Source organism: Emydura macquarii, unplaced genomic scaffold, assembly GCF_026122565.2.
Source record: "Emydura macquarii macquarii isolate MOO-44397 ecotype Brisbane River unplaced genomic scaffold, CSIRO-AGI_Emac_v2 contig_2184, whole genome shotgun sequence".
Taxonomy (NCBI): Eukaryota; Metazoa; Chordata; order Testudines; family Chelidae; genus Emydura; species Emydura macquarii.
In genome coordinates, this window is record NW_027132321.1 from 2,261,341 (window position 1) to 2,549,698 (window position 288,358).

Sequence of the window (288,358 nt, forward strand, 5' to 3'; positions counted from 1 at the left end):
ATAATAATTGACATGTCCCAAGGGCAGAATTTCTCTGGCAGGGTGTTATTATTCCATATGAAGAAACACCGGAATATTCAGTGAAACATTTATCACTCGGCAAGCTTTTGTAACTAGTCATAAGCAGCCTGGACCTCATGACTGTTCCTGTTAGGCAAAACTGTGAAACTCATTCCACATTCTAATGCCACTTCCACAGCACACTGAAAATCCTACAGTGCTATGTGGTACCACGCGGAATGCTAAAAACAGCCCAACGGGTGGAAAGAGAACATTTTCATCCCTAAAGTAAATACAGAAGCCCTCAGGCAGATACACATTTAGATCAGTTGTATCACCCCATGGAATTTCATAATGTTGTTTGAAATACTTTTTGAAAGCTTGCAGCCCTTTTAGATTTCAGGCTCGGTGGGGCAGGAATTGTTATTTGCTAAAGAATGCATAGCCCCTAGCACAATGAAGACCATCTCCGGCTGAGAGGCTACCACAACTTAAATGATAAATAATAGTAAACTTTGCAAAGCCCAATGTTTGAAATACAGCTTGAAATGTCTGAAGTATGGTAACCCAAAGGAAGGGTTCATACCGGTCCCATCCAGCTGTTTTTGTAGTGAGTTGTCAGTTTTATCACAAAGAGAAAACAGATAATATGTATGTCTTAAACTCTTGATCAGAAGCTGAATGTTGTCAGTTTCAGGTCACTGCCTGAGCAGTGATAAAATATATATATTAGCTAGACATACAAGTCAGCAAAGTATTTGAACTCCTCATTCTGCTGTGCCTAAGGCATGGAGACGTTTTATGGGAAATGATAGATAGATGTTATCACATTTGTTGGACAACTGATAGTAACTGCTCATGCCTTTCCTTCCTGTATTCACTTTTAATATCCAAGATGGGTGTTTACATGTCAAAATGAGAGGCACATTAGCAATACTGTGGGGTGAATGGATAGATATTTCTACTCCCAAATTACAAAAGGAAAGATAGAGACAATATAGGCGAGGTAATATCTTTTATTAGACCAACTTTTGTTGGTGAAAGAGACAAGTTTTGGGGTCCATAGAGCTCAAGCTTATTTTTTTCACAAACAGAAGTTGGTCCAATAAAAGATATTACCTCATCCAGCTCGTCTCGCTCATAGCCTGGGGCCAACACAGCTACCTCAACAGTGGAAATGAACAGATAGATAGATCACTGCTTTGTACTTTTCTACAGCACCTTTCACCCAAGGATCTCACAGCAAGGATCTCACTTGTAAGTTCTTATAACAGCCCCTTTTGGTCAATAGATATTATTATACCCATTTTATTGATGGGGAAACTAAGGAACAGAGTGCTTTAAGAAACCTAGCTGAAATCTGAAAATCTGAAGTCTGAAAGGAGTTAGTAACAGAACCAGACATATATTCAAGCACTTGTGCCTTCCAGGCTCCTCTGAGCACTAGACCATAACTGTTTAGATTGCAAAAACTGACTCCTTAGTTTAATCAAATGAATGATACTTCCTTAATCTACCCAGAATTTTTCACAAGATTGGATCCGAGGCAGGGATTGTCAGAGTCTATAGGACACAATCATATTACAAAGCTACAGTATTATGGCAAGCTTGTAATTTTAAACAAGCAAGCCAGTTTTATTACTGCAACTGTCATTACACAATGCTTACACAGCATGGGTTTGAAGTCAATGCAATATTTACATGCAGAAATAATGCATGATAGTGCTTAATGTAAAGAATCAGCAATAGAAGTACACAATAGAAACACAGACTATAAATACAGAACAAAATTGCAGAACAAATAACCATGCAAACTACAGTTAATATCAGCATTTGAAACTAGTAATTCTTTGAGTTATTTCACTGAGACTGTGGTATATTTTAGTGTTTGCTGATTCTACTTTTAATTAATAGAGTGAGGACAAGTTCTCCATAAAGAGTTAACAAAACATACAGTAAATACATTAGGACCTTTGGACAGAAACCTGTTCAAGTTGTAATCTCTAGCACTTTCAGCAAGAGAGAGAGAATGCTGCAGACCTGATCCCTTAACCCTTCAAAAGCTTTTGTATAGCAAAATAGTTCTGGAGTTATTCTCAAGTAGATGACATATGTACTATTTTGATACCGAAAAAATCATTTTAAAAATTAATCTGACCCAATAGGTAAACATTTTCTTAGAGATCATTTGCAGTTTTCCCCCTCTATTACAGTTATTTTCATTCTCAAAGTGCTTTTCAAACACTTGGCAAATATTCATTCATTCAGACCTCTTTCCTTCCTTTGTGAGGTGTATAAATATTATTATAACAATTTTATACAGATGTAAACTGAGACACAGAGAGGCTAAGCAATTTGGCCCAAGGTTACACAGCAAGGTGGAAGCAGATGGATACAGTGGATACAGCGTGGATACAGAACTCCTGATTACCTATCTTCTACTCAAACCACTAGACCATATTCTGTGGTTCATCTTTAATTTGTAATGGTTTAACTTTAAAAATATATACTGAAAAAACACTTATCTTTTAGTTTAGCTCCAGCAGGAAGGTGTTAAATGTTAATCAAACTGCTTAATGAGTTGTGATAGGCTTTGCAATGTCGAGGCAGAATTAAACAGTGGTTAGGGAGTGGGACCGGGAATCAGGATTCTGGGGTTCTATTCCTAATGATCTCACTTAATCACAGTGTTGTTTTGTACCAGATATAACATCCCTGAATGGCCATCTCTAAAATGGGTGTGATGATACAAACCTTCCATCCATGGGTTTTGTGCGCCCAGGACTGTGTACAAAGTGTTTTAAGCGTCTCACATGAAAGGTATTATAATAATGAAGGATGAGACATTCAAATTCACCCACGAGATTTGTATTTATTTTAATGGGAAATGGGGCTAGAATTTTCAAATGACCCTAAAGGAGTTAGATACCCATCTCACATTGAAATTCAGTGAAATTGAGTGCCTAACTCCATTAGGCACCTTTGAAAATTGCAGTCTGGGTACCTCTGAGGCAGCTTTGAAATTTTCAGCCCTATTAATTTGCCGGGAGGGGCTGGGTCAGAAGAACGTCATGGGGCATACCAGATCAGATCACAAGTTTGTTTTAAAACTTGCTGTCTATTACTTTCATCGGGTGATCCCTGCTTCTTGTGTTATATGCAGGGGTAAATAACACTTCCTTATTCACTTTCTCCTCTGTCCATTCCCCTGCTCCTGTCCATTTGCTTCACCAAACAGTGATGACATGTTATCTAGCCGACTCAAGATGTTCTCATTATTCTTAATAACTTGTCTTCATCTAGCATTTAAAACAGCTTCCATGTTTGTTTCCAAATGTCTGCTAGCAGGTAGGCTTCTGGTGTAAAATATGTATCCAAATTCTCATCGCTTTCTTCATATTAAAGTGTGAAATAATTAATAGAAACCTGCTTTCCTGAAATGACTTTATTGACATGCAGCTCCATAAATAGCGATTTTGGTGAAGGTTATACAAGGCATTGAAGAAAAAACGGAATACTTACTGAAATGATGCTGTGAGATTTTTGACCCACACAATTGTATGAATCTTTGTCCACACATTGCAAAGGGGCAGGCACTAAGCAATTTTGCATGAGACTATTAAGTAACTGATTATGATTTCATTCTCCATAAAAGCTGCCTGAAATCAGATTGATTTTAACCTAATTGTTTACAGTAACAATTTGCAATAGAAAGATATGATCCTGAGAACTAATTTCTGTTCAAGTCAAAGGTAAACACATCAATAACTGTCATTTGCTTTTCTTGTCTATCACATCCAAAAGGGAAAAAATACGTTATGTTTCATCAAGGTATTCAGAAGAGCCACCATCTTGCATTGCAACTTGTACAACTCCTGCAGAAGTGAGCAGTAGTTTCTTAGTTCTATTAGTCCTTGATCCAGCAAAGCACTTAACATCATATAACGCTAAGCAACTGTGTCCACTGAAGTCTTTTGATAGCCTGAGAACTTCAGGCTGGGCCTCTCCAGCTTCCAGAGCTAACCCAGACTAACTGGTACCAGTTATGTATGATCCCTACGATCTATCCCCTAATTAGCAGAACTCTTTCTGTGGAAGAGGCTGTATCATTCCATGGATTATCCTCCATTTTGGATTTTCTTCCCAAAACAAGCATGGTCCCCAAGATGCAGCGAAACAGCTGGCGGCAGGTTGTTTCCACTTTTTAACCAACACGATCTGGGAAAGAAAGATTTGCCAGGGAGCGAGAAGGCGGTGGCAAGTGATAGGACACAGAATGCCCTCGCTGTGCCAACCCAGTGCCTCTCTCAAATCAGAAAGGAACACGGAGTAGGGGGAGGACAGTAGAAATGGGCCCAAATCTCAAAGTTTGGATCCACATGCTGATTTTTACTTTCTTGTTGTTCACAGGTGCTCAGTACTGAGATTCTGATTTGGACCTAGCCCTAGAGAAATATGAAGTAAGGAAAAGAAACGAATTTTTTACTCCCTATGACAGTGTAACTTGTGCTATGTCCGGAGGCTACTGACTGAAAGGTAGTATTACCTAACAGCTAAGGGACCTGCGTTCACATCCTCCTTACTGCCTCCCTGGCTGAGCTGTACTTTTAGTTGGGCTGCAAAATTAAAGAGCTAAAACCTACACCCTATTGTAGTGAGGGGGTGTGGCCTCCCTCAGAGAGTGACTCGGAGAGCGCCCAGCCTGGTCCTTGGTGGACGGAGCCAGAACAGCCCTTCCCACCCTGCAGGAAGCAGAGGGGCAGGACAGGAAGTATAAAGGGAGAGCCCAATAGCTCAGTTGAGTGGGAGCTGCTGCAGGAGAAGGATGGTTCTCTGCCATCACTGGAGCATGAGTGCTACAGCACTGAGGGCTTGGAGGAGCTGCCTGCTGCCTGGGACACCAAGGAACTGCTGGGGTTTCCGCTAGCTGTCTACCCTGGGGAGATGAAGGATGACCCTGACACCCAGGTACCCCATGGAGAGTGTGTAGGAAGTGGCCCAGGGAAACCAGACAATTGTCCGGTTGTGTTGTGGTCAGCGGGTTTTGGCTGGGACCTCACTGATTCAGTGGCGGAACCCTCTGTCACTGCTAGGGCCCTCAGAGACCGACACACTCCTACACCTATGCTTACGTTCTTCGTTGGGCTCCAACCAAGAGCTGATGTCCTTTCTCTATTCACACAAGCACAGCAGCGGTGTAAACTCTCCAACATACTGCAGTGCCAGTGTTCCTCATTGTTGCTGTGGAGCATCCCAAGAGGCTGAGAGAGATGCTTTATTTCTATGGCCTACTTGACACTCAGTATCTCATCTGAGATGGTCAGCCAGGGTTTAATAATATCACTAATAATAATAATTGTATACATTTAGATTGCAGTAAAAGTCTCAGACTGGCCAGGCCCTTTGTGCTAGGTGCTGCACAGAGCTTACATTCTAAAAGACAAGACATAACAGGTGTATGGGACAAACAAGCAGGTTTGGGGTGAAGGAGAAGGGGTAACACATGTAACAGGATGTGCACAATTCTTAGCCAGTCAGAAGCAGTGCTCTTGCCATCTGCTTAACCAATATCAGGTGGTAGTTTCCTGACTGCATTATCGAAGAGGTGAGTTTTGAGGAGGACAAGATACTGGATGCACAAATTTGCATTGGGAGCTTTTCTTGGAGAAAGTCTGAAAGTTGTTTATCAGGAAATGCGAGAATTCGGAGTGGAGGCTGGCGTCCATGGTGGAGCAAAGGTGGGCGTTGACCTTGTGATAATAGATAGAGTAGATTAAACTGTAGAGAGCTTTGTGGCAATTGTAGAATGTGGTGACCTTTTTTTGTGTGTGTATCGTTGGCATATGTCCCATTGGGTACTGGATTTAGCCAACCAACTCATCTCAAAAGCGTTCCCACACAGCTGTCAGCTGGTAGGCAATTTTGGTTACTTCTGATCTGCATTGGACTCAAAAGTTTAAAAGATTCCATCTCCCATTACCAGTCTTCTGAGCCACTCCGCAGCATAAAAAACAAGCCTGTTTGTTTTCCAGATATGCTTACAACTTTCAGACCTTATATCTGCTCAAGGGCTGCTCCTAACAATGGTCCCACCCTCCAGCTGTTCCTTGTTGCTATCTTTTGTTTCCTAAACATTTACTGCTGTCTGGCTCTCTGCCCCCCCTGTGGTCTGTCTGCAGCTATCAACAGTATTTTATCCTGATTGGCCTGCCATATTTATTTAAAAATAAAAGACATATACACATAAAACCTCTAAATTGAACTCTATCAGTTTATTTTAGTGCACGCGCAAGTTAAAAGTGACTAGCTATGAGAGAAGTGCTAAAGCGAACCACAGCTGGCTAGAGCTGAGAAATGGGGGAGAAAAAGGGGAACAGAAAGAAAGAGAAAGAACAAGCTTTTCATTGACAGTTGATTTGCAGCTAGCTTGCTTTTGACTTTCATTTTCTATTTAAACATACAAAATTGGGAGCATTAAAGAGAGCTCCCCAATGAGCTTTTTAATAGAAATTGAAAGTTAAAAGGGGGCCGAGTCATGGGGGAAAAGCCACTGAAAATCACAGCCAGGCCAGAGCTAGCAGAGACGGAGGCTACAGCATGCAGGAAAGAGAGAGAGAGGAAAGCTGAGAAGTTTTATTAAAAAGATAACATTGTAAATCACAACAAAATCATTCAAATCAGTAGGAACCTCACTATCTTTATCCTACAACTTTCTGCTATGCACCTGCTGGTGGACAAAGATGCAGAGAAACAAAACATTTTAAGAGGATATTTGTATGACATTTATTAAGGACAGATCCAGGACATCTTACCGTACTGAAAACGTCTTTAGCTTTTAAAGACACTTGGTTTCTGGTTTTACGTTTCATATTACATTCATCTATTAATATCTCCCTAAAACAACTAATTTGGTGTCTGGATTCTAAACTTACTGATATCCATCCTTTGTGTAACCTTGCCAGCTACCTTGCAACTATTTCATTATGGCTTTTTTTCCCCAGGGACTAAGGTCCCTGCTGCAGTGGTCAGGTAGGAATTGTTTACTTTCAGGTACTCCTGGCTGGGTGCTTTGGGGGGGGGGGGGGGGTTTATTGCTCTGAATCACCATGTACTAGACTCTGCTAGAACACTGGACTGGAGGGACTAACGTTGCAGCATGGCAAATCCAGTGCTCCTGGCATAAATTTTCAAAAGTGATTTGTGTTTCCAACTTGAAGCGACTTAAAGTGGACGTGCTTTCAAGCTCCCCCTTCTGAAAGCAAGCATCCCCCCCCCTTTTAAGGTTTCTCAAAATTAACATACAAAAAACAGAGGCAGGGAACATCACTAGTCACTTTTGAAAATGTAGGCCCCTATGTGCAACTGTTGCTGCTAAATTCCTTGGGGTTTTTTTCCTCCACAGGAGTGGCTGATTAAATTCTTCTCTTTGCTCGTTCAGTGTCTTTGCTAGCAGTTACAAATATGGCCAAGTCGTTTCGTTTGAGCAGGCTGGGCCAGGAGCCTTCTGACCGGTGGGAAAGCTGGAGTCTGTTCTAGTCTGGTCAGGTTCCTCTGCCATGCCCATCACCGTGGTGTCTGATGAAATCACCGGGACACTGAGCCGCGGAGTGGAGGGCGGGGGCACTGCTGTTGGGGGGCTGTCAAACCTGGGCTGGAATTGGGGGGGGGGGGGAGAAGAGAAAGAACGTAAGAACGGTCCGACTGGGTCCGACCGATGGTCCATCGAGCCCAGTGTGCTGTGTGTGGCCCGTGCCGGGGTGTCAGTGGGAATGAACAGGCAGGGAAGGGAGGGAGATTCCTGTGGAGGAAAGCGGGGTGCAGGGGGGTAGGGCTGACTTCTTGCCCACACCCACACAGCTCCAGCGGGCCAGAGGTGGGTCCCCATGGCCCCTGGGGCTCGCACCCGGCCGGCCGGGGTGGGGCTGGCGCGGGGCACAGCAGGACAGCGGCGGAGGGCGGCCGGGACTCAGGACAGCCGCCAGCCCAGCCCCCTGCAGCCACCCTCCCGCTCAAGGAGCCGCGGCGCGGACGCGGCGCCCCCAGGGCAGCGCCGGCCCCCGGGGCTCGGCCTGCGGCGCTGTCCGCCGCCGCGTGGTGCTGACCGGCCCGGCCGGGCGCTCGGCTAGGGGGACGGCGCCACCTGCCTGCGGAACGCCGCCGCTGGCGGGGGGGACAGCCGAGCATCCTCCCCGGCTGCGGCGCCTCCCGCTCCGCCTGCCCGAGTCCCGCCGGGCGCCGCGCCTCCTGCTCGGCTGGGCGAGCAACCCGCCCGCCTCCCCTCCTGCCACCCCCCGCCGGCGCCCGCCTGCAGCCCGGCCGCGCAGCGCAGCGCAGGGCTAGGGCGCACAGAGCAGCCGGCCCGGCCCCCGCGAAGGGGGCGACCGGATGCCGCGGGGGGCAGGAGCGGCGCCGCTATAGCCCGGCTGCCCGGCCCGCCCGCCTAGCTCCCTGCCGGCCGCTGCAGCGCGCTGACCGCTTGCATTTTCAAAGCTGGGGCAGCGCAGCGCAGCGCAGCGCATCGTCTCCCACCCCTCCGCCGCCCCCGGGTCCTCGCTGCACCCGCACGCCGCGCCTCCGGAGGGGATGCCGCCCGCTGGCCCCGCGGCCGGGCTCCTCGGCTGCACGTAGGTAGGCGCGGTACTGCGGGGGGGTCGCGCCCGGCTGCGGCAGAGCATCCGTCACCCCCCGGAGCCGGGCTGGTTTGGGGGCGTGTGCGGGGGGGGCGGGTGTGAGTGTGTGTGTGTGTGTGAGTTTTTACATTGATCCCCCCGAAAGAAAGATTTGTCCCCCTCTCCCCCCAGCCTCCTCGCCGAGCTGCTGGAGAAAAGAGTTTATTTTTCTCTGCCGAAGAGCTGAAAAGGCCCCGCCGGACCCTGTGGGACAGGCTGGGCCGGTGACAAACAGGAACAGCTCCAGCAGGTACCTGTGAAGTTCCTCCACACCGTCCCCCCCCTTCCCCCTCCAGCAGCGCTCCATTAGCATGCAGTGCCAGGGCTGGTGTGTATTTAACGACTCCATTTGCTGGTGTCTCTCTGTTAGCTCATCCCGCCTCTCTCCAGAATCTTGTTTTACAGCCTGCTTCTCTGGATCTCAGAGGGAGGGAGGGAGGGAGGGGGACTCCAATCTCAGTCCATCATCCCTGCTACAGCCCAGAGAGCGGATTCTTCAGCAGCTGGGTACCATTTCCAGCTTGATCCGGCAGCAGGAGCAAAGCTGGATTTGAAGGACAAGAGAAAAAACAAGACCCCCCCTCCCCCAAACAAATAAGCTTAGAGGGCGGGGGGAAATAGAGACTCCCTCAACCTCGGCAATAATAAGGGAGAAGCTGTTTAGTCATCTCTCTACTTTCCCAGTGCTGATTATACTTTCTGATTACTCCGGACCGCATTTAGAGAGAGATTTGAGAGGCAGGCAGCATAGTTCTCCCTTTATCCTGAGGCGTGTTTGCCCAACGCCCCCTAGATCTATCCCTGCATTTTGGGGATGAGAGTTTCTTTCCTGGCAAGGTAAGGCATTGCTGTGATCCAGCAAGATGGGGCTTTTCGTTGTGTCGGGGGCGGGAGGGTAGAAGTTTGCATGCGTTTATTCTAAGCCTGTTGCTGTAGCTTGCCGTGCTTTTGCTCTAAATCACTGACTGATCAGTTGCAAACATTAGCGAGCAGTTTTATTATCTGATGGGGTTGGAGTGGGAGGGGAGTACACAGCTAAAAGGGGATGCTGAAGCTTTGACTGGCAGATTTTGCATTTTAAATGAAAAGATCTTTGCTACTCGAGCCTGACCCACATAAAGGATGAAAAAAAAAGGAAAGAGCCAGTGCCCTGAGTGCCATTTTTCTCCTCTCAACTCCGGTTATCCGTACCTCACCCTGAAACTCACATTGTTCATCGTTTTGTTGAAGTTGTCCTTATCTGCTTCTGCAATAGAAAACACCTTGAGATTCTGGGGTTCTCTAACACAAGGGCATCCCAAGGCATCTAACAAGATTAATATTGTTGGTAGACGTTAATAAGATGAGAAACCATCGTTTATTTCCCCCACCCTTTGGGGGAACAGAAATAACCCTGTTCTACAACATTCTCCTCCAATGCATTATTGATCCCACAGTGCATGCTGGTTTTGTGCCTTGAACCTGAAATCAAATCGTTATCAGTAAAAGCTAGCCATAGCTCAAATGATCTGAGATAGACAGATAAATCGATAGATCAGCCAATTGGGAATCCTGGGGGAAAAGGTCATTTTAGAGGATGAAAGAGGCTTTGCTTTGTTTTGTTTTATTTATACAATTTGGGTGGCATGGTAGTGACTTAGGAAAACAAAGTCTGTGTGCTTCTATGATGTTGACCCGTGGTTAAGTCAAAAAAGCCAAATCCTTTTATCTTGTACACCCGCTCTTTTAAATACCATCAGCGAGCTGCTGAGCCTTTAGCTCACTAACTTCTTTCAAATTATACATGAAAATTAGCTACAGAAAATTTGAAATGTATGTACAATATATAAACACACAAGTGCATATGCAACTGCATGCACATCTATTTATGTGCATATTTAGGTTTATAAATTGTCTCCATGTGTTTGTGTACATAATACATATCTGCTTGTATACATTTGTGTTTATTTCTTTTTACTTTAAAAGATACTGTAGAGTGCGCAAAGTATTTCTACCAGCCAGTTGTTTGCCACTATAAGAAAGAAATTATTTCCATTAGAACCTCAGTTTAGTTTGCAGCAAGCTGAAGTTTCTAATCAATTAGATGTTTTATATCTTATCACTATGGAGTTGGTATGCAGAGATGACAAGCCCCGATGCAACCTGAAAATCTGATGAAAAGAAGCCATTCCTCAGTGATGGAAATGCTCCCCCTTTCCCTGTCCTCTCACATTACCTCCCTTACACACACACACACACCCCTCCAAAAAATAACTGGTCACACAACAACTTTTATTCCTTAATCTTTAAAAAGGACTCCATCACTTTGTGTATTGGGGAGGAAACAGCTACTTTGCTCCTGCGGTAATGCAACTCAACAGTAAGCCCTGAACACACGCATTAGGAACTTTTCGTAACTTCATCTGCTGAAGAGCTCACTGTGATATGGCAATAGAGTAATGAAGCTTTATGGACAGGATACTCAGCCTACTCTCATGTTTTAATTTCTTGGCCATTTCAGACCTTGGAAGTTTAAAATTTCCCCATACCCACAGTCAGCCTGGCAGGACTTGTTTCAGATGGTGTTAACATCTGTAAGCCCTTAATGAGTTATCCTTGTGGCCTTATCTATTTAAGCATTTATAATGGTACTTTTGGCAGCAACAGGAGGGGTGCTGGAACTCACATCCAGGGAGCTATAATGTTTGTGTGAGGTTTGTGAGGAGATTCTCCACTGGTATTTTGAGAGACACTCCGCATCCCAAGTACTGTTACTGCAAAAATCCAGGGGTATTCCATATATTTCCAGCCAGTCCCAGGAGGCTGACCCCCATGTCAATAAGACCTTTTCTAGTTAAAATAATGCACAGAAGGGGGTCTGTACTACATGGGGGTTAGGTAATGGGCTATGTAGTCTAGATCTCTTGGTTGCTTGCCCACATTTAATCCACTTGGGTAATGACTGAAGTTGTTACCATGCAGTAGCATTTTGCTAGCTTAGAAATGTTTTGGTGGCCTCACTTTAGTTTTAGTCTCCCATCACAAAATCCACCATTGCAATTGATGGAAAGTGGCAGTTTTGTTGGAGGGGTCTATCTAGACCTTAGAGGTTGTCTCTTTTGCTGTGGAGGGAGGTACAGTTCTGAAGCAATACGGAGGAAGGTTATGCTATTGTGCTGTACCTGTGTCAGTCCATCACCTTTCTACAGGACTGAATTCACTTTTTAGAAGAAGGAAGCAAAATACTGCACCGTAATGCTGAATAACAGTGCATAATAAAATATTGTGGGATATGTGATCTTGTGCCAGTACTGTACTGACAACGTCCTTCTGTGAGCTCATCACTATGGTTTATTGTACACATCCTAATTATCAAACTTCATACTGCACTAGTAAGATGCTCGCCCTAGGGATTTCAATTGTCCTTTCGTTAACAAAATTATACAGCAAGATGCTTTGTATTGAAATGATGGATGTGAATGCTTCCTACACAAGAAAAGCATCATTCTGTGACCAATTTGGGCAGTGGTTTCACCACAGATTGAGTCTATTTTTCATTCAGTATTTTGATGACCTGTTGAAATCAATAATGCCATAGCCCAGTAATGGGAATGGTACTATTCATAGAATTAAGATACTTCGTAGTAGAATTACATAGAACACTACTATTTACATCCAATAATAGAGCTTCCAGGACTTACCTTCGTGGCCACTGAAGTCAACGAGGGTCTTTCTGTTGACTTAATGGACTTTGGCTAGGTCCCCTCGTGCTTCTTCTAGTATAATGACACCTTTCCCCAAACGTTTGCATGGTAATGTGAAAACCACTAAGGAAGGGAAAGCATATACAAATGAGAATGAAGGTTAAAAATAAAGTGAAAGGCCTGACTCCAGAAAGGAACAAGGAAATTCAGGGCTAGATTCGAAGCTGTTATCAATCAGTGTAGCTGCATTGACTGCAGCAGAGCGATGCCAATTTACACCAGCAGAGGATGTCACAGGTTGGGATATTTTTCCTCCATTAGATGGGCTCAAATAATGGCAATTGCAGCAAATGTACTCCACCCTTTGGTTAAGAGACTTTTGCCTTTGCTAGATAGACAACAATTAAGGTAACATTCTGGTAAAAGAAAGATGACAAGGTTGTGGGTGGATGCTTCATCCATTTTGCTCTTCTCTTCCTTGATCAGACACAGTTAGAAGTTTAACCCTTAGTGGGCTCCTTTTTACTCTCTCTCTCTCCCCCCAGACTACTGCAGCTCAGAAATTCTGAACAATGCCCCAATGTGCTGAAGAGTTTGAATTTTCCTCTTGCTCACTGAAGTAGTGTAATATTTCACTAAAATAAAACCTGTCTCAAGCAACCACCCATGGGACCAGAAACAATCTGTAGCCTCGCACAGGTTTCTAACTAAAGGTTGAACAAAATTGGACTGCAAACAGTGGAAAATTTTAATGTGTTTTTTGAGATGAGGGTTACCAACCGGCATAGTCCTTAGCACAAGTTTCACTGTAGTTTGAGGGGTGTTTATGTATTTATTATTGTTTACTGGAAGTCGAACTTGGTCTAGTTAGTCTTTAGTTATCAGTAATTCCACTAGGTGAACTCTCAGCATTTTTCATCAGAGTTCCCAATTCTTTCTTGACAGCTGTAGTCAGAGTGATGAACGTATAATACTTACACCTGTGGAATCATGAATTACTCTTGTTTGTAAGGAAGCACATATAAATTAGTGTGTTTATGCTACTTTTAAATACTTTTAATGAGGAATAATTTGCTATTCAAAATTTCAATCTATAATAATGCCATAACCTTCCCACTTTGATGATCATGTGCATTTTTAACGATTATTCTTCTAACTGCCAACTGCAAAAGTAAGATTACTTGCTCAGTTGTCGTAAGCTTCCACGGATGTACTCATCCAAGTTGTTTTAATGGTAACGATGGCAAAGCATCTCCCTTTGACTTGTTGCTGTTTTTATTTTATTATATTTTTAGATGGAACTGATCTGACTCCAAACTCATTTTAGAAGCAGCGGAACTGTCTTCTCCCGTCCCGAGGCCTGGAGTCATCATGGCAGCAGGTGTAGCAGCATGGTTGCCCTTTGCCAGGGCAGCTGCCATCGGATGGATGCCAGTGGCCAACTGCCCTATGCCATTGGCCCCGACAGACAAAAACAAGAGGCAGGATGAGCTGATCATTCTGAATGTGAGTGGGAGGCGCTTCCAGACCTGGAGGACTACACTGGAGAGGTACCCGGACACTCTCTTGGGCAGCACTGAGAAGGAATTCTTCTTCAATGAAGACACCAAGGAATACTTTTTCGACCGGGACCCTGAAGTCTTTAGGTGCATCTTAAACTTTTACAGAACTGGCAAGCTGCATTACCCAAGGTATGAGTGCATCTCTGCCTATGATGAGGAGCTCGCCTTTTATGGGATCCTACCTGAAATCATTGGGGACTGCTGCTACGAAGAGTACAAAGACAGAAAGCGGGAAAATGCTGAGCGGCTGATGGATGACAGTGACTCGGAGAACAAACAAGAAGGGTCCATGCCATCTTTGAGCCTCCGGCAGACGATGTGGCGAGCCTTCGAAAACCCCCACACCAGCACCTTAGCCTTAGTGTTTTATTACGTCACTGGCTTCTTTATTGCGGTCTCAGTGATCACTAACGTGGTGGAAACCGTTCCATGCGGCACGGTGCCTGGCAACAAGGAGCTTCCATGTGGGGAGAGGTACGCGGTGGCTTTCTTCTGCTTGGACACAGCTTGCGTTATGATTTTCACTGTCGAGTACCTTTTGAGGCTTTTTGCAGCCCCGAGTCGCTACAGGTTCATGAGGAGCGTGATGAGCATCATCGATGTGGTGGCCATCATGCCCTACTATATTGGCTTGGTGATGACGAACAACGAGGACGTCAGTGGAGCCTTTGTGACACTAAGGGTTTTCAGGGTTTTCAGGATTTTCAAGTTCTCCCGCCATTCCCAAGGCTTAAGAATCTTGGGCTACACTCTGAAGAGCTGTGCCTCAGAGCTTGGCTTTCTTCTCTTTTCCCTCACTATGGCAATCATCATCTTTGCTACGGTGATGTTTTATGCCGAGAAAGGGTCTTCAGCCAGCAAATTCACCAGCATCCCAGCTTCTTTTTGGTACACTATTGTAACCATGACAACCCTTGGGTAAGTGTTGCATTTTCTTTTACCAGTCAATAGGCAAAAACTCATGCTGCTTGTTGGAGTTTGGTTACTTTGTGAGGTTAAGTATTGGGTTTTTTGGTTTTTTTTTGGTATTTGTTCCAGGAGCTTGGGGGTGGGGGAGCTATTATGGACCTGATTCTCCTCTACCAGGCACCTCCTGTCAGCATTTATGCCGGTGCAAAGTGGTTGCAAAACTTCTACCCACGTTGCAAATACTTTGCAGAGATGAGTGCACAAGCAGCCAGGCTGGGAGAATCAGGCCCTGATATTATGGGCGGGTAGCTTTTCTCACCTACACTGCATTCGCTATGCAGAGGTGTATGTAGTAACACAAGGTGCAAAGCAGTTGAGAACCCGGGGCCTATATTTTTCTTCGGACACTTATTTAACCAACCTGTAGGTTATACTCAAAATTATTGGAATTTATTGTGTCTCTTTTTGCAGCATCAGTATTTACTATAAATTATCCGACAGCCTGCCACATGGGCATTACAGGTTTGCTAATTCAAGCAGGGATTGTGGATAATCACCCAATGGAAGGTGTTCAGTGATCTACAGGGTATGGTTTACTTGTTGTTAACCAAAAAGGAAATGGCCCTCTTTGCTGTTCCTACTTGTGAGTTTAAAAATCATAAAAATATGCTGTAGCAGTTACAATATGATCTGAAAGATCATACGGAGAGGTGCAAATATGATGATATAATGACAAGCAGGGGAAATATAGCCTGGAGAACTCTTCCTCTTCTTATATTTAATTTCTCTCCTGTTGATATTACAGCTGTTTCTGCTACGGTTATAGATTTATGTGTTTGTTGCTCAGAACTGAAACCTTCATAAGGGAAATGAAGAATAGCCAAATCCTCACTCTGACCGGATTATACCAAATAAAATAAGCTTTGTAGGCTGCTGCTTCAAGGGGCTATAGCTGCATAAACTAAAGCACTCTTCTTTTTGTAATTCACAGTCATATGCTAAGTTTACATGTACTTAGTAAGATGCTTCCTACTAAAGAATTCACAGAATTTTTATATTTGGCCTTAGAGAATTCTCTTTTATGAACTGGTGGCCAGATTCCCCACTGAACTGCTTTCGCTTTCAAACACTTCCCTATGCCTCTTGTGTATGAACAAACAAACAAACAGTAGCACTTTTAAATCATTAAGATTATAACTCACCTGTCAGGAAGGCACGGAGCATGAGCATGTGACAATTGTAAATGCTGGATTTCTTTGCAGAGTAAAGAATGGAAAACATGTCTGCAGATAAAATGATGCCATAGGAATAAAAGTAGACTCCCCCCCCCACCCCTTTCTGGAGTCAATGGGTATGTCTACACTGCATTGTGGTGCGACTGCAACTCGTGTAGCTATACCCCAGCTGGCTTTAATCTCATTACCTCAGGTACTCCAGCAGTGAAGTCAGGGCTGCATGGGCTTTGCTGAGGGCTATACAATCCACCCTGAACTCAGCGTAATTGCTCATACAGCTAGCCTGTGCAGATGTCTGTGCTGCCACAGCTTCACCACTCTTCACAAGCTACCTAGAGTGAAGTAAGCTGGTGTATGTCTACACAAATTGCAGTCATACCCTCGGGCCAAAATTTCAAACTTGGGTGACAAAAGTTAAGTATGGATTCAGGAGCCGAGGCATCTAAGTAAAAGTGGCCTGATTTTCAGAGGTTCTGAGCATCTTTCTCCCATCGATTTCAATGGGATACATGACCAATTTACATACCTAAATATAGATTTAGGAGCTTAACTTTCAGCTCCCACTTTTTAAATGATGGCCTTTTATATTCTATTAGCTAGAATTTCTTACACTGTGCTCTTCACTATAGCATCTGAGTGCCTTCTAGTAGTGCATTAAGCAAGATGACTAGTATCGGTCATGTATTTTTTTCTCTCACCTTGTTCCCAAGAGAATTACATGCAGTGGGGTGTTTTGGAATTTTTAAAGTTATACACAAACACCACTGTGTGTTTGGTTATGTTAGGAAAGGCAAAGTCAAAGCAATGCAGACTATTTGGCAACTAAAACTACTTTATGATAAAATTTAAATATAACGCTTCATAGTACAATTAGTTCTTTGTTCGACTGAATGAAATGGCCTCTTGCATGTAGCACCTTTTCTTTCTGCATATAATGATAGTCAAAACAGACTGTTTCTGAGTACTTTAAAGTGTTCTCAGTCTATGGTAATCATAGAAATTATAGCTGAATGAGTGCTTTAAACTGGCAGACAAGAATAAAAAAAATTACAGACATTGAAATGGGGCTTAGTTTTAGCCAGAAAGCGATCTATTTAAGCAACAGGGGCTGTCTGTAAAATACTACCAAAGAGATAAACCATAAACTTTTCTAATATTGTTTTTTTGTGTGGATTTGAATTGAAATAGTTTGTGCTAGGAAAAAATATATTAACTAGATGACTGTGATCTCAGTTTTTAAAGACGCGTGTCATACCTTATAAGATCAAAACACTAGATGAAATGAAAGAAACTTGTGCTCTTTCACCCGATCTATCATCTTGTTTACAAGATGATTGTAACTTTGGTCTCTAAGATCCAACAACCTCTGTTGCTGTACACTTACTTGCTTGAGTCTTGTGCCAGAGAGAAGAGAGTTGTTACTGTGAGCTATGCAAGCAGCAACTCTCACCTGAGACATGCACTGCAGAACTCCTTCTTCTGGACCAACTTCAGGAAGGCACCTTTGTAGCTCACTTAGGGGAAGTGGCTCTTTAGGGCACTGTTCACGTCTCAGCTGTGGTGAGTTGCAGGATTCATACACAGCAAAGCCAGGAATGGGACAAGGCACCTTGGCCACGTCAGCTCCACTTTCTGGCCAGTGGATGGCAGGCACAACAATTGCAAGTTGGCTGTGAATATTACACACGCACACGAAGGACAGTTAGAAATGAATATTTTGGTTTCAGCTCATTTCCATCTTCCACACTGAAACCTTGACTGAAGTTATGCATCACTGCTCCCGCTCTTCTGTGGAAAGCGGAAGGGAGCACCAGCTCCTCTCTGTGGCTTGTGGTACAGTGTTGCCCCACAGTTCCCCCTTGGCTTTGGCTGCTGTAATGAGGGCCCTCCTGGTTTCAGTCTACTTTAACCACTGGAAATAGTTCTGCTGGCACTTCATAAATGTGACCCTCAGATTGCTGCAATTTTGGCATAACATTGTATAGTTATACAATGCTCCCTTGCAGAAAAAGCCAAATCAAACATCTCAGATGTAGAACCCCAAGTTAGGTACCTACATTCATTCAGAAGCCAAGTATGCAAATCTTATCCATATTTTCTGAACTGCGACTGTGCACCAATGAGAGGCTGGGACAGAACTTCCTTAGCTTATTTATAAGTGGCCAGTGTGCTAAATTCTAATAGCAAAGGTTTTTACGCTTTCTGAAAGCTACAGTAGTGCTGATTTTTGAGGAGGAGCAGAATAACCTCGTTTTAAGTTATGAAATAAATGCTATTGATTGAGGTTGAATGATGTTGAGAATGTGCATTCCATACAGCGTGAAGGCTGTTCTAAGTTGCTTCTGGCTTCTAAAGTCATTCCAATAGCTGTGGATTGTAGAGGTGTGGGGGAACCTAGACATGTCCCTGCATTGTCCTTAGAGAGGGGGCTCTATTCCACTTGAGGGTCTATCTACAGTGAGGTGATCATCTGGTAGATTTAAGACAGCTTGTATCGGAGAAAAGGCAGAAAGATGCCTAAAGCACCCAAAGATCTGAGACAGGGGTTATTGGTTTGAGTTCTTGCAATTAAAAAATGATTAGACAAGGATTTTTAAGGCATTTCAGGGAGAGACATGGAGAAATTGCAAATAGAAAATAAGAACAAAGCAGCAATTTATTTTTTGATTTCCTGCCTCAGACTCCCCCATTGCCTCAGCTCAGCTATGCAAGGGCTCTCTGAGGATTCTTCTTTCCCAGATGCACTGGAGTTAGGAGTCATTTGGCTCTGGTGGGAATGAACTTGTTACTAATTAGTGTATTTGCAGTTCCCTACCTGACTGTGGCCAAAAATTCCTGTCAAAATATCTAGCGTCTGGCATGATGTGCCAGCATTTTGCCCTTGCCTCTGAACAATGCTCAGAGCTTTTATAAACATTTTTATATTATTTACTCAGTTGCATTTAAAATTCTAGTAAGCATTTAAAATAGGTTCAGACCAGAAAAATGTGTTTTAAAAAAGAATTAGCAAAGAGAACTCTTTTGCACATTGGCGCATTTAATCCAGTTAATTGAGTAATTTCCCCATCTTCAAAATTCATTGTTAACGGATTGGTTTGTAAAATGAATTTGAAATACATCGGATAACTTTCCTCATGTTAGCAAAGCATTCAATTCTAAGCTCACTGTAAATGAATAAGAAGGTTTCAAACCAACCGAACCAGGATTTGGAAAGCATTAACATATGTTCCAATTGACTAGCATTAATACCAAAGAAGAAAGCTAGACCAGTTCCTCAGCTGATGTAAATCAAAGGAGCTCCATTGAAGCCAAGGAAGTTATGCTGATTTACACCAGCTAGTACCTAGCACCTCCTTTTAGCCCTTTATGAAGCCCTGGATAATGAATAGAGGTGGTCCAATTTTTTAAACGAGCCTTTCCCCAACCTCTATCCATATAATGGCCATTAAATTTCGCAGGCTTGATTCTCTTCTCTCTCACACCACTTTTATGCTGGTGTGACTCCATTGTCTTCAACAGAGTGATAATGATGTGCCCCCGCACCCCAAAATAAGTTAAAATGTGTAACTTTCTAATTTCCTGGCTGCTGCTGCTGAATGCTTCCTGTGCTCGATACCCACCATGGAGCTGAACTCACAGGGTGTAAAGGCAGAAGAGACCAACAGCTCATCTAATTTGGCCCCCTGCCCATCACAGACCACCAACACCACCTGCACACCATGCAACACCACAGCACTCAGGAGACTGAACTATTGTGCACCGAACCATGGGCATCGAATAGAGGGGACCAACATGCACTAATGGCCGCAGCTCCTAGAGAGACAAGGAATTGATTTAGTGAAATATACCTTGGATGAACCTAGCCAATGACTTGCACGGCATACTGCAGAAGGTGAACCATCTCCCACACCCACAACGTCCCTGCCAATATGACCTAGGGGAAAATTCCTTCCTGACCCAACTATAGCGATCAGTTGGGCTCTGAGCAGGTGAGCAAGTCCCACCAGCCAAGTACCCGAGACAGAATTCTTAGTGCCTAGAAAATTCTTAGACAGAGCCCTGGCCTGTCCCGTATCCCATTTCCAGGTGTGGCCATCTTGCATGCTTCAGAAGAAGGAGATAAAAAAAATGATTACATTGGTAAAAAAAAATCCCTTCCTGAACCCTGTTGAAGTTGTCTTACAACTAATTAGGTTGTTGCCTCCATAACTCCTGTAGGGAGGTGGTTTCAGAGCATCCCTCCTTCAATGGTTAGAAATGGTCTTCTCATGTCCAGCCTCCATGTGTTCATTGTCGGTACCTCCAAGCAATGTGTTCCTGGTGTGGTGGTTGCCTTTGCCAGGTGCCTCTAGCAGAATCCACTTCTTGTGCTACTGAACATTTAACTCCTGATACAAAGCTCATTCATGAAATAAAGGGGAGTTTTCCATTGATGGCACTGGACTTTGGATCAGATCCTCTGTTATTTGCAGGTGTCAGTGTGGGCTTCTCTCGAGTGGGATGTTACTACTAATAAATCTCAGTTACCGTATTGTAACTCCAGCGGTGTTACTCCAGAGTTAAACCAGGGTAACAGATTCCAAATACACCTGATAAAAATAAACCAAAAATCTGGTCTCATTGAAGAAGGGGCATTAAATGAACCAAAATAAATGATACTTTTGTGGTATTATTTTTCAATCAGGTGCCAGACTTTTGAGAAAGCAAGGATGACTTGCATGCTTATTTGGATGACAAGTGAATCCAAAAAGAAAGATACACAACAGCAGCTTGCATGGAGCAGGGAAGAAAACAAAAGGAATCCAATTATACTGACCCTGCATCCCTCATCCCTCTGCTGTGCTCATCAGCCCTGATTTAACAGAGGTGGATTTTAATTTTTACTCAGGAGGTTTTGTAATGAAAGTGATATTCGTGGGTGCCTCTTAAATCAATCTGAATCACTGAAACAACTATTCAAAATTAATACCAAATCAGCTCCTCACTTGATGCAGAAACACTCTTCACAGGCGGCTGACAGCAACCTCACCTTTTCCCCACCCGTTTGTAAAACATCAATAAAATAAATATTAGTTTTGCCACAACCGTGTCTTTTTAAAAAATGTATTAGATGCTGACCTAGACCGTCCACCTCAACAACGTCAGCGTAGCTCAACCAATGCTGCGGGCACAGTTCTGGCTCCTTAGTATTAGTATTCAGAGACAAGCCTCGTCTTTGGTTCTTGGCTAGCTGGCTTGAGCACTGCAGTGCAATATCCAGGCAGTTTTAGATCTACATTCAGGCAGTTTAATTATAATAAATTGTGTTGTTTTGTGTTATCAGCATGTTGTCATTATTTACTTTTAAGCAGCATTTTATTTTTGATTGGAGACAGACAGCGTGAGTAGAGTACGATTCCAATTTCATGGGATTTTAAATACATCAGAGTCGTTTTCATCCACAAGTCTATTTTTTCAAGTTGAAGTCTCGGGTTTTTTAACTGTTCAGTGAAAACAGCAATATTTTTTTCAAATGCAGAGATCCTGATGGTGCATCAAAATGTTTTATGTTATTGGGATCGAAATGGATACATTGAGTGATTAGTACAGATTAATACATGTCCCAGCCTACATTCTGTTCTATGCTAATAGGGATTTACTCTGTACTCAAACCATGGTATCTTGAAGCTTTGCCTAGACAGAGAATTTTCTAAGTGGCCAATGTGAGTTAGGAGCACAAATCCCACTGGAAAGTCAATGCTTCTAACTCACATGGATGATGTTGGGATTTCCAACCCCCAGCTCCCACTGAAAGTCAGTGGGAGTTAGAGGACTAATGGTCTCAGGCGTCTGAAAATCCTAACCATGGTGGGAGAGTGGAATTGGATGAATACTGCATAATACTTTTTGTGAACATAAAGTGAATTTGCTTCAGTCATGGCTTTTTACTATTTTCCTTTCATTAACATTCAAGTGGATCCACAGAAACCAAATTCTCAAATGATGTGCATGAGGATTCAAGCCAGAAGTGCTTGTGTAATCATGTAGAGCTCAGTTTTAACAAGGTGCTGAGTATTCATTGATATCAGTGAGGATACTCACATGCTTATGATTATAAGGATGATACAGTTATGAGGAATAGTCGAGCATGGATATAGTAAAAGCAAATCATGTCAAACCAACTTCATTTTCCTTTTTGACAGGGTTACTGGCCTAGCGGATGGGGGAGCATTAGTTGTGATATATCTTGATTATAGTGAGGCTTATGGTACAGTCCCACATGGCATTCTCATGAGCAAACTAGGGAAATGTGGTCTGGATGAAATTACTATAAAGGTGGGTGCACAACTGGTTGAAAGACTATACTCTAAGGGTAGATACCAATGGTTTGCTTTCCAACTGAGAGTGTGTATCTAATGGAGTCCTACAGGAGTCAGTCTTGGATCTATGCTGTGCAATATTTTCCATAACTGACTTGGATAATGGAGTGGAGAGTATGCTTATGAAATCTGCAGATGATAGCAAGTGGGGTGGAGTTTCAAGCACTTAAGGACAGGATTAGAGTTCAAAACGACCTTGACTAATTGGAGAATTCAATAAAGACAAGTACAAAATACTTCACTTAGGAAGAAAAAAATCAAATGCATTACTACAAAATAGGGGATAATTAGCTACGTGGTAATCCTACTGAAAAGGGTCTCGGAGACATAGTGGATCACGGAATGAATGAGAGTCAGCAAGGTGATGCAGTTGTGAAAAAGGCTAGTCCATCAGCAGGAGTATGAGGTATTAGGAAAACCTTTTTAACTAGAAGGGTGCTTAAGCTCTGGAAAAGATTTCCAAGAGAAGTTATTGAATCCCCATCACTGGAAGTGTTTGAGAACAGGTTGGACAAACATCTGTCAGGGATGATCTAGGTTTATTTGGCCCTGCCTCAATGCAGCGGACTGGACTTGATGACCTCGAGGTCCCTTCCAGCCCTAACATTTCTATGATCCACATGTTTCAGTGTTTTGCTGAATTGGGGCCAGAGCACTCAGCACATTTCAGGACTGAGCCACTAATCAGGGAACAGAGCGAGAGCATGGGATTTCTCTGAAATTCATGACTCAATAATACAACTTGAGTCTTGCCTGTCAGGTTCCTAATACTTACACACTGACCTGCCTGTGATGAATTCAGAAAGGGAAAAGCTTAAATCATTTATGAAAAAAATTGAACAAATAAAGAGGAGGAAATTACATCCTGCTCACAGATATTCTACAGGCAGAAGAGTAGATTAAATTCATTAGATAAATTTACATGATACAAATTATTCACTCAACAATATGGGAAACTGAATCCTTATGCTTACAATATCCTCTGCTTCTTCTTAAGCATTATGGGTGGCACTTTCAAAAGCAGCCAGTATTGGCCTCTCTCTGCTTCCAGAGTTTCACCGCTTACCTCAATGATAACAGAGGTGGGTCAATGCTGACCATCTTTAAAAAGTCTACCCTTTCTCCACATATGAATGAATTACTGTTTTGAGAAGTGTCATTACCCCTGGGGATTCTGCAAAATTTCACAAAGTTGAGCTGTTCTACCCATGGTCATGAATTTCAGAAGTGTTTAGCAGAATGCAAAGTGGGCTTTTTGAAGATTTTTGGTTTGGAAAAGGAATCTCTCCTTTCATCAAATTTTCAGTTTACTTACCCCAGCTCTTTCTCGACTCCCATTTTTTCTGGCCAAAAATGGGAGTGGATTCCTTATGAAGTTGAGAATGGGACACAGAGCTTTTCATCTCACTATCACACTGGTTTTGAACCAATCCCAGATCAGTGAAGACCTTTCCATTTGATCATTGGAGATTGTCCGTTGGCCTATAATTTGCGGAATGTCAGTCCAGTTCCTGGAGGGTAAGTTTTACACCCCCAATAATTAGATGTTGGCATTAACTGGAACTTATGTTGGCAATTTTAGAAGACCAGCCAAGAATTAAATTTACAATCAGATTGAATTTTCTTTTTCCCCATGAAGGTAGTTCCTTGAAAGCATCTCCTACTATGGTGTTACCTACCCAGAAATGGATACTATACACCCACTGATGGAGCAAAATACCTTGAAAGATTCCTATTGCTTTTTTTTTTTTTGGAAGGGGGGCTCAATACCTATATCAGAGAATGAAAGTCCTAATAATAGCTCGTCAGAAAATGTTGCCATACAACTAGATGACAAAGGTGAGAAACACCCAGAATATTCTGGTTAGAGTTGCCAATAAACAAAATCAATCATTTACGTTAAGAAAAAACTAGGAAATGAAGAACATACATGACGACTGTTCGGCACACGCCAATGGTCTCATCTTATATCACTTCACATTAGTGATGAAAGGCCTGGAATTTCATATTGTTGATATAACCAGCTTGCAGATGGAGTAAGATTTTGTTGTTGTCCGTGTTTCAAGATTGTATCCTACGCATCTATGGGGGAGGTGAGGGAGAGAGTTAGAAAGTTGGCATTTAACCAAATGTCTCAATGAAATGAACAAAATATCAACACAGTGTTCTTCATTTGCTGATGAGTTTTTTATTGCTATTCAACCACAGGGAAGAAATGGAATCAGATTTAAGTAGTATAATAGAATGTTAAATATCTAATGGCAAACTTCTGACAGATGGGCTAGCATAAACTTCTTGAATACTGACCACAATTCCTTTAAAACGCTGCCAGGTATGTGCCTCGCAAATGGAGATTTGTTTGAATTTATTTCTCTGATGGAAAGTAATGGGAACAAAATCTGATTTTAACTGTCATTCACTTTATATAAATTATAGGTAGCTGGAAAAGTAAGGAAAATAGCAAATCATTTATGGATTATTGTTCTTCCTAAGTTCTCTTGGAACCCATTGCCCTTTGGCCCCTGTAATCGTATTGTGTGTGTGTCAGGACTTGAATGAGTATCCTTAAACTGAATTAGAAAAATCATTTTAATATAAATGCCACCTCACACATTTAGCCCACTTGATGGAAAGATGGCTGAGATGTGGACTACTTTCTTTGTAATACCAGTCTCTAAAATTTTATCGCCAGAGCTATTTCCGACACTGCCAAAACTCTAATACCCACAAGCCAAAGAACAGCTTGAATTAGATACAGAGAAAGTCCAAACAAACAAATTGATAGAAAGATATAAAAAACCAATTTTCTTGAGGCATCATTCTTTCGACTCCAGCTTCATCCTATGTGAAATGGACACGCATTGTCTCCCATTAATGGATTTACAGATACTGCTTTTGAAATTGGTTTTTAATTAGAAATTACAAGGAGAAAACGTCATTTTTTTGCTTTACATGAATAAAAACAGTTGTGTCACAATCTGAGTATTTATAGACAACAGCACCTCCAAAATATTGCAATATCTCCACTAGTGCTAAATGTATTTGGATGGGCCTGTTAATTCCACTGGGTTCTTTTCTATTCGACTGGAAATATTGATCTCTCTTGGGGTTTTGTGTGGGTGATTTGTTTGTTGATTTTTTATATATAAATCTTTTTTGATAGATGATAAAGAACAACTTGTCACTTTCTTCTCTTTTAAGAAAGCTGATGTGAATGGTAAATTATGATGAATAGGCTAAATTACAGTATCAGCTAGGATAACGATAATACAGCAATCGTGAAATACCAATGGAAAACTCATCAAATATCTGTTGTAATTGGTTTAACATATTTTACAAAGCTTCTTTATTTTTTGTCTGCACCATTGCAAAGATATGAGAAATTCATATTAATGGTAACATTGCATTTTCACTGCAGACAAAGGGAAATTATTGGTTTGCTTGCTGGATCTGAGCTATTTTTAGTCTCAAAATGATAATTTAATAACACCACTGACCAGTACAAAGTAATTAGTTTACAGAGATCACTTGAAAATAAGGGACACAGTAGTTACTGTCAGTATCAAAATGGAGGGGGGAAACCAATGTTAAAGGCCCTACAACAAATTAGTCATAAATAATTATGCACTGTGGTGTTTCACCGAGATGAAGTCAGGATTGAATTTGAATTGCACAGCATTGACCTCAAGTCTCTATTCACACAAATGGTGAGAATATTTTCCAGGAGACTTGGATCTCCACCACCTTTGGAAATAGGTCTCAGCAGAGGCTAACACTTTCAAGACTGAAGTGACAGCTAATAAAAGTGATTAGAGCACCACTCTGATTGGCCTGGCTTTTGTATTAGAGGGCAGCATGGCATCTTTCCCCATTCTTGGGTGCACATGCACTAAAGCAGAGGCAGATTCTTGCACACTGGCTAAAATTTTCGAAAACACCGAAGTTCCATTAAGGAGCTCAGGTCTCATCATTACCTAGGTCACCTTTGAAAATGGGACTTAAGATGTTAAGTCATGTAAGGTTTAGAAAATCTTACCCCCACCCCCCCCCACCCCCCATCACCTACCTGATTTATTTTGAGCGTAGCCTCCATTGGTCAGGGAGGGTGCCATCCTCAGGGAGGGTGCCTTCCTCAGGTCTCAGCATGTTGCCAACATTCATGATATCAAAGGTATTCACAAACTGGAGGGAATTCAGAGAAGAGCAATAAAGAAGTGATCAGAAGCCCAGGGAATAACTATGAGCCAGGTCCTCAGCTGATGAAAACTGGCATTATTCCCTATTGAATTCAATGAAGCCAATTTACACCAGTTGAGGATTTGATCCTAAGTGAGCTCAACATTTACATTTTAGCTAAGATGTTACATGGCAGCTGCGTGCACACACTGAAGAGACTATTCCCCTCAGAGAAAGACATATTTAGGGTGTTAGGAGGGATATAACTAGGAGGGCTCAGAGAAAATTAAAGAAAAAAAAATAAAGACTGATTACCTGGAAAAACAGACCTTTTAGTCTGTGGAAGAGTCTTCCCAGATGCACCAGATTTGTGCTGTTTCAAATACAAGTCAAAACACTATAAATGTGCTATAGGGAAGTATAACAGAGTCACTGCCTCACTTTCCTCATGGGAGCGTGGGTCTCCTCAAACTCCTGCACACAGGTCAGTTTTGGTGATCTGCATCTCTGGCCATCTCACTAAACAAGTGTAATCCCTTCCAGGGTGAGGGAAGTCCAGCTCAAATGACAAACAAACAAAAGTTTCATCTGCTCTGTGTGCCCCAGGCTACTCTGCAGACCACTGTCTGGGCTACCATTAAGCCCCTCCCTGCTCTGTTATAGGGCACTGGCTCCCAGGCTGCTTTCCCTGCAGGCCCCCTGGAAGTCTACAACTCCCTGCTCTTCACCCTTATTCCCAAGCCATAGAGAGTTCTGTGCTCTTTTAGAAGAGTGCTGCCTTTCAGGGCTTTCTCCGTGGAGACTTTTTTTTCCTAGCAGCTTTCACCTGCTTCCTCTCCCAGAGGATGTCTCCTAGCGCGGCCCTGATAAAGACACACCTTACAGCTTCTCACAGGCGTCTAACATGCGTTCTATAGCTCCTCAGGCTAGCTGATGCCCTTTTATGAGGCTCAGATGTTCATCATGATATCACCTGACCCTATTACTCCCAGACTCTCAGGCTGGGAGGCTGCTAATTATGGCCAGGGTGGGGCTGGCCCCTTTCATCTTAAAGGGGCCAGTCATCGAGTGAGGGGAAGTGTCTTGCACTGACAGGGAGCTGGACAGGGAGCTCAGTTAATGGGTTTATTTATACTTCTAACTATGATTTTAAAAAACCCTTAACCCTAAACTTTGCCCAAAATACTAACTGAATCAGACCTCGGTCCCTGTTTTGAATTGGAGAAGAGTTTGGTTGGCTTATTGTAGCCATTTTGGTCCAGATACTCAACTGGTATAAATCACTGTAATTCTGTTGCCGTCAGCAGAAGCTATGGGGCTGGCAGACTATCGAAAGCTATGGGGCTCTTATAAGTTCCCTTAAAATATTTTAAGATTGTTATCCAGTGTAAGCCTCTTCTTCAAATCTGTGTTACCAAGCCATGTAGAAGTACACTTGGATAGAGTTGCCACAGAATTTTAGTTGGGAACATGATCAGAGGATGTTAGGTTTATTTATCTATTTATTTATTTTTAATGGAGCACAATCATCATAAAGGGAAATATCACACAATAGGACTTGTTTTCTTACTGCCAGTGCAAATACCCTGAGAATGCTCTTTTGTTCATTATTTTGGCAGTCAGAGGAAATGTAGGTTGGTTTTGGCTGCATCTCAGGGCTAACAGGAGGGTTCTGGCAGGGACAATACAGTCCCATGCTGCATGCATCATAGATGAATAGAAGCTGAACAGGAAAAGACCCAGTATTAGGTCATGTATCCATTTGCCCTCCTACCTCTGATTGGTGCAGTGTTCAATACACTATATTTTGCAGTTTAATTCTGAACTCCACTTCCATTCCGAGACTATCTATCTAACTTCTTTCTTCAGTGCTAATCATACTGCTATATGCTTTATTAACTTCACACCATTACTTCTGAGGTACCCCTTGTATCATGGTGTATCAAAGTATTCAGTCACCTTCCCAGAGTAATAAGAAGTGGTATCCCACTCGACAGTATTAGTGATACACAATGTTACCAGTGTGAAAAGTAGGTCCATGTTATATTATGTGTCATATTACCTCACTAAGTATATGTGAGGGACAAGAGGAACGCCAGCCACCAAAGTGCCCAAAGTAACCTCATCCTGACTTTCCGAATCATATTTGTTTCTCCCCTCACAGCAGCGCAAAGAGAAACTTGATGGCCACTAGCCATCCAGCATTCGTTTACTGAAAAGCAACATAGAACTTCTACCTTGTTATTAGAGGACCTCTCCTGGTCTCCAGATCATTTCTTTTTAATGAGTGGAGAAAGCTTACTATGTGCTCCTGGGAACACAACTTATTAAGAAAGGGTCGTGTCAGTGTGTTTGAGCACTTCATGAGCTGAACGTTTGTTAAACTGCCATCCATTTTATTTTTTTCGTCCACAGGATATTTAGAATCACTTTACTCTTATAGCTCTACTTTTATATCAAAAGACAATTTTTATAATCACAGAGAGAGAGAAGAGAGTTATTGGGATAAGAAAGGGACAAAACAGTGAGGCAGATCAGTATGGCACAGGAAACACCATTCCTCCTCTGCTGCTTGAGGATGAGGGGCAGAAAGCGACTTGCTCTGCCCTGAAACAGATCCTGAAGGATTCTGTGGGATTTTTCACTTGGCAATTGTTGTGGGACTCTTGGCATGGTGCATGTCATCTCAGAGATGCACACAGTAAGAGACAGTTTCTGCTCCAAGGAGCTTACAGTCTATATAGGAAACACAAAGAGTAGAAGAGGAAACAGAAGCTGAGAAAGGAAGCGATTTGCCCAGGTTCACACAACAACTCAGTAGCCAGGTCAGGAATAAACTCAGCTATCTTTACTTTTGGTGCAGTGTCCTAGCCACTGAACCAGACTGTTGTCTGTCTCTCACTCTTGCATCAGATCACATTCAGCTGCCAAAGTCCACACCCTTTGAATTTCATGTTAGAGTAACCAAAAAAGACGAAGAGATTTGCAATTTCATTAAAGTCGATGCCATAACAGGATGCTGCAGTTAAAACGATAAAACCCTAGTTGAAAATTAGCAAGAGGCATGCGGGAATTCAACTTGCTGCCTTTCAGAGAAGCTGCATACCAAAATCATACCAAAAAAGTAAGAGGTCTCATTGACTTTCCTCCCAGCTTCAATAAAGCGGTGCCTGAGCGCCTCTCTTTTTAAAATCAGATTCTGTAAGTACAGTATGAAACTCTTCTCCCCCATCACAGTGTGAAGTTGTACAAGGAGGTTTCACGTATCTGCTATTACAGGGGTTCTCAAACTGGGGGTCGGGACCCCTCAAGGAGTATTGATGTTATTACAGGGGCGGAGGGGGCGGAGTTTGTGAGCTGTCAGCCCCTGCGCATGCCGGAGCTGCAGCAATGAGCCCTGCTCATGGCTGATAGCCAGAGCCCTTCAGAGCTGGGTGACCAGACAGAACAATGGCTACTAGCTGAGTGCTCTGACGGCAGTGCCACCCCAGCAGTAGTGCAGAAGTAAGGGTGGCATGACATGCAGGGGTGGGTGGTATGGCATGGGGGGGGGCATCACTTTTTTGGGGGGGTCGTCACAGCCTGAAATATTTTCAAAGAGGCTCCCAGTAAAAAAAATTAGAGAACCCCAGTGCTATTAGGATATGGCTTTGGGTATTAACAGCAGCGACTGAATTTTAAGTTCTAGGAATCCCCCTGATGCAGGTTGACTTTGATGAGAACTGTATTTTACTGTCTCCTGTACCGAGGAAAGCAATAACAATCCCCCTCCAACATGGGCAGCTTCTCAATCTCATTTTCTGAGCACACTTCACTGCTAGGCTGAAGGACAGCCATTGACGAGATGGCCTGCTGCTCTAATATTGGCCTGCCATCTGTGGTAAAATTAAAACACAGAGCAGCTCTAGCTTTTTGCCTTTAGGATTTTGGGAAATCTGGCTGGCATACCTCCTCAATAAGCTCCTGAGAAAGGAGCTTTATCTTTTAAAGAAGCTAAACACTGCAGAATCAAACTACTGGGCTCTGAAACCTACAACATAGGGGCCCTCGTGCAATTAAATGTACAGATCCTGAAACATAGCAGCTCAACTGATTGTTATGGCTCCTAGAGTCAAGTAATAGTAGCTGATGGTTACTCGGTGTATGCCACAGTGGTGGGTCTCATGAGTGTTTCTATTTGATCTCTGGTACAGCTATATCGAGGGGCAATCATGTCATTTTTCTGGAAAAAACTTATGTAACTTCCTGAAATTTGTATTTTGTTAGTATGACTGATTTGGATTCAGCTTTCCTTGTAATACCAGACCCGCACCACAGCTATTGAATAACAAACACATGGTCTAAAATTTTTTAAGTACACTTAGCTTTTTCACCTTTTGCCTCCACTAATTTTTTACATGCTCATAATTTAACTTTTTCCTTAAACCGTAATTTCTCTCTCCAATGGGTGTAGAATTAGGATACAAATTACTGTTCATTTTTTCCTTCTTGACCCATTGATCAAGGCCTCCACACAGCCATTAGATAAAAGCTTTCCATTTTCTACTAGCCTAACCTACATTCTTACTGACAACCTTGAGGTAATGGGTTTTAATTCAGCCAATCATTTGAGCCATCCATTCCCTTGCATTCTGTTTGTACCAAGGAAAATACTTTAAGATCATTTCATTGTACCCATTCTGCTCCGTTTCCCTTGTCACAACATTTGTTGCCATATTAGTAGGCTGTATATTAAGAGGGATATAAAAATGGGCAATTTGAAGACAACACATGGAATCAATAATACATCTCTTGTTCTGGGTTTGTACAGTACCTAGCACAGAGGGGGCCTGGTCCATGACTAGGGCTCCTATGTGTTACAATCATCCTACTATTAATAATAAAAAATAATTTTGTAACTGAATGGAAAGAACCAGGCCAAGTGTCCTTCCAGTCTGCTTTTAGCATAAACTATTTTGTCAAACTAAAATGCCAGGAATCAAGATGTCCTATTTTGTTGCTTTTTGTTACTCTTTTCCTGCCTTGAATTTTAGAATTCACTTTAATTTGAGAATCTTTGGAGTTTGATGGTTTTCTTTTGTTGTTGTTTTGTCTTTTAGTCACAGGATCTTAAGCAAACTGCTCTGAATAAAGCTCCCACTTCTTGCTCACTCTTTAGAGACGAAGCCAGAGTAGGTGGCTGAGGATTTAACAGATTCTGTCACCTTGGTTATTTTATTGTATAAGAGCCTTTTCTTAGTAATCAGTGACTGAACTCAGTGAAAATGGAACTTTAATTTACCACTTAGAGCATGAATCAATGAAGCACTATTGCCAACACATCTCCTTTGTCAGACAATTTCACTTGTTCTGTCGGTACAGAAAGATTTAAAGCCCCATCTCTCAACCAGAATTATACCGGTGAGAGATCCTTTTTGTCGAGCTCAGGGTTAGAGCTCTCCATAATTAATGAAAATTTGAAATCCTTAGCTTCTGGTGTGTACATGTCGGGAAGATACATAACTGCTGTAGACTTCCTGCAAGACTGCGCGAGTGGTGTACAGATGGGCAAGCGGGGTCGGCTCACAGGAGGCAATCACAACTTTTGCTTGGTGCCTTTTTTGCATTCCTGTCTACGTACAGCTGCCCAGCCGTCTGCTCTTCCGTCCAGCTAGCATCCATCATGTAGTAAAAGGAGTGCTAGTGAATCAGAAGCTGTGCTTCAGTTGATGAAGCAAGTTGGCATACCTGATATTCTAGCCTTGGCAAACCGGATTCAAAAGACTCCAGCCCACCTTTAGACATTTTGCACGAGTAGCAGAGATGGCGGAATACCAGAAAAGTTGAATAGGCAAATAAACTACTGAGTGAAAAATGGCAAATCTAATCAAATTGGGTAAAGTTTACCTTTCGACAGAGGGCTAGTACAAGGCCTATGCCCACTTGCATCCCACTTTAGTCCTATTTTATGGAATCATTGGAGCTGAAGATTTACAGAAGCCTTGGGCTGGCCTGAGCAGGAGGGACAGGGAGAGGGGCAAATTTCACCCCAATTAAGTCACTGGTTAGCACTTGACCAGGTCTAACAAGTAGGTAGACTTACCCAGGAGGAAGTCTCATGTTAAAGCCCTCCCAGGAGATGAAATACGTCACATGTCCATGGTGCATGGACAGGAGACAACTCTGCTCTGCACTACTAAATGGACATTATGTGAGAAAGAAGGTATGGCACACTTCAAGAAATAGAGGAACCGAGGCTACGGCTACACTGACGATGGCAAAGTCGCCGCCGTCAGATCGATTTCTCTGGATCGACTGAGCGGTCAGTGAAGACCCGCTCAGTCGATCCAGAAATCGATGTACTAAGACCACCTTCGCAAGTGGCGTAGCACTGCATCGACGGGAACGCGGTTCCCGACAGCGCACTGCTGTAAAGACTGCACGCAGAAGAGGAGCAGGGAGGTCGACGGGAGTTACGCAAGTTTTTTGCGTAGCTTGCGTAACTCACGTCGACTGCCGCCAAATCTCGGAGGTAAGTGTAGACAGGGTCTGAGTTTCAAATGCCGGATCCAGGAGGCCTGGCTGTTTTCTTAGCATTCTCTGATCCTTCCAAACCCCTTTAAATTGCATTCTTGCCCCAGGTGCTCCATTGTATTCCGCTCACCACTACTAATTGAAAGGAAAATGAGTTCCTCCAGATTATCTTTTCTCCCAGTGCTGGTGTTATATACAGTGACATTGGAAGAGGAAAGCCCCAGGCTTTCACTAAAAGAGTTCAAATTCCTCCTCCTGCAGCAATGACTCTGGTCCGCATCCAGTAATGATTCTGAACCTCGTCCAGATTTAGTACACAGATTAAGCTGGAACATTTGAAGATTTCTGCTTCAATAAGTGTCTGCAGAGACCGCAAGCCAGGGCTTCTATATTGGTACATCCCTGCATGTCTGTCAGTAACCCTGACCTTACTTTTGTGAGCTTGGAAGATATTTCAGCCCAGGTGCCAATTTAAAGGTCTCTGGGAATTGCCTGAGGAAAATTTGACAGCCATGCCATATAGTGGTAGATTTATTGTGAAGAAAGATATAATCCTTTGAGTCAGACATTTAAATCTCTGCCCTCTAAGATCTGGATTGTTAAATACCTGTACATATGCTAGGTAGGAAGGGGGGGGGGGGGGAGAAAGGATCCCAGACTGCAGGCATTAAAAGAAAGGCCTTTGCACCTTAAAATTGCCTTCTACATTCTAACTCTTTGGCAGGGCTCAGGGTTGATTTGGGTGGGGATAGGAGGTGATTGCCAACAAGCAGGGAAAAATCCTGGTGTATACATAAAGAACAACTACAAATATTGGGATTAATGTTAAAATTTAGTATCCAGGACGCTAGTGGAAGAGATAAGTTCAGTCTTCAAAAGTGTGTGTTCACATCTGTGCATGCAGTCACATTTAACCAGTGAGGTGTGCATAAGTGTGTAAACAGCTGGTTTGCACAAGTAAATATGGGCTTGTGCATTCATAATTTTTGCACATGAAAATTTGGCACCTAAATTTTGGATATTAATTGGAATCTCTGCAGCTTTTCTGGTTCAACCATCACCATAACCATTGTGTTTTCTTCTAGAATTCAATTGACAGCTTTGTTAGCACTTGGAATTTCACCGCTGTGAATAACCATCTCATAGAGGCTGATTCTGCTCTCCTAACTCCATTGTAAATCAGGAGTAACTCCACTAGAGTCAATGAAATTACACCAGCATAAAACTGACATAACTGATAGCTGAATCTGGTCCCTGGGTCTGGTCAGGGTTCACCAAGTGCAATCTTTGAACAATCAGCCTTTTAATATGGGACGCATATGGTGAAACATTATTGAGGGTAAAATTCTTATGAGTATGGGTGCCTTCTGAACACAACCTACATGGAGATATAGCTCATTCTTCATTAATATCAGTGCTTTTCTCAGCTGTCCTGTAAATGGCACACATTTCTAATTCTGGCTCCAAGACGCATTATTTTATTAAGGCACTTTACAAACCTTTTGTGAAGAATTTTGTGCATCGCCATTGCTATCCACTCCAAGCACTCGGAACAATGTGGGTAGACAATGCCTGTACTACCTATAGTCACTTGGCTACGCTATAAATTAAGTCAACCATTAAATGACCAGAAAGAGAGAGACAAGGCTGTTATCTGAGTCTGCTTGCATGATGAATGCTTTATCTATAACGTGACACACTTACGAAGAAGAATGTCAGTAACCCAAATCCCTACAGAAAAAGATGTGCGGAAATTTGTAGGAAACGTGCATTGTTAATTCACCATCTCCCGCAGAGAGGCAATTCCAATGAACCTGTAGGCAAACAGTCCTATTCAATGATCATCACAACTGCACATAGAAAGCAGATACACAAGGACATTTTGCAGCTGTTATACTGTTATAATTAGTTAACTTGTTTATTGTATAATACAGGACATCTCACATTCTAACACAACTGAGTGCCAATGCTATCTTGCCACATAATCACATGGTAATAGGGATTAACGGATGCATTCACTCTAGGAACTGGAACACTCTAGGAATGGGGCAAGCTGCTTTATGTTACCTTGCCTTCTGTAACTGCACTGATGACCCTTCATCCGCCTTAAGCAACATTGCCAGGATTGTGCTGACAGCATCTCTCTCTCTAGGGATAAGACACAGAATCCCTTCAAAACATGAGTATTTTGTAGGAAAAAGAATCTGCCAGCTCCTGGCCCTGTGGGAGATGTCCCTCTCCCACGAACTGCTATGAAGGTTGAGGTGTCACAGGGCTGAGAGGTAGTAAAATTCAGCAGATGGCACATTCAGCCAGCAGGTGCTGTCTCCTCAACTCAATCCTACCTCTAGGGAGGGATATAAAGATAGGTGCAACAGACTAACTGGATCCCTTTTCCTTTGTGCTAACTATCACTCTGATCAATGCAAAAAGTGCGTATCCCTGCTGCGTAGGAGGGATAATAATGGTAACTTTGCTCTTCCGCAGTACCTTTCAGCTGAGAATGTTAAAAGTACTTTACAAAAATTTGGTAGCGAGCCCGCTGAAATTACTTGCTCAAACTCTCAAATCCAATCTTGATTTAAGTTCAGCCTGGAATCAAACTGCCCATCAAAGTTTTCTGCAAAGCTCTGCATTCGACCTGGACATCTGCAAACAGGCAGCTGTGCTGGCTCCAAGTTTACACTGAGCTCAGTGGGAAACGTTGCATGGGAAAAATTATGTTGCATGCCCTATTCCTAGTACTGGTGACTCAGAATCAAATGTCAACTTGTGAAAATATACAGGAAACCACCGAGCCCAAACTTTGCCAAACTGTGAACTACGAAAATCATATATGGAAAAACCGATGTATTGAAACCGAGACTTTCTTGACCTATCCATGTAAACGAATGTTGTTACATCTACCTCAAACCAAGATTGAGAGTGTTCTACTCATAATTCCACTACAATAGTACTACCTCCATTCTGCCCTTGGGGAAACTGAGATCCACACAGTGGGAGTGACTTATCTAAGGTCAGAGAGTCAGCGGTTGTGCCATGAATTGAATCCAAGAGGTGTCTGCTCCAATGGCCTACTTCCTCCCGGACCATGCTTTTATTAGTATTGAAAGTAATATTTTTTTGCAAAGAAACTGATCTCTGATTACTGATAAAATAGCAGAAAAATCTCTCAGTATCAGTAAAATGAATAATAGGGAAGGGGATTTTTGCACTGATCTACAATTTTTTGCTTTAAAAGAAAACTGCCAAAATGATTTAGTAAAATACAAACAGAAATTGATACCTTCTCATGAACTGATTTATAAGTCAATAATGAAGTGCTGTAATTAATGCGTGTTCAGTAGCATAAGGCCAGGAAGACTATATATCATCAGGTTTTGCCAAAAAATTGTTATTCAAATAAGGCTTCAGATGGGACCTTTTCTGTTGGGTTTAGTGAACCGTTGAAGCAGTTGTATCCAGTTCAGATCTCCTTAATCTATGCGTTGTTTAAACATTTCTCGCACTTCACTGGTCACAATTTGTACTAAGGTTCCATTTATAAATAGTTTATACATTAATAAATGATTAAGGGATATTCTCATAAAGAGGCAATCAGTTGTTTTAATTTGTTAATGATTGGTTAAAACCATGGCTTATAACCTTCTATCGGTGCATTTATAACCGTCTACAACACATTACTCAGGTCTGTAACATGCTTATAATAATTTATTACCTTTTATACAAATATTTATACATAGAACCTTCATCTATAATCTGAACTCAATAGGAAAGATTCTGCCATACTGTACACTATGTATTTCCATTTTCAAGGCTGGGCCCTTAGGGTCCTAAGTTATTTGGCACTTATGAAATTTTTACCCATTTACTCAGAATACATCCACTCTGCAGTAAATGATCACACAAAAATATAAAATGAAGCAAAGGAATAATCAGTCCATTTAAAAAAAATATTCTAACATTTTGGGCTGTTGTCTCCTAATCATTTTAGTGTGTTCTTCAATTTGCCATTTTGTGATAAAATTTGGTCTCCAGCAGTATCTTGGCTAAAAAATGTATCCAAACACTTTGCATAATGCTGTGTGATCACATAGACCATTTTGCAATCCAGGATAGAATGCACCCTACAGATCTTTATAAAGTCTTCTTTCTAACCATCTTTTAAACACAATATTGTGTTCTAGTCTATCAAAGGCTAGGTTCAATCAATAAAAAAAAATAAAAAAATAGTGCTGTCATATTAGTGTGTGCCAAGAGATTCTAGCATCTCATCTACTTCTGCAGCTGTTGAGGTGATAAATCCAAACAGATTACATGTAATCATGTCGGTGTGCAGATATTTGAATATATCTATTCATTTTACAGTTCATCAGCAACCATTCATATCAAACTGTATGAAATACAATTTTTTCCATTATTTCTTCCACTCCTCTCTCCATGACAATGAAACCTGCGCTCAAGGTCACCCCAACTTTTACTGGCCTAAACTTTATGTTCAAGTTTCCCCCCTTCATCCATACCTGCTATTGTCAGCTTCTAAAATATATACTAAAATGCAGGGGCCTTACAAAATGGAAAATCAATTAACACAAGCAGTCAAGGTAGAACTGTTAAATGTCTATTTTTCATGGGAAATTTTGAAAAATATTTATGTTGTGGTTTTCTAAGACAGTTTTTTGTAATTTTTTTTTGATTGACAAAAAAAGCAATTATACTGAAACCTCAGTATTTCTACTCACAAATTTTTGGATTATTCTATTTCCTGTTTATTTCATAATCTAAATGTGTTGGATGTTCTAAAATGAAAGTTTTCTGTGCAAACATTTTGCGGAAAATTTTCTGCCACTTTTTTGGCAAAAAGTTGTTTAGATGAAAACATTTCACCTGCCCCTAGTCAGAAGGCTCTGGATGTTGACTATAAGAGTATCATCCTTTCCCCCCTTCCCCATAGTGCCCACAGTATCCAGTGACTTGTGAATGAAGCCTGAGCTATGCAGAATGTCTGTGTATATTACACTTATCTAGGAATGAGAGCTTATGGTTTGGATTTGGTTTTTGGCTTGCTTGTTGACTGTTAGTCTGCTGGAGGTAGGTGCTAAAACAAGGCCAGCTCAGTCTTATGTACCTGATAAATGTTAATTATTTCTGCAAGTACATTAGGGGAAAAGGACTAACTTTTAAGGCTGAGATTTTCAAAGGAGGCTAAGGGATTCATGTGAGAGAGTTGGGCACCAATCTCCTTTCATTGTCTTCGAATATCATAGTCTAGATATCAGATCTCTAGGCCACTGTCAGAAGACAGGATACGGACCTAGATGGATCATTGCTCTGACTTAGTATCGCCATTCTTATATTTGGGGGCAGAAACATTAGCAAAGCTAAAAACATCCCTGAACCACGCTGAATGGAACCAGGTCTTACATCTGTTCAGCTCTGGGAAGCCAGCGATGACTGGGCTTACCTAAATAAACACACGTGTGAGATCTTCCTCCTTCTTGCTCCATGGAAGTCTTACTTTGCATCTCTCTTTAGCTTTTTGTGTTCCAGTTAATCAAGGAATGCTTTGTGGATTTGCTTACTTTTTCCATCTCAGTCACTGTTCCAGGCTTAGTGGAGTATATGCTGATAGATCAGAAGCACCAACAGATATGTGGCTGTTCCAGTTAGCACTCCCCCACCTTCTTTCATATCAGTTGGTGTTTAGAGATGGATTGATTTGCAGATTAAGAGAAGACAGAAGCCAATGCCCCAATAGCATGGTTCTGCAGACAGCACTGGAGTTACACTGGTAGTTAATTTGGCCCAGACTCTTTAAGACCGGTCATTTTGTGTAGTTTCACTAGGTATTCCATTCTTTTAGATGGTCAAAAATATCTAGATAAGTGAGGTTTGTCCCTGGTAAATAACACTTGACACTCTCCATAGTAGCAGATGGTGAATAGACATCATTGGTTAGTTAGAATCAAGGAAAAAGCTAAAGAGAGATGCAAAGTAAGACTTCCATGGAGCAAGGAGGAGGAAGATATTGCATGTGTGTGATTTAAATAATAAGCTTCTCTTACTTTCTCTGTAAGGTAGGATGGAATCTGACTTTCAGTAGCACTACAGCGATTCATACCAGCTGAGCACCTGGTCTGTTATGTTTGTGGGCACAGACCAGGAATAATAAATGAGCTTCTCATGGCACTTTACCTGGATAACACGGAAACAAGACCAACAGCAGGCGCAGCTGCTCTGGGTTTGTGTTGTTCATGATACAAGCAGCTATAACAAGCTTTTGGGTCCTCCCCTAAAAAGCTAGGAGTAGTGATCTAAGGAAACATTTATTTATCAGGGATGAGTTGATCAGGAAATTAGATCCATTCAGCAAGGTCAGGAAATGTTGTGCAAATCAGGACAGAGAACAACCCCACTGCATGATGCAGAACATAAATAGCCAATGTTGCTCTTTTCATTACTTTGGACAGTATTGCTAAGCATGCTGACTGCAGGATGACTGAATGTCCTGAATGCATAAACAACCTGTGTCAACTGGCTGAGGACTTCCACTTCTATTGCCATCGTTGTGGCTTGAGTTGAGCGCCCCTAGACTTTAAAACACTAAAAGGCAGAGGGTAGTAAGTGACTGAGCTAGATTCTTGGCCAGTGTAAATTTGAGCCTCTCAGTGAAGTCAAACTGATTTGCACCAGTTGAGGATCTGGCCCATTTTTTACCAGGTTGAAAACGTGGTTTCGCATCTTAACCATGTAAGTATTGGACACAGCCAGCATGAATTTCCTGTCACCCCACCCTGTGTAAACTGGGGGCAACTCTGAATCAGTCATTGTCTAAGAACAGTGTTAAGTTTGAGTGGGACGTGACTCAAGCCCATCAGGGACTGTTTTATCCTCCTGACTTCTAGGGAGATTTAATCATTTTTGTTTCAACACCACTGAGTATTTAACGGATGATCTCCTTGGCGAATGAATCAGATTTGCTTAATGTAGAAGTATTTGCCTCTAGGTCAGTTTGTTCCTCTATGTCTTTCCTTTTTTTTTTTTTACTCTAGCTAAACATTATCAAGGTGAATAAACTTAATTTTTGGCCCGAGAAATCAAGGTGGTTTGTTTTAATACCCCCCTTGTATAAAATCCAATTCATCAAAGGCTGTGAAAAAGCCTCGTTCCCAAACCTCTCCTCCTGATAATGGCAGCGGAAAAATCCACACACGAGAGAGCCCTACTCAAAGGGACAGCATGTGTTTATCATATTATCTGTTGAGCAACATGTTCTAGAGGTATGACTAATATAATGTCCTTGGAGATCTTTCATTATGCTGTTTATTCACATATCCACCACGACACCTGGTTTGCAAATTATTCAGAAGACATTTTTATAGATTCTTAATTTTTTTTTTTTTTTTTTAAACTGGTAGATGCATAATTTCTTAGCTTCCGTGTTCTACCCACTCCCGTTCAAGTACCAGATATCTTGTGGGCAGCACTCCCATCAGTTCCTGAAAACATTTGGCCACACTAATATGTGCATTGGATAAAATTCATGCCTTAGGGAAGGATTTTCTATCCATTTCCCCGCTTTATTCCCACATCAGTCAAACACAGAAAAAACCTACATGATCTTTAGGAACAGAGGCCCCAGTTCAGGAAAGCACTTAAGAATGTGCTTAAATACTGCTCTGAATAGTGATCCTTTCCTAAATCAGGGGCAGAACAATTCATAACGAATAACTTGTATGATGAATTTTACTTATTTTTGTTTGCAGAACAGTCAGATAAAATTGCAGAAGTCCAATTAATTTTTCCAAGTTTTTTGGCAGATTTTTTTTTCCAGTCACTAATCACTCTGCAGAGTATTCACAGTTTATTGCAAATATTTGAAAGGTGCTCTGTACTGATTACTCACTTACCCTGGATGGATGACACAGTTATGTTTCTATGCTTGAACTTGGATGACTTACCCAACTTTCATTTTAAATTGCACAGTTACGTGTACATTTCCAAGGGCCAAATTTTCAGCTGCTGGACACCGGTCAAGCTTCACTGATGCTGATTTACACCAATTGTGAATCTGGCCCCAAATGTGCAATTCAAAATGTTCACTGTTCAGCATGCAGGTAAAAAATGAGCTTTTGTGGTTCTGAACCTGCAAGGTGTGGAGTGTTCCTGCTACCCATTAAAAGGTCTCCGTTCAGGAAAGCATCCCTTTTCACACCAACACAAGCATGTTCTTGAGTACTGGCCTGAATCAAGGCCAGAGTCAGGGGAAATTGAAAGCCTTCAGGAATGTACAGCAGTGTTCAGTACCTTGCAGCAGTGAGCCATGGGGTCAATGTAACAATTTGATCTTCTCTGCTTTTCACAAGTATTCTTGCTAGTTTGCTAGAACAGTAGGGGGAAGTGAAGACACTCAAATTTTTGCAATGACGGGGGCACACAGTGAAGATGACTGTTTAAAAATTTGAATTTACAGATCTCTCTCTCTCTCTCAGACTGTGTAATATTTGCCCAGTTCTGCTCAAAGTACTTGCAAGTGCCGGGAAGGGAGAGGAGCGGAAGAGTCTAAATTGATAGGAGAAGAGAGATTTTTCTTGTAAAATGACCAGGCATTTTATGGACATGTCATTTCAGCTGGCCATTTGTCGGAGCTGAACTGCTCTCTGCTATTCAGAGATCATAATGTGCACCATTATCTATTTAGGGAGTGGACAAAATCCATCTTTGGAATTTAAAAACAATCTGCCTAATCATTGTTCCCTAGCTACTTTTTACCTTGGATCTATCATTGGGTGATGAAATAGCACAAGATGAGTGGCAATTTTAAGCAATTACAAGTGAGATGTATACTAGAAAGACTGGAGACCATAACAAAAACTTTTTCAGCATAGAAATAAGTGGCTTTAATTTCCCCTTTGTGAAGACTACATAGAACTTCAATTGAAGAAAAGAAACTAAGTTAAGTAAGCTGAAGACACAGGCAACTGGCCAGGACATAGATTGGACTCAAAGGACATTTTAAACCTGCTGTGTGAAGCGCTAAACTTCAGTGACTGCATTATGTGCACTCTCAGCCTGGGCCCTTCCTGTATGGAGCCAGGAGTAGGGGTAGCGGGAGTGAATGATGTCCCCGTAGGCTGTGTGTCTGATGTGATCAGCAATAGGAACCCATCACACTGCTATCCGGGGTAAAACAAGCATAAAACAAGATTCAGGGCCTGACTCATTGTGCAGTTATTCCATCAGTGCGAAGCGAAGTTAAAACACTGCCATTCAGAGCGGGTACTGTGTTATGTCTCCTATGCACCACACACAAGGCCCTGAGCAATGGAAAACCAAGCCCATTAAGTGCAGGGTGAGCTGTAGGGCTGTCCAATAAGTGACTGAGATTGCTGAATAATAATGCATTGATCTGAATGTAACCCTGCAAACTTACTGTCAAACACACCCAAGTTCTTCTTACTGGCTAGAGTTCCAGCTTCAGTTGATCTTTTCAAATCTGTCTAAGAACGGGTTTGGCTGAAAGAGCAAATGTTCATGGCATGGCTGTAAATATGGCAATGATCTCGAAACCTCTGATTGCCAGAAGCTGGGACTGGAGAACAGGGGATGATCACTCGATAATTGTCCTGTTATATTCACTCCCTCTGAAGCACGTGGCACCAGCCACTGTTGAAAGATAGGATACTGGGCTAGATGGACCATTGGTCTGACCCAGTATGGCCATCCTTGTGTTGTTATATTCATTAAGGCTGTGTCTTTTGTGACATTTCTATGCCAGCAAAAGCCCTAGCACTGACAGTTAGAGCAGCATAAAAGTGCTTTTGCCAGCATAACTTATTTCACACTCCCACTCAGTATAAACTATACTGCCGAAAGCTTTGTGTTTTTTGAGATCGACTGCATCTGCACGAGGAGGGCTTCCCCCACAGATCAGCAAAATAGAGACCAACATTTACTTAATGCATGTTTAAAAGGGGCCTGCGTTCCTTAATGAAAGGCGCTATTTCAGTTCAAAGCTATTAATACTATTAATAATATACATGTACATGGGAAATTAGATGAAAAAGACCAATCAAAAGTGCTAGCTCCTTACAGACTTGGAAGGGACAAAAGATTCTTTTCTCTTCCATTCCGTGGGCCATATTGTCATCTCAGTTACATATTCCAAGGGCCCAGCTCACTCCACACTCAGCTCCAGCCCAGGTCATCACAGCTGCTGCCTGTCTGGCTGGTGGGGACAATGTGTCAAGTACAAGCCCCAGCCTGGCCCAGCCTACAGTGTCCCCCACAGCCCCGGGAAGACAAGAAGAGTGCTGGCTGGCAAGGAGCTGTGAAAAGTTGGATGGGGGGGAAACCAAGGTCTTGGGGCGGGGGGTGGGGGGAACTGCAAGCGACTCCTCTGCCAGTGGAGAATCAGTGTAATGAACTTCCTTCTGCCACGGCATGTTCTGCCTCTCCTGACATCAGGAAAGGGGAAATTTATCGCAGGAGGTATTGGAGCCAGCAGCTGAATGACACACACACAGAATTCCCTGTGGGAATCTCTGGACTCTTACCTGGCGCAAAGTGACCTTGGTGGACCGGGAAACGCAGCTCTCAAAATTCACAGCAACAACGAGGCAGCAACTAGAGATCAGGGAAGGGCGTACAGTCGAGCCAGGCAGAATAAAGGGACAATCTGCCGGCTGATCTGTAGAATGAGTAGGCTTGAGAGGTGAGGATTAACACAGGGTTTAGGGAAATGCTAAGCAAAATATGGGTACAAAGTTAAAGGAGAAATAGCAAAATATGGTTCATTTGGTTAAAGGAGAAATAGTAACTGCAGCTGGTTCTCCTTAATAAGCTGCTGCTGTCTGCCTGGATTTTGAAAGCATTCTACTCAGAGATGCTGAGCATTATGCAGTCCTCATTATTTATAACGAGAGACATTTCCTCAGACGAGCTCTCTGTTCTCCAGGAGTCTCACCCTTTCCCCTGGTTTTTGGCTCCACACTTGACGTCAGAATCCCACTCCCATGTGGCATCACATTTGCAGATGTCAGAGAGGGGTCATTTGTGGTGACACAAAGATGTTTTTGATGTCAGGTGGGGAAAAAGCAGCAGAAGCCACCTGAAGGAACAAAGAGCCTGCTGCAGGCAAATAATTTACTGTTCTAAATAAATGAGAGGTGACAAATCCTCAACATATCAGCAGAAGCGTCACTAAATGGAAGGCATTGCAAAGTTTTCTGTGAGGCAATCATGGCTTTTTAAAGGCATTTATCTGAAACATCTGAGAGGAGGGTGGCTTTGAAATTCAAGATAGCAATAGAATTCTTCATTTTTTAAATAGCTTTTCATGTGTGCCCTGCTTCCTCCCTGAATGGGGAATCAAGTCACTTTAAACAAGAGAAAAGGAAGACTTGGGAAACAACCCCCCCAATGTAAGACTGCAAATGCTTATAAAAGATAGTCTGCTTGCTGTGTTAAACAGGCCAGGCAATCCAATCAATAGGGTGCAGCTATTTATAGCATGAGTCCAAGAGAAACTTAATTATCATCAAAAGGAGCTCTTTAATACCATGCTAGTCTAAGATGCAATCTTTTTTTCCTCCTTCCCGCTAGAAATTCGTCAGTCAGCAAGGGTTTCCGACATGGATGGCTATGAAAAACAAGGAATCATAGGCCTGAGATCTAAAAAACTGGAGAAAAAAAGGGGGAAAAGCCCTCATGGACAATGGGATTCTAAAAAGGGAGCTACCACTGTCTGGGGAGAATTCATTTCTCTTAAGAAAGAAGAGCTAGGGAACCTCTAGAAAGCCAGTTCTAAGAAAAATCAGCGGGGTAACTGAAGCAGATGTATTTAAAAACAGCCAAAAAACCCCACCAAAACCCCAACCCACAAGAAACAAACTAGTTGAACAGCTTGCAAAGTGAGACATTCAAGTATGAGAAGATCTAGGCTGCAGTCCTTGTCTACTGGTCCCGAACACGTGTGAATAACTTTCCTGAAGTGCGTAGCCTCATGGGGACCCGTGGGACTGCTCACATAAGCCAAGTAATTCCATTTGAAGGTCTGGGGCCTAAGGCAAAGATCTGAATATGCCTCATAGAGCTGGTCAGGATGTGATTTTTTTCCCTTGTAAAAGATTTCAAAGAATATGAATATTTTCTTGGTCTAGAAACTGAGAACCCAAAATAGTCTCATTTCCAGTCACCAATATACCAAAAAAAGTTTGAATTTTCACTAAACAGAAATTTATGGAAGTTTCCCCCCCCCCACTAAAAAGCCATTTTTCATCCAAAAGCCCATCACTTTCTATGAATAATTTTCAACCATCTACACTTCTGAATACTCTGAAAACATGGAAGCAACTTCCAAAGTGCAGCATTAAAGAGAAGTAGAGCCCTGCAAATCCACGGATATCCGCACATCATTTTTGTGGCTCAGATGGGGACACAAATTGTTTATCCACACAGGGCTCTCAAGGTAAGTCTTTGCAGGATCAGGGCTTTAAGGTGGCTAGTTCTAGCATTTCATAAACAAGATTTCCTTTTCTTTAGCTCTTCCATTTTGCTTTGCTTTCCTTTTCCCCTCCTACTCTTCCTCTTTAATCCATTTGGTAGATGTAACTAGGATAGTTAATATTTATGAAACAAACATTTTTTTCTCTGCTATATCAAGGCTATTGTTTGTTCTGAACAGTTTTTCTCTTCTGAGATGCTTAGCCTGAGTGTCTCTATATTGCTCTCAAACCAGGAAAGGAAAATATTCTGAAACAGAAGAAACAAAACAGCAGACAGCTTGCTGAGTTTGCTATCTTCTCTGTGCATTGCACTGGAATCCACAGATTACCCTGATGAGTTCAAACTGGCAACAATTTGCTGCCCATGTGATTGTAACTGTTTATAAGAGAATAACTTGTGTTGCAGTTGTGTACTGTAGAATTAGAGGTGGTGGTTGGTCCTGGGGTCAAGGAGTTCAGTTCCAAGCTCTTCCAGACTCCATAGCTATGTCTCCACTTATGGTGGCATAGAGTACTGCATGCCCCCTTAGCATGGGTATAAATACCAGTATAGAGGGTGAGACCCTGCTTAGGTGAGTACAGACCAGTGCCAGAACCTTCGGATAGGTACCCTACGCAGCTCTCAACACATCCAAGCCGGGCCTCCTTCTCTTCTCTTCTCTTCTCTTTTTTTTTTTTTTTTTTTAATTTTATTTTAAAGTGGTGTAGTGTCCTGGTGCCTTCCTGCTGCAGGAACTTTTCCCTGCTGCAGGGAAAGTCTCTGGCAGGGAGGAGGAAGGGGGGGGGGGGGGGGAAGAGCTGGCTTTGGCCGTCGGCTGCGGTAGTGAAAGGCTCTGGCTGTGGGGAGCTGCCAAATCTTTTCACCGCTGCCTCCCCTCTTGCCTACAATGGCTGTTAGCACACTGCAATGTGGACACAGCCTGCTGTTCACGAAGGTGTGTAGCTTAATTACCCTGCATGCCACCACAGGGGAAGACAAGACCCATGTTTGACCCTGGACAAGTCATGCAGGGATCTGCAAAGGCGCCTATGGGAATTTCTTTGGGAGTTGGGTGTTTAACTCCCTTGGGAACTTTGAAAATCCAATCTTCAGTCTCCCTGTGTCTCAGTTCCCGGTCTACAAAATGAGGAGAGAAGAATAACCCTTCCTTTCTCCCACACTCCGTCTGTCTTGTGCAAGAATCACTTTGCCTACCCCTGCAGTGCATCCAGGTGAAGCTCAGCAAATATTTAACAGCAAAACCACACCACGCGTTTGGCACAGGATGCACCATGTCCAGTTTAAGTGACAGGCGGAATGTAGTGAAGCAAAATGTTGTTACTTGCAGTGCTCTTCCACTCTGAGAAGGGAATGTGTTAAAAATGGTGCCAGGGGCCTCCTGTGTTTGTGGACTGTCAGATGTGCTCAGTTTATAAGTAAAACTTTTGTCTTTCCTTTTTGGTAACGGCCATCTTTACAAACTCCCTGGGGATCTGAGAGTTCGTGTTCCTTCTCTTCCCATGCACCACGGCTAGTAATGACCAGACAGGTCTCATTCAAATGACAGCACTGCTGGCATTACCAAACATCTAACACCACGACACACTGTGGGTGGAGGCAGTGGGGACGTTTATTAGAACTAGCTCAGAGGGAAAAGTGTCAGACTGAGTCATCAGCGCCACTTCCTCCTCTATCACAGGGCCCCTAACCCCGAGCTATGCACAGAGGGACGTCGTAGTTGTCAGACTCGATCAGACTGATGGCCCATTATTACGATCGTCATTATTTATGTTGTGGCAGCATCCAGCAGCCTCAGTCCTGAATTGTGGTCCCGTTGTGCTAAGTGCTATACAAACGCACAACAAAAAGCTAGGATTTCACCCATAACACAAGAGACAAGTGGATACAGTGAGACAAGGGAGCAGAAGGAAAGAATGTGACCATATTGGTCAATCTAGTCCACTATTCTGTCGGATTTCGGATAACACCCGCTGCTTCAGCAGAAGATGCAAGAAACTCGCAATGAGCGGAGATGGTATCTATCCCAGGGCAAGTTTCTTCGTAGCTCGCATTTGTTAAAGGTTGGCTTATGCCACATACGTGGGTTTAGATCCCTTCCAATGCTCTTGTTTTATTTGTACTATTATAACGCCGTATGTTCTCATTATCCACATTGTATATCACCACATGCACACAAGTGTTTATGGACTGTTCTCATGCCCTTCCTTTCAGCAGATGGCACTAAGATGGGCAATTTAGTGAAGCTAATGAAACCCTGGCTTCCTGTCACCTTAGGGGAAAAAAGAAATCTAATGAGAGAAACTTTCTCCCTTATTGGAATTCAGGTGGCAGCTGTGACCCGAGCTTAATGCAATGATGGATGATCCTTTTGTCACACTCCTCCACTACCCAAGCAAGGTGAATTTGACTTTTCAAAAGGTTCTGTGCACATGCATTACCCAGCCAAGCATTTTCTGAGTGATATTTCAATACTTCCCTTGAATAATCTGGCCTCTGGGATAGTGCTTCTGCTGGAAGCTAAACAAAACCCACTTCTCTATAAAGTGCCAAAAAACAAAGGTGTTGTATGTCAGAAACAGAGACAGCTCTGCCTTGCTAATAAGGAGATGGAAGGCAATGCATTAATAAAAGGTGGGAGCTGTTTAGGCAGCCATGATCAGCAGTGCTCGGAGAGCATAAGGAGGGGAAAAAAAAGAAAGGGCTACAAATCCATCATGCAACAGGGATGAGGGGGCAACAAGGTCCAGAGTGGAAGAGAAAGGCTGATATTGTTAGGGAAACGCAATTTTATTACCTGAACTCTCAAAATCAAGCTTTTAAGACACTGGGTTTCAAAGGCATTGCATACCAGAGATGATCAATTGGGTGTAAAGAGAATCTCGATATGAAAAATGAAACTCCAATCAAGAGTGAGTTTTCTTTTGATCTTGAGACACTTGAAAACAAACGTGCTCATGACTGTAAAGATTTCTCTAGTTCATGTAGCATAGCCCTTCCCTCCTGCTTTTCAAACAAGCACTGGCACAAGATCCTACTCCTCTGCAGGTTTAGCGGTCTACAACATCTTCCCTGTAGCTCTCACCTCAATACATCTCCATCTAGTATCAGATCTCAACTGGAAATACATATCCTTTTGCATCGCTTCTCTCTTCTGTTGAGGTTATTTATTTAACCCTACAAGAGCTTTATGTAAAGCAAAAACTAACACGTAGCTTAAGGCTATAAATGTATGTTTGCTATATTAAAATAAAGGTATTTATAATAAATGGAGCTATGCCAATTTATACCAGCAGAACATCTAGACCTGTATGAGATTTAACTTGACAGTGTCTCAAACTTTGTGTAAAAGATGCAATTCAAAATGTTGAATCATTTGTGGAATAGCAGAGAAGTGAGAGGTGCAAGTATCTTATTCTGCTCTTGACTGAGGCCTTGATTCAAAGCACTTAAGCACACACAAATCCTATTGACTTCAATGGGAATTAAGCATGCGTTTAACTTCAGGCATATGCTTAGATGCTTCCCTGAACTGGGCTTTGTGTATTTTCCTTTCCTTTCATGTTTGGCGGTGTCGCACTCAGAAGTTTTTGGTTACATCCTGGGAAAGGGGGTGGGGGATAATCTAGATTATACCTTAATGCAGGTTAAAGCAAATTCACTATCTGAATGAATTCAACTGTGAGAGGTAAGCTGCTCTGAGGTGTTGCCACTTTCCCCTTGTAAAGGCGGCATGTGGCAGCTTAGAAATACCTCACTGCAATTGAAGGACAGGAGACATTTAGAACGTCTCGCCATCTTGCATGCCAATGAGAGTTCACAGTCAGTTTCATTCAGGAATCTAAAAAGGCTCTGAGCCACCCGCTGCCTGGAATGCTGGATTTGTGAGATCTGGTGTGTAAGGGAGAACAAAGGCTCTTTGTTTTATCTCTTTGTGCTGTGGATTATTTCTATTGGCGTATTGGGCACACACACAAAAAGCCTAGACCAAGATAGCACAACCTGTCTGACCATCTAATCTAATCCTTTACGATTTCAAAGAGATTTGATGGAGAGAGACTGACTTCCCACCTCTCACATGAGCATCAGATAGCTGCAGTGTTTCTTCTGTAAAACCAGAGAGTGGACAGGGATGAGTTTTGATATATTCCAGCAAAGCCTCACTTCATGGCCGAGATACCTGCTGCTTTTATTTAGATTTCCTCATCTAAATAGACTAATGTCTCTCTGCTGGTAGCTCAGGCGCCTGAGGGCTAAAGCAGTGAGTCATGGAGATCATGATGGCGAGGAGGACACGGAAGGCAAGAATGTGGGGTGTCCCCTGGGCATGATCTGTTGTCATCTGGTGATCTATGATCCTGGTTTCTCCTTTAATCGCCCATAGAAATCTCAGCTTTGGGGGAGATTGTGAAAAAGAAAAGAAATGGACAAAACCAGTGGTGGTTTGCACTTTCATTTTCCACATCAAAAATGAGGGTTAGTTTGAAGCCAAGTCTCATGTCCCCCACAAAAGGTTTTAACCTGGGAAGCTGAAAAAAATTTGGGCATCAGAGTGGTTAATCAGCTGAACATGAGCGCCCAGTGGGATCCTGTGGCCTAATGCAATCCTTGGGTGCATGAACACCCCATATTCGGCATTGGTGAGGCCGCATTTAGAATATTGTGTCCAGTTTTGGGCCCCCCAATACAAAAAGGATGTGGACAAGTTGGAGAGAGTCCAGCGGAGGGCAACAAAAATGATTAGGGGCTGGAGCACAGGACTTATGAGGAGAGGCTGAGGGAACTGGGCTTGTTTAGTCTGCAAAAGAGAAGAGTGAGGGGGGATTTGATAGCGGCCTTTAACTACCTGAAAGGGGGTTCTAGGGAGGATGGGGCTAGGCTGTTCTCGGTGGTGGCAGATGACAGAACAAGGAGCAACGGTCTCAAGTTGCAGGGAGGGAGGTCTAGGTTGGACATTAGGAAAAAGTTTTTTACTAGGAGGGTGGTGAAGCACTGGAATGGGTTACCTAGGGAGGTGGTGGAATCTCCATCCTCAGAGGTTTTTAAGCTGCGGCTTGACAAAGCCCTGGTTGGGATGATATAGCAGAGGTTAGTCCTGCTTTGAGCAGGGGGTTGGACTAGATGACCTCCTGAGGTCCCTTCCAACTCTAATATTCTATGATTCTATGATTCTATGAACAGCGAGGGGAATCTCGAGTAGGACTAAAGAGTTATTTTACCTGTCTTCGGCACGAGTGAGACTGCCACTGGAAAAAAAACTGTCTCTTTCTGGAGTCCACAATTTAAGAAGAGCCATGAGAATGATTAGGCTAGGAAGGATTCAATCTTTAATCAGTAAATGTCAGTCAATTTTTCTATTTCACTGCACACACACGAACTGATGAAGGAATATTGTCCTCAGTAGTAATTCAAGTTTACAGATAGAAAGAGTACGAAAAATGCTGCTTGAGAACCGATGAGAGTTTAAAGCTATTTGATTTGTATGATTTGACATGTGGTATTTGTATTTTAATGGTTACAAAGCTTTAATTTTTTGAATCTCAGCATCTACTCATTAAATAATTATTTTCTAATCTCCTCCAAGTATCTGACCCCCCCCCATAATTGTCCACAACAGTGAAAATTGAAGTTGATAGAAATTGGGCGGAGGGAGGGAAATGCTTAACACTGATAATTTTGGGGGAACTGGAAAATTTAGAGTTAAAAAGATCAATTTAAAAAAAATTGGTATCTGTCTAAATAATAAAAAAATAATCAAATTCTGCCAAGCCTACTTACGGGGATAGCTGAATAGATTGAGCTTCTTGAGTCTAACAGAGACAGCTAAGAGGTGACTTGATTACAGTATCTAAGTACTTACCTGGGGAACAATTATTTGATGATGGGCTTCATCAGTAGAGCAGAGAGAAGTCTGACACAATCCATCGGCTGAAAGTTGAAGCTAGACAAATTCAGACTGGGCACCAGATTTTTAAAAGTATTTAGGTGCTTATTGAGATTTTCAGAAGCATCTGCTGAGGTGTCTAACATCAATGATTTCAGTGGGTATAAAGTACCAGGGCCGGTTCTGGGGCTAATTTTGTTCAACATCTTCATTAATGTTCTGGAGGATGGGGTGGATTGCATCTCCGCAAATTTGTAGATGACACTGAGCTGCGGAGAGTGGTAGCACGCTGGAGAGCAAGGATAGGGTACAGAGTGACCTACACAAATTAGAGGATTGGGCCAAAAGAAATCTGATGAGGTTCAACAAGGACAAGTGCAGAGTCCTGCACTTAGGACAGAAGAATCCCATGCACAGTTACAGACTGGGGACCGACGAGCTAGGCAACAGTTCTGCAGAAAAGGACCTGGGGGTCACAGTGGACAAGAAGCTGGATGAGAGTCAACAGTGGGTCCTTATTGCCAAGAAGTCTAACAACATATTGGGCTGCATTAGCAGGAGCATTGCCAGCAGATTGAGGGAAGTGATTATTCCCCTGTATTCGGCTCTGGTGAGGCCTCATTTGGAGTGCTGTGTCCTTTTGGGTTCCCCACCACAGAAAGGATGTGGACAAATTAGGAAGAATCCAGCGGAGGGCAACAAAAATTAGGGGCCAGGAGCACATGACTTATGAGGAGAGACCTAGGGAACTAGGCTTGTTTAGCCTGCAAAAAAAGAATGAGGGGGGATTTGATAGCAGCCTTTAACTACCTGAAAGGGGGTTCCAGGGAGGATGGAACTATGCTGTTTTCAGTGGTGGTAGATGACAGAACTAGGAGCAATGGTCTCAAGTTGCAGTGGTGGAGGTCTAGATTGGATATTAAGAAATTTTTTTTCACTAGGAGAATGGTGAAGGACTGGAATTGGTTACCTAGGGAGGGGTGGTATCTCTATCCTTATTGGTTTTTAAGGGGCGGCTTGACAAGCCCTGGCTGGGATGATTTAGTTGGGGTCAGTCCTGCTTTGAGCAGGGGGTTGGACTAGATGACGTCCTGAGGCCCCTTCCAACCCTAATCTTCTATGGCAAATCACTTGGGGATAGAATCAAAGTCACACAGGAGATGTGGCAGAATCCAGGTCTCAATCTACTGCGTACCACCCGAACCACCCTTCCCCTCTAAGTGCTCCTACTTTCTTATGACCTTTAGTATAATGCAACTGTGATCCAGATGTGCCTCAGATGTATGTTTGACTTTTATAGGCTACAGTGGGAGATAGTGTCTGTAGTCAAAGGCAAAATTTGTCCCTGAAAAGCTTTGCTCTTAAGTTAGTTTGCAGGAAGTATCATATGTATAGTATTTACATTGAAACTGTGGTGAAGTTAATACAGGAGAAAGAGGAAACAAGCAGGATCCAGCAGTTTGTAGGCATATCCGTTAATTATTGTTCATGTGTTATAAAGCTCAGTTGTGACCTACCAGCATAAGGAAAGGTAGGTAGAAGATTATGTGTGCACGAAATCAGGACATGTGCCAAATTAGTGGGCGAGTGTGTGAGGGATGGAAAACCTGTGTTCTGTTCTCATCATATACCTGGAGCGTGTGGATTCCCTGGTGCCCCCTATCCTGCAGGATGGCAGGAAATGAAGTCCAAAGATTAGGTTGATGAACAGATTACCTGTAGCTATCAATAAAAACATATATTTTTGCCTCCTAACAAGCACACCTTCTGGTAATAGATAACATAACTGAATATGCTATGCCTGTCAGCATAGTTGCAGAAATATTCTAGGAACTTCAGGGATATCGGCTTTATGCTCACTGTGAATAATGGGCTTTGTCAAGAAAGATCTATTTAAAACGAAGCACTGCTCATTGTCATCTTTGAAACATACACAGTTACATTAGCAGTTATGAAGCCAGCGCCTCTCTTCTGGCTGGTAGTATGGATCTCCACTGGCAAACATTTCCCCACAAGGATTAGTGTGATCAAAACCGTAGCGTTCCACCTCCAGTTTGCTGAGTGACCTTGTGCAAATTAGTTCGTCTCTATTTATTATCTATTGATTTAAAATTTCCACCTTGACAATAGTATTTGTACAGAAGCCATTTTTGCACCTGGCTTGAATTCTCCCCTGCCCTGCTACACATCTGTTGTGCTCTTCCCCATGCCAGTGCACGCAGACCCACAGCTACATGTATGCGTGTATTAGGCTTTGCGTTTATTAAAGTGTCTTACATGTCCACCCATTGGGCATGTTTCTCTATTGCCCTGGACCTTATGCAATAATTTACCCCAGTGCTAAGTGAGGGTACAATGCTAACATTCTGATTTAGGTTGCACTTTAGGCTTTACAAGTCCTTAGCCACACAACACTGCAAGAACCATCTTGAGTCTGAGGCCTGGTCTACACTTAAAAATTAGGTGTACCCAGCTGTGTTGTTCAGAGCTATGAAACGTTTTACACACAGAGTACCATAATAAGGTTGACCTAACTTCCAGCTTAGAGCCAGCTAGTTCGATAGAAGAATTCTTCCATCAACTTAGCTCCCACCTCCTGGAGAGATGGATTCATCAACGGAAAAACCCTTCTGTCACTGTAGGAAGCATCTACACTACAGCAGTGCCGCTCTAGCCTGAGAAAGCAGCTAATGAGCTCCCTAGCAACTGAGAGAGCTAGATAAGGCTCCACTCCATGATCAAAACACTTAAGGAGATGCTTGCCCTCAGGGACTCGCACCTTGCTTTGGGCATATAATTCCAGCCAACATCAGAGACAAGATGCTGGACTAGATGGACAATGGGAATGATCCATTCTAATGCCTACATTGCAACTGGTCTCCATGGCATGTAGGACAGCGGAGAGTCTCTCTGCCAGAGAATGACACTGCTGCTCCTCCCCGCTTTCCAAACACACATACAAGAGCTGTATCTTCTAAAGGTGCTTTGGGACTTGACAATGACTTACTGGGTGCCCCAGTATTTGACCACAGGAGCAAGGTTTTAATCTCAAATGCTCATGGAAGTTAATTCATGTCTAGCTTCCTAAACCTTAACCTTGAGAAGCAATCCGATTGCTCTTTTAGTTCCTTTTCTTGGCAACCCTACCATTCCCTTTGAAGCCCCTGAGACAGGATCACAACACCCAGCCCATAGTTCAGTTAGATCTACAACCGCTGAACCGTAATCTTTTCAAGCAAAACATTCTTATACATGCTTAGTCCCCTGACAAAGCACAGCACTTGGAAAGGCGTGGGAAGGGGAAGAGGTCAGCCCAAAACACCCTTCCCCGTAATCAGATTCCTCCGCTCCCCTGAGTGATGAAGCACAGATAGCTCTGGCCAGATAATTTAAATCTTGGATTACAGTAGTGCATTCTTGCAAGTATCTCATCTGGCCTAAATCCACCCTTTATTCTGTGCTTTCCACACCTCCTCTCTCAAGGGCTTGTCTCCACAGTGCATTAGTCTTCACTATAAATCCTAGTTTAAACCAGAGTTTTGCACACTAACCGGCTTGTGTGGATCCTCCTAGCATGCACATTAATGCAGTACTGTTTGAAGCAGCACTATACTAGATAATGCACGGACTAGAGTCCGGCTGACAGAACACTGGGTTTCTAAAGATAGGTGGAAATGTTACACCCAGCCCTGTAGCTGCCTGTAGCTTCCCCCTCCTGAAAAGTTCTATTCCATGTTTACTGATTGACACTGAAGCTCTGGAAAAGGTCCAGAATGAGTATTTCTAAGACTCTGCCAATTCGATTCTGTGGGAAGCCCTGCCACCATTTGGGAATTTCCAGGAGCAGGCCTAAGATTTTCCTAGGGCCAAAAGATGATGCGAATAGAGGTGTTCTCAAGCCATGGCCCTGAGTTGGCATTGTCTGCGGGATATCTAGTGCCTCCTTTCCACATTGGGCCAGCCTCCTAAATGTCACTTTTCCTCCATTCAGGGCATGTACTGCTTCCCCCCTCCCCTCACCCCCACCCTCACTGGCATTTTGTGCCTCTAATTGGCCATTTTTTAAAAAGGGGGAGCCATGTCTGTATTGCAGCTCGTCTAGGGGAACCAAGCACAAAAAGGTCTTACAACTGAAGTATTAAAGCAGTTTTAGCACCTCAGAGCTGATGATTCTGTTAAGGCTCAAAGGAGCATCTGGCACCAGTGACATGAGATGATTTCAGGGACTAATGTTCTCTCAACTCATTATTGACACATAGGGTCGGTAAATGAGATTGACTTTGGCATCCTTGTCACCTTTCAATCCGTTTTTTTCTACTGCTCCAGCTCCCACCCCACGCACTGAAAGGTCAATCAGTTTAATTACCGATGTCAGACACACGTACCATTTGTGTAGATCTGCCCAGCACACTCAGGCACTTGGAATTTTGCCACACAGTTATTGTTTTCCATACTGAACTTGGCCTCTGTGGATTACTTATTGCAAAGGGAAGTTTCCTTGTATGATCACTGGATTAATAAATCATAAAATACTAAACAGCATTATAATTTAATTTCTTGCAGCCCTGCTGAGACTATCAAAACATTTCACAAACATTTATTAAAACTCATTGTCTTCCCAGCTAAGCATTATCCTTGTTTTACAGATGAGGAAACAGTCACACGAAGGTTGAAGGACTCCCCCCCCCCCACCTAAAAATAAAAAAAATCACGTCAGAGCTGTGGAAACAGCCCAAAATTCCTAGCTCTTGTTTCTCTGCTCCAGTAATTAGCCTGCCCTTCTTCTAATGGGGACAGTGAAACTGGGTTATCATTTGGAACATCCTATTGTATCAAACCGATTATGGAATATTTGAAGGCCACTTGGATCTGTTTATGCAATGAACATTTTCTTTAAAAATCATGACCTCTGTAGAAAGTGAGCAGTCTGATAAAGAACCGGTAGCACGAAACTTTTCAGCCAAATCAGTCCCATGCTACTTCATCCCATAGATTTCTCACTAATCATTGCAACAACATGCAAGATGGCAATACAGCTAATCTGGATACCAGCTTTGTTCCTCACATCGCAGTTGTGTTTTGTATTCCCAGACACAGGCCCAAGGCCCTCAGCAGAGCAGAGGCACAAACCCAGTAAGAATCTATAAATGGACTATTGAAACTGGAACATGGTTTTTGATATTGTCTTTTCTGAGAGATCCGCCAAATTCTACAGTGAAAGAAGAAAACAATAAATGCCGCAGCCTTTGAAAACAACTTCATATAGCGTGCTGAGGGACTTTGTGGTGCCGTATAAACCTCGCTCAGAAATAAAGGACGCTTAAAGATTTTTAATTGCATCCTAACCTTTCATTAATTGGTTTCTATGTAGTGAGCGATATCGCAATAATAGGTTTACAACCTATGCGTAGAATGCAAATGGGTAGCAATCAGGGGAGAGCACCTGAGAGTCCCAGGCTGCCGTTCTCAGTGAGAGCAAATGGAACCAACCACAATAGATGGTTTCTAATTATCCATTGGTCTGTGTTTCACTAAGTTTACTTCTGAAACAAGCCACGTCTGAAAAGCACTCCCCCCTCAGGCACACAAGAGCACCGAAAGGCAGCTTTCCCAGCAACGGTTTCCCAACAGTCCCAGAAAGTCAGATTTAAATTTTTTTCCCATAATAATGACTAATAAATGGTTTAGTCTGAAAGATTTATACCTACGCCCCACTTATGTTTTCAAGATTTAGTCATTTATGACATTCCCATAAGGTATGGCTTTTATTCCTCATAAAAAGTAATAACCACACAGGCAGTAGCTTTGTTTATGGCGTCTGTTGTATGTGTGTTGCATCTACATCTAAGCATTGGTGTTGAAGGGTTTGATCCTGCAAGGTGCTTAGCAGTCCTGTGAGATGCTGAGTGTTCTCACCTGCCACACAGCACCCAGCCCTACATTTCTAGGAGTTCATAATTGATGGTCCAGTCTGGTTAAGGTGCTGGGGAGAGCAGTGAGATTCTGTAAGCAAGCTAAGGAAGAAACGCCACAGAACACACAAGGCTTGCCAGTCATGTCCTTTATCTCAGCGAGGACTTTTTCTAAGCAAGACACAGAAAAGCCATCTATCATAACCTCAGAATGAGCTGTGGGGTGGGGGGCAAATTGTTCCAGATTCCTTAACTCAGACCCCGTGGCCAAAAAAAAAATAAAAAAAATCTACTTTTTTCCCCAGGCAATCTCAGTCTTCCTCTTCCTGGTGCATCAGCTTTTATAACTCCCTCCCTAGACCGCTGGCATTGTGATTAAATTGTTTCCCAGGGAAAAGGTAGCCCCTAACACCATAATACAGTTGTATAAAGGTCTGAGCAAGATGGCAGAGCACATGGGGAAATGGGAAAGCAAAACGGAATTTGCCTTACCCTGTAACACAGGCCTGAAATATGGAGTAGGTGGAATGGCACCAGTGACTTTACAAAATAAGTTCGGATCCCCTAGGTCACCACTCATCCTTATATTGCCTGGACTGTTGCAATGTTATAGCTGTAGGCTGGACTTTTTTCCCCTGCAAATAGTTTATTCACTAAAAAAATACAGTTTTGATTGACCTGAAACTATTTGATTGACGAAAACGGTAGTTTTGGCCCAAAATGTTTTTGGGCGTTAGAGACCATTCACTAAACATCTGGAAAAGGCAGCAGCTCCCTTTTAATCTTTAGCCCAGTGCTTTGGGCAGTCATCTGGGAGACCTGACTTAAATTCCCCCCTCTACTTGGATTCCACATTGAAGGATGCCCCACCCACGGATCTGTAAGGTAGCCTGGGATAGGGTTCCCAGTCTCTCTCGTTGACTAATTCAATAGTCATTGGAGTAGGGGGACTGCTAGATCCCGGGTCTCCAGCCTTCCACGTGACTGTCTTAACACCTGGCTATATATTCAGAAGTTGCAGAGCTCCCTACTTGCCAGCCTTATTTCAATTTCCTGTCCCACTTCATGGATCCATAGATCTTGTGACCAGAGGGGATAGATTATGATAATTTAATCTGACCTCTACATAACACTAGCTAGAGATTGAACCAAGTGACTCCTGTTCCAAGGCCATAACATCTGGCTACAGGGTGTCTTTTAGACAGACGTTCAGTCTAGATTTAAAGACGTCAACTGACAGTGAATTCATGACTTCCCTAGGGTAGTTGTTCCAATGCTTGATAACCATCATGGTTAAAAATCTGCACCTCATCTCTACTCTGATTTTGTCCAGCTTCAGTTTCCAGTCACTGGATCTAGATCTGCCTTTGCTAGACTAAAGAATTTTTTGCTATCAGACATCTTCTCCCCCCACCCCCCATTGTGGGGAGTTAGAAAGATGAGATCCGCTTGCTGCTTGCCTTGTTACCTTGAATGCTTGGATGGGACACGGCTCCTGAGTGTCCCTACTTCTCTATGCACTGATCAGTGCAGAAGGCCCCTGTCCACCCTATTTTGAATTCTTAAGAGGAATTTAAGTGGTGTATAACTGTAGTATACCCCTTAATTGTGCCAAATTTCACCTTGAACGCTTAAGACTGAGATTACCAAAAACCTCCCTGACCATTCAAATCCCCTTGGTGGTTCTGACACACTCAGCCTACAAGAACCAAGATGATACAGTTATACTAAAAGCAGGGACTGCAACAGTTCCAGTCTGACCCTGCCTCTGCAGTGCTGTCTGCTAAGGAACAGACAGTACCCGCTATCACATTCTTCATCTCTCATCCAGCACGTTTGCTGGGAATATTTCCCAGCAGAAGCTTGTTGTCGGTCGGGGATTACAATGCCATTTGTTCTAATTCTTGTTGGCATTTCATTTCACAGACTATTAAATGAGCCTCTGCAGAAGGATGAAATAGAAATTTGCTTGGGGAGGGGCGGGGGGAAGAGAAATAATGTGTGAGCTTTGGTGTAAAACAAGCTCTTGATTTATTCTTCTGATAATAGTTAACACATACGGAGCTAAGCATCCAGTCAACCCTAGACGGCATGGCTGTATTTTATGTAATATTGTATTTGATGACTATGACAGCAAAGTCACTAATTTAATACAACTCTTACAGGTGCTTCTCTTATTGGTATTATTGATTTTAACTTTGCTATTTTCAGCTTGAACTTACTGATCTCTTCCCTTTATTTTGTAAGTGGAGTTGAAATGTTCATTCTATCAACATGCAATTTTGTATCCTTTGTAATTCAGTATTGGATAATGGAAGAACAGGTACAAGGGAACTAAAATGAATCATTTTTTGTTTGAGTTTAACAATAATATATCCATCACTTCTCTATTGTGCTTGTACAATCAGCAGATATCCTGACATTTTATTTCTTATATTGAGCAGTATGAAATGGCCTCAGGAAATGGAAAAAGATGCTAAGGGTAGCTGTAGAATCACCTTCACCGGTGAAGTGCATGCAGAACCGAATTCCCATCTGCCAAGAACAGGTTGGGGAGAATGCAATCAGTCCTGGTGAAAAGAAGGAGGGGGTGGGGGGATGGTCTTCAAGGTGGTATCTTTTGTCTTGGTGACTTCTGTGATCTGACCGGGTGATTCTGTGCTAGACACACAGGATCAGAATACTGAGATTTGAGGAGTTTGATGTTACACAGCTTAAAAGAAGGTTCTACAATCAGATCTGACCAGGTTTAGACAACATGATGGCAAAAATGCCTGCTCCTTATATCCAAATACAGCTTCCACTCTTGCTATCATAGGGGAAGCTGCACCAGTAGAATTTCAGAGATCTAAATTTTTCCACTGTACATACATATTTTGAACTAGCAACAAGCTAATCTTCAAATGCTTTGGTGCTTCAGTTTAGATAAGCATCAGCTGCATATGTGAAGCTGCTCTGGCTCACAGGACAAGGTGGCAATTGCACAAGGAGCGCTCTTCTGGTGAGAGACCTGGTAATCCTCAGTCTAAGATATGAAGAAGCTTTTATATTTCAGAATTTCCATGGCCTGACTAAGAAGGGAAGCACAGAACTTTAACAAAGTCTGACTGATTTTTTGCTTGTGCATCAATAAATAATTAAAAAAAAACCAAACCAAACAAACCCAGTAATTGAAACAAACCTCTTCAACTTACAAAGAGAAATTTCCAGGCACCTTGATTCCCAATGTAGTGTGCTGAAAATTTTATTTTTAAATTATTCTACAGTGATTTAAAGCTGACAAAGGTAACTAATATTTAGATTTATTTTTCTCTGAATCATGTTGAGAGATAAGGGATTTTTCCCTTTATTTAAGGAGGATAACCCTATCCCACCCTTCTAGCTCTGACTCATTGTGGGATACATAACCATTGGTGAGTAACGATAAGGGGTCCATTGGTATATAGTAAATCAACAGTTTTATGAATACCATAAAATGCAATTTATGAAGGTAAAATGAGTGAGTTTTCTGCATAAATTACAAGAGACGTAAAAGTCAAATCCCATTTTTATGGTTTGAGTTCTGAGTGTTGATTTTCGTTTAGCATGATTTTTGGTATTATGAAATGGGACCTGTGGGTAATTGAAAATCATCCAGAAAGCCAGGTGATCATATTTTGTTTGGAGAGATGGATGGGTGTAAATGAGTTTGTGCAATTAAATTGATAAACGAGGGTTATAAAAGTTAAAAGGTTTCTACTAACTTTTTGCTGTCTCTAATGACTGAAGTGCACGAGTGTGTGCACGCACCCTTCCCCCCCCACTCATTCTTATTTTGTATGTCAGTAGCACTTAGCGACCTGTACAGAGATCATAGTGCCACTGTGCTAAGTGCTGTACAAACATAGTAAGAGAGAGTGTCTCTGGTCTGAAGCACCGACAATCTATGAAGTCCAAGGGGGTAGTGGAAGGGGGTAACAGAGACAAAGATATCAAGCCCCAGGCGCCAAAGTAGGTCAGAACCCAGGTCACTTGAATCCCAGTTCAGTGAAATAGTCACTGGACCTGCCTCATCCCCATGTCAGTGATTTTGTTGGCAAGCAGTAAATTTTTTGTCTTTTACATTCCAAAAACTCTTCCCCATCAGCCTTTTTGCTTCACCAGAGTGTTTTCAATTCCTGGAATTTGAGGCTCCTGCCAGGGTCTTTTTTCCTTTTCTATTAGTGTTTTAAAAAGAAACGTTCTTCTGTGAAATGAATGTCCATGTTGAGCTGGCGCTTCCATCAACTGGCAGTGGCCAGTCCATTACTTTCATTAGGTCATGCATTAAGCATCTCGCAGGGTGTAAGCTGAATTCCATTATTCACTCTTTATAAGGCTACACTCATGCACCTGAAAGTCAGCTGTCACAGCAGAAACTGCGGCCATCTTCATGACAGAGCTGTACTGGTGGCCCTTGCTGCAGGTGTGAAGGGAGAGCTGACCCCCAAATAGCACCAATCAGGTGTCCCCATTACAGACAGACAATGAAGGGGTTACACATCTCAGGGGGACATTTATGTAAAAACAACTGAAGTAAGGAATGTAAAGTCCACAGGGAGACTTGTCAAAGGCTGGATCTCTGCTGTAGGTCTCCAAGTACTTACCTTATGCACTCAATCACAGCTTGTCTGGGTTTTCCGCTAGCGTTTGGTAAGACTGCACTGATATGACAACTCCCGGATTCATGACATACAGAATTGTCAAGCTCTATACAAGTCTGAGATCCTTGAGCAAAGACCATATCTGTGCAATCCCAACAGACACCACTTCATCATTCATTCCTGAGGAATGCAAGAGTGCTTCTTTGCCCAAACCACCATGAACCCTTGGCAGAATTTTCAGTATGTTTATTGATTTATAATGAACGGCATTTACCTAGCTGATCCCATAGAATGCACAAACTATACTTGAGCGTCACTATGGCCAGATGTCAATAGCACTCTCCCCATTTTACAGATGGATAAACTTGAGTTGCTGAAAGTGACATAACATTTCCAGCCTGGTTTTAGACCAGAACAATGCAGGTGAGCATCAGATAAAGCTTCCAAACTCTGAAATGCTTATTCAGCCTGACTTTGACCCTTTGAAGGTTTCCCCTGTCACAAGTTTATATCAGACTTTACTGAGCATACACACAAGAGAGAAATTGAGGGGGAAAAGGCTAAGAAATATATTTCACACTCAAACTTCCATGGAAATATTGGTTTATAATGTGGGGGAAGATAAAAAACAAACAATTTTTAACCTAACATCCTGATAACTCCTGCTTTCTTAGTGTTTAAATCAAGATATTATCATGCAACCTACTGTCAGCTAAAGCACAGGGTTAGACACTTTTGCAGTGAACAACATCTAATCACCCATTTCTTTTCTAATATGTTATCTGCCTTCTAAATTTGTCAGTCTAATTATCTCTTTTCTCTAACACACAATGATTAAATCTGTATTAAAAAGTCTGCGCAGAGCAAAAGCAGACACACCTGAGCATTTACTAAATTTAGCAGAGGACAATATTTAAATGGGTTATTCTAAATGGAGGCTGGAATTGCTACATAAATTAATTCTGATTTGAATTTCCACAGCGCCTCTCCCCGCCCACCCCCCCACCCCCAATCAGCTCCCTTAAATTGCATATCAAGCAGATTAGAAAGAATAATGGGAAAACCCACCTTCGACCATCCATCAAGTATGTTTCAGAATTAAATTAACAATGAGCACTTTATGCAAAGGGACTGGGGGAAAGTGGGATTCTTTATACTTCAACTCTATCATTTGAAGATGTGTCATACTGGAAACTGACAGAATATAGCCTCATTGGGAAGTTTAGACAGGGCAAATATAGGGGTTGGGTAATGCCTCCTGTGAGCTTTTATTCTATAGTTTGGAAAGATGTTTCTTTTGTGGATAGGTGTAACTAAAATGCCTGTACCTTACAAGTTATGAAGCAAAGACTCAATCTTGCTTCATCTTGAAGTCCAGGGCTTAATTTTTATTAGCTTTGTTAGGAATCAAGGACAGGCTGCAAAATTGTTGCAATTTATGGTTTATCATGCACCATAGTGGTGCAGGTTACTGTACACACATCAGATGTCATGGCCTTCCCCCTGTGCGCCTGACAATCTTAGGACTCTAAGCTTCATTCTGCAGCCCTGTGGGGAGAAGATGCCTGCCTAAGTGGAAGGTGAGATCTCTGCTTTTCCCCCATGCCCTTTCACATCTGTGGGAGGTCCTCAAGGTTCCTGCTGTGCAAAGTCAGGAGGAAGGAATGGTGGGAGTAGGTAATGGAGCTGGCCAGCTGTATATTCTCCCCAGCAAGCCAGTAGAAGCCCAAAACACTCATTGCACTGGGGGACGAAGCCACTTCTATATCCTTTGCCAGAATGAAGAGTGATCTTACCTTGCAGTGAGCTAACTCCTCTAGCTGGTGTGGACAGGAGAGGGATGAGGTCTCCACCCTCTTTCCCAATGCCTGTGTGATTTTTAGCACTGCCAGTGGCACTGGAGAGACAAGGTTCTTATGCTCACCAAGTGTAAGTACTGGGATTTGCAGAACTCCTATGGAGTAGTGCAACATTAAGTCCTTACAGCTGCTCCACACACATGCTCACCTCTGGCAGGTCAGGACTACAGAGCCTCACACATGATAGAGTACATGCATTCTGTAATGTACACCCCAAGTGATCTGTGCCCACCCAAATGCAGTCAATTCTGGCATGCAACATAGCAGTTCCATAACTGTACCCAGTAGTTTAGGACAGGAAGTATCAAATATCGTGCCTAATTGAAATGGTAAAAAAATATAGAACAGAATGGAATTATTCTAACGGAAATTTGGCCATGGTTCTGGGACAAAATAACTTGTATTGTTGCAAGAAGGGCTAGAGAATATTTAATGGCCAATATTAGCTATTAGGGAGGCAGTCAGGTCTAGAGGTTCAATGCTGGACTGGGTTCTAACGCTGGCTCTGCCATTGACTTATTGCATAAACTTTGGCAAATCACTTCCCCCATTTCCGCTCCCGCCCATTTCTTCTCGTCTATTTAGACTTCGAGTTCCTCTAGGAAGGAGCTGTCTTTCATGGTTTTCTTTTTCAAATTGGCACCTGTAGGTCCTACTATAATACAGGTAACAACAACAAATGGCCAAGGCCTCGGTTTTAGATCTCCGCTGAAAAAAGGGCACTTGAGCAACACAGCACTTGCTAAAAGTCACGGGAGGCTGCTGGTCCAGTGCTGACTGCTAAGGGTGAGGATTAGATACTGAATCATTTCTTTCTTCATGCTGTTTGGAAGGCTACGTGCTGAACTCTTGCATTATCCAAAGGTCAAGCAAACCGTGGCAGCAGCCATCCATTCCACACTGATACTGCAAATATTTGTCATGGTGCTTTGTATTCTAGATCTGAACATCATGTTCCTCAGCTAGCCTATTCACCTGTCTGCTAGTGGAGTCCTCCATCCTGGGTGAGTGAGCTCTGGATTAGGACAGCCTAAATGGCACAGGCTGCAGCATCTTGAGCTGGTGCCACCAAACTCTGAGCGCAAGAGATACCGCCATTTGTTTCCTCTTTCTTGGCCTCTTGGGGAATAGTAATCGCCCTTGGGAGTGGATGGCATTTTCTGCCAACTTAACAGTGAATGCAATGTTCCCCAGGGGTAAGTGCACCTGGAGAACAAGGAGGCAAGCGGGAGGGATTAGAGACGACAACATCAACTCCGAGTGGACATAGGGAAAAAGCCCATGATTCTTATACAGAGTTTTTCCAACCCCTTGAGTTACTGCCAGTCATTAGCCGGGATTGTCGTCAGGGAGGCAGAATGGAACACTCGCTTCAATTCCTTGGTATCCTCCACTGCCAAAAAGATCCCCATCCCACACATGGAGATTTTGTATACCCCTGGTTGGAATAATTTCCATTGTCTATTCAGGGGCTGATCCAAATCATGTTGCAGAGGTGAAAAGCCAGTGCTTGACCCACTTAGCTATGCAGCCACCCCTTTCATTTCACCCAGTCCATTTGCAGAAAGATAACCAATTCCATCTTCATAATTACAAAGATATCCACTGCCAGAGACATTAAGGTTGTTTCTCACCGAGGACTTGAATTACTTCAATTATTGTGTCTGAAGCCTTCCATTCAGGAAAGCATGAGGGTTGGGAATACTTTAAAGCAATCAATTTTGCTTGATTGGTTACATTCAATAAAATTAGATGGGAGATTTTTTCCCACCCCCCATTTAGAGAATGCAAACTCAAAGGCTTGTAGGATTCCTGTGCCCTCCTCAGGGCAGCCATTTGAACACAGCAAAGGTGCAGAACAACAGAGAAAAGGCTGAGTTTGTGGAAGTCCCTTCTCTGTTTCTATCTTTCTGAAAGGACAGCTAGAATGAAAACACTTCGCTCTTGTGTATCAGTTTTATTTTTAAGAACTATATGGACAAATTGGAGAGTGTTCAGAGGAGAGTAAAAACAATAAAAGGTTTAGAAAACCTGACCTATGAGGAACTGCTAAAAAATTGGGTATGTTTCATTGAGAAAAGACGATTGGGAGGGAACCTGATAACATATCTGAAGGCAGTTAAGGGCGGTTATAAAGAAGACAGTGATCAATCGTTCTCTGTGTCCACTGAAGGTAGAACAAGTAGTCATAGGCTTCATCTCCAGCAAGGAAGATTAGGTTAGATATTAGAAAAACTTTCTAACTATAAGGGTCGTTCACTCTGGAATAGACTTCAAATGGAGGCTGTGGAGTTCCCTCACTGGAGATTTTAAAGAACAGGTTTGACAACCACCTGTCAGGGGAGGTCTAGGCATAGATGTAGGCATACTTGGTTCGGCCTCTTGCAGACCATTCCAGCCTTACACCTCTATAACTCATTAAAAGAACCCAAAGCACTTTGCTAAAGTGCTAAGTGTTATCTCGCCTTACAGCTGGTGAAACGGGGGCACAGCGAGGTGAACCGACTTGCCCAAGGCGTCGCAACTGATCAGTGCCAGAGCCAGAGCAATAGGAAGCTCACATCCTGATGCCCAAACCAGTGGCCTCCCACCTGGAGCAGGTTGCTCCAGAGGTCCTCTGACACAAAACAGACATCACTATTCCCGTTTTACCTGGGGGGGTACCAAGTCATGGGGAAGAGATCGGTCTAAGGTTAAATCATGACTCTGCAGCAAACCCGGGACTAGATCCCACAGCATTCTACGTGCTCACACCATACCCTGTCCACTAGACCATGTGGTCTCTGAGGCTGCTTTTGGGACAGGGATGCTAGTTCGGGGGGGGGGGGGGGGGGGGGGGGGGGGGGGAGGGGAGAGCTGCATTTATGCAGAAAGTTGTTACTCTTTCAGCACCTTCCTCTTTGTGGATTTAGGGTTGGATTCTTGCAAGTGATTTTATTTTTCCTCAGTGTCAAAGCAATACCAACATGGAGTGAGTGTACGGATCCTCAGGCAAGGCTGTTAGACTGCCTAGAAAGTTATTTTAATCCATAGTTCTTCAGACGGTTTAACTTGTGCTGAATTGTGCCACCCATTTTTAAGGCTCCCCATTTCAGTTAATAGGTTATGAAGCAGCTGTGATTTCAATGGGGAGTTCTGTAAAAAAAAAAAAAACTGATGGATGATAAGTCTGTCCCCTTCTCCTCCAATCCCCCCACCCTTCTCAATGTCCCAAATTCTTCTTTCCAGATCAAGCATTTTAGACAGTTCACCACTTCCAGCACTTTCCAGGGTGAAAGGCTTTCAAGGGTAATATAAAATAAAATTCTCCCTCTGTCCAGGGATTTTGCAACCCTCCTGGCTTACTCTGCATCAAACTCAATCCCTCTGCATGGCACACTGTACAGTTAGGCCTCAATTAAATTTTGGACTTCTCCCAAAATACAGATGTAGCCACCCTGATATGGGCTAGGAACTGATGGGACAGGCTGCAAGTCTATTCAGTATTAGACTCTGCAGAACAGCAGTTCTGCCAATACCAAGAGTTCAAGACAAGCAAGTGGCTTTATTTCAAAAGAGCTAAGATCTTATAGAAATATATGATTCCAGCAGCTGGAGCTTTAAGAAACACACCAAATATCACAAGTCTTGGGTTGGCAACAGGGGATGAAGCATAAATCTATGCTGATTGAGGGCTGAATCTTAGAATCATAGAGTTGGCAGGGACCTCAGGAGGTCATCTAGTCCAACCCCCTGCTCAGAGCAGGACTAACCTCAGCTAAATAATCCCAGTGAGAGTTTTGTCAAGCTGCAGTTTAAAAAACTCTAAAGATGGAGATTCCACCACCTCCCTAGGTAACCCATTCCAGTGCTTCACCACCCTCCTAGTGAAAAACTTTTTCCTAATGTCCAACCTAGACCCCCCCACTGCAACTTGAGACCATTGCTCCTTGTTCTGTCATCTGCCACCACTGAGAACAGCCTAGCTCCATCCTCCCTGGAACCCCCTTTCAGGTAGCTGAAGGCTGCTATCAAATCCCCCCTCATTCTTCTCTTCTGTAGACTAAACAAGCCTAGTTCCCTCAGCCTCTTCACATAAGTCATGTGCCCCAGCCCCCTAATCATTTTTGTTGCCCTCCGCTGGACTCTCTCCAACTTGTCCACATCCATTTTGTAGTGGGGGGCCCAAAACTGGACACAATACTCCAAATGCGGACTAACCAATGCCAAAGAGAGGAGAATAATCACTTCCTGTGATCTGCTGGCAATGCTCTTACTAATGCAGCCCATATGCTATTAGCCTTCTTGGCAACCAGGGCACACTGCTGATTCGTATCCAGCTTCTTGTCCACTGTAACCCCCAGGTCCTTTTCTGCAGAACTGCTGCCTAGCTCATCGGTCACCAGTCTGTAACTGTGCATGGGATTCTTCCGTCCAAAGTGCAGGACTCTGCACTTGTCCTTGTTGAACCTCATCAGATTTCTTTTGGCCCAATCCTCCAGTTTGTTTAGGTCACTCTGTATCCTATCCCTACCTTCCAAGGTATCTGCCACTCCCCCTAGCTTAGTGTCATCTGCAAACTTGCTGAGGGTGCAATCTACCCCATCCTCCAGATCATTGATGAAGATGTTGAACAAAACCAGCCCCCGGACCGACCCCTGGGGCACTCCGCTTGTGACCGGCGGCCAGCTAGACATGGAGCCATTGATCACTACTCGTTGAGCCCTATGCTCTAGCCAGTTCTCTATCCATTTTATAGTCCATTCATCCAACCCATACTTCTTTAACTTGCTGATAAGAATAGTGTGAGAGACCGTATCAAAAACTTTGCTAAAGTCAAGGTATATCACATGCACCGCTTTCCCTACATCCACAGAGCCAGTCACCTCTTCATAGAAAGCAATCTTGCCTTCCTTGTGGACCTAACTGCCACTGGGGTACACAGCGAATGCAAGATTGTGCCCTTGTCGTTGCATACATAGAAAGAGGGTTGATATTGTGATTAGAATTGCTGGGCTGAGCATCTTTATGCTCAGGGATATGAAGCCCCCTTTCCAGCACTTGGGAACTGTAATTTACACCTACTTTCAGCCCCCTTTGCTCTACCAGAGGAACGAAAAGGGACCTTTGTGCAGACAACACAAATGTGTCTGGGATCCATGTATGTTTCTGGTTTGCTGTGTGTGAGACCTTGGGGGGGAGTGGAAGGGGAATCAGTTTCCCTGTGCTGACCTCCCAGGTAGGCAGCTATTGTGAGGCTAAAATCCATTAATCTTTGCAATGTGCACCAAGGGAAGGAAGATGGAAGGTGCTCTAGAAACAGAGCATGGTTATCCATATTACATGGGCAACAGGTGCGGAGATACAGCATGTTACCATCTGGAGAAAGGACATTACTCACGTCACAATGGAATACAGAAGCTCTGCAGGAAGATACCCTGAGCTCTGTTCCTGATCCAGTCTCAGGGTGGAGTCACTTGGAGACCAATCTCCAAACTGAAATTTGTACTCCAAGGATGAAGTTCTCATGGCTCTAATTAAAAGGCATTTTTTTCCTCCTTCTCTGCCAGTCAACAACAAACAATAGGCCAGGGGAACAAAAGGAACTTGCTTTCTGCATTGTGGTTTCCATAAGATACTTTATAGCGTTAGAGTGTGCACAAAACAGAACTGATGTATTTGTTTAAACAGCAGCTTTGGAATGAAGGAAAAGAAACAAAATTTTCTCCTAAAATCTCAAAATGGTCAGAAGATTTTAAATTGGCCCTCATAATTTAAAATCTATCTACGCTGGTTCCAAAAAAAAAAAATCTGACAGGGCCCAATTCAGCAAGGCATTTAAACATGTTAAATCCAATCCAGTACAGCAAAGTCCTTAAACATGTGATTAATTTGAAACACATGTTTAAAGTTAAGTCCATGCTAAAATGCTGCATTAAACAGTGTCTTAACCACTTGCTTAATTACTTTGCTGAATCAGGGCCACAGACAGGATCTCATTCCCCATTAAATTCTATAGGAATTTTTATTTTATTTTTTTTTAGTACCCTACTAACTATTGGTTTCTACCTTGTTAGATTTCTTGAGTTTCCCATCAGGACAGAAAGCAGTTTGTTCACTTTATTCCCACCCCTGAGCAAAGCCAGATAAATTGATTTTCATACTGCCACACTAATATTAATGTTATTACTTTTTTTAAAAAAAAAACAGTGGGGGTTTTGTTTGTCCTGCAACCTGTTTTTTTGGAGGAAGATGATGTTCTTCCTTAAGTATAACATGAATTTATGGAAGTTTCCATCACTGAGATAATCAGAACGAAGTCCCTGATTTAATAATCCATCCCATTTATGCACGTGCTTCAATTTAGGCACATGTTTAAGTCCTATTACCTTCAGATTAACACTGAAGTGTGTTTCTGAAGACATACTAATTTAAAGACACATGCTGTGCTGTATTAGGTCTTATAACTAGAGTCTCATCTGAGGAAGAGTCTTGTCTTTCACGAACCAGACAGAGAAAGTTATAGAAAGGAGAAATATCATGCACTCCCCTAGGAAATTAAGACTATCATGTTAGAGACAGTCTCTAATGTGAAAGAATACAAGGTGCTTGTGTTATCTGTGGAAAGAAAGGTATTGTGAACTGGATCTGTGCTGTTGCAGTTGGCTCCCAGACTGAAATGCTGCCTTTCAGTACTCTTATCACAAGATAACCTCATAGCATGCTCTGGGGTTTGCTTTGCAAAGACGTTCAGGAAAGAAACATGAGAAGTAGGACATTTTTAAAAGCTCCAGAGGCAAGCCCAGCAATTACAGGCCCGTAAACCTAACTTCACTACCAGACAAATTGGTTGAAATGACAGTAAAGAACAGAATTATCAGTTACATAGACTAACATGCTGTGTTGGGGAAGAGTCAGCATGGTTTTTGTAAAGCGATCTCATACCCCACCAATCTACTAGAATTCTTTCAGGGGCTCAACAAGCACGAGGACAAGGGTGATCCAGTGGATATAGGATACTTAGATTTTCAGAAAGCCTTTGCTTAAGAGCCTTTGGTGAGGGACCTTGTCAAAGTAAGCGAGTGTTGGATAAGAGGCAAGATCCTTTCCTGGATCAGTAACAGTGAAAAGATAGGAAACAAAGGGTAGGAATAAATGGTCAGTTGGAAAAAGACTAAGGAGGGATATGATAGAGGTCTATAAAATCATGACTGGTATGGAGAAAGTACATGAAGTGTTATTTACTCCTTCTCATAACACAAGAACTAGGGGTCACCAAATGAAATTAATATGCAGCAGGTTTAAAACAAAAACAAAAGGAAGTATTTCTTCACACAGTGTATGGCCAACCTGTGGAACTCCTTGCCAGAGCATGTTGAAGGCCCAGACTATAACGGGGTTCAAAAGAGAACTAGATAAGTTCATGGAGAATAGGTTCAGCAATGGCTATTAGCCAGGATAGGCAGGGATTACTGTTTGGAAGAAGCTGGGAATGGGCAACAGGATGGATTACTTGATGATGACCTGTTCTGTTTGTTGCCTCTGAAGCACTGGCATTGGCCACTGTCGGAAGACAGGATACTGGGTTGGATGGACCATTGGTCTGACCCAGTATGGCCGTTCTTTTGATTTTTAACTTGTTTAAATGATTCCATTTCATTAAACGAAAATTTGTTTATTAAGCATAGTAATTTAAATTGCTTTCATGTTAGTGTTTTAAATGTGGTGTGTATATACATTTAAAAACATATATATAGTTAAGTTACTGCTTCAAATAGACTTCCTCATGGCCACTTAAAACAGCTCCATGTTCATGAAAGAGGTTGCCAAAGTGTGCACATAGCTCCTAGCAGACAGGATGCTCTAATATCTATATTTATCTGTTTTCCAGGGATCTGTGTTCGTTTGTGGGGGTTTTTTGGCAGGCATTTGTAATGCTTTAGGGAGTCATGCAAACTAGTGAGAGATGTGGCTTCTTCATGGAAGTTGTGTGGACTGTTGAACTGTTAAGGGATTCCTAGGTCTCATGTCAAATTGGTCCCATATATAGGTCCATTAATGACTCTCAATACGAGGGGAAGTCATTAAAATCTATGTTTATAAATAAGCAGTGAGATATTTAGATTTGTGCAGAACCCAAAGGAATAGAGCATGTCTGGCGTGTTTTTTTCTATACAGCTCCAGAGTTAGTTCCTGTGTGAATTTTCCATGGGTTACTTCCACTATGAAAGCTAGAGTCTGTTCTAAGAACGAATCCATTCTGAGTGGGTAGAGAAGTGCAGCATTATCTTAACACAGACAATATGGACCAGAGACCTGTTTCTAATCTCAAGGGCAAGGGTTTTCTGAGCTTCACTCATGCTGGAATTGGGCCCAAGCAATGCCCGAGCTTCTGTCCAAGAAGGAAGAATTCTAATAAAAAGGGGGGGAAAAAAATGAACCTGGATCTCAAAAGCTCCTTGAAAATGACTCTGAAAATGGTTCTGTTTTCAGGGTTTTTGGCACAGGGACAGCATTTAATTCAAAAATTAAATTCTAATTTCCTGTGACATTTGTGAATGCTTTTGGAGGGTTTAAATATTGCACCAATATATTTTTAAGGGTGGGTATGGGGTGTGAACAAAAGGGAGGGAAGGCAGAGTGGCAGCAGTGCACTTACAGACATAAGGTGTTCCCTATAATCAAATCCACTTGGTAGCCAATCCAGAACGTTAGCTGCAGTATAGCCATGCTGTGCCATGAACAAACAGCTATGGCATAGATTGCATGTCTGGCACTTGGTATATAGAACACCAACATATTGCACTGCAACTGTGTCAGAACTAGGTGTTACATATTTATAGCAATCCCAAATTTTTGCAAGTCTCCTGTTCCCCATTATAAAACGGTAAGACGAGTGTGTATTTCCCAGACAGGCTGTGAGTAATATCCCCTGCTCATCTCGCCTCAGCACAAACTCTGAGGACTTGCAAGAGAGCTCATCAATATACAGTAGGGCAGCAGCACTTTAGGGTGTCTGTCCCAGACATGCTCCTTGAAGGTGAGCTCTTGGAGCCACCAGCCTGGGAAGGACTCAGAGGTCAGCTAAGAACATGAATGGTGGGCTGCAATCACTGCAGACATAACGGGGCCCCGCTGCATTAAAGTCAATGGGCCAGATACACTGCCCGTGTCCCATCCGCTTCCTCCAGGAGAGGCTGGGTAGCCAAGTGCCTTGGAGGTTTAGACCCAGCAAACCCTGCATTGTGGCAGGGGGTTAAACTAGATGACTCTTGCAGTCCCTTCTAACCCTGTGGCTCTATGATTCTAAGCAATGTGAACGGGTCCATTGAGAGAAATTGGGGCCCTCCCCCACTACATCATGTGCCCATTTGACTTCACTTACAAAGACATTGCAGACATTTGGTTGGGAGCACTGAGCTCAGGGCCCCAGTACAGCTGTCTGCCCTTCCCCCTCCCTCCCATCAGCCCTGACCACCCCCAGCCATGCAAAATCCATCTGCTGTGAGGGGCATAGTGGCATAAACTGCCTGCAAGTCCTCTCCTCCAGGAAGCCTGGAGATGGCCAATGCCACAGTTGGCCTGAGGGGGGGAAATGATGCACTGTCCCTCAGCACAGAGGGAGCTCACGGTTAGCGAATAATTAAAGGGCCCTCTGACAACTCCTGCCACTTTCACTATAGCCACAAGTCACCATCCGTTTGGCAGTTGCCTTCACGAGGAACAGCTCAGGGCCCATACTGCTTGCAAAATATCTGCCATCAGTGACCACAAGAACTCTATACAGCTACTAGAAGCCAGCAGGCACCGCGGAAGAGAGAGAAAGGGCCAGTGTGAGAATTGTTAATGCACTGGGGAGTGAGGAGTGGGGTGAGAATAGCCAGTCTTTTTTACACTGTGAGGGTTAGTTCTTCATGCCCCCTAGTTCCCTTTATTATTTTGTTTCCTGTTGAACTCCTAAAGCAATTTCAAAGAGTGATTGATTGCAGACAAAATTCCAGGCAGCTCCCTCAGGCTCACATCCTCATCTGGTGTAAAGTGCCATCGCTCCACCAGCCTCTGTTCACATGAGGTTAGGATCTGGCCCACACTGACTACAGCAGGAGCTATGACTCCGTTAAAAAAAAAATGAACAGGGACTTCACAAACTAGCCCTATGTGATGCGTAACAATTGTACACGGTTTTTATCCACTCCTTTTATTTTTCTCCCCTCAAACACACTCCCCACCCCCAAAAAAACCTGTTCCAGATGAACGTATCCACCTATCAATAGCTTGACCTTGAATCATCTCCACAGGCATAATCACAGCTGTCAAGAACCAGCAGTGAGGATGGACAAGAAGCTACCCAGGGAAAGAGCTGGGAATCACACACAGACCTTTATGATTCTTCTGTAGAGAGCAAATTAGAAACCTGGCATCTGGATCCTGCAGATGCTGCCTGCAAACCCGCTGTGGTTATTGGAGCTGGCTCCTAGCTTGTTTTTCAACAATGAACCAGGCCATGAGTTCTGTCTGGGTGTGTTTATGTGGCAATAAAGAACCTGAGGCACTGAGTCTGAGAGGCCAGGCCAGCTGACTCGGGCGCACGGGGCTGGGGCTGCGGGGCTAAAAATCGCAGCCTAGATGCTGGGGCTGGAGGGCAGGCTTTCAGACCCTCCACACTTGCAGGGTCTCAGAGGCCAGGCTCTAGCCAGAGCTGGAACATCTACACTGCAGTTTTATAGGCCCATGAGTACGAGTCAGCTGATCTGGGACAGCCATGTGTCTTATTGCAGTGTAGACATACTCAAAGCTGTCGGTAGCATGAGGATGGAGCTGTGCTATCAATTTGGTGCTTACATTGTTTACAGCCCACATGCCAATTTGCTGTGTCATTGCAGGGCTATTTATAGAAGTCAGCGCTGTCTCTAGGAAACCAGAAAAGGTTGTCAGCTTTTCTTGTATGCATGATATACGGACATTTTCCTGGTTTGAGGAGTTAAGAGCTGTTTTGAGGGTACCTTTTTTCTCTCTGCTACCATTAAGCTGCAGAGACAGACACTTGAGGTGAGGAGGAGATTTGGAAATTTGGTCCAGAAGGAAATGTTACAAAAGCGGGGTCAATGGGCCCTGTTTATGGTGAAATGGCAAAATGCTACCACTGCGAAGGAAAAACTGTAAATCACCACAACATTTGCCATTTCTGCAGAGAAAATTTTACTTTTTTTGGTGCCAACTAACCAGCAGGTTTTTTTGGTGCAATTTCACTTTTCTTTTAGTTTTACAGGCTGTGAAGCTCATTCACGCAGGTCCATTCATGAGCAGGGTTAATGCAGAAATGGTGGCTAAGATTTCTCAAAAAGACTCCTAAGTATGGATACCTCAAGCTGGTGATTTTTTGGTCCTTTTGGACCACAGTTTATGTAAGTTACCCTTGAGTCCTGCTTATTATTTTATTTTAAACTCATGTACTACACAACACCGTTCCTAGCCCATTATGAAACCTTTTGTTAACCAATCACACCCCACCACCTTAGTTGATTTAAATCTTACAAAATTAGATATGCAACAGATAGAAACAATCGCTGGGAATCAGAGAGAAACCATTCAGATTAACAATAGAGAAATAGGGACCATAAAGGCAAAACAATAGAAGTATAGATTTACAATCACAACTGTTAAGCGATTTCTTGCTAGACAGAAGGCTATCAAACAAAGTTTTCTTTAAACATCTTAAGATCTGTTTTTTATTTGGTGTTGGTGGGTGCTATTAGGACAGGAAAGCCTTTTTAACAGCCTGATGTTACATTGTTTGATGCAATATAGATAGAACTTGAGGCTGAGACTCTCCGCTTCTTAGCTGCTGCTGCCCTAATGTGGCCACAGCTGTTTAGCCAAAGAACAAGACCTTACAATACTACATTACAAATCTTGCAAGAAAATAGTCGGATCACAAGATATGTTGTCCACTATTTTCAGTGCTAACCACAGTAAATAGAAACAAAAATGAAAGCACATTGTCTGCTAAACAAAACAAAACTCATTTTCTCATTCCATGAACTCAAAAGCTAAAAGAAGCTCTAATACTACATGAAAGTCAAGAAAAATGCAATACCAAATCAACATTAAATGCAACTTGTGTGCCCTCCTTTCATCTAGCAGGAATTGTAAACATCCTGATACATTCCCGAGTCACAAAACCCATTTGCACTTTGCATATTTAAAAAGACACTTAAGGTATTTTGTGAGCCACACACTTAATTTCACACGTCTCCCATTTAATAGAGAGCACAGTTAAGAAGATTTTCAGGAGCCATAAAAGGCAAATTGACTATAATCGAACATGCAGTTGAAGGCCCCCAGCAGAGTGATGCAAACCTAGTGAGGGGGAAACTACGACAACATGAGGGGTCAAATCAGGAAAACAGAGACTACAAGAATGCATCATGAATTCAGTGCATGTTTCAATGTAGTGAATCCAGGCTTCTCACAGTCAGTGGCTTCCCCCCTCTGCTGATCTTTGGTAAGTCTATTGAAATAGATGTAGATGTTTTGCAACCACATTGGACAACTCAAGCCAGTCCATCAACTCTCGGAGCTGACTTCAACACTCATTCGTACTCCCACAGTCCCAGCAAAGTCAATGGGGTGGCACAGATTAAGTGAGGCTAGCTTTGTGTGTCTGCTTAAATGATAAGTTACAGCCATGCTGTTCCAGGGCTCACTCACCACTGGTGGCACCTCCTGCTGGACATCCTGATGATTAGCTTAGCCAGCTTGCACTCCCATTAGAGCCGTGTCTTTTCCCACCTTGGCTTGCTCTACAGCCCCGCTCTCTCCCGGACCTGTAGTCTCCTCTGTGTGACACGGCTCGGCCCTCCAGTCAGGCCACTAAAGTCATTCCCTTCTGGAAAATTCACTGTCTTCCCAGACCTTCTGGCTGGCTAGCATTTATAATGCCTCTTACCACATCCCCGGGGCTAGCAGGGAAACCCAGGCCTGCTTCTACACCAGGCTCCAGCCCCAGAACCCTATGATAAGCAGCCCAGTCCCTATACAGTCCTACCCTTCGGCAGCGGCTGCTGCTACTGTTCTTGTTGTTGCGCCCTGGGCTTCCCATAGATGGCTTAACCCTTTCTGGGTAAGCCAACCTTCTATTCCTCCCCTCAGAAAAGAACTACAGCCTTTCCAACAACCACCCCTGGTCTACAGCCAGATACCTGGTTTTATACAGGTCCCACCTCTTCCTGCACACATGGGCTTGTCCTTAATTAACTGCCTAATTGGTTAATTGGCCCATCTGGACTTCATTAACCACTGCATGGTGAGTGTGGGGTAAACACCTGTGTTTAGTTTAAGACAAGCCCTGAGAGATTATCCCTAAGTGACCTAAAGTGCAGCACAAACCCAAATGACTCACCACGTCCGCTGCACTGTGCACCTATCCCACTTTCTACAGTGTGCCCATTAATCCTGGAGCTCTTGTGTTACAATCTGAGCCAAAGTCCACGGACCGTAATTAGAAAGACGCCCATTGATTTCAGTAGGCTATGGATCAGAACTTTAGTATCATTCACTTAACTGAGAATGTAAGCATAATCGCTTAAATAAGAATGTAAAGCACATACACAGAGAGACAGAGAGAAATATCCCCTCACACAACCGCTACAGTACCTTATGTTAATTTTCCCCAAAAAATATTTAGCAATTGCCTGAGAACAAGGAATCTTTATAGGAAATCTCTGCAAGTTGATTGGCTGCCTACTTGTCCTCTCCCTAGATAGAAGCAGATGTTGCCAAGACAACGTAATAAGAAATAATCATAGGTACTGCAGCCTAGATAGATACGTTGAATAGCTAAAGGGGCTTGTGATTGAGAAGGAAGAGAACTGAGTCTGCATGGGAAAATAGGAATTCAGTTGGAAAGGGACAGAGAGTAAACTCCTGGGGACATTAAGAGTTCTCTTCTCTTTAGTGTGTGCTTTGCAGTGTCTCAATTTCCCTACTTCTGAAATACATTTCTAAACTACCGCCATAAACCTAGACAACCTGGATTGATTTTTGCAAAGTACCTAGCAAATGAGATGGGAATCATGGTGGGGGGGAGGGTTTCAATCTCTGATTCCATTTCTCTTTTTCTCTTGCTCCCGTTTCCCTACATCCCCACACTTCCTAGGGTGGCAGCAGGTGTTTCCATGACAACGTAATATAAAGCAATAGTTGTGTTACATGGTAGAAATATTGCATGTCTGAAAAGAATTGACTTGGGAAAAACCTGGAAATTTACCTAAAAATAGAAGAGTTAATAATGGAAGGTGGTTGTGGGGAACTGTCTGGGGAATTCAGAGCTGCCAGACCTTTTCCAGAGGTCTTGTTAAAGGCAGAATGTAATTTGGTGTCTTTTTTTGCTCTGACAAGAAAAGGAGAGGAAGAAAGATTTTGTTTTCTTGCAAGATGGAGGGAGAAATATGACCTTCTGTATATTTTTCCTTCATTCAGATCTGGTATGGTCCATAATTCTCATTCTGTTTCATAAAATAAAAATGATTCAGTAGGCACCTAGAGAGCAAAGAGGGAAAGAATGGGTCCCACTTACCCATCCTAGGACTGGATGCATTTGAAAGCATATATTGTTACTTTGCAGTAAATCTGTGTAATTTGTCCGCTGATCTCCTGTCTGGCTTTACAAGTGACAAATCAATCATCAAACATCCTTTGATAATCAGTGTGGTTACATTAATTACGATAAATGCTTTTAGCAGTATCAGTGTGTGAATGCAATGCATAAGTCCAGAGGAATCATCTTACCCTACTTTTCTAGGTATGTAAAGTCTCTCAAATACTATCTTACTGCAGTACTTGATTTCTGCATTTACCATCTATTTTTGCCAGTGTTTAATTGTAGAAAATGTAGATATCATTATTATTAATTATTATTATTATTTTATTAAATATTGCTGGATAAAGAACCATTAGTACTTTACAAATTACAAACATACAGGAGGAATGCACCAATTTAGCTGATCCAGGGGATTAACTGTAGCCATTTTTGCACAGAAACACTATGCAACAGTTTAGGACCTTAGATAATGAAGATTACTGTATCTAACTGAAACTGAAAAGAAATTTAGCTGGGCAGAATAGAATTACTAAATTGTCAATCTGACTAGAACGTAACACTTCTTGAAGTGCCATAATTATGAATGGTATTAGAAGAAGAAGATCAGGAACTTCTATTCACCTGCTCTCATAAAACAAAAACAAGAAAAACAATTCATATTCAATGAAATGAAAGGTGGCAAATTTAAAAAAAAAACAAACCATTTATAAAAAGAAATATTTTTTCAAACAATATGTAATTAGCCCCTGGAACTCATTGCCACAAGATATCCCTGAGGGCAAGAATTTAGCAGGATTCAAAAAAAGAACTGGACACTTTTATGGATAACAAGAATTTCCAGTTTGAATAGTAAATATTAAAAATAAATGAGTTTATGAAAGGATATAAAGCAACATTTAACTATTGAAGGCTAGGAAGAAAACTTCCATGAGGGCAGGTTATCCCATAGCTACTTACTAAAGGGTTTCTTCCTCTGAAGCAGTTCATACTAGCTACTGTCAGAGAAAGAATACCAGGCTACATGGAGTGCTGGACTGAGCTAGCATGATGGTTCCTGTGGGTCTATGTTCCATAGCGTCTTTAATAATCAGAAGTGGTCAAGGCCTCAGTTTTAAGTATCATCCAAACACAGCTTTGGATGGGGTTCTTTTGGGTGATTTTGGCAGGACAATTCAGTGGGATTAATTTTGCAGGAGACAGAAAATGTGCATTTAATCACACAGTGTAACAGCTCTGTTATTTGCTGTAGCAATGGATATTGTTGCAACACAGATTTTAAGTTCAGTTCTACACTAGAAAGAACCTGGTGACTCAGAGAATAAGGGAACGGGCTTGCCGTTAATGTTTTCATAGATATACAGGAAGACAGATAGCAATAGGGTGAAAATCCCGCAGAAAAACTTTCTGCCCCCTTCTGAAAATGACAGAATGCTTCTTTGAGATTTGATCTACAGTTTCTCAGCTGCCATAGACATTGCAGTCTAGGCCATTAGAGCAATTTGACAAGGACCCCTGATACTTTATCATAACAGAAAATCGGAATGCATGAAACTGTGGAGGAGAAATAGGGGGCTGGTTCTGGCAGCTGAAAATTGCCTTTTAGAAGAAGTAGCAAATTGCTGTACAGCCACCATAACTAGCCAACTCTATGCAGAAGGTCTCAGCAAGGGACGTACTGTTGTGTTGCCCTGCTGGAGTTAGCAGCATGCTAAGCCAGCAGTATCTTGGATTCTGGCAAGGCACCAGCAGGAGGTTTAGTAACAGAATGGTATTTAGAGTGGAAAGGTAAACATTGCTGAACTGAATGAACAGGGCCATATATCTGTTGAGAAAATGGGTTTTCAAGCCATAGAGCTGGTCAGGATAATTAAGGAAGTCTGTACTGAATTCTGAGTCCAAGCATCTCATATTGAGGCGTGAATGCTGAGCCCGTCATTACTAAATCACTAACAGTATCCTGCTAAGAATGTCCACACCACTCCATACCTGCCTCTCCTTACATCCCAGATGCAATTCCCTTCTTCCATTCCTGGAGATGGCATCAGAGCGTGAGCGTGTACAAGGTTGATTGACACGTAAAAGAAAACAATAAACGTTAGATTACGACAGTCCACATGCTTCTACCGAATACATTGATTTTAAGCACTGCAATTTTCCCCCTCCTCTTTGTATTGCAAAAACTTTACTAAAGGTGCAAGAGCTCAGTCAAAGTGTCACAAACTGGGGTGTAGGTGGTCAAGCCCAAAGGTTGGAGCCGGAGCCTGGCGTCAGAGCGCAGAGTGGGATAGACTGGGCAGGGCAGAACAGGAACAAGACAGCATCAGAGCTGGTTCAAGGTTAGGAGGAAGGCATGCCCTGGAGCAATGGCACTTGGGAGCATGTGCATTGAGCAACCACTAGCCTGTTACTGCTGTTGGGCATAAGGGCCGGGCTGGTGACGCCTCTCAGCGAACCTGGTCAATCAGGGTGTTCCCTTGTAGGTCAACTAACTGGTCCCAGGGTCAGCTGCAGGCCTGATTCTTGACGCTGTGTTCCTGTTATGTACATCCCACTCTCTCTATGTTTACATGGTTAGCTTTGCCACTGAAGCTTTGTTTTGGAGATTTGTTTTTTTCCCCTTTATTTATTAATTATTCTTTTGTAATGAAGCCAGTGGAGCTACACCAATTGACACTGAGTGAGAATTTAGGCCTGTATTTTTGATTGCTTTCTCCCAAACCTCTTGGCATTAGAAGACCTCAAAATAAATTTTCCTTTACAGTTTGTGTGGTTTCTGAAGTCTCTAATTTAGACATTGTTTGAGAAGGGGTTTTATTATATACTTTATATCAGTCATTTTGTCTAATGCATGATAAGCTGAGATCAGTTTAAGCTGATTCATCCCATTTTTTAATGTTAAACATACTTTGCTGAAGCTCCATCATAATGTCACGTACTTTTAAAATGAATAATTCATCATGCCCACTCCCTCTGAAATGCCAAAAGGATATTACGCCTTGTCAGACTGAAACATATACCTTTGCCAAAAAGCGTACAAGCAAACAACCTTATTTAAGAAGTAATATCCACCCAGTTTAGGCCACCTCAAATCTCTGTATTGGGATCTGTATGTGGGAGAACTTGGATTCAAAGCCTTAGAAACAAAAAGAGGCTCTTTCTCTGCAGAAATTTCTAAACATGAGATGGTAATTGTTCTGTTACTCAATAGTAGTGAGGCTTTATGCTTTATAGCAGGATGCCATGATGTATCTGGGAATCTGTGACAGATGCAGATAAGACTCTTCTAGCAGGTGCCTGTCAAGTAACTGTATCAGAAATGACATTGATTTTATCCCCATGCTGCTACTGCTCAAGGGGTGGGCCTTTGTCAGTTCTATATTTAGCTGTGATGTTATGTGCATTTCTAATGGTTAGGCAGCGTTTTGTCAATTTCTAACCCAGCAGGGATCAGGTTAAAAATCTGGAATGAATGCCGTTTTGTGCAAAGCTGATGTTTGCCAAATGGAATGAAATACAGGTATAATGAAAGAAACTTTGTGCAATAGGCAGAGGAGTTTCCTGCAGCTGCATAAAAGGACAGTCTTCGGCAGCCATTGTGTAATGGTGTATTTGCACTCTGGGTCAAGGTGGTGAAATGTATCAAGATGTTAAGCAGGACTACCCAATCAAGTAGGCAGTTCGCATTGCATTCACCAGCAGGTACAAATCACATTGCAATATCCCTGTGTAATGCCATTCAGTGGGAACAGCAGTGAATGGCACTATGTAAACAAAGGCAACAGGCTAAGGTTCACTGCAATGATGTTGTACATGTGAGTATGCACGTGTATTATATACCACAGTGTGCTATTAAGTGTTCGAGTTTGCCTGGGGAATCTGGGACTTTTAGTTTTGGCAGTACAGGCCTCTGCACAGCTGTCTCACTGACAGTACAACATGGTATATACAATTTTAAGTGAATTATTGTTGGTGAAAGTTGCCAGACTAAACGGAAGCGGAGACTATAAACATACAGACAGCACCGACAGTGGAAGTACAAGCTCCAACTCACACAGTGCATTTCCCACCCCCCACCACATGCCTCAGTTCTGACCTAGGCCTGGTCTACACTTACCTTCAAATTCAGCGGCAGTTGAGAGTCATAGAGTAGCTTGCGTAACTCCCGTCAACTTCGTAACTCCTCTTCTACATGGCGTCTTCACTGCATGCTGCCGTCAGTGAAGACGTACCCTTGAGGGGGTGGTTTTTAACACGTCGACTTCTGGATCGATTGAGCGGGTCTTCACTAACTGCTCTGTCGATCCAGATAGATCCATCTGATGGTGGCAAATTTGCCGCCGTCAGTGAAGACGTACCCCTAGAGAAACCACCTCCAGAGATGAGAAGGGAGCTGAGGCTCTATAGTTATTACATTCTCTGAGTCCCAGCTGAGACTGCTATCAGTCTGCCCGAGTGCCTGTTCATGTCAGCGATCATTGTGGCATGACCAGGTACCGAATAAGCAAGCACAGAGTGCTTTTTGCGCCATCACTGCAGAGGAATGCTTCATGGAACAGATGGGTTATCAGGGTTTGGTTTGGTTTTTAACAAAAGCAGAGGTAGGGAACTTGGAAAGACATTAACTGGGAAGCTGGTTCCAGGCACAGAGGGAAGCATGAGGCAAGACATAAAGCAAATGTGAGCAAAGGAAGCAAAACTTGAAACAGACAGGAATGATGTTTATTCGCCTGAGCACAGACTGAAGTCTTTGGAAATCAATGGAAACTGAATTGGGGGCGTTAGGGCCAAATTTTCCCAGGAGCTGAGGGCCAGATCTTCAAGTGCCCAACAGTAGGGAACCGATTTTCCAGAAGAATTCATTTTCTAGTTAGACACCGAAACAAAGGGGGCATGGCTGCAGAGGTGCTCAGCACCCAGGCGGTCCCACTGTGATAGTTGTAGCCAAATGTCCCAAGGAGCTCAGCACCCGACGTGCTGCATTCCTCTGACAATCCGGCCTTTTGTGATTTGATGCGGGAAAGGAATTTTTGTCCTCTAGTATATTTAACTTGTTTAGCTAACAGCTCTTGACTTGTTCTTAAATAGTGCACTGACAATAATGGACTTTCACTACCCATGTCTCCCCTTTATTCCCTAATCTAAAGAATTACGTGGTTCACAGCACAGTATGTCCTACACTTATGTATCAAAAGGCATGTAACCATGCACCGATGCATTCCATAATGCCTGCAAATGTATCATTGCCTGGCCTGAGATTTGTGGGCCTAAATCTTCATTTGCATTCCATGAATATTTTACACAGACTTCTAAAGGAATTTTTACTGCATCCTGGGCAGGAAATGTGACAAAGTCTCTGTGGGAGACATAAAGGCATCTGATCCCTTTTGTTAAACCTTTGGACATTATTGGGAACACTAAACCATATCACTTCTGGCATGCCATTTCAAATTCAATCAGGAGGAGTAAATTGAGGAGAGCATTTCAGAGTAGCACTTGTTGTGGTGTGTGATGGTGATGTTAGTAGAAGCATGCTCTCAGAAAGCCAAAAGGGGTTCCCAACACACCTTGGGAATTTGCAATATTTCAGAATAACACCCTGCCCTCCCTCCGTTTCACATTCATTTTCAAACAAGTGCTTTCATGCTTTCTCCCATGCAGCTCCGGAAGCATGTAAGGAGCTCCCTCTAAACATCCACAAAGCTATCACATTGTTCCCCCTAAAACTCTCTCCAGTAATTCCTACAAAACAACTTGACTGTAGTTAGGAGAGCTGGTGTGCTGTAGCCACTGCTTTTCATGCTGATCAGTATTGTCTCATTAGTTTTTGCTCTCCCTCATCTGTCTGTCTCTCTCCATCTGTTCTGTCTTGTGCTTTGATTGTAAGCTCCTCTGGGCAGAGACTGTCTTTTTTTGGTGTGTTTGTACAATGCTTAGAGCAATGGGGCCCTGGTCTATGATTAGGGTCCCTTGGTGCTACTACAATACATGTAATAAATAAGAATATTAATAAATATTCATCGACTCACTTTAGTCACTAACGGATTTCAAAGTGTTTTTTAAAATCCCCACCAAAATACTGGATGTATTTTGTTAAGTGGGTAGGATTCATTTGGGTGTATTATTACCTTGTTTATTTGTATTGCAATAGCATCTAAAAGTCATAAGAACCTAAGAGCTGCCATATTGAGTCAGACCATGACCCATCTTGCCCAGTATCCTGTCTTTGACAGTGTATCATACCAGATGCTTCAGAGAAAGTGAACAGAATTGAGCAATTATGGAGTGATCTAGCTCAGTCTTTCACTCCCAGCTTCTGATAGTCAAAGGTTTAGGGTCAACCCAAGCATGAGGTTGCCTCCCTGAACATCTTGGCTCATAGCCATTAATGGAGCTATCCTCCATGACCTTATCCAGTTCTTTTTTGAACCCGTTGAGCAGAAGTTTACAGAGAACTTTCCAAGATGTAACAAATGGATGAAACAAACTAAAGGGGCTAAGGGCTAGTAAGCTAACAATAAAACATGAACATTTTTGCAGTAATGAGCTATACACCTGATCCATTTAAATTAATGGGAATCTTCCCAATGACTCCAGTAATTTTTGGATCAGGCCCTAACTGCAAAGAGAATTGTTCTACCAAGGACGGTTGATTTAATTTTGCTTAGTGGCAGTCATTGCAGCTTGCCACCTTTTCACCCTTTACTGCAGGGGTGTCAAACATGTGGCCTTTTTTTGTCCGGCCCACGATCCCTTTTGGTCCTGCCCCTGGCAGCTGCTGCCCGTCAATACTCCAGGAGCCGCCGCTGAAAGGGAGAATGCAGTAAGATTTCTCGGCAGCGTGTAAGACGCCCCGAGGGCATGGCCCACTTTAAGTTCATTTTATTGCAATGTGGTCCACCATTGAAAGTTAGTTTGACACCCCTGCTTTATCGTGTAGGTTTGTGTTATATACTCATGTACATTGTTTTCTGTGATGGTTGTAAGTCAGACTGAGGCTCGTATATGAAAACTGAACCTAAAAGTATTATTTTTAAGAGTAAAAGACCTTTTGTGCTGATAAAATTAGTCTAACCTTCCACCCAGATTTAAAATCCTGTTCAAAGTAGACCTTCTGACTGCTGCTGAGTACTCAAATATAAAAAGGGAAGCTAAACATCTGCCTGTAGAACAGAACAATTGGCAAACGTTAATTAAAGCTTATAAGGAATAGTTCATTTATTTGATACCGTTTCATTAATTTGTTCGTTTAATTAACTAGATGATTTTACATTAAATCATTTTGTTTTAATGGATTTGTTTATATGTTTTATTTTATGCAACAAAATATATCAAAATGGAAAACTGTGTGGGTTGAACCTTCTTCCCTAAAACTTTGGGGCCCGTGACTTCAAAGAGCTCCAGAATAAAACAAAGACAATTTAATAAGTCACCTACTCATAGGCTCCAGAGACTTCAAGGTCAGAAGGGACCATCATGATCATCTAGTCTGACCTCCTGTGATCCTCAGAATATGCCCTCTTTGGGTCCTTAAACTAGAGGATGGGACAGGTGTTTTTTTAGTTTTATATTCCAAAATAGATGAATACGTAACACATGATAGTGTGCTGGTAGGTATACCATAATGCAAATAATAATAATTTAGTAAGCCTTGAATCTCAGAGAACTCATCATAAGCCATCTGAAGTCCAGTGAACAACTAATATGTGCGGGATCCCCAACAAGATTTCCCTGCTCTTCTTACATTCAACTCCTACTAAGTTTTGTATCACTTTCTGTTTGTTTATCGGCCTGTGCTGTGATCCAAGGTCTCTGAAATAGGCAGGCTTTGTGAGGAACTGTGCAGCATCCCAAAGAGACAGCAAAGAGAAGCTGAAATGTGCCTTGAGGTTGGACAGTGAAGGGTCTGCAGTGGGCCACTCTGCACAAAAGCAGTAAGAGCTGTTGTACAAAAAGGAAATCAAGTTGTGACAGTGGAAGGAAATGGAGCTAGTGAAATGAAAGAGCTCTTGCCATAGGAAGTCATCACTCAAAGCTCTGCTTGGCTGGGGATCAGAGAGGGCTGGAGGGAGAAGTTCAGCTGCTGGGGATTCAGTAGGCACCTACGTTCTATGAAGAGGCAGAAGAGCAGCTTTAAAAATAGGCACCTCACCCGCTCGGTGTTTTTTCCAAATCTTACACCAGAACTAATTTTAAGTGCAGGAAAGGGCTGGAACTCATCTTGCTGCAGAGTACATTATACAGTCACTAAGAGAGTACCTCCGAGGGAAGGGTCACTGCATTGCACTTCCGCAGCATGGCCATTAGCAAGTGATAGGAGGCAGAAATAACTGCCTCAGGCAAGATTTTTGATGCAATCGGTCACGCTGTTCCAGGTAACATGCCTAGCATCCTCCCCCCTCTAAATGAAAAACGAGCCTCTCTCTTTCATCTCTGAGGGCCGAGGTGGCACCCTTGGAAACTAAAATTAAATCCTCTCCTGCTCATTTGGGCGGGTAGACTTGTGCTGAGGCTGACATCCTGCCTGCATATTTGAGCGCTGCATTTGTCTGACCCACTTAAAAGGCAGCCACGAGGGGCTTGCCTTCCTTCCGAAACAAACGTTAAAACGGAGCGTACGGAGTGCTACGTTGATCATTCCAACTTGGGAGCAACAGGAGGAGGGGACTGTGTCCTGGATGCCAGTTTGAGATCAGCATTTGATGACTGAAATTATGTTCCAAAGGGATACAAATCATTAACCAAAAAAAAAGATGAAAATGTCCTCCCACATGAAACTGTCATTGAAAGAGAAACTGTGTGTGTGAGAAGGCGGGTTTTTTTTGTCTTCTCTCCAAATAATTTGTTCCCTATTTTTTTCCTCCTTCCACTTTTCAGTGCATTCTTTCCTTAGCCCAGTCAAATAAAAATGCACCTATATTGTAGTCTCTGCATGTTGGCTGATATTACACCGAGAATCAGGCACGAATAATATTTATACTCCTAGGCAATAGTGCCGAGGAGCCCAGTCATGGACCAGCATCCCATTGTGTTAGGTGCTGTACAAACACAGAACTAAAAGTTAGTCTCTGCCCCAAACAGCTTACAATCTAAGTAGTAATAAACCTGCATTGTGGCCAAGAGATAATGTTGATTTGGGTACATTATGGAGTTTCAGGCTGGGATTTCTATACGATCCTAGGAGAGTTAGGGGCCCAGTTCCCATTGACTGCCAATTGGTTTTCGGTACCTCACTCCCATTGTTTCATCTGAAACATCCATTGCCATTGCCCACACTTGGAGGCAGGAAGTGGTATAAACTGATTAATTATTCACACTAGTATGACATATGGCAGGGTAGTTGGCAAGATCTATACTATGTTCTTAATCATCTAATTAATCCTAATTACTTACAGAGGCTTTAACCACCATACTTAAATGCTAACACCAGTTTATTCCCAATGGCATTTGAATGCCCCTCCATTTTTTTCCTCTCTTCTTCAGTCTATACGGGCAGACAGCTGGGGTGGTTGCATTCCTGTAGGGTCCTTTTCCATGTGTTGTAGCTTATGAGATAGTATCTCAGAGCAAGGGACCAGTGCCTATAGACATTTTGCATTATATATAGTTATAAAGTATCGTGCTGGATCAAGCCCCAAGGTCACATTGGGAGCCAAGAACTGAACATAGATCTGAGTCCCTGTCCAGTTCTGTAATTACCAGACCATCCTTCTTTAAAATGATGGAGAAAAGTGGCATTTTGGAGCTACAGTAGAACCTCAGCGATATGAACTCCCTGGTCAACCACACGCCTCATTTGGAACTGGAAGTATGCAGTCAGGCAGCAGCTGAGACAGACAAACAAGCAAGCAAATACAGCACAGAGCTGTGTTAAACCTAAACTACTAAAAAAAAAAAAAAAAAAAAAGGGAAAGTTTTTTTAAAAAGATTTGACAACGTAAGGAAACTGTTTCTGTGCTTGTTTCGTTTAAATTAAGATGGCTAAAAGCAGCATTTTTCTCTGCATAGTAAAGTTTCAAATCTGTATTAAGCCAATGTTCAGTTACAAACTTTTGAAAGTACAACTGTAGCATTTTGTTCAGAGTTATGAACATTTCAGAGTTACGAATAACCTCTCTTCCTGAGGGGTTCATAACTCTGCAGTTCCACTGTAACAGCATAATAAAAACAGCCATCCTCCCACTAAGCTGTGGCAATTCCATGACCTAGGAGTTTGCTGTGCATGACTGTAACTAAGACTTTGAGTCGTCTCATTCCCCCTAAGGGCAGATAAAAAGCTGTAAATACCTACAGAATCTTTCTAGGAAGACGCTGATGTATATGAACGGGGCGCAAGTGTTTCAAGCTCTTTAGGTTTCTCTTGGCTTCTGTTGCGGACAGTAGGCCAATGGGTGTGAGACAGTCACGCAGATGTTGCTGTCCATTGACAGCAATCCATAAACACATTTGTACTGAAACACAGGAAAAAAATCATTTTGATCTTACTTTAAAGCTTTGGATCATGTCATTACTTTATATGCAACTGAGTTGTAGTGAGCAAACCAGGGCAAACACTGAAGCTCAGGTTATTAGTCAAAGCCTTCTGCTGGAAATCTTGACATTATACTGATTTCATTTTCCTTTTCATTCCAATTTCACTTAGTTACACACATTTCCCTGTGGTAGTTAAATCAGTTTTGATACATTTTGCCATATTTTCTATTGCTTCCTGGAGCGTATCAGAGCTCATCTCCTACTAGCCTCCTCCAGAAAAAGCCTAATAAAACTCTATAATGAATTCTCTCTGCAGAAAACCTTTCACTCCATCCACATTCTTGGCAACTTTCACTTTGTATCCCCATAGAAAATGACCTTTCCAACATTTCATGGATGTGATCTGTTAACACTGCATTTTACATTGCATTCACATCCCTAGTGGACATGACTTAAATCTGAACAGAGACAAGAGCAAGAGAGGCTGGAAAAGAATGAATTTCTAAGATTTAGCTTTTTATAAATGATGATTCCCTTTAAAAAATAGAAAGTATTATTCAAAGGAAGGATAAAAGCTACATAACTATATAAATAGATATGTGTACATATAGAGAGAGACACACACAACTTTCCTGACTCATAGGCGAGTTCTTTACTTATATCATCTTTTATCTCAACTGTTTAAATTGTTCTGTTAGAATGATTCCAGACTCTGAAGCTTGGGGATAAACAAATAAACAGAGAAAGAATGCTCTAGTGGTTAAGCCACTAGCCAGGACCCAGGTTCAAGTCCCTGCTCTGCCATGGACTTTTGTGAAATCATTACCCCTATGACTCAATCCCCATTAAAGATTGTGAGATGATCAGATACTGCGGTAATGGGGCCATGTAAGTCAATAAAACAGAGCCAACAAACACTTGTAAGCACTACAGCTTTTGGTTCAGTCCATATTATTACCTAACGTAGTGTAGTTAGCAAGGACTCCATCTATCTTTTTGCAGCATTCTCAATTTTTAAATCATAAACAATTTCACTTTTATGGTGATTTGCTGAGGGCTTTTTGAAATTCTTCAGGAGTCTCTCTTAATGACCAGAATCTTTTCTATTTACAGATCTGCTCAATGTTCCATTCTCCATTATTACAACTTCAGGTTTTACTGCTTCTGCATAGAGCTAATGCACAAATGCACTGAGCATGTTACTCTTGGCTATTCTTGTCTATTCATGTACTGATCATCTTTCTACTTCAATACTTCTAGATGTCAAATAATTGTGTAAATTCAACACCAAATTCTGGTAGATGATCTGGGCTAATTTGTTTAAATGTTTCCTTTTCTCTTGTGTAAATCTTGGCCATCACCTACTTGATAACCTTCTTCAGGATCATGTTTATTGTTTGATAATGATATTAAATATTTTAAGTTGCATTTTACTTGCACATTTTCCTAGAAAACATCTCTAATTTAAATCTTCATGTCCCAAATGTGATTTGGAAACACTGATTTCTGCCTTCATGGTTTCCTGGACAGATTACTGTAATTCTCTTTTTTCAATCAATTCACAGGTTGTAATGGTCTAAAATGCAGCAATTTGCATCCTCCGATTAAACTAAATTTAATCACCATGTTACTCTGATTCAGAATTCTTTATGCTGGTTCCCTGTGCAGGGTCAGATCAATTTATAGATTCTTTTGACTGACATATTTAAAAACACATTTCAACCATATGCTTACAATACATTTCAGATATAATTTTTCAGATGCAAATAATTTCAGGCACAAATGCTGCCCCTCTGCAGTCAGGAAGATAATAATTTAAGTGGAAGTGTTTGCACCCACATTATTGGGTGTCCCCTCTTGATTATGGGTGCAGACTTGGTGGCAGGGCTGAGATCCCATAATCTACGCCCAAACAATCTCAGCTGATGCTCTTCTAGGCTGGTCTCTGAATACTCCCCAGATCTGAAGATGCTTCCTTGAGGCCTGATCTACACCAGCAATAGAGGTTGATGTAACGCTACTAACGTCGACCCCCTAAAGTATGCGTCTCCACTGGCACATAAGTTCCGTCAATTTAAAGCACAGTAAAAGTTGACCTAATAAAACCACCACTGCAAGTGACATAGTGCTGAATTCGAATTCTATGGGACGAATTTGCGTCAGTGTAGACAGAGTGCAATGTAAATCGATGTCATTGACCTCCGGGAGGTATCCCATAATGTCCCGTTGTTACCGCTCTGGACATTCACACTCTGCTGTCACATGGCCATGTAAACAGGAAATAGCTCCTCCCCTCAAGCCCCGGGAAATTTTGAATTTCCATTTCTGGCTTAGACAGTGTGGAGAGAGCTTTGTAACTGAACTGCTCATGGCAACTGCACGGCCCAAATGTGCTCCAACTTGGACTCAGCCAGAGGTCTTGGATCTCATTGGTCTGTGGGGTGAAGAGTCTGTTCTGGCTCAGCTCCGAGCCAGCAAAAGAAATTTAGATATATACGAGAAGATATCTCGCGGCATGCTGGAGAAGGGGCACAACAGGGACGCGGAGCAGTGCCGTGTTTAGATCAAAGAGCTGAGGCAGGCTTATCAGAAAACTAGGGAAGCTAACAGCCATTCTGGCTCCTCGCCCAAAACATGCTGCTTTTACAAAGAGCTGCATGTGATTCTCAGCGTAGACCCCACCACTGGGCCACCCCGCAGCATCGATGCCACTGAAGAATCCCAGTCCAGGAGGAATAAGGAAGACTCTATGGACGAGGAGGATGAGGAGGAGGAGAGTGGGGTATCCATTCTCCCTGAGAGCCAGTACCTGTTCGTTACCCCAGAGCAGTCCAGCCACACACAACACAGTGGGACTGATCGAGATGCAGGGAAAGGCACATCTGGTAAGTGTATGTGGCAAATCTTTTTTTTTGCAGTTATGTCCCCAGTCCAGCTTCTTAAAAGGAGTTTGTGTTTTTGCGGGGAAGTTCTTACTGGGTGGTTGCAAATGTCAGTGGAGGGTTACTCCCGGAACAGACTATTTATGTGCAGAGGTATGCTCCAAGAATCCTCTGTGGATATCTCAAGGAAACTTTCATGTAAGTAATCTGTTAACCTTTGCAGAAGGTTTCTGGGGATGGCAGCCTTTTTTCTTCCACCATGGTAGGATACTTTTTCCTACCACTCTAATATTAAATGAACAGGCATCATCGCAGAACACAGCATAGCAGCATAAGGGCCAGGCCTGTACCCCGATGCTTGCAGCAAATCTTTCCTTTCTGCCTGCGTTACCCTCAGGAGACTGATATCACACATGGTCACCTAGGGAAGATGGCGCAAGTTTAAAGTACCCAGTGAATACAGTCACTCCATTTTATTCTTCTGCCATGGACAGGCAGTACTTTTTACATTGTAACATTTCCTTTACTACTTTGGGTCAGCTAACAGTGGCAACTTTGTGCTTTGCTTATCTTACAGTAGACACCTCAGTCTTCGGTCCCCCCCCTTCTCAAACTCCAGCTGAAAGACTTTACCAGATTAGGAAGTGGAGAAAAAAAATGCTGGATGACATGTTCAGCGAACTAATGAATGCCTCCGTGGCTGCTGACACAGTGCTCAAAGCCTGGAGAATGTCCTGGTCTGAAAAACTTAGACATGGACATGGAACACAGAAGATCTGCACAGGCGTGTGATACGCAACAGGAGATGTTGTGTATTATGAGGGATCAGTCCGATATGCTGAGGCGCCTGGTAGAACTCCAGGAAGAACAGTGGCAGGACAGATTCCCTCTGCAGCCCCTCCAAAATGTTCCGCCGCCTACTGCTTTGTTATCAGCCCCCACCTCCAAGTGCTGTAGGAGGAGGCTGAGCAGGGTGCAGTATGTGCTGCACTCCACACCAGTAGAGGTGAGCAGAAGGACGTGACAGCCCTTTTAAGAACTGCATGCAACTACAGTTGCTTGCACAGTGACACTTTACAATGTTAAGTTAGCTTCCTTTCCCCCCCTTTAAAACATGTCACAAATAAAACTTTGTAGCATTAAAAAATATCTGTCTTTATTCATTCATAGCTTGGGTGGGGAGAGAAGGGGAGGGGGCCGCTGAAGCATGGGTGGAGGGATGGGAAATAAAGGCACAGCACAGACATACATTACTACAGTTCATTGCAAAACCAGTTTTTCAATGCTTCCTGAAGCCGAAGTGCCCCATAGTTGGCTCTGAGCATAGCGCTAGAATCTGACTGCTCAAAAATTTGCAGCCAGCCTATCAGCCTCCATGGCCCAACCCTGGAGAAACTTTTCCCCCTTTGTGTCACACAAATTATGGAGCAAACAGCACACAGAAATAACTGATGGGATGTTCTTTTCACTGACGTCAAGTCTAGTAAGCAGACATCTCCATCTGACTTTTAAATGGCCAAATGCACATTTTAACACCATTCTGCACTTGCTGAGCCTGTTATTGAAATGCTCCTTCTCGCTGTCAGGTGCCCAGTGTAGGGTTTCATTAGCCAACGGAGCAAGGGATAGGCAGGATCCCCCAGGATCACTATTGGCATTTCCATATCCCCAATGTTTATTTTTTGGTCAGGAAAGAAAGTGCCACCTGCATCTTCTAGAACAGACCAGAGTTTCTAAAGATGTTCATGTAAGCTCGAAACTTGCCTCTTCATCAACAGAAGTTGGTCCAATAAAAGGTATTATCTCACTCACCTTGTCTCTTTAACATCCTGGGACCGACACGGCTACAACAACACTGGAAACAAAACAGATAGATGGCTAATTTTTTCCTCCCCCTCACAACTGCAAGCTCCTATCCTGTTTCAACCATGAAAAACACAGCTGTTAAAATAAACAACATTTTTTCTTTTGTTCAGCTTAAGCCCTGTCCTGCCAGCCACTCACCCACATTCATTGATCATGCTCCTGTGTCACGGAAATATCTTCTCTCTGGATGGGATGGATCAAGCTTATCCTCCAAGTTTCTCTGACATCGCGGAGTTTTAGCCTGGGCCATGCATGAAGCCCAACGTTTTGCACAGGGGCAATCCACTGGAGATGGAGGAAGGAATAAGACCTCCCCGGCCCCCCAGTCATTCTGTGGTTGCTATTGCCGTACACTATCCATATGGTGATGGGGGAGGGAGGGTTACCATTGCACCTACATAGCCATGAATCTGCTGGCCATGTCCCTGCACACCCCTTGGCTGACTTAACCTTCCCCACATCATCCCTCCAGCTCCTGGTCAGAGAATCCTATCCTCCTCACTGCATCAGCTCTGCAGTAATCAGAGTGCTACATGGACCTTACTCAGACCAGAGGATTTGCCCATGGTATTCTGCTCCCGAAAGTCCTGAGTCTTCTACAAACTGCTAGCCGTCCCCACTTTTTGCTGAAGTCAATAGGAGTTGAGGATGCTCAGCACCTCCCCAGGAGGGCTCAGTTCCTTCCATCTGTATCTAAACTCTGAAGTTTTCCCTTAAGTCTGAAACGCTTATTCCTCTACAGAGGCAACTATAGAGCGCTCCCATTCTGACAAGACAAGATACTTTATATTTGCTCTCGCTGGCATGTGAGAGATTATGAGGTCAGTGGTCATGCTGGTAAATGCTGCCAAACGTGACCAAGTGCAGCGTTAATCCTTGTTGCTTGCTAAAAACAAATTCTGTCCACTTTGGTAACAAGTGCAGATAAGAAATGTTCTGTGGCCTGAGTGTCATCGTATTAAATATTTAAAGTTACTGATAGTGTACGCGAAAGGTCTGAGCCTATAGCTGATCACTGTAATAGGAGGCTTTTGGGGAAGAATGCAGATGAGATGGCATTGCAGTGAATCAGACTGGATAAGGGGCTGTGGCAGCTCTATCGTTGAGCTGGAAAGGAAGACAAATGAGGCCTTGTTAAAGCATCACATACGAAAAGATGTTTCCTTTATTAAAAAATAGCAGTTCATTCTTTACATTTAGTGTAAAATCTGTTGTAATTACCTAGCAGTTGGAAAGCAATTTGCAATAGGCTTTATTGTTCAGCATCTGTAGTGAATTCTCAGGGAAGCATCCACCAGGGAATAATGTAAGTGAGACACACTGCAGTAATTGTGATATTTAAATGTTTGTACAAGAGACATTTTAGTAAGGCCTACATAAGCCATAATACAACTTCACTTTTTTGTTGCTGTTTGTTGTTTATTACTTAAGAGGTTGTGGGCCTGATTCTAGCATCACTTTCTCTTCTGTGTGTATCAACAGTAACTCCACACAAGCTAGTAGAGTTATACCAGTATAAACCAGCTGTCAGAGGCAAAATCATAAAGCTGAGAAATTCTGCCAGCTGCCATCAGAACTTTATTATTGCATATAATCATATCTCGTAATTTTTCTCTTCACAGTGGACACATAAGGTTAAAGATGATTCATAATTTAACTAATGCTTTCAAATTCATCCCAGAGTAACTGTTTCACCCACTGGAGTAAATGGGAGTTATCACAAGATTTTGTGGAAACTTAGGGCTTGTCGAAAGTTAATGTGCATTAAAATAGGCTGTGAATTTAAAGTACACGTGTGGACATGCTTATCCCGAAAAAAGAGTGGGTTAAACTAAACAGGAGTAAGGCACTCGTGTTCCAGAATAAGGGTGTCCACATGGACAGCTGGTTAGAAATATTTGATCAGGAACAGCTCTGTGTGTAGACAGACCCTTACAGCAAGCTAAATTCTACCCTGGGTGCTGCTGATGTAAATGTGGAGTGATGTCACTAGAGTCAAGAAACATCCACAACATCACTTCTCATTTGTTTCTCATCTGTAAAATGGGGATAATAAAATGTGCCCAGCTTACAGGGAATGCAGAGGATAAGCCCATCTATACGTGGAATGTGCTCAGATATGCAGTGATGGGGGCCATACGAATACTGGGACAGAAAAACAAACAACACATTAAATCTGATTTTTCTTTTATTAAACACAAGCAAATATCTAAAATTTGTGTTGGCTGGTTTCGGGGGGGAGGCAGGGTGCGAGCGCACCACTGACCCTCACTGGATGGGAACAGAATTGCTTAACTGTAGGTCATAATCAGATTTAATGGTATCACTCAGTGCTTAATTTGTGTCAGGGCTTGCAAGACTGAGCCCTGGCACCTCCGAACCTGGCAATTCAGAGCCCCAGAACCTCTGTGTTTGCTGCATCAGTTATGAATGTAAAAGAATTGCTTGAGCCCCGGCACCTTTCTTCACTACAAATGAAGCACTGGCAGCACTTCTGGGATTTTTGCTCATCTCAAGTAGGAAGGACTGTGCTTCAAAGAAAGAAGACCTCGTTTGATTCCCTGGGCTGCTCTGCAGTTATCAGGGGGTACGGTGTGCAGAGTGATACCATGAAGTTTCTAGAAGCCCATCTATTCTTTCTTTTCCCACTAATTAAATAAGTCGTTCTGATTTAATTTCAGACTTGCAGAAAAAAAAAATAGAATGTTTCTTTCCAGACCAGCATATCTGATCCACATTTGCAGCCCAAAGCCAATCGTGATGGTCATGTTAATCCCCCCCTCCCCCGAAAACGGGGATGTTTCAGTGAAAATGCTGTTAACTCAGCAGTGAGGAAGGGGTGCACATTCCCTATCATTGTCTCCCTTCCAGACTTATTCCAGAGCCTTAATTTACACTTTGCCATACTGCATTGCCCCGTCTAATCATAGGCATTTCCACACCCCAGCACATGTTGTCTTCTCTACAAGATGCACAGATTAAAACAGAGATGAACGGCTACCAGTGAAGGCAAGCCGGAGTGCAGATCTTTTACCTAGACTCCAACGGCCAAATTCTACTCAAAGGGGTTGCATGGATACAAATGAAAGCAGAATTCAGTTCCAAATGTACACAGCACCATGCAGCTTGCTTTAATACATTGCCTGCAGGTATGAGATGATTTCCAGAGGGAGGAACTGATTGCATCTGCCCCGCTCTGATCAAGGGTTGAGCATTGATTGGAAGGGCCCTGTCTTATTAGCCTGAATAATTCCCTATTTCAACAGAGGAGGAGAAGTCAGCTAGTGCTCAAGGAAATATGATGTACAGTGAGTTCAAGGAGATAATGCAGATTTTCTAATGGGGAAGGATGCCACTGCGTCCTCTCAGCACTGGTTGGGAAGACGGTGATGCCAGAGAGCAAAGAGAATCAGACAGACAGATACGAAAATCCTAGACTTTATTCAATGAATTATTTAAAAAATCTATTTCTAATCTGCACAGGAGGCCATTTGATCACCCAGGCGGAGGGGTTGGAGTCCCATCCCTTGCGTCGTTCAAAATTTGAATGGCCAAAGCAATAGGAAATATACAGCAGAGAACCACCATGCAACCGATTAGATCGAAATCTCAGACTCAATCTCTTAGCCCCTCCCATCTCCCCTTGCCTTCTGCAATCTATAAGCATGAAAGGGGATCGATTTTATGAATGTGCCAAAGTGCAAAAGCTGAAAACTATCCAACTAGATTTGCCCGTTGAGAAGTGTTGCAGCCAACATTAGAATGGAATCTAATAGGATAATCCCTTTTTATTGAGTCTAGAGAGCGTTAGCACTCTCATTGTAACAGTGGGTTCTTTTCTGATCGACTTGAACAGTATTTCTCAAATAATGACATCTGGCTATTCTTAACCAATCAACAACCTAGTAATTCACCTAGAACCACATCAGAATGCAACCAAGAGTTCAATCACGTACAGATGCAGCCAACATTCTAGGCATGTATTGAACAGACAGTACAGTCCTGAAACCAACTACCATTGCTATGAGTGAGGCTCAGCAGTTATACCAAGGAACAATGAAAATCACCAAGATTTCTTCAAGAAACTTACCGATGATCATCAATCAGCATTTCTTTAGTGCCTAACATATTTATCATCCGTCACATATTTCTCCAAGGAGTAGGATGCACTTGTCTTTAGGTCACTATCAAGAGTGTGGTCCCTGCTATTTGAATGATGTGAAAGGCACAAGTTTAGACTATAAAAAGCAATTGCTTAAAGCAGCAGTTCCCAAAGTTTTTTCCACCAAGCTTTTCCACCATTTGGCATCGGACTAAATGTCCCTGACCCTTTCATTTTTCATACATAGTTATAAATGGGTGTATTGCTTTCCTATTCTGTAGAAGTGTTGTGAGTCTTGACATCTGTGGCAGAAAAAGTACTTCTAAATCCTCGCAGGAAGGGTGTAGTGCTGAATGGGCAAATACCGGTGCTCCTGGAACGCCCCCGCCAGCGTGGGAACGCCCCGTCTGCATGACTTCTCATGTTTAGTGTGTGTGAGATCCTAATGTGCAGAGGATGACATTTTGAGAACAAAAGCATGTCCTCCAGGCGGCAAAAGTGCTGGATCTTTATTCTGTACCCTGCATAACCCATGGTAGACACTCTCTGGATCTAGGGATCCCATTTTTGGAGCCACTTGCTTGAAGTTATGGCTCAAATCTGTCTTAGTTCAATTTGCTTGGACTTATAAGGAAAAGCATGCATATCAAATGAGTTCAAATCTAAAATACAGGTACTTGATATCTCACTAGAGAGTGTAAACTAAACAGAAGAACCTGCAGAAATCTATATTAAAGAATAGAAGGAGGAATAAAATCTTTTAAATGAAATCTCACTGCTTCTTATTCTGTTAACTCTGGAATGAGGCGTAGTCCTGTCTACATGGCTGGTCGACGACACTGGGGATTCTGCAGGTTCTTTGTGGGTTCAGTCAACTCTTGGTCCTTTGACACTGGAGGATGGGAAAATCTTTCCCACAGAGGTTTGGTGAGCTCTTCTGGAAAATTCGTTTTAGTCTAGTGGCCATGCTGGAGGGGAGAGGCTGTCCACAGGAATTTAGCAAATTCTGGAGTTCAGCAAAACTCTAGGTTCCCACACAGTGTCCTCTGCTTTATATACCCTGGTTTCAGGGCTCATTGCCTTCTGACTTCTATTCGTCCTTTGCCAGCTGGCTCTCAGCTTTCAGCTTTCTCAGTGTCTCTGCTGCCTCCATTGATATCCAGAGGATGGTGTCAGTGTATAATACATGTCTTTGCTCTTTCTTTTATTCGGAGGGTTTGATTAATTTCCTGGATTGTATTTCATTATTACCCCGACTATCTTTTGGAATCCCCCCCTTTTAGCAATTCTTCTCGCTATTCGAAAGCTATCCCCTGGTAAGATAATTATATTTTCAATATTCCTATTTGTGCTATACAATTTTTAATCACTGCTAGGGTGAAATAATCATTTACAAGGAAATGAACAAAATTCCTTCTAAACTGAGTGGGCCCATTCTATACATTCTGTGATTATATCTAATATCTTTCATTCACTTCTCACTTTCAAGGCTTATCATAGGGTGTGAGATATTACATTAGACGCACAAGACCGATTATTTGTGCAAAGAAATGTATATTTCATTCAAAAAGAAAACAAATGTACAGTTTCTAAATTGGGGTGAAAGATTTTATTATATTAGGCTTCTTGAGATAACAGGAAGTTTGGCCTCAAACTTTTCAGGTCCCTGGGTCACCAGCATGTTATTCTTAACTAGTTTAAACCTACATTTGCTTTTTTCCTCTTCTCTTAATTAACATACAGGAGAATAGGGCACTCTGTACAGGAAGGAGATAGTTACTCTTGCCTGTCATGTGACGGGGGTTCTCTTTAGCTAGCCAAAGAGAGATGAAAGTCTCCTCCATAAGTAAATTAAGAAACTAACAATAGTTGGATAATTCCTTATCAAGCATCCTTTTTCCTTTCCTGGGAATTGCTTATTTTAGCTTTAGCTTAATTAATGTTCTCTAGACAATATGTCCACCTGTTGTGATGGGCCTATTGAGTCTCATTACCTTTAGCTCCAAAAGGAAGCTAAGGAATATGCATAAGGGTGATTCCCATCTGATAATTAAAAGGGCAAGAGAGAAGGTGTCAGCAACATATTTTCACAGCGTATTTTAAAGTCTATACAGCTTACAACTCATTCAATGGTCCCATCAGTCCCTGTATTGAGTTGCCTGTGCCAAAATCATTCAGGTATCTATTCAGTCTCTGTCTAAATTCCATTTGGTTATTTGGCTCTCCAGTTTCCTGAGGCAATAAATTCCACAGACAGAGAAGCATCTAATGAACTTGTTCACATAATTTACTGTGTTCAACACATTCACAATTGCCACAGTTTGCCAGTTTTGCCAGAAACTAACTACATCTCTGGAATCAGAACTAGATCCTTCTAGGTGAAGAGGGACAGGATGAGTTATCAGACACACAGGGTGAGAGTTTTTGAGCACTGGGGAAAAGATGAGCTACTGAATTTCTCGCACTCCTATGAGCATGCATAAGCAACAATTTCATGTCTCTTGCAAAAGAAAAAAAAACCTTCAAGCATGAGATTATTACATCTTGTATATTACGCCATGGCAGAAGCTAAAAATAGAGCTTGATGTTTGTTCAGTGCCTTTCTAATGGCTTTCCTTTGAGGTAAAAATGGGATTTGGTTCGAAAAAACAGAAGGAGGAATTAGTAACATCCAAGAAAATAGCTGAGTGGAAAATCGTAAGTTGTTGGAATGAAAGGAGCAAGGAATTTGCTATCAGGTTTTCGTTGCAGGAGAGAATACAATGGGAGTTCATTTGGAAGACACTTTAGGCCTTCCTAAATGCACATACCTTATGCGATATAATAGTAAATTCATGGTGACCTGAACAAAATCCTCCCCTTCACTAACACGGAGAAGAAATAGTTCTATTAACATACAGTTATAGCAAATAACTTTATACAGTATTTCTCAACCAAAGAGTGTCCCAAAACCTTTTCTGCTATCAAAATGACGAGTCAATGGACGTTATAGGTTACAAGTGACAGAAAACAGATGTGGAAAGATTTTTGTGCAGTGAAAAAAATTAAGTGTTTAATCTTCAAGCCAGGGGAAAAGGAAGAAAGAGGTAGAGAGAATGAGTATTTTCAGAGGAATTTTTAAACAAGACGGAGGGTTGCAAAGAGGACAATCACATAAAAGCCGATCAAGGTGGAAGGAACAGCGCAGGAGAAGACTTCCACTCCTATAGTTCTAAGATGGCCAGATCGCCTGCTGGCCTGACACTCAGTTTATTGGAAGTTTGAGCAACTAAGCGATGAGCAAGCAGCATGTCATTGCCCTTTGCACCCCTCATGATGCTGCACAGCCCTGTAATGAAGACAATGCATATAGCAAAGAGCATCTTGTGCCATAGACTTTACACTGGGATCTGGAGAGACTGGCATCCAAAACAGTCAAAAGATTGCTAAAATCAAAAGAGATGTCCACTGTGTCAGGTTGCATCCCTGGGGAAGAGCAACCAACAGGTGTCAGCAAAGCACTTTCTGTGCACAGCAGGCACATGACCCAGCTTGCGCTGCTCCAGTTGTAATGAAGTGAACAGCATGGGCAAAATCATGGCCCCGTTAACGTCAATGGGAGTTTTGCCACTGGTGCCAGGATTTCACCCCATTTTTATGAATTCACTCCAGCACTGAACTGGCTCACATGGGGACACATGATCTTTATTTTTTAACAGGCTGGGTTCAGAGCAGGCCAGGGAGGTGCAAGAATCTCATTGCCACACTACACACCACTGCCCCTCACCCTTAACTAAGACCATCTGTGGTAGTGGCGGTTTTTGGGGTGTGGACATCTATCTAGTGACGTTTGGGCTGAGGGCCAACGAGCATGTTTCATGTTGCCCAAAGAACAACATTTAGGGGACAACAACTTCTGCTCATGCCAGCCTGGGCTGGGATTGAACAGGCAACGTGGGAGCAAAAGGCTCCCGCTGTTAGTGCCCTTTTCCCAGAGCCATCCAGTCTCCCCGTGGGCGTTATAATGTCTAAATATCATCAATAGCCAGCACACCTACAGGTAATTATCATGTGTCTACATTCCCAAAGCATCTCCTAAATCTCACACTGTGCTGCTTGCATACACACTGGTTTTCTATAAAATTCAGAAATGGGGCAATCTATATTCACATATTAACCACAGATGCCAATGAAACACCAACAGCCTGCAAATCAACATCATTTAACAGCTGGAAGAGAGAAACCACACTGAGTGCTCAGAATAAGTCTAGGACATTTATCTGTTTGGCTAGCGATGCTGTCCGCAGATGCACACAGCCGGATCTTGGGATAGGCAATGCGTACTAAAATATAGCTAGCTCTGACTTTCTTGGGGGAGCCTATTACAAGATTTATTTTTTCTTTTCCAAACTACACTAATGCTCACTTGAGTCATCTTTGTTATTGTGCTTTGACTGATTCATGAGTTCGCAAAGAAGATAATTGCACAAGGAAATATAGGACACACAGTGAGATTTTCCCCTTCCTCTTTCTCAGTATGGTGTCTGTCCCTCTGTAAATATGGCCCCTATTAATGTAGTATCTGAATGCCTTTCAAGCTTTAATGTATTCTCCTCACTACACCATCTAGGAGTCTTGCCCAAGGTCACAGAGGAAGTCTGTGGCACAGCAGGATATTGACCATAGGTCTCCTGATTCCCAGGCTAACTCCCTAACCCACGTGACCATCTTTCTCTGCCCAGTTGCAACAAATGCTGCAGCATAAAGGTTAATAGCTTCTTAATGCGTAGAGCGTCCATTCAAATTGGCCTGCAGAGCCATCATGCTAATTATCTGGAGACAGTGTTCTGCCAGTTCAAGTAGACATGTTAACAAGGGCCCTCGTCCGAAAGCAGTTACTGCTCAAGAAATGGCTTTTTTTAATACCTAGAGTATGAGTCTCAAAAATTGTACTGACATCAGATGACTTTCAACTATAACCATAAATCTTTATTATAACAGTTCATTTTTTTATTACAAAATGATCATCTCAGCAGTTTAATGAGAATAGCAGTCAGTGTTTCCATGGTAAAATATTTCAGATCTTAGAACAATTGCATGAGTCAGACTAAAGGTAAACAGACTATTCTTAATACACTGTATTAATGTACAATAAAATGGACCGTGTTATTGTGCTTAGCATCTGTCACACTAGCCTTATACTATGGCCAAACTTTGTATATAATGCAAGTACAAAGTAAAGTAATAATATGGGCTTCAGTTGAAGTTTGAGAGTACATACTGCCTCTTAAAATCAGTCCAGTAAAGAAGCGTGTCTAGTGGTTAGAGCATGTGATTAAGAAACGGGACACGAGTTTAAATCCTAATTATACAGTGCATATTTTGACCTTTCCTTGTCTTCCCTAGGGGTGGAATCCTAGCCCTGTTCAAATCAGTTGAACTTCTGCCATTGACTTCAACTGGCTTATGTCAATGCAGCTACGTGGATTGCTAAAATCAGGGTAGAACTCCTATTGACTTCAATGGAGGAAAGACTGGGGCTTTCTGTGATATCACATTCATTTCTGTGCTGCCAGTCTGATAGGTCTTAAGAAGAGAACTGAGAAGAAAGAGATTCCATGCTAGGAAAGAGAATGTCTTATATAAATACAAACATCTGCAATCATTTCAAAGGGAGACCCTGTAAATGCCTGGTCAAATACGTGGCTCTTTGTACACTTGCTTCAATGTAAAAGTCCTTTTCATCCACTATGTGTCACAGCCAGCTGCCCAGAAAACAGAAAGATTTTCAGCTGATTTGCTAGTAGACAGATACCAGTAGAGACGAGCGTCTAAAATGGCTCTTTCCATTGAGTTCACATGACATCAAAATAGACGAAGAATAAAAAAAAGCAAAAAGAACGAGGAAATGGCAAACAAATAGATGTGTGAGTCCCACTGAACTCCAAACGCAGCACTGAGATTTGATTCAAGTGCAAACAAACAGCTGGGCATCCCCTGGGTACATAAACATATTCCCCTCATATGGGATTAAAGAGGAAATTCAAAATGCCCTTTATGTGCCATAAACTAAATAGCCCATTTCCTGGGTAGGCAAATATCTCATCCTATGTATTAGCAGGAAATACTATCAGAAAGGTGAAATTCCTAAAGGTAAGAGTACTGGTGTGATACTAAACAAAAGGAAATGGAAGCTTAAGAAAAGGAAATGCTTTCTAATCTTGATCTGTTGGTCTTTATTCTACTCTGTTCTATTCAGATGCTTATGCTTCATGTCCATCACCAAGGTATATGAGCATCTCCAGATTGAGGCGATGGGAACCCCATTGCGTTAACACTGGAGAAGAGATTACAGAGAACAGTACCGCATTGTTCAAGGATGTGAGGAGGAGGACGGACTTGATAGGATAGATTTACTAGCTTTGTTCATTTCTAAAGTCTGTTATTCTGTGGTACACACTGAGGATTTTGTATCTGAAGTAATTACCAGGGTCACCTGGATTTTGGAGCTTGTGGATGTATTCGCCTTAATCCTCATAGTTTTATGAAGTTAGGATTAACACTCCTATCCCCGCCCCCATAAAATACACTGTGCCTTAGTTCTCATTTACACTAAGGCCCCTTTACACAACTCTGATGTGTAAAGAGACTTTAAAGTGGGTGTCAATGTTATTTTACAGAGCAGTGTAAAGGGGCTTCCTTGTCTATGAGAATTAGGCCGACAGAGAAATGGGAAGCAACAGATGTATTTTAAACCTGTGTCTATATCAATATCAGGCAGAAAGCCACTCTTCACGCTGTGCCTCATTGTAATAGAGCTTTGGTGGTTTTACTGGTTCAAAGGCTCCACAGGCACTTAAAAGAAGTCTTTCCCCTAACATACTGCTGCAGGTTAACACCATCAATCATTTCGTAATTAAGTTTCACTGACTCCTGCTGGGTGTTTCTATTTCTGACATGCTTATTTAAAAGTGGTAGCACTGATGTGGCACAAAGATGGCTCAGAAGTTAACACTTCATTAAGATGACTGGGGAAGTTCACAACTCAGGGGGCTGCTGTTGTTTCAAGCTCCCTGGCTTGCAGGTCTCAACAGAGAACATTGCTGTGACGTACACAAGAAGGGATAATTCCATAAAGGAAAGGGTGAGAAACTACTTCCTTATTTTTCTCTCAGCTTGAGAGGTTAGATCCTACAGAATACACCCAAAGTCTGCCCAAAGAAGATAGATTCATTTACTCCAAAGATTTTTCTGCATCTTTCTTCAGGCTGCCCAAGAGATACAACAAAAGAAGTCTTAACAGTAAGGACCATGTAGTTCGGTTAATTTGCCTGCTTTTATTTTTAAAATGGAAACCATTTGTGACAAACTACTATACCTTGATTTTAGTAGGGTTTTTCACACAGTTCCACATGACCTTCTCATAAGCAAACTATGCAAATGTGGTCTAAATGAAATGACTATAAGGTAGGTGCACATATAGCTGAAAGACCACACTAAGAGTAGTTATCAATGGTTTGCTGTCGAATTAATAGGGTGCATCTAGTGGGGCCCCACGGGGGTCAGACCTGGGTCCAGTACTATGCAATATTTTCATTAATGACTTGAATAAAGGAGTCGAGAGTATGGTTATAAAATTTTCAGATGACACCAAGCTGGGAAGGGTTGCAAGCACTTTGGAGCACAGGTTTAAAATTCAAAATGATCTTGACAAATTGGAGAATTGGTCTGAATTCAGCAAGATGAAATTTAATAAAGACAAGTGCAAAGTACTCTACTTAGAAAAGAAAAATCAGATGTACGACTGCAAAATGAGGAATAATGGGCTACGTGTTAGTACTATAGAAAAGGATCTGGAGGTTATGATGTGCCATGAGCTGAATATGACTTGTCAACGTGCTGCAGCTGCAAAAAAAGGCTAATATGATTCTGGGGTGTATTAACAGGAGTGTTGTATGTAAGACACAGGAGGTAATTGTCCCACATTACTCGACACTGGTGGGGCCCCAGCTCAAGAACTTTGTCCAGTTCTGGGCACCACCATTTAGGAAAGAGGTGGACAAATTGGTCAGAGTCCAGAGGAGAGCAACAAAAAAGAGAAAAGGTTTAGAAAAGCTGACCTATGAGGAAAGGTTATTTTTGAAAAAATGTTTATTTTTGAAAAAAAAAGATGACTGAGGGGGGACCTAATAACAGTCTTCCAATATGTTAAGGGTTGTTATAAAGAGGACAGTGATCAATTGTTCTCCATGTCCACTGAAGGTAGGACAAGATGTAATGAGCTTAATCTGCAGCAAGGGAGATTTAGGTTAGATATTAGGAAAAACTATCTACAAGGGTAGTGAAGCTCTGGAACAGGCTTCCAAGGGAGGTTGTGGAGTTTTTAAAAGCTTCCAGTGATGGGGACAAGTTGAACAAACACCTGTCAGGGATGATCTAGGTTTACTTGGTCCTGCCACACGGCAGGGGGATGGATTTGATGACTTCGAGGTCTCGTCCAGCCCTACATTTCTAGGATTCTATTATCCTGACTATGCAAACCAGTGTCTCTTGCTTTAGCACAGGACACAGCAGTATCAAAGGAAGATTTTAACAGTAAGTATCAGTGCTAGGGGAGAGGTTGTAGCCATTATTCTTGGTGATCAGTATTCATAGTAATCTTCCTCTCTTGGATTAGATACAGGATTACTGACATAATTTAGAACTCTCTCACAGGAACATGTGGTTCTTGAATTGTGACCTGCTACATTTAAGCTCACAGAATCCCTGGGGACTTTGGAATCAAGGGCTCATTGACATGTTTTAATTGACAATATCGCATTTTCACTTTATCTATATGTGTTTTTGACTAAGCAGAAATCTTTGCAAAAATGAATTCTGCTTTTCTCAAACTTTGGGTTTCCATCAGAACATTTTCAATTATAAATCATACATTGCAAATTTTATTGCTAATTTTTTGTTTGTTTGTTTTTCAGAAAACCCAAACAAATTTTAAAGACTTTGTTTTTTTATTTTCATCAAAATTTTTCATGGGGAAAAAAATTTCTCAAGCATTTTTAACCTAAATATATCAAAGCTAACCTGAGACCACATGTGATCATGCAAAAGGAAGCAAAGAATACAAGAGGTATTAAGGCAATAGATTGATGCCCAGAGAGAAATACAGATGAAGACTAATATTTTCATTGATGATGGCCTGTGTGTCTGGATTTAATAGACTGGATAATTTGATGACCATTACTAAAATGCTAATGTAAATGTAATCAAATCTCATGATTCAAGTGTGCACTGATCACCATGGGGAAATAAATAATTAAATGTTCTTGGTTCCTCTGAACCATCAAATATTGCTTCAGCTGCAGGTAGCGCATAGCAGGCTAGATGGGCCAAAGCTCTTTTCTGTATGGCAGCTACCATGTCACTATGTTACTGTGACTTGCATCCCAGTAACCATTTTATAGTGTGGTCAATTTCACCGTAACCTTTTCCTGAAAGGGTGATAGCATATATTAGTTTGAAAATGCTTAGCTACCTCTCCGCTGGCAGGCCGGTACTTCTGAGTGTCAGGAATGCTAGTGCTTCCATAAGTGTGGGGAACGGAGCCTCAGGATCATCTTTCTTTCTACTTCACCCTTCACGATTGCCTTACATTTCCCCACCTGTTCTGATGCTGTGCGTCTGTGGGGAGGGGCCAACAGATGAAGCTCTGTCTTTCAAAACTTCCCTTTGGTCCCTGCCATAATTTCTGGGGTTTTGCTCGTTGCAGCAATTTCTGGGTCGGGGGAAGGAAGCAGGGTGATCAGGATATAGACTTGTTCAATACGTCTGGAAACTGTAACACCACGAAGGGCAGCTCACGCACAGCTCAGAGGCTTAGGAATTTAGGCACCTAAGTAAGGGTCAGATTGTCAAAAGTCATCTAAAAATCTCACTCTGAATGTGGGTGTTGAACTCTTTTCCAGATTTGCCCTTAAGTATTACCTCTGGTTGAGAAGCACTTTAAATGACTTGGCTAAGCAGAACTGAAACTGACTGGGGTGAGGCGTGAGTTTGCAGCATCTTGTTTGCTTGCTGCCTGCAAATTATCTTTGTATTTCAAGACTTCCCTTTCGGTACCGCCTCCATAAACAAAATTAAAAATACATAACCTTATGTCAAGTGGAAATGGGGGTTAGGTTTGCTTATTTATTGATTATTTTACTGTGGTGAGTTCAAAACAAAAATGAACAACTATGCATTCTGGAATGTAGATGATACCAAACAACATAAATGAGAGGGCAAAGCAGAAGCATTAAAAACACAGTATGTATATTTGTACTTAAATTCATGCACCCACGTTACTGGTGGCACCAAGGAAGTTGGTTAGACAACACAACCAGTTCTGTAAAGCAGACAAGGAAGAAGTCCACAGCGTCTCTTTCCTCAGCAGATACTATGGGTTCTCACCAATTTAAAGAATACATTTGCACACCATAATTACAGCCCAGTTCAAAATGCAGAGCACTGTGGCCTGAATAACTTCAACCATAACACCACAAAAAGGTCACAAAGACTATAGTCAGATCATCTGCTGGAGTAAATGTGCACAGCTCCACGGATGCTTCCATTACACCAGCTGAGAGTCAGGTTCTATGGGTTTTAATGGCATACACTGTGCAGAGTAAGTATTGCACAAGCCAATTTTGCATTAGACCAGGAATTTAAATCAATATCTGCCCTCAGCATAGATGAGGTTAGATGCAGTGCAAGAGGACAGTGTGAGCAGGTTACACTATGAAGTTCAGTGAATCAGCAGCAGTGCTTTGAGTTTAGGAAGTAGGGCTCACACCCCTTTTCTGCATTTCTACCATGAGGCAAGCAATCACATGGCAATGCTGCATAATGTTACCTTTGTTTTTGTGAGGTATTGTTGCTGTGCCTTGACAGTGCATGGCCTGAAAAGAATCAGAGATTTCAAATTGCTCTGAAAATGAAACTTGCTAATCTGAGTTGGAAAAATCCTATTAAAACCATCTCCTCTTTCCTCCCTATCACTGGAAACTGGAGGACTGTCCATACAGCAGGATATAGGACGGACCCAGGACAGTCAGACAAATTCTGGGCCAGTAGATGACCATAATGATGAGATGGGAGCTGCAGAGTATCCATACTTCAGCTTTTGTTGTTGCTGTCTTTTTAGCGGGTTTTTTATGCTTCATATTTTATTCACAACGGTTAGGTGAAGCCAAATCAGCTGAAGAACAGCAAAGTGAAAACAAACTTTGTAGCAGCACTTAAGTTGCTGAGAGCAACATCCATTGACATTACAGCTGATGGATGGTGCAAAAAAGAAGTTCTCACTCGCCTTCTAATCTCTGTGTTCTTCATCAATTACACCAATCATCAGTGTCATCCCTCACACTGCAGGCTCCTCTCCCCAGAAGCTCCTCCTGCTGTTGAGCTTTTGCTTAGCCAGTGTCACTGGATGGGGGGAAGCTTGCAATGCAAAAGGGACGATGTGGAGAAACAAAGAAAGAACGTTAATTTTTTGCATTGCTGCAATTGCATTTCTATATTTTATTTATTCTACACACGGTGGCAAACATTTTTCACACCTGGGTGCCTGAAGCCTAAAGCCATATTGAGTCATATAAAAAGTGGCCTGATTTTTCACAGGTACTGAGTATTAGCAGCTGCCATTGCAGTGAATGGATGTTCAGCACATCTAAAAACCAGGCAACTTTTTGGGGTGTCTAAATGGGGTTGCACGCCTCTAACTTTAAGTGACTACCTTTGAAAATTTGGGCCAATAAATACAAAAAATCGTCTATATTTGATTTGCTGCTTGATTCACAAATGCCACTAGAAAGAGACATTCTGAAACTATCCCCAGAAGCTAAAGGATTCCTAAATATGGACTGGGAGCTCAAGGGGAAGAATAAATTGAAAGAATGACATCTACAACAGCTACATATGGCCTGATTTTCAGAGGTGCTGCTCCCCTGGAAATCAGTGGATTTGAGGTGATGCTCAGCACTGCTGAAAGCCAAGGCATCGGTTACCTAAACTGAGAAGGGCGGCAGGATTATGAAGCCAGCATCTTTAATTAATCTTTGCTCTTAATGAACAAATATGATGCATGGACCATTAATTTTCAAGGGAGTGCAATGCCCACAGATGGGGCCAGATCTTCATGATCTCAGCTCCCATTTAGGTGCCAAAATAAGGGACCAGATACTAGGAGGGCTTAGCACACTGGGTGAAAACCTGACCGTAAGTGTCAGAGCGGGAGCTGAACTCCTCTGAAATTCTGTCCCTGATTTTGAATACCAAGCACTTGAGAATCTGTCCCATGGAGTCAAACTCCTGGCTGGCATATATGTATGAAACGGCATTTGAGTTAATGGAGCTTAATCCATTTACACCAGCCTGGAATTTGGCCCATACAATTTCATTAACTCAGAACCTTATCAAATAATGGTTTTTTTCTGAGAACGCAGCCGCTGAGGCCTGAACCAGCCCAGGCATGTTTTCCATCTGTTGCATACAGCTTTGCAAAGCCATTTTATTTTACCCTGAAAAAATGCATGTCCCTTGTGAAATATGAGATAGCAATGAAAATATGGTTTTTAAGCAGAAATGTTGTCCTTTTGGGTACCTGCTAGTAATGAATGTTTTACTACCTGAGGCAGAGCTTCTATCTCCCTCACCTCTCTGGGTAACACATCACATCCAATCAGCATCCAGTGGTATAAAAGCCACCTGCACGCTCAGCGCCATGCAATTACAAATCTATTTCTACATCAAGGCGGAATTGCCTATCCTGATTTCACAGCTGCTATTCAGCTCAAGTGTCCAGGAGACTGTTTTCATAATAAATTAGCATTACCAATATGTCTTAATTCAAGGTAAAAAGCAAACAGCTCATCTTAGAATTGGACTTGTTTACGTGAAACTTACCATTAACAAAGGCACAGGCTAATGTTTGGTATCTGGAATCTTTTATGGTCCCATTTTCTCCACTTTAAAGGTTGTGGCACAAAAATAGCACCAAAGAGCTAAATGGGACCTGTTACTTAAAATATCCCTTTAATTTTATAAGCAGTACTCGGCAGATACACATCTCAGCAGCGCTGTGTGATTAGCTTTCAGGACCCAGCTCTCCAGGAAGGCAGCCACTGTGTGAGCAGCTCCGTCTAGCGAAGCAAATTCCTCAAGTTGATGTGGTCCTGCAAAAATATTTGTCAGTGATGACAAAAGGGGATGGCCCCAGTTCTGGGGGGTGTTGTATTGGGCACTTGCAAAATGTGTGTAGACATGGGCACCTCTAGCAGCAGCAGGACAAATGGTGGGAGTCAGAGCGTTGGAATGGAGTTGCTGCTTCACATGAGCACAGAGCAGTGGGTCCATCAAGGTTCATATCCTGCCTCCTGTCGTGAGGAAACAGCATGCTGGCTCATCCAATCAAATCTGGCCCCTGATACCTTTGCATACAACCCCCATGTGGGGGGAAAGGTGGGGCAACAAAGAGAATCTCGAGTGAAAGAGGCTTCACATCTCTTATCTGACTCCCTGTACCATTAGCGTGGCACCATCGCGGTTCCTCAGCGTGGGGCCATGAGACACTGTTTTTTTCAATAATGGCTGGAGTTCACAATGCATATTGGGTGGGGGAGGAGGTGTGCAAGGAGCAGGAGTGGTAGTGGCAAAATTCTATTCCCAGTTCTTCCCCAGGCTACCTATGCAAATGTAGGCCCTTCTGCGCTCCACCTTTTCCATCTGTAAGCTGGGGATAACAACAAACACTTTCTCCCCTGGTGTTGGGGCCATGCGACTAAAGTGACTAATGTTGGAGAAGGTTGGACAGAAGTACAACCACTGGAACTTCTCCCACAAATCAGGCAGATTGTAATAAACATGAAACTCAACCACCACCACACAGGCGAGGTGTCATTTTCAGCTACTATTGTCTTCATGATATTTATCCTTTCTGCATTCATTATTCATTTTATAATAACCATGTAAGGCCTTTGACCACTCCCTGGTTTCCTGAAGGATGTATATGGCTTTTATAGGACCCTTATGAGAAGACCCAATAATAATTACCGGGGAATGCTCCTAAGGAAGGGTACATCACAGTTACTAACAGCAAATACTACAGAGGGCATAGTACAAGGGAGTAGCAATGCTAGTTTGGTCCACTTGCCTGGTAGCAATGGGACTGGGGAGAGAGGGTCAGTCTTTGCTGTGTACCGATCCAGCAGAATTCATGGCAAGTGTATTTCCATCTTGGAGATTAGAAGAATCTCATGATGAAGAGTAACATCTCCTAGATACCACCATGATGGGCACAACATGAGATTAAGAATAGAATCCAATGTATATCCCTATGTATTACCTTAGGTACATTAGTATTCCAGTTTAAAGACAGAGAAAACGTGATGCAAAGAGGATGACTGATGCGTCCAAGTTCACACGGTAAGCAATTAGCAGAGCTTCAAAAAGAACTCGGGCTGCTCGAGTAACAGTCTCTTCATTCAACCAATGCCAAAGGACCTTATGCAGAAGAGGAGTGACTATTGCAAGGAGAATTACTTCAGGTTCCATGGCATGTAATTGACTTTCATAATATGACCCTCAGTTTGGCCCGCTCAGTGCATAGTTCACTACAGATCAGTGGCATCACATCAAAGCAGCATGATGAGTGCACACAATGCGTTTCAAAGGGTTAATGTAGGTTTTTGCTTGAGTTGTATTACGGAGTAGGCTGCTTCAGCAAGAGTGGGCGCTACGGTTTTTACAAAATTGTTCTTTGAAATAATGCACTCTGCACAGCACAGTCAACTTCCTTTCATTTTCTTGTCAGTAAGCAAAATCTACTGACTTACAGTTGTATTTTCCTTGTGCTCAACACAGAGTGGGGTGTGAGAAATTCGGAGTGTCACTTAGAAGAAAATATTTTTTTAAAGCAAACGACTATTGTATGAGATTTTTTGGTTTACCATCTTCAGATTAGTTCTCTGTCTGGAAAACAATTTGTCTACAATCTCTCCTGTGGTCTCAGGTAGTGCTGCATATGTGTTTGCCCTTTGCAACGATATCAAATTGCTAGGATTATAAAGATTAGAGGAAGATAAACATACTCTACCCATCCTATTTACAACATCCTCCAGTAATCCCATGCTCCTCCCTGGATACCATACCATCAAAAATACAGCCACAGGCTCTCTCTTCAGAGTTGGAGTTGCTTCCTTCTGATAAGAGACAAGGATATGGTGTGCCTGGCAAGAGGTGCAAGAAAGCTTTAAATAACCAGCACAAAACCATGCTTGCTAATAATCCAGATCTGTTGAAGAGAAGAATTCCCAAACTAAGTCTGACAAACTAGCACGGGTTTCTGTGTTTGTGTGGAAGGAATTACAGAGCCTTGTGCAAATCTTTGCCATGGCAGCCAAGGGAAGATTCTCACTTCTGTTTTTGTTACTAAGGATGTCTGCCTGAGGAGAGCGGGCTGTGATTCAACTTGTGTAAGCAGATGTAGTTTGATTGAAGTCAATGGAATTGGTCTCAAGATGTTTGTAGCTGTTAGGTGACAGTAGGAATGGTACTTGCATTCTCTTCTCAGGCGCCATGCAGTACGGAGTGAGACCACTGCCGTCCTTGGAACGGACTGGAGACATTTCTAGGAAGGAGATAGACTGACCCCACCTTGGAGATGCAACACATTTAAAGCCAGTTTCTGCCTTGATTTACAACTCATGCACAGGCTGAATTGCAGTTGCACAGGCTTTGAATTAGGGCAGGATTCAGCCCTTTATCTCTGAGTGGAAGCACCATGGGTTGCTGTTTAGTTCTATTGCTCTCCGGCATTCACCTGAGCAAAGGCTCAGCTGTGTCCTATCCTCATCCAATAGGATCGGAATGGCAGCTGGGAAGAGCAGAAGAGAGTGGGGCGGTGAGAAGGAAAATGAAGGGAGAAATGAAATCTCCCATCAGCATGGTGAGTAGCTGCCAAAGACCTCAAGAAGAACCCATCTTCAAGGCCCTTTGCCATGCTGATGGAGGAAGGATTTCAGATCTTTATTAAAGACTTGTATTTTACATACATCAGGGTAATCTGTCCTTCAAGCCAGGGCTGGAGGTAGATTGATAGACTGATGTAAGCACTACAGAGGAGGCAGCATGGTCTGTAGATGGGGAAGAAGGTTTTTGCATTGCTTTTTTGTTTGTTTTCTTTTGTTTTGAGGCTTTCCTCAGCTCGGCTGGGAATCTCATGAGAACTAGGTTTCTTGTGTGCATGTGCAGGTGTGTGTACATGTGAATGCAGGTGAGAGTAGGTGTGCATAGGCATAAGCATGTAGATGAGCGTGTGCGCATGCATCTGTGTGTTTGTGCATGCACACCCTCTGAACTCAAATGAGCTCGCTGTTCTCCAGGAACTAAAGCAGCAAATCCCCTTAAAAAAAGCTGAATTGGAGAGGGAGAGGCAGGGGTTTTTGGGGATCCATGTAGGATAAAGAGAATAAAACCTAGATCTCCCTGCAGCTTGTACTTATGACTCATACCTAGCACAACAGATTCGTTTGGAAACACATCATGACGTTACATTTGTCAATCCACCCCTCCTCTCAATGCTTCATTCTGCCACCTGCTCATATTGGCGGAATTCCCAAGGCCCGTGCACTGTATCTCATGAGCCCTCTTGCCCCTTTGTCGCTTCTCCTGTTCAATAGCTCTGGATGTCGCTGCTAAGAGTTAGGGCTGGAGCCACAGCACCTGCAGCTAGAAGCAGAAGTTTTCAGTAAATGAGTTGCTGGCATCGTGGAAAAAAATGCAGAATGAGTCAAAAGTATATGAATAAACATGAGGTGTCCTGACTCTCCAAGCTGCATTAATTGTTCTTGAGCTAACAATGTAGGCAGTTTGCAGCTGCTGCGCCTATGCAGGGAGGAATAATGGGGGAGGGGTGTCTTGTTAGCTCATTCGTTAGCAACTAACGAACAGCTCATGAGGCATTGAGACATTCAGTGGTTCTCCCCTGTCTCCCAGAATTCCAGCATTAGTTACACCGTACAGTGAAACTCTGAGGGGTCTGTGGTGCTTTACTAAGCACCAGCTGTCTAGTAACACCTCAACATTTAGCCAGCTAGTCATTTGTGTGAATTTCCACCTGCATGAATGAAGATGTGCAGATGTCTCCAGTGGGCTAGATGAAACACAGCATTGAATGGACGGGTGAAGCTGGCATGCTGTCTAACTGGATGGCTCTCAAGGTCAGGATACTCAGCTGAATAACACCAGAACAAGTGGGAGCAGGAAGGAGAGGAAGAGTAAACAGATGGGGTTAAGAGGGAAGACAGAGATCATTAGTGGAGGAAAAGGTTAAAGCTGCACTGTGTTAAAAATAAAGCAGAGCTATGAGCACACGTCAAGTGGCCCATTTGAAGTTCTTAACAGAGAACGAAACAAACATGGTCAAAAAAGGAAAATGATATACAGGGAACTGCATCAGGACATGAACTGATTGCATACTGGGGTTTGAGAGGAATTCCTGTCTCCTGTCCTCCATCATTGCATAATTGATGAAGTGCATTGCAGGAGTTTTAGCCTTCTCTTAGACATCAGATACTGGCCAAAATTGGGAGGCAGGATAATGCTAGAGGATGAGATGACTAGGAGTCAATGGGACTCCTTGTGGAGTATGGAACTTCTTAGTGTGAGTAAGGGGATCGTAATCTGGCCTTTATTCTCTAAGGACGTAGGGTAGAATTTTCAAATATGCCTAAATGACTTAAACACATCGGAGCCTGAATTCTGTTGATTTTCAATGGCAGTTAGGATTGAAAGTCACTTATGTTCTTCTAAAACATTTACCCTGATCCTTGAGGGTCTCAGTACTTTGCAGGATCGGGGTCGTTGTTTCCACCCAGGAATGTTGACGCTGTCTTCAGTTCTAACCAAAAATCAACACAGTCTCTGCCTGTAATAGTTCCTATTTCAAGGACTTTTTTTTAAAAAAAAGAAAAAGCTTGTTTTTTGGGATCTTTTTAATATTAGTTCTTCTGGGGAAAGGCTGCAAACCTCTTACTATAACACCCACTTTTAACCTGTGGAATTATCAGTATGGTTAAGAATGCAATTTAGAAAGATAACAAAATTCCTTTGAATTTTAATAAGGCCATTGCAAAGCCATATATGTCCAGATATGCTTTGGTAGCCCCAGTAACAATGGTCATTTGAGCATCCTGCTTTGCTAAGAACCCTGTACAAAAATCTTACGTCATGTGAATCTACATAAATACATTAGACAGAGAATGAAAACCACGTTGGGATTAGGTTTCCATCTCTTAACATCTATGTATGTGACAGATGGGATTAGTACACGAATAGACCACTGAAGTAAGGAGGGCAGATTAACAATGGAAAATAAAAAGGTAGATAATCAGTGGAGCCTTTCAGAAGGTTGACTTAAGGCACGTGGATCTAGTTTATTTACTGCATTAAATGAGAGACGCAGAATATGAAAAATGAAAGAACCATCTTCCTTTAATCCACTGGGCAGGCTGGGGCTGGCTATCACCTATGCAAGTACATTATGGGCCATTAATGAGGAAAGAGTCCTTCCAGCATATCCCCTGCAGCTGTAATCACTCTACAGCCCAAGAAGCTTAGAATCCCAGTTCAGCTCCAGTTATTACCGTAAAAAGTTTTAATCTCCATTCCTATGCAAAATAAATAAATGAGAGAGAGAGAGAGAGAGAGAAATCGTAGAATCATAGAAGTGCAGGACTCAAATGGACCTCAAGAGGTCATCTAGTCCAACAAATGAATCTCAAACTCAGATACTAAAGTGAGGGATCGAATATCTGTGATTATAATCTAGTGCTGTGATGTTGATGTGTGTTTTCAAGTGACACTTGATGTCAGGGAGAATATGACAGACAGACAGACAGATTATCCTTCTACTTGCACAAGTTTTGTACCAGTGGAACACCACTGACTTCAAATTAAACCTGGTCGGAACCTTCCCAGGCCAGTCGACTAACCTAGGAAACACTCAGATGCTGTGGCGATGGGTGCGAATACAAAACTGACAGACAGATGGATAATCATTACTCCTCATTTAAAACAGCATAAGAGAAAGAAAAGCCAAACCTGTTAACGTGAACATGGGCGTGCGTATGCTCTTTATTAGAGCTGGGGAAACATGCTGTTTTGTCAAAGCCAGAGCATTTTGCAGAGCCGTATCTGTTTCAATGAAGTTTTCTTTGGGAAGGTTTTGAGAATGATGCCCACTTTCCAGCCTGATGGTTAGAGCACAAGTCTAGGCTGTAGAAAACCCAAGTTCATGTGGCTGGTCTGCCTGATTGACACTCAACAATCAGATCAGGAATGAAAATTATGCTCTGAATCAGGCAGATGTTTGAAAGGTTTTGGTTTCATTTCAATATAGAACAGACCTAGATTTCAAAACCTTGAAAGTAGTCACAAAACACAATTGTCATCTGGTCAACTCCACCGTTTATCTTTGATCATATGCAGTTCTTAAATTGAGTCTGACATCTAGAAATACACAGAGCTTTACAGTTCTAAGAAACACGTTTTTATTTTTGGTGATATACAGGTGCCTTTGAACCATCACAGCTAAAATGACAAGCTGTGAACATGTATTAAGGGTGGGGAATACCTGCATGTTGAATGCAGAGTATCCTGCAGAGTGGGCTGGAGTTTTTCAAAATTCATGCATTTATGAATTTTTTTGTCAACATTTTGAATGACAAAATGAAATGTACATCTTCCTGTTTTTCAATCTCCTCTAGTATCCTGGAATCAGAATGATTTCATCACTACCTCAGCAGTTCAGATCTAACACAACAAACATTTCACCCTCAGTCAGGTATTTTGTTATATTAAATTAGCTGGGGATAGGACTCCAGTTGCTATTGGAGTGAGATCCACTGAACCTTCTTCCCCCTCTGGATGTCCCAGCATGACTGGCTGTTTTGGGGCAAACTCAGGTGAGCTGCCACAGAAGGAATGGACACTGAGATTCTGAAGCCCCCGAGAAGCAGTCAGGGGTAGGGTGCATAGAATGTGGTGTTTCTATGTGGAAGAATAGGTGCACTGCTGTTTTCTTTCTTCCTTTTGTTTTTGTTTTTGGTATGGATTCTGAGGGTAAATGCTGCTTCCAGTGCCGTCAACCTGGCACCTTTCACTAGCACAAAAAGTCACATGCGATGAAAATGGAAAGCAATTTTACACGAGCCATTACGGAATGGGAAGGAAACAGGTTTCTGATTGGTTATAATTTCCTTCATTAGTGCTACCTACAATTTATGTGCTTATATTTTTCCAGCACTGTACAGATCTGTGTAATCTGTTAAACTGTATGATGTGGGGCATGGGGCTCCCAAACCTGTTCTCCATAAATCCATAACAGTTGAAGACACTATTCAGACTTTGTGCCCTCTGAACAACACCTCCCCAGAAGGTGAACCCTGAGGTCCTGCTCTGGTGCACTGAGCTGACAGCAAAACACAGTTTGCTGCTTGTTAGCAGATTACAAGAGGTGTGTGTTTACAGGGTGGGGGGTGAATTAAACAGAATTATGGTGTGAAAAGTAATTATAGGCTGTTAAAATAAAAATGGGAATAAGAGAAGCCTGTGCTAACTGTCTTTTTTAACAGACAATATCTATCTTCAATAGAATAAGCATATGGGGCAGCTGAGCCTTCATTTTAAATAACAAGTGACCTGAGTCTCCAGGCACAGCTTGAAGTGAACAATTGTCGCATCTGAATGAAGTTTGATAAACTTTTTTCTTTTCGCCCTTCCTCCCTTTCCCATCTCCATTTGGAGTTGCACCATGTGAGTTCCAGGTTTTCCATGTGTCTAATCAAGAGGTGATAAGTCAACAGGGACAAGTGAAGTCACCAGTAAGCTCATGGTCCAAATATCCAGCACAGTCAGTGGGAAAACTGACATTGGCGTCAATGATTCAGGCCCTATGGGGGAGATTTTAATGTGAGGAAGGAGAGGAGAGTATGGTCGTTTATTAGAAGGATTCGATGATTTCCCAAATTTGTTCAGAGGTGCCAAGGTTATTAGTCCAACTCTAGTAATAGTAATAACAAATACCCTCACAGTACAACATAAATGAAGGAAGGGAAATATTCAGAGCAGGGGGGGGCAAACTACAGCCCAGCCGCATACGGCCCATCTGAGCTTTTCATCAGACCCTCCAGCTCAACCAGTGGTCTGCAAGCTCCATTCAGGTGGTCCGCAGAAAGGTTGGGGAACGAGCTGTGCGGCGTGGCAGCGGCCGCTCCACTTCCCAGCCCCACACCTTCCCCCGCTCTCTCGTACCAGGTGAGCCCAGCACCTCATGTGGTTCTTTATACCAGTGCAATGTGACTGAGATCACATCAGAACAGGAGCATTTTAAACTCATTTTGAAGTCATAAGAAATGCCTGCACAAGGTGCAGGGCAGTGCAAAATCAGGCCCATTCAATTTACATTTCTCTAAGCAATTCCTTTAGCTCTTCAGAAACAAAGCTAAATAGGAGAGTTCCAGAGGGGGTTCTTATGAGAGAGACGATGAAAAAGCAAAGAACAAATGCAACATTTAAAAAAAAAAAAAAAAGCAAGCTCCCTAGCCTCCCCGGCATTTTGGTGACTAGGTAAATGTTTCTGCAGCCTAAGTGAAATAGTTTACAGTGGTAATTTCATCAGTCTGAGGTTATGACTTATGCATTTTGTTGAGTATTTGACTGATTCTTTATGCATGCACAAGAGCTAATTGTATCCAAGAGAGTTCTGGGCCTGTTGTTCTGGAGGTGTATTGCCATATGTTTGGTGTATACTTAATTAACATAGTGCAGCTGCACTCCTATCCATCTGTATTATAGATTAGATTTCTATTACACCTCTAGGCAAGAGTCCCACAATTCATATTTATTAAAATAATTACCCCAAGAACTTGATGGTTGGGAGGTATGCAGCCCAGCAGCCCAGCATTACTTTGCATTAGGAATGCTATTTAGTTATGAAGCATAATGAACAGTGTGAATAATATTTGACATGCTTGCAGTCAGAAAACCAGCCCCACAGACAGGGGTTTAAACAAGGCCTGCTGAGCATTTTTCATAGACCCGGGCTCCTAAGGGATGAAGACTGCTGAAGTGTGACTTGCCAGAATACCTATTTCCAATCCCAGGATCACCTCTTTTTATCCCCTCACCTGCATAATCAATTTAATCTAAATAATTAACTTATTTGGATTTATAACATGTGCTTATTGGACCTTAGCTCCATTTTGTTAAGGATCAGATGTTCCAAAAATGCACATGCCTGTGTTTCTTTTTACACATGCATGGAAGTTCAAATGAGTGTGCAAACAACATCTGTACATGCATGTTGAGGAAATTGCCGATGACTCAATTTTATTGTAGGCAAAAGCAGTTTGCACCATGCACAACACTGTTTTTTCATACACAGAGTACAGTAATAAAAAAATAGGTGAGCCAATAATTGCATGTGTGAACTACACACGATCCCTGAATCCCAAAGTTTGGTCCCAAATTCCAATTCCAAACACTCTTTAAAGATCAGGGATACTTGAATCTGGAGTTCTGGTTTGGGTTTCTTTCTGGTGGGAACACATCAAATCTCACCTATAGAGGTCTTTGTGTTATTAGTTCTTCCCTCTCTGTCTAGGTATTTTAAATAGGTCAGCATGCTGAGGAAGCAATCTGACTGATTTATTAAAGCCCTAATTCATGGTGTTATAGACAGCAACTGCTTGTCCGGGAAGTAAGCCATTTTGCTTCTTTTGTCCATTCATGAAGTCAACAACATAATTTTACAAAAAGAACAACAGAAGATTATGCATTTGTGGTGGGATTACACTACTTCTCAGATGGGAAATAAGAATGCCTTTTGCTCAATGCACCTCAGGCACCTGTTCGACAACAATCACACAACCAGCAATGTGTAATATTTATTACAAATAAGACTGAGTTAATAATAAATCATCTGTATATCTGCATGCTGGAAAGCGAAGTCCTTCATTTATTCACAAGACATTTATAGTATAGGCACTAGCAGTGCAAACTTGCCTTACAATATAACCTGCTAATATATCACATTCCCTGATCTAATGATTCTCATCCCTGGCCAATTAGTGCCAAGTGTCTACTAGAAAGAAGACAGATCACCAATCATTTCACAGAGGCCACAAAACAGATGCTGCTACCTGGCTACTATTTAACCAGTTGTCTTGATGTGAAAGGCTCTCTGGATTGGATTTCCCAAAGAGGCTCGCCCTGGCTTCCAACCCTGCAGCTGTAATATTGGAAGTACATGTCAATTCTGTGACCGCTGTTTTACATACACAGAAACTTGGCTACATGCACAAGCTATATTTGAATTTGCAAGTGAAGTAGATTTTTAGCCACATTTTTTATGTGCAGCTACACTTTGCACTTGGTTGGAACAGTTTTTACACGCATGGACACTCAGACAGGAAACAATGTGCGTGCAGTAAACAGCATGTATATTTCCAGAGGATGCTTCTAAAAATCTGGACCACAACTGTGTTTTCCATTCAATCCTCTTCATATCAGAGCATTTATAACAGGGGCAGAATGAGCACACTTCTATTGGGGTAGAATCTCAGGTGGTGTAACTCGTTGTCACGTTAATGAAGTAAAAAGAACTTTGCCAATTTGCACCTGAGCATCTGACCCTGTGTTTAAAGCCAAAGCCAAAGCCAGAGGCACGAAAGCGGGCTGGGAATACAGGGCTGACATTTACCTGTCTCCATACTTAACTTGTCTATATTGTGCTGCCTAATGTCTAGCATAGGTTTTGAATTATTAGTCAATGCACCTAGTCCATGCAGGTTGGGCATCAGATAATAACCATTTAGGTCTCCAGTTCTCTCATGTGGTGACATTAGGTGTCATCACTCTTGCAAAAAAATGTTGAGGTTTTTAATGGTATAGCAGGCCCCCAAAGAAGAGGGAGTTGACATGTCTAGACAGTATTCAAACCAGATCAGTAAAATTCAGATCTTCCGGTGCCATACCTGTGCTCAGAATAGAAAAATATGCAGTGTGGCTTGACATTTCCCATGCAGCTGCATCTGCTTGGTGAGGAAAGGGCCTCAGGAGAACCGGTTGTGGAGAATTAGCCAGTGAATATGTGCTTCTCCTCATCATTTTTATGAGTACAGCAATTCTGGAAGAAGGGGATTCACATGTTACTTTAGATTCAGAGGATATTAGGGGACAAAATTTAATGGTGCTGCAAATCTAAGAGATGGAGGGGGAATTACCGGGTCACTTTGAATCAGCTGCTTCAACAGCCCTGCTGCTTGGCGTATTAACTTAGACATTTCCAACTTTCCAGCTGAAGAATTTTGGCTGTTTTATGTTTAGATTTGAATTATAATAGAGTCACTATGTCTGGAGGGCAAAGATAGGGAAATGCCTAGAAAATATGCTTAAATCATTGACTTCTGACTGTTTTTCTTCCAGATTTTTTTAAAACAAAAAAACACACAAAAGCACCCAACGTCATTAAATATTAAACAGAAAATAAACCCAGCAGAGTTTGCTGGAAAGGTAAATGCGGTGTCACTGATCCATCCAGCAGCTATGGCTCAGAGGATGCTTTGTGCATTTGAGCTTTATAAAAGTCTCCAAATCCCCAGGAGTAGGCTTTGGGGATTTTATCCATGTGTCAAATCCCCCAACTGAGGCAACATGCTGCTAGTCCTCAGATGCAGGAAGTTAGCCTAAGTGGTCTGGGAGGTGGTTACTGCCACCCTACAAGGGAAAAAATAAACTCTCTCAGCATAACTTGAGAGTCTTTCCCAGACATTTCCTTGTATGCTTGCTTATGTGTATTGAAAGCACCCTTCATAAGAACTTAAGAATGGCCAGACTGAGTCAGACCAATGGTCCATCTAGCCCTGTACCCTGTCTTCCAGCAGTGGCCAATGCCAGGTGCTTCAGAGGGAATGATTAGAACAAGTAATCATCAAGTGATCCATCCCATCATCTGTTCTCAGCTTCTGGAAAACAGAGGCTAGGGACACTTCAGAGCATGGGTTTGCATCCCCACTCATCCTAGCAAATAGCCATTGATGGACCTATCTTCCAGGAACTTATCTAGTTCTTTTTTGAACCCTGTTATAGTCTTGGCCTCCACAACATCTTCTGGCAAAGAGTTCCAAGGCTTGACTGTGGGTTGTGTGAAGAAATACTTCCTTTTGTTCATTTTAAACCTGCTGCCTATTAATTTCATTGGGTGACCCCTAGTTTGTGTGTTATAAGGAGGAGTAAATAACACTTCCTTATTTACTTTCTCCACACCCGTCATGATTTTATAGACCTCTATCATAACTCCCTCTAGTCATCTCTTTTCCAGGATGAAAAGTCCCAGTCTTTTTAATCTCTCCTCATATGGAAGCTTTTCCATACCCCTAATCATTTTTGTTGCACTTTTCTGTACCTTTTCCAATTCCAATATATCTTTTTTCTGATGGGGCAACGAGATCTACACGCAGTATTCAAGATGTGGGTGTATCATGGACTTATAAAGAGGCAATACGATATTTTCTGTCTTATTATCTATCCCTTCCCTGCTGTCCAAAGAATGAATGCTCTGTGGGCAATCTGGCTGGGAGTACCAAAAAGTGTGGTACTGTCTCAGTTTCAAGGCATGAGCTCAAATTAGCCAAACAAGTTGAGATACTCATCCAAAGCTTCTGTGGTTCACATAACACTAGTCAATATTATGGCTGGGATTATCAAAGGAGAAAGTAAGAGCTGGGCACCCAAATCCCATAGGCTTCTTTGGAAATTGCAGCCTATAAAATCTGTGAGTTTGGAGCAAGGAGGAAGTAGCATATATGTACGTAGTTCTTTTGTTTAAAAAGTGTGGGTCAGACTCAATAGGGGACATCCTCACTGTTTCTATGGGGTGATTTCTTCCTTCCTGTATTTCATGACGCTCCCCTACATAACAATGTCCCGTTTGTTGACCAGATTCCCATCTATGTGGGGGTCTTCTAACTTGGAGCTCTCTCACAAGCTCAGAGAGCTTCCAACTGTTCCTTTGCCCAGCACAATCTGCTCTCCTGGCCTTTGTTCAGAGGGATGGGACAAATAATTCTGCTGAATTTAGAACCTGTTCCAAATTCATGTTTTCACAATCCAATGAGGAAGAGTGGTCCAGCAGCTAGGGACTAGGAGACCAGGGGCTCATGTCTCGGATTTCCTACAGACTTCCTGTGTGACCTTGGGCACGTCCCTTAGTCTCTCTCTGCCTCCGGTCCTCATCTGAAAAATGGAGGCAGTAGCCCTGCCCTACTGCACAGGGGCATTGTGAGGCTAAATACGTCAAGGAAGGTGAGGCACTTGGAGATTATGAAAATGGAGGCTGTAGAAGTACTTGAGTTAGGTAGATAAGATAGAGCTCGAGATGTATGATACTTGAGTGCCATTGAGCTCTGGCCAAATATGAGCATTGGGTTGCTCTGGGTTTTATAATTGTTGATTCCCCCCGCTCCCCCGAGTGTCTCAGAACCCTTACAGGAAGGTATTATCCCATTCAGTAGAAAATGATGACCACTTTTTTCAAACCATGCTCTAAAATTCAATAGAGAAATCTGATCCAATAAGTGTTTTCAGGCAGGTGGCTTAAATTTGCAATGACATGTCAGAGAATTAAAAGCCGAAAATGAAATCCTCTCTTTGGCTCAGTTCACAACCCTAAGGTCCCCCACAATCAAGCAACTAGAAAATCATTATTTATACCTGGCTTTAATCATTTAGCTTTTGATTTCAATTAACATCATCATGTCTAACCAAAACAGCAATAATGACACATTGTACATTCGGGGCAGGGACGGAGCTGCATCTCTTAGGAGAGGGTGATATTTTACAAATAAATCTAATCCTTTGAAAAAGATTGAGCACTTTTGGCCACACTTTTTTTCTCTCACTGGCTGCTGGTTAATTTTTGATTCTGTAAGTCAAACAACCCTGACTCATAGTAGAAGCTTTCTCTCTGCAACAAGCAGCTTACCATCATCAAAAGGAGTGAAGTAAACAAAATGACCGGGAGAGAAAAAATACAATTAAAAAATATTTACATTACAGTAAAAGAGTGCATAGCAGGGTTTACTTTTAACTCAGAAGAAAATCTTGCCCTTTCTCTTGTCCCTTTGCAGCAGATCCTACTCTCAAAAGAATTATGATAGATGATGAGGTTATTTGTAAGGGAAAGAAATGATGGCCTTCTTGCACTGTAATCACAAGCGCTACATACCACAGCATCTTCAGCAATGGGGCATTAATAAACATTAAACAAGAGGGGGAGCTTGGCGCTTTCTAATTAACAGTAGAATCGCCTGCCAAGGGAGGTCAGCTTCCACATGAGTTTGAAGGACAGGAAAGGTACGAGACAAATAAGTTCAGTGTAAAGGTCACATGCATGAATTTGATGATTGGACTCATCATTTCCAGCCTTATCGCCTGTGAATAACATTTCAAAAATAATAATGATAAATAATAAATAAGAAGAAACTGTGCTTTTAGCCAATGAAATTATTTCATGTCCTGTAAGACTCTGACACACAAGAACATAATACTCTTTCTCTTTTTCATCCCCAAAGTAGGACTTGGAGGTTGTTGGTGACATGGCAGGGCTAGTAGAAGAGGCTTGTGAAAGGGGATTTTAAAGCCAGTTACATTTTGATTCCTGTAAGAAGGTTTGAAACTTGCCATTATGAATGAGATCCAGATTGTCAGAGGAATTCTCCCTATGGCAAGCATAGCTGGAGATTAACCCTTGCGTTTTCTTACTCAAGTGAGTCATAAATGGCTTCTTAAAATTCATCAGATATTGAGGCACCAAAATAAAACAGGAGCAGCACTGCAAATTGACATGTTTAATGAATCAAGTAAGGTAAAAATTGCAGCCTAGAGAAATTGTTTAATAACAACATCAAATTATGATCAGCAGCCATGGATTAGTTTGCAGTCCATTCACGCACCCGTTAAACAAGCATAAATTCCCATCATATGGTGGAAAACATCACCTCCGCCTCCTAAGTGTATCAATTTTTACATTCAGCAAAATGCGGTACACCAAGGTTACATGGATGATTAGACACCCAGGGTCTGTCTACACTTGAAGCTGGGGGTGTGAGTCCCAGCTTGCAAAGTCTTACTCATGCTAGCTGTCATCAAACTAGCACCCTCACAATAGTAGTAAGAGTAGAGCAGAACAGAGTAGGCACAGGCAGTAGTGACCGGTGGCACAGGATAGGTATGTACTCAGGACGGTTAGACCATGCTGCCACTCACTACTGCCTTGCTAATCTAGCTAAACTACTATTTTCAGTGCACTAGCTCAACAACAGCTTGTGAAAATCCCTCTCCTTGAGCTGGGAATCACATGCCCTGCTCTAGGTGCATAGACATCGCTCAAGTTTCAGTGTATTTACTCCGTCCTGGTGACCCAGCACAGTGTAAAGAATATAGGGAAAACTGTCCTTTTCCCACTCACATCTTTGGGTCCTAGGATGCAGGTACCTTCGTTCAAATGTCTATTACTGTAATTTGAAATATAGACTAACTCAGGCCTCCCGTATCTAGGACTATGCGAGGAAAAGAACATTTCCACATGGGCACAGTATGTGATTTACTTTCTGTTGAATAATGAAAAGCACTTCGCAGTGACCTTTGGTGCAGGCAGGATGACTCATGGTTATTTTTTAATTAGACCTTGAAAGCATAACTTTAATTCTTTTTCTACAAAATGTTAGTCTGGTGTGTTTGCAAATAGCTAATTAAGTAACACTTAGCCAGATTCTGTTTTCAGTTACACAGGTGGGAATCAATGGAGTTACTCTAGATTTACACCAATGTAACTGAGACCAGGATCTCGACAAATACAAGTGTAAATATCTAAGAATCTTGAGTTGCATCTCATATTAAAGGTGGGCTAGCAGTGTATTATTAGGGTTGTCTGGTACTTCCCATTATAAGACCTTGTTTTCAGCCAGTACAGTCTTAAATTACATCACACAATATTTTTACCCACAGGACACTACTTCATTTAATGCACTGGGTAGCCCTGCTCTGAGGATGGATCAAGACTGGGTAGTGAAGGAAACTGTTGTCTGTAAGACACCTGTTTCCTTTGTTGCAGCAGTTGGAAGGTGTGCAGTGAATGAGGCAGGAGATGGCAAGAAGCAAAAGGACAAGTTTCATGGCTAAGGCCGTTGAATGCTTCCCTGGAGAACTGGATTCTATCCCTGCCTGTGCCACAGTGTTTCTGTGTGATGCTGGGCAAGTCACTTAAACCAAACCTTTCAAAGGTGGTCACTAACTGGGTGTTCCTTGTTTTCTGGGTGCCTGACTTGAGACCCTGGGGTCTGGTCTGAAGAAGTGCCCGGAACGGACAACTGCAAGTGAAGTCAATGGAACCTGTGCTTTGAACATATAAAGTGCTATAGAATGCAAAGTACTTTGGAAAAATTAGCTCCTAGGTGTCTCAAATTGGACATCCACTTTTGACCTTAATCTCTTTCTGCCTCTATTCCCCATCTATAAAATGAGGGTAACAATATTTGTGAAGCCCTCAGATCTCATAGTGCTGAGCACCATAGATTGTATACACCACTCACAATTCTATCTGGGCTGGAAATATTTTTTCACAGCATTGTCAGAAACCAGACATGATTAGGATCAATTATCCCATGGTGCTGTTTTTGCATTGTGTGTGTCTTTGTGCATGTTTCTTAGGGAGTGGGAAGCTGTTTTTGCATGAGCAAATGCTTTTCCACAAACTATTCCATTTTGTGAAGATAAAAGTAAAGTAAGCATTAAGGGATGGGGATTTCTCTCTAGTTTGGTTTTCAAGGTCATTGCTGAATTTGGTCTGAGAATATACAGATCTAAAGTAATTGAGGCTGTGCTTTGAAACACACTCCAACTCTTGTCAGTACTCCAGGAACTTCTTCTGCAAGACACTGACCTGATTATCAAATGGTGCAATAGAGTTAATCAAGCAGAGAATTTGTCCCAGTATATCTGGCAGTCCCATGATCCAAACACACACCATTGCCACACCCTGTGTTGGCATCCCCAGAAACACCATTGTTGGTGTGAGATGCTTCAACAGCTCCTGAGGAATCCTCCTCCTATGGAGACTTAGTTGACATATAAAGCTGCTCTCGCCAGCAGATGACAGTGGCAGCGGCAGTTCTTCTCCTTGAGATAGATATCCAACTAGATATCCATTTCAGTGTCAGTAGTTCTTAAAGTATTAATTGCATCTTTCCACTTTCCCTTTCCCATCTCTCTGGATCTCCCCTTAAAAGTGCCTCCGGCATTTGTTTAGTGCCACGTGAAACGTCCTCTCTCTCATGAGTTGGCTGCCCAAGAACTAGGCCACTGAACAGTTCATCAGAGGAATATTTGTTCTTTAGCACTCTGGAGTCCTGTGTGCCCTACTTTCAATTTCTTAACCCACACCAAAGCACCAGAAACAGGACAGTAAAGGGAACCGTACACACTTTGTTGGTTCTTATTCATGAAATAATGTATAGGGTTTGGAAAATATTCTTTAAAACGTATTTCAGATGAGGGTAAATCGGTGTAATAGGCTGACACCGGAAACAGCTCATCTTGTTAGCAAGTGTTGACGCCCCTGGGAAAGGGTTAAGTGGGGTCTGCTGACGGAGGTGTGAAATTTTCCGACTGATCTCACCAGGTTTTGGCTCTAGAGTCTAATAATAGCACCTGATATTGTAGTAACCTGCATGGAACTTGAAGGGCAGAACACAGGTTCCAGGAGGGAAGTGTTTGGAGGAGGCATCAGGAAATCAGTCAGCATGCACATAGCTGGAATGCTAGCTGCTGGCACAGCATCTTTGTAAATAGCTCTTTTCAGAAAGAGCCAATTTAGTTTTACAAACATGGAGGCTTTTCATGTTATTTCCCAGGATTCAGTACATAAGAACATAAAAGAACGGCCATACTGGGTCAAACCAATGGTCCATCTAGCCCAGTATGCTGTCTTCTGACAGTGGCTGGTGCCAGCTGCTTCAGAGGGAATGAACAGAACAGGGCAATTATCAATGATCCAGCCCCTGCTGTCCAGTCCAGTCCCAGCTTCTGGATGTCAGAGGTTTAGGGACACCAGAGCTTGTGGCTGCAGCCGTGACCAATCTTGGCTAATAGCCATCGAGGGACGTATCCTCCATGAATGTAACTAATTCTTTGTTGAACTCTGTTATACTTTTGGCCTTCACAACATCCCCTGACAAGGAGTTCCACAGATTGACTATGCACTGTGTGAAGAAGTTCTTCACTATGTTTGTTTTAAACCTGCTGCGTATTATTATTATTTGCCACATCGCACTGTGATTCTGCCTCCTCTTATTTTCTTACTGTCCCCCTCCTATTTTTAATTGCATCACATGCAATGGTGCAGGAGCAACCCATAAATCCAGAAACCCCAAATAGAATCTACCCTCCCCATCAAACTGCAGACACTGTGAACTGGATTCTGGGCACTGGTGCATCAGCATCAAATTATGGGAGTTCTTCCATTGTTTAAGGCAGCACTTTTAGCAGTTGACACCTAAACCTTTCTCATATCTTGAAGCTGCATGCCTCTCTCCTTAGTTTTAATGATATTTTTCTTAAGAGGTGTGATCAGCCCTAGTCACTGCTTATGGTTTTACCTGCACCTTCGCATGGGGAGATTTCTCAGAAGAGTAGGTGGAGCATTCTCCATTGATTACAGTCTCAGTTTGGAAACCTGGATATTGATGCTATGTCTTATGTTTAATGTCTAGTTATGTTTAATGTCAAAGTCCTGGCTCCAAGCTGAGAGAGGCCAAATTCATTCACCCAGTACCCACGTGAAAATTCAATGATCAGGAAATGAGAGCAGGTAGGGAAAGCCTGCAAAATCTCTGAGATGCTAAACAAGAGACACGGTTCATCTTCCTGCCTCCAGCCCGCTCTCTGGTATCTATGCAAATTAAGTTAGTGGCTTAAAAAATATGTATAACACCTATTCCCTGATTTAAATGGAGTTAGTGACTCGGAAATAAAAGGCAGGAGCTAAAATCATTGAAGTAAGCAGGTGATGTTTAATGCAATATTATCTCTGCATCCATTCCCTCTTTCCAAATAACCCACAATGCCTGACCATTATGCAGATGAGGAAGCAAGCCTTTAAAAAAAAAAAAAAAAAGACTTCTTGGAATAGTAAATATCATTTGTTGCTAATTCTGGTTTGCAAACAACTGCCTGGCATTCCTGTTAAAATGTGCCGAAGTTGTTAAATGCCTGCATAAATAATAAATGGGAAGGGCATGTACTAGGTTTATGGTCCCTGCACCAAGACACAAACAGAACCATGTTTTATTAATAAGAATTTGAAAACGCTTCCCTAGTCCACTATTAAGCAGATTTCAAAGGTTAGCACAGTATTAACTTTATGGTTATGGATTTTACCAGAACACTTGCTTTGTTTGTTTAGTTTTAATCATGTTGCTTTTATTTTTTTTTACTCACACTTTATATTGCAGTTCCATTTATAAATAAGTAATAGTTGTTTTAGTATTGATGGTTATAGAATCTAGCAGGTCACTAGGTTACTTATAACCATCTACAACATCCTCTACTGGTGGGCTTATAGCCAGCTATAATACATATTCCTCATGTCTGAAACATGCTTATAACAGTTATTCATCCTTTGTAAACCGTTTCTTGGTGACAACTGAATGCAAAATGTGATAATCTTTTGGTTTTTTGTTTCACATCAAACTTAGCTCCTTTTGATCTTCCTTTCCATTTTGACAGTTTTTCTTTTCAGCATGCGCTCGGGATGAGTTGATTATCCTTAACTTGTCGTACATAGGAAGGCAGTGTGTCTTGGCCTTCAATATTTCCAATCTACTCGGAAGCTAGTTCCATCCCTACACAGCGCACAGTATCAGCATGCTGCTGATAACCATGAAACCCATCACAAGCTGCCCACCGCTGGACTAGGACACCAGCTTGGCTGGACCATTGGTCTGAATGAGGATGGCAATGTCTATATTCATGTACTTTAGTGTACTAAATACTTCTGAAATGTGAGGCAAGTCCTGCCTTCAGAATATAAACTGTTTTACCACATCTCTGGGACAGCTTTAAAATCTTCCTCTGATTTCCATCCATGCTTAATTGCAATATGATTTATGGGAAAACATCATGTCAAGAATGTGCTTACACTGCTTATTTCAGAAAATAGCATTCTATGCCTTTTGGAAAAAAAAAAAAAAAAAAAGCCAAACAGTGTCTAAATCCCCTTAGCTGCCATAGGCAGTGACAGAAGGATTCAGATTTACATAAAATGATACAAACAAATGATACAAACTGAGTCAAACTTTCCAGAGCAGCAATATGAAAGAGTTACATTTTACGAAGCACATGTACTCAGTTGCATAATCTCCTACACTGGATTTTAATTCTTCGTACTTCTGCGCTTATTTCAAAGATTACTAGTCGGTGGATAGCTTGCAGCTTGCTTTGAAAACCAATCAACTCACAGACACGTTTAATCAATTTAAACAAAACACACACACAAATAAAAGACCAAACCAGTTCTGTTTAGCAAGTGGTAGAATTAAGAGTCTGCCCGCATTTAACAAAAACCCTAGAATATCATATTAGGGTACGGACATTACAGAGAGCCTTTATTTAAAAAATAAATAAATAGATAAATACTATAGTGCTTTGCAGTTATGGGCCAAACTTTTCCAAAAATCTCAGCTCCTATTCAGGTACCTAATTAAAGGCCAGATTTTCAAAACCACTCAGCATGTTGGGTGAATACTAGGTGCTGAGCTCTTGAAATCTGGCCAATAATGTCAAAATGCTGCAAACACACAACTTTAGGTGCCAATATATTGGCTAGTTACTGTGGAATACAGCACTGTTTTCATAGGGTTATGGGCAAGATTCTGATACCCTTACTCTGGTTTAGCAGCACCGTACTCCATCGACTTCAATGTGACCACTTGTGGAGTAATGGTTTAAAGTAGTAAAGCAGCAACAAAATAATTAGAAAGTTCCTTCCTATCTGGGTGATTATATATGGTTTTGTTTCCACCATTCCACTGTTAATGGTTTCATTCCCATGACTGCTGCTTTTCATTCTGACCATGGTTTCCTTGTACTCCCCCATCCATCTGTATCCACCTACAGCCTCTCATCTTATACTTCAGTTATAAAATCTTAGGGGCAGGGGCCATATTTTTGTTAAGTATTTGTACAGCATACTTAGTCCTCAGTCCCTGAGTGTCACCCCCCAAGAGCTACCACAATGCAAACAACAAACAATAATGGGCAACCAGTCATTGCTCTGTACTGTGTATATTTCAGGAGCATTATTCTTGCATTGCGTGGACCGAGATGGGAATTGCACACATCCCACCCTTTTCAGTGGTGCATGGTCCACAGAGAGCAGCTACCAGCTGTTTCTATCTCAGCATAGCTCCTAGCACCTTGGCTAGAAGGCACCCTTTTGGCTCACCTTCTAGAACTGTTGCTCGGGAACACAAGGGTCTGAAATCAAAGCCAGCCACAGGATTTCCTACTAGGTTCAATTTGCTGTGTTATACAGGCATAAGTTGGCAGGCAGCAAGTAAAAAAAACACTCTCTCTGAAAGTTACTATTGTATCCTCACAGAACTGACATAGATCTGGTCCTTGATTGCTCCTCTTTTTGCCTCTGGTTTTCAGAGACTGAGTCACTCCTTCCATCCATTTATTTTTCCTGCCTTTTCCTTTCGGCTTTCTGTGCTATATATGCAACAGCTGAGGGTAACTGATCCAAATCTTCTTGTCGGGTGAAAAAAGAATCCTGGTGAGACTCCTCCTCTATATGACCACATTTGGCCTATCAGCCTACATCCAATCTAACTTATGCTATATGCCATACGTATACACAGTCAAACTAACTTTGGTACATAGCATCCCTGCTTTATAGCCCCCATTCACATACAAAGAAATGTGTGCTGTATTAAACAACACAGATACACACACACAATCAGACCCTTTGGTTTATAGCATCTCCTACACACACTCCACTTGTCGCACTTGTTATAACTCCTGCCAGTGGGATCAGTTTGTAGGCTGTTCCCACAGGAAAAGGCTCATTTTAAATTCTCTGAAGTTTGACAAAGTCTCAGCTAGTGTTAGGGTAAACCATGCCCCTTAACTGGACATGACAAGTTCACATGCCACCTACATTTCTAAATGAATCAGATTCCATATCAGAGAACAAGGCTGTCAGATAACATGTGAAGCATACAGGTGTCAGGGTGACAGAAGAGAGAGAGAGAGAGAGAGAGAGAGGTGTGCTTGCATTTTAGGGAGTTGTGAGAGAAATGTGGCTCCTATAGGGAAAGAAAAACAAGATCCATCGGTTCTTGGAGTTGCTTTGGGAATGACATTGCACTGCTTAGGTTTAACGATGTCTTGAGGGGGATGATTTGCAAAAGATGTATTTATTCTGTTAGGCACACACCTCCGTGAGGCCCGCTTGTCCGTAACACTTCATTCATCATAGCACAAGGCCTTAAAAGAATAGAAGAGGCTGATGCCGCCTCCATTTCAAAATGTTTCACTTAAAAAAAAAATAAAGAATTTGTTTTTATAGATGAGGAATGGAAGTAAATAAACCCCATCTATTGGCAGAGTTTGTGAACAGAGGGAAAATTGGATGGGAAATTAAAACTTCTAAAGAGGAAAGCGCCCTGTGAACTTTTCTATGAAATGGCTGGAAAGGGGAACAGATAACATTGTTGACACTGAAATTGAAAATATCACATTAGGCCACATTCATCCCTGGTGTAACTTCATGGAAGGTTCCAGGGTTCCACAGTCACCCTGTGTGGTTACACTAAGGAAGAAGTTGGCCCACTGAGTCTACGGTAAAAATACTGGGACTTTATTTGGCCTTGAAGAAAGCACCAACAGAAAGGAAATTTTAGTGAGATGAGCTCTACTGTGTCCACAGTCAGAGTAAAGAGTAAAACAAGTCATTGATCTCTTTACAAAATACCTTAGACAGACACATCATGTGGACATACAAATCCTGTGCGTGCTGGAACTGAACATATCAGTGCAGATCCAGGTGTAATTTCTTTCTCTCTCTAATTTAAACACAAACTAAGGTTTTGAAATAAAAGTGACTGACAAATAATTCCTGAATATAAATAAGCTTTTCAAACTACCTCACTGAAAGTCAGCTTTTACTCAGCTGTGGAGGTGTGCTGTATGTTACAATCACTGAAAGTCAAACTAACCCATTTACTTACCCAGAGGACCATACAGGAATCTAGGTCTGAAACAGCTGTGGACTAGTACCTTATGAATATTAAAAGAACTTTAAAAATAGTTCATTCCCCTCCTCGCCCCCCAACGTGTAATTTGGACCAGGGAAGCAGTCTCTAAACAAAGGACATTAGTGACAATTTACCTTGCTAAAAACTGATATTTGTTATGTCACAACTATTACTGAAATAGAATGGTTTCTAGGGGCATCTAATGATGAAATGGCAATGAGATATGCCTGATTTTTCCTGAGAGCGTGTCATAGAAGCAAACTTCTCTTGACATCCCTCTAAGCAAATATTCAGTAATTAAATCTCTCAACAGCCCTGGGATAAAGGTAAATATTTTTAAACCCATTTCATAGATTGAAATGGATGCAAAAAAGTTAAAGGAAAGTCCTAGCCTGAAAAGGGACTTTACAAATGACAAAGGTATTTAGTGAAATGATCTATTTTGTCAAGATCTTCATTAGTCAGATAACAGACCTTTCATCCTTGACAAGGGATTAGTGACAACCAGGCTACGCAATGTACAAAGAGCATGTAAACCGAAATGAATATAAAAGTATCTCAGAGTGAGACCTTGAAATCACTTGCTAAAGAGAGATCTGTATAATATCTATAATAAATGGACCCAACAGCAGACGCCTCATACTGCAAGAGAGCTGAAGGACGTAGAGACATTGAGAAGGGGATGTTTCAGGATGTAATTGTCTGTGTGTATCCATGTGTGCACTCATTTACTGTCTCTAATTTGCACTATATTGAAACTGACTTTTTTCCTGCAAATATTCTTTTTTCCAAGGACATTCTGTGAGTTGCCCTTGGGGGCTGCAGGCTAAAAGCAGCTACATGCTGGAGCTGCTCACTGGAGACTCCAGCCTCTGCCAAAGAAGTTCACAGGCTCACTCTTATTTGCCCATTAGGAAAGGGAACAACCACATCTAAAAGAGCTGCCAAAAGTCGGGCCATCAAGCTGCCAAAAATTCAGACTGTTCCAAGTGCAGGGAGCAATGTATCTACTGAAACCATAAGGCCGGGTTCAGCCAGGAAACACTAAGATATGAGCATGCTCCCAGAGCTACAGATTCACACCATTCTGCCCCCTGTTTTCACAAACAGGGGAGCTGCAAGAAGGGGGGAGCAGCAGTGCAGGACTCAGGATGCTATTTTTAATTTGCTCTTTTCCTTGGACCGCCAGAGAAATTAGAAAGAAGAGACCAGAAAGGGGGAGAGGTATAACTGAAGCCCTTTAATTTGGGGTTCCTAACCTATGCTATTGTGCCACTGATTCACCAGGTCATGTGGATCAAGCCACTTCACCTTTCTGGGCTACTGACCTGCAAACTAGGGGTGATACAACTTAACTCACCGTTGTGGGTATTAATGAGTGAATGTGTTGGAGCAGAGCAGGAAAGCCACATGCTCTTACAGACACAGACCACTCTCTAAGTGTATAGGAGCAAAAACTCACCTCACTCACTGCCTTGAGCTTGGTTTTATTTGCAGTTCTTCCCTCTCTCAACTCCCTAGGATCTGTCCCTAAGAACTATGCAATCTACACCCTCACTTCCCAGAAGGCCATTCCCATCTTGCTTGTGGAGTGAACAAGCCTCACCTGCTGCAGTGAGTCATCAGTAATAGGCCTGCAGTTTCCTAAAAGGTTCAACAGAGGCTGGCAGGGTGGGGTCTGCCCCCTTGAAATAGTCTGTCAGTGGTTAAGACGCTCAGCTGGCATTGCCGAAGCACACAGAGCCCATTAGTCTATATGAGAGAAACAAGGTGGGTGAGGTAATTGCTTTTATCCGACCACCTTCTGCTGGTGAGAGAGACAACCTTTCCAGCACCACAGAGCTCTTCTTCAGCCCAGACCTGTCTCTTTCATCCACAGAAGCTGGGCCAGTAAAAAGATATCACCTCACCCACCTTGTCTCGCTAATCTCCTGGGACCAGCACGGCAACTGCAGCACTGCAAACATTCATCTATATGTCACGAGGAAGTGGATTTGTACTGGGACATAAAACTCTTTGTTCCTGGCTCTCCTGCCCTGCTGAGTCCTTCCCACCTGAGGGCTGTGCCTGGTGGCCTATGTCAAATGACAAGAACACGACCACTGGGAATAGAGTTCTATATCTCACTGGAACCAGGTAGCTGGCCTTCGCAGAGAGGCTGAGGACTGAGCTGGTCTTGGAGAAACAGCTAGCATCCCTCCAGGTCACATGGTGAATGGGAGAGAGTTCCAGTCTCCAAGGCTGTTAGCCCACCCCAGACACAAAATTATTCCCCATAGTTAAAAAGAAATGAATTTTACAATGTGACCGGTCAGGTGAAATGATGGGAGGAGGGGAAAATAAAATTAACACCACATTTAAGTCAACTCTTTTCCTGGATGTGAACTTCCTTTATTGAACCTGACATCAGTCAGTCAGAAGGAGAACAAAAGCCTGGTGCAGAAGTCCAGTGCTTCCCTGAGCTGGTGCAAACACATTGCCCCACCGCTGATTTCTGCACTCTGAATTGTAGCTTCCTTTCATGCATCATTTATAGCTTGCTACACTGGTTCCAGCCTGGTGTGCAAACATGTCCTGTGGTTACGTTAGTTTTTAGCTAGAGGCAAGGAGAGGAGCCGAGAAAGTTCTTTGTGAATTGAGAAGCATATGTGGTGAGTGCGCCTGGGAGTGGACTCGGTGAAATACCTGCCTAGCTGGGCACTATATGGATTGGGCTAATTAGGTGGGAATTTTGCTATATCACCAGCTCACCCAGAATTATTTCTTGACATCTCCCCCTGCCCTGCACACGCACGTCGCCTGATACACTGAGGTTGCTTCTCCCCTCACACCAGTTTTACACCATCACGCTCCATTAACTTCAGGGCAGTTAACTCCTGATTTACAGTGATGTGAGAGAAGGCCCTTTGCTAATGAAGTGTTATTGTCCCAGTCCTTTTTATGAGTAACTGGTGGCTGGGAAAAGTGCCGCCTGCCAGTTAGAGAGCTGGGGAGTCAGAGCACCAGAGCTGTATTCTGGTGTTGCCACTGACTCTCTATGTTTCCTTGGGCAAGTCACTTACCCTCCCCTGCCTCCGTTTACCCATCTGTAAAACATGGTACTGTTGAGAGATGGGTCTGATCTGAAGATTTAGGACAGTTCAAGCCCAAACTTTGTGGTTTGATCCAATAGCTGCTCATGTGATATGCCTGCCTCGCTTAATGTCTATGGAACGCTTTGAGGACCTCCTGTCCATCACAAGGCAGAAGGCATCATAGTCAATAACAGCATTCGCAACTGTAGATGACAAAGGCCTGAACCTGGTCCCATTGACTTCATTGGGAGCCAGAACAGGGCTTGACATAGGTTTAATCAGCTCACATTCCTTATGGCATAAACTGACCATCACAGAAGCCAGTTATGAATCTTTCCTGCCATAGGCAATACTGACTGCGGCCCAGCTCCTCAAAGGTGGTTGGGCTCCCAACACCTTTGAGTTTGAGGGCCTGGCTGCATTTTAATGGAGAGGTGCTTTCCTCAGCTACTGGCACAGAAATGGTCTGATCTACTGTGGCAAATCCCAACACAGTCACATTTAACTAGCCCAGAAACTTGCTCTTTGCAGGGGCTTCCAAGGAGATTATCCTTAAATCCCTGATCAACCCATGCATGTAAACTTGTGCTAAATATTAATCAAAAGAGTAGTCCCATTGGCTTGATCCGATGACCTCTGGGAGTCTTTTCATTGCATTCACTGGGTGCTGTATCAGGCCTGGTAGAGGTAAGTGGGACAACTGACACGCTTATAATTAAGCATTGGCTATGTGCTTTTCTGGATTGGGGCCAATTGTCTGCAGGGATAGATCACGTACATCCTTTTGTTCCATTATACAGGATTCGTTGTTCAGTATCAGGCAAATTGGTTGAAGCTAGAGTAAAGAGCAGAATGATCAGACACATAGATTTAAAACAAACGTAAGGAAGTATTTCTTCACACAACGCAGTCAACCTGTGGAACTCATTGCCAGGAGATGTTGTGAAGGCCAAAAGTATAACTGGGTTCAAAAAAGAATTAAATAAATTCATGGAGGACAGGTCCATCAATGGCTATTAGCCAAGATGGTCAGGGACGCAACCCATGCTCTGCATGTTCCTAAACCTCTGACTGCCAGAAGCTGGGACTGGATGACAGGGGATGGATCACTCGATAGTTTCCCTGCTCTGTTCTTTCTCTCTGAGGCAGGTAACATCAGCAGGAAGACAGGACACTGGGCTAGATGAACCATTGATCTGACCCAGTATGGCCGTTCTTATGTACTTCTTGAAGAAGAGATTACCCTGGGTATTCAATAAGCCATCATAGTTCCTATAATGCTCTTGTCCGCTCAAAAGTGAGGCTGGCTGGAAAATGAGAATCACATTTCACCAAAAAAAAAAAAAAAAAAAAAAATGAGGGTTTTAAATTTCATTCTGCACTGGAATAAAACCAAGACCTTTCAAATTTTTTCACAAAAAAAAAAAAAAAAAAAAAAAAAAAAATCAGAGAGACTGCAGAAAAACCACTAGCACAGTGGTTAGGACACTCATGTGGGATACCTAGGTTCAAATCACTGCTCTGAATCAAGCAAAGCAGCAAGTTGAATCTGGGTCACATACAGCCAGGAGAACGTTCTAGCCACTAGATATTCTGGTGTGGTTAGCTTGCGATCTCTGACCAGAAATTCCTTCCAAGACCTGAGAAACCGTTCCACTGAAAAATTCCTGATCAGCTGTATTCAAAACCATTCATGATAAACACGCCTAACTGCATACACCTATTTTGCATCCTGGTCAAAGAGATGGCTCAGATGAGGTGAGGATAGTAAAAGTAGGATTGGGTAAATCTGCTGGGAAAATTGAAGTCAGTTTAATTGTATAGCATTAACTTTTACCTATTTCACTTTTTTCATCTAGTGAATATTTATGAGCAAGCTCCACATTTAATGAGGAGGGGAAAATTAATGAGGGGATTGTTTTTTTACATCCTTAATCTACATTTCTGACAGTGCTGCAATTTTCCCAGCAGAATGCTTATAGGTGATGAGGTTTCAATGTAGTTTTTTACTGCTTATGCCACGGGCTAAATTAGGTATATATATACGGAGACAAACTGAACATTTTAAACTCATGAAAAGAGACCCTTACTCCCTCTGCAATTTGAAAGTGCAAATCTGATGCAGTGTGTGCGGTTTTAATACAGAACAAAGTCACTGCTCTAGTCCACGCTGGTTAGACCTCGACTGGAGTATTGTGTCCAATTCTGGGTGCTATATTTCAGGAAAGATGTGGACAAATTGGAGAAAGTCCAGAGAAGAGCAACTAAAATGATTAAAGATCTAGAAAACATGAGCTATGAATGAAGATTGACAAAATTGGTTTGTTTAGTCTGGAGAAGAGAAGACTGAAGGGGAACATGATAATACTTTTCAAGTACATAAAAGGTCGTTACAAAAAGGAGGGAGAAAAATTGTTCTCATTAACCTCTGAGGATAGGATAATTATGGGCTTAAATTACAGCAAGGTCAGTTTAGGGTGGACATTAGGAAAAACCTCCTAACTTTTAGAGTAGTTAAGTACTGGAATAAATTGCCTCTGGAGGTGGTAGAATCTCCATCATTGGAGATTTTTAGGAGCAGGTTGGACAGACACCTCTCAGGGATGATCTCGATAATGCTTGGTCCTGCGTTGTGTGCAGGAAACTGGACTAGAAGACCATTCGCGGTCCCTTTCAGTCCTATGATTCTATAAGAATAAGAATAAGAATAATCCATTTACACTCACATAGCTCCTTACACTTAAGTACATCAATTCAATTGAAAAACTAGTTATACTCGAACAGCAATCCTGTGATGGATAAGCTGAGTTGCAAAGGCATTTAACAACTGACACGTTTCACAGGAGAAGACAGCTACAAATCTAGGAATAGAATCCAGAAGTCCTTTCTCCCTGCCCCAGCTCTAGCCATTAGACACACTTCTTAGGCATCTGAACAGATCCACTCCAGTAGGGAATTGCTGAATCACCTTCAGTCATGAAGGACTTACTAAGTAACAGTCCTGCGTAGTTAATGGAATGTCTTATATAAGGTGTGAAGTTTATTAACAAAATAAGCCACAGGAGGGGACTGTTAATGGAATATGGATCCTTTCACTTCCAGGTTATGGGTTAAAATCTGGACCATGTTGGTAGTGACTAAAAGTCACCCACATCTGACAGCTAAAAGATGGCCTAAGAGAAAAGTGTTAATGGTCTCAATAGAATTCTATAAACGGAAGAGAAAGGCCAGAGCAATGATTTATTTGAGCACTGTTAAATTTAGGCATATTTTAATATAATGTGGGCCATTCCAGGACATTGGTTTTTAAGCAGAAGTCCTCACTGATTTCCAAAGGGAAATTCTGCTTAAAATCTAATTGGATTATGTGGCCTTTTGCTATTATTTGGGTCACTTACTCTTTGTCAGGACTTTTAATCCTTAAGTTACTAGTCCACGGTGAGTCTAAATGTTTATTATTTGTATGACATTCACGTCTATAGACCCCGATATGCTGGCCTTGTTACTTACTCATAGTAACAGACTTTCTGTCTTGTTGGCTTTTCATGCCAGGGACCCAGAGCAAGGGAGTACTATTATCCCCATTGTACATATGGGAAACTGAGGCACCAATAGGGAAGGATGGCTGATGAGATGGGGGAAGGAAGGACAATTGTACTGGAGCACAGGAGTCCCCCCCCCCCCCCCAAAAAAAATCTGTAACGTCTGTGTGAATAAAGTGAAATGGGAATGGGCGGGGCTTCAGTAAGCACAATGTACCGGGGCCCCACATTTCTCTCAGTGGGCCTGGATGAAGGCCCAGATCCTCAGTGGTATTTAGGTACCTTACTGTGTGCCTGAGGTCACAGAGAGAGTTTGAACAGAACCCAGAGTTCCTGAGCGTCAAGCCAACGCCTCAACTATTTTTCCACTCATAGCTTTCACCTTCCTCAGACGCTTAGAGTATAAATTACTCCAAATTAACCTACCTTCTACTTTTGTGCACCCGAGTAGTGACATTTAAATCACTCGCCCTCCTGCATCACTTCTGAATTTGTCCTAGCTTGTATTTTTATGCAACAGGAGTGTAAGCTAGATTGGTTGCCTGGGATATTTTTTTTTTAATGGTGGAAGATGTTGTGGGGGAAAAAAATTGATCTTATCACTATGATGGTATAAAGCCCTAACCATGCTCCTGCTACTGATGGAAAAATATGGAACAAAAATGTAGTTAAAGCTGGTTTTATCAACAAAATAAACCTTAAAATAAAAGGATTTTGGAATGCTCTAATGATCCCATTACTTACCTCTAGCACAAGCTGTGCCCGTCTTGTACCATATTTACTGTTATGAAAACACAATACTGGATTATTGGGGTTTAGTGCAGAAGCAGCCCTTACTATTAGTATGGCGAGGAATTTAGTGCAGTCTGACGTTAGCGATGAGATTTACCTCGGACAGAGAAAAGGCAAGGACCCAGTCTGCCATTCTGTTCTAAGCAGAACAATCTTTATTACATAAGTGAAATACGTATTGAAATAATGCAATGGTTTGTACGTATAAATCCCAACAAGTGTGGAAATTCTGAGCCTCTGTACCTGTTGTCCTAACATTGGCACTCATAAGAGATGCAAGATTATCCACTGTTCTGAAATTAATTTGCCAAGGAATATGGGGCCTAATCTGCTCCTATTGAAGCTTGATCATTGTCATCACTGGACGCTGTCATATGAGGTACAATAATTAGATAAAATGGAGTGAGTCGGGTTCTTTTCTCTGGGTAAAATCCTGGCCCTATCAAAGTCAATTGCAAAATTCCCATTAACTTCTTCAGGACAGGATTTCATCCCATTTTTCTGTCTTTAAAAAAAAAAAAAAAAAAAAAAAATCAATGTCCAGTTTTTAATGTTAATGTTTATTATTTGTAATTTCTTTGGATTCCTAATAGTGTTAAATTTCATGTTAAATGTAAAGCACTAACTTCCATTTTGCCAGAAAGGGACTCAACATAATGAAGTTTATTATACAGAGAATACAATTTTTGTTCTATGATGAAAAGGTTTGCAGCTGTGCACAATAAACAAATGCATCAAAAACCTAATCATTACTGCATCCTGACTGATTTGCTTAATAGATTTTTCTCACAGTTCAGGCAACTGCACATGTATCCCCTCTCTTTGGTCCAGCAAAGGCACCCACTCTATGCTCCCAGCTTCTTAGCTGTCACCTCTCTTGGGTCAAGACTCACGTTTCACTCCGTTATGACTGGGTATTTCCAGGCTGCACAGTTTCCTGTGTATCACACAGCTTTTCTTCAGCAAGTACATTTATTCTTAAGGTGAAAACAATACAGGGAAAACATATTAAAACAATGAAAGAACCTACATGCTTGTTAATAAGTCTGCCAGAGATCAAACCCCTCCAGCAAGAGCCCTGATAGGAGTCAGTCCTTCAAACCCCACAAAAGTGGTTTTTTACTGTGGTCACTAAATGGTAACAGCTATCATAGGTCAGAACAAACACCCCATGGATCTGTGAGTGAGTCCTTTACGCAGTTTGGACCTTTGATTTGCAGAGACCATGAATATAGGTCATCAGCTAGAGAATGGTCCCATCCTCAGACAGAAGCATCAAAAGGCTGGATTTTTACATAATCGGAGATAGTAACTTGCACTCCCCTCACCCCAGGTATTTCCTAGGACCGCCACTTCACTCTGTTTGTCTGGCACATTGTTTAAAAAAGTCCTTTGATGCTCATAATACTTCCCAAGGCCATATCTCCTCCTTCGAGAAATTGTATATGACCCCACAATAATATATAATTTTTGCATTTAAATACCAAAAATACTTAAACTTAATTCGGTAAGGTTTGTCCAGGATATTACAGGAAATTGTCATATCTATCACAGATTTATTGAGCTCAATTCTACACTCAGTCACACCTGTCTAGCCCCACTGCCATTGCAGATGTTTAACTGACGGCAGAGTTTGCTCCACTGTATTTAAAATAAGGGAATTTCCTATGATGTATCTACTCAGTAGCTGTGTTTCAAACTTAAGGACCTTAGATGTTTGAAGTTTGGATTTGATTTTTTTAAAAACTAAAGGTCTGGGCCCCCAGACTGCAAGAGATTTTTATAAGTGATTTTTTATCTGGTGCTTGGTGGAGGGAGAAAAAGCCTATTTCTTTACTGATATGTTTGGAGTTTGTAGGGTTTGTGCTGCCCTGTAGACACACAAAGAACAAGAGCCTAATCAAAGCCTACTGAACTCAATGAAAAGTCTTTATATTGGATTCAATGAGTTTTTGGATCAGGCTCGACGTTTATCAGGACCTGAATGAGTTACAAATTGGGTCCATTTCCCATTCATGAAATCTCTTCCAAAAAAGAAACAAAGAACAGATCTGTGGCATGCATTTTCATTCTTGTCTTTCTTATGAAAAAGAAGAGGTGTCAGAATTCAGATGTCTTATACAGCAGCATAGTCTGTCAGAACCACTGCAGTGTGCCATTGGCTCTGTCAACATTTGTATTGTGAATGGCAACAAATCCGCTGCACCTTTTCCCCACAGGTTAATAAGACACGAGTGAGATATGCAGAAGGAGACAAAAACTCCAATCAAATCCTGCTGGCTTGGACAAGAGCCCCTTTTGACTTGCTTGGTAGAACTGGGGACTGTGGCTCAAATCTCAGCTGTAGTGGCATATAGGATGCACATATGGAAAAAGCAAGTCTGTATGGGAATGGATTTTCCAGTGGCTTCAATCCCCTTTATTATGTAGTCACCCAGTGGCAGATATGACAGGCTGTAAACAGGCAACTGGCTGGTCACTTTGTATATACACTACCAGAGCTCAGCCCACTGTGCCATAACCTACTAGAAATAGGAGCTGATTAAGATGCTCCTGCCTCATCCCTGTGACAAAGCTGGTCGCAAAAAAGCATGAACTGACACAAAATGAAATTAATTCTTGAGACAAGAGTTGTTTGCAACAGGCTCACATACACGAGACAAACATAATTCTTTCTGGTCACAATGTTAATAGAGTATCTATGTCTACACTACCACTTATGTCAGCAAAATGTATGTCGCTCAGGGGTGTGAATATTCCACCCCCTGAACGACATAAGTTACACCGACATACGTGCTCATCTGCACAGTGCTATGTTGGCAGGAGAGCTTCTCCTGCTGACATAGCTTATGCCGCCTGCAGGGGTGTTTTTTTTATGGTGACAGCATAGAGTGTCTGCACTATACACACACAGGAATTGCACCACTGCCGCGCTGTATGTGTAGACATGGTCCTAGTTAGGTGGTCCTCCTTGGTGACTGTTCTTTTGCATGGACCAAGTTTACATAGATAGATAGATTAGATCAGCGCTTCCCAAACGCTACCACACGGTGCACCACCAACATAAAACGCCACCACCTGTAGTACCACCACCAATTTTTTATGTACAGACTATGTATGAAAACCATCTTAAAACCTAAGTGTTGTTAAAACACATTGTATCAATAGCATAGCTATGTATATTAAAAGCTGTAGTCTTGCAAAATATTAATACATGTATTATAAACTTATCCCATCTGAGATGGTGGAAAGAAACGATTTTTTGAAAGAATTCTGCAGTCTTAGGGTATGTCTTCACTGACGGCAGCAAATTTGCCGCCGTCAGATTGATTTTTCAGGATCAATTGAGCGGAAGTGGAGACCCGCTCCATTGATCCGGAAATTGACTTAATAAATCCACCCCTGGAAAAAGAGTAACACTGCATCAACAGGAGGGCATTTCCCGTCGGCACAGTGTAGTGGAGACGCCACGCTCATTAGAATTTAGGAAGTCAATGGGAGATACAGAAGCTATGTAGAGCTTACGTATCTCCTATTGACTGCCGCCGAATTTCGCGGTAAGTGTAGACCAGGCCTTAATTAGTCAGTGGGCATGCACCATTGGGAAGTGGCCTGCGTACCACTGGTGGGACGCGTACCACAGTTTGGGAACCACTGGATTAGATAATTTGGTAGATTAGATAGCTAGATAGGCAACACACACACACAGACTTTCAGGAGTTTTATCTGATCTGACTACTTGGCCAAGCTAGTAGGAACTGTTCGGAACTTGTGTCATTTTGTGCAGATCTTACAGCTATTTTACTGATCTGTAGGGAAAAGATGCAGTGGATTCATTGCCAGTCACAATGCAAATGTTGACAGAGCCAACTGGCACATTGCAGTGTTTTTTCCAGAACATCCTGCTGTACAAGACATCTAAATTCTAACATCTTTTTCATGAGAAAGACAAGAATAAAAATTCATGTTGCAGATCTGGTTTTTTGTTTTGTTTTGTTTTAGTTTGTTAATAGAGACCTGGCTTCTTTGATTCAAACATTTAGGCTGGGGTTTTCAAAGTGACCTTCAGAAATTAGCTTACTTACTCCCATGGGTAAATTCAAACAACATTACCTGTTATGGCTGGTAACTGGTGAAAGAATAGTGCGTCAGAACTACTCCCTCTTCTTTCCAAAAGAGAAGCAAATCCATAATCAAAGCTATTCATGCTATCAGGCTCATTGTATTCACAGCTTCATATCTACACAGAAAAACTCTCCTTCTCCAGGTGCACATGTAGCAGAGAGAAGAAAAAGAAGCCTCAGGTAGCATACTCAAAAATGCTCATTTTCCCCAGGTATCTTTCCCCACTATCTTGGAGAAAATAAAGACAGGAAAGCTTGAGGGGTAGATGTGGAAAGTGGCTATGAATACCTATGTGCATACGATAAAGAAGGAAGAGGATTCTTCTCAGTGATAAATGGGGATGGAACAAGAAATGATGGTCTAAAACAAGGATTGTCCAAATTTAGGATGAATAGTGTGTGCGTGTGGGGGGAACTGGAAGAACATTAGGAAATTAAACAGTATAGTAGGGGAAAATGTGGACCCACAGTCTGGACCTAGGGACCAGAACAAGGATTTATTGGTCCGGGTTGTAGGATGCAGTGTAGTTGTAGCCCAGGATATTAGCCAGACAGGGTGGGTGATGTAGTATCTTTTATTGGGCCAACTTCTGTTGGTGAGAGAGGTGGTAATTTGACTGGCCTGTAGTGATACAAGAAAATGGACCAGGTGACCCAAGATGTTTTTTCTTACTGAAATACCTGTGAACATGCTTCAAAATCTAGCTGCTTGAGTTTAAAAATAGAATTGGCAGAAATTTATTTTTATTTGTTTATTATTTCAATGAATAATATAGATGTTTATTTTCAATTTTTGTCTATTTAAATTTCCACAGGTGTGCAAAATTATGGGATTTTAGGCTTTTTTCTATTTTTAGGTATTTAAATTTTTACAATCGTGAGAAAATTGGTGGGGGGTCAGACAATAATTATTTAACTGTAGACAGTAGATGTTGAGATTCAATGTTAAATCTTTATAACCATTAAAACACAAATTGTCAATATCACATGTCAAAATATACAAAGTAAATATCCGTAAATAAAACTCTAATAAATTCTCAAGAGGCATTTTTCTTATTTTGCCTGACTGTAGATTTCAATTATCATCAACAGAAATATTTTTTCATAATTTTATGTGTGCATGGGGGAATTGATGTTTAAAAATCAAATCCTTCTGAGCCTATTTATAAAGTTCAGAGACAAGAACTCAGGGCGTCCACAAACACAATGGGAGTTCCCCAGTTTGATCCCAGAGCTCGGACTGCAAATGATATAATCTGATGATTTATTTCTGATCATGCAAATACTTTAACCCGCTTAGGGTAAGGATGTCTTTTTCTGGTGATAGTCCTTTTGTGTACTAATTATTTTTATTAGGGAGTTAATTTTCATAACAAGCCTTCTGCTTTCACACCTGGAAGAAGTTTATCTGTAAGGCCAATTGCCTGATTTCATTACAATTGAATATTTGTCAAAGGAAGTTACATTGGTCTCTGAATTAGACTCTGGTAGGGGTACTTTCCCACCAGGCTCACTGGAAGCAGCACCCAAGTTAGCAGTTCTCAGAGCTGATGGGGATGAATGCCTGTCACTAAGAAGTATGTATATAATACTTGGAATGATAGTGTTTCCAACTCCTCTGGCCAAGAGAGCATTTCTGCAAAGCAAAGGGAACATGGCATGCATGGCTATTTGGTTTTATATGTTCTTGTGGATTGTGGTGAAAAGCAAATAGTTTTTTTCAGCCAACAGATGATACCCATCTAGGGTAAGAATGAACACTGGAGAGAAGCACGTATTGCAAGAGCTCATGCCCCACAAATAAAGCAGGTCCTTCAGATGGAATTGCCATAGGCAAAAAGAGAAGCCTGAAGCGTTTTCTAGATCAGTATCTACTTTTCCAGGTTTCAGATAGCACTTCGGCAATATTCTCTGGCATGTCCAGCGTTAGTTTAACTTGGAGTGGCAAAATATGCTTCCCCTATTCTGTTCCAGATATCATCTAAGTCACCGAGACAGCTCCTTTTCCCACTACAACATGATTTAATAGCATTTTGCCTGCAGACACCATCCCCAATATGTGCATTTTCTCAGAGCCAGCCAGATTGTTTGTTTTGTTTAGTTACGCATGCTACTTATCCTGTGAAACTTGTCCTTACTTCCTAATCGGATAAGGCATGATGTTCAGAATGACAGCATGACTAGCACAGGTGACCTTTCATATTGCACTCAAGGGAATTTTATACCATGGCAAACTGCCTACCCAAATTCTGGAGGAAGAAAAAGGGAGCAAACAGGGTTTGACTAGCAACATCTAAGGCGACACTATCAATCATGGGGAACTTGGAAAACTCCAGTTAATTTTTGCCTAGAATGATAAAATGCTCCTTCAGTGAAGAAAATAAGAGGGAACTTCATCCAGGGCTATTTTTCTTCTTCTTCTTTTAAAAAAAAAATCATGCTTTTCTAAGTCTTCAGAGTTTTTCATCAAACACAAACAAGTGAAATTGGATTTTGCCCAACTAACTGTGTTCTTTCAGATGACGAGGTATCTGAGCCTACAATATTTGTGATCAGCACACAGAGAGAAAGCTGATTTCTCTCCAGTTCTCAGTTTATTCTTATAGAGTGAAATTCAATCCTGTGCAGAGGGCCAGCATGAGGCATAGGTACCACTAAAGCCTTGAGGGGGAATAAGTGATGTGCAGACGTGCTCATCCTCGGCAGAGTGGTGAATTTCACCCTGTGGATAAATTCATGAAGTCTTTACTCAGGCAAACTTCCATTGATTTCAGGTGGAGTTTTGCCCTAATATGTGCTGCAGAATTTGGACCCCTCTTCCATGCACCAAGCAAATAAACTGGTAGTCTGGGGCTGGCATCTCTTTGGCACTTCTCCACACTGAGGCTGTCTTTAATACTACACATGTGATCCCATTCCGAAAGAAGCTTGTTTGCTTTAATTCTGTGGGAGAGGTTTCTGCTGTTTTGGATTTAAGGATCCAGTCCATCCCTGGTAGAAGTCTATGGGAGTCAATTGCCTGGGAAGAAGGAGAAAAGGAATTTGGTCCATTGTGTCTAAAAGGCTAACTGCTTCTTCCAGATTATTTCTTTTCTGCTTTGCTGCTGAACTGTAGCTCTTCAACTGAGACCACCCTCTGGCTCCCAGCTTCTGAGCATTGTAAAGGTGAAGAGACATCCATTGGTTATCAATATACAGTTACTATCTTTTTGTGATTTGACAACAAGCCATTGTTCTTCTTCTTTGTTACTTTCGCTTCTGAATCTCAAATACGGTCATATTCACAATAAATATTTTACCTGCTGCTCCTGCTTATTTGTTATTCATGTTCTGTTGCTAGCAAGATGCATGGCAGCTGGCAAAGATAGAAGTGAACAGACAATTTCTTCTTTTGTTATATCATTCACAGATATTTTTTCTTCTTTTTTATTTACTTAGATGCATAAAAATCTCTATTGGCACCAATACAGGAAATGAATATGCTCAGTAGAAAATAACATATAAAGGATTGCTTGTCCCACTTTGACACATAAATACTAGCTAATATAAGGATAATAAAATTGTTCTTATTATTTCTTTTTATTACAGCCATGCCTGGAGGTAGTAACAAAGATCAAGGGCCCGTTGTGTTGGGTTCTGGAGAGCTTGTCAGAAAATGTATTTTGTTTCCCATGAAAAATTCCAAAGGAAACAACAATAACCGCCATCACCAATTGTTTTCAGCATTTTTAGGAAGGCATTTTTGTTGAGAAATGAAAACACAAAAAACCTCTTTGTTTTTTGGCAACTGAACACCTGCTTCCCAAAATTATTGGGGGGGATTATTATTAAAAACAGGTTTGGTGGATTTTGGTTTGCTTTTCTTTTTCTTTTTTTTTTTTAACAAAATGGTCAAAATGTTGATGGAAAAGGGAATTTTCTTGTGAAAATGTTCATTAAGTCTGCAAGGTATCTGTCGGTAAAAAAAAAGGGGGGGGGAGCAGGCAAAACATTTTCAACCAGCTCTAGTTTCAGAATACTTCAGCTCCCATACTGTGTATATCAGGATAGCAATCCACAGCCCTCAAGTTAACTTGTTCTCTTATTCAGAGAAATGCCCTATCAGGTATTAGTATTGTTATTCATATAGAGGCACAAACATATGACGCATTGTAAAATACAGATAAAGGTGGATCCCATATCCTGGAAGAACATATAGTACGAGGTAAAATGACAACTCAGGGAGGGTAGAAAAAAGGCTGAACGAGGGAGAGATTGTTTGGTCCTTAGTTGACTAGTTATACTGAAGCTCATGACTACCACACATCATTTTAATGGCTGCTGTGTTTCATCACACTGCATTTCAGTGCTGAGAAAAGTGATCTCTCTCAGTACTTTGTGTGTAGATATATATCTATCACTTTTTAAAGAACTATGGAATCCAGTGGTAGGTCCATCTATCCCAGCATTTTATATTGCCACTCAGCACCTCATAAAGCTTCCTCATAAAATCAGTAGCAATAACACAGTCCTTAGGGGATTTCATATTTTTTGTTTTATATTTTTATTTAGATTTTATTAATTTCCTCTCTCTTTTTAGTTTGTGGTTTAAGGAGAGAAGGGGGGCCAGTGCTGGGATTTAGGGAGAGAAGGGATGTCAACGCTTGGAAAGGCGTTCGTATGGTGGAAAGGCTTCTTCGAAGAGGAAGGTTTTGCAGCATTTCCTAAAGATGGTCAGGCTCTGGATTTGCATGATCTCCTCTGGAAACTTGTTCCATAAATGGATACCCTCAAATAAGAATGCTTTATCGCCAGCTCTCCTGCACTGCATTGTCCCAGAAGAGGGCAGCTGCCATGATCATTGTAAGATCAAAATTCAGTGTCTGATACAGCTGTGGCTTGATCCATGAATTGCTTTGAAAACTGTACTGCGCTCATCTATAGGACCATATGTATTTGTGGGACATAGAGCACTCCAAGGGTAGATCCTCTGCTAAACTATTTTGTCCTTCAAGGTGGCCATTCTCAAAAGAGACAGAATCAAAAGGAGGGATCATTCAGAGTCTTTTTTCATAGCATCAATCTCCCTTTGAAGAGACAATAGAGGAAGAGAAATAAAGAATCTTCCTTTGATTCATTCGTGTTGTGAACTTGATAGAATACTCTTCCACCGAAGAGTTCCATTTGAAAGTCACCAGCCTTCTGACAAGACATTGATTGACAGAAGATGAAAAAGTGGTTAGTGCAAGAAAAAGCGATTCATTTTCATCTCCTTTTGTGACAACCTTTTACTGTCCTGTACTAAACAGGTGTGCAGAATGGCATCCATATCCCAAGGGTTTTTATTAGCATAAGACACTTTTGTTAAAGGAATTTGATATTGTCTAATCTGTGTTTGAAATCATATTGTTGATACCAACAACAGCAATCTTTTATATTAATACAGCCCCTTTTACCCAGTTGGACTCTAAAGCACACAACAACTATAACGATAGAATATTCACCTGGAGATTATACTATGCAAAATATGATACATTTTGAAAAAAATGTTAAATAGAGTCTCTTATTATTAAAGTAACGCCTAGAAGCTAAATACAGATTAGGGCTCTGTTGTGTTAGGCACTGTACAAACACCTAGTAAGAGACAGTTACTGCTCTGAAGACCTGATAATCTAAGTAAACGAGACAGACAAACGGTAGGAGAAGAAAGAGTGGTGAAGTGACTTGGCCAAGATCACATAGCAGGTTGGTGGCACAGCTGGGATGAGAAGCTTAGTGCCTTAGTCACAGAACCACAGTGCTTCGACCTTCTCCACTACCAGTATGTCCTTCCCTCCACTGGTATAAAACTTCTCAGTGACCATCGTGGAATGGGGCGAAATCATGGTTATGGCTGATTTGGGAGCTTCTTGACATCAAAGTTTATTTGTAGGAAGGAAAATGGAAAGAACAAAGTGGCAGAGCAAGGACCATTGAAGTTGCCTACACTGTAATAAAGCACATTGCTAACGAGACACGGGTGGACTGTACATCCCAGGAGCAGGTGAGAATACGATTGATAGGCTAGGATAATGGTTCTACAACCATAATACAGCCTTTCGAGGGTACTGTTTTGCATCTGTTATCCAACTAGGCATTAATATTCATTTAAGCAGCAGCACTTCTGAGCCTTGAAAGATCATAAGGAGGGGGGCAGATTATGAAACATATACGAGGAGGCAGAATAAGGCAAACTCATGCCAAGGAAAAGTGAGGGGCATTATAGAGAGAACAAACAGATTCTGGCCAGCTTAGCTGGTCGTATGTCATCATGACAGTTATCGGGTGTGGGTGTTGGGTGCAGCAAATTGTCTCATCACATGTGCATTATCTGCATGGATCAGTTATTTCAGCCCCAGCATCTCTCAGGGCACATTTCCTGGGCTGTATCTCAGCTATAAAGTAGTTTTGCATGTTTGCTTTGGATGTCCAATGGGATCCAGGATTTGAGAAGGCTTGAGAGTTCTCATCTATTGTCCATGGGCCAGAATTACTAAGGAATTTAGATGCCTAACATGCTCAGATGCTTTTGAAAATCCCACTAGATGACTATTTGCATCTTTAGACACCTAAATACTTCGGTAAGTCTGACCCTAAGTCCACATTCCTTTTGTTCACTGCCATCCTAATAAACAGCATGTTTAAGGCATCCCAAATATTTATATTCGGGCTTATTAGTACAATCCATATACATCTCAGCAATGTCAGGTCTAAGCTCCTCTGTACACACACAACCCACCCACTTCTTCCTTTCTATTATTAATTAACATTTAAATTATGGTCGTGCCTAAAGGTTTCAACTGAGATTGAACATAAAAAAGCAGTCTATGCCCCAAAAAACTTGCAATCTAAAAAAGGCAAAGTGTAAGAGACAGATGGGATAAACAAGCAGTCAGGGCTGGGGTGGAGGAAATAGAGTAACAAATAAATATATTTTTCCCTCCTCCTCTTCCCCCATCCCCGATCCACTATATATTTAAAATCCAGCCTGGGTCAGGTCAGAATCTATTTTAAGAGCCTTCCATAGTAGAAGAGAAGAAAACCACACCACCATGTTCTCTCCCAATAGCCAGCCAACTCCTGGATTTCCAGAGTGCCACAAGGCAAAGAAGATTATTTTCAACGTGTTTTCCCAGTCTGTGCTTGCTACAGGTTGTTTGGGACTTCCACAATTTTCTCCCTACCCATGGATCCATGCCAGTCCTGATATTTATCTCCTGAGAACTTCCAAAGTTGGGTGGGGAGAGGCAACTGAAATAATTTAGAGACCAGGATCTCCTCTCACTTACACTGCTGCAAATCATTAGGGTTACAACAGAGTAAAGTTGGTATAAGGAGAGAACGATGCCCTATCTTTGCAGCTCAGCGTATGTGGGCCAGCGCTTGCATCAGTTTTGAGATGCCCTGGTCAGAGCCCCCTATCCATGCTTGGCTTAGCTTGTGAAGTCATGACGCAGACAGAAATACAATTACACTCTTCACCTTTTACCAGCAGTTCCTCAGCAGCTGTGGGTTTCGTGATCTAGAAATGTGTGTTGTTTTTCACACCCATTATACCCTTTTTATGAGGCTTGCAATACTGAAGGATAATAAAGAACACTGGTGAAACATCTTTATGATCTCAGTAATATCCTGAACACACTAAGGTCATTCTTCAAGACCCAATTTTACTCTGGCTTTTCCTGACTGCCTTCCAAGTCATTATTAGTATTGTCTCCCCTGTATATCTTCAGCACATGAATATACAGCACAGGAAACTGCTTCTGTAGACTTAAGAGTGCCCCTGCAGTATGACCACCGTCATTCTTTGAAGGGACAGAAGTGTAGTTCTGGATAATAATACTTAGTACCCACACAGGACTGTACAAACATTTGGGCCTAATCCAAAGCTCATTGAAGTCAGTGGGTGTCTTTCAATTGATACTAATGGGCTTTGGATAAGGCCTGTCTACACAGGACATTACTATGGCCAAAGCACACGCTGGGACTTCAGTTCACTGTAGCAGCTTCCACATGGGATGTTAATGTGTAGAAAGCCAGTGTGCTGCACCTTCTCCTCCTAGTATGCTGCACAGCAACATCCTGTGTAGACAAGTCCTTAGTCTCTTACAACATCACGGTAAGGCAGGTGAGTTTATTATGATCCACTTTTTACAGATTGAGACAGAGAAAGGTTAAGTGCTTAGCTCACATGATTCTTCTTATATCTGAAATCGCTCTCATTTACATCATGTCTCTTATTCAAATAATCTACAAATGCTTCACACACTTTACTATTTGCCCATAATCATTTGCTTATAGAACTAGAACTTGACAGCAGGGAATGTAACACACTGAGCAAATGCACAGAACAATATATTTTTTAAATTAAAAATATTATAATTTATTATTCCAAAGACAGTGCCTTTCCTAATAGGCTTAAGTGCTTAAACACAATTAATCCATCCAATCCATTCAGATAGATCATAAAAATTTAAACAGTTTTAATCAAACTTCACTCCCCTAACAAATCAGTCAAAAAAGCTGTTAGGGAAGTGAAGTTTGATTAAAACTGTTTTAATTAGACATGTAAAATAGCACATATTTATGTATGTGTGTATCACTTTACCCAATAAGAGAGTGCAACCACCTCTGAAGAAAACCATGGCAACTGTCTAATAGTACACAGCAGCTCTATTTAATGGTAGGGCAAGAAGGGAAGAAATAGAGCATATTCCAGGGAGGAACAATTTAGGAATTCAGAATCTGTTTGCTAAGACTAGGATCCTGCCGAGATTTACACAGATGCTTATCTTTATGTCTCTGGGCGGTCCCAGTGAGTCATTGTAGCTCTTTGTAGGATCGGAGCCTACAAGCAGAATTTGGCTAGGACAGCTGGGTTAACATCATGGTCTTGCAAAACATGGCAAGGTAATTTGAGTGGCAAGGCCTTTTTTTACAACCTGTCTGCACGGCAAAACCTGCAGCAGCATGGCACCCCTTAATATTGCATTAGGGGCCCTGGCTCAGGGCATATTGACGGGAAAGAATGCCACCGCTTGACTCCCCTTCTTGCAGCTCATGGGGTGTCCCTAGAAGTGCTCCACCTCAGGACGGGCCCAGCCTGCAAGGGCAATTGTCCGTCTATATTTTCATAGCTTTCGTGTTGTAAAGCAAAAAGGGACTTTGATAAAAAACAAAACCCTGTTCATTTCTAAATTCATTTATATTTAGCATGATACGTCATTTATATACGACGGGTCACCTGTGGTTTTGTCACGGACCCCATGTATGAGGCAATGTGTAGCTCGCCTTCCCCAGGAGCAGATCAGGAACTAGACTGTGACCCAATTTCCCCAGACTCCAAGAGGGGGAAGCACTCAGTACTTAGCCCTATACCTGATACAGATTACTCCCCACAGCTGTCCTGGAGCAGGGAGCATACTGGGACGAGGGCAGCGCCCAGTCTATATACTCATTCCCTGCCCTTGCCTGCTCACCCACATGCTTGGAAAGAGTGTGGCAACCTTGCAGAGAATGCGTTCCCTGCTGCGTTACAATGGATAACTGGTGCGGGGCAGTAACGGGCCAATTTATACCCCCTTACTACCTAGGCATATATTACATATATTTAATCTATTTTTTATTAATCAGTACAGTAAAGTCTCATACATAATACTCACAAGCTAACATTCGGTTACACCTCACCCCCTTTTGCCCAGCTCATTCCTCTAACTCTTCCGAAACCGCCTCAACTCAACTTTTCCAAAGTCTGAGGCTTCTGAAAAGTGATTTTTTTATAAACGCTCCATGGTAGATTTTTTTTTTTTGTGACTCTGTAAATATTTCTGGGGTTGCATTTCTTATAATCAGTGTTAGCAGCTCGTTAAAATGCACTGTGTGAGTGTCATTGTGACTGTGACTTGGCTCAGCATGGACACCACAAGCTGCTTAAAATCAAACAGAAATAAAGTACGGGTATAAAGAGGAGGTAAAAGAACAGCATCTACTATAAGATGACACCGTAATTAAGAATTTAAGACAGAGGTCTGGGAGCCTTCACCCCTGATTTTAGCTGAACAGATTAGCTGATAAACATGTCTACTGTCTCCTTCAGCCTTTATGTTTTCTGCAGAGATTTCGTCTATATGTAGCATTAACAGCTACAAGGAAATGGATTCCACTATCAGCTACTTTGAGAGAGTTTTTCACTCTATATTGGATGATGGCTCCATCAGGATTAATTGAAGTCTGAGTCATCTAAAAGTCCTCCAGCATGTGCACCCAGTAGATAAATAATCCCTTTCATTTGACACATTTGTTTCTTTTGTGTTTTTAAATAAAATATTGACTCTTTTGAGCACGTATTATTCAGTTATTCAGATAGCAACATGTCAATTGTCCATATTAAACCCTAGATAGACAGATAGATAGCTCACCTGGTCAATTTTCTTAAAATGATAAGAAATTTTCCGAGCTACTGCAATGCGCTTAGGACACTAGATAGTTGGAATGCCAAGTATGTTCCCGACATACATCACCTGCAGTGAAGGAGAAAGATATCCATGAAAAACTAAGACTCAGTGAGGGAATCCAATAATGGGGAGAGGAAGATTGCTCCAAAAATGGAATTTCATTTTAATTACCCTTATTTCATATCTGAATTTCCTTGTGCAGGGTAAAATAGATCCCAGTGAGTTTGTGGACAAATTGTAAAGAATGACATACTGGTGAAATTACAACAATGCTAAATTGCAAAGAAATTAGTAAATGCTTGTGAAATTATTTCTTTAAGCATGCTATAACCATAGGCTGTTAAGGAAAGCACCTCTGAACATGGTAATTGACATTGCAAACTTCTCCTCCTGTGTGGGAACAGCAGTACATCTAAGGTTAATTGAAATGTAAAAAAAAAAAAAAAGATCAAAGCAAGGTGCCTCATTATAACTTAATAAGTATGCAACCGCTGCATGGTTTGCGGACCCAAGAAAACCATCTGTTGGCTACTGCCCTGCACCATTACAAGACCTAATTCTTAAAAATGGATTTAACTCCTAGGGCTTGCACTAGAATTTAAATTAAATTAAATATTGACCAAGGAAGAGCTTGTTGCCAGTTTCAGGGTGAAAAGCTTCAATCACAAGGAAACGGGAGTCCTTGAAAATAACATCAAACTTTCACCTTCAGAAAAAAATCTCACAATCTGGAGAGGCACAGTAAGAGGTGGATTTTGTGTCAGAGACCAAAGAGCCAAAGAGGTGAAGATAGATAGAAAAATAGATCGTGGAAAATGTCAGATTGAAAGCTGTGAAAATACATCATGGGCAGCGGCATTAAGAGCTGCTCTCCCACTGCCCTGCCCATATGCCACTGGCACACAGGCAACAGAGTGCAAATCACACAGTGGACAATTCAAGAGACTTCTGGTAGGTACAAAAGTATTATTTAAATGGTGGAAACCATGTTTCATACTAGAGTATATTTGTGACTAAGTCACTGTCTCACCTGCACGAGGACCTTGTTTGGTTACAGTTTGAGAAGCATGGACTGGTTCCAGTCTTTATTTTAAACATCAAGCCCAAGAGATCACTTTGCTGTGAAATGTGCATGCAGCCTTGAACAGAAAATGCCCTTCTTAGCAGGGAAAACTGAGGCTTCTGGTTTTCAGAACTGAAAGGTAGGAAATTTATTCCCCTTCATAGCTCATCAAATTCTTCACCAGCTTGCAACTTGCTGAGCGCTGCACACTCAGTCTCAGGTGTCTGATCAATAATGCTGAAGGAGCTGAGACCACAGCCAGATGAAATATAACAGTGCTTGTCATTTGAAATTCTTTCAGTGCAGAGGCACTGGCAGCAATACAAAATGACATCATCACATTCTAGTTCTTGATTCCATTGAAATTCTTCCTTTTTACAGTCTCACTCTGCTCAGAAAAATGACAGTTAATATGACACCTTCGGTATCCCTTGTTAATTTGCCTGAAGTGAATTTCAAATCAAAATTGACTCCATTTGGAAATTGGAACAAGATTATTTTAAACAGCAATGCTTCCAATTCAAGCTGGCCTACAAAAAGTCTAATGAAACCCTTTCTGCTCCATCGAGCATCACCAGAACAGAGCTTTGGAGATCAGAACTTCAGATAATAGATTGGCTGCTTGGTGATGCACAAGGCAAAATAGAACTAAATTAGCTCTCAGAAAAAACAGTGAATAAACATTAGGAATGAGAAAATGGTGGAAAGCTTAAGACTGGAGTTATCTTATGAAAAACTCAATTCAGCATATCTTATATCAATTGTACACTGGAGTCAAACCCCTTCCCCCTCCCCCGAATAATCATTAAATCAATACTGCTTTAAAGTGCTACAGAACTCTCGCTGTTAATACTGCTTTACTTATTCTACTCTTTGAAAAACTAGTTAATGTTGCATTAGCCACTATCAACGAAAAATGTTGCCTAACAAAATACCTATTTATCTTTACTGAGTAATGTATGTTATAGCAGTTACTGGTATTAACCTGCAAACAGTACATGATACATGATTAATGGTTTATAAAGCGTGATGGGATGGTTCAATTTTCAAGCTGCTCTTTCATTACCTGCTATGGTATTTTTGATAGCCCCAGGTCCATTCAAAGATTCCTGCACCCACCATCAAGGGAGAGAAAACAGCAGTTCTCTGATTCTATCGTCAAACAATACATTTTTGCTGGCAGAGATGAAATAACAGATTTTCTACTTCCCCAGATCTCTGTCTGTATGTTTTTGGTTTTTTTAACTGTAATTTTTTTTATATTAGTTTAGATTTGCAAATTTTAAGAGACAATGTTCATTTTAGCCCCATTTCAGCAAAACATTTAAATAAGTATGTGCTTAATTTTGAAGTCAAGAGAATTAAGTATGTGCTTACAGTTAAGCATGTGCTTAAGTGTTTTGTTGAGTCAGGATCTTTGTTACCTGGAACAGTTCCCCCATTTCCTTTGACTCATCCATGGTGGTTGGAATGGAAGTTAATTCTCCAGTTGGAGAGACACATTTTTTTAACAAGGTGAAGAGCAAGGAAATAATTGACTGGAAATCTGCAATGTGGGACAAGTTTCAAGTAAGAGAGGTAAAGAAATTGTAGCTCACTGGGTCAAGGGGGATGATAGAACTAGTGTGGGAAATACAGTTATTAATAAAGTGTGTACAAAGAGGTTCTCCTCTCGGTTCTTTCATTATTAAATGAAACAGAATGTGACGTAATGTTCATCTGAAGAAGAATTTTCCTGCAATGCTGGATCTTCAGCAATGGCAGTAGGACTATGTGAAAACACGTCGTATGTGGTAGACCAATCTCTCACTGTATTGGATTTGCAAATACACAGATCTTTTTGCAGGGCGAGTGGTTTGCTTGCACTCGCCTTCCAATCTCTTTTCCAAGTTCTTTAATAATATTTCTTCCTCTGCTCCTTTTAATGAATGGTCCTAGAGAAGACTTGCTTAAGAGCCTTTCATTATTTTAGGACCAGGAGCATTAGCTTTCTGACCTACTTTCCTCACCAATGAAATTGCATTTTTAGCTGCAACACAAGGCCTGAATGTTAGCCTTTATCTGGGCTACTTTTCTTGTAGGAACATAGGGATTCCCAGGCGAGGTCAGTCCATGGGTCCATCTAGTCCAGTATCCTGTCTCTGACCGTGGCTAGTTCTGGCTGCTGAATGAAAGATGTAAGACCCATTAATTGCTCACTACAGGGAACTTGCACCTCAGGGAAGTTTCTTCCTAACTCTGTCAGCTACAGGTCCGACCTATGCCCAGAAACACAAGGATTTACATCCCTTCCAAATGATTGTGGTTTTTTTAATTGTGTCTGATGTAACTATGAATGTTATCAGTATCCATGTAAGTCACTAGTCTTTTTTTTTTTTTTTTAAATCCTCAGTAAGCTCTTCAGCTCAATGAAATATTGTGGCAATGAGTTCCACAGGTTAATTGCAAATGGTGTACAAATATTTCCTTTCATTGGTTTTAAATGTCCTGTTCTTCAACGCATGTTCCCTAATTACTACGTGAGAGAGTGACTAGCAGTGCCTGATCTATTTTCCCTTCTTTATGCCACTCATTATTTTGTTTATCTTGTCCCTTCTTATTCCTTTCTCCTCTAAACAAAACACTCCCAGTCTGTTTCATATTGTGATCAGTGGGTTACACTAAGACGCTAACTAGGAGGATTGAATGACTGTACTAGCTTTTCATCCCTATAGTTGAGTCATCTAGGTCAGGTGCAAGGCACTGAGGAGATAAAGTCTGAGGAATCCTGCTTTACTCCCACTTTGGTGCTCTGGTTATGCAAATGAATTCAGTCTCTAGGGACATTAATCCAATTCGTTTTACAACACAAATTTCATTAGCTGACATGAGGTGAATGAAACTTAAATAGCATCATTAACTAGAAAACCATTGTTAATCAACTGATGACCATACCTTCCCAAAGAATCACATGATCCACTTTCATGATAGGCATCAATGTTTATCTGTTGTGCCTGCATTTATTACTTCCCATCCTCCTATCCGTTTGCCTCATGTATGTAGTTTCAAAGGAATATCTAGTAAGGATTACAGCCTTTATGCAAACATTAAACAATAAAATATGCTGGAAAAAACCTACAGCTGCAAAACCAAAACAAGCATTGCAGAAGTAAAATACACACTCAGGGAGCTACACAGCTCAAAACAAGGCAGAAAATAAGTATATTTAATGTAAAAGGAATTCTTGCATGAAATGGTCTCTGTACTTCTCTTGACATGGTTGATTTGCTGTTTAACTTTGTCATTTGACAGACTGCTGTTGATTCCTTTGCATCTAACACATTCTAGATGTTGAATTTCTAGGGGATTCATGGTACTTTTTTTGGGATCAATGTATTAAAAAAAAAAGGAGACACAAATGAAACATGTCAAATAGCCTGAAGTCGAAGTCCTTATGAACTTGAGTTTTTGTACCACTTGAGCCTACTTGGTGGATCATATATCTGCAAGGCTGTGAATCTGAGCTGCTGTAATAATAATAAGGCTTAGTATTATTGCATCATGCTTTACAAGAGGGATATTCAAAAATGCACATTTTCAGCCTAACTCTGCTCCTACACCCTACATTTTCAAAACTCCATAAAGACATTAACCTAATAATCCCCCAACACCTCTCCGAGTTGTGTACACATTATTAGTGTCATTTTATAGATGACAAAATTGAGGCAAAGAATAGAAATATCTTGCTCAAGGCCACATAACCAGTCAATGACAGATCCAGGTTTGGAAATCAAGACTTCCTGATACCTAACCCTGCATTCCTCTGGCTTGAGTACATTGCCTTAGTAGCTCCAGAGCTTTCTCTGCCTTCCCAGATGATGTAAATATAATAAATGGCATATGAAGCTTTGTCTGCAAGAGGATTTGGAATGTGCTTTAGTTGTGCATATCTCCATTGACAGCACCACAGCCTCTGTTGACTACGTAGCACTTGAGAGCATGAAAATAACCAAAGGACAATTTGGGATGAATAGGAGGAAAAATGTGATGTGTAAATAGCATCTTGCTGTGCTCTGAAGTGGGAACCATGGCCAGACCTTCCCAGATAGACATAGGATCACGAGGATAGAGGGCCTAAAAGGTATGGCATTAGAGGAGCCAGAAGTTGGTGAGAAAAGGGCTGAGAAAGAGAAGAGGTGGCAGAGTAGAGGGATCTTTAATGAAGACCCTAAACAAAAGACCTAGAATAAACTGTTGTAGCTTTTAATTGCCAGTTCACTCAGTTAGTGTTTGTAAAAGCCAGTGGAGGAAACAAGCATTATTGTCTTTGTTTTTGGCCTGCTATTGGAAGTGACATGGACATTATTTCACTGGAGGTTCAAAGAGACATTAACATGATTGCATGGAGTTGCCCCTGTTAAATGGAAGGACATTAGCGCTTCTGAGCTGTCATGTTCAATATACATGGGTTTTGCAAATGCAGCTGAATCATTCTGGCTGATTTTTAGAGTTGCCTTTTTCTTCATTCAGATCAGAACATTGCACACTAATTGACAATAGAACTTAATGTGAAAAAGGGCCGTTAGCACCTGGCAAGGTACATGCTAATTCCATGCTTTAACTACTCTGTCCTGTTCATGTCAGAAGTTTTCAAAATCATATTCCATTGTATGGGACATTATTATTCTATCCTTATTGTCCTAAAAGCTGAAACTAAGCGGGGGAGGAGGGAAATATTCTCTTGATTCTACAACATATAGCAAGGGACTAAACAGATAAGGAAAATCTCAGGTACCTATTAATGCCAACCTGAAGCACTAATGCTAAGTCATTTGAAGTAACCCTGTTTATATGTTTCAGTCAGCCATTAGAAATGTTAAACCTTTCATCTGTAATGTATGAAAACCATGAGATTTTGCATCAGATGGCAGGAAATGCCTTCCTACTTTTTTAATGTACCCAACTGAGATGCAACATGGCCTCCTGGTTACCGTGTGAGACTGGGAACCGGACGTTTCTGAGTACTAATGTTGCTGCTGACAATACTCTGATTGGCTTTATGTGTCCTGTGCATGGTGGCACTGGGAGCGTGAAACTCCACTTACCTCTTCTGCCCCTGGAGGAAATGAATGAGAATTAATTGTACAATGAGGATAGTTGATGCAGCTTACATTTAGATTTAAAGAAGTTTAATTGTTTCTAAATCCTAACACAAATGCATTAGTTTATGATATTAAAGTTAATTAAAGTTTCCCCCCTACAATGCATGCAATCATTTTAGATTCCTACATGGACTAATCAGATTATGAAGGTAGTGATACAATTGGCATCCAAATCCGTTATGGCTTTGGTGATAGTCTCAGATATGGTCCTTTTTATCATGTCGTTAATTTTTCTAAATACTTAGGAGTGTCATCAACAGAACAATCCATTTCTCTTTTTAGAAGAGATTTTTTCCCCCCACTGAATCATGACTTTAATTTCACACATTCGGTCCAGATGTCACTTTTTGTTTGCTGACCAAACTAAGCTGATCGTAAGCAAACAAAGTAGTGCTACTGTTGGCTTCCTTTAGTTAGGGGTGAGGTCTGTACTGTGGGTGGTTCAATGGATTACGCTGTTTGTATCTATCTGGTATGTGCCAAAACTTTTAGCAATTTAAAGCAGGAAAGATAGAATTATGGACTTCCATTGAAGCTTAGCAGCTGGGAAATCGTTTCTGAAACCTAAAACTCCAGGACTAAAAAGAGCCATGTAGAGAAAAGTGCTTTTCATTTTGCAAAAGAAAAAAAATATTCTTGATAACATTCAATTCTTCAATTTAGTCCTTTATGTCAGCTAACCTGGGCTTCCTCTCTTAGAAGAACAGTGGCTGTGTTCTTCAGTCTATATAATGTATCTGTCATTTAATTTAGTGCAGCTAAAGAAAAGCCTTGTAAGCGATTTAACATATCAGAAGGTATGAAGCGTGAGTAGGACAATGGTATTTGAGAGACCTGAATATAAAAACTCTGGTACCAACAGCAGGAGGTTATATTACGTGAATATTTTTCATTCAGGGTATTCATGGCTGGTTGTTAAAGTCAGCTCTTAGATGCATTTTGGTCTTCTAAGAAGGTCTTAAGAAACCTAACACAGTGAAATGACTGGATGGCAAAATGAGGGCTCTTCCATGAAATGATTATAAAGGTTCAAGTAGGGTGAAGTGGAGAAAGGGGGGAAAGAGGGATGATGTTATGCCCCATTGCCGAGGGAAAGATGATGAGACAGTTCCTATCGTGACAGATCTCCAGTGATATAAATTGAGCCTGGTTCCACCAATATCAAATCAGTTTTACGCCAGCTGAGAATCTGGCTCATTACACGAAACTGCAACCAAGTAGACTGGAAAAGAGCAACCTCATCAGAATCTTCTCATTGCCTTTGCAAAGGCTTCATTACTGAAGCACCTGCTAACGTCTCTACACTGTAGTTAAGGGTCTTTCAGCTTTTTGATTATAATCATCTATTTTTAGAGTCTGTGCGTGTTGCACTGAGAGAGATATGATCATCAGAAGATGCTGCCGGGAGAGCTATTTTAGACTGAGTCATCTGATGAGCTGTTCTGCACCTTATTTATTGCTGTCTCTAACGGGAGGAGTTTGAGGGATGTCCTGACAACTTCACCATTAAAACCAAAGCTCAAAGGCAGTGACCTCTATCTGATAACATTTTCTTTAGTGAAAGAGGGATAAAATAACAGCACATTAAAATGTGCAAGACTGATAGTTGCTAATGAGGGTGAGTGTCATAAAGCCCCTGTTATGACTAAGAATGAAGCCATCCTGGCATGGATAATAATTTTTCTGGGATCTGAGTCTCCCCAGGTTTGAGATGAGTTGGGCTGAGTTGAATTGAAAGCAGGCAGAGAGAAGTATCTGGTTTGTGGCTGTTTGGTTTCTGGAACATTTACTTTTCTGATTGATTGATTTTGTTTTTGTTTTTCTCTCTCTTTAATTACTAACAGCCCCAATATTTTTGCTGCTTTCTTAGTAATTTGGATGTTGCACATACTCACCCTGATTTCCAAGGAGTTATTTTCTTTCTGTGTGAGGGGAGGATGCAGGGGAGAGGAAGGAGCTGGCTATGATTTTTCCTTAAGGGCTCAATTCTGCACCCCTTACACACGCTCACCCCCATAGTACTTTTGAACTGAATTTGGGGTATTTATGTAAGTCCATTTGCTTAACAACAACTCTTCAGTCTAAGTAAGGATATCAGAACCAGGCCCAAAGAGATGGAAAGGACCTGCTTGCTAGCTGACATCTAGCCCATCTTCCTAAAAAGTGTAGGATTGCTCCACTGCTTTGTCCAGTCCAATCCTGATATCCTTGGACTCTGAAGTCTTCAGCCCACATGATCTGTCAGAGAGACACACCCATGACTGGTGGGATAGAAATTAATCTCGTTCACCATCTACTCTGGTACTGTGAGAGCCAGCTACCTCTCCTGTTAAAACGAATATAAATAGCTGAAAGCAGGTATTAAGTAGCAAATAGCTAGTGAGATGTGTTCATGCCCGTATCTATATGAGACCACTGGGAGAGAGAACAAGATGCCATAGGCTCACCTGCCTGCAGTATGACGCTGACACATCTACAATCTTATTCTCAGCGAATGCAGCCACCCGCCCCCCCACTGAAGGGTCTGAATGCCTCCCAGGAATCAGCCCGTGGATGAAAAGCAGCTGGCTCAAGACTGAAGTGATGCTAGTCAGAAAGGGGAAACACTTTGCAGTCCTGGCTGAGATGTCTCCCCCTTTCTCTGAAGGCTCACAGCCCCCATTCGTCAGAGCAGCGTGACACTTCGGAGTCACATCTGGCTCCTCACTAATCTGAGCTGACCAACTGGCATCAGTCTCCCAAACTACCTTCTTTCAGCCCCAGCTTGCTAGGAAACTTCCTCCCAGATGAGGACCTGGCCAAAGTGATTCCTGCATCTGCCACTGCCCGGCTGCGTTACTGTAACTCCCTGGGTCTGAAGCTGAATGTGAAGAAGATGTGCAGGCTCCAAAACTTACAGGTGGGCACATGCTCAAGCCCTTCCACTTGCTCCCAGTCAGTTTCCAGTGTCAGTTTAAAGATTTAGTCCTAATTTTCACAGCAATGAATAGATCACACCCTGCTACATTAAAGATTGGCTTTCAATCTGTGAGCCACCACAATAGACGCGCTCCTCTGGGAGTAATGCAGATCTCAAAGCCCAGGACAAAGCATGTGAGAGCTGGAGCCAAAGCCTTCTCTGTTGAGGGATCTGGCTGTGGAACAAACTTCCAGGTGCCTCCAGACAAACAAACAAACCAACAAACAAACCAGGTGACTCCAGATTCTGACCATCTTTAGGAAACACTGAAAATCCTTCCTCTTTGGAAAAGCCTTCCCATCATAACAATCATGCTCAGAACACTCCCTTTTACCCAATAAACACCTATCACCCAAACAAGAGAGAGGAAATTAATAAAATATTTTAAAACCCACCTATTCCAAAACAGAGATAATATCCCCAAAAGGGAGACGTACCAGAGATTCCATGAAATCCACTAGGGACTTCGCTATTGCTATTGATTTTACATGGAAGACACCTAGCTACTATGGTGATGGGCAACAGTACAACATCCTGAAATACACTGAGCCATATCCAAGAGTGAAGAACTCTGAAATACACAGCAGCTTCCTAGAACTGTCAATTTAGCCACACAAACTTTTTTTTTCTTGCTATTTTCAACCTTAGCTGATTTACTGTGGAATCAATTTTCAGTGACTTATGCCCATGTTAGATGTGCCAGCAGAGCACTAATCCATCAAAAGCAACCCAAACACCCACAACAGGGAAGGCCTCGGTAACATTTCCTTTAGACCCCTTCAATGAGAAAAGCAAGACTCTGTTTGAACCCTGCTGAGTAATCGGTGAGGGCTGTTTAGCCTCACATACACCTATATATGCCATTTTTTGGCCTACATCAGAGGTGCCTAATATAATCAAGTAAGTAAGTAGAACAGCATGAATTCTAGCGAGTTTAACAATTGAAAACTGGCTAAAACTGCAGCCACTTAACGGGATTGCTAGCAGCTAAACAGTAAGTGTGTTTAGACATGTTTTACATCTAATGCAGCCAATTTTCAGCCCATCTCTCTGGATATGCCGGGAGCCATTCGCAGGGCTGTACTAACTATAGACTGCTATATCACTGTCATTATTGTTCGGTTCCCAGTAGCACCTGGAGGTCCCATCGTGCTGGGTGCTTTGTATATATGAGTCATAAGAGACACTCCCTTCCCTAAAAACTTGGTCTAACTGGCCCAAGCAGACAAAGAGTGGGTTATTAACTGCCATTTCATAGGTGGAGAACAGAGACACAAAGAGATTACATTATTTACTCAAGGTCACAAAAGAAGTCTGTGGCAGAGTCAAGGATTTAACTGAGGTCTCCAGAGCTTGAGTCTGGTGCCTTAAATAGTACCTCTCTGTGACACAAGCACTCTGTCTGGCCACGCTGAGTCCAGAGCCTGGCGTTGCCTGTGCTGTATGTTCCAAGTGCCTGCTAGGCCCTGTGAGCATTCATCATAAGTTAGCTCTTTTATCTTCTTGCTCTCCTAATGAGGTTATTGATGAATTACTTACAATGTGCTCTCTGTAGAAATATTTCCCCCTTCTTAGGTGATGAGTTGCCTTTTAACAAACAAATTAATGGGGATGTCTGAAGTTCTTTGACTCTTGTCTGAACAAAAAAGGGAGGTTTGGGTTTAAAATGTCCAATTAATGCTCATTGAAAAACAATATTTCTTTTTGATTATTTGGCATCTCCATTATAAATATGCCACAAGGCCATTAGCACCTAGCGCTATTGTTCGGGGAAGAAAACAAGTTGTCACTGGAGCAATTAATATTATACTAGTCTCACATGCCAATAGTGGAGTAGCAGCAGTTGTAGTCTTAAGGGTCTGGTCCAAAGCTTTCCATTAGTGTCAATGAGCTCTGGACCAGAGTCTATGAGCACCGTTCAAATTTCAGTTTGAGATGCTACCATCTGCACTGCACTGGTACCTCATCGAAAGGGGATAGACAGCTCTGGAGACTGAAAGCCTCTATCCTGGTAACATGCACTATGCATGACTGCCCACAATGTCCCTCACTTCCAGGAGTTGCAGGAGAGGACAGTTTGAGTCCACTGAGTCCTTGGCTTCTCTGCTAAAATAGCCAGCAGGGTTCTCCACTGTGGTGGTAAGCTGTATAATCAGGAAATTAACGTGGTGTCTATTTACATGTCGTGACCCTTCATTAGCACCTAAGATTGTGCCGCACACAGAGAAAAGGGCCTCACCCAATTACAGCACAATGTGCTAGGATTTTTTTTTTATTTTTTTGTTCAGGATAATTAGCTCACTGAAATTCATATGAGCAAACTGACAATTTAAATTCCTCCAGGTGGATCATGCCATGACAGGTATTTTATTTTATTGCCATCTTTAATCCATAGCTTCAGAAGAATCTCTTAATGACCATCTTTGAGACCGGGGTTAGAGCTCATCAAGGCCTGATGTCTTCTTTATTAGAAATTAAAGCTAACCAGTGTGAACTTGCAAAAGCTTTGCATTGTCAAGTGAAATGAATCAACTTTTTCCATGCTCACGGACAGCTCAAACACTGATGCCAAAAGGTAGGAGTAGGCGACAGTAACATTAGACACTTTTTAATTATATAGAATGTGTTCCGTTAGTCTTGGTTTCCGAAGTTTTAATTGAATAGGCAGAGGCATGAGCATTACGTAACACAGAATTCTCCTTGGCGAAGGAGAAAAAAGACCAGAGAGGTTAGAGCAAATGCACTGTATGTATCTACACTGGATTATGAAGCGGCCTTTGTCAGCAGTTATAAGGCTTTGAAACCAGGCTCTCTTCGGGCTAGTTTGTGATTCATATTACTTGCTTGTGAAGGTTAGCAGAAGGGGGTCAACCACCCCCCACCCTACACTCCGAGGCAGGATACGTAGTCACTGAGTCCAGCAGCTCAGGAGTAAGGAGAGCTACTCACTTGTTTAGGGCCTGATCCAGCTGCAGGGAAGTCAATGGCACTCTTTCTACTGACTTCAGTGACAGCTGGGTCAAAATATTACTCCCTCCTTGGAGCAGGTGGGCAGGGAAGGGAATGGGCAGAGCCTTGGTACCAACCCCCCATCCCACACACACACACTTCATTCACTAGAGTAGCTGAGCCAATGCCAGAGAAAGAACTAGGGGAGAGAGGCCATTTGCAGATGTTATACGCCATGATTACTCCCTCCGTGGAGCAAGGAGGAAGCAGGGGAGGAACTGAGACAGAGAGCAGTGTCTCTGAGTCACACTGCCTCTGTTTTAGTCTATGTAGCTTCTTATACCACGCTCACCACTGTAGTATCATTGCTAATCATACTGGGAGAGTGACAAATCCACAACCAGTGGCCCTCTGCTGACATGGTTGTGTTAGTCAGTAACACGTAACGTGAGCACCACGTGCAGGTTGTGGAATGCCAGCTTCACTTGTTTGCCGGTGGCATCTCAGACTGGTCTGGACATGGTCATTTGAGCGTTGCCATACACAAGAAGCGTGTCCTATCTGAGTGCTCAGTAGTATTGCCCTCCCGGGTCTGCTCCTCGGGTGGTGCAGTTTATGCTTGGAGCTGTGCCTAAAGTCGCAACATATTTCCCAGCTTCCCCTTTGTTTTGCACCCAGAGCACAGCTTTGCAGCATCAGCACGGAAAGACATATGCTAGAATGCTGTGGCACCAGGTTAGCATTCCTGACAGACTGACTTGTGGACAATTAACGTTCTGATTTTAATATCTTTTGAAGTATCTGCTTTGCAGTAACTTAGGTAAAACCCAAAACGCCTGCTGTGTGCAGTAAGATTACACAGCTTCCTTAAAGAGAGAGAAATCCAGCATGCCTGTCAAGTTACAGCACAACATCTCAACTGCCGTGACCATGCAGTATTTGAACGGAGTTATAGTGTGAGTTATCGCAGGTGAACCCATCTCACTTCCCTTGTTTCCTCTGGAGCAACAAGACAATCATATGTTGCAATATCTCTCGGAGCTCCCTTGATAACACACACATTAACCACGTCACCAGCAGTTCAGAAGTAACTACATGGCTTTGCCATTCAGAGTATTTATTCATTGTTCTCTACCCTGAAGAATAAGGGAGCAGCAGTGAGTGTTCCTCGTTTGCCAATGGTACATTTATGGCCCTCTGGTAATGCCAAATAAACAAACAACTGCATTGTTGATAGTAAATTGACTGTGACGTGTGAGAAAATATGAAGGTTTTTCTTTTGTTTTTTTTTTGTAGCTGCAGCTGCTTTACAGAATGCCAAATCCCAAAAACATGAGGTCATCTGCACTGCAAATCCTTTGGGAAATGAAGGTTTACAGGTCTCTGGCATAACCTTCTCTGTATTCTGGACTGCACCATACACAATCAAAAGGAAATCATATTGCAGTTCATCCACTTACTTGTTTTTTTGAAGAGTTAGTGTGGACAAGGACACTAACTCTTCAAAAAACAAATGTATGAACTACAATATGAAAACCTGGGTACCAACCATATCATTTTTATCTCGGCTTGTATATACAAAACAGTGGCTCAATTATGATGCAAAGTTATTAAGCTATATCATTTCATTAATAACATGTTTATTAATTGTTATTATTATCGCATGTCATATCTTATAGACAGACCATCATGTACTAAGATCCATGTCAAGCCTTATATAAGCTAAGCAAGATGGAATGGGGACCGTGCTAAGGCAGGAGACTAGTACAAACTGTGTAGGACCTGTTGTGACACTGTAGGGATCTCTCTTTCTGCTGAGTCAATACTAAATCACAATATGAGCTTTACTCAAAATCAACAGTAAGCCCCGCTATAGTGTACGTTGGTGGAGGTACCATAATTCAGTCAGGATATAAAACCACGATTCTTGTGTTCATTGAAGGTCCTATAGGAATCTTTTCTGCAGGAGATATGGCTGTTAATTCTTGTGTCTGGCTGTATTCCCACTCAAGTAACTATATTCTACCTCCTGAAATTTCTACACCCATTTAATTTGGAGATTGTATTCCTCTCCACTTCCTCCCCCTTCACTGTTGCTGTGGAGTTTTGAGCATCTGCTGCATTCCAGAGGCATACGCACTGGTGAAACGATCTCAGTAGATCCCCTATGAACCTCACAGAAGTTTGTGATGTTTATTTAATGGTGGCAAAGTCGATGCCATTTAGAACCTGTTCAGTAGCTAGATGAAGTCAGTCTCCGGGGCACTCTTTGGCAGCTTTCTCGAACACTAAATGCACTTTAAATAATAATAGGCAAATATTTATGTATGTTATTGCATCACCACTATTCAGCTGCTGTACTTAACCCCGCATTGTCTACACATGTTTTGGTTGCATCTATTAGAAATTTTAGTTGCTATGGTGGTTATAAGCTCTCCCTTGGCGATTCAAAATCACCTCTGGCAGCTCACACGTCCTTACAGCAGTCTGAAATCTTGTAACATGCAGAGCAGCTGCTGCAGCGTAAGCTAATGTTTGACCACTGGTTATCCTCTGGAATAGGTTGAGCATTTCATAACTGCAAGCTGAGTCCTCCTTAGCCTCTTCAGCACCTGTCTCACTTCCCCAGAGACACAGAAATTATATCAGAATGCACAATGTCTCGCCTTGCTTTATTCACACCTCTAAAAGGTACAAGTGCTCTGTCATTAAAATGTGCTTTGCATCACGGTCCCAACCTGGAATGTTGGGCGCAAGCTCCATATGTGAGCCCAGAGATGCTTGATTTATTCCAAATGATGCTGCTTAAAATCACTTTGGAAGGGCTGGCACAGCAGTAAAAAAAAAAAAAACAACAACAACACAAAAGGAGAACTTCTCCTTTGGTTGCAGTGGGAGGATGTTGTGTAATGGAGCACCCACCTAGATATAGTGGATGCATGCTAAGCTTTTACTAAACACAGAGAGATTCACCTAGAAGTGATTTCAATCATAGAGCAGCTCCACCAGTTTCCATGAACTGCTCCTTCTTGCAGCCTCACAGCATTGCTCTTTCTCTAGAATTAATTAGTGAATTAAATGAAGGTGTGGGTTTGAACATTGTTGCAACAATGCATGACCTTGTCGGATGGCTACTCGGGTGTTTTAATGAATAGATTAACCATTTCTAGGCTGCTGATTGTTAAAGAAAAGTTTAAGTTCTTTTTGCTACTTTGTTGGTTCTTATTCAGTTCAATGCAGAGTTAAAAAAAATCCCAGCTTCTCCTTTTCCTTTCTGTCTGTTTTTTGTTTTGTTTTTTTAACTTATATTTTATTGAAAAAAATCACCCAAAATAAGGGAAGAACAGGAAAAAAAAAGTAAGAAGAGCAGAAAGGTAAGGGACTGAGAGGGGAGAGGAAGAAAAGGGGATCGAGAGGGGAAAGGAGAGCAACTTGTTGAGTTAGCTTGGACTTTTTTGGTTATCAGTATCACTTTATATTGCAAGATACCAAATCCCAGTAACTTCTCTATATTTGCATGGAAAGTACCATGCAAACACAGAGGGCTGAATTCAACAAAATTCTGTGCCCAGGTAATTTTGCAATGTAGATGCACACAGGAGTCAGCGTTTCAGTAGACCTACTAAATCTCATTCTAATCCAGCCTACTCCATCCCATGCAGAATTTCTCCTTACAGTATATTTCCTAGTGTTTGCCCAAGTCAAGATATAAATAACTCAAGCAAGCTCCTTCTCCACACAGTATGCTGATCTGGCCCTTTTTTACAGTATTGTTTTATAGCACTTCCTTTGAAGTCCTGAGTAACCGGACAGCTCGCAATCTCTGTACATGAACATACTAAACCGAACTCATCAAAATGGAACATGCGCCAGGCAGTTACTACATCTTCTGCAAATGTGAAGAAGGGCTGTCTCTATGCCGCAGGTCAGCCAGGTCATGTTTGAGGCGTATGATTAATTTGCAGTCCTACTGCGTCCAGGGGCAGCCGGGAAAGAGCAAAAAAAGAATCTTGACAGCATCAGATGAGGCAGAAGAGGTTATTGCTTAACAAGGGCCTTTAAACTATCTTTGTATAAGGCAGTGTCTAAAAAGTTAATAGACAAAGAATGTTTTATTGATTAAAGGCATCGCATGGGGCTTTCGTGCACTGACTGTAGGTGAATCCAGAAAAAGGCCTCTGCGTGGTTCATTAAACTTCAGTCAGTCGTGTGAGACAATTACAGAAAATTCAGAAAACTTTAAATGCTACAGGAACGTGGAAGGCTGCAGTCACTTGCGCCTCCATGCCTTAAACAGAGCCTTTTTCTGCAGACAAAGGAGTGCAGTAGCACAGAGAAGATCTTGTCATGATCTTTTATATCAGATGTTGGGCCCAAGGGCCTATGCACCTTTCAGCATGGAAAGAAAGTGCACGAGGGAGCCTCAAGCACCCTCGTGGCTAGGCTGTTGTAATGGACTGGAATAGCAAGTCATGTCTGTGCTACACCAAGCACTCTGCATTCCATCCAGAGACCCACTACTGCCGGATTGGCGCCTGGACCGGCACACTGCTAAAGAGAGGCAATAAGCAAAGCACAGGCGAGCAGGCAAGGGAGAACAAGTTTTTTAAAAAACAGCAGGGGCTTGGGGCTGGGAGTTCTGAGCTCTCAGCACTTGGCAGGGTCAGAGCCCAAGCGAGAACCCAAATTTATATCATGTTACTGCATCCAGTCAGGCATTTTTTCTACTCACCCATCAGCACAGGGGCGTGGATGGTGATGCTCTAAGTGTAGCTTTCCTTGTGTAACCCCAGCTGGGGACAAAGCTGAACCTTTTTTTATATATGAAGAGGATGGTCCTGGGCTGAAGGTGCTGGATTGGAACTCACGGGAGCAGGAGTCAGTTCCCATCTCTGCCATAGACAGTCATTTGCAGAAGAAAGCACTGAACCCACTTCTAGAGCCAGACTGCGCGGGACATGGACACCCGCCTCCCGCAGAGATCACCACTGCATCTGCTACGAGCAGGGCAGTTGCTTTAGCACTGCCAACAGCTGGCACCCCATTAGAGTTCCAAACTGCGATAAGTTGTGCTGTGCTATGGAGGAATCACGGGAGATGGGGCAGTCACCTGGAATTAAGAGAGCCAATCACGTGTGATGCAATTGTGTCAGGCTAAACTGTAGAATTCAAAATCCCAATGACCTTCACTATAGTGCGCTCCCTTCACTATAACATGGCATTCAGTGAACCAGGGTGGCCAGTCACCAGCAGTTACTGTACTGTTTGTTCCCGCAGGGAATAACAGCCAGGCTTCTTCTTATTGCACTAGTGAGTAACCACGAGTCTAAGCACTGAGGATTTCTCCACAGAAAGATAGTGCTCGGTTTAGGTATAAAATACAGCAGAAAGCTTTTGCAAGATGCAAAATAAAAACACAAACAGCAGTAAAGTAGCACTTTGCTCTGTGGTAGATTTTGTCATGTGAAATCTAAAGAAGTTAAATCAACATGATTTTCAATTAGTATAAAAATGAAGGGGATTATTTTATCTCTGCTTATACGGACATTATTCAAAATGCAAAATAAAATTGTTAATGAAAAGAGAGTTCTGCAGAACTCAGTAGTCTGAGTTCGCTGAGTTTTGTTTGAATATTTTTCAGTTTGTTTCACAAGCCTGAGTTTCTCATTTATTTTGGGATTTGAATTAATCCAAACTTTCTGAATATATGTGAGATCAGGAGTGCCATCTGGGTTTTTATGTAAATATAAACATCAACCCAGGGTTACCTTGGGTTACCTTATCAACCCTCAGCAAATCCTTCAATGAACAAAAGCAACGAGAGTTCTGTAGCAGTTTAAAGACTAACAGATTTAATTTCTGCAGGCATAAACTTTCGTGGGCTGTAACCCACTTCATCAGATGTAAGGAATAGAAATCAGATTGGGGGAATATATATACATCTAAGGTTAAGGAACAACAATGGGGAAGTTAAGTATAAGCAAAGTCCATTCAACAGGAGCTCAGTTTTGAATTTGTAAGGTAAGTCCAGAAGCAGGCCTGGCTTGGTGTTTCAGTCATTTCACAGAGCTCTAAAACATAGCTTTTCTGACAGTTGTTGGAGTCAAAGGGCCTAATTCTCTTCTGACCTAGGATGGTGCAAATCGGGGTAACTCCACTCAGTAGAGTGACACCTGTGTAACTGTGTAAAAGAGGTGGTAAATCAGGTCAGTTGCATATGATTTGCTACACAGATTCAGATAATTGGTTCATCCTGTCTAGCATCCTGCCTTCGGCCCTGGCCAACACCTGTACTACAGACAAACAAAGGAATAGCAAATCCAAACCATAATGCAGCTAGCCAATAGCGTAATGCTGCACAATGTAAGGTAACATCTTCCTGATGTCTGTAATGATCATCTTGTACTTAAACCATGACATGAGATTGCTGCTTTCTTTAGTTTTTGACCTAAAATGATCCAGTCCTTTTGAAAACTCCAGTTATAGTTTTGGGCTATATATCCATTGGGGGCCAAGTGGAGGCTGTTCTCAGTTTTTGGGAAGGTTCCTGTACAGGGCCAGACTTTGGATACGATCAAGACAACCTCTTTGAATCCAGTGAAACTTCTCCTGTGCAAGTAGTAGTAGGATTTTAAGGGATGAAATGCACCAAGTGCTGTTGTTGGCTATTGGAATTTATGGTCTAGCTTGGCCTTTCAGTTTGTCTGCGTGCTCAGTGAAATTACACCAGCTCTTGGCATCGTTTGGTTTTGTCTAAAGGAGCGGGCCCTCTTTTTGTCTTTGTTTCCCTCTAGTTATGGAGACATGGTGCCCAAGACGATTGCTGGGAAGATCTTTGGCTCCATTTGCTCGCTGAGCGGGGTGCTGGTCATTGCTCTGCCTGTCCCAGTTATTGTTTCCAACTTCAGCCGCATTTATCATCAAAATCAGAGAGCCGACAAGCGAAGAGCACAAAAGGTAAGTCCCATTTATACCAAACAGCACCTCCCACCAATAGCCTGCGTAGTTCACCGTCATGCAGCATTAATGGTGATATTGCTTTACTCGTAGTACCACTACAACTAGCACCACAGGCGCGACATGGGAACTCCTCGCATTAAGGGAAGAAGAAAAGACACGCACAAATCACAGAGCGAGATCACCTAGACCATTCCCCCCCAGGGGAAGGATTATTCCCTACAATATTGCAACAACTGTTGTCCCTGTGTCACACAGCATGACCATTGGGGCCTTTATGGAAAAAACAAGGAGAGAATACCCTGTCTTCTGCTCCAAAAGCCCAACTTGCTTCTACTTAAGCTAAAGGAGACTCTCAAAATCATTGTGTGTAAGTCAGGTAACACACAATTGACACTTCTGTTTCTATCCAGTAGGGGCAGTGGTACACATACCCACACCCCTTACCTACATCTACACACATGCGCATTTACTTACACCTACATAAACACACTCATCTGCTCTTATCTACCGACGCACAATCTAGTTCACTACAATATATTTTTGTCCAGTCTTGTTTTAAATGTCTGAAGCAATGGAGTTTCCATTGTAGCCCTTTATAAAACACCAGCCTGGTTCCACTGTGATTAAAGAAATGTACCTCCTTATTTTTTATCTTTTCAGGAGTTATTTTCCCTTTTGGCTGTGTGATCCCTTTGAAGTCTTAACATGTTAGAGCTTTTTAAAAAAATAAAAATACTAAAAAGCCACTGCTTATAATACAGAATTAAATGCTGGCCATAGCCAGCAGCTCCTGAGAATTTCTGAGGTTTATCGACTATTCCAGAGGTTGAACAGTTGTTACCAGTAGTGATATACCGATACATGCAGTGCAAAAACTTAACAGATGTGTCGCACTCTTCATTTTGGACCTGCCAAATTATATTAGAGCCAGGATTGCAGAATCAGATTTTTCTAGCTACTAGAGACAAAGGCCCAGTCTACACTTAACATTTAGATCGACCTAGCTATGTCACTTGGGGGTGTGAAAAATTCACACCTGAGAGATGTGGTTAAGCCAACCTAAGCCCCAGTTTAGACGCTGCTTGGTGTCTTCCATCAACCTACTACTGCCTCTTGAGGGGATGGATTTACTGCAGCAATGGAAAACCCTTACCAGCACTGTAGTAAGTGCCTACACTACAACACTATGGCTGCGTAGCTGCAATTGTGAAGTTAGACTATGTTCCAGTCTTGATATTCATAGACATTTCTTAGAGAGGAATGAATTCATTAATCTGAAAGCAGATTTCATGATGGTTATGTGTGACTGAGATCACGTCACTGTTCCAGTGCTGCTTCCTTATAGCCCCCTGTTCAATCTCTGTGACGTTTAATCATATATAAAATCAAGCTACTCACCAACCTAAATCTGTCCCTAAGTACTAGTGAAAAAGACGCAAATGCTTTAGGTAGCAGAGGCACATGTGCCCCTGGGGATGAATGAATGTTGTTATGGATACAGAACCATCCGCACACAAAACAAGTTTATATTTAATAGTGGAATAATTTTACTATCAAACCACCTGTGGTGAAGGAAGAGTGAAAGAATTTTCAAATGAGACACAAATGACAGCAAAGAGACACCCACGGGCCAGCTTCCAATCCCAGCGATAGCGACAAGTAACCAAATGGGTCTGTGATACAACAGAGGAGCTGCAGTTGTGTCTCTATTCTGGAGCTGAGCATCACAGGAACTGCTCAGGAAACAACACAACTGAGGGGAGAGAAAAGCCAATAACATCTATCTCACCTGTGCACACGTTCCATTCTCAAACCCTCTCAGCACGTGGGCCACATTTTACCAGAGGGATTGAGCCTGGCTCTTCACTTGCTTCCTCTGGTGTAAATCAGGAATCTCTCTACTGAAGTCCATGAAGTAATGCTGGTTTAAAACTAGCACGAGTGAGTGAAGAACCAGAGCCTTTGTCTCCTGGGCACCTCTCATCCTTTCACAACTGCATACCATCACTCTTCACAGCGTGTCTGCAGAGCTACCGTTCCGAGCTGATGGTGTTCTACACCCCACCTTTGTACTTACATTACACAGGCGTAAATGATCACACTAAGAGGCGGGCAGGGGAGAACTACGCCCGGTAAGTTGTAAGGATATTGTGACCAAGACAGAGTATTTACATTCAGTGTATGTCTACACTTCAAGCGCTGCTACTGTCATGTTGTAGTGTCAACGTTTACTACAGAGATGGCAGCGGTTTTTCCGTTACTACCGTAAACCCACCTTTCCGAGAGGTGGTGGCTGGGCTGATGGAAGAATTCTTCTGTTGATGTAGCTCTGTTTACAGGGGGGTTTGTCTGACCTAACTGCATTGCACAGGGCTTGACATTTTTCACAGCCCTGAACAATGTAGCACGGTTGGCCTAAATTTTAGCTGAAGACCAGGCCTTAGTCTCGAGTATCTGACACTGCAAAGGTCCAGCTGAATCGTGTTACAGAAAGGGAATGTTAAACAATGATCCCGGCAGCAAATCTGAAAATAAAATAACAACTGGTGATAGGGCTGACTGGTATTTTTTTTATCCTTTAGAGACAAATATTCAGTAATTGACTTTCTTCTTACTAGCTTTAATAGCACCCAGGCACCTCCTTGTCTTTTCCAGAAGAGACTGAAGCAAAGCTATTAAGCACTGAAGTGTCTGTTGATAAGTCCAAGTGACAGCCATTGCAACAAGAGCTGTAACGAGATGAATTTCTCCTGCAATAATGAACAAAGAGCAATATAGTATGAAATACGAGTTTTATAAACACATAAAGGAAACACAAATGGAAATGAACAAAATCTAGACTGAGCTGTAGGAAAAATAAATAAAACATGTACGTACTCCAGCATCTCACTTACAATCAGAGATGAATTTAGGAAATTATTTGATTTTGAATAGAGTTTGTGATGTACAAGGAATCCCACAGCAATTTAGAAAGCACAGATATGGGTAAGGAACAGGGCCATATTATCCATTAGTCACAATAGGCACAGTGCCTAAGGCCTATGAAACTTTCAGGGCCTACGAAAACATTTTTTATATATAATTATTTTATTTTTATTTAAAAAACTATTTATTAATAGCTTAAAATCAAATTAGTTATTTTGGTCAGGGGGCCTATGAAGGCAAATGTGCCTAGGGCCTACGAAGGTCTTAAAACGGCCCGGGTAAGGAAGAGATATGGGTAATAAGTCTTGGCTTTTCAAAAGCTCCTAATGGATTTGGGTGCCCAGTTCCCAAGGATTTCTTTGATGCACTTAATGCACTCTGGATCCGTATTGAAACATATTGTGGAATCATGGATGGAAAACTCTCTTCTCTGAGATCGCCCAGAATTCCAGCTGTCCAGACTTCCTCACGGACCCACTCACACTGCCCATCTTCTCCAGCCAAGAAGTACGTATGGTGAGCTTGCAAAACTGCCTCCTGTTTTGTGTCTGTTCTGATAGGATTTCAGGCTCTAGAACTGTCAATCTTCCCACCTTCCTCAAGCACTAAAATCCCCTTTTAAAATCCAACACAAAATCCCCTTTGTTGAACAATTGAATAATGGTTAAACCTCTGGCCCCATCTCATAATAGTAACCGCTCTTTTTATCTGTAATCCCAAAGAACTTTATAAAGGAGGTAAGCCGCATTACCCCCATTTTACAGATAGGAAAATAGAAGTACAGGGAGGTGAAGGAGTAACGTGTCCCAAAGAGCAAGCTTGTCACTTAACTGTAGCTAGAGTATATTGCAGGAGGACATGAAAGAGGAGAGACAGAGCAAGTGGCACTGGAAATGCATGACTAAGCAAGAACATTTCATGTGGTCAGCCAGGAGTAGAGTAACCAGCTAGCAAGTGAGAAAAATCAGGAGAGGGGGTTGGAGGTAATGGGTGCCTTTGTAAGGAAAAAACCCAAATATCAGGACTGTCCCTATAAAATTGGGACATCTGGTCAAGCAGGTTTGAGATGTGAAGTCAAGAGGCAGCAGGCATGGGGGAGAAAAGGGACTGCCCACAGAGAGGGTGAGAGCGAGACGGCTTGGCAGAGAAGGGAAGGTTCCTTGGGAGCTACGAATAAGAGCTTTAGAAGTAGGGTGACTTGTCCTGAAGACAGACTGCCAGAGATACAGTCTCACCGTGGGATCCCAAGGGGTGGCACTACGGCTCCTCGCTACAGCATCTGAGAACAAGCAGAACGGTCTGGAGATAGTCGACTGAGAATGCAGTTCCTCTCTCTGTGCTGTGCAGATGGAAAACTCAGCCCCACTTTAGGGAAGTCTGCCTTGCTATAAAAAGTGAATTGAGTGAATCTATTTTCCGGGTAAGAAAACAGAATATATAACACAACAATGGCCCCTCCCCCCAAGCGATTATCACTTTAGGAACAGTTAAGCCACTGGGTGGAGTGTGGGGTGCTGCAGACTATACCACCCCTGCAGGCTGAGAGAAATAACATGACTCAGTAGAACAATTCTTCCTCAAGTTGTCTACTCTGCATCATCCTTAGGGCATGCATCCTACATCCCCATGCCCCTGGTAAGACCACTCTCTAACATGGGTTAGTGGAAGGAAGGAAGGGTGGCGGGTAGGCATTGCCTCCTCCTTGCCCACGGAGGGATACAGCAAGGTAACAATTCTGATGCTTCCCTGAGTACAGGGAGTGTAACTATGTCTGGTATCTGGTGAGTCTTGCAAGGAGGGGCGGGATAAAGTTCCTTGCACGCTCACTAGCCCTGTGCACCGACATAAGGGCTGTCATAAACTGTTCCCTTTATGGAGCAAAGATGGCATTTTGGGGGTGAAACAGCACAAATGCATTTCCTAGGTTTCTGCTGTGCTAAATACGCATTGGGTTCTCTCTCTTTTCTCCGTCTGTCACCAGCATGGTAAATATTTTGAGTGTGTCAGTGATTATAGATGCTTTAAAAGAACTTCAGTCTATGGCAGGAAGCACAACTGTTACAGAACATAAATACATTTTAAAATCTGGATCTAGAAATGGTTTCTTCCTGGTTTAATGAACCTTTTGAAAGGGGTAGGCCTGGCTGGAGTGCTACCAAACCCTGGCTATTCTCAGGAGGTCAGTGTTACCAGCTGGCACATTTTAGGACAGCCCCAAGGCGGCTCTAAACTACAGCAAGGTTAGGACAGGTGTAAAGCTAGTCTGGGAATAAGGGCACGGCCACTCTGCTGCATCCAGTAGAGAAAAGCCATAGCGAAACATCTGACCCATAAACAGAAAAATCTCTCTGTCAGCAGCTAGATACTCCCCCTTCCTAGTCCCCAACTTAATATTCAGACCATGGCTCTAAATTCTCTTCCCAATTTCCCCAGCCTTTGCAGTTTTGCTCAAAAGAATTTCAATGTGCAGGCTCCTAAAACTAGAGATAAATGCAGCTGAATGTATGACTTAGACTTGGGTCATCTAATGAGCTGTGATAAAGGGAGAAATAACGTGAGCATGTCATATTTGGCTGAATGTGACATTCAAATAGATGCAGAGATAGAAGGATAAGAGTGAGATTGAACCTGAGTTCTCCAGTTTAATTTGAGCTCTAGGTGCAGTTGCATTATGTCAGAAAGTTGGGAATTGGGAAGGCATTCAGCAGCACTTATGCCTCCCTACTTTATCATATGCTAAATCCCAGCTGTTGTTGCTACTCAGAAGGTATTGGCCTAAGAAGGGGAAAAATTAAATGGCATGAGCAAATATTTGCAGATGTTTATTAAAATCAACACACGTCCTTGAAAAACAAACAGACAAAATTTTGCTTTAAAGAGGAGACAAAAAACCCCATACCCATCGTCAGTTTAAACACCTCAAAGATAAATTGCTCTTCCCCCAAACTGTATTACAAGAGAATTAATTACACAGAGATCTGGCAATCTTAATGCATTGTGCAGTGTTGTCAAATTCTGTCCTCTGGTGTGCAGCAAAGACTAGGTCAGCCTCAGTGGGAGATGAATTGATCATTTCTGACAAGGTTCATTTTGGTCAACTCGAGAGGGGCGGGGAGTGTTTATTTTTGAGTGATATTTTAAGAATGGAACTTCTTCCTGACATTGATGCAGTGCTGCTCCTGAGTGAATGTCACAAATGCCTTTGAGTCTGAGAATTAGAATATATGAAAGATTCAACGATGAAGTGGCTCTCCAGTTCAGATCAATATTAGCATCTCCCTCATTTAAGAGTCAGTCTGTACTTATGATGGCATGGGTGCAGTGCGAAGAATAGGCACGAACACGTATCTGATGTGGTCTCTCTAGAGCAGCAAGAATGAGGATTGCAAATGGTCTAAAGCACCCTGCAGTGTAAATCAGTAGTAACTCCTCTGCGGGCCATGTTGTGTGAAGAGACTCAGCACCAGTATGTATTCTGGCAGGCATCGCCCAATGAAATTAATAGGCAGCAGGTTTAACACAAGCAAAAGGATGTACTTTCTCACACAGCACACAGTCAACCTCTGGAACTTGTTGCCAGGGGATGTTGTGAAGGCCAAAACTATAACTGGGTTCAAAAAAGAATTAGATAAATTCATGGAGAATAGCTCCATCAATGGCTATTAGCCAAGATGGTCAGGGGTGCAAACCCTAAGCCACTGACTGCCAGAAACTGGGAGTAAAGGACAAGGGATGAATCACTTGATAATTGCCCTGTTCTGTTATTACTTCCGAAGCATCAGACATTGGCCACAGTCAGAAGACAGGATGCGGGGCTAGATGGACCATTGGTCTGACCCACTATGGCCATTCTTATGTTCTTAATCTGAGGCCCTTAAAAAAATCCTCAGAACCCCACACAGTTTCCCTTTGGGGAAAGGAAGAGAGAAAGAAGGAACCTTATGTGACAGATGTTAGTCATGTTATGCCACAGATACTACAGTGATGAGGGCTGTGTAAGAACCTGAATAGAATAGTTAAGATTTTTGAGAGTAGGTTCAATTCAGTTAAGCTTCCAAAGGTTTGGATGCCTTTGCAGAGCTCATGTGAACGATCCAGACATCTTGAGATAACTTTTTCTTGAGAGATTTCTGGCATTTCTCCTTCCTGGGTGTCAGTGACAATTTAGCCTGATCTCTTCAAGAGGAAAAGTAGGTGAGACCTCATTAGCAACAAAGCTCCTGTCTTCACACAAATGCCACAAGTGGGCACAAAAACAGTGAGGAAGGCAACAAAACCCCACAGACAATATTGGCTTTATCGGCAGAACGGCTTCTAAACAAAATGTTTTTCAAAGTGTTGTGGGAGGCCTTGTTTCTCCTTCATCTCCTGGGGACATTGGCATTTGTCCTTTGTGTCAATTAAATCGTCCTGCTTTAAAAATAACCAGCTCAGACGCCTCATTGAGCTGGAAAGATTCTTTTAAGCATAGCAAACAAAGTTAGTTTATTCTATTGGTCTTTTTCATTTACTGGGACCAGGCTGCAGAAAAGCTGAGGGAGGGGGCTGGAGGTAGTTGTTTGTACCAAGTCTGGTGCTGCCTGCATGCTCACAGAGCATAAGAAAGTTCATTGTACGTTAATTGGATAGACATTGTGTTGAGTAAATACAGGAGGTGCCTATTGCTGCCAGTAATGGCACTGGAGGGTGTCAGTGTCAATGAAAAGGAATGGAAGGGTTTTGTGCATTAAAGAGTTTTGAAGAGGCTGTTTAATTATGCACAGTCCTCTCCTCGCTTCTAAGAGCAGAGATCTCCCCAAGCGGCTGCAATTACAGTCCAACTAATTATGGCAGCATCAAGCCCCTTGGCTCCAGCGTCATATCCCAGAGAGACTGAAGTGCTGGCAACAAACCGTAGCAGGAAGTCTGGACACCGCCGAATTAGCTGGTTATGAACTTGGGGCCTGATTCTGAGAGGCATGGTGCGCCTGCAAATCCCCTTGAAGTCCGCACTGCTCCAGACCAGACCTGGGTTTGGGAATTCTGCAGGCTGCCATGGATTATGGGGGTCCCACAGCCCTTATATCCCAAGAGGGCAATGCTAGGGAATAGGGGCTGTGAGATGGGACCCTCTGTTTGTAAATTTAGGACCACTTCTTCTCATTTCCCCTTCCCATTTACTGCTGTGACTAACCCTAACCTTCATACCCAAGTATTTGTAGACACTGGCCAGACCTGCCCTCAGCGAGCCCTTCCACGGGCTAAGTGATTCAGCCCCATCTTCTCAGGGCTCTTGTATTGTATCACACGTGTCTTGCTTGTAATAGCTAAGAGGCATTGCCACACTCAGCAGTTTCCTGGTCACACAGTGTCAGTGCCCTCGTGTCTGCGACGCTAGGAGTCCTGTGGTTTTCACTCAGGGTTTCTTTTATTTTTGTAAAGTCCAGCGCAGCCAGCCACAGAGACTCGAAAGGGCTTTTGCCGTTGGTCGGTTGATTTGTCATTGCCTTTCAAAGGGAATTGCTTGGCCAGTTGGTATTTGGGGCTCTTGGCTAGTCGGCCTGCAGCCAGTTTTGCAAGGCGAATGTGGAGCCTGGTTAGTGTTTCCACTTTTTAAACAAAACAGACTGGACTCTGTTCTAACAAATCCACTTCAGACCACACCACGCACAGCATCCTCTGCACTGCTGGCAAACAGGCCTGCCTGAGCACCGCTCTCAGGTTACACACCTGTGCACAGCCCAGCCAGTCTCTGTGGGCTCTAGAAGTGCCTAAGCCGGTTCCTAAGCATATTAGCCCATAAAAAAAAAATATACCGTGACTTGCCCCTCCACTCTGCAGTCATCTCACTGCAGAGGGTCTTCCGCACTCTTCGCAAAACAGCTCCCACCGCAGTGTGGAAGACGCACGGGTCTCCAGCTCTTCAGTGCTCTCACAGGTGAGGTGGCAGAGGGAAGAGGGGAGGAAATGCTGCAGAAAATGTCTGATTTGCAGCATTCGTCATGCAGCCCGTGTTGCCACTGGGCTGCAGTACTCCGGCCAAACCCCCCTAAAAGCCGAGCAGCTGGCAACACGGTGTGGCCTGGCAGGTCTGGTGATAGCCAGCAGTACTCGGGATCAGCCAGTAGGATTGCGATGGGCAGGAATCTGAGCCCGGCATGTCTCACTGGCTGTCCCTGAAGCTCTGCCCCTGTGCTAAAGAGGCATACTTTGGAAGTCATTCTGGATAACCTTGGCGCAGCTGCTGCACTTAGCCCCCCACACGGGGAGGATAACTGTAGACAGTACAACACGCAGTAACGCCTTTGGGTGGGAGTGCGTGACTGATGTCGGCAGACTTTTGCTGGCTTGCCTCCTGCAGTCAGATCTCTAGAGCTGTCCCTGGGGCTCGGAGTTTGGCAAAATGAGTTTTCCCCAGGCTAGCTGTGCCAAATCTTTGCTTGCGACTACAGACGACAGGGGCTCAGGCTGCATCCCAAGAGGGCTCTTGGAGCTCTTCCAACACAGCAGGGGGGGAAATCTGACTGACGGGATGAGGGGATTTCTGCAAAGAAATGCCTCCACACATACACACACACACACACACACACACACAGGATGAGGGAGAAGTGTAAATACTCAGATGCTAAAGTATTCTGTGAGCAACAGTGTTAAAGCCTATTTATGATATAATGGTTAAATTTGCTAAGTGAACAAAGATATTAAAATGGCTGATAATCTCAAAACAATTAGCCTGGCTCTAGTGCAGCATTTCACATGAGCTAACCTGAAATTGTCCACATCCACCTAAATACAAAATTTCAGCAATTACGGAGTTTCCACAAACCTTCAAGGGATTGCAGGCCTTCGGTAAGTGTGTTGTTGAGTATTCTAGTTTAGTGTGTTTCATTTATTAGTCAGGGGCCTTTGCTTACAGCGTTTTGACTCTATAAGCTCAGGAAATGTATTGTAGCATCTTTGAAAGCCTGCTTGTTCCATTATGAGCATCTAGCAAAGGACTAAACACCCAAATGTAGATAAGGGGAAGTACTGTGCACCAGGAATTCATTTTCTAGAGCAGTTCTCACATAAAACTATATCCCAAGGTGCTTTGCAGGACTGAACATTCCATGCAATCAAAATGTTTAGAGAATAAATTGGGAAAAGCAGTGAAATGGGGGCACATTGTCTGGCAGATGAATTAAAGCATTCAATCACATGACCAAGAGAAAGAGGAATAAAGGGAAAAGGAAGAAACAATCTCTTTTTAGATAGGAGTCGATGAGGTGGAAAGAGATACAGGGTCGGTTATTCACTTGAGAATGTTTTTGCATGAGCAGCCTTGAGTCTGTGGAAAGGGCCAAAGAAGTAGCTGTGTTTAAAATGTTTTTAAAGGAATCAAGGCAACACAAGGAGAAGTCAGAAATAAATGTCCTTCCGACTGTTTTGTTTTTGTTATTTTCTTCTTGAGAGGCATGTTAGAAACAGCTTGTTCCCTGCCTTCCGCCCTCACTCCCGGAGGCACGGAAAATGTGACGGAACATAGAAGAGAAGATGAAGAGTGATGATGATGATGATGAAGAGAATATTTAACACTAGATTTATGGCATCATTTTACCCCTGAGAAAGATGTCGGACACATCTGTCAACAGAGATAAAATTAGCATAAGTGATTTGCTGCCAAAGAGGTTTGAAATTTTCAACGTGCTTGTCTCATTTTTTTGACTGACTTGGAGCGGGATGCCCTGGGACACATGGTCACCCTCCAGAGCAAAGAAGGGAGAAAGCCAGAAGAAGCCAACATTGAAACAATCTGGCTAAGCAAGAGAGGAATTAGCAGAGCTCTGCTCAGTTCCATCAGGGTAGAGAGGACAGGGAACGGTGATTTAAGGACCACTTAAAAGAAAGAGGTAAATTGCAGAAGGGAAGAAATAAGGTTAAAGCTAGAGATGGTTGACGTCTTTTCAACCACAACAAAAATTGCTTTCCAGCTGAAATGAAGGTTTTTCTTGAAAATTTTCATTTTGGTTAACATTTTTCAGTTTTATACCGAAAAACAAACAAAACAAAACAAAAATCAGCATTTTGATTTTTTACAATATTTTCCCCCTTTTTTATCTCCCTCCTCCTCAGTGGATGGAAGGGAACGTAAGGGAGAGGGAAAACACGGAAAACTATTGGAACATTTAAAAAAGTAAAACGTTTTTCTGATTGTCAAAAAAAATCAGCAACAAATGTCAGATGATTCTAATTTCCTTTGAATGTTTTAAAAAGAGGTAGCATTTTCCAGCCATCTCTAGTTCAAACTCCTGCTCTCTGGGACCATAAGACACTTAGAGGTCCTTAACCCACCCTCAGAGGGGAGGATTCAAATTGGTGAACCAGAGCTGAAAAGCTCAGTCTCCGGCTTACGTGCACACACTAGAACATTGACCCTGTTCCCACTGATGGCCCAAGGCATATTTCAAGTCATTACTTTGCTCATCCAGGAGGCACTGCACATCTGTTGCAGATTCGTACTGTCACTCATTACGGGGTTGTAGGCTGTGACACGGAAGCACCGTTACAAAACTCCACTCTCCTTCGGTGGGTCCTTGGACACCCACGTGAAAGGGTCTTCTCTCTGCCAACTGTGGGGATGCAGTGCTGGGCCTGGAATGCTCCGCCCGGACAGCTAATTATGCAACATGGTTGGGAGGATTTGTAACGGCTGAAGTTGTCGGCTCCGTCTCAGGTGTCTAAACAAACCGAATCTGAAACGGCTTGGGTCTTGTCACGAAAAGCCACTTGCAGCATGCTCGACTGAAAGTGCTGAGGAGTCTGGAACAGAGCTCTAGTAATGCAGCAGGGACTGTCTTTTTGTTTTGTGTTTGTACAGCACCTAGCACAGTGGGGCTCCTATGTGCTTGGACTGGGGGAGCTAGGTGCGACAGTAAGATAAATAAGACATCATAATCGTCATTTGGGGATATTGTCATCTGCTTGTGAGTGCTCCACAAGCAGAAGATGCTAAATTCATTGGAGAAATTGCTCCTTAGGAAATATTTACCCAGCTATCTGCTTTATCATGGCAAAGCAAAACTCTTCTGTTTACTATGCAGGCTGTTGCGTGATGATAATTCGAGCCACCTGTTCTTCAGTTAAGTGTAACTGTTGAGACCTAACTCAACATTAGCTCTAAACAAAAATAATAATAAAGATGCAATTCTGCATCTTGTCCACTAGCTGCATAATCCGGCAGCCAGTTCATTTTAGTCCACATAAGAAGCACGAGCTAGTTAGCTATTGAGTCAGGACAATTAGGAGCCATTCTGATAAGAACATGTAACAATGCTGGAATGCAAAAACAAGGGGCAGAGAAACAAGTAACCATGACAACCCTATTGCTTTCTGCTGACCAATTAGAGGGAGCTGAACGCTGCGCATGCAGAACGGGAGGCAGGTTTCTCCCTGGATATTCAGCAAAGCACAGGAGGCTGGCCGTGGCCACTTTTTTACTGCTGCTATTATGAGGACGCAGGGCGTGCCAAACGCGCATACTCCGAAAGGATCCATCTTTCAGGACCCTTTACCTGCTATAATTGAATGTGGCCACAGGGCAGGGATTGCAGCCATTTCCCCTTTGGAAGGCGAAGGTAAGAGACAGAGCGTCTCTGGGAAGAGAGGCAGAAACGAGAGATGCCATTTGTAGTGAACAGCACCTACGCTGATGGACCTACAGACACAGGAACAATTCTTATCTGCCAGTACAAGGTGCTCTTTCAATTAGCTGTCCACATTTGTACAGCTGTCCCTCTTTTTTGTAGCATTCCCACAACAGCCAGCACTACCAGCTAAGCACACAAACTGGGCACCCCCAAGAGGGTCAGCCAGGGTTTCTCCCAGTTCGTGAATCCTCCGTTAAATAAGGAAGGGGTAGCTTTGTCCAGCCAAAGGGTCAATCATTCCACGTCTGTTTCTTCCAGGGAGGGTGTGGCCCCAGAGGGGAAAGCTCTGATCCCTAGGGCAGGCTGCATCAGACCTCTCCAGTGCATGCTCTTCTTAGAATCCCCTTTGCCATTCCACATCTTCCTTCAGCCAGGCCCAGTGGTTGTATGTGGTGGGCAACTGTCCTGGAGGAATGTTATTATAAACTCTTTTCCTGCCTCCCATGGGATGAGGTTAAGATATCGCATGACACCGATTCATTGGGAAGCTATTTTGGGAGGAATGGAGATGTGGAAGTGAAAAAGACCTTGTCACCAAAGAAATGATAACACAACCAGCATTTCTAAAAATAAAGATTTTGTCATTGAGGACAACAAAAGCCAACTGGAGATTTGGAGTTTGGGTTTGGTTCCTTAAGTGAGAAGGTTGGATGTCTGGATAACTCTGCACACAGACATATTTTAAATCTGTTGCCATAGTTACAGGGCTGAGGCACAAACTCATGTTCTGGAGTTCAGTTCTCAGAAAACCCCTCTTTCTTTTCTGCTTGGCTTCATCAGGTGCCCTGTCTCAGCCAGGGGGAAAGAAAGACAAAAACAAAGCTTGCCGACGGGTGCCATTTGCCTTGCAGAGATGCTCGCTCTGCGTGGGCTGGGTCCTGCCCCGTGAGCAGAGCCCACACTGGCAGAGCCCTGGAGGCAGCGGAGTGGCACGCTGCCTCACCCAAAGGTTGAAGTGAAGAGAAGTGAGGGAGCACGGCTTGCAGCATGCCCCATAGCTGCAGCAATAAATGTTCCCCAACTCTTTCAGTTTACTTGCAACCAGCGGCTACACCCCTCACTGAGTTGCAGCATTTTCACCTTAACTCTGCTGACCAATGGGTAGGGAGGTGACACCATGGCTCTACCACCTACTCTGTGCTCCGCATGCTTCTTTTGGGGTGCCCTGCACCCCTGGAAAGGAGTTAGGGTCTTTCAGGAGCACAGTGCCTGCAATTCCACCCAGCCTTGGGCTGCACAAAGGAAGGTCCTTACTGCTTTCTCTCCACCTTCTCTGCGCTCTCATGTAAGGTCTAAGCAGAGTCAAGCCCTATAGAATGTGATTATGACCACATTTCATAAGCACCCATAAAACCTACATAATTAATTAGTGGTCAGATATCAGGTCTACTAAGCAGGCATGCAAGAACATACAGAATCCTGTTACTATTCCCATTTCTTTGAATGGTGTATAGGTATTAACTAGGTTTGTGATTTGTGTGAAAGAATTTATAGAAGCACGATACAGAAAGACAGGCAGAGAGAGAAATCACTCACAAACACATATTCATTGTCCTGTGCGTGTTAATGTGGTGCAGAACCTTCAGTCGTCCTGATGGGAGAAGGAATGCAGCGGCTTCTCTATTAATAATGCAGCAAAGCATGGAGCTCTTCTTTAGAAGACATTTATTAAGTAAAAAGTATCTCTGCTTGGGGACAGATTCTGACACCCAAGTTCATGCAAAATAGTGTCTTACTCCTTGAATAGTCCATTAATGCCACTATTCAAGAAGTCAGATACTACGCAATGTAAATATGCACGGCAGAATCCAGCCCTGATTTATTAAGATTCTTGTGTAGCCCTGAATGAAACAAGAAATATCACCATATAACTGCAGACAAATGTTTAAGTTCCATATGTTAAAGGCACTGAAATCTGTCTAATCAGTCATTCTATGCTTAGTGGAGAAGCTGAGGCCCATTAAATTCCATATTCTGTGTATTGTTCTATAAATAGATTGCATGTCCTTTTGTGTTGGAAAAGATTAAACGATACACTGCATTTGATATGATGATCTGTTGCTTTAATAGGACCAAGGGTAAGATAAGATTAAAAGAATCACAAAGGAATGGAGGGAAATCTTTCATCTGTGGAAAGCAATGAAGAGGGACCCAAAATACAATAAAGATCTGGTTTTAAGTAGCCCTATCAAATTATATAGGAGTATAATGAGCTCTATACAATTTAATTTCCAAATGCAGCTCTACTATAGTTCACCCAAAGCAATAAAGAATGAATATTTAAAACTGACTCGAAAGCTGTTTTAATGTAAAGATTTGAGGCGTTCATAGGAAAATTCCATTTTTTCCCGAAGAAAAAGAGTTTGAACAACAGGAATGTGATTTGTAGAAAATACAATGTCCTCTTCATCACTTTGTTATAATAGCACTGCCTGCTTGTTACAACATCGAGATGTATCCAAGATTGGCATGATAATAACTGGATATTATTACATGGGACATTTGCTTTTTAAATAGTTATTATTCCTCTCAATGCATGTAACAAGAGCAATTCATAACGTCGCAGTCCAGCTTGTTTCCAAGCTTCATTTAAGGTGTTATGTCAGCTTCTCAGCATCCTAACTAGAACAGATAATCAGTGTTGTGCACTCCACTTCAAATGCAGTAGCTTCCTTGAATTTCTTGGTTTCTTTCCTTATTTTTTTTTCACAGTGCTCTATTTTCCAGCTGCAAAGGAAAAATGACAACAGTAGGTCAGAGCCTCAGGTGAAGTTATTGGAACCATGCTGATTTACACTAGCTAAGGATCTGGCCCATTATCTTTCCAGAGTTCCATATGCACTCTGGGCTCCAGCTAAGAAGGAGATGTGAAGTCTCTGGCAAATTTCTTTTGCTTTAAATGATAAAGGATGGATCTGAATGTTGTTGAAGACTCAGACCATTTTAAGAACTGTTGAAGATAATAAAAGGAATACAAGAAAGCACTTCCTTTCTGTCTCCAACTCTGATCCTAGAGTTGGGGTTGCAAAAGCCACTGCTTTCTAAATCCCTAATCTTGTTTGTTACATTTTTCCATATGCAAAGAGCAAGCTTAGAGTTTTTATCTAGAATGCATATAACAAGCCTAACTTGTACTTTAAAGAGCTGTGGAGCAGAACTATAGATCCTCAAGCATATACTGGCCCTTACTGAAGGGCTTTGATATTGTACTGTGAAACTAGAAAGCCAAATCATAAAAGCTTTCAGTTGGTTATCTTTGATGATGGTTTCCTTTCAGATACAAGAATGTTTTTTTTAATTGTTGTGCAAGTAGTGCAATGCAGTACTGACTAGAGCAGACACTAAGAGTGCTACAGATATTCAAACCATTAATTATTTAGAGGGGGAAATATGGGAAGCCATTGTTAATTATCCAGCGTATTAGTATTTTCTGCCAAGAACGCTCTTAGTGTGATTTTAGCTGATAACATTATATGGGATGGATAATGCTCATAACAGCTCCCAGCCCAGTGGGGAAGGAGCAGGAGTAGATGTAGGACTCTTGCACACAAGACTTGCCATCCTCTGCTTCTTTGGGGTGGTTACAAAAGACACAATTGATTATGCCAATGCTGTAAAAGAGATTTCTTTTAGACCCCAGGGTATTGTACTTCAAGCCATACTCTGAAGAGGAAAGTGTCTTCCAAATCAGGGGCACAGAAAATCTGGAGGGCCGCAGGTATCTGGCAAGTAAGAAATGATGTCAGAGACTATAACCAGATAAACCAACAATAAAATCACTCTCCCTTAGAAATACATAGAAATCAACAACAACCAATAAGTAGTTCCTAGTCCTGCCATCCTGTAAGAGTGTCTCTTGGTCTATAGCACCTGTGCCTTGCACACTGCCTAGTGCTGAGATAGAAGACGAGACACTCTGTCTTGGGACAGGATATGCTCCAGGTCCTCTTGAGCTTCCATTACAGTTCCCAATGGACAATGTAGGAAGGTGACTACAGGAGCATTGCCATAATGTAGGGCTTGTTTCTCTCTCTAGATCCATCGCCCTCCTCACCATGACATCTGAGCAGCCCACACCCGGTGTTTTAGGAAAGTCTCAGTGTCCTCCCTGCTCATTCTGTGCTGCTAGATTCTGCCACATTGCATCTTGAAACGGCAGGGGCTCGGACAGGAGCCGCATCTTTACTGACACCTGCCTTTCAGTCTGATCTCTGAGACAAATGGAGGCTAAGTGAGCCAAATTTAATGCTCTTAATGTGCAAATTGCTGTCATATTATTCTTATTATTTCAAATGAATTATCTTCCAGATTTGGTAATATGCACATGGAGCTCCTGTGGTTTCCTAGCAACTCTCCCTACCACCTCCACGCTCACACACACACTGGGGGCTGCTTTTTTCTTTCCTTTTCAGCTATATCTGTGCAGAGACAGACGATATTCAGAAATAGCGAGCTCAGGCCCTGCCTTATTGCCCTTTGTGAGTCATTAGAGCAAGTAAGATTTGGAAGGAATGTACTCTTCCTAAAGGCATTACCAACAGCCCAACCAAAACACATGATCCTCCACTCCTCTGTGCCTATTAGACTGCTCACCGAAGGAGCAACCTGCAAGCGTGGGTCTGGGATGATGCAGCCAAGCCCAATAGTCTTTAAAATAGGATATGACAAAAGCTGCACTTGAAAGCAAACCTAAATCCGTGAAGTCACCTGAGGTTCTGCACGGATGCAAGAACGCAGGACGAGGGTCTAGACCTGTATGTCCGAGGGCTGGTGCGTGGTGTCCTCAGTGGAAAGTCATTGATCCTGGAATTCACTTCCCCACTTGGTCTGACAGAGCCTACGCCTGTTGGTCTTCCAAGCAAACAGCCAGGTCGTCCATTTACTCAGGGTTGCTTGTGGAGTGGGCAGAGTGGGGACGGTGTGGCTGGGCTGAAGTGATCCTTTTAGTGCATTTGGTTTGGTATTGTTTAAGATTGAATCCTGGTCCTTGCACTGATGGGACATAAAGGGGAACAAGGGGGACATAAAGCTGCCATTGAGGGCCTGTGCTGGGTTGCTGACTGGAACTCATTGTGCTCCAGCAACCCCCTAGTCAGTGCAATGACAGCTGCAGGATCATTGCTACCTTGCATAGATTAGAGCAGCCATGAGACTTCACGGGCTTGTCTCCACCTCTGCTGGGTCCAACACTGAGCACAGCTCAGCTGGATGCCAGAGTCAGGGCATTCACATTTCCTGGCTGCTCGTGTGCCTGGTGAGACACTCAGAGGAACGAGGCTGGGTTTTGTTTTGCTTTTTTAAGTAAATCTGGGCAGGAGGGAGCAGCCTGGATGTTACCTAGTGATGGAGACTGTAGGGCTGCCTGGAGCTGTGTGAAGACGGGCAGTGATTCACATGAACATTTTTAGGCGCTTGTCCAGATGAATTTTGCAACCTCTGGATTTTGCTTTAAGTTTCAGGGTTGACTGAACCCAACAGATCAATGTAAAATTCACCTGCAATGTCCCATTTCACCTAATTCCATGCAACAGCACCAGGTGCATCCTGGTTTCCATCCCGAATCATGAATCACAATTAGTGCTCAGTCCCAGTTTGGCTAAATGAAAACCTAGCCTAGGTCTGACCGCAGTGGGGTCGCACAGGGTGTAAATCAGTACAGAATCTGACCACAAGTGATAACAGGGTGAAATTTACTCCTGTGCACAGAGTCTGTACAAGGACTGAGCTCAGTCATGCTCGGACTCCCACATCCTGTTCAACCTTCAGGAATGTAGGGCTCATATGGGACTTAAGTGATGGACAGGCCTTTTGCCTCTGCCCAGAAGTGAATTTCACCCAAATACACATACACAAACAGAAACACATGCACACAAAAGCACATCCACCTTCATGACTGTCCTTTGTGGTCTGCTCTTGGACACTATTTGCTTTCCTCACTCACAGATTACAAAAATAGGTTTAAATCACCACTCTTTCCCAGCAATGTTTTATACCCATCTAAAGATCTTTTAAATAACAACATCTGTTCCAAACTCTGAAAGCCATGGGGCTTAATTATTTAGTTAGCTTGTGGCCCTGTTTCAGGGAGGAAGAGCGAACGGATTCTCAGAGACAAACCATCCGCAGTCCATGTGGAGTACAGCTATTAATATTTGATCTCCTGCTAGCCTGGAGGCAAAGGGAATAATGCTCATCACAGGAGCCTAAGACTGAATCCACTTTAACAAATAACTGAACTGATACTGATAGCGACAGAAGATGCTGGTGGAACCTTCTGTGCTGTATCTGAGAAGAAAGTACTGGGGACTCTTGAACTTCCTGCAGTAAAGGAACTGGCATTTTGTCAGGAGCACAGAGGAAATAAGTCCTCTGTAATCATCATCAATTTCTCAGTGTAAAGACAGAGATCACTGGGCCAAACTTTAGGGGAGGGATACACTAGATCCGACATGAAAGGTCAGGAGAATGTACAAAGCGGCATGCAGGTTTACTGTATGTGAAATAACTTTGTGGAATGCAGGTGCAAGGACTCCATGAAACAGGACTGGTCCGGTGATCCAGTGCAATGACTCAGCAGTGGTAATATCCACTTGAACATGCCTGCCACATTTGTAGGAGGAGAGATTTATTGAACTTCTAAGTTGTGTGGAACTGTTGCTTTCAGTCAGGCTCACCCCCGAATCCAATTCAGATTTGCACCAGGGAAAAGTGTGGTAGCATCAGCAAGAAGCATGTTTCAGCACAGTGCGCACTGGTCAGCGACTACCCAGTTCTCCTGCCTTCTCTCTCCTGCCCAAGTCATACAATTCCTGCAAAGATTTCCACAGCACTCAGTGCAGCTGTCATTGTTACAGTCATTACAACTATTAACAGGACAGGAAAAGGAAAAATACCCAGTAAAGAGGGAACATCCTAGACTCAGAGACTTTAAGGCCAGGGGGAACCATCACGTTGCAGGCCACAAAACCTCACCCACCCACACTGTCATTTTTAAATGCTCTGCTGGTGTCAAATTACACATTGTGAACTAACCTGCTGTCGGCCTGTGGTGCACGTTCCTAGGGCCTGCCTTACAATACTGGGTGAAATCCATGTCCCGTCTAAGGTAATGGCAGTTTTACCATTGATTTCAGTGGATCCAGAATTTCACCCATTGACTCTGAGCTTTATTGTTAAAAGTGCGTGCATGAATTAAAGTCCAGTAGGTTAAGCAAATCTTTCAAATGTAGAGTGCTTGAGTCACTCATGCATATATGGGAATACACTTTCCGGAATCATTATGCACTATGGACCCATCATGGATATTTATCTCTTGGCTCTACTTTTGCTATAGTGTGTGTCCATTAACCACCAGTAATTAGAAAGGAAAACCTACCATTCTGTATTATTTAAAAGATTATGCACTATTTTAAAACACAACACAATATAATTTTTATAGTGGTAATTATTTCATATATTTACCTTTAATGGAGCTTGGGTGATAAACATTGAATTATCAATACAACAGAAGCTAACTAAGACTTTATATGCTTACATTAGTCTATACCACTTTTCTATAATTTAGTTCAGTCCTCTAACTAGAAGATAGATAAGAACAGCACAGGCTGGGGTAGCTAATTATAAAAAAACCAAGCATTAGCTAAATAGATTTTTTCCTTCTTTCCAAATTGCTTATTTGTTGCTGCAGAGTGGGCTTTTTGGTTTTGTTTTGTTTTGTTTTGTGTATCTAGGAGGGCATTTTTTCCAGAGACAATTGTTCTTCTGTTACCATATATCCAAGTTAATAAATATGCACTGTTGCTGGAGGAGGAGAAAAGGAACAAACAAGGTGGTTTTTACTGTTTCAAAGGATTAGATAGATAGATAGATAGATAGATAAATTAGTATTTCCAATTATTAATCTATGCCAAATTCGTGATCTGCCCCAATATATATTTTTCTTGTTTCGGTCTCCTATTATTAACCATTTGTATAGTAGCTACACCTAGAGTCTTCAACCAGGTGAGGGCTTATTGTTCTAGGTGCTGCCCAAAGATATAGTAAATGACATTCTATGCCACGAAGCGCTTACAGTCTAGAAGATCAGACTTAACAGAGGAATTTCACATGCAAGCAAGTGGGAGAAATGGAGCATAGATGAGTTGCATGCACAATCAGTACCAATTATTGAAACTTCTCTCTCTGTCACACACACATCTGCGTTCCACGTGATAAATACATACACACACGTAACATGCATAGTCTTCCCTGCCAGTGTCCTCCCATGTCAGAGGCATGAACATGTGAGAGGTTGGTGTCTCCCATTGGACACCCAAATTACACAAAAAAACCACTAGGCATTTTAAAGGGGAGGCGTTTAATAGGTTGTGAGAGGTCAATTCTGGTAATGCCTGGAGTCCTCAGATTTCCTTAATCTCCATCAGTTGAGTTTTAAATCTGGGGTGCAGATAGGAAGTGCATAGGTTGTGCTGGATGCTGATTTTTCTCCTAGCCATAAATTCCTTGTATTTTTGTGTCTCTGACTTTTCAGGTTCCATGAAAACTTTGTATTTTCTTTTCCCCCTTTTTTAGTAGACACAGAACAGTTGGCTTGGTGTGTAAAAATAAAAATATGTAAATAAATCTTGCTTCTCTTCACAGAAAGCCCGGCTTGCAAGGATACGAGTGGCCAAAACAGGCAGTTCCAGTGCTTATCTTCACAGCAAACGCAATGGCCTACTGAACGAAGCCTTGGAGTTGACGGTACGTGCTGAGATAATAATCCCTTTCCCAGTGGAGTTTGAAAAGTTCTCCATCCCAATCAAACTCTGTTTTGGTTGTTCCCCCACATACACACCTAATTGCTTGTTATTCAGTGTGAGAGCTTCACATGTTGAATTGTGCTATGCTATAATTACACTATAATTTACTGTATATGCTATATGTAGAGACAGCTGGAATTCAGCTGCAAAATTGGAGAGGAAGGGAGGGACATTCTGGGGCTCTATCTTGAGCTAGGAAAGAGTCCAGCCTTCTAACGATGACAGAATGACCAAGAGCATTAATGGATCAGATCCTCTGCTGATGTGAACCCATTGAAGCCCTCTGTGTGTTGAAGCCATTGGAGCTGTCTCCATTTCTACCAGGTGAGGATCTGGCCCTACAATACATTTCTGTAATCTTTAATAAAGAGTTCCTTGTTTCAAAAAAATCTCTCTCTATATATTCATAAGTATGCAATACGTTATTAAATAGTCCCATGCTGTGCACAAATAGCTCAGTAAAACCTCGCTAATTTTTACTTTACTAATCCAGACTGAAGGATGCACAAGCCACCGCCTGCGCACACACACACACATACACACACACACAAAATGGACTCACTCTCCCCATTTCTCAGCCAAGAGCCACCACTGGAGTATGTTTTCATATTGCAAGCCACCAGCTTCAATAATTTAACACAATATGCTGCGGAACACTCCCCAGCATGCTCTGATACATCACAAGCCATTCATACCCTCAGCTGCCAAAACAAATGGATGAGATATATTGGTAATGCGTTATTCTTGATTATCTAAAAATAAAAATAATCATATTTGTTCCCCAGGGGCTCGACCCTGCAACGTGCCAGCTACTGTCAGCCCCTTTTGTCCTTGACATGAGTTGAGCATGCTTAGCCTTTCAGTTCAGCCCTGAACCACAGATGGCTTGAAAGCCAGCCGGTGTCAGGAGCAGACCTGGGAAGCAGTGTGACTGAGAGACACCTCTCTGGGGCATGATTCCTTCCCGCTTCCTCCTTGTTCTGGCGATGGGGTTAGTGATTTGCTGCTGGCACGACAGCTCGCTAGTGGGAGACAGAGCCTACTCCCCACCCACCCGCAGAGAGCACTAAGGAAGCCAACAGCACTGTTGACTCTTGCATATCTACACCCGAGCTCTAGGTCGCCTGTACAAGGTGTAAATGGGACTCCATCTGCCCCGCAGGGCTATGTAGTCCAGTCACAGTCTAGCCTAGGTTCTGTCCTTTGCTCTCTCACTAATGGTCCTCTTAGTCAGGGTGTATCAGCAAGGATCTGCTGTCTCTGGGAAATCACACGTTGTATTTCTTCTCGCATTGTAATACACTAAATACATCAGGAAGTGGCCTCCAAACCACCACACACACACACAAATTCTTTCACTTCTCCAGCGTTGGCAACTCTTCTGATTTTACTGCATGTCTTGCAATTCTGTGTTTTTGTTAAAGCCCCAGCTCCTGGAGTCAGGTGAATGCATCAGAATCTCATATTTAAACATTTGTTTCTCGCCCTCCTGGTTGCAAAGAAAAGCCAGGAAACGCAAACACTAAAGACTCCAAAGCTACCAGGCAAATAAAAAGCACCCAACGTTTGTTATTCTCAAAAGTCTCACAAATGTTTAGCCCATCTCATGGCTTCAGAACAATTGGTCTTGACAATACTGCTCCTCTATAGCTATGTCACCATCGGGAAGAGAAAAAGCCAGCAGTAGCAGAGTTGCTGAGTCACTGGCATGAGATCAGGGGGCTGTGGAAGATTCCTGGCAGCATTAACCCTGAAATTATTACAGGCTCATAATTACCGGATTGCAGGAAGAAGGACCCTAACACTGTGTCCAGCAGGAGAGGAAAATGCATCGCAGCTCCTGCTCTGTGCAGCTTGGTGGTTTTATTTTTAATAGCAAGGTATCTGGAGGCTAATATTAGCTATTCATGAGAAGGGAATGTTTTAAGTGCGGCAGATTGTTCAGCAGAATCAGAGGAAATGAGGGAAGGTTGGTACATTAAAGCCTGCTCAAGACCAGAGTACGAATTAACACATTTTGTGGGTTTAATTTCAAATAAATCAATCCTCGGTGCACACGGGGAACAGAAATTGCATAACTGAGCCTTGAGAGCTGCCTAATGCTATGTTCAGGCATCCATACTCTGGCCCTAATTCTGCAAAGACTGATCCAACTCCCATTTGAGTTTGTGTGGGGCTGGACACGAGACATAGGCATGGCCATGCCCTGTAGGCTGTGCACATGCTACGCAACCCCTTAACTCTGCAGGTAGCCCCACTGGTGGCAGTGAAATGACTTGCAGAGTAAGGATGCTACTCAAGGGGCGTAAGGGCTGACAAATCAGGCCCTCAGCTGCCCTGTCGTTTTTTGAAACTGATTCCAAAGAGTCACACAGCATCGGACACTGGACTGGGATGCACGGTGCTGGGTTCTGCCACTCACCATGGCATTTCATTTCCCTGAGCCCCTCTGTTTCCCCATCTCTAAAATAGGGCCAATGAGATTTACCATCCTTTGTATATTGCTCTGAGATCTCTGGATAAAAATGGTTCTAGGAGCACTAAGCAAACCTGAGAGTGAAGGTCTCATTTTCCATGTTGTCAAAACCCAACCCAACCAAACAGGACGTAGGGCATTTTGCCACCTCAGCCTACTGGCCATCCATGTCTGAACCCAATTCACCACTCAGGAGTCTTCGATTCCGTGGCAGGCAGTTTTTCTCTTGCTTTGCAGAGGTCCGCAGCTCCCAATGCCAGTGACACCTTCTGAAAATGAGCATTAAACCTTCGCAGCTGGCTGCATTTTTTTAGCACATAATGTCAATGGAGCTTGCCAGGTAGACAGTGAAACCTTTGAAAAGGCACAGAATGGTCACGACTCGGCCCAGCGTTCTGAGAACCAGCTCAGATGAGTTCATAAGATTCTGTTATTTCATCAGGAGGCAACAGGCACATTTAAATCATGCTCTGGGTTTTGTTGGTCTTCTAATTCTACTATTTAAAAATGCCATGACAGCTCAGCACAGATGTGCAGCCCTCACTTCATTTTCCAGCCTGTCTCCCCAACACGAATCCCATCACTTCTCTTGTCAACCAAGCATTCTGCCAGACAGCTCACAGAATGGCAGCTGGGACACAGATGCAAAAGTCCAAAACATATTAGCCTGAGAGTAATATTTGGCTGCTAGGTTCGTTTTCTGGCTTTTGCCCAAAAAGAGTCGGGAAGGAGGTTTTTGGCTTTGTGGCTACTGCAGATGTTGTGAGGACAATAAAACCATTTCTGAAGTGGTTCTGGAGAGTTTGTTTTCTCATTAAGATAGATTATAATAATTATTTTTATTTATTTATATTACAGTAGTGCCTAGAGTCTGTCTCTAAATGAGATATGAACCCCATTGTACATATACATAGTAAGAAAATGTCCCTGCCCTGAGGAGTTCACTGTCTAAAGAGCCGAAACCAGGAGAGGGTAGGAGAAAGGAAGGATTGTTATCCCATGGAGAACTGAGACACAAAGACATGAAGTGATTTGCTCCAGATCACAGTGAGTCTGTGATAGAGCCAGGAATTGAGCCCAGATTTCTTGAGTCCTAATCCAGTACCTGAACCACAAAGCCAGGGCAGGTGCTCCCTCTCTTGGATAATATCATCTAACACAGAACGCAACACTGTGGAGGTTCCCCAGTTTCTACAGTAGATCTGAGAGTACTAACCCTACGGGACCAGATTCCCCTTCTTTACTTACATTGCAACAAATAAGACTGTTCTCAGAGGTAAGTACTAGCTATGCGGGACAGTTGCAGAATCTGGCCAGGGGTTCGCCAGTCTTACGTTATTTTAAAATGTCCAGGATAAAGAAATATATCTTCTATAGTTGCCGTGTTAGGTAATATTTTGGTTCCTACCTAATGGATATATCCTCATGGGCAAATGAGCATTAATTGCATTGTAGCTCACTTAGTGATATATCCTATTCTTGAAGCAGGCCCAGAATGCACGTTAACATTAATGGGACTTTTCTGTGTACATCTAGGGACAAGGCTGCCTTAAGGTTAGCAATAATTCCAAGTGTAATTACTATGTAGTCCTCATTAGCAATTAGCATGGACTTTTCATTGTTTACTTCTATGTAATCAATACATAATTGTTTTATAAATGCCCCGTATTAACAGTTTGAGGAGAGCCACAATGGAGGCGCTAGGATTTATGGGTCCCAAAATACATTATCGGGAGTTCTGAGGGGTTATCCAAGGAAATAAGGACCATGGGTAACATTCTGACTGCATCTTCAGCATCCAGGGAGCTTTTTGACATGTAGGAACACAGGCCTGAGTCTCCTCTCACGCCAGTGGAGTGACTCCTGATTTACACCAGCTTATGTGCGGGGGAATCAAGACATCTTCTTCATCTTAGAGCCTTGCAGGGTAAAGTAGAGAGCAAATGAGGAGGAGAAGGAATGATCAAAGGAGAGCTGTGTGAGAGAGAATATTCATCCCCCAAATACGGCACAGACTTTCCCTTCAGTGGAACGTGGGTTTGCCATGCAGACGTTGAATAGGCAGGTTTTGAATCCTTCCATTTATGGGATGTAGTGTTAATAGATGGAACATCAGATAGATTGAAGAGTTGGCGGGCATGGCTGCAGCCTACACAGGATACGTGAGCCTTAATCTCCTCTTGCCACTAACTGAGCTTCACTTCTGCTTGAAATGGCCGGCGGTCTTTATTTGGAAATCAGACGGTTTTGAGATCTGTCCCTTCTTACCCCAAGAACCCGCTGCAGCCACAATGCTGATAAAGGGCAGACTCATCCGCATGGAAAGAGTACAATTAGCCTCTCTGCCAATTCCTCTCTAGTCAACTGTGTCCAGCTTGGTCGGGTGATAGGCCAAGGAGCAAGAGATAAGACAGCCCCCGGCGTTCCTCAGAGTTGTGAAACTGGATGGCACACGCAGTAGGCAGTGGTCCTTGGTCTTTCACAAGCCATCAGCAGCTCAGTGTGTGCCTTTCAAGTGCAAACTGGGGAGAGTTCTCCGAACCTTGCAGACCCAGGATCCCAGATCAAATCCTGAACACAGCCCGGGGCTTTTCATTGCAGACAGATTCTTCTTCAACTGAACACAGGTTGCCTTTGCATGGAGCAACGCAGATATCATTGATGCATTGTCTACTGGAATGCACTCAAGGCTAGAACAGCCACTGCCAGGCATTTGTTTGCTCACATTATCTATGTGCATTTCTTGGTGCAGCTGCTCTCATCTGCCATTTCACCACTCTTTTTCGCATGCCGAGATGTCCCAGAAATTCGCACAGTGCCTGTCTCTGAATGTACTAAGCTGGAGGAAAAGCAGCAGCAAGGAAGATAAGGCAGGCATCAGATCTTCCGAGCTATTTTTTTTGATAACATCCATCCCATGATTTGTGTTTCTATAAGTTTCAAGTCTGCCCTTGGGGGGCAGAGAGGACAGGATGGAATTTGTTACCATCATTTAATGTGTTCTGCCCTGGAGCTTAGTCTTCTGCCAGAGCCAGTGAAACCTCGTTCCCTTTGCTTTCAAATTCCATTCATATTTGCTCTCCAGCATGGTGTGCAGGCACCTGATAAGTGGGAACAAACCTCTGCCTGACCTGAGCTGGCATCATCAGTGTTACTTTCCTAAGTGATCCGTTGGCATGGGCAGAGGGGGTTACCACACTGATACAGTACGATTTTGATGGATGGAAGCAAGGACAGTGTCTTTTTCCTATTGGTTGCTCTCTGATTTACTCGTGTTAAGTGTTTTCTTGTTCTGTATGCCTCTTAGGCACATCATATGTAGAATTCCAACAAGTTGGCGCCTGCTGCTGTCTGGGCAATCTGTTTTCTTCCTGCAGTTAAAGCAATGTTTCGCTGGCAGTGTTAGGCGGATTTCCTGTGGATTTCTAAAGTGCTGGGTATTCTGCAGGAAGTGACAGATGTCTGCCTTTAGTCAGGGTGCCAATGGCAGAGTTTCCATCCTTAAATTTCTCCAGCAGCTGGCAAATGTATCTCATGGAACACATTCAGAACCAGTGCAAGGCCAGGAAAAGGCACCCTGTAAAAGTCTGTAGCCATCCCTGCAGCAGTCTATTTGCAGCATGTTGTCTCTCCGTGCCATTTTAAAGATTTCCACTTTTCATTAGCTTTGGAGTCAGACATCAACAGGAGAGAGACGCCAGACCTGAAGATGACCCAGACCAATGCTTTCACCACAAAACCATCATTTGCCCGAATACAGCTACTGCTCCAAGTCAATAACCTGGCAGTCCCTGGGACTGGGGAAAAATGGGTCCTGCCCCCTAATCATAAAGGAGTCAGGTACAGTCCTCTGCCCATTTCTGACTTTTTTCACATTGCTGTTCCAAATGGCTTTTTAACATGGATGTCCTGACTATCCAACCTTTACTGGTTTCTGTGAAAAAGCACGCAAATCTCTCTGCGCAGATACCCTGGATCAGTGCAACAAACCTTCAGGTCAGTTTGTTTCTATCTTTATGCTACAAAGCACCTTTGGTTCTCAGAGAGATTAATGTTACTTAAAGCTACTGGTTGCAATGCTCTGTTCCTTTCTTCTTTTAAGTGAGATTTAGCTTTATACTGCCGCACTTGCTTTATCACATAAAGCATCCTCAACAGGAGATATTCAGATGCAAAGCTCTTCTCAGTTTCTATTCCTTCTCTCCTTCTCAATGGGGAGAGGTTTATCTAGTGAACGCTGCAGGGTGCGCACAGGAACTATCTGATGCGTTAGTCCATTTGAGTCACTATTAGTAAGAAAAATCTAAACTGTTTTGGGCTTTTTTAGCTCAACCCTGAAAATACCTTCTGGCAATGTCCCAGCACAACAGTTTTCGAGGCAACAAAGAGAAACTGCCTCCTACCTAGGAGAGCTGCCCCCATATCAGTCTATAAATGGTTTTTAGTCAGCCAGCCCTAATTATGCACCGAGGAGTCTTTGTTTTAGCATCAGTCACTTTGCCAGATTTTCAGAGATGCCAAGTTAGACATCATAGTACAATCTTGGGTGTGGCTTCAGGCACTTTCACAGATGCAGCCAAATGCTCAGTGTATCACAAGAGCCACGTTGGTGTGTTGGAAATCAACTGAGTTAAGCACAAGTGATTTGAATGATTTAACAACCCTAGATGGAGTCAGCTGGTGGACATCTATGTTAGTGCTCTGCTTTCTATCCCAGTCCACCCATTTCTTTCTTAAACTTTTCGATACTGCATTTATGTGCCAAAAACAGGCATGCAATGCACGTGTGAACTTTTGTCTTCAGATTCAGGCATTACAGAGTAGTCTCTCTGTCAGGCATCTGCTGCTGAGACATCTGAAGAGCTTAAGGGGACCACTTGCAAACACTTAATTGCCATTTTAATGTGTCTAATTGTCTTTGAAAATTTTAGCCACTGAATACACATAAAGATAATGAGTATGATCACAGAAAACATGCCATGAAATTGGGGTGGATTTCAGGGTCAGGAAGTTTAAAGAAAAAATGCTTAGCATAGTAGTTCTCAAAATTGCAACTATGAGAGGAAAAACTAAAATACTCCTTGTTTTGGAACAGCAGAGAGACTTGCCAAACAGCTTCTTCTTATCTCCTTTCTTTCCATTTCTGGGGCATATCTGATTTTCAAATCAAAGAGTGAATGATGTAGGCAGTACTTTGAGAAACGTGTTTGTATAAGACACACAGAGAGAACAGATTCAGGGGGTTACATGCCGTAGTACATAAACCTTGACTACAGTGCCCAGAAATGTGCTTATTGGAAAGCCTCTCTAGCATATGTGTTTAATCTCTGCCCATTTTCATGGGGCTCCAGAGAAATGTTAGAGCAGATTTATTTTCTTTAAGTAGATATTTACCATGTTGAGCAAGCCACTGAAAGTGCCTTCAAACATCTTCCTTCCTTACCTGACAATAAAATCATGTAAATAGTGAATTTAAGTAACTATTCTCTTTATATCATTAAATTGATCTAATGTCTTTCTGCTGGACGATTGAATTGTGAGTAAGAACAATAAGAGATTGGAAGTGAGCGCTCTGGGGTTGTTTATATAGTGCCTAGCCCAATGGGGCTCTAATCGCTCTGTAGAGTCCTTCCACCAGGGCAATAATAGAGAGATGCAATAATAGAGAGTGGAGTCTGCCTTTAAAGACAATAAGCTTTGTCAGAGCACTGGGTGTTATTATGCATACCCTGTACTGCAGCTCTTCTGGCTTTCACATTCCACATTTGGATGTTAGTTATTTGCAGTACACCAGGCACTCCTCTTTCAGTTTGTCTTACACCTGCTGCCTCTCTCTAAAGACCATTCAGCAGCAGCAGCATAAAATCCCCACCACGACAGGGGCTTTGAGGAAACTAAGAAGAGCAATTTGCAGGTAGCATTCCTGCTGCTACCTGATCAGGATTTGGAAGGACAGGCTCTCGGCCACTGAGACAAAACTTCTCAGGGAGCCAAGGTTCAGCAAAAAGCCCTTTCTGCAGGGTCTCTGCTTTCTTGTAAAGGTTTCTTGTGAAGTCAAAAGAGCACATATGTACACATACACACACTAACTACAACTAAACCATCAGCTCAGGCCATTTTTCTTGTATGTGGCTTAAATCCTGATCATTCACCTGCTCCCAAAATTCAGCCCTGCTGCTAAACCTCTCTGACAAAGCCTCTCCTTGCTCCTAAAGACCCATCCTTTTCCCAGCCCTGGCTAGGGGCCAGCCCTCTTTTAAAGGTTCTGATCTTAACACATCTCAGCTGTGCATGATTCCTCCCCACCTGGGAGCCCTGCCTGAGCTGACTCTAAAGCCTCTGCCCGGAATTTTATCTCAAGAAACCCACCCTGCTGTCTGATTACACTTTGGGCCAGTGTATGGACAGCACTTAGCACCAGGGGGCCCTGAGCCATGATGGGGCTCAAAGGTACTACCCCAATACAAATAATAAACAGTAATACAATCATAATTAATCAACGACACCACCCCATCAGACACCCTTGACAGATGGGGCTTTTGCTCTCGAAGGGCTGCTGCTAATTCCCTCTGATCAAAACTCTCATCCCAATGCTACATGTTTCCCGGTAGAATCTACTTCACTTCTCACTAACAGTGATGATTTATTAATAATAATAATTTGCACATCTCCTGTGCCTTTTATCCAAGCTGCTTTTCAAACAAAGGGTTTAATCTTGTGAGGTGCCAGACACTCTCAGCTTTCATTAAAAGTGGAGTGGCACTCAGCCCTCACCCTACCACTGGAGAGCAGATGACAATCAGTTCCATTTTAGTAGACTGAAGGCACAGATAGAGATGACACTGAGCTAGGATTAGAACCCCAGGCGTCCTGGCCCATATTACTACCAGTCTACTCACTAACACTCCACAGAGCCAGTGATGGGCTGGTTTTTCCTGTACCCTGTCTTCAGTGCTTCATTTCAGCCCATTGTCTGTTTTTTGCCCTTCCCAATCCAAGAGACAGGCCCATAAAGCCACTTACCACTTGACTCCTGAATTACACCACAGCGACTTGTCTTTAGGGACACTGGTTCATTCTTGACTTGAAAGGAGACTAACATACTCCTCCCTACCAAGCAAATCATCATCTTCTTGGAGGCACTAGGGGTTAGACGGAGCCTCTTCGAAAGTTGCAGCATTGTCATTCTCAGCTTTCAAAAATCAGGAGCAGGGCCTCAAAAATCATGACTTTTTTGAAAAATAATAAATTGTGGGTTCTTTTTCCTGGCCTGCTGTTTCCTGGGTCTATCGGCCACACACTGATTGTGTTACCAAGCTCTTCTCCACAACCACAAAGGGCTACAAACTGACTTTTTTAAGAATGGAAGTTGAGATTCTGATCTGAATCCAGGAGCTGGGGCTTTAAGGAAAACACCAACTCCCAAGACTTGTGACATGAGGGTTGGCAACACTGGGTTTGTCCCCTTTCCCTCACCTCCTCCCTTGTAAAATCTGACATGGTTGTTCTTTTTAGCCCCATGATTTCACCCCCTCATTCTTCTTTCTCTGGTTGTTTAGGGATCTACTGATGATGAACAGCACATCAGCAAATCCACCTCGCTGATCGAAAGCCAACATCACCACCTGCTGCATTGCTTGGAAAAAACAACTGTAAGTAGCAAAAGGACCCTTTCTAAATCTGACTAACTCCTTTGCTCCTGGATCCAGGCTTCCTCTGGAAAGGATGTAGGTACAGTATGCACTTCTCACCCAATGCATGCACTCATGAACACACATCCCCAGCGGGCATTAACATATGTGTCACTGAAGTAATGGGTCCTGAATCTCAGAAGTTCCCTGAAAATACACTACACGGGAAGAGATTCACTTTCTTTTTGTGAATTGCTTAACAAATAAGCATTGTGCAAAACGCTAACAGTGTAAATCTGTGTAAAAGAACTAAGGGCTGGATTGCCTTGTGCAGACATTTACACCAGTGCACAGTGCAAATCACTATACTTCTGATGGGTAGCATTTCGCTGCCTCCTTGCACTCATTTTGCAACTGGTGCAAAGGTCAATACAGAGTGCAGGGCATCAGGGAGTCAGCTAGTTTAAGTAAGTTTATTCAAGCAATGACCAAAGAGACAGACTTGCAGGAGTAGGCTTTAACTGTGGGTTCTGAACTAGGGCTAAACTCAGTTTGTCTTTGCCTACACTTGCAGTTAAACTGCATCTAGCTCTGGTTCCTCTGCACCCGTTGCTCACACACACTACCATGATGGATAAGATTGCTGGCATGGAGAGGGCTACAGTGGGAAGCCGATGCCAGCAAATTCCAAGCCACACATATTCCCTACCACAAATAGGCTGGAGAAACAACAACTGGGCCATTTTAAAGAAGCAGATGAGCCTTTTTAATGTGGTTTAATGACCCCACGCCTGTTTTTCCTGACAAGCCCCAGTTAAAGGAGCAGGTGGTTCATCTGGAGGCCAGTCAAGTGGATTCTACTCAGTGATGTTTCACTCATTCAATACATGGTGCTGGACTGAGACCGGAGGACGTACTATTTTTTTAAGTATTAAATGGTTATGTAAGCAGAAGTCCCTGGAAAAATTCCAAAGAGATCTTTATCTTGTGTACGTTTCATTTCCAGCTTTATATTCAAAGGTGATTTATGGTAAAGGGACATATTATCTATATAATATATCATGGCCCATTCTGGAAAGACACCAATGGGTTAAAACCTGGTAAGATTTATCCCTTTCTTTATCTGCATCCACCATCAGACATGCCTGTGATTTCTGACCCACACAGTCTCAATTTCAGTTTGGTTCCTACCAGGGCAACACCAAGTAGGTTTCAAAGATGCATTGGAAGAAGACCATTGGTTAAATACTTATAGCAACTAAATCCCGCAGGTCCTGAAACTCCTCATGAGTTCCAGTGCCGATGCACTATATCAGCAACTGTTGGTTTCATTTTCTGGTATAAGTCTCAGCTTGCCTTTGTTTCAAATAACTCTGTATGTTACATTACAAGCAGATAGTTCACAATCTGACTCTTCCATTGTTTAGAATTCTGTGCTTACCCATAACCTTTAAATAGTACCGGCAAAGTCTTACACACATGCTTAACTTCACACCCTGCGAGTAGTTCCACTGAATAAAGTGAAGCATCTCTGTAAATCGTTGCAGGGTTGGGGCATACCTTAGACAAACTTCAGGCCAGATGATGACAGCCTCGCTTATCTCCACAAATACTCCCACTGATTTCAGTGAGATGACTTGTGGTATAAGTTGCTATAGCTGTCTGGCCCCAAATGAATGACAACAGACACTGGGGTCAAAGGGACAGCGGAAGCAGAGAGAGGAGAATGCAGGGCAGTAGACTTTCCTTCTATTTTCACTTGTATTTTTCTGTATTGGCCCCAGTTTAATTTGGCCGAGATGCCAGTGCAGGGATAGGAACAGGAACATAGAGGAGCTATTGCATTGAATAGAGCCAAAGAGAGCCACAAAAGCACTGAGTTGAATAACTATTTGAAAATAATGTGCTTGATAAATGACAGGGAAAAAAGGATTTTTTTTCTGTCTTCAAAAAATGCATAGAGCTGTTTGATTAATGAAAACAGTTAATTTTGAATACATTATTTGTTGGGTAATGGGGAAACAGAGAAGATCATTAGCAACTGGAATAATTTACCAAGTGGCATGCTGGATTCTTCATCACTGGCAATTTTTAAATTAAGATTGGATTTATTTTTTTTTGAAGATATGCTCTTGTTCAAAAGGAATTATTCTGGGGAAGTTCTAAGGCCTGTGTTATACAGAAGGTCAGACTAAATTCTCATAATTGTCCCTTCTGGCCATGGAAGCTCTGAATTGTTGAACAAACTCTTCACAGTTGTCATTTAATCAGCTCTAATCATGATGCAAATGCCACAACAGCAATTTCAGGATTCCATTTCAGGTAGGTGTATTTAGCTTTTGGGGTGTTTTGGGCTCTCTGCAAGTCTACTCAGCGTTAAGCAGTTGTTCAGTTCTTGACGTCTGAGTGCTGCTGACCCGGAGTATCAAAGTTTTCCAAAAAGAGATTGTCATTCAAGGAGTCGGATGCAGTATGTTTAGATTGTGGGTCTCAATGCATTAGTCAAAACAGCTCAATCAGTTTTTGTGCTGAAATTCCTGTACTTCTTTGGCATACTTAATCTATTAAGATATTATGCAAAACCATCAAATTACAGCGTATGAATTCTTAAACACTGAAGAGTCATTTTGCAATGTTTCAAAGTTTCAGGTGGAATGGAATGAGGAATGATCCATGTGCCATGGTTACCAACACGTTTCAAAGGGCAATTCACCTTTCCTTAAACTAGACAGAGGGATTTTAAAAGTACATGCTTTATTTTCACAGTATCTGCAGTTGTCACTAGAATGAAGTCCTACAATTTAATGGCTGTGAATGGCCTACAAATCTGGTGTGTGAGAAGACAAAGTGGCCCTGAGATGCTTCCAACAGTCATAAAAGATTCTTTGCTATGTTAACACAACATTTTTCAGGTCTATTCCCTACCCCAGATGCATAGCCTCTTCTTTCTCTGGCTGATGCCTGGGTTGATCCACATCCTTCAGCCAAAACCTTCCTTCTTTATTTCCACAAAGGTCAACCAAAACTCAGCCCCATTGCTTGTGTAACCCCTGCTCCAATAACAATACAATCCCAATAGGAGCAAGCTCTGATTCAGTGGCTGAAGATTTGTTTTATCCACTGCTTTTGGTGCTCAATAAAAAAAATGAAATAAAAAATGAGCAGCAGCTGTAAATTGCCTTGTGCTTCCTCTCTTTTTTAGAAAGAGACCCAAACAATTAAAATACAGGGCTCCAGAATATTTTCTTGAAAGAAAGAAAGAGACTAATCTGATTTAGCAAATGAGTTTGGTAAAGGAAAGGCCCAATTGCCCATTCAAACCTGGGGGGCCAGATGGAATGCTGAGATTGAATGGATGGAATGCTGGGACTAAACGTAGGAATGCAGGAATGGACAATCAATCATGTTTTTATTTTTTGTTGGCATGTTGTCCTGTAGGGATTGTCCTATCTTGTGGATGATCCCCTGTTATCTGTACGAACTTCCACCATCAAGGTATTTCCTCTTTAATTCAATCTGTTTTCTACAATCTCTGTGATACATCCACAGTGCTTGTGTCCTTTCTTGTTTCTGGTCCTGTTCTTGGGAGTTTGTGCATGTGGTTCTTTTTTGCTAGGTGATGCCTTTGTGTGCTGTAAGACTTGGTATCTGTTCCAATGAAAATTGATGTTTGCCTTATCTACAGTCCTCGCCTTCCCTCTCCCTCATCCCCGACTCCCTCCTTGCTCCATCCTTTCCAGTTCTGATAGGGAAAAGGTTACGCTTCTATATTAGGCATCTGTGAATGTTTATGTATGTGCCTAGGTGCATACTTTGGCTCTTCCCTACTCTGTCATCTGTTCATTGCTGCAAAAGGCACTAAATTTTTCCATGCAACTGTAAAGCTCAAGGCGACCCAATTTTGCAGTTCTAGGTTCCCTTTCTCGTTGTTTCTCTCCCCCCCTGACAGCTTCCATCTTGACACTTTTACTTCCACATGTAACTCAGCTGCCATCCCAGCTTCGACTGGAACTATAGGTGGGACATACCTTCCGGAATCAGCTTCACCGGCATACCAGACCTAAATTTTCCAACTTGATGACTAATGAGTTCTCCGGACACAAATAGCACGAGTCGAAGCTTTAGCCCTGAAGACAATAAGCCTGATTCTCCTTTCTGCACAGTTTTAGAACAGTGAGGCACCTTAGGCTTCACAAAGGTCAGTTCAGGGATACAGGTGTGTAAGTGAAAGGAAAAATCAGGCCCAAACTAGTGATGGTTGTGGAATGTGTAAGCCAGCAGGTATGGACAGGCTGCCATGCCTATGCCACAGCTTCTCCTATTCCCTTATCCTTGTGGGGGAGCAAACACGTTCTCTTGGTTGCATTGAGTAATGGGATGAAGCCATCTCCTTCCCCGTTGTTGTTTGCATTTTTAAATCTGGGAGCTGTCTACTGCAAACTGTTTCAGGCACAGGGACCGAAAGCGTCTTAAACGTGTGAAGGGCAGACCTGTCCCACGCAAATAGCAAAAGGTGGTCTTGACAAGGAAAAGCCTTTGGGTAGCTACTGGGGAGAATGACAGTGTTGTTCTTTTCCCTGCCAGAATCATGAGTTCATAGATGAGCAGCTGTTTGAGCAGAATTGCATGGATAGCTCAATGCAGAATTACCCCTCCACCCGCAGCCCCTCATTGTCAAGTCACCAGGGCGTGAGCACCTCCTGTTGCTCTCGCCGCAACAAGAAGACCACTCATCTTCCCAACTCCAACGTACCAGCCACGCGCCTGCGGAGCATGCAGGAACTAAGCACGATACACATCCAGTGCAGCGAGCAGCCGTCACTTACAACAAGGTATGGTAAGCAGGCCCTTGGTGCTGACTGCTGCGTGCAAACCTGCTGCGGGTGACGTCCAGTTGGGATGTGTTTGATCCAGTTTCTACCCACTCAAACAAGGAGAGGGGTCTCCCCCCAGGGACCATCCAATGAGCTGTGGCAGCTATGTTGGCAGGAGAAGTTCTCCCACTGACATAGCCCTGTCCACACCGGTGCTTAGGTCAGTGTAACTTATGTTGTTCAGAGGGTGGCTTATTCACCCCCCTGAATGATATAAGTTATACCAACATAAGTGGAAGTGTAGACATTGCCTGAGTGGGGTTAATGACTTATCAACACTGGATGGCTTACTCCAACAATCTGTAAACTCCCACCCCTTTTTCCCTATAGCTTCAGAGGTGTACCTTGAATGGTCCCTTACAATGGGTGCTGACTGCTTATGCTAAACAATCTGCTCCCGCTTGGATTTAGCTGTGAAAAGATAAAGGGATAGAGGATTTGAAAGGAGAAATAAAACTGCACTGAAGTTTGAGCCTGAGGTCAGGGAGCCCTGATAGGCTCAAGAAGACTTTGGACCTGATTCTCCTCTCACTTACACCAGCTTTACACCAGTATAACCCCAGTAGGTCCAATGGTGTTACAGCTGATTTCCACCAATAATGAGAACAGAATCAGGTGCAACAGTTGTCAAGGGAAACAAACTAAGATATACTGGTGCCGTTGAAAACATTATACGGGGCCAGCCTCTCATCTGGCATCAATGCACTTACACAGATTTATAGCAACTGAGAATCCAGCACTGTGACTATTTTCTTTGCTGGTGTCTGCAGGAGCAGACTTCTAGCAGTGAGGGAGGGTGAGCTCAGACTTATGCTATGTCCACCTCTGAGCTGCCACCTAATGTCCATTCACTATAGTCACGGTTGCTGCTGAAAGCAGAGATGCCCATCCCCAATGCCTGTGCTGACCCCTACCTCCAGACTGTTTGGGAGGGGCTTCTCTTTTGCAGGCCATCTCTCCCCCCAGTGCCCATGCCAACGTGCATCACAGGCACAGCATCACTGTCCATGGCTGTATCCCACCACTGAAGCAGCTTTGGTTGTTCAGCTTGATTGTATTTTGGGGGTTGAGAGATACTCCAGTGAGTGTTGAGCCCCATTCTCAGAGGCCCCGACCGACTACCCGGAGATGGGAGAGACCCAAACTCACTGCACGAGTCACTTGAAACACAAGCACTGCACAATGCATTAGAATGGTGCACGGAACACATACAACGCCTGTGCACGCCCCAGCATGGAAGAGACTGGTTAATTTTGCTGCCTGAAGTTAACAAAAAGTCACGCTGAGAGATGTTTACGCAGCAACCTCCTCACCTGCTCCGTGCTGTGAAACAGCTGCAGACAGTAATGGGCCCTGCACTGGTTAGAGTCCCTGAAAAGCACTACCATTTCCTTCAAGGAAAATAACACTGGGATGCATTTGAATAACCAGAGGGGCAACTAAGCAGGCCTGGTGTTAACAGGAATTGGCGTACTAGATCCAATCCATAGCAACATCTGGGCCAGTGTACCATGTCTGACAGTGGCCAGCACCATAGTTTCAGAGGAAGGTGCAAGAAACCCTGAGACATCTGAAAGAAATAACCTGTCCACAGGCAAAGTTGCACGCCAAACAAGGGGCAGTTAACAAGGGTTGATGTTCATCAGGGGCAATTAAGGCTCCCCAGTGGTAATCAGGAGTTGAGGAGATTATGCGCCGGTTTCTGCTACAGCTGGTTTTCAGTGCTCTTCCTTCTGAGGCATGACACCACAGGGAAGCAGTTGCGTTTGTTTTTGTTATTGCTGCTTGTAAAATAAATAAATAAATAAATAAATAAAATCCATTTTGTTTTCTAGTCGTTCCAGTCTCAACATGAAATCAGACGATGGGCTGAGACCGAACTGCAAAACCGCCCAGCTAACGACAGCCATCATCAGTATCCCCACCCCACCGGCACTGACACCAGAAGGAGAAAGCAGGCCTCCCCCAGGCAGTCCCTGCCACTCGACAAACATTTCCACCACAACCAGCAACGTGGTCAAGGTCTCTGCCTTGTAAGAAGGTGGTGTTTGAAGGAAGCAGCTGGAATGCCAGCGTCCCTCCCCCTCCACACCTTCACGTTCCTTTCTTGCTGCAAATTGTGCCTGGATGGACCAACCTGACATTTTGTCATAGAATTAGCGATGGAGACCTAACGAGGCAGCTTTCTTCAAACTCGCATTCATGCCATGGACTGGGAACAGATGAGGACAGGGAGGAAGAGGTGGGTTAGACAAAGGGTCTGTGTGCATGTGCACACGGAGAGCCTTGTGCCAGGATACGAAGCAGAAAATTGTTTCTAGAGGCTAGAGAAAAAGAACCGTCATGGCAACAAGAAAGTCAATAAAGAAGCAGAAATATAACACTGTGTATTCTCAGCACCTTTTTAAAGGTTTTTAATGGATAATATTTATTCATGAGGAAATGACTGAAAAAGGTGAAAAAAAACAATGGATTTTGTGATTTTTTTTTCTTCATGGAGCAGAATCTTTAATCAACCAAAATTACACATCTTTTTTTTTTCTTTTATAGAGAAAGATATAGACAAAGAAGACAGCTGTCACAGAAATCTATTTCCGTTCCTCAGTGTGTGTGTGTGTGTGTGTGTGTGTATGTGTGTGAGAAAGAGAACCACATCGAAACAACACACAAAGGTCTGAGCACATTTTCCTGATTTGGTGCACAGTAGCAAAATTATTGCCCAAACACACTGGCACATGCGCGTGCAACACCGACACAAACCTGCACAAATAAATCTTTCACCCTGGATGGCATTCTTTATTTAGATGATTTTGTAACCGCCTTTTAAGTCAATACAGTGCAACTGCAAACAGTGTGTTTGTCTGCTAATTATTGTCTGTAACAACATATTTGTGGAAAAAGAAAAAGACAGGCTTTAGTAGAGTGTTAGTCCCACATGGATTTCTGCTTTCTATTTTTGTTATCACTTACTTGTAAAGAGTGTGACTAGACTACCAGTTCTGTATTTTTAAAAGGAAAAAAAATAAAATAAATGTAGGAAAACTTTTTTTAAATCTGTACACACAAATGGCAAAGAATGTGAAAGCACTCAACTTAACCGCACCAGATCATCATAAGTATGATAGAATGTACCCTGTAATCTATGCCCATGCTTTTTTATATCTTTGCTAATATTGGACATGCAACCCATTGTAAATAGTAGCCAAGTAGTGTCTGGATCTATACTTGATACAATTAAATCTGGAGCCAGCCAGTTGGCATGGACTGAGAAGCTGTTTGGCTTTTTAACTCAGTCCTGTGGTTCCTACTGGCTTCCTGATGGCTTCTGGGTTGCACTGACATGGTGTGTGAACTAGTTTGGCAACTTTAGCACGGGAGCTACAGTGTGCGTTTCCAACTGCGCAGGGTCAGAGACACTGGGGTTTGGAATACACTGGATGTGGTGTGGTACAGACAACACTTTACTTTGCAGCTCTACTCTTCATCTAGGAAGTCCCACACTTTTAGTCAACCAAAAACTGTAACTCTGTGTGGTCCTACCAAACTTAATACTGCTGACTAATTCCATGGTGAATACTGACTGTTCTCCCGGAGATCTTTTCTAGTAACAATATTGTTTTGAAATATAAGAACCTGACACAGTTTCATTTATATATGACCTTTTTCCATTCTGAAAAATAAGTGGGAAATAATTGCTTATTGTCTGGCTACACATTCCTCAGCCCACCTTTTCATGTAGATGCAATTCATTAGCAACAGCACATCTTAATCAAACATATCACGCGCCATCCACAGACATACACAGTACAATGTATTATTCATTATCATCATGGTAGTGCCCAAACGCCTCAATCAGGCTCAGAGCCCCGTTGTGCAGGGTGCTATACAGACACGGAAGCGGACACTGACCCTGCCCCAAAGAGCTTACAGTCGAACAGACAGCTTGGAAGCATTTCAAGCTTCCCTTCTGACAACAGGAAATAGTAACTTTACTAACACAGCGCTATCTGCAGCACCACTCAAAGTGTAACCCTGGGCGATACAGCAAAGGGATGGGTCTTTTTGCATCTCTCAAAATACGTTCTGAGGTTATGTGACTTAAAATTATGCACCACCAACCCACCTTGCCAACATTCCTAACCTATTACTCTGGATCACGGGCACTCAGATAGCTGTTGTTATAACTCAGTAACCTGCTTAGAAACTTATCCCATTCTAGGAATGATAAGGCTACAGCTAAACATTCAGTAATGTCATAAGCTGATGGACCTTTGCTCCCGTGCTGGAGAGCTCCCTGTTGTACATTCTCCAGCACTATGCCCAGTCCTGTTTTAAATCACGCAAGTGTTGTGGCTTCTTTGCTACTTCCCTTGGGAGGTTATTCTGTAGTTGAACAGATTTCACCATTAGCAGTTTTTCTTGACACTTAATTTAAATCTTTTCTTTGTTTCATGTAGCCCCATTACATCTCATCACACCCCTGCTCTATTGAACATCTTCGAGCCTAAGTGGAGCCCGATTCTTCACTGCCTTGCACCTTGTGCCATCACTGACATCTGGGCAAAGTAAGGCTGAAACGCTATCATGCTGGTTGGGAATGTATTAGTCCCACTGTGCACTTAATTGGCATGGGTTTAAATGACAAGCTACAGGGTGATAAAGAGCCAGGTCCTCACCTTGTATTCTTAGCTCTGCCCTTCTCTTCCCTGACTTACTATGGAGTCTTAAACAAGTCACTTTACTTCTCTGTGCCTCTGTTTCCCCATCTCTAAAATGGAGGTAATGACACCCCTCTGTGGAACGGACTTTGTGTGCAGTGTATTGTTATTAATCAAAGTATTTCCTGAACATTCACCATTTTTGCCAGGGATGTAAAGAAACAAACAGGAACAACAGTGCTTGGTGTTCACCTCGTTAGCGTTTGGGTTCAGGCTGCCAGGGTAGCCCTGCCCTTTGCTATGTTCTGCATAAGAGAAATTATTTTTCTGCTTAATCAAAAGTATGTAGCATAACATTCCTATCATTACCTTAGCATGTGCTGCCACCAGCAATCACTGGCTCAGCAAAGATCCCTATGAAGAGAAAGAAGGGGAAAAAAAATCAAAAAGGATTCATCTCAGTAGTTTAACACAAAAATAGCATTTATAATGAAGGCATTAGCCCGATTTTAATGCTCATCTGACCAGGACTGATTAATGTTTCCCAAGGCAAATCTCTGCACCTGTAAATACTAGTGTACAGAATTCCCTGGGTTACACAGTGCAACGATGCCCTCGTACGTCCCCTTGCTGTGAAAGCACTTTGCAGTCACTGAAATAGCATGGATCGGAATGAATCCACACGGTATTTATGTACAACAGGATATAATGCAGCATCCTGCAAATGCTTTGCTGATAAAAACAGAGCTGCATAAGCTAAGGAGAAAGAGAGGTGTGGAGAGCGGAAAGGGCTCTGTCTCTGTGGGAGGAAGGGAGAGCATTTGTTTTGATAAGCAGAAGAATTGCTTGGCAGTCATGTACTCCCAAGGTAATGAGAGGGAATTGACTTGATTAGCTTATGTGAATTTACAAAACATCTCTAGAGATGAGGCCAAACCAAGCCTCAGATTTTGAGCACACGCAGACATAGGCAAGTTTAGATCTGGCCTGGGATCCAACTAGGGCTTGGGCCCTTCTCTCCGGTGCTCCTCAGTATTGCTCTGTCCTCTAACCTTTCCATTTTCCATCCCCACCTCCGTGCATAGAGGAGTTATAGCTACATAAACTGGGAATTGCCTGCACCAACATCCCACTTACCTGAGGCACATGGAACGTGGTTTCTTCAGGCGTGGGCTGCATGACTATATATACAGTAGGAGAAGGAGTCCAGAACTTTAGAGATTATGTTCCTGAAAGGGACTTGAAGGACAGCTGGAGCAGAGCAATCTGACGAGTAAATCCAATAAAAAATGCCAATGTTTTCATGATTTTTTAAAAACTTTTTTCCAAAGTTTCTTGTGAAATGTTTTTGTTTTATCCATGAAAACACAACAAACAATTTGATCATTTAGACAGAAAAAAATCATGTTTTGATTTTTTTCCCCTCAGCAAATGTCAAAGGAAACAACACTTTTCTTTGAAAAATTTTTTGTAGAAAAAAGTTTCAACAATGTTTTCACCCAGCTTTATTGATGAGTTTGTTCTCTTCTCCTCTGGCATTGGGCTGTTCATTATAGCAGAACTGTGTACATTCTAGGAGCAAACACACTTATTACAAATGACTGGTGCATATCCCTGTCCCAAACCGTGAATTCAAGCTACCCTCTTTGAAATCCTTTTCACTTATTTTTGTTTCCCTAAAAACCTCCAAGTCACTTATAAAGAAACTGCCACAAAATCTAAACCACTGTACAGAGAAATTAAAGATCGAAGAGACCATTAGTCCACCCTTGCCAACGCAGTATTCTTCCCTATAAAATATTTCCCAACGCTTTGCTTAGACTAGCTATAAATCTCCCCAGAGACAGGGCTCCCACTGCTTCACTTAAGAAATTATTCCAGCCTAACAGATCTCAGTGTCAGGGAGTTATTTTTCATTCCATTGCTCCGGATTATATCCCCTTACACCCGCTTAATAAACTCCTCCCCTCCTTGAACATTACCTGTGTACATACATCTGAAAAATAGAGTCTTGTCTTTGGACAGCAAGTTCTTATGCGGGAGGCTATTTTTGGGTACCAAAGAATTAGCATTTTAAAGGTAAATTGGAAAATAAGTTTGCAATTCTAAATTCTTAACAGAAGCATCTTACCCGCTGAAAAATTACATTTCTATTTTAAACATTGGGAAAGCACTTTCTTTTTTATAGTGTTTAGAGCTGCCAAAACCTATTTAAAGGCTGCAGGTTTTCCCTGAAATAGCTGATACCACCATACCATTATGAACTAGCTCTTACTGCTCTGATTTACATAACTGGGCAGGAGGGTGTTATAACAAGAGCTCAGATATTGTTGGCTCAATGAAGGAGGAGGTGTTTTTTCAAGTATTTTAGATGTAAATCCATTTGTAATCATGTTGTCTATTACACATATTCTAATGCTGGTTGGGAACCTTAAAAATCATATTTAACTGATGGCTTGCAGTGTTCCCTATAAAAAAAGAGATTAAAATGGGGTAAATGTTGGATTAAGGTGGAGTTACAAGTCAGCATGCAATGGCTCAAGCAGTAATGTTTTTGAATAAAAGGCCTTATATGCTAGGTTTAAAGTTGGTTGAATAATATTTGCAACTATTTTTTTTCCCACAACAATTGTATTTGGGAATCATTAGTGATTATTCTTCCACACTGGAACAGTCTGTAGCTGATTACATATTTTTTAATTGTTTGGCAAATTTATTTTTGATTGTTTTCTCTGATATTTTGAATTGCACTGAATGTGTGTCTTCGTAACTGAGGTTACTGGCTTAACAATTAATGATGCCATAAATGGTTAAACTTCCTAATTAGGATTTCCTTCTAGATCCTTAAGATTAATAATGAGATGCAATGTGGTATAGTGATTCGAATTGGGATTTAGCATCAGGATGCCTGGGTTCTATTCCTAGCTCTTTCTGAATCACTGTGACACCTCAGACAAGTCACTTTGCCTCTCTATGCCTCAATTTACACATCTGTAAAATAGGGATGATAATACTTTCCTGTCTCACAGAGGTGTTGTGAAGTTTAATTAATAGATGTTTGCAAAGTGCTTTAGAGATTCTCCCATGACAGTGAAAAGATTTATTATTTACATTTGGGATACAAGACTGTGCCAGAAAGATTTAAGCTTGATCAGTCAACCACACCACACAACGACATTTGTGAAAAATTCCTGCTATAGTCTTGTTTTCAGTCAATAGTCTGTTATTTTTGTGTGTGTGTGTGTGTTGTGTGTGTTTCTTCTCCCTGAGTTTTGGACTGGCACTAGTCATAGCAAGTTATATAGCTGTTTGGGTGAGAGATAAATAACCATACAATGCTCTTCTCACTTCCTGTTGCAACCGTAACCGGAGTTCCAGCTGGCTCCTTGGACCAATGAAATATTTTACAAAACACATGTGATGGTATATTTTTGATAATCAGTGAAACATTCCAATGCAATGGTGTTTTCTTTAGAGTTTTATGTTATGAGAAACTCTCACCCTTATTATTTTCTATTTTCGTACTATAAATGGGCTTTGCTTACAAACATCACAAATGACAGAGACAAAATGTACTGTACAAAACAGCAGGTAGATTCATTTGAGAACACCCTTCTAAAGAACTCTAAGTTTCTGTTGTCTTCTTTTTGAACTGTAGTGCATATGTTGAAACTTGTATATCATTTACAGTATTGAGTCTTGTGCCACTGCTGTACCTGATGTATCCAATCTGGATTAAACAGAGTATATGCCACAAATACTAAGATCATGCAGTAGATTTCTTTTAGAACAAGTATTTAAAGGCATTTTGTCTTTTTTATTACTACTATCACTAAGATATTTATGATACATAAAAAGGTCAGTTTAAACATAGGTCCCTTTTTTCTATTGCCAGAGTTCATTGAACCAGAATGTTTGTTTTAATGGGAATAGCTTTTGAAATGAAATTTTCACATAAGAAAACTGGAGGGCTGAAGTGCTTTTCCCTAGCCCAGTTTGCATTCTTTTTCTTTCAAGGATCAGTGTTCCTTGCAGGCCGACAAGGAACCGCTATATATTTTTCTACTAATGGATGGCAATGGATCTAGAATAGGGAACAGGATGTGCTGGAAATCTTCCCATGCATGTTTTTGGGAGGAAGTGGTGGGGAGGGGGGCGGACGAGCCAAGGCTTTTGCAGAATTTCCTTTGACTTAATGAAAAGAAATCCAACATTTCAGGGAACTGCAAGGGAAACACTGGTGCCAAAAATACTGTCAGCATGCCCTCTGCCCTGTCTTCTGTACAGTTACTTGCCACAAACAGTGAAAAGTTTTTGTTTCTTTTCATTGCCAATGAAAGACGCTTCCTAAGATTTTAGGCCATGCTAATTTCCATAGCTATCCTTACTGTCTACACCATCTTTGCTATGCAACTCAGAAGGGTCACTTTACCAGAAAGCTACTCTTTAACTCGTTATCTTCACTTGTTCATACCAACTCTCAAGCATATTGCACTTTGTTTCCCCAATTATGGAGTTATAAGGACAGCTGCTAATGACATAAGAAGCTACAGTGAATTTCTTCCTCCCTTTTGATGGTAGGAAAGAATTAAGTTCTCCGGTCAACTACATTGCAGCAGCAGCAGCTTCTCACACTTCATTCAGTTATATTCCATACACACCAGTACAATATTCGTCTAACCTATCATAAATGTAGTTAGAATGTTACACGTACCACAAAGCCCAGACAAGCTTCCTTTTCTGTCATGCTAGGACACTTCTCAATCACACAACTCTTCAAAAAACTCCTCTCCCTTATTTAGTACCTGACCCACCACCACGGAGGTCGAACAGAGTCTTTCCATTAACTGCAGAGGGCACTGGCTTAGGCCCTTTGCCCTTTAAAAAAAAAACAAACAAACAAAAAAAAACAAAAAACAAAAAACACTCCTCTGTGGGTGCACACATCCAATGTTTTTCTTCTACCTTTCCACTTTAAGCATCAATTTAGAGGAATACAGCCTCACAACAGCACAATACTATTCCCATGCTCTTCCCACTCTGAACAGAGCAGTGAGAATTTGCCTAATAGGTCATTTTAAAGATGACTACGTACATTTTCCATTTTGGGGAAGGGCTTGCTTGCAGCTTAATTTTCAATGGAAATAAGAGATGGCGTATCCAGTCTCTATGAAAATAGCAAATTCATTCACACGAACAACTTAACTGTCCAAGGACTAGGGGGAAACAGTGTACTGTGTGCACAGAATTTCTCAGTCTTCCTTTCTAAGCAAAAGCTGCAGGTGTTGGTTCAAATGGAGAAATTTATTTCACCATAGGTTAGATGCAGTCTGCTCTCTTACCCACACAAAGATACATCCCAAGAACAAACAAAAAATGCAGCAGAACCCCACAAAGCAAAAAACCCAAGCAACCAAAAAAAAAAATCTAGACGCACAAACAGTTGCTTGTGCCCTTCTAAGGCTGAAGCTGGTGCAGAGTGTGGGAAAGCAGACAGGGCTACAGCAGGGGGTTCTCAAACTGGGGGTCGGGACCCCTCAAGGGATTGCAAGGTTATTATGGGGGGGGGTCATGAGGTGTCAGCCCCCAGGCATGTCATAGCTGCGGCTGTCAGCCCCGTGCATGGCTGACAGACAGAGCCCTTCAAAGCTGGGTGACCGGAGAGCAGCAGCAGCTGCTGGCCGGGTGCTCTAAAGGCAGCTTCCCCCCAGCAGCAGCGCAGAAGTAAAGATGGCATGACATGGGGAAGGAGTGGCATGGCATGGGGTCTTCACTTTTTTGGGGAGGGTCATCACAGCCTGAAATATTTTCAAAGGGGGTACCAGAAAAAAAGTTTGAGAACCCCTGGGCTACAGGATGCACATGAACAAATCCAGTCATTGATGTATTTACTGATCAGCGTGCAGGAAGTTTTCCTAGTTAAAAAAAAATACTGATTACAAAATGTCTCCTCTACAGGAGAAAAATCTGGTTCAAGTGCATTTATACATATCCGGAAAATACATCCTGTTCCAACAGCATTGTGCGATTTCATTCAACTCCCTCCCAATGACTTATGAGCTAAAATTACAAGTCAAAGAAGAAATTTCCTCATGGCCACTACTGCAAACTCCACACAAACTTGAAACTTCAGTGTGCCTTATGCCTCTGACAGCATTACCCATACTAAAATTCTGCAGCTGGAAGTTGGACATCACTAGGCAAAACAAAATACAAACCAATTTGCTTTCTCAGCTATGCAAGGGTAACACTTCCAAAAAATGTTTAGCAGTAAAAGCCAGTAGTTATTTCCCAGTGTCTTTGTCATATCTATATGAAGGAAATGCTTATGAAGTTGCCTTTTTTTTAAATCACTTTTACAGTTCAAAAATAATACCACGCTTTTAGTGTTGACTGGTTTACGACTGAAGAACACATGAAATGGAGAGAGGTGCTGAGGCAGCCTTTGCAAGGGAACAGTAATACAGACAGCCCAAGATGCAGCCCAACTCTGCATCCTCCTTTCCAGCTTATTAGAACTGGAACAACAGAATTTATTGTTTTTAGAAACAAAAATCACATCATAGTCTTTTCAACTAATAGGAAAGCACTCAGAATGGCGTTCTTCCTATCATATTGATTTATCCTGATCCTATAGGGGAAAAAATATCTTAGCCATCAATAAAAAATCTCACCCCAAAAACTTCTAACAGTAAAAACCCATGTCAAAATGTCTCTCTCCTAAGAACAGTCTAATTAAAAACGACTAATTAGACAACCCCGCTGTTATATAGAGCAACTGTCACAGCTCAAGATTGTTAAGCTCATTCCTTTTCCCACTTGCTATAAACCCCAGCACCCACTAGATGCCATCGTTTTTCCTTTTCACAAAAAAACAAAAACACAAGTGAAAGTATATAGCCTGAATTGATGGTAAAGGGGTAAATAAGTGCCATTTTCATGTGCTATATTATCAATTTTGTACTTTTACTGCAGACAGAAAAGGGAATGAAGTTTGCACCACAAACCTCGACAAGCTGGCTGCATTTAGTAAATAGATTCTTGGAGTAGCAAATAGTCAAAGCTGAAATAAGAGCGTTCACTTACTAAAATCTGGCATGCTCACAAGTATGAGTATAGGTTAGAAATGGGCTATATAGAACTACCCGAAGCCAACAGGGGGCATTCTTGGTACAGGGCCTGCCTCTCTCCAAGTCACTTTGTCCAGAGATCTGCTATATCTTATGTTTAAAAGAACTCCACTGCACTGTGAAAGAGCTCTTTGAAGCCTTTTAAGGAGCTTTGGATTGTTTAGCAAGGAGTGGAGCTTTGCTACCGAGCAAGGGCACAGGTATTTTGTGATTGTTTAACGTTAATGTAAGATATGAAATATCTTGGGAATGTGTGCCCATACAATTCAACATGATTATTGCACCCGAGGTACAGCCACACACAACACAGGACTTGCATGCTGATACCTGCTGGGTCTTCTAATACATACATATTTTTAAATATCAGCAACACTATTTTTAAAGTAACAAAGGATTTATATTTAATTACATTGAATGAGGACCAATTCACCATTTCTCAAAATGAATTGCAAGGTGGTGAAACTGAGCACCCTTCTATTTAAAGTCTTCTATCCAAGTTTTGTATGCATAGAAACAGCAAGCTTCCCCCCACAAATATATAGGTAGGAAGCAACCCTACCACTAAATGGGGTTCAGGCTATGTCCTGGCATCTCCCTGAGACTACCAAGAATAGGATCAACTACGGATGGTTGACAAGGCAGCACTTGTGCACTAGGAACTGGCCTGAGACCCAAATCACTTCACAGAGGACTCAGAACAAGCTTTCAGATGGTAATTTTCAAGCATTCAACAGAGGTTAGATTTGAATTAAGAAGCTAGAGTGGAAAGATTCTGTATCCATTATCAATATACTAAGATGCCCAATCCCTCAGCTTTTCCTGGTTAAAACAGACACAAAACAGCAGCAAGACCTAAACAAAGAATCCCAATTAGTTTCAGGGCTAATAGGTAATTTCATTTCTAATTAAAGTTTTCCCTTAAGCGTGGCAAGTCTGATATTGCAGCACCCAGGGGGACAGGCCAATTATGACAGTTGCATTTTTTTATATAATTAAAACCTCCTCTATCACATAGCCTACCATACCTAGCTGTGGAAGTGTTATTTATACAGTTTTAATTAATTCAATTTAAATTAGCAATACATGTATTAATTGAGATAAGCCGGTTTCAATCTGCCAATCTTAAATAGCAGAGGCTCTTTTTGCTCTGTTTAAGAAGGCACTATGAAAACTGGAATGACAGCTGCCCATGAATAGTAACTTCAGTAGGTTTTTTTAATGACAAATGCAACCTCACCCAAGGAATAACACAAAACAGTGAATAGCAGAGAAAATTATAGATGACAGTATACTTTGCTGGGGGGGAGGGAGGGGTGTTTAAAATGTGATTTCTTATATCCAAGTGGTCCATAATCTGGTTCTGCATTTTTGTTCACTTAAAAGATTGAAACTGAACATCCAGATGTACAAGACAAGTCATTTCTATTTATTGACAAGTATTTGTTGCAGCACTAGGCCAACACAGTGGAATGCATCTAAAACATTTATCAGAAATATTTTACTTACAAAAAAAAAACATTTTTACTTCCCTCTAAAAACAGACAATGCCTGTTTATTTTTGAGCTTAGAGGATAGCTCTTTGTAAATTTCAGTCCTTTTGCAAGAGGAGTGGCTCTCCTGTCACCAGTCACTCTTCATCAGTTCTTCAAGATAGACAGAGTTGACATGATAAGCAGTCATCCAGTTACAATGCCCATGAAATTTCCTATAGTAAGAGTGAGAAGCTGCAGCATAATAACTCTGCCATGCTCGGTAATAGGACTTCCAGTATTCTTCGTAACTCTGAGTCTCATAGGGAAAGCCAGGAGTGCTCCCCTCCTGGGGACTGGATGAACAGCCTTCCTGGGCTTCTTTCTTTGAAGGACTGAGAGATTGTTGGTGGTGGCTTTTTTTACATCGTCTGGAATTTTGTTTCACCACCTTCTTTCTCACCGGACTGCGCTTTTGGATTTGTGGCATCCGTTGGTGCTCCACTGGGCTCAAGGAACAGCTTACACTTTGTAAATAGTTCAGAGGAGCCTGATCCATAATAAGCACATCACTTTCTCTCTCTTGAGTATCTGAAGAGGCTTCAAAGTATGACTTGTTTTCCCTACTAGGAGAGGAAGCCCTGGAACTGTATGAGTTACTATTACTATCAGTGTCCCCAAATGAGAAACTGTCTACTACTGAGTGCATGGTCTCCTCCATCCCTTTCCTCTCAAAAGCACCATTTTTAGGGTACTGGAACCCCTCTCCAGGGCCTGTGTAGCTCCTTATGATTTCAACACTTCTCTCCAACCCTTCTTTAATGAAGTATTCATAGTCTTCAACAAACTCCGCAAAGCTCCATGGACTGGCAGACTGTTGGTTCTTAAATGATGACAAGCAAGGAATTTTGGGAAGTGTATTTTTTAAGGTTTCCTTGTCCAGATGCTGATCAACATTTTGTTCAGGGGGTTTGCAGGCCATTGCCATTTGATTTCTCTGATGTGTAGTGCAGTTGAATGTCTTTGGACTCTTGCTAGTTTTTTCTGCTTTTGCATGCTCTGAGCAGCCTTTTAATATATGCTTTTGCTTGGAAACCCTTCTTGGCTTAGACATGGAATAATTTTCACCTACAACAGTAGGATCACACTGAGGTATCGGAGCACAGCTATTTACGGTTGTTTGCTGCACTGACTCTTCAGGTCTTTTATGGGGCAAGCGATGAGCATTCACTGAAGCATCTGCATGGGTAATAGCTGTGACCTCTACATCCCAGTCTGCAAATTGTTCCATCAATCCAGAGGGTACAGGCTCTGCACAATAGACAGAAAAGCAGCCGTTCAGTCAAAAGCAGTACAAGACTTCTTTCTGGATCCCAAGGAAACAAGTTTGCTTTGCATGCTATGTAACAAAATTCCAAATCATAAACAGATTTCAAAATGACAGTCATCAATTTGCTCTTTTTAAAAAAAAAATTACCACTATTTCTGGGGAATGTTTTTATTTGTTTGGTTGGTTGGATTTAAAAAAAAAAAACCCAACAGATGCATTTCTCCGTTAGAACGCCATCATTCTTTTCATAGTTATTCATGGTAAACTATGCCTATTGTTCCAGGGGAACCTTAGAGAAGAGAAATAGCTCCGCTTTTTGGACGCTATATTTATGGTTAACCATGTCAAACATAATATAGTATTATCTCTCTACTACAGCACACATCCTAATTAAAACATCAGTTTTAAAATACATATACAAATGTTAAAGCGGGGTATGGAAAGGCAAATGCAAAGCATTACTAACACGTAAATTGTGTTGGTGGGGAAAAGTGATGATGGTGAATCCATTCAGATTTCCCAATTCCTTCCTCCCCTCTTCCACTATTGTACCCAAAAAGACCACAAGAGGTCAACACTCTATTCTGTAGTTCCCGCTCCCTTCTTATGAAAATCTATATCCAAGTGTACACTAAGTTTTGATGTTGTATTGTTTGGTATAATTGCAGTGATTTAAAATAAAGGTACAGGCCACATAGTTAAGAGCAATTTATGTACATTGTCAGTACCAACACACTACAAGACATACATACAACTATTAGACTCTGCATAGCATCTGTATATTAAATCACAGTTCATCATGACCACCTGTGAATTCAACTGTCAGATTAAAACCTAAAAAACAACCAAGAGAATATAATGTAGAGATATTCAAGAGATAGTTCATACCTGGTAAAGGAAGGAGATGAAGATTACATTTCTGTGCAATTTTCATCATCAAATTCTCTTCCTCCCCACGGCAACAGTATGTCACAGCTAGGCCTAAAGTTCCTACAGTACAGAGAGTGAGGGAAGAATTAGCCAGACAGTTCCACAGATGCACCGCTTCCAGCTGCACAACCCCACAAGAGTGTTTTACCGAAGCGTCCAGCTCTGCCAATCCGATGCATGTATGTTTCCCAGTCCAAAGGCACATCCAGGTTGATGACCAGATTCACCTTCTCAGCATCAATTCCACGAGAAGTCTTGAGGGAGAGGGAAAAAAACCCAGAGGTAATGGTGACGAGTAGCTTAAGAGATTTCAGTTCACCAATCAATTCAGGAGTCCCTTCTGCAAATTCCATGTATTACAATACACTGTATGTGAAAGCTACAATTTCCTGGCTTGCTTATGTTAGCTAGAAATAAGCGTATAAGCACTCTAAATTGAGATGTGCAACTTGAAGATCATTTGTATTGCTGTGCAGGAAGAATAAGCAGATGTCTGGGTACCGAGGAAGCACATATGCTCCCAGGTTAAGAGGAATATACAGGACAGTAATATTTTTAGATGGCACAACTTCAAGCATTCAACTGAAGACAGCAGGGAGGAATAACCCTGACCCATCTTTTCATATTTTTAAGTGTAAAGAAAAAAATTGTACGATAGTCAATGCTCATGTGACGCAGACAAAAATATATTGCTGCTGCTCTCCTTAAACTGTGAAAGAGGTGTTCTGTTGGTATCACACTAAAGAGAAAGGTGACCTCGGTTCCCCAGTACCACCACCACCACCACAAAAAAAAAGTATTTGAAATTCATATAGTTTCCGAGAGCATAACTATAAAAAAGATAATTAAAATGAAATAGTGTCTAAACTTTATATATTTTTAAATACTTTGAAAATTGGTTTTCTTTTCTGAAGATGAAAACTGGATAGCAGTTTGTATGCTCCCCAGAGACAGAATCTTGCTATTTTCAGACAGATGCTCTGTCCACACTGCTAAGTCAGATCTAACTCCAAGTCAGTTCTACAGTACACGAATTTATATTCCAGAGAACTACTGCTTAACAGCAAAAAACTCACTAAGTCTGTGGAAATCAGGACTCTACAATGGAACTGCTTCAATTTAGCCATAGCATCAAGACGCTGGTTCTGATTCATACTACCTGAAGAAACAAAAATGAACATTTAGAAACTGAAAGAGTATTTCGGTTATTTAGCCTTATGCTGCTAAAACCCAAGGAAAACATGGCTCAGTAAATTCTATCCCTGAAACCTAGTGAAGGGGCATCCATCCTTCAGGCACTAATTTTAAGGCCTGGTTTATCTACCCCAGGAAATGAGGGGTGGCTGCAAAGGAGACCAATTTGAAAACATGATTAACCAAGTGGTGTACAAAATTAATCCTTTTAAAAAAAGAAATTATTCCTCATGTTTTTCGATAACTTGGGCAATATGGAATGCAGATAAGTCTGATTTACTGGCTACCATAAAGATGCAAATATTTTTACAGCAAAGGGAGACTACAGGAAAAGGGATTAGTGTTAATTACCAACTAAACAAAAAAGGATGGTTTTCATATAGTTGTGTGAGCTTTGTTTTATTGGCTTCTAATTGCAATATATTCTTAATCAATGCCCAAATGCATCAAAGTACTCCAGACATACTGCTTTAAACTGTCAACACAAGAAGACTTTCCTTCCAAATATACCAATCTGTTACAGTACTCCAAAGCATAAATGGGATTCCCTAGCATGGCTGGAAAACAAAATCAACTAACTGAATCATCCACCAATAGGAAAAAAAAATAAAGTTAACCAAATATTTAAAGATTCTCAATGAACCTGCAAGAAATATGAACAGTCAAATGTTACCCATAAATTATCCATGTAACTTCCCCCAATCCCTGCTTATGTCCTGAATAATGTCCAATGGCTACATTTCTGCTGTGACTTTAGGTCAGTTTCATACAGAATTCCAATCAACAAAAGCAGTAAGTTCCAAATGCACTTGCCTGAAATGCACTCAGCAGGAAAACCTTTGGATGTCAGTACTTCAGCCAGGTGTTGAGCCCTAACAGAACATATACATAAAGGCTGTAAATAAAATTATGTATTTCCAGAATGTCTTCAAGATGACAGACTGAAGATGGGTTAGCAGCCTAAACATCAGATTGAACTTTGACCCCTTTACAGTCAAAGATTAAAATTCCAGCAGGATTGTCTCAGGTGTTCATCATGTTACATTAGATGCAATGACACTTAGCAGTACTGCAACTAGTGGATCTTTCAGCATAGACTTCAAAAATCAAGCATGCACTGACATTAGTTCCCACAGCACTCTGGTCAATTTAGAAATTGCCCTGATGTCATAATTTTCCCCACATACACACTTAGTGCTGCGTACCACATGTCCAACCTGCAGCACTCCCTTTCAGAAACAGCAGCATTTCGGAGTTGAAATTTGCATGCAGTTTGTGTAGTACTTTGGGCTCTTTACGAAAGGTGCTATAAAACTGGAATATATTATGTCCACTGTTCACAGGGATCTGCAAACATCACACTCTTTGTTTTAAGAAGTTCGTTACCTGCTATGCAGATTTGAGAAAACCAAGGCCTGATTAAATGGAATCTTGCTAAAGAGCTCGTGCAAGTGCTGCGCCTTCTCCTCAAAAGTCTTATGAGGAAGTGAATGAGAATTCACAATTTTGTAATACTGCTTCAGCCCTGATCAAGAAATCAAAGCATGGTAAGGTTAACAGTACAAAAAAATTGACACAAAACTAGCAATGAATTGGTATTAAAAACACTGATTCAAATACGTAGTTGTAGCTAGAATAAGGACTTCCAAAAAACTGGGAAATATTAGTTAACCGAAATGGCCACGTATGCTGAATTGGAATCTGGAAGGCTATTTGTCTTTAAAGTTTGGAATCTTTTCTTGAAGCTATGGAAAAAAGATAACAACAGGGAGAAAAATAACCACCCTCTCATCATAGATACTTTAGCTAAGAAAAGTTTGAATATAAGCAATTGTTTTAACAAATCAGGTAATCTATAAATAAATGAGATAAAAAGCAAGTATTTTAAACTGTTTTTGTTTTTATTAATTATACTCCTAGCTGAATGTTAAATAAATTCAGATTTTATTTGTCTAAAAACATGACAGTTACAGATGTGCACCTTATACATACCAATAAGACTTGGGTCAGTGGAGTTCAACCTCACAAAAGTAGGGTCTCTCATGTACCTGGTCAAAGCATTAGCCAATGATTCAGGGTAGGTGGCAGAAACAGCCAGCATCTGTTTGTTGGCTGGCAGAGAAGAATAAATCCAGCTAAGATAAAGTAAGACATTTAAAGTGAATGTCTCACATAATGCATGTTTTAGAGCTGAAAGATTTTGCATGTTAAATTACTGCTAGGTGTATGAGAGAAACACTAGTATTTTCCTTACTTGACTTGCTCTTGGAAGCTGCCTTCTTCCAGAAGCTTGTCAGCTTCATCAAGAATGAAAAGGCGGATACTGGCTGTATTCAAACAATCCAATTCTATGAGTTGCTTTATTCGACCTACATGATAAGAGAGACACTTGAGCTCCACAAATATTTAAGGAAAGAATCTAGCTGAATCAAGACAGTCCATCTTTTGCAAATCAAAGACTCGCTAACTAACCCACTTATTTAATAAGCCTTTTCTAAAAAGCGTATTTAGAATAATCTCTCATTGAAAATACTTCTCTGGTCTAATTTTCTTTAGCTCCAGGCTTTGAAACTGTCCCCTGTGACTATGAGACAAGGATCAAGAATGTGTTTATGTACCAATTACTGTACGGTTCAAAACTGTGTCACTGGATTGTGACTAAACCACAGTGAATGAGGTGTGCTCTTACCTGGAGAGCCTACAGCTATGTGACACTTCTTTAGTCTCATTTTGTCTTGGTTCAAAGGGGTCCCGCCAATGAAGACATGACATTCCAAGCCCTCCATTTTGATTCCAATAGTTGTGATAACAGCATGAATCTGCACTGCAATTTCTCTTGTAGGTGCTAAGACCAGGATCTGAAATAATAAAGAATTCAGTTTTGAACGAACAGAGATGGCTCAGTGGATTGGATGCAATCTTTCACCTCTAGATCACTGCTTTATTTACAGCTTAGGCTGCCAGTGACAAAGTTTTTACCATCAGATGTTTCATGCCTTGTGTAACACCTGTTGGGAGTCAAGTCCAGCTCTTACTAGACAGGTCCCCTCACCCTATCAATAAATTGAGACTGAATTCCCTTGGCCCCTATAAAATCTGTCCCTGTAATCTAGGCTTGAGGCATATTGATAGGATGGTATAGGTGGAAGTCTGCACTATCACAGTGCAAAATATGCTTGTCCTAAGAGAAGATTTCTATCACTAAGGTTGTCGAGCCAGCAAGATGCTTTTTTGTGCTTGTAAATCCTAAAAATGACCAACAAGGATCAGGTGGATGTTTCCCTTATGGCACCCCAACTTTACTTCATTATAACCTATCAAGCCATCTACTAGTAGCACAGATCACAAAATAAATCAACAGCTCTGCAGCACTGCATTCTTGCTAGGCACTTCTGACATCAAAACACTGAGATTTAATGGTGAAATACACAATGAGCTTCATTCAGCATGTAGGGAGCCACACAGTCCAGCCTAATTTCACTAACGTCCTGTCCCTATATATGGAGCTCATGTAAAACTTGGGGTCTTGGAGATGATCTCTTTGGATGTTGAAATGTCTTGGAAAAGGGCCTGGCACGACCCCAGGCCACGACAAACCAACCAACCGCCATGTCTTCGGCTCAGGACTCTCACCTGGGTTGCCGGGTTTTCCAGCAAGAGGGAATCGAGGGCGATGGTGGCGAACACGCAGGTTTTGCCGGTGCCAGATTTTGCCTGCACGATGAGATCTGAAAGGGTTTGAAGAGGAGCACAGGTCAGGCAGTGTCCCGACCGCAGCATCATCATGGGAAGGCCACGGCGCTGTCGTTAGGGTCTTTGCTCCGGTTCTGAGGGCTCCCCGTGCACGGACAGGGGCCAAGTCCCAACCGGGCTCGCTTGCCCTGTGGGAGCAAACCACCAGCCCCAGGCCCCCCAAGCCGGCTCCACACACCCCCTCCGAGCACCATCCGGCCCCCCAACCCCCGCCAGCGCCATCCGGCTCCCCCCACCCCCAACGCAGCCCCCGGCAGCGCTATCCAGCCCCCCCCACGCAACACCGGCCGCCCCCTCACCTAGGCCGCAGCGGCCCAGCGGGATGGCCTTGACCTGTACCGGGGAGGGTCTCAGGAAGCCGGCGGCCTCCAGCCCCGCCAGCACCGGGGCCGACAGCAGCAGCGACCCGAAGTCGGCCGGGCCCCCGCGGATCAACACGTCCCGCGTGCGGAACCGGGGCTCGGCAGGAGCCGGCGGGGCCGCGACGGGAGCCGCCATCTTGGAAAGCGGGAACAGGCTGAGCGGGGGGGGAGGGACGGGCCGCGTGCTCTCGCGAGAAGTCACAAAATCCCGTCCCGTGAGGCTCCCTGGGAAAAAAAAATTGTATCAGCCGGTCCCGCGCCGCGCGGGCGGACTCGGCCATGGGCGGGAGGAACCATTGTGTGGGGGGGGGGTGGAAGAAACCATTCCGGGCTCTTGGGTGGGGGTGAGGGAGGGGTGACTTGGTGACAGACGCCTCGGGATTGACAGGGGGCGGGAGGGAGCGGGGGGAGGGGGCGGCAGTGGGCGCAAGGGGGCGCCTGTGAGGCGGTACAAAGGGGAGCAGGAGACTGGGGCGGGCCCAGGGGCTCAGAGGTGGGAGCACCCCCCCCGCCTTGCCCCACCCCAGGGGGCACCCCGGCTGGCAGCAGCCTCGTCCTGGCAGGGTGACCCCCACAGCCCCAGGTCCCCCCAGGTCCGCCCTCCCGTGGTCCTGCAGTCCCAAACCCCGGACCGTTCTCGGGTGCATCACCCTCCCAGACCGGGCACCAGCTCCCCGGGCTCGGCTCAGGCTGGCACCCCCGTCTGTACCTGCCTGGGTACAGATAAAAGCTGATCTAATAGTAGAACCCCAGGTCCCAGGCGGGAGCGGCCAGGCAGAGCAGACAGACAAGTCACACAGAAAATAAAGACACGAACTCCGGCTCCACACTCACATACCCGCTCACCTGTGTTAGAAAAGGGACCTGACCCCGGCTTCCCAGCGTCTCCTCTAGCTGTCGGGAGGATCTAGCGTTCCCAGGCAGCTTGCCACCCTACAGGCTGTCCCTCGGGTTTCTGGGTGAACAACTCAGTGTCAAGCCTCTTTTTTCAAAAGGATTTTTCTGTTTCTTTTTCTCCTTTCTCGCCTGGCATTGTTATCCACAGGGGAGAAAATTCCCTTTTGAGTTGATATCTCCATGTCATCCCATTAGCTCATCCTTGTCTTTTCCTGGACTGGACAACGGGTCATTACATGGAGCCAGTTTCATGTAAATAGCGCTGGCCCCAGCCTCAGCCCCTGGGCCTGGCTCCACATCTGACTATGGCCTGGCCAGCACCCCAGCCTCGGTCCCCAGGCCTGACCACATCCTGGCCACGGTTCTGCTTCTGGCCCTGCTCTGGGCCCCAGACCGGGCCTCGGCCCCAATTCCCAAAGGGAGCACCAATGGGTAATGGGGTGCCAGTTAAAAAGTTTGCAAACCACTGCTCTAACTACTATGATCTTAATTTAGAGAGACAAGGTAGGTGAGATAGCTCTGGGTAGTTTGAAAGCTTCTCTCTCGCACCTATAGAAGTTGGTCCAATAAAAGATACTATCTCACCCACCTTGTCCCTTGAATATCCTGGGACCGACATCACTACAACAACACTGCATACCACGCCGTTCTTAATTTGTCTTGAAAAAGGTTTGGCTGGGCAATAGCTGCATAATGTGTAGACAGTTTCTTGTCAGCAGAGGGTGCTACTACTGTACATATGGTGTTTCCTTTATTGATTTTGACATAACGTGTAGCTTAATCAGGTCTGTGTGTGTGACAGGGTGACAGTGCGCATAGGATTTTCCATGGGAGATGTCGGGAAAATTCACTCTTGCTGAAAGGGACAGAGTAATAGACATGTTCTGGACTATTTTATTTCATACAAGGATTTTGTAAACAAAATCTATGGTGCTTTAGCCACGGATATGAAAATCCTTGATGTAGCCAGAGGGTAGGTACACATTGGGGAGCAACAGTGACTTTTCTGTCCCTCACCACCAATGTGCCTCTTTCCCAGGATGGATAGATCACTAAGATAAATTCAGTCTATGACTAATTCAGACCTTAGTATCTCTGCTGAGACTGCCAGTTGTGCAATGCTGACCCTTAGTGGGTTCTGTGATGGAGACACCTATCCACCAGGACATTCACAGAGACCAACAAACTGATTTCACAAGGACTGCTGAACATCTGTCAGAGGGTAATGAGTTTTGACAGGGCCACATGTGAACAGGCAATCGAGCAATGGGGAAAACTGCAGCTGAAAGATGCTGTAGTTCATTACCAGCCTTCTAGGGCCCTCAACAGAAATATTTTAAAAGCCTGATTTGGTTTTCTTTTTCAGTTCTCTCATTTCAATCCGAGTGGTGCACAGGTACTTTGTGTGGTCAGCTGGCGTTAGAACAAGGGGCCTTGGGGAAGGCTTGGGAAGTGTTTGTAGCATTGCAAGTGCTGTTTCCAGACAGGCTATTCCCAAAAGCAACACTTCCTACAATAGTGTCATATATAACAAGCCAAACAGCATCCCTTATGATATTGCCTCATCCCCAGAATTACAGTTTGTACATGACATGCATGAAAAGTCCCTCAGCTGTGAGGAGCCCAGAGTTTACAAAGCTTGGACACAACTTTGTTTAGCACTCCCTCATGTTTAAAGCAGTTGGGCTTGTTCCTTCCTTACATTAATTGGGGGAGAAAGAAAGAAACCCATACTCAGGAAGGAGCCCTGTGCCTCCCGTGGAATAGAAGTGTAGTTATCCCTGGTTTTTAGATGAGAAAAGTGTGACAGCGAAAGGTTGAGTGACACAGCCAGGCACTGGAAATAGCTCCCATGTCTTCAGGCTTGCAGTCTCCTGCCCTATCACAAGATCATGCAGCTGCTTCTCTTGAAAACCCTGCTGCCATTATCCAGAAAGCATCCCCCCTCCTCCCAAGCTGCAGCAAATGCCAAGACTCAGAAATAAAGCGTAAGCAGCTCTAAAGCCACATGCAAATGTATAGAGATTTATGAAGATTCTTTGCCAACTTGCATGTTCCATTTTCTCCTTCCTGGTGTGGAAACTGGTGCACGTTATTCATCCAGCTGTTAGGCAGATGTCCCTGAAGAGGCAAGAAAGCCTTTTGCAAGCGTTACAGTTGGTTGTCATTAGACACAGGCTTTTTATTTAATTTGTGCTTCAGTCATTAAAGTTCACTCCTTATGTCTAGAGCAGTGCTTGAGACTCACAGCCTGTGTGTAACATGACCAGAATAGACTTATACAGTTATAGGCAATGCAGTTAGTGATATGGATCAGATATATGAGAAAAGGGAATCCTAATGGATGCCAATAGGAATGGAGAAGAGCAGCCAGTCCACTCTCTTTGTTCTCTTATCCTTTCACTTGATGATTTGATCCAGATCACGTGTTTCTTAATTTTAAAAAAAAATCATCATGAACACTACATTCAGCCATCTTCAAATCTCAGATCTTCCTGTCAGCTCCCATAGTTTTTATCTGCACAATGCTTCATGGGATGGGGCCAGGACTTAGAGGAAATCTAGCTCCAAGTGGCTGATCAAGTTCATTTCAATAACAGAGATGGGGAAATGATGCTGTCTTGCAACCCTTTCTACCTATTTGCTGGAAACTTTATGACGATGGCTCGTTTGGGGGCATCACTACCACACATCTAGACACTTGGTTTGGGGCTGATTTGTATTAAATTTGTGAAAGTGGAATTTACTAAATGGACACACAGACTAATAATGTCTAATAATCTATTGAGGTTAATCTTAAGAAGTCTCAGCATTTGAACTTTGTGGAGTAACAAAGCATCAGAAATGTACCACGACAGTATATTACTACTCTTAATTTGTATTACAGTACACCTAGTGTTCCCAACTGAGATTGTGCTAGGTGATGTACATACACTTAGTAATAGGCAGTCTCTGTCCCAAGGAGCTTCCAATCTAATTAGACAAGATAGGAAGTATTGTCCTCATTTTACAGACAAAGAACTGAAACTCAGAGAGAGTAAATGGTTTGTTCAACGTCATCCAAAAAGTTTATGATGTCCCTGCGTCTCAGTCTGGTATCTTAACCACAAAACCATCCTTCCACTCAGTAAGTAAGTGCCTCAACTTTTACTTTTCCACCCCTAAATCTGAATTCATTGCTAACAGACCTTTATTTATTCATTTATGTTGGTTAGCTTTCAGCCTCTAGCTCAGCAATATGATTTAGTAGCGTCCTCTATAGGGAGCAGGTTATAAGAGTTCAATCAGAATCCCATTACATTTTGTTCCATATAATAAAAAGACCCGTTCACTCAACTGAACCCTCACACAATTTGTCTCCCATTAGCTGCTCAGAAATTGCAGCTGCGTAGGTTTGAGCATAAAAAAATACCCCTCCATAACTGAAATTCCACAAACTGAAAAAACTCTGTGTGGCTCTGTAACTGACGTGATTAATTACACAATTTAGTAATGTGGCATGATCCTTCGAGGGTGAGGGCTGGGCTTGTTTTGCTCTTTATAAAATCAGGGTCTATTCATTATTGTCCACGGCTGGGTAATAAATAACTTGCCCAGTTTGGCATATGGCATATTGTAGACTGATGTGTAGTTCAACAATAACTTTGACTGTGTGATTTATTAGGTGGGGAAGCGTACAGTAGCTTTAAAGGCAAGTAAGTGGAATTTAATTGATAGTGATTGTCTGTGGCAATGTGCCACGTTCAATGTTATCAACTATTGCAGCAATTCCTATTGTTCTCTGTTGGCAGATATGTCAGACTGGACATCCAGCAGTTCTTTTTTTAATGTAATTTAAGTGAAATGACTTAGTTTTCAATATATAAACATACAAGTGAAGTCCTGACGGCACTGAAATCAGCAGTGAAAAAAAAGTTACACTGATTGCAGTGAAGCTAGGATTTTGCCTCCAGATGGAACAAAAGGAAAAGAAATAAGGGGGACACACTGGTGCATAGGTGCTGGGAACTAGGCTGCTGCTGCACCCCTGGCGTGAAGTGGTTTCCATTAGACACAGGGTTTACAGTTTGGTGCAATGGCTCTGTTAGGTCCTCCAGTCCATTCATAGCATTTATGTACGACAGTGATGGGCACTACAAATATCACAGATAGATTTTGTTACCTACAAAATGTGTAGGTGATTTCTCTATGAACTCTGAAGTTCTTCCATAGTTAGATATCTTAGACAAGTATAAATGAGTACTATCTAGGAGATCACTGTATTCTTGCAAAAGCGTCTATTAGGTAACTATTAGGAATTAGGACAGGGGGCAGATTATCCCACATCTGTCTTCTGCAGGGTTTCTTGTACTTTCTTCTAAAGCAGGGATGCTGGCCACTGTCAGAGACGGATACTGGATTGATAGCTCACAGGTCTGATCCTCTCTGGCAAGGCCTAGATTCCTATACTTTTGCAGCAGGTTCCAGTGCGGTACTTTAAATGGACAGCATAAGAAACATTTGGCATTGAAGAAAAAGGAAAATGCATTTTGGAACAATGGAAGCTAAGAAGAATCCCATTTATCTAATGCCCGATGCCTCAGAGCTCTTGGTGTAATTGCTGCCTCTGGGAAAAGTAGTCCCAGTATAGAGGTCTCTATATACATTTGTCTCCGCACCCAGCTGCAAAAGAAATAATCACACACAGATAGAAACCGGAAGTGGGAGCAGGAGAAAACAGCAGCACCATGGCTGACATGAGATATCACAGCGTTGGTAGCTGTGAATTCTGTTCGAGGTGCCATTGTAACCAGCCAGGCACTGCTGTGAAGCTTCCTAGCCAAGACTGTTAAGGTAGCTGATTTCTTTTTGAAAATGGGTTGAGCAGGACGGTCCGGCTGATCAGGCACTAGACTGGGATTCAGAGACCTGGGTTCCCTTCCTAGCTCCGCCACAGACTCCCTCTGTGATCTTAGCAAGTCACTTCATCTCTCTGTGCATCCGTCCCCCATCTGTTAAAATCAGGATGATATACACCTCTACCTCACCAGGGAGCTGTGAGGGGGAGGGAGGGTTACAAGAACCATCCGAATGGCTGTATGCTGAGTAACCATGTGACATCATAACTGGCAGCTTTCTTGTGCCGCTATTGCTCTCCCTGTGTTTTTGGTGCTCGCCTGTAGGGTCAAGGAGTTTAGATCCCACTCCTGCTGCTCTCCCATGTGATTAAAGCTCTTTACTAACCCAATGTTTTTTACTTTTAAAAGCTCATATTTTAAAGCCAATTTCATTATGTTTTGGGGCCTGACTAAAGATTTTTGAACGCTTAGCGTTGGCAATATTCGATAAATGGCACTTCGCAAACATGGTCTCTGCTGGGATCCACTACCACTGACTCCCGTGTCAGGGCGGAGACCCACCAACATCCCCACGCAGGACTGGAGCCTCACAGTCCACAGACTGCAATCTGCATCATTGCCTTTGTGACTGAGAGCATGGTGTTTTGCCTACAGGAGAACTGCATAATGGTTTTAGCATTCAGATCAATTGTAGGAAAACCCCTGGTCCAGCGGACATTACATTACCGTAAAGCAAAACTAGCACATGCCCATTCTGTCCCCAGTCACCTGATAACCCGAGTACAGACAGCTCTGGAAATTAGCATTTAGACAACGTACAAATGCACCTCACAAAATATTACAGGGAGCAGGTATACTTGCATTTCAGCTGAATCCAATTGCTTTACAAATGCTGCTAGTTTTGCAAATGACCCGCCGTCAAGACTACGCAGCCTGCAGAGTGGCTTGAAAGACAGCTCACTGCCTTCTAAGAAATGGAATATTTCTGTTCCCCTGGCTTATTCTCTTAAATTCCACCTTTGCCAAGAAATATAGCCAGCAGCATTGCAGGGTTCGTACGCTAGGACAGGCCTGCAGTAGAGACAAACTCATCTGAAAGGAAATGTATATCCATCATACTATAAATCGTTGTGCTCTTTCCTTCCTTCCTCCCTCCCTGTAGCTATATCCATCACCAATCTCTTTATTATTCTCCTTCAACCGGAGAATCTCCCCTGGGGGCTGATGAACAGCGTTTCTTTATTTGCTTTCTAATCTTTACATTTCAAAACCACATTTTCCCTTCTCCAAAATCTCCTGGATTTTTCACCATTTCTTCTCCTAAAATTAATCACTAAATCTGATTAAGTTAAATGTAAAAGCTGCATTTTCTGGGATGTGCCATTTTGTTTCCAGGCTGTGGCAGCGTGCAAAAGGGATTTCTCAAAGGGGGCGGAGGAAATCATGGGGATAAAATTCAGGAGTTACTTTGAGTCTCTCAATGAAACAGTGCAAGACTGTGCTGGAGCTTATTATTCACCCTTTACTGACTCGGGCCCTGATCCTGCAAGCTGCTCCATGCTTGTAGGCAGTGCTTAATTTGTAGTGAAAGAGGTGTCAGGGCTCAAGCAATTTCTTTACATTCATAAGGTGATGCAGCAAGCCAGAGGTGCCAGGGCTCTGAACTGCCAAGCCCAGAGGTGCCGGGCTCAGTCCTGGCACAAATTAAGCACTGCTTGAGGGCTTACACTAGCTCAGAGTTCCAGTCAAATGCACATAGCTCTGCACAAGCACAAGGTACTGCCTACATGGAGCAGCTTGCAGCATCTCTGGTCGTAGCATGGGCATGATGTTCTTATGCTGCGTTAGAAATAGGGCCAAATTCTAGCCACCAGGAGTTTGATTTGGCACATGCTAGAAAACCTGTGGGGAGTGGGGAAGGATTTCTGTACCAATCTTAAAACCAGCAGAGAAGTTGCTCTATGGGTTCCCCCATGACGGAATCCTAAAGGTCCAGGGGGATTCCACTGTTTTGGACACACACAGCTACACACATACACAGCCCTCCCTGCACAGGTTATTCATGCACTTAGCAGGAAGAAGTGAGCCTATTGCCAGTCTGAACTGGGGACAGAGAAATGCTGCTGGTTTGAAGTGTACATGCACAACTGTTCTGGAGTAACAGTTGGAGAGAGGAAAAAATTGGCCCATGGTTGGGACCCCCAGAGTCTGCTGAGTCCCAGGCAGTCAGTTACATGTGTGGATGCTAATCTCTCTTGTAGCCCCCTATGTTAAAACAAGGCAGGTCTGTGCTAGTTGTGATGCAAATTGGAATCTGTATGCACTGTAACATGTCACACAGCTCTGTGTTCCCATTAACAGCAGCATCCATCCGCTATCAGACCGGTACTAGCTGTTGACTGGAGGATCAGGTGGTGAAACGGACAGCCTGGCTGGAAGGGCCTCAACAGCCAGGTTCCAGCTCAGAGCACGCAGGTTAGGGAGAGGGAAGTCTGCAGTGTCCCCACATACCCTTTAGGGATCAGTGTATAAATACTGCACTTCACCCTCTGGGGATCTTCTTACCGCAGAGATTCTGGGGTAGTGAATTCTACCTCTCAGGTGGTTACCGGTTAGCCCAGCCAGGAAGGAATTTGCACAGTCCCACTTTGCTTCTCTCTTGATAATCTGTCTGCAACGAAATCACAGGGGAGTGGGCTCTAGTACTGACCCTTCAATGTAGCCTCTAGTTAACCAGCATGAGTTGTGGGCCAGAGCGGATCCTGGGAAGGAGGTTAGATCATTAGTAGTAATTACAGCCATAAACAAGGGAAAGAATGTAAAACCTGAAACTTTAGGTCACAAGTCAATCTCTAGATATCAGGGCCTAAGACATCTTTCTCTGGGAGCAGCTTATCTCAACTGCCTAGTGCAGAGTTTATTCATCTGAAGCAGCTGGTACTGACCACTTTTGGAGACACAAGAACACAGCCATTGCTGACTGAATCAAACCCGTGGACCATCTAGCCCAATATTCTGGCTCCATCAGTGACAGGTACTAGATGCTTCAGAGGAAGGAACAACAACCCTGCAGTATTAAGATGTATGATGTGATGAAGTGGGAAAATACCTGTATTACTTGTTATTAATATTGCGTGACTCAGTTTCCCTGTTCAATTTGATATCATTGCCTGCCTGAATGCATAGAGTTAAAGGAGGCTGTAAAGGGAAGTTGTTAAGTGGAAAGTAAAAGCATGTCCTAGATAAGGAGCATTCCTTCAAACAATAGCCCATTCACAGCTGTGAAGAAGGACTTCTCAGCCACTATGCTGACAATGGCGCTGTTCACCAAGGCTGAGACTCTGGAGATCATAAGACACTGATCTGTTAAAGGTGCCAGTGACAGAAAGGAAGGGGGTGGTCAGAGAGGCTGGCCAGGAGAGTCCGTGAAAAGGCTGACTGCAATGTTGTTGTAGTGACAAAGACTGGAGAGGGGGAGGGGGGGCAGAGAAGAACCACAGGCTGCTTCTGCCAACTCAAAGGGCTTGTCTACACTTACCTCTGGGATTTGGCGGCAGTCAACCGCAAACTATGCAAACTATGCAAAAAACTTGCGTAACTCCCGTTGACTTCTGTGCTTCTGTTCTGTGCTCTGTCTTCAGTGCTCTGCACCGACGGGAATCGCGTTCCCGTTGACGCAGCGCTATGCCACTTGAGAAGGTGGTCTTAATACGTCGATTTCTGGATCGACTGAACGGGTCTTCACTGATCAGTTGATCCAGATAAGTCGATCTGACAGCAGCAAATTTGCCGCCGTCAATGAAGACGTAGCCAAAGATGGGAAATAAACCAGAGCTGCCTGAGTTATGGCTAGAGAAGGTAAGCGTGGGTAAAGGCACATGCATGTAGGCCTCTTTGCTACTTTAAATCTAGTTTTTTAAGTGCTGTATACTCTTTGGGGCAAAATAAATCATGCTTGGTTTTGAAAATGCTCCTTCTCCACATTACAAACATATGCCATCTCCAACTCCCAAAGACAAATCTCAGTAGGATCCAAAGCTGCACCTGCTGAATTAGTCACAGTTCAGTTGATACCACGGGGCTGTAATGTGGGTCTGATCTGAGGGTGGGTGAATTGCAGAATTCCACCCCAAGAAAGGTAAAGGCCTGACACCCGGGAGGGGAGCGGGAATGGCAGGAGGGGAATGTACTCAGAGACAAACCTCTGCTCCCCCCCGCCGCCTCTCCCAAGAAGGGACAGCAGTGCAGCTACCATCTGTCACGGTCACCTGGCTAATCTGCCTCCCACATTAGATCACGTCCTGTTTTGTGTAATTATGGTAATGCTGAATACCTATGTCCGTGTCCAGACCCTTTTTAAATCTTGCTAAGTTCTTGGCCTCAATGACTTCCTGCGGCAATGATTTCTACAGTCTATCTACACATGGCATGACAGAGCACTTCCTTAGTCCAGGCAGGGTAGTGAACCAGAGAAATCTCAAGCCTGATTCGCTGTGGCAATTCCTATAAACTGCAATATAATTTTAGCTTATTATTTTTAGTTAAGTGCTGACAAGCTGCTCAGCCCTGTAACAAGATCACAGTGCAGATAGACCCCTAGCCCAGAGAGCTTACAATGTGAACAAGAGAGAATCCCAGAGCAGGGAAGCATAACTGATGGACCCTTGCCAAAGCCAGGCTTCTCTATGCTGTTATTAAGCACAAATTATCAACTCAGTTTTAATTCTGCCTAAGATTAATTTTCCTTCTGAATGAATATATATAGTGGCCTTGTATAAAGAGAAGTAATCTTATAAAACAACTGTGATGTACATGCTATGGCATCTAATACACTCCCCCTATGGCCTTTGCTTTGCTAATACAATGTTTAATCTGTTTTAAACCCTAATATAATCATTTTAAAATGAATCACGTTCCAAACTGGGTGACTTTCACAGAACTCCCATCTGGAAGGATGAAGCCATTCAGAGGTTCTAGCCCAGGCAGAACTGATGGGATTTTCTCTGCTAAAATGATATTTTGTTCTTTATATACGTATACTATATGATCCCTCTGGCTGGGCTCTCTCTTGTTCTTCTCTTCCTTAGCCTTGTAAAATATCAAATAAGAACCTTAATCTAAAAAAAATCCACCACAAGCTGCTTTTGTATGGACTATTTGGGCTCAAAGGGTCAAATTCTAGGTGGTGCTGAGCGTAAACACCTGCCATAAAACTCCAAACAGTAAGGGGAGCATTTCTCTGACTTTTTTTGCCTCATTTGGGATCTCCACTAACCCCATAAGCAGGTCTTTGCACAGCCATTAGTGACCAGAGTCAGATTGCTTAGGGCCAGGGGTGTGGTCTATGGTCTCTTGTATGCCTCCTGACCTTGCTTGAGAAGGCCCCGATCCAGTGCTGAGATCCAAACCTGGATTTCCAGAGTCTCCCAGTCCAGTGCCACAAGACTATCCTTCCTCTCTCCATATATTTTATATCCCATTCATGACACCTGAATGAAGTTTGTGGTCCCTTTGAAATAATGGGATCAGCCACTCCCAGTAAAATTGGACAGGTTTCCAGAACCATCAGGATTTGTGGGTTTAAAAAATATATATATTCTTTTTAGATTTAAAAGTTGTTAAAGCAAAACCTGCCCTGCATCTTTGTTGCCATTTCTCATTCCTTTTCTCACTTGTTATCAGACTGGCATGTTTCACACTGACTGATTTGCCTTCAGTATCTGGGAGGACACAGAATTATTCAGAACAAATCTTGGTTTCTTTGATATATTTTTAAAGTGAGATAATCTTATCCTCCCACCCCAGATGTGTTAGTAGAAAGACTTCTTAGACCTCTTCAGCAGTATGAATCACTCTCAGAGTTGTGGTATTTACATGTGTTTACATTGCCATGGTGACTATTTTTGTTCTCTATAAACCAAAGTATTTAAAATGAAAAGGGCCATTGATATTGGCACACACACACTGACTTCATATCCATGATCGAACTTAGTGTCTCTAAGCACGCTGTGCATTCATTTTCTTTATGAGAAAGACACATGGCAATTTACCGATAAGTAACAAGTCTTTAGGGCAGCGGTTACATCTCAGTTGCTTTAAATAACTGGCAAAGTCCTGCCTTTTCCCCCAACAGGAAAAGTGTATGGAGCTTCTATAAATAATAATAAATAGAGTCTGACATTCATTAAAGGCTTAAGCCAGTGCCCTTCTGCTAGCTGCTCTGTGTGTTGGGTTGGGTCCATAGCTGCGCCTTTCATCCTGAAGGATCCCAAAGAGATTTACAAGTTTCAACGGAAATATAAACGATACATAGGGATCATCTCAGACACCACTGAAACATAGCTGCCCCTAGGTGAAATGGATGTGCTGACTAAAAGCTCATGGGAGCATTATACAGTAATATGAGACAGAAAGCGAAGAATATCATACAGCCAGAGGAATTTAGGTAGGCAAAATTTGGCCAGAACTCCATAATAAACACTCCTAACTCTTATGAAAAGTTCCATAGGATCTTTAAGAACCATGCATGCTAGATAGGCACAGGATACTACTCCTCTCACATTCCAACCCCACTCTTTTGTTGTCCCTTCATTATATCATGTGTGAAATTAAATTGTAAGCAATTCAGAGCAAGGACCTTTCACTATTACCTTTACTGCTTGCTGCCTAACACACTTTTGGATACACACACACATGGATGGATATATAGATGCATGTGCAACCCATTTTAGTGGCTGTGTTTTTTTAAAAAGAAAATTCACCCAGGAAGACCAGTTTTAGGATCAATAATCCACCTCTTTGACATCAGCCAAAGTTGGAAATGAAAATAAGGACTGCTAAACTTTCTCTAATTTTTAATAAAAATTTAAACTGTCACTTTAATTTTAGTCAAAAAGTGGGCATAAAGTGCATTTTAATTTAACTAATAAAAGGTTGGAGGGAATGAAAGCTAGACAGTGAATTACCTGCCCAGTGATGAGGGAGAGAGAGATCAATGTTAACACATTTAAGATGCGGCTCTCTTGCCATAAAATTGACCAGTTATATAGCCCTGTATAATGTAGTGGTTGGTGATACTTTGTTCCTTATAGCTCAATAAATAAAAATAATCTCATACGATTCCACGGAGACTTTTATAACGAAGTCTCCCCAACTGCTTTTCAACCTACATGTACATGGATTACATCACCAAAACCCAGCTGTCTTGGAAATGCAACAGCATGCAACAACTTTTTTTTTTTTTTTAATTTGGATGTGTATGGAAAGTTTCCTATCCAGTTAGGGAGGCAGAATGGAATTGCTTGAATTGGAATTTTTCACTATAGGATCCTTAAAGGCCACAGCTGCATAAAGCACACATGATTAATAGCTTAAGTGACTAATTGGTTAGATTTTGAGGGACAATTTAAATAAATTATGCATAAATATAAGCTTAGAATTATTGCATTTTTTGTCATCATGTTCTTAAATTTCTCCTGGCCAGCTGACTGTTCTTGGTTCGGCTGATTTACACAAAGCTGGATGCAATTCAGGCCGCACTGCAACCTCCATGGATAAAACATTTTGAAAGGTTTGGTTTAGGAGTGCTAGGCAGGATAGAGAATGACTCAAGATTCAGAGATAACCCCTGATGGTAGTTCAACAAAGAACAGTCAAGCAAAAGCACTGAGAAACCAGATCAATTAACTGGAAGACAACAAATGCAGATAAAGAAACCTTCAGCTGCAGAGGGATGTTTTTCAGAGGGGACGGATTGAGGAACTTTTGAGGACAAGTCAATGCACCACATAGAAGGCTTTTTTTTTTTTTTTTTTTGGCCTAAAGGTCTTGATTGTTTCATCGTAAAATAAAATGTTAAGTAGTACGCTTTGCTTCCTAAGATCTCTCCCCACTCCCTCAGTGTGTTTTTCCCTCAAGGCCAATGGCCTTATTTTCCATTTCCCTGCACGTTGTGCTAGTGCAAAGTGAATACAGTTTGCAGCCATGCCAGACGGGACAGAAGGTGCAAGGCAATGGAGAACCTGGGTCAAAATGGTGACGTGGCTGTGTTACAAGGTCTAACAGAACGTATGCACAGAAGAGAAAGTCTCTTCAGAAAGAGCTCCAGAACCTCCCCACTCTAACGCGAGTTCCCTGCACATAGATATTAAGGGCTGGATTCTGATCCCCCTATGCTCCTGTGGAAATGTAGCAGTCTCTCTGGGAATAAGCAGTCCCTAAAGGTTGTGTGGTTTCAGAGCAGATTCTGACCCTAAACGTGGGATCAAAATCTTTGACCCAAACTAGCTTCAACAAACAGAAGCACAAGAAATGTTAAACATTTTTCACTGCTCATGTGCTGCCAGATGTCACACAGTTGCCTGACTCATCACATTTCTTATGAGCTCTTCAGAACACTGCTCTCGTCTAATGCCATGCAAAACTGAAGTCATCCCCTTGCGTGCTGTTCACACTGGACAGTTTAAAATGGTTTAACCCACAGTTTAGTGCTTGGAACAACCCTGTGTACCTTTTAAGTTTTTGAAATTTTAAAACACTCAGACCAGCATTCACTGAAGTTCAATGAGAACGTCGCACAGGTATAATTTGTGTGAATTTAAACCAACAGGAATTAGGGCAAGAAGGCTGTGTAGACACTTAGTTTGAAAGTGTCTTATTTTCATTCCTCTTAAGTCAGTTGGGAATAGGTTCACACTGAACCAAAATAAGCCAGTCCTGTACCAAAACAGGAGCTTTTACACAAGTGTTTGCAGTTTTAACCACATTGGGTTAGAAGCCGATTCAAGTTATACCAGTGCACCTTTTCATATAGGTAAGTCCTTAATGTAAATGTTACTTTGTTGACAAACAATGATCTTGTTCAGAGCTGGCAAGTAAACCCCCTGCTCCAGTGAGTGCGTGGAATAGAATAATGACGTATGTGAGTTATTGCACAGTGCCCAAAGAGCAGGGAGGAGGGATGCATCTTACTTCTTTTATCAAAATGGCAACTGAGGAAAAGATCCAGAATCATCCATGGAAAACCAGAATCTGAGAGTCTTGCAGTTCTTCCCGCCAGGAGGTCCTGGCATGAGGCACAGGAAAGTCAGGTCATCCAGGGTACCATTAATAATTGTCAGAGGCAGGCTTTTCAGCTTGGAATCTCAGTATGTTGCCCCCTTTTCTGTCTTCTGCCGCTGAGTGGCTGTTTAAACCTGCCATATGACACTTGATATGCTTGGTAGCTTGGCTGTCGAGGGAAACACATGCCCTGCTCTGAACAGGTCCAGGTGGAGTGTCCAGCTAGCCAACAGAAATAGAGACAGATTTCAAAAAAAAAAAGTTTGTAGCTAGGCCAGTTCTTGTTGGCCTACATTTTAGTGAAGAGTCAAGGCTGTCAGATCTCCCACTCAGGACAAGGAGAACCCCAGCTGGAAATTATTAACATTTTGATAAGGTCACTTCTTTAATATGTGAAACTCACAGCCCAGATAAGTAGAGCAGAGGAATAGGGTGCAGACTGTGCCGTTTCCCCTGCGTTTACTTGTGATCCCACAGCGTGGGTCCTGCACCCACTCACCCCAAGCTCCAGCATGGCAACGTTTACACTGGGCTAAGAGAATGAAAGCGAAGCGTTTCACAGAAGGTTGTGATTGGAGTGAAATTGTGTACATTGCTCTGTGCGGTCCAGTGCTCACTCTTGCCGGATCAAGACCATAGTAAAAAGCCAAGCCAAGAACATCAGAGCTTTTTGCTAGGACACAGGATAATTCTGGGTAAAAACGAGCCCGCTATTCAGGGTTGCTCCCGTTCCACTTGTACCTGGGGTATCTCAGTATTTGCTGCTTTTCCTGAAGTCACAGGTTTTGAAGTCAGGCGATTACCGGCTTTCTCTTTTCTCTTTTTTTTCTTTTTCTTTATTTTTTTAAAGCAAGTTTCTGGCCCTTGGGCTTGTAGAGAAAAACTTGAAACATGACTCCGAAAAGCCCGAACCAGGGGGCAAATCAAACCCACCCCATGTACGACATTGAAAACGCTCCTGGTTTTGGAGGGGGCCCCTGCCTGGCGACACTAGAACGGCTGGGGCCGAGAACAGCGCCCCCGGGGGTCCGGCTTTCAAAGCACCACCTCCCCCCGGGTTGGAAACTGGAAACTTCAGCCCCAGGGAAATACTGGTGTGTGCAGCCGGAGGCAGATGCCTTTGAGGGCGGCTGTGCGAACCCCTCTGCGGGCAGGAGCCCGCCTGGGATAGCCGCGCAAAGCCCCGGGGGGCCGTGCGTGGCTGACCCGTGGGGGGGGGGGAGCGGCGGGTCCCATCACTCCGCCTGCCCCGCTGGCTGAGACCGCCCCCTCCAGCACATCTCCTGCCCCCCCGGCCCGGGCAGCGCCGCCGCAGGATCCCCCCGTCACTGCCCGGTGCCCGCAGCGCGGCTCTGCTTTGCAACCAGAGCGCGGCGGTGCGGGCAGGGCCGGTCCCGGGGGCGCGGTGCGGGCAGGGCCGGTCCCGGGGGCGCGGTGCGGGCAGGGCCGGTCCCCGGGGCGCGGTGCAGCGCGGCGGGCTGGAGGCAGGAGCCCGGGCTGGCCGGCTCGCTCGCTTTCACCTCCCCCCGGCGGGAGAGGGGGAAACTTTCCACCGCCCGCCCCGTCTGCCCGGAGCAGGGCTGCGTGGAGGGGGGGATCCCGGGAAGCGGCAGCAGAGATAGGGACAATACATCCAGCCCCGCTCTGCGTGGCTGGCGGCAGGGACGCGGCTGCTCTGCGCCCCCGGCTGCGCGGCTGCCCGCCGGCCGGGCTGGATTGGGGCCGGATGGAGAAGACGGACATGGACCACTACCTGCGCCGCCTGAAGCAGGAGCTGGTAAGGCGCCCCGGCGAGCGGCGGGCAGGGATGCGGGTGTGCGGGGCGGTAGCGGGGACCGGTCCCCGGGATCTGACGGTGCAGCAGCGCCTGGCTCGGCCGGGCGGTTCCTCCAGCCCGGCTTGGTCCAGGGCTGAGAGCGCGTAGTGACGAGCCCCACACCGCTTTTAACGCCACGGGCGGCGGAGAGGCAACACAAAGCCCCTGGCAGCTCCCCCCGCAGTCAGCCCGAGTAGTGGTTTAGGGTGGTTACCCTCCCGGGGCATCTCCCCCGCCCCGTGGGGCAGTGTCACTAGCCCTCCTTCCGTCCAGCCACTCGCCATGCAGCTGCCCTCCACCCCGGGCGGTCAGTCCCGTAGGTCCCTTAGTGCCTCTCTCAGGATTCTGGAGCAAAGGTAAATCCAGACAACCGCATCAATGTTATTTACTGGTAGAGTTTAAAAAAAAAAAAAAGAATTCTGGGGAGGGAGGGTTTGAGATCAAAAGACTAAAATCCCCCTAATTAAAGATTTAATATTCCTCGAACATAAGAAAGGACAATGCCAGGTGCTTCAGAGGGAATGAACGGACAGGGAATCATCAAGTGATCCAGCCAGTCGCCCATTCCCAGCCTCTGGCAAGCAGGAATCCCTGCCTGTCCTGGCTATTAGCTATTGATGAACCCACCCTCCATACACTTACCTAGTTCTTTTATGAACCCTGTTATAGACTTGGCCTTCACAACATTCCCTGGCCAGGAGTTCCTCCACAGGTTGACTGTGCGTTGTTGTGTGAATACTTCCTTTTGTTCCTTTGAAACCTGCTGCCTATTAATTTCATGTGGTGACTCATATGTACAGTAATATTGAAGCCACACACCTTGCTTTAAGGAGTTATTCACTATTTTTAAAAAGTGACCTATGAAGCAGTGCTGAACTTTCTAATCATTAGAGCTGCAGACTAGGTCAGCTGACACATCTCTGCCTGTAGGATTTTCAACTGAAATTCCCATCACTTTATATCCCAACCTGTTACTCCCATGTGCAGATCTGTACACAAGTAACGTTTACTTCCTGTGTGAGATCTGCTGTTTACCCTCACCTTCCCCCTCCTTTCCATGGATGAACTTAGTAAGATTTTAAACTTATCCTTCACAAATGCAGCATTCCTTTCACTGAATATTTCTGATCTGAATCATCTTCAGAGCACAGGCATAACATTTCTGTTTCCCAGACACTTCATCTAATTATAAAGATGCCTACAAATCTGCTCTATCCCTGGCCACATTTAGGTGGAGTTGAATTTATAAAGTAAGTATTCACGTTAGCACTCCTCAGATGTAGTAAAACCCAAATAGCAGCCTTTTCCAAGCATTGCATTATAAAGGAAATGGTCACTTACGGCTCGGTGCTAATGGAGTGAAGGGGACACAGCACCACACAAGGAGATGCTCAGCATTTCTCAAGATCAAGCCAATTTCGTGAACCAGATTCCGCACTCATTTATACTGGTGTGAATCTGGAATCTCTCCATTGACCTTAGTGGAATTACTCCATGTTTTCATCCGTGTAAATCAAAAGCAGAGTTTAGCCTTTGATTGGTCAGGTGTTGTTAACCCAACTGTCTCAGAAAAAGAGAACTCAAGCCAAATTAGAGTCCTAGTGATTTTGTGGTTTGCTTTGAAAAGTACACACAAGTGAGGTCAGAAAGTGAAGTGGGAAGTCCTAATTGGAAGGAGTTTAGGAATGGGAATGGAAGGAAGGAAGGAAGGAATGGGATGTGTACCATTATTTTAATGGGAGTCTAGTATGTGCTGGTGCAATGTCTAAATCTGTGGGCTTTTGAAAATGGAAAATATTCGTTCTTTAGGATGGAATCCCTTGTCATATTCAGCACAGTATGTTTCACGCCTTCCCCCACCACACACATTCTGTTTAGAATGCGGTGTTGCTTGTAGAAACTTGCTTGGGCTTGTCCACAAGCGGGAAGATGTTGATATCTTGGTTTTTGTTACTGGGGGATTAGTAGAAAGAATTGGATGTTTTTTTAAATGAATGCGTTTGAAAATTCAAGAAGGCAGGTGGGGAGAGGTGTGTCGAAGGGAAATGCATGTCAGACAAATAAATAATAGTAAGAAAACAAAAGAAAGCAAAGTGGTAGGTGGGAGGTTGAAATACACAAAAACTTCCTGATATCAGCAAGGTGACTACTGGCGCAACATAATCTTCAACTGGGACAGGTACAACCTGGTGTTTATAACAGGCACAAGGGTATAAACAATGTACAAGGCTAAAAACCTGCAAACACTTAAACACATGCATAATGTTATGTGTACTATAAGTGATCCCCCTGAAGTCAATGAGAGTGCACATGTGTAAAGTTACTTACATGTTGCAGTCTTTGCTGGATTGGGACCTTTTGGCAGAATCTAGTCCCATAGGTGCAATCGTCCTCCTGTTGAGGTAGCACCTATTAGCCTACTTGTGGAGTACGGTGCTACTCAGTGTAAGTGTGGCAGAATCATGCCTGAAGGAGGCTCCTTGAAAGTGACAAATACAAAAGGGACATGGGCCAAGTTTTGCCTCCAAATGTTGGGCAGATTCTGCCACTCTTACTCACATAGAGTAGCACGGTGCTCTGTGAGTAGCCCAGTTCATTTCAGTAGGGTTGAGATCAGCAAGGGTAAGGATGGCAGAATCTACCCCTTGCGGTTTTGTAAAAACAGGGTTTTGTCAAACCTCATCTTCTCAGTAGAAATATTCCCTAGCTCCTTGTAATACACATCTCAGTGAAAGCTTTTTTTGCTTGGATGTAAGCATTCGCCTTTAGAGTCTGCACTTCACAACATTGCGGAGCTGAGCCTTAGCTGGCAGCTGAGTGAAAGGGAATCTAACCATAATGAAAAGTGAAAGTGACCAGTGCACTGGCATTACATGAGCTGAGCGAAATGCGGAAAGTACAGCTGGACAGGTGAGTTAGACATTAGAAATTCTTTCAGCTCTAGTGAACTCTAAGGTGTTATCTGTAACATGGGGAAGGATTTTCTTTTAAATGTTGGCCGATATTTTTGAACCTGTGCGCTTAAAATTAGGCTTCTAAATAAAAGCAGCCTGATTATCAATGCTGCTAACATCTATGAAAATGAACCATATTGATATGAGTGGGAAATCCTGGTACTCAGCATCTCAAAAATCAGAGCACCACTTTTATTTTGGAGCTTAAATATGGATGCAGTAGACACCCACCTTTGAAAACGTTAGCCTGGATTTTTAACCCAAACAGCAGTCTTTTAGAACAGATGCATGTTTCTTGGGATAGAAAGCTGATATTTTGATAGGTTCCAAGTATACTTGCAAGAGGTGATGGATTTGTTTTTAACATGAAAACCAAAAATTAGATACTTGAAGGCCTCCAGGAAAATCCTCTCCTCCATCTTAAATTTTGCCATTATGTAATTATAGGATAATGCTATTTATGGTAGAATATATGGCTAGACATTTAAAAACATATTTTAATTCATTAATAAATTAAGGCCTTAGCCATGCAAAGGCTGATGGCACATTCTTTGCTGACAACATGTAAAGTTATGACCATTCACATCAATAGGGCCTCTTACCTGGCATAAATTAAACACAAGTTTAAGATTTAACTGGATCACACTGTTTCCCCCAATTTTTCATTACACTAAAGATACAAACTTATTTTAGTAACAGACTGATGTCCTGAGAGTGCAAGTCAGGCCTTGTACCTTCTTTTGAGCAAAGTAGTGCTACAATGCCTGAGATGCTCGTCAGTTCTCTAGGTAAGGGACTGATTAGGTGGAGAGATTCATAGATTCATGGCCAGAAGGGATCTCGCTATGGTCCTTAAGTCTGACCTCCTGTATACCACAGGCCTAAAAACTTCCCCAAAATAATTCCTAGCGCATATTTTTTTAGAAAAACATCCAATCTTGATTTAAAAGTGGTCAGTGATGGAGACTCCACCTCGACCCTTGGTGAGTTGTTCCAGCAATTAATTACTCTCACTGTTAAAAGATCTACGTGTTATTTTCCACTCTGAAGATGGTCTGTGCCAGTACGGCAAACCTTCTGTCAGTATTAATTTCATAAGCAGCCTAACTCAGCTGAAAAGTACATTGACTAAGGTAGAATTTTATTAATTAAAACCATCGTAAATGGTTAAATCAATACCCTTCTTTATAGCCTAGGATTAAAATAGATAAATTTTCCCTTAAAAAGAGGCCAGCAATTTAACAGACAGCTGGGACTGCCTGACTTAATGGTGGGTGGGAACTGAATCTCTTGATCCTGACTTCTTCACCACTTTCTTCATTATCAGGCAGGTCATGGCTCCAGATATTAATGCACGAGAACCAAACACTATGTGGGGGAGAGGTGGGGAAAAAACCAAGGTCCCTTTGTGCCACCAGCTAAGGACAATGAGAACACTATCTATGGTTAATGAAGAATCCAGGTTTCTGGCACCAGTTTGAATATAACAACATGCTGATTCGCATTATACACAACAAGCAGCTTTTTTCCACGTCAGACAGGGAGGAAAGGAATAAGTGTAACATAGAGAGGTCCTGTAAAGAAGGCCCATTTAAAGAGCCAAATCTTGTTAAAGTCTGGTCCATACAGCTAGGAAAAGCTAGAGACAGTTTGAACTTAATTTGTCTTTGTATAAACTATTTCAGCTTTTGACGGGTTTTGAAAGAAGAAGTAAAAAAGAAAAGAAATTGGCAGAGCTCCCAGTTTCACATAGGGGAGGTTAACTAAAAGTGAAATCCTATCCCAGTGCAAGCTAGTCTGTCCCTGCGATTCATGGATTCCAGTTCTTTTTTGCACGTAAAAAAACTTTGATTACAAATAATTGGTGTTTGGTTTGGCTTGCAGGTGTTCCAGTGTGTTTCCACTGCTAGCCCGTGCAGCAAAGCACACACAACAGGGCCTTTCACACACCAGTCAGGGCAGTGGGCACACACTGTGCTTAGATCTGGACATGCTTAAATCTGTTTTCATGTTCACCTCTGAGAATGCATTTTCAAAGCTCTGGCGTGGTCGTGACTCCCAGAGATAAACCTGACTTGATTCAGTCAATGAAAAGTTTCTTTCATGCTCCACTTGTGAATTTTTCATCATAAGCTAATAGTGGTTGGCATGTATAGTATGCCTTCAAATTGGATTTCATACAGATAATTTGAATATTCCACATGCAAGTGTTTTAAAGTTAGAATAGTCTCAGCTGACACTTTCATTCATTATAAAAAAGGCAATACGGCCTCACAGTTACGTACTAAACTAGGGCTCAGGAGACCTGGACTCTGTTCCCAGCCCTGGTGCTAGACTTCTGAGTAAGAATGGGCAAGTTACCTCACCACTCTGTGCCTCAGTTTCTCCCTCTCTAAAATGTGGAGAATGGTACTTATCTTCTTTGAAAGCACTTTGAGATTTAAGAACATAAAAATTGCCACACTGGGTCAGACCAATGGTTCATCTAGCCCAGCATCCGGTCTTCTGACAGTTGTCAGTACCTGAGCTTTAGGGGGAGTGTACAAAACATGGCTGTTTCGGCAAGATCCACCCAGTCCTATCCTCCCAGCTTTTAGCAGTCAGAGGTTTAGGATCACCCCAAGCATGGAGTTACATCTTGACTAATAGCCTTTGATGGACATATCCTCAATGATCTTATCTAGCACTTTTGTGAACCCATTTATACTTTTTGCCATCACAATATCCCCTGGCAGCAAGTTCCACAGGTTAAATGTGCATTGTGTGAAAAAGCATTTCCACTTGTTTGTATTAAACCTGCTGCCTATTGATTTAAACTGGCTTTCCCAAGGTCACATACACGAACAGCCAGCCAGGATCCTGGAAAGCAGGATTCCTGGTTCCAGTCTCCTGAGGTCTTGGTCCATGATTGGGGCTCCTAAATTCTAGACTATAAGTTCTTGTGGGCAGGGATTGTTTCCTTGTTATGTATTTGCACAGACATCTGGTACAATGGGATGGGGGTCTCTAGGTGCCACTGCAATAAAAATACACCCTTCTTCAACTAGGAAGCTGTAAGGTATCTGTAGATCATTTTCAATTAGGTTGCAGCTGGGGTTTCTGTGGCTGTAAGGGATAAATAGTGATGCCTGAGTCATTGTAAGTAGCAATTTCAGGTTACATTCTGTCCCAATATGTTCCATTTGGCCCTCAGTCAGTAGAGCTGAATAGTAAAACCAAATAAAAAATCCATTTGGGTTAATTTCCTGCTTGTAGGTTCAGCTGTGATATTGAAAACCCTGAGGAGAAAAATGCTATTCAAGCTTATGGAAAGAGAAAACAAATTAGGATCAAGAAGCCAAACATAGTATCTTTCCAATTTCCTGCCCATAAATTCAGTAGCAATGCCAAGGAACTGCAGTAAGATGTGGCCATGGATTTAGGGAGAGAGAAGATGACATACGTGGAGGCTTTGTAAATGACTTAGGTAAATGCAGCCTGTGCAAATATTTATTCTTGAAGGTTTTGATGTGGTGTTAATGGGAAAAAGCTACCAGCATCCTCAGACATATTTGAATCCTATTAAAAAAAACCCACAACACTGCAAACTCTAGGAAAGTTGCACTCACCTAGTTGTGAGGATCAGTCAGAAAGATCTGGAACTCTTCTTGCAATGGAAAGGGAGCTGATCCATGCCACCCACAACCACAACTTTTCTCCTATGAGGGGGGGAAACCCTGAGTGGCTTTGATCACTATAAAACACTCTTCTTAAAACCCCCATCTTACTAGACCTAGGCCTTACCTAGGAGAGGGGTTAAGAAGATGCTTTGCTAACATAGAGCATGATTCTTCACTGTTTGCTTCTGACAAAGTCTTTTTACACTTGTGCAAGTGGGTAAGATGTGCTGTTAAATCAAAGTTCTCCACACTCAGCAGGGGTTCCACTTTGCACAGGTGTAACTCATGATACAAAGTGCAAGACAATGACTGGGCCTAAGTCTCATCTTAATAAAGTGCTAATCAAGAGTAACTTCACTGAAGTCAAGAATTACACTGGTGTAACTGAAAACAAGATTAGGCTCATGGTGTAGGCTGAAAACACTAGAAGCACTTGCAATCTAACTTTGTGTGTTTTGATTATTCTTGGGGAACCCAGGATGTTTCTAAATATTTTATGGAAAATAATGTGTTTGTTTAAAAAAAATCTATTGTTAACCAAAAAATGTCACTTTAGAAGCTAACGGCCACCCCCAGCCCTGGACATAACATCACATTTTACAGTTTGGTGGAGTGTTTGGTTTCTCTCTAACAGTCGCGTATTTCTTGGTGTGAACGTCTCAGAGAAGTAGAACTTTCCATGTGAGTGACAAAATACAGCCCTCTTTATTTTTACCTCCGGTCTCGCACTCAGTCCTGTTTTGGTAACCATGTGTCATGCTTGCAAAATGCCCCGATATTCTTTTCCTGAAGAGACCGTCTAGGTGGCATTCCAATAGAGTTTAGACTGAACTCAATTAGCAATATTTGCAATAGTGTCTAAAGACAGCCGTGGCAGGATGCATTACTGACTGCACCTGCAGAATTTATAGGGTAAAGTTCTTGTGTTGGTTTGTTTTTAATTCTTTTTCCCCCAAAAGAACTTACCTTTTCTTTTTTTTCCCCCCAACCAGCCTTACTCCATGTAGCAATTGTGAGGGTGTTTTCCCTGGAAGGAAAAGGCGTGCTCTTAACTGAGGTTGGACTAACTTGGGTTAAAATAGCAGTGGATCCCAGGCAACTCGGTTTTAACTCAAGTCAGCAGCACAAGTTCAACCCTAGGCTCTCTTCTAGGTTTTAACTCGAGCCGCTAACCTGCGTTAAAACTCATGTTGCCCTGTCTTCACTGCGGTTTTCAATGTGAGTTAAGAACACACCTGTTTTGCAGTGACCTGGGCCAGTGACCATGTCTCCACTCTCCTTTCCTTCCCCTGACATCACTCAATATCTAAAATGCTAATGCACCCAGGACCCTGTGCTCAGAACAGAGAGCCTCTGCGGGCTAGGTGGCAATGTTTCGCAGAAGAAAGCATAAGTAGCCCTTCATGGAATTTTTACTTGAGAGGTAAATAAGGAAAGCTCCGTCACCCAGAGACATGTCTCTCCGGAGACAGGAGGAACCTCGTTAAGCTGGGCTGGAGCCTCCATTTGGCTTTATACATGCAGTGCATCTCACTGTGGGAGCTGGATCAGTAGCTGTGAAATGCTGAGTGAGAAGGAGAGGTGTCTGTCTGAACGGAAAAGATCTGTGTAGGGGTAAATTGAGACACAGGCGGAAAGCTGAGTCAGCCAGTCTGTTGGAGCTGTTCATCGTAGGTCACGGAAAGGTGGTTTGTAGTTTAGCAGTGTGATGTCAACCTTAAAATACCTTTGACTCCTGGGACTAAAAGGTAAAGCCTTAGTGGTGGATTGTCCTAGGTGGAGGTGAGATTAGAACCCTAGGCTGAGTTCAGACTGAACCATTTGCACTATCATTAAGAGATTTGTGGGGCCATCTATGGTGTATCAAGGAACCTCTTTCATCAGCATTGTACTGGGTTCAGGCAGTAGGAGGGAGCTCTGCTGATTTCCTGCTACTTACAGATACTCAGCCTAGGGGAAAAAAAGCAATTAAAGGCTTTGTTTGCTAGTTGATTCCTGGGACTCATCCCAGAGACAGCGTCAGCTCTGTTTAGCTCTGAGAGCCTTCGGCGGAGTAAGTGGTTTTGGAAAAGCAGTAGTTTTGGAATCACTGATACATATATTCAAGACCCAAAACCAGAACTCCAAGTACAGGAAAGGCAAAATATTGGGGCAAATCCTGCTTATATACAAAGGAAATAAAAATTGGCCTGGTGCCCTTTCTCACTTCTTTACAATGAATAACACAGTCTGAAAGTTAGTTCTTTTTTATCTGTGTATTTGTTTATTTACTTTTAACATTTGGTTTTGTTTTTTACACTAGAAATTTGGGTCTTGTCTGCCCTGAAAGACTCTGTGGTGTCTGGAGAACTAACAAAATAATGACTTCACAAGAGGCAATAGAGTGAAAGTTAAGCAACTGAAAGAGAAAGTACAATTATAGTCATACTGTTTGAAACTGGTAGTTTTTTTTTTTGTTAACACTTATTTAATAAGTAATTAACATTTTGGATAAAGGACGCCTTTGTTAAAGATTCATCCCCTCTTCTCACCCCCCTTCAAATTAGCTGTAACCTCACAATTAACGTCCCTGAGACCGTCTAGGGTTTTTCCCTGTAAAACCAGGGACCAGCGTACTTGAAATTCCCAATATTTGCATGATAAAACAAATAGAAATAAGATCCTTGCATGCCTTGTGTGTTTATCATAAGGAAACAAAACAAGGCATAACCCCAACATGAAAAAAATCCTTCTCAAATCATCCTAAAAATAAATTCCCACTAATGAGCTGTGCCTGCGGTAAGAATCCAGGCTCGTTAAATATTAATTTTGTTAGCATTCCAAAGGAAAACACAGAAACGATCTGATCACCTCAGCAGTTCCAAAGTAATTTTTCTCTCTATTATTTCATTCTCTTTAAATACCAAATGTTGTTTGTTGCTGGCTGTGTTGCCTATCAACCTGATTATTAAGAGCTGCCACTGCAATTCGTTCTTTCCTTTCCCCTCACTAATAACTTCCTCTCACAACACCTCTTTTATTACCTATGAGCTGGACATCTGTCATCCTCCTCATTATCCAAACACACCCAGAGCCCTTCTTTTCACTTCTCTCCAGTCAGCTGGAATCTGTAATGTGTTATCTGTTCTTTTTTTTTCTTTTTTTTTCCCTCCCTAGTCATCACCAAAATATTGCCGTAGTCCTGGGCAACTTGGACGTGGAGATGACCGGAAATGGGCTCAAGGTGCTTAGTTGGATTTGAATTCCAGAGCAGTCTTGTGAATTCAGGCACTAGTAGAAAAAATGTTAGTTCCCAAAATGTTTAACAGATTTTTTTAAAGTGAGAAATGACAAATGAAGTTTCCCTTTTTCTTGCTCCCTTTGCCAATCAGTTAACAGGCAGACATCATACTCATCCTTTGCACAGAGGCATTTGGCTTTGTGAAATACAAGTGGAATATGAGATGTACATAAGCCCATTAGTGTGTGGCTTTTCCACCATAGGATTACATTTCTGTTTGTGCAGTACTTTGTCTGGTTCACATATTAGACCCCAGGACTTGGGCATACTAACGTCTTACATTTACATGGTGCTTTTAGACCAAAATGCTTTGTACGCTTATCTGGTTGTAAACTATACACAGGAATCCTTTCACCCAGCCACTGAAATGCAGCTGTCACTGGGTGGAACCCAGCAACTGCTACACACTCTACAGCAGTTTGGAAGTGCAGGTGTTTAGGGAACGTACTTACTGAATGTGCTTACTTGGACCATTTGTTCAGCACACAGGAATTAACTTGACTCTTGGGTTTGATGGCTGAAAAATCAAGGAACATAAAATAAAGGCATACCCCAGTGTCTGAGCAGCGTGTGAAGGCTTAATGCTGGAGTCACTTGGACTTACACTTTGGTTTTACTGGTGCTCACCTTTTCCCTGCCAGAGAGAAAACACTGTAATGACTGAGAGCCAAACCTTGCTTGCAATATGTAGACAGGCAGTCCTTGCAACTTCAGTGGGACTGACACATGGGAGTAATGCAGACAAAATGTGAACCTGTATGGACTGGCTGAGGCATAGCTTAGTTCTGGATGGCTTGAAGCTCTTGGATTCCCATGTTTAAACTTGTGGGGTTCTTGTTTTGATGAGGTGAGTCCATTCAGACCTAAAAGAGTCGGTGGCTAATCCCCGTCAGAGGCCCAGCCACCTTCTATTGCATTATCACTGCAAGAGTTTGGGACGGGATATAAGGAAATTCTCCTGTAAATGCTGCTGCACTCACCAAGCTATGGCCACGGGTTGGACCTCAGGGCCGCTTTGTGTACACTGCACTTTATGTGACAATGGTTGCATTGGTTTATAAAACTCTCAAAAAATAAAAGCAGTTCCAGCTTGCGATCATTTATTTATGGGTTTTGCAACTACATTTGCTACTGCAGGTGCATTTGAGGAAGCATTAGAGAGTGTGGCTGTCATTCAGAACAAGGTGCATCATCAGCCTGGGAAGTGCGTTCCGGGAGGCTCTTTTATATGTATTGTCAAGGCTGGGGCAACCTCTTGGATTTAGGTTTGTGCCAAACAATAAGAAAAACTTTCCTGGAATGGAGGGTCTACCCTTTGCAAATGGAGTTATTGTTGATATTTATTATTTGTATTACTGTCATTTTTAGGAGCCCCACTGTGCTAGGTGCTGTACAAACAGAACAAAAGTTCCTGTTCCTGGGGGATGGGTGGAGCAGCTTGGCGTGCCTAATCCTTTGCTTCTGGAGATCAGGGTACAAATGCAGCTTTGCTGGGGATTCCCAAATGACACCGTCTTTGGGATCTAGTTGTTCTGAACCACACAACCACAGTACCCATCTATCAGAAATACATATTGGCCCCCACGATCGTAGTATCTGAGCAGCCATCCTCACAACACCCCTGTTCAGTAGGCAGGGCTGTTGTCCCCATGGTACAGATGGGGAACCGCAACGCCGAGCTACTAAGCCACTCCTCAGTGGAAAGATGCAGAGTTTGTCTCTGTCCCTACAGTTACAGTGCAAAAGTCTATTGTCTGCACTTGCAAACAGGGTCCCCCCCACCACCACCATCCTTTGTGTTATCCTGTTTCAAAAATGGAGAGATAGAAGGACAGTCCGCCATCTGGTCATACCACATATGGTAACAATGAATCCATGTTGAGAGAGATCCAGGCCTGAGTGAAAGTTCCCAGGGGCAGGCAGTGGCGTTGGAACAATTTTTATAATGGGGGTGCTGAAAGTCATTGAACAAAACTACAAACTGTGCATATGATGGAAATCACTCCCGCACCCCCCCCCCCCCCCCCCCGCAATCCTAGTTCTAGCACCCCCGGGGGCAGGGCATTTAGGGAACAAGGCAACTCTTAAAATCATTCAGCGATGAGTTGGCAATCACTCATGCTGCTTAGGCTGTGAATGGGGGGGTTCATTGTGAAATATGCAATCCTAAATTTACATGTACTCTTTGGTAAGTAAGTATATTTACCTGGTCTGACACAGGCAAACTTTAAAAATAAAAATCCCATTTCCAGGGATTAAGCAATCACATGTTCTTTTTACACAGATGTTAATATATAAATTAGTTCTTCCAAACTCAAATTAGATGCTCTGTGACTCTGTAGAAATAAGAGGAACATTCTTAACAGTGAGGTCAACCAAGGAACCAAATAGTTTCCCAAAGAGAAGAGGTGGAGATTCAAGATCAGATTAGATAGGCTGTGAAGGGAAATAATGCAGAGAACAATCCTGCAAATAAGATATGGAGTCTGACTTGTGCTTCAACACCATGGAGATGGGCTCTCAAGATTAAGTGGATGACAGCAGTTTTTCTGGGCAGTTTTCTATGATCCCACTCTTCATGTGAAAGGAGTGTGAATTTGTGATGAGCTACAATGCAATCCCACACTGGGCATGAACACGGCACAAAACCCCAGAGAGCCTGTGAGAGAGGCAGCAACTGTACTTGCTGAAGTTATGTAAGCGATATTACATAACCTACCTAAAAGGACAAAGAAACGGGTAAAGAGAAAAAAGGATGGTCCAGAGATTAGTGTGCTGACCAGAGACCGTTCAATTCCCTGCTCTGCCACAGACTTCCTGGGGCTTTTCTTAGGGCCTGTCGACACTTAAAATACTTCAGCAGCAGCACTTCAGTGTAGACATGAGCCAAGTCGACGGTAGGGATTCTCCCTTCAGTGTAGGTAATCCCCTCCCTGAGAGGCAGTAGCTAGGTTGACGGGAGAATTCTTCTGTCAACCCAGCGTTGGCTACATGGAGACTTAGGTTGACTTAACTGTGCCACTCAGGGGTGTGGATTTTTCATGCCTCATGCAGACCTAATTTTCTAGTGTAGACCAGGCTTAGTTTTGGGCTTCCGTGCAATGGAAATAAGAGCACTTCTCTTCTTCACAGCACCTTTGTGAGGGTAAATAAAGATTGTGAGGTGCTCAAATGCCACAGTATTGGGGGCCACAGAGGTACTGAGGACAGATAAGCAGTAACAGCAGCCTCACTGTGCCTCTGTTTGTCCATCTGTAAAATAGGACCAATATGTATCTACCTCAGAGGTGGCTGAAGCTGCATCTCTTAGGAGCATATCCTCTGCTGGTATAAATTGTCCAGTCGAAATCAGAGGAGCTCTGACAATTTACACTGGCTGAGAAGCATTTTGTGTTTATCCTGTTAGAGCTGCTCAAAACTTTCCATGAAAAATATTTTACCAAAAAAAAAAAAGTTGAAAAGTTTCTGTGAAAACTTGTTACCTCTTTCCAACTGACTCTGAATCCCAGGCACTCACGGGGGAAGAAGTGCATAGGTGAAATGAACACCATGATGATAAATGTTGCCTCTGAAATATTAATGCTTAATAGGTCCTTGTCAGATGAGGCATGCATTGTAATGATCCCACCCATCATGGGGGAGTTAATTGAATCAATGAAGTGAACAGCACAGCCGTCCAGCATATGCTGTCTTTTTGACCAGCCTAGTCATTACTGTAGGACCCTTGTCATTCATCACTGCTTGATTACACCAATTTGCCTGCAGGGGGATTTGATGAAAAGTGTCCAATGAGGGTCCAAGCTGGCTCCAAATCCAGCTTTGCAAAGCCCCAGATAAAAAAGACTCCCATTAATAAGGCAAGAAAGGTTAGGACAAGCAGCATTACAGCCAATCTGGAGAGGTAAGGTGATAGCTTTGTCTGAGGCTTATGTGTGGGTAGCACACGAGCTCCTTTTTTGTAAAAGTGGGGGCATCACGTGTATGTATGTGCAGATGGAGCTTTGGTTTGCTGATATTAGTAACCTTTTCCTGTAAGGCAGATTTGTAAATGGAGTTAGGGGTTTGAACAGAGTGCTTTTCCATAGCTTCACAGCCAGATATCCTTTCTGCCAGGTGGATATGCTTCTCCTCTTGAGCATGAAGCTCCAGAAATAGGTGGCATACTTCTGCTAACTCCGAGTCTGATTTTTGAAACTTAGCTGGAGGTTTGTGCTGGATGGTGTGCTGTGGCGATTTCCACTTTTGCAACATGGCTGTTACAGAATGGTAGTCTTTTTAACAGCCTTTCTTACCCACTGGGGAGAACCTGCAGGTCTTTGCCTGCAGACAAACCACAAACTGCAAATAACTGAGCCACGGGAGCAGAAGTGATGCCTCCCCTTGCCCCCCAAAAATTGCTAGGTAATGTAGAGCCACCCGGGTATTCTGGTGCTAAAGGAGAGCAGTATATTGAGAGAACTCTTGTCATGCAAAGATTGTGATCAGCTTTTTAAACCGTATACTTACGAATATTTAGGTTTCAGCTTTCTGAGACATTTATAATCCCCTCTGCCAACCTCTCTACATCAGTGTGACATATCTTTGCCTCCAGCCTGGCAAATCACTTCCCCCACCCCCCACTCCCTCCAAAAATGATAGCAGCTGTTGGAAAGTATAGCCCATTTGTTTTATGATGCCGCTTTGGGAATATGATCCAGATCCCACATAAGAGAGAAGGAGAGCAACAGAATGAAAGGGGAGAGAGGGCAATTTAGAGGCTTTGGAAAATAACTAGCATATTTTAAGGTTAACATGAAGAGTTAAACCTTTCTATTAAAGTAGAAGGATAAAACACAAGTGTGAATGATGGATCTAGTTTGGAAGCCAAAATAATTGATTTTTCAGCAGATAAACTTGTGATTACTCATTTGTTTTTGCAATATTAGTATTCAAATTTCTAGGACTACATTCCATGCTGGTACTTATGTTTCTCAACCTGTAATTAGGGTATCATAACAAAGTATTAAGACATATTACAGAGTGACAATGTGATTTTTTTTTTTAAATTGTTTTTGTTTTTGTTTTTAACATGTTACAGAAACTGGTATACAAATCCTGGGACCATATGTTCCATAAGTGAACAAAGGCTGGTTCATTTATAAAATCACAGCACCCACTTCTAGTCTCAGTTGTTTGCACTGCGTGAAAGAAACAACAGCTGCAGAATAAGTCTAAAAATTGATGCAGCACATTGTCATGCTCAGTTACATGAATAGAGGTTCTGCTAAGCAATTAACTGAAATTCAGATAAACATTATTTTTGTTGTCAAATCAAATGCTTATTTCAGTTCTTGTTAATGGGGCAGGATTTGGAATCTTTTAAAACTTCTTTTTTTTTTTACTTCTTCAGAATCTAAAAAATGTGTGTTTATTATTCCATGAAATGGCTTGAAAATCAGGGACAAGTATAACAAATTTAAGTCCTAATAATTCAGTATTAGGGCATGCTTCAGAGACCTGCTTTTTGCAGCTGTACAGCTTACAAAATAAAAAGGGAACATGGCTTAGCTTTTACTTCCCTATGTATTGCAGGGATAAAATCCTACTTGTTTTGTCTTGGCTTCTCTAAGCACTGATTCATTGTCCTCTCTTCTTCCCCAAACAGTTATCCATGAAGGAGGTTGGAGACGGGCTGCATGAACAGATGAACTGCATGATGGGTGCTCTGCAAGAGTTGAAACTCCTCCAGGTCCAGACAGCTTTGGAGCAGCTGGAGATTTCAGAGACTCGAAACAAGGTTTCAGGCATTGGCCATCACCAGTGCTGTCGAAATGGCAGAGAGGTGCCCAAAGCCAGTAGGCAGAACGAGAAGTTGCTGGGAAGGAGATCTTTGGAAGAGTGCAACCCCACGGCATTTGTACGCTCAACCCAGGTGCCACAGTCTGCCAGCCGATTTGGCCCCATTACTTTACCAGACAGCAGCCACCACAGACATATGGCTTCCTCTTTCAGCAATGTGTATAGCAAAGACTATTATCCCTCTAGCAGACCTTCTTCAGCCCTGACCACGGCAGAGTACTGCCCGCCACGGAAATCTGAGTCAGCCAATTTGGGCATCACTGGGAACCAGCTTCGCAGAGAAACAACTAGTACCCCTCAGACCTTGGCTGGGAGCAGAGAATGCCAGGTTTCTGACGAGGCCAGTGACTGGACTTCCTCATTAATGTCTCAGAGCAGGAACCGGCAGCCTCTGGTCTTAGGGGATAACATCTTTGCAGATTTGGTGGGGAACTGGTTGGATCTGCCGGAGCTGGATAAAAAGGGGGAGAAGAATGAGACTTCCCTGTCCATCAGCAGGTCTCAGGAGTTCTACAGGAAGTTTTCCCTCACGGCCAACATCTTCAAAAAGTTCTTGAGGAGCGTACGGCCGGACCGAGATAGGCTCCTCAAAGAAAAACCCTGCTGGCTCCCGGCAGAAGACAGAGAGACTGAAATCTCAAAGAGATCCAAAAAGGTGAGCAAACAGAAGGGGACCTTTTACTTCCCCTTCCATGGGAACCTGCAGACCGCTCACAGCAAAATGGAGAGGTGCCCAAAGGCAGAAGCTAGCAGTGACAAATCCAAGAACTGTGCCAAGAAGGTCAATGGCACCATAGACCACACGCAGTCTGGCTTTGATATTAATACAGCTGTGTGGGTCTAAGTTGCTAGAAGTACTGTCTCCTCTGCCAAACTGCTCTGCTTCAAACTAGAGATGAGCTGGAGCGCGTACATGCCTGTATATGACATACCCCCAAAGGCCTGCCCTACACTGGGGTGCGGGAAACCGAGTGTACTCTGCAGAGCATGCCACACAAGCCCAGCTTCTACGAGATCTCCATCTTCTGGGGAAGGACGTCAGAGCAGCAGCTGAATGAGGACTGTGTGAAGAAGCTTTCCAGAGCTGGTGTTTAGGAGAAGACCAGAATTCTTGACAGCTTTCCGGGCAAGTAGCGCCTTCGATAGCCTGCATGTGAGCCTCCTCTGGTCATGGGGACTCCACATTTGCCAAATCCATTCAATTCATCTCTGTTCAGGATAGCCACAGTACATGTGTGTGTTATGTATGTATTTTTAAAATCTGCTCTCCCTTGTGTGCACTTAATATTGGATTATTAACCAGGCAACTCGAAACTTGATCTCAAAGCACTTGATACTTCAATTAAAAAAGCAAGGTATGAATTTATGAGAGACTGAAGTACTTGAATAGTTGCTGAAGGCAGGTGTGGTGTCCTAACCATCCCGTTGCATTTCAGCTTTTCTTTTCCTAACGCGTATCTCCTGCGTGCTCTTTCTAGCATCAGTTCACTCAGTAGTAACAGGTCCATACATGGAATTTTGTGATGCCCAGAAATTCTTCACCAGTTTAGCATTACCCTTCATGACCTTAAACCCAGATGCCACACTGAGCTACAAAGCTGCACCAGACTTTTTGTTTGTTTTATTTGTTGTGTACAGATTTAGTCTTGAGAAAACAGAGTTCTTCAGTGTTCCACTCTCCAAGCGTTACTAATAAAGTGATGTCAGAGTCTTCCAAAGTGCAGTGGTATAGTTTCTACAACTTGTGCTCGCTCTGAAACAGCCACTCTCCATCCTGACTGCACTCCAGTTCTGTGTGGAAAGCAAAAGCTACAGGAGTGACAGCCACAATTATAAACCAAAAAAGGGCTACATTCTCAGTTGGTGTTAATTGGTGTGGCTCCATTGAAGCCAATGGAGTTACTCTGGTTTACACCTGCTGAGCTGGTGTGTGGGTTCCTTGGCGTGGATTGCTCAGTTGGGAAAATGGGGTTGGAGAGCAGACAAAAGAAAACATTTTCCATTAAAAAAGAAGTTATAAATCACCTAAACACGAAGGGGTGCTGGCTGGGCATTTTTAAAATGGGATGGCTCTCCAGCTTTGGAATATGCTCCCACTTTGGTCTGAAACAGCTCGGATCTGATGAGCCTCCAGGAACATTGCAAAGCAAATGGTTTTTCCCCTTGGCATTGGAAAATCAGGGAGGGGGATTGTTCAGGTGAGAAATTGTTGTTCATGACCTTTGAGTTGTTCAGTTGCTGGGCTCACCGGGCCTGGAATATGTTGAATCCTACCACTGCATGTCACATGTGTTGTTACGTTATGCCAAGGGCACCTACGCACCCTTTGTAGTATTTCTATCAATCCAAATACATAGGTGAGCCCAGCAAACCTGGCTAGAATGAAACTGTGAATTTCCTTGTAAAACAAACCCTGAAGTGCCCTGCCCCCAGTGTTGTACAGTGAACAGGCTTTACGCCAAGTCCTGGGGGCTGTTCATCAGGCTGCACCATGTGCGGTGAAAGGCGCCAGATTTACAGCCCTGGAGGACAAAGATCTCACTCCACATGGGCAGGGGAAAGACAAAGCCCTCCCACAGTCCCAACTGCTTCCCACTCTTCTCCTGGAGGGGCCATTCAAAGAGAAGGTCAAATGTCTGGTGGTGTTATTTTAGTCTGGCCTCCATGTCATGCATCCTCACCCCTGCCCCTCGCTTGGTGGTGCTCGGGATTTCCTTGCTTCTCGATGAGTATCCACAGTAGTGTTTGCTGCAGAGTAAACTGGGCACAAAGTCTATTTGTTAATAATGAGGAGGGAAGGGGGAGACTCCCACTGTTCATTGCTGCCCCGGCATTTTTACTCATGTGGCTTTAGCCAGCGAATAGCACAAGGTTATGTTCCTAAATTGCGTTCAGCTCTTTCCAGGTTTGGTGAACGGGAGCTGTGACTATTCATGTCACTGTTTTCTACTTGCAAGTCTATCCCCGATCTATCTCGCCATGGCAAAGAGGCCTGTGGGCAGAGGCGTGGAGAGGGAATACACTTTTCTTTTTTTTTTTTTTTGCAAGGGAATTAAATATAGACACAAGACAAGCAATGCTTTTGCCCATACAAGGAATGAAGAATTGGTCAGCATCTGCAATTGACGTTGGGCACCTTTTCAGGAGCCTCAGTAACAAGCGAGCTTTCAGTTCCCATCCTTCCCGGATCAGGGTTTACTGGTTTTTCTCCCTCTCATTTCTTTGAATTTTAAGAGGCTGATTTTTAAATTCAATTTCTATTGAATGTCAATCCACATGCACTGCCCTAATGCCTCCCTAGAGGTCGGGGGGTGGGGGCGGGGAAGGGAGAGAAAGAGAGAGAGGGCTTTGAAAATAAAATCACCACAAACAGTAGGACTGGACAAGTGTCATAGCAGACACCCATCCTGCCCACCAGCTGTCTCCTGCACCGGCAGCTACAGTCCCTGCCTTTGCTGCTCATATGCTTGTCACTTCATCCTTCCCCCTTTGACACAAAGGAACTTCTCTTCCCTCCTCCCCCCTCGTCCAACACCACAGACAGCCAGGGGCTCCACTTCCTCGCACTGGTTTGGTGCAGAGCTAATCCTATTGTCTTAAATGGCCTTACCCCAGAGCCAGTGTGAATCAGGCCCATGCTTGCCTCTCTGCTTCTTGTACAGCAGCCGCAGGGCTTACTGCAGAGAGACAGGCTCGTCTTCGCCTCCCAGCGGGGCTGAATGCGCTCACACTAACACTCCCTGGCCAAGTGGGCCTGGAGAGTGAGATTACATGAACAGGCCAGGGCCCAGCCCCTCCTGTGGTGGTGCTGAGCATGAAGCACAGCGCCTGCAGCTGCCTTCTCCTACCTTCTTCCTGTGTTTGGTTTGGTTGGTTACATGTTGCTGAGTGGAGACCAGCTGTACGCCAGGGAAAAGAGGATTATAGCCGTGCCCGGCAGGAGGTAATGCAGTAGAGAAGGATGCGTCCCATCACCCTGCAAAGATACTTTAGAATTATTAGTTAAAATAACCCTCAGCTGCGGTTAATGCAACGTGCAGCAGATGTTGTATCCAGCGTGAGAACAGCACCCCATCTTCTGTGAAGCACATGTCAGGCGGGGGATTCCACAGCGGTGGGTAGGACGGGCGTGCTTCGACTCTGCCCGGGCTTTGCTTTGTTTTGTTTTGTTTCTCACTAGGTCCCTGCAGGGGCATAGTCTGATCTCCTTGCATGGGGATTTAAAACCATCAGTGCCTTCCGGCGCCAACGGGAGCCCTGCACAGAAATCCCCCCCCACGCTAGGCAAAGGCAGAGAGACGGCCACATTCAGACCTGTGGATAAAGGGGAGGCTGCTCTGGCCAATGGCATCATAAGGCTCCAGGGGTGGGGGTGGGGGGGATGTTTAAACAGAAGAGGGTGAAATCTGGAGTTTGAAATAAACACGGGGGACATAAAAATTGAGGTGTTGGCGGTGCTCTGCTTCTGGATCCCCTCCCTCTATTTCGTGTAATTCCCCCCCCACCACCACCACCTCCCGGCCCAGCCTCCACGCTCCCACAGGGCCGAGCAGCACAGGTTAGGCGCTGCAGATGTTTCATGACTGGGATTTATAAATAAGGTAATATGAACTGACTTTGCCATGACACACAATCCCTCACCAAGGCTCCCGCACCCAGAGCAGCAGCTGTCAGCGGTGGTGCTTCCCTCCCATCTGACGGCGACTCTGACAAGAAAGCCAACTGGAACTTCTCTCGGGAGAGGGACCTTTGGCCTTGCCTGCGTTTCCCTGGCAGCTGCACTAAATGCATCACCGCAATGCTCCTTTCATGTGATTATGGGGAGATCAAAAAACTCTGTGCGCGCAATTTTATCCAGCACCGTGCTGCAATCACATGCTTTATACAGCAACAGAAGACCCTTAAAATCATAGAGAGGCGTGTTTTTCCTACTCAAAAAATGCTAATTTCCTCACAAGATCCTGTGTGGAAAGGGTAGTTCTTAAACCCTCTGCATGTCTCCTTTCCCTTGCTGTAACGTCTCTTGTCTATGCCAGTACCGTGCAGCCGTGGGTGTTTGCTGCGGAGAGCAGTGGGAGCAAAGTAGGGCCCCTCTTCTGCTATCAGACCTGCGTGGTGGGCTCTTAGTGCTGATATCCCACTCTCCCTGCTTCCACTGCTCCTTCGCCACCACCTGCACCCATAGGAGGCAGAACACACTGCTGGAGCTGGGACTGGCAGTGCTGCTCAGAGCGGAGAACCATGCCATCGGTAACGTGAGCCTTGTATGCCAGCTGGCACCAGAGGAAAGCCTGAGGATCAGGCTGGTGTCAGCGATAATGGCAGGACAGAGCAGTCGACTTCAGTGGGGCCGTATGAAGAAGGCAGGTGTTATTAACTAATAACATAAGACTGATTATTTCATGCTGGGGCAGAGCGGGGAGAAGTGAGTCCAAGAGGAGCAGAACACACAGAATTATGCTGCGCTCTGTGAGATGTATCTATTTGATAGAAACTCTCAGCAGAAGGGCCCCCCCCCAGACACGAGAATGATTGGCAGGGTGGGTGTCTGTGCAGTGAGAGAGATCAGTCTTGGGGGCAGGTACTGTCACGTACAATCTAAAGTCCGTTGAAAGCAGCGGGAGCCCTTCCCTTGACTGCACTGGGTTTAGGCTGGGTCCGACACGTAACGTGAAGCACCTATCACAAAGGGGTCCTCTGCATGTGGTCAGCACCAGATCAGAGCCGCTACGCATTACCTAAGTACAAATCAATAATTACGAAGAGACTGTAGCTTCTTCAAGGCCATGGCCTTTTCTCTCTAGATTTCTGTAAAGGACCTCTACAAGTAAGAGCCAATGACTAAGAAAGAGCATCATTGTAGAATTCACAGGGACTTTACGTCCACTGCAGTCTCACCCTCGAACATACACACTTGTAAACCCCCTCTGTGGTACGTGAATTACTTATTGTTTATCACTGATAATGTTTTCTTAGGTCAGTTTTGTCCCTTAAAAATGGTCTAATATATTTAGTGAGCATTCTAGCCTCTCCATGAAGCTAATTATTATTAATTAGTAAAGAGTAAAGCACAGGGGTACAGCTCAGAGCTGCTGAATGAATTAAACTGAGCCCTTTATGGTGAGTTTTTTGGTTTTTTTTAAGCATGGAATGTGTAAATGAACAATTCACACAGACGTCTTAATAAATATGCAGTAAGTTTCAAATGGATTGAAACTCTCTCTGCCCCATAGCTATACCTCCAAGGAGCCTATCACTTAGGACTGGGATTTTCCAAGGTACCTAAGAGCCTAAGAAATTCAGTTGGCGTTGTGCTCCTTACGTTCCTTTGACAATTGCAGCCCAAGTGTAGATGTGTCAGCATTTGTAGGAGCGGGGACATATCATTAATATTTTCTAATGAACAGAAAAACAATAGAGAATATTATTCGAGCCAGGCAGCTCTCATCAAACATCGCCTAATCTTGACTCTCAGAAGGTCCTGTTGATGAATTTGGGTTGAGTTTTTTTGTCATGGGTTTAATTTTTGTAGATTTGTGAAGTACCATCTCATTTTCTCTGTGACTTTCCCTGAAAAAATAATGGTTCTTTTCTCTCCTTTTCCTTGGTGATGTTTCCATTAAATGATTCCCCCTTGTTAGGTATGAAGCCTTCCTAATTAGCCCAATGACTATATTAAATGAGGCCGTGGCTGAGTTCTGCAGGCTTGGTAAGAATAGTTAATGCCAAACACTACACCGTAATACCATTCCCCTTGCGCCCCACATTCATTATAGAATATTCTCTCCCTGATTAACTCGCACTTTTTAAAGGAACAATGATAAATGACACTCGGGCATTCGGATTTATTAGCAACTTCTATTCTCAGAGCGTGTTAAGCCCGCAAAGGATTGAATGATTGAAAACACACAGGAGTTAATTTGGCACTGATGACATCCATTCATATATGCCAGGGATTATTAAACTGGGGAGGAAGGAAAGTTTCCATGCACAGTGCACCTGTTATTTTCAACTACCAACAGAGGGCTGCGGCTTGATTCCAGTCCTGTGTAGGGCTAAGTAGCTCCTGCAAAGTGCTGAGCAGCTGCACCACAAAGAAGAGAGGCCCTTAGAGACTGGTGGACTCTACGCATCCAAAGGCCTCAGGGTGGGATTTTTTTCAAGGAGCTTAAGCCAGTGAGATGGATTTCTTTGGGAGCGGGGCACCTACCTCACTACTTTGGACTTAGTACTGGTACTCCGTGCTAGTCAACTTGGAACGGGCATACGGCATGAGCATGTTGTTCTGGGAAACGAGCGAGTCATTTATAGCCTGAGCCGCTGCCTATTTAATAGTGGGGCTAATTCAGATATGTCTTGTGAGAGGGCAAATTCTGGTCCCTCCCACCCCTGCCCCAGGAGGGAACCACTGGCGCTTGGCCTGCACTTCTCCTGGAGAGCCCCGCTTGGCTGCGGAGTCTCCCCTCTCTCTTTCCTACACAGCACACGAGCTGGTGCTGCCAGGAGTCCATTTCCCAAAGGACTCCCCTGCGCTTTGCTGTACAGGAATGGACGCCAGGCGTGTCAGGTCACAGGAAAGCCTCCCGTCTATCTGGCCAGGTCAAATTCAGGGGTGTGGCAACCACGCAGCCAGAGCAAAGCTCTTGACTGCTCCGGCAGTAACCACACTGATCCAGTACAGGACCTGCTCTTAAAAGTGGCCTCTCCCTCACACCCCTCCCAGTCCTGCGGCCTCTACAACTTTGAGCAAATGCAAAATACATGTTGGAGGGGTGCTGTTGACATGGCCAACCCCTGCTCCCCATTTGGCACCACTGGTATTTAAGTCAATGTGAGACATTTCATTGTCTTCAACGCATCAGGGCTGTGCAGATAATGGGCCAGATCCTGCTGTCCGTTGGGGCATGTTGCTATTCATTCAAAGGGCGTAGGACTGAGGCCCAGGTTGGTAAAGCGGGATAACCGAAGCGCAGAGGTGAGGCTCCTCTTGGTTGTCTTTACGCATCATGGCATTTGCCTCCTATAGCAATTCTCATGCCGGAGCGCCGTGCACAGAGATAGCCTGTATCCGTGGCATGCTTGTGTTTGGGCAGGGACTATGATACAGCCAACACATAATGGCCTCTCCCAAAGAGCAGGCGGCACAGGGCTGTTCAACCCCCTTCCTTTCTTTTGGACGTTAACCATTTGCACATTGACCTATGTCCCACAGGTAACGTCTCCCAGCGCTTGAATCCTGGGTCCGTAAACTTGTAATAAGATATCGACCCTTTTATCAATAATTCACTCCTCCCCTTGCCCACTGTCATCTCCTCACCATTGACCGGGCTTCAGCAGCCATCCAGAACCAGCTGTTCTGCCCCTGGATCTTAGTCTGTCAATTCATCTTGAAAAAAAGGTATCACTGCATGCTTTGACCATCACTCCAGGCGCCTCGAGCCCTGCCTTGTGTACCGGAACTGACCACAATCATCCAGTGCCCTTCACCAGGTAATTCTCCGCTGGTGTAAACGGAGGTAACTCCATTGACTTCAGTGTGGCCATGCTGGGGAATCTGGCCAGTAGTTACCAGCACAGCATGGTACACCGGGGAGTAAACTGAGGAATCTATTAAGCTTTCCAAGGAGACAATGCGGAATTGGCTGAGTTTTGAAACACACAGCCAGCTCTGAAATTACTGAGATGTCTTGAGCGGCTCTGCGGCAGGACATGAGAGGTAAAAGACTGATTCCATCAACAGGGAGCAATCGCCCGCAGCTATCCTCTGTCCTCAACTGCAGCCGGGACAATGCATAACACGCACCGAACAGTGGCTTATAGAAATATTAAAAACGGTCACATAGTAATACTCAAAATAGTGAATTAAAAAGACACTTAGCCAGCTTCCCTCCTTCTCCTCTCCCTCCCCATCCCCAGCAGGGGTTTGTTTGAGGGGTGTCAGGTGACTTGCAAGAGTGATTTTCGTCTCAGTTCTCCCCTCTGCTTCCACTGCTCCCTAAAGGACTCAGAAGGACTATTTGGCCAGCAACAGCGGCCGCCTCTGTTCCGCTTACTCTGGCTGAATCGCTAAAGACACTGAGGCACTAAAGGGATTCATTAAGTCCCCGGCCGCACAGGAAGAAGAGTATCTTTCCCTTCCTCTTTGTTCCGGCTCGTGCCCATGTGTTCCCAGATGCCCTTTATAATCAGTAAATCACATCCTCTCCCCGCTGGCAGGCACTGTATGGGCCAGCTTTTTTCTTTTTTTTCTCTTCCTCAGCAATTTTGCAGGAAGCAGAAACTGGGCTCTCGTGCTGCAGCACACTGGGCAGCTCCATTCAGCTGTCTCGCACACGCTCTAGCATATACAAAAACGGGGCTTTAGCTGAGTCACAACCTTCCTGCTGTAGATGGCTCCTTAAGCCTTTCTGTGCGCTCCTCTGCCTCCTGTGGGGATTCACTGCGCAGCTCAGATGCCTGCCTGCAGCCTTTAATAAGTTCTCAACACGGGTGTTGTACAGGAGCATGTCCTGTAACAGCTCTCTAGAGCAGAGCTCTGTAATTGGCTCGGCTCTCTTAGCTTTCCCTGAGCTGGAAAGGGGGGAAACGAAATCAATGTTGCCGAAAGATGAAATGCCCGATTCTCCACTGCCCTGTACCTTGCGTAGTCATATAGGCCCTGATCCAGGAAAGCGTGTTAGAATAAGCTTCATTTAAAGCATGCATTTACCTCTCTCATTAATAATAAGCACATGCTAAATACGAAGCACGTGCTTAGACGTTTGCCTGAATCAGGGTCTCACATCAGCGCACAACGAGTGTGAACCACTACCATTGTAGGGAAGGAAATTTTTGTCGCTATGGCAAAAACAACCTGAGAGCAGTGATGTGTGATTCCTTCTCTCTTCAGCTGATCACTTCCCTGTTTATCAGCTCATCTCCTACAGAATGGATGGTGCAGAACAAGCCCTGCCACTGCAAGCTTCTCCCTACCCGGTTCTCCACCAGAGACTGAGGCTGGGTCTGCACAGCACCGGGGAGGCGTAACTCCCAGCTGGGGTCGGCATTCATGTGCTAGGTCTGCTCCAGCTAACGCGCTAAGAATGACAGGGTGGCTGCGGCAGTCACCCCAGTACAATCCCACCTCTCCCCCTGGGTCCGCACTCAGGAGGCTTGACTGAGTTGCTGCCCGTGTTGTTGCGGCCACATCGCTATTTTTGGTGTGCACCTGGAGCAGAGCGAGCGTGTGCATATTTACCGGAGCTGGGAATCCCACTGCCCAGCTGCTGTCCAGATGTACCCTCTGCGTGTCTTCATTGTGTTAGTGACTCACGTTTAAACAGCCGTGAACACCAGGCAACGTGGCTTTTAACTCAGGTTAGCAGCTCAGGCTCAACCCAGGCTGCCCTGTCGGCTTTAACTCAGGCTGCTACCCCGAGTTGCCAGGTGAGGTTAACCCAGATTAAGAACCCAGGAGACTTGCTCTTAGAGAAAGGCTTCCTTTCAGCGAAAGGAGAGTCCAGTCTAGTGCGCTTTGTTGTACAGACATGCCAGGAATGCATATTTCACCAAGCTACGTAACAAAAGGAATCTTCCCCTGACTTTTAGCAGCGACAGGCCATACGGATCCCACTTTGAACCAATTAAGGGGGATACACTTCTACTCATGTGTCCTCAATGGAATGAGTGGGCAATGCAGGCTGGCCGTTCCCAGGGGGCTTTGCGACGTCCAAAACATCAGGCTGACGTTAGTGATGAGACGTTTGGAACTGAGGGGTAACGAACATGACATTCTGTCGAGTTTAATTAGTCCCTTTGCTCTGGCCTACTTCCTGACATGCAGCAGATCCGTTGCCAGTGGCAATCTCTGTGGAGGTAAACCCGACTCATGACACCTTGGAATAACGGAATGTCACCTCTGGTAGTTATCTCAATAGAGGTGATTGTCACAAGGAAATTAGCAAGGGGGAGAAGAAAGAACAGCTCCCCACAGGGCAGAGATAAGCAGTTGCCCAGGATCTTTCCTGTTAAAATGATTATGCTAATTGTAGCCTCTCTGGCTAGTGAGGCCAATTAAGGGACTTTTGCATATTATTTTGCACTCACCATAGTTTGCAACACTCACCTGGAGACTGAGAATATTATTTCCAGGGAACTGGGTGTATCAGATGACCAGGAATGGCACAGACTGCCTTTCATCTCTTTAGCCCAGACTATGAGTGGTTGAAGGAATTGCAGTGTGATAGCTCTTCTGGAAGCCTTAGTGAAATGAGTTTCCCAGCCACGGTATGGTTTTGGGACCAGCGTCTTTAGTACTGTAAGGAGAGCCCCTGGCATGGCACTTTATAGGACCCCCGAGTAGACCAGTGCTACTGTGAGTATAACGTCCATTCCAGCAACCCTGCTGCGTTAATAAATGCTGTAACCTGCTCAGAAAACAACACAGACAACTGATATGTGTCATTTGAAAAGTGTAAGGAACAACCCACCAGCAAGCAACCGCAGCTGGTGTTCAGCTAACAGATTCATACACTGCTGTTTTCTTGCCATGGGAGGATTCCTGCAGGCTCAAGCACAGAATGGTTAACATAGGCAAGAGCATTCCTCTCTTCATTCCTGCAAGTCACAAATTCATCTATGAAGGGGCTCTCTCTCTGTTCTCAGCTGAATGCGTCAATATTCATCCCCACCATCCAAGATCTGAACAGCTCCTTTTCCACCACCTCCTTCTTTGCTTTCATTCATTCTGACCCCAGCCTGCTGGCTGCATTTCTCCCAACTCCCCTGTTCATATTTTTGCCCCACTCTCATCTTTGAACTTTGTTCCCTTCTTTTCAAAACTACTGTGACCGTGCATTCAAACCAGACAGTTGCAGCTGCAAATGCAGCTAGCTAGTCATGTATGCATGCAGCTCTTTGATCTGTGTGCACAGCCATGGCAATTGTGTGTGTAAATTGGATATGTTCGTTTTTGCACTGAGTCTCCTAACAATCTAGCCCTGGAGCTGAGAAGGTTTTATTAGGTCTCCGCTTCTGGCTTAGAGTCCATTTGACTCTTTGTTGGTAACTTTTTGATCTGTCTCATTGTCTTTAGGAACAGACTTGGGCTTTCTAGAGGTCACATAAATTATTCCCTCTTTCAAAGTATCTCCTAATGTGATTGGGAACAAACAACCTATATGCAGCTGTAAAGTGGGTTTTACTGAATGGCTAGAAAATTTAATGTATTACCTGGAAATGCTAAGCCGAAGTGTTCTCACCAGGGAGATTTGATGGGGCCGCTAAATCTGGCTGAAGATGTCTGAGGTGAAACACTCTTGATTGCTGCCTATAAAAGAGCAAAACACTGCCATTTTCATAAACACCAACCACTGCTCCAGCTTCCTCCAGGGGTACCTCCCGCACCCCATTTTCTTCTGTTTAGGAAAGCGAATGTAATCGCACCCTGCTGTAATGAAATGCATTTCCGCCATATGCCTGCTATTGTTCACCAGTTTTCACTTCCTGCATGCTGCTTATTCATTTTTTCCACAACATTCCTAATTTTATAGACCTCTATTATGTCTCCCTTTGTCATCTTTTCTGAAAGCAGAACAGTCCCGTCTTTTTAATCTTTCCTCATATGGAAGCTATTCCATACCCTCGATCATTTTTGTTGCCCTTCTGTGAACCTTTTCCAATTCTAATATACCTTTTTTGAGATGGGGTGACCAGAACTACATGCAGCATTCAAGATGTGGGTGTACCAGAGCTTACTATGTGAGCAGGGCTAAAATGTCACCAGCACAATGACATGATAACATGGGGAGTTGAATTTTTTTTAGATTTTCCCGTGATTTTAATTAAAAGTATCATGTTTGCTGGCCTGCTATTTATTTTAATACACTGTCTGTCATCACCTGAAGGAGATTCAGCTAAGTGCAGTTCTCAGAAGTTATGACTTTATTCAACTATATTTATTTAGTGGCTCTCTGGTAATATATTTTAAACAGTATTTTCAGCTTTATGATTCAAAATATGTCTCTCTCCTTCTATGAATGGAATCCCAGTGCAATTACACACACAGCTTCAAATTACTGCCTAAGAGTCCTTCAGAATCAGTATCGTTTTATGGTAATTACCAAAATAGAGAGTTAATGTTTGAAAGGAAAATAACCACAGAACTAAAAGTACTGTAATAATAATTCACTTGGAACGCTCTTTTGTCAATTTAAATACCAATATTTTACATTTTTGTAATGCCTTTCATCTCAAAGAACAAAGTGTTTTACAAATCGGGTAGATAGACAGACTGATAGATTGATTCATATAGGACAGACAAAAATGAGGATTAGTTCACTCAGCATTGAAGAGAAGTCACATCTGCATGAAACATGGCCAGTGATTAACAGTACACAGCCACAATTTAGCACTGGAAGGGAAGAAGAAGAATGTCCTCTTGAATTTGCTGGGGAGGTTTAAGTCAGAAGCACATAATTATCAACACTGGAATTTGGGAATGACACCATGAATAAACACTCCTCCTTCTACCAAAGTGCCATGGTATTTTTAATTACCAAAGCCGTCAGGACTTGAGTTTTATGTCTCCACTGAAAACATAAAGCAGCACAATATTCTCTTCCTTGCAATGAAAAAATGCCATGGAAATTGCAATTTAGAACATTTTCAGCCAGCGCTAACTGCTTTTAAAATGAAGAGGACGGGTCCTTTGCCATAGGAAATCGACGTGGATCCATTACTTGGCGACACTAATTTACACCCACTGAGGATCTCAGCCAATATTTTCAATACAACACATTAACCACCATTTTTTGGAGGGTGGATAGGTTCTTCCCTTGCTCCCTTCCCCAGCCATCCCATGCAGCCCTTACTCTGCCATCCCAGTGGCAGTTCTGGACTAGCACGATAGGTGGAACACTGCAAAGCTACCTTTGCTACACACGTACGCTCATTACTGGAGGTCTCCACTGGCGGTGTCTGGCTGTCAGGTGGACAAAGGGTTACTCAGGTGCTTCCTGCATCCTTTGGCTGCTAGGGAGCTGCAAACAGAGCCCCTGCCCTGAGCTGCTCTGCCGGATCTCTCATCTGTGATGATATAAATTCATTGTTTGAAGGAAGATTAGTTAAGTTTCCTTTTATGTCATTTTTCTGAGTGGGGCACAGCTTAGTATTTAGATGGCTGCTGCTTAGCACTTATGCAGCACTTTTCATGCAGAGAGCTATGAGATGTACAGATGTAAGTATGCCTAGAATATGTATGAGAAATGAGTTACTATAGTCCTCCCTCTCTGCTTACATAATCAGGAAGCAATTCCCCATTCCTCTCTTCAGAAATCACCCGTTCCAGACCTCAGTTCCTCCCACAGGAACTCAGGACAATGGAAGATGAACACATTCTTCCCAAAGCAGGAGACAGCTCGACTGAAGAATCTCTGATTAACTGAAGCTGAAATCCACATTCTCTAAGAATGAAAGTTCTGATGATTAACAAAGTTTTCAAGCTGTTGTTAAACTCTTACACTTGCACGACTCATAATTTGCATGTAGATAGAATTCCCATCTCACGGTCTGGCTACATGGAATTAAATAACAGAACTGGGGTGGGTCTGAGGGGAAACGATAAATCAGATAAACTGTTTAAAGAATAGTGTCCAGAAAAACGAATGGCTCCAGATGTCAAACTTCCTGAAACCCTAAGAAATCCAAACCAACTAGCTTTCACCCCAAATATGAAGCAGTACGTGCATATGCCTTGTGACTCTAAGGCACCATTTCTCCATATGTGAATAATCTGTCCTGTTCCTTCAAAATAATGTCTCTTGCTCTATTGTAAGCACTAAAGGACAAGCACTGCTTATATATAATCAAAGAACAGATGAACTAGTTACACTAAATTTAAGGCACTATAAAGGATGCTAGAGAGACAAGGTGGGTGAGGTAATATCTTTTACTGGACTAACATCTGTTGGTGGAAGACACAAGCTTTTGAGCTACACAGAATTCTTCTTCAGGTCTGGAAAAAGGACTCAGAGGGAACCTCAACCCTGCTATAAAACACCCACGGTTGACCCATGTTATCTGACCTGGGCTTTCTGGGTCCCAGATGCGGGGCTATAAAATTGCAGAGTAGACAATGCCAGTGTCTCTGCTGAGCCCATGATCTTTGGTATCTAGCAGAGTTATGAATTTAAGTTCCCAGGCTCATCTTTTGAAGATGTGCAGGTTTCCTTGGAGAATGAGACTGAGAGATCCAATATAGGGCATGAGCGATAGGGTGTTTTTGAATTTTATCATTTTTACACAGCTACAATAACACTGCAAACACAGGAAAGACGTTGTTTGTTTTCTTTCTAAATCAGTGGTTGTTACCCTTTTTTCATTTGAGGACCCCTAAAATATTTCAAATGGAAGTGCAGACTTCTTTGGAAAGCTTAGATATATTGGTGTCGGCAGACCACAGGTTGAAAACCATTGTACTAAATGTTTGCTGACTCTAGAAATAACATGTATGGTATGGCCTAAGATGAAAAGAGAATACTGAAAGATATGAGCACCTTACCAGCGTATAACTTTGAAATGTTTCAAAGAAACTGCTTCAAAGGGGAAAATTCCAACTGATAGCCTGGGGAATACAGAAGAATACAGAAGCACTATCCTTGAAATGAGTGGAACATAAAACCCTCCAACTAAGAAAAACATTGAAGAAATTTGTGAGATACTGTCACCATCTACAGGATATCAACGGAAGCACCAGAGAAATTGAGAGCTGGAAAGCAAGTGTCCAATAGAAAAAAGGGGGTGGCCCCCTCCGAGAAACCCTGAAAACCTGAGGTCACTGTGATTCCCTCCGAAGTTTACAGAAGCCACAAAGAAGCCACAGGAAACGTGACCAGCCCTGGACTGACTCTCCCTCTCCTCGAATTACCAATCCAGAGTACAATTGTGGTGAGACCCATTTCAGAACCTTTATATTTTTTTTTCTTTACTATAATAAGTGAAAGGTCCCTCGTTGAATTGGCACTCTCTCTCGAGTGAGACTTCAATTAACGCTACTGACAATTTTAATTAAACGATGCTATATGCATGTTTCTCTTTTGTAAATCCAAGTACATTGGATTAAGAGCTCTTCAGATAAAACAAACACAACAGCACAGACCACATCCATAAAAGTGAGTGCCTTAAGACACGTGTACTCCTCAAGAGCATTTCTTGAAGACTGATAAATAGGTTGGAGGTACTAAAGGATTGATAACTGATGAGGATAAGTAAATATAACAGGGAATGCTGGCGATTTCTTTTGTTCCTTGGTATAGCTGCTTGGCCCCAACAGTGTCCTATGTTGATCAAATACAAGACTCCATGTGTATTTTGTGCTCAGTGTGTGCCTAGAATATTTTTTGTATCTACACTTGATTGAAAGTGTTGATTATATACATATTTGGTTCTGAATTGAGAACCTGTTGATTGGTTATGAATAACAATGTGTCCTGCTTCAGCAATGCTGTCCAAGGTAAAAGTAGACCTGAAAAAAGCCTCTAGTGTTAAAATTAGTATGCTAACGCTCCCTAGACTCAAATAAAAAGGGCTTACCCCATTCAATTCCTTCCCAGTATTGGCCATAACACATCCAATTGGCAAATCTAGTTTGTTAGAGTTCATCTTTCAAATGTAACTGGCACCTCTGCAAATTCATAAGAATTGACCTGCATTCTCACTTACAGAGCTCAGGGTGCTATACAAAGGTGGGTCAGAAGTGTCACCCCTGTAGTACAGATGGGGAAACTGAGGCAAGGGGGAAAATAAATGACTTGGTCAGAGTATCACAGCTGAGCCATTAATAGAACCCAGGACTCTTGAATCACAGTTTGGTGTCTAATTAGCTGGTTTGGATTTGCAGTGATCTCACTTCACACTTTGTTAATGCCCTTCCAAAGGAGTGGCGAGGAGAGAGAAAAGAGACACCTGACTTGGCTGCATTTTCCCAGAGTCCTTTCCAGCATTGCCCTGGTGGAGGGAGTTTGCATGTGGTGCAACGTGGCCGGGTGAACACCACAGAGTCAGCTGGCAGCTAACTCACATACAAAACTAGACTTGTGTTCGTCTCAGGATGCATCACCTGGCTGACTCTGTCTCTGGATGTGACACTTCCTACTGGAGAGCTACATGTCCAGTGATGGAAAGCACACATCAAAGTGGACATGGGACATTCAGCAACAAGATGACACTCCAGTCCTCCCAGAGTGGCAGATCTCCCTTAGCTGAAACAAACTCAGTCAGAGTTTCTACTTCAATGCCATGTGTTGTTGTTATGACAAAGGTTTGGAGGATGGGATGCAGTGTTGTAGTCGTGTTGATCCCAGGATATTAGAGAGTCAAAGTGGGTGAGGTCATATCTTTTATGATGTAACAAGTGTAATTAAAAGGATGCCTCTTTGCAACAATTCAGCACCTTGGCAAATTACAATCAAATTAGATTTAAAAAAACCCCAAAAAACAAAGCACACCGACTCATATCTTTATGCACGGTGCAGAAGAAGAAAATAAACATTAAGTTAAAAACTTTTCCGTTAGTCCTTTGTGGTGGATGGAGGGAGGGAGCAAAGTCATGAAAACAATACTATAAATGAAATATCTGGAGCCAAACCTTGCAGTAATTTGGACCCTACCTGTACCCCAGCAGAGTCCATCGGAATTAATAGGGTTCCATGCAGGTACCGACGTCTGTCTGTGCATCTTACAGAAGGACTGAGGCCTTGTCTAGTAACGAGTAGAAATATAACAATTAGCATTTATGGCTGAGATTTTCTATGCCGTCCAATTCCTGTTTAAATGAATGAGGCTAATTAAAGGGATGTGGCTTTATACGTATGTAAGTGGAGGTTTTTGTTTTTAAAGCACTGTCAGACCTTAATTAAGCCTTGCAACACCCTGTAATTGGCAGATCTGCTCCCCTTGCTCAGATGAGGAGCCCCACTGACCTCAGCAGACTGCCTTGCCGGAGCAGTGAGCCTGGTTTTTCTACTGACACATCTGTCCTGGCATTATTTCCACATTGCGTGCGTCCAGCCACAGCCAGTGGAAAGGTCAGACCCCAGTGCGCCACTGACCCCAAGCATTTGGCTTGGGCACTTTTGGAAATCCTACTTGGCCCTTATTTGCATCTTTAGGGCTCTCAGTACCTTTAAAAATCTGCCCCGAGGTGCCATCTGAAAATGGGACAGAGGCTTGTAAGTCGCTCAAGCACTTTAAAAAATGTTACCTGACATCTTTATTTAAGCACCTAAATAAGGGTTTGATTCGAAGCCCATTGAGCCAATGGACACCCAGAATTCATGGCCACTTTTGAGAACTTGGCTCCTGCTTTACCTCATGTTCGGTAATGAAGGTGAGACACTGAAAGGTTTCATTATACACATAGAAATTAATGTAATGTGTCTTTCCATCCTATGGTGCCCCTCATTTAAAATTCAGTTGTTAGTGGAGAAGTCTTGCATGAGGCATATTTTCCTCAACCTTTGTTTGCCACTGTTTTTAATTGAGATGTATGGTCAATGAATGTTTTTACTTCATGCTAATGTATTCAGTCCTCTCAAGCTTGGGAAATAAAGGCAATGTCCATCTTTATTTTAAGCCACGAAGGGTTTCGTGGAAAAGCAGCCCATGCCAGTGCTGAAAGGGTTAATGTGATAATCTACACGCTCTGCGCTGCTGATGAAGGGATAAAGGAAACACAACTAAACTTTGTCTTCTGGCTTCGTTCTCGCACTAATTGGGGTATGTAAATGAGATGTCAATTTTGATTTTAATATACACATCGGTAAATAACAACCATGCCACAGACAAGCAATGCATCTGTTCAGCACCACATTTCCCGGGAAGTTGGGGAGAAAGCATTAACATCAGCCATCCAAGGAACCCGGAGGAATCTATTGAGCAGCAGAGCTCACAGTTCAGTGTTCTTACTAAATCCTTGTAAGGGAAAGAAGAAACGTTAGGGGCAGGCAATCCATTGCCAATCTATTTTACAGCACAAAGCTCACGGTGCTACTCAAGCATTTATTTGGCTATTCATTATGAAGGACAGGTTTTCATGGCGATGGGTGGAGGCAGAGCAGAAAGAGCCCTTTACTGAGCTCAGTTCAGTTCAGCAAGGTGCAACTAATGTATGCCATGCACCCAGGCCGCACAGAAACGGGTGCATAAAGTTAATTAAAACAGGCATTTCTAAAGCAAAGCGTATTAAGGTTTTGACGTGCACAAAAAGTAAAAGTCAGTGGGACCACTCATTTGATGAAGGACTAACCCATCTCAGTAAGGGACTGCAGGATCAGGCCAGTATCATAAGCTATAACTAGGCCCATTCTTCTTCTGGGGCCTGATCCTGCCTCCATTGAGTCAAAGAGATCTTTGCCATTGGGTGGGATTGAGCCCGGAAGTTGAAACGATGGGATTTTGTAGCAAGATACAACACAGCAAACAAAATTGACTTTATTAGCCAAACCGGTATCATGTCTCCATAAACCAGACCTGGAATGCTTGCTTCTCCCCAGAAGTCACCGGTTTTGCTTTGGCTTCGTTAGCCCAATGTTTGCTTTTAATGATATATTTATTCTTCTATTTCTCAGAAAATTGTTAGCTCTTAATCAGCAAATGTTCTAGCGAGCCCTGCTGCCATTTGAACAAAGTACCCATTCTTGCCCACAGCATTCCTTAAATAGTCTCCTCTTTTTCTGGAGGGGGGGAGGGGGAATATTTCTATTCAGAAGAGAAAAGCCGCCAAGTTTCAAGAAGTGCTGAAGAAAGCAGGTAGAGATGACTTTGGAGATCTTGGGAAGAATTCTAAGTTAGATAGAGCAAACCCTGGTGTAATAATTTTGGCCATTGGTACATTGAGAAATCCCTTCTGCACACTCTGTAGAAGATGCAATAAGAGAAAGAGTTAAAAGCTATTTCCAGGCAGGAGAACAAAATGCTCTTACCTTCATTTCACTCCCTATGCTCATCTAATTACGTTAGTTAAGCAGGGTACCCTCTCATTGATTTTAATTACTCGCATCGTTTGGGAAGTAATTCACAATGCATCCCTGCAGGGTGCCTGTCCCAACTGTGTGAGTCTTATTTGAGATCAGTGATCCCAAGCCTTGCATGATACATGAGAGAGAGAGAATCTGGGAAAGATGTGATTCTTAGCCCCTCACCTCGTCTGGTGATGTCACCAGTGTGGGACTCTTTTGTTGGTATTTTCCATCGCCTCCTTTAGGAGAGTTTAGCCGGGTTCAACAGGATGTAAAATTGACTTCTCCACTATCATGGGAAGAGTTTTTATAGAAGGGAGATCAGTCAGGACTGGATTGCCAGCTGTGACTTGCATCTCCCATAGACTCTAATGGAAACATTTTCATTGACTTAAATGCGGGTTGTACTGGCCCCTAAGATAGTAAGTTATTTCATGCATATTTCTTGTCGTTTCCTTCCCCCGGTTTTGCTGTGTTCATGTCCCCATCTTTGTCACTTTTCCTTTCAACCCCAGTGCTTGGGGGCCAGTGTAGCTATTCTTAACATGTTTATTGAAATTCACTAGATTTCAAGTTGATAGTGTCACTTTAAATGTTCTCACTGACCTTTGCTCCATCCTGAAGCATTTCCTATTGAAGCCTTTCTTGGTGTTTTCAGTGCTACTTGTGTAACTAGAATAAGACACTTTGGTCTCCAAGCAGAGGGTCCTGCCTTTGAATGCTTAAATCATGCTGGTGTGGTGCATCATCTGTGTTTCTTGTTCTGTGTTCAAATATTTTAACAATGGTTTGTGGCTCTGATGATATGTTAATAAGCAGAAGTTGGCTTGAGTGCTTAAACAAGCCACAAACACAAGCAACACTTCTCTGGGAGAGTCCAGATCAAAGCTAACTTTTAAGTGAGAGGACAACCAAACTTTGCAACACCGAGAGCAGCGCTGTCAGCTTGCCAGATCCTGGGAGCCCTGTTTCATTTGCATATATATTTGCGTAATTATCAAAAAGACGAAAAGGAAGATCTCTAGGGCAGGAAGAAAGATAGCATTTGAGAGAGGAAGAGACACATAAGTAAGCAAATGTCAAACCTTTGCAACCCAGTTCTGTTCTCATATCAATGTAAATATGGAATAAGTCCACGGAAGTCAAGATTTAAAATCAGCCAGAGATAGAGCCCTTCACGGAGAACTTATTTTCAATCTTTAATTTCTTATCTACGTCTCTATACCATGGTGAGTATAAAACAGATAGATAGATCGCTAGATAGATGCTCATACTTGTCTAGAAACTGCATGCTGGTTGAGCTCATCAGCAAGAGGAACCTACAATTGCTGATCTTTGTCCCTACTCTGCGGCTGGGCGCACTGGGCATTTGACTTTTTAGCACCATGGCCAATAAGGCAGGTGCTATCCACCCCTGGGAATAGGCAAGCAGCAGTGCCCAGCTACGTGTTTTCTAACTGGCACGCGATGGTGGAAGAGACTCGTCTCTCAGCTGCTATTGCCTGCCTGTCACTTAGAGTATGAATATATTTCAGGAAGCTTCTTGTCTCTCTGCGTCCCTCTTTCCACCCCCACCTCCACCCCTTTCCACAGCAGCTGCAGATTAATTGGCCCTTTGATATCATCAGTGGTTCTTTGCCAAAGACTGTTGTCTAGCTGAAGGGCAGGGGGAAAAGATCGGTTTCCCCTTAAAAGAAGGCCCAAACTGCTCATTTTATTTCCCATGGCTACTTTCCCTGTAAATGCCCTGAAAGCTAGCAGCTCTGCAGCTCCCCAAGGACGGCTAATCAGACAGTCCTGGTAGTTGTAGGCTGTAAAATGTCCTTTTATTTACAATTCTCCTTTGATTTTTTAAAACTGTCTTGGGCAGAGTTTACCACCAGTATGGGATTCCTCCTCCCCCTACACACACGCGCGCTTGTATGGTTTCCTTCAGAAGCCTTTGTGAGTTCCCGATTTAATTAGGATGCAAACAATCCCGGAGGAATGTTTAATTAATATTATAAAGCGACAAGGGGGATGATTAAACTAGTCTGGGCTGCTGCTATTTATACAGCAGAGCGTGCAGTGCTTGTTCCAAGTGAGAATATCAAGGCAAAATGACCCCACAGATATCTCTGCACAATGTTATTTCTCGATTTAATTGTCTGTTTCAGTCCTTCCCCCCCGCTTCATGTTCACTCAAGCAGAGCAGGAGAAGCAAGGTTTTAGCTCACAGTCTCTTGTTCTGCTTAATTACACAGCCCAAGTTTTCAAAGGAGGAATTCATCACCCCCCATCCCCAGCCAAAGAGTGTCTAGAAACAACGGAACAGACTTCTTGTGGACAAAGGCGCCCTAGAGCCGATGAACGCGTGGCCTCCAGGAAGTCCCCTCAAGCAGAGAAATAGCCTAGAGCAAAAGGACTCAGAGGTGCTTTCAGATTGAGATGTCTTGGTGCAAGAATACCCAGCAAAGGGACATGGATGGCCGCTTTGACAAGTGCAATCATGAAACCTCCACCCCCTAGCAGAGAAGGAGCCATGCTCTTACATAACAGTCTTTTAGTCCAGGGTGGTCCTATTTATATCCCCCTGATTCACTCAGGCCATTTTTTTCTCTGCTCCTTTTTCTTAAAGTTGAACAGCAAATGTCTTGTAGAAAAATAGATCCATCTACGGGCCTGCTTTCTTTGACATGAGCGTGAAACAGGAGTAACTTCACGGAGGCCCATGGAGATGCACGGCTATAAATGTGAGGCGAATCGGGCCCAGCATAATGTGAAGTCTTTCAGGGCCTGCTGCCGAAGGCGCTGAGCATGTCGTGCGAGATACCGCGTGCCCTCCTCTTTCATTGAAATCTGTGGGAACTGAGGGTATCCGGCACCAGTGCCTCTCTCTCTCTCTCACCTCTTGCCCCAGGCCCTCCATTACAGCCCCGTGATGTGGGGAAGGGGGTTCCCTGGGGCACAGTATTCCTTACCCAAGGCTAGAAGTTGCCGCTGTCCATGCTGGCTCAGCTACAACCGCTGCCGTGTGGAACTTCCTTTGTTCTTGCCAATCATCCACCTAGGAAAGGTTTCCATGGGTGCCTCAGAGCAGGAAAAGCAAAGAGGGTCCCAGGGTCAGTAGCCCAGCAGAGCAGGGGTCTCCAGGCCATTCAATGCCACTGCATTGCCCGCCACCGCCACAGGCTAGTTCAAGGTTTAACTGGGCTGCGGTTTTGCCCTCAGAGGCTGAATTTAGGATCGGCTCCTGCGTTATCTGACCCTGCTTTGCCCACCCCGGCTGCAACTGGTCCCCGGGAAGGAGGGTTTCCGTGCTGAAAAGAAGGGCATTTATTTGGTGGCAGGGCCCCTGCTGCGTTCCGCCTGCTTTTAGTTTTACCTTCCTTGGACCTGCCCCACAGCAAAGAAGTGTCTCCTCCACAAAGGAAGCCTGGAAGCAGCTCCCTGCTAGAGTCTGCAGCCCCACCTCCGCCAGCGTGCGGTAGTGTCACAGGGCAGGCAGAGCACCGGACGGAGCTCACGGGACCTGGGTTTTACTCCTGGCTCTACGGGTGGCCTGCTGGGGGACCCTGGGCAAGGCCCTGTC

The 288,358-nt window shown here is 42.8% G+C and overlaps 3 protein-coding genes and 1 long non-coding RNA gene across 9 annotated transcripts; 2 read left to right on the top strand and 2 right to left on the bottom strand.

Moving 5' to 3' along the window:
* Positions 1-13,723: 13,723 nt before the first annotated feature.
* Positions 13,724-214,782, top strand: KCND3 (potassium voltage-gated channel subfamily D member 3). 2 transcript variants are annotated; one of them, XM_067558806.1, is made up of 7 exons: positions 13,724-14,832; positions 175,088-175,250; positions 196,484-196,585; positions 206,680-206,772; positions 210,190-210,246; positions 211,336-211,583; positions 213,461-214,782. In XM_067558806.1, exons 1-7 carry the CDS (start codon positions 13,724-13,726, stop codon positions 213,660-213,662), a joined length of 1,974 nt encoding a protein of 657 aa, XP_067414907.1. In that variant the 3' UTR covers positions 213,663-214,782. The 2 variants fall into 2 exon arrangements, with proteins under 2 accessions (XP_067414907.1, XP_067414908.1); XM_067558807.1 differs by lacking the exon at positions 210,190-210,246.
* On the bottom strand, positions 21,481-27,498 carry LOC137160296 (uncharacterized). Of its 3 annotated transcripts, XR_010921834.1 has the most exons (5): positions 27,420-27,483; positions 26,909-26,966; positions 26,484-26,599; positions 24,348-24,499; positions 21,481-21,581 (listed from the first exon to the last, which is right to left on the bottom strand). It is a non-coding gene; the product is annotated as an uncharacterized lncRNA (long non-coding RNA). The 3 variants fall into 3 exon arrangements; XR_010921835.1 differs by lacking the exon at positions 21,481-21,581 and having other exon boundaries at positions 23,235-24,499; positions 27,472-27,498; XR_010921833.1 differs by lacking the exon at positions 21,481-21,581 and having other exon boundaries at positions 23,235-24,499.
* Positions 214,783-224,818: 10,036 nt separating the features above from the next.
* DDX20 (DEAD-box helicase 20) lies at positions 224,819-232,595 on the bottom strand. The gene is made up of 11 exons (XM_067558808.1): positions 232,389-232,595; positions 231,970-232,064; positions 231,026-231,194; positions 230,591-230,705; positions 230,329-230,471; positions 229,723-229,861; positions 229,150-229,208; positions 228,219-228,301; positions 227,291-227,396; positions 227,101-227,202; positions 224,819-226,193 (listed from the first exon to the last, which is right to left on the bottom strand). The coding sequence occupies exons 1-11, from the start codon at positions 232,585-232,587 to the stop codon at positions 225,034-225,036; spliced, it is 2,370 nt and encodes a 789-aa protein (XP_067414909.1). The 5' UTR covers positions 232,588-232,595; the 3' UTR covers positions 224,819-225,033.
* A 16,242-nt stretch (positions 232,596-248,837) lies between these two features.
* INKA2 (inka box actin regulator 2) lies at positions 248,838-266,496 on the top strand. Of its 3 annotated transcripts, XM_067558709.1 has the most exons (3): positions 257,311-257,423; positions 257,978-258,898; positions 264,600-266,496. In XM_067558709.1, the coding sequence occupies exons 2-3, from the start codon at positions 258,701-258,703 to the stop codon at positions 265,635-265,637; spliced, it is 1,236 nt and encodes a 411-aa protein (XP_067414810.1). In that variant the 5' UTR covers positions 257,311-257,423; positions 257,978-258,700; the 3' UTR covers positions 265,638-266,496. The 3 variants fall into 3 exon arrangements, with proteins under 3 accessions (XP_067414811.1, XP_067414812.1, XP_067414810.1); XM_067558710.1 differs by lacking the exons at positions 257,311-257,423; positions 257,978-258,898 and adding an exon at positions 248,838-249,023; XM_067558711.1 differs by lacking the exons at positions 257,311-257,423; positions 257,978-258,898 and adding an exon at positions 255,225-255,482.
* Positions 266,497-288,358: the final 21,862 nt, after the last annotated feature.

Bases quoted from the DNA above. Each gene is read 5' to 3' on its own strand.
- KCND3 (XM_067558806.1), top strand. From the start codon at position 13,724: ATGGCAGCAGGTGTAGCAGCATGGTTGCCCTTTGCCAGGGCAGCTGCC. The intron at 206,773-210,189 runs GTAAGTAGCAAA...GTTGTCCTGTAG, and splicing joins ATTGCTTGGAAAAAACAACT to GGATTGTCCTATCTTGTGGA. The intron at 210,247-211,335 runs GTATTTCCTCTT...TTTCCCTGCCAG, and splicing joins TACGAACTTCCACCATCAAG to AATCATGAGTTCATAGATGA.
- DDX20 (XM_067558808.1), bottom strand. From the start codon at position 232,587: ATGGCGGCTCCCGTCGCGGCCCCGCCGGCTCCTGCCGAGCCCCGGTTC. The intron at 231,195-231,969 runs GTGAGAGTCCTG...TTATTATTTCAG, and splicing joins TGGAAAACCCGGCAACCCAG to ATCCTGGTCTTAGCACCTAC. The intron at 230,472-230,590 runs GTAAGGAAAATA...ACTTTATCTTAG, and splicing joins AGCTTCCAAGAGCAAGTCAA to CTGGATTTATTCTTCTCTGC.
- INKA2 (XM_067558709.1), top strand. From the start codon at position 258,701: ATGAGCTGGACATCTGTCATCCTCCTCATTATCCAAACACACCCAGAG. The intron at 258,899-264,599 runs GTGCTTAGTTGG...TTCCCCAAACAG, and splicing joins TGACCGGAAATGGGCTCAAG to TTATCCATGAAGGAGGTTGG.